Consider the following 272605-nt stretch of genomic DNA (forward strand, 5'->3'; position numbering starts at 1 on the left):
GTGTGTGGTCATTACTGAGGGTTAACACCTGTCCATGGCAACAAAGTGATATGGTTAAAGTTGATCTGATTACTATTTACTTAAACAGTACTTTAGCTCAGTGTTGTGTAATTAAACCAAGATTAAATTGTCATTTCACTCTTACATGTTTACTTTGATAACAAAGACAGCTCTATTCTTTACACATGTACAAAATGCACTGTGTACCTGCTGATGTTATGAGAAATGGTGTGGTCACTTAAGGGTTAAATTGGGTTAGGAACAGCTACATTTCATTCCAAAATAAGGGACCAGTCAGTGGCTTATTCAATAATCTGACTGATATTAAGTTTAAAGTATTAGCTCTGTCTAGCAAGACTGGAGAGAAAACTAACTGTGACCTTGTCAAAAGAAGAATCCCAGCTGAAGTGATTACAGAAGCAGCAAAAAACATACCAGGATGGTCAAATTGATGAATTGCATTGCTGCCAATGCCATCTCAGTTTGAGAAATCACTCACACCAAAAAAGAAACCAAGTTAAATTTCTGACCCTAGGAAATGTTCTGAAGATTTGTAACTCCCCCATCCTTTAAAAAAAAACTTCAGTAATGACTGAGCTATAGTTTCAATGTTATTTGAGTGTACCTACTTCTGAATCAACTGGGAGAAAAAAGAAATCTGCACTAAACATTCAGCAATTAGTTTCACAATATCGATTCTGACTTATTCAGGGTGTCACATCTACCACTCTACAAAACTTATGTCATTCCCAGAACATTTTGATTTGAATGTCCCTCTACAAGCTAGCAGATATGCCTATTGTGCAGACCAAGAGTTGGAAATATTAAATTAATAAATAAAATTTAAAATTCATTCACCTGTGCTCCTGACATGCAAACAACACAATTACAAGTTTTAAGACTTTTGGTACTGAATATATTATAATATATGCACAAATGCTCTTCCAAAGGAAACGGACATCAAATTCAGCCGAACTTTATTTTAATCATATAACAACTTGCATACACGCGCACACACACAAAACCTTAAGGGGAATAATACAACCTTGGTGAATAATAGTTATGTATCACTGTTACAATAATGACGGCAATTTAGAATGTTTGCTTAGTACCAACGTCTATGAGCTGCTAAATATTAAAAACTGACATTTTATCAACAAATTAAAACTGCATGCCATATGGACAGTTCCTATATATATTTGGAAACATGCTAGCCTTTATATAATACAATAGTAACTGAAAGCACATTTTGTTCATGTACTGTGCTGAAGATCCATAAACATACTTTTGAAAAGGAAGTGGGGTAGCACAAATTCTAGGGAAACATAGGACAAGGAAAGATTCTCTTAAACAGCAAAGTGATTTTGTAATACATTTTAAGACTAATGTCTAGACATTGAATAATACAATACACACATACACTAATCCCTGAAGATGGTATACAGCCTCCAATCATAAGGGGAACAACAGTTCTAACTTGTAAAACAGAAGTAGTAGTAAATACAGCCATGAAGAATTTAGGTGACTAAGGGTTCTCGTTGGAAGTGCTGCTGGAGGACTTCAGAGATTTGTTGCTCCTCTCCAATAGGGATTCAGGTTCATGATCTCGCTTCCGGGAACGTTCCTTTGAGTGTATGCTGAAACAAAAAATTACATAAATGCAACATTCCTGAATACCAGTGTCAACAAATTTGTGTTTTTTTCTTTTTTCCAGCAACAATTTCCAAACAATCACAGATCTATAGTTACTGGGAGTGAGTGAGTGAGAGAGAGAGAGAGAGAGAGAGAGAGAGAGAGAGAGAGAGAGAGAGAGAGAGAGCACACAGACACCAGCAGTTAAAGTGTTTTAAAGTCACCTATATAGAATGGACAACAAGCTTACAAACTAAATTCTAATCTTAGCTAGGTGTTGTGGATTTTCATCAATGAAGCCTACAGAAGTTAACGAAGGCTTGAAAGAAATTGGCATTTAGTAATAATTTGAGACTGAAAACATGAAAATCCTAATTCACTAATCCAAATTTGCTGAGAATCCTGATCACCAACGTTCAGGACAGACAGCAAAACTTAAACAAGGAACACAATCAATGGGAGAAGAGATACAAGAAAAAAGAAGTGACAAGGAGGTTCAAACAAACTTACTAGTTAGACACAATAAAGAAAGAACAAGAAAATAAACGTAAAAAATGCTAATTATAGTGGTATTGTGTCCCTATAGAACCAGTATTTCTTCACAAATGCTGCTTCTCAAATATGTACAAACAAGCCTGTTTCAGAGAATTTGTTTTACCAATATCACTTTCTTTATAGATTTGACGTAACTGTTCTCAGGTAATTTAATCCCACATCACCTGTAGAATTATCACATGAAACTTTCTTTACTACGCAGCTGGTTCAGCTCTACCAAGTTCTTGCTGCATCTTCCATGAAGTTCTAACCTTGACTGTAGTAATAACAATTAAAATTACCCATTACTCATAGATAAACAGACATGAAATGTTCGTCTTCTGCTTTCTTTGTTTCCATTGTTCTTACATTTAATAATGGTAAATCATCTGTGTGAATAAGGAAAGCAATGTTGTAATATAACTGGTACTACATCTCTGTGTGTCAACATGTGTTCAGTTGTGCCTAGCTATTAACACTGAAGTGTCCTGAGCCAAGACCTGTAAAGTAAACGAAAGCTTCGAAGACATAGTCGCCCTTGTATAATTCATATACCCCTAAAGCAGCTCTGCTTAAATACAAGACTGAAAGCACTGTAACCTAAATGAAAGAGGCTCCCTATTAGGAAGCTACTATAGGGTTTCATTTTGACACTTTCCACAAGATATCATGATAAAGCAAAGAGAGAAGAAACTGACTGTTCTTGACCAAGCATTTAAATATTTATTAATCCAAATAAAATATAAATCAAATTTTTCCTACAAAGCTAGGAGCCTATAGAGTGACAGAGGGTGAGGAAATGGGTGATGAAGGGGTGGTGGGGAGGAAATGGGTGATGAAGGGGTGGATTTTGCAAGCAGGCAAAAACAGCCAGAATATGTTGGCAATTACATTGCACTGAAGCCATAAATGATACTTCATACATGTGGAAATGGGTGATGAAGGGGTGGGGGGGGGGGGGGGGGGGGGGAGGAAATGGGTGATGAAGGGGGGGATTTTGCAAGCAGGCAAAAACAGCCAGAATTATGTTGGCAATTACATTGCACTGAAGCCATAAATGATACTTCATACATGTAACTAACTACATAAATGTTCAGGAGATACTATAGAGGGAAACAAACAAGAATAATGCAAGGGGGCAGCAGCCTTTTCAGTAGTTGCAGGGGCAACAGTCTGGATGATTGATTGATCTGGCCTTGCAACATTAACCAAAACGGCCTTGCTGTGCTGGTACTGCGAACGGCTGAAAACAAGGGGAAACTGCGGCCGTAATTTTTCCCGAGGGCATGCAGCTTTACTGTATGATTAAATGATGATGGCATCCTCTTGGGTAAAATATTACAGAGGTAAAATAGTCCCCATTGGGATCTCCGGGCGGGGACTACTCAGGACGACGTCGTTATCAGGAGATAGAAAACTGGCGTTCTACGGATCGGAGCGTGGAATGTCAGATCACTTAATCGGACAGGTAGGTTAGAAAATTTAAAAAGGGAAATGGATAGGTTAAAGTTAGATATAGTGGGAATTAGTGAAGTTTGGTGGCAGGAGGAACAAGACTTCTGGTCAGGTGACTACAGGGTTATAAACACAAAATCAAATAGGGGTAATGCAGGAGTAGGTTTAATAATGAATACAAAAATAGGAGTGTGGGTAAGTTACTACAAATAGCAAAGTGAACGCATTATTGTGGCCAAGATAGATACGAAGCCCACACCTACTACAGTAGTACAAGTTTATATGCCAACTAGCTCTGCAGATGACGAAGAAATTGAAGAAATGTACGATGAAATAAAAGAGATTATTCAGATAGTGAAGGGAGACGAAAATTTAATAGTAATGGGTGACTGGAATTCGAGTGTAGGAAAAGGGAGAGAAGGAAACATAGTAGGTGAATATGGATTGGGGCTAAGAAATGAAAGAGGAAGCCGCCTAGTAGAATTTTGCACAGAGCACAACTTAATCATAGCTAACACTTGGTTTAAGAATCATGAAAGAAGGTTGTATACGTGGAAGAACCCTGGAGATACTAAAAGGTATCAGATAGATTATATAATGGTAAGACAGAGATTTAGGAACCAGGCTTTAAGTTGTAAGACATTTCCAGGGGCAGATGTGGACTCTGACCACAATCTATTGGTTATGACCTGTAGATTAAAACTGAAGAAACTGCAAAAATGTGGGAAATTAAGGAGATGGGACCTGGATAAACTGAAAGAACCAGAGATTGTACAGAGTTTCAGGGGGAGCATAAGGGAACAATTGACAGGAATAGGGGAAAGAAATACAGTAGAAGAAGAATGGGTAGCTCTGAGGGATGTAGTAGTGAAGGCAGCAGAGGATAAAGTAGGTACAAAGACGAGGGCTGCTAGAAATCCTTGGGTAACAGAAGAAATATTGAATTTAATTGATGAAAGGAGAAAATATAAAAATGCAGTAAATGAAGCAGGCAAAAAGGAATACAAACGTCTCAAAAATGAGATCGACAGGAAGTGCAAAATGGCTAAACAGGGATGGCTAGAGGACAAATGTAAGGATGTAGAAGCTTATCTCACTAGGGGTAAGATAGATACTGCCTACAGGAAAATTAAAGAGACCTTTGGAGAGAAGAGAACCACGTGTATGAATATCAAGAGCTCAGATGGCAGCCCAGTTCTAAGCAAAGAAGGGAAGGCAGAAAGGTGGAAGGAGTATATAGAAGGTTTATACAAGGGCGATGTACTTGAGGACAATATTATGGAAATGGAAGAGGATATAGATGAAGACGAAATGGGAGATACGATACTGCGTGAAGAGTTTGACAGAGCACAGAAAGACCTGAGTCGAAACAAGGCCCCGGGAATAGACAACATTCCATTACAACTACTGAAGGCCTTGGGAGAGCCAGTCGTGACAAAACTCTACCATCTGGTGAGCAAGATGTATGAGACAGGCGAAATACCCTCAGACTTCAAGAAGAATATAATAATTCCAATCCCAAAGAAAGAAGGTGCTGACAGATATGAAAATTACCGAACTATCAGTTTAATAAGTCACAGCTGCAAAATACTAACGCGAATTCTTTACAGACGAATGGAAAAACTGGTTTATGCGGACCTCAGGGAGCATCAGTTTGGATTCCGTCGAAATGTTGGAACACGTATGGCAATATTGACCTTAGACTTACCTTAGAAGAAAGATTAAGAAAAGGCAAACCTACGTTTCTTGCATTTGTAGACTTAGAGAAAGCTTTTGACAATGTTGACTGGAATACTCTCTTTCAAATTCTAAAGGTGGCAGGGGTAAAATACAGGAGCGAAAGGCTATTTATAATTTGTACAGAAACCAGATGGCAGTCATAAGAGTCGAGGGGCATGAAAGGGAAGCAGTGGTTGGGAAAGGAGTGAGACAGGGTTGTAGCCTCTCCCCGATGTTATTCAATCTGTATATTGAGCAAGCAGTAAAGGAAACAAAAGAAAAATTTGGAGTAGGTATTAAAATTCATGGAGACTAAGTAAAAACTTTGAGGTTCGCCGATGACATTGTAATTCTGTCAGAGACGGCAAAGGACTTGGATGAGCAGTTGAACGGAATGGAAAGTGTCTTGAAAGGAGGATATAAGATGAACATTAACAAAAGCAAAACGAGGATAATGGAATGTAGTCAAATTAAATCGGGTGATGCTGAGGGAATTAGATTAGGAAATGAGACACTTAAAGTAGTAAAGGAGTTTTGCTATTTAGGAAGTAAAATAACTGATGATGGTCGAAGTAGAGAGGATATAAAATGTAGACTGGCAATGGCAAGGAAAGCCTTTCTGAAGAAGAGAAATTTGTTAACATCGAATATAGATTTATGTATCAGGAAGTCATTTCTGAAAGTATTTGTTTGGAGTGTAGCCATGTATGGAAGTGAAACATGGACGATAACTAGTTTGGACAAGAAGAGAATAGAAGCTTTCGAAATGTGGTGCTACAGAAGAATACTGAAGATAAGGTGGATAGATCACGTAACTAATGAGGAGGTATTGAATAGGATTGGGGAGAAGAGAAGTTTGTGGCACAACTTGACTAGAAGAAGGGATTGGTTGGTAGGACATGTTTTGAGGCATCAAGGGATCACAAATTTAGCATTGGAGGGCAGCGTGGAGGGTAAAAATCGTAGAGGGAGACCGAGAGATGAGTACACTAAGCAGATTCAGAAGGATGTAGGTTGCAGTAGGTACTGGGAGATGAAGCAGCTTGCACAGGATAGAGTAGCATGGAGAGCTGCATCAAACCAGTCTCAGGACTGAAGACAACAACAACAACAACAACAATGCAAAATACTTGACTTACAATTAATATATAGATACAAACATTGACCAAGAGAGCTATGTATAGCCAATAATCCTGCAACGACCATAGCTTCATAACTAGTATCACCTGTCACCAACAAAAGCAGTTTTAACCTGAACTACTCATCAGCTGCTACTATTAGCATTTCTAAGAAGAAAAATCCTCTCATCACACTCACACGGTAGTTACCCACTGCACCCAATAGTTTGTTACAGCATTAAAATGAATGGAAAACAAACAAGTTAGGCTTACAAAATAAAAGAAGAAAGTTGGCTGTAATTCTCTTTAGACATGGATGAAAGGAAGACATTACAAAACCCCATGTATCTACAATACATCTATGAACTTGCAAGTAGACAGAGAGATGAGAGCAACAGGAGAGTAGCTTAGGATCCCTGTTATTGGTAATCAGACCAGGCCCAATTTTTTGAATTTTGGTAATCAGACCAGGCCCAATTTTTTGAATTTTGAGTTTCCCGTTCACGAAGTTATTGTTAAAGTCCACAAAAAAAACCCGCCTTGGCTACTGTAACTTTTTCTCACTGGGTACCCCATGATTTTTAGCAACAAATTTACTATGTGTGGAAATGTGTGTGGGTCACTCCATTGACCTTTTACATTTGATGCATCATTCATTTTTTACCAACTTATCCTGGAGACTTTAGGACAAATTTACCAGTTGTTATTTTCCCCCCTCCTCAAACTGCACATTGTTCTTGTACTCCTTGGAAACAACGGACATATCTATGCAGTACAGTTTTAATGCTGTTCAAACATTTCTTAAATTATATTTCACAGTTGCCTACAGTCAGTATTCACCAAATGTGGCAGCCATTTTGCACAATTCCTTCTAATAGTTATATATTAACATAAAATGGTACAAATACATTTGAATTTAGCAGATCATTCCTTAAACTGTTAAAATGTCGGGTGTACTCGCCTTATAATGGGTCACAGACTAATGATTAATTGGTCTTGGTGGTAAAATATCTAAAATAGAAACTCAAGATAGCATTACTTCAAATGAATCACAGTGAAGTGCCCAACACCACTGCTTCATATACTCATATCCAAAAATATGTAAAGTGAAATTCCCGGATTTTTCCAGGATTTCTGGTTAAAAATACACTTCCTCCCAGATGAAAATACACTTTTTCCGTGTCGAGTAACAGTATACTTTTCCTCATAACTGTAAAATTTATCAATACTTTTAATCTTTGTGGTTTTGTACACTGGCGTAGAATTTCCTGAAACTCAGGGGAGAAAACACGTTTTGGAAAGATGTCTGACGTTAAGCAACATGTACACTGCATATTTTTGTATTACGAAAGTATGAATTCGAATGCCATCAACCACCACATGTTACTTTCCGAAGGATTGAAATTGAGACTGCGATGCGGTTTTGTAAGCCAGTTGTAGCTCGTGTCATGCGATCTCGTCAGCCAATGACAGCGGATATTCAGAGCAAAGGACACTTTATGTAGTCACCCAATAGCAACATCACAGTTAAGTAGCGTGAACACACAAATAGGAAAAGGTAATGGATTAAATTGGTACATGGAGTGTCGCTACAACAAAAGAAAAGCTTTTACGTACAGTATTGGTCTCCAAGATTAATAAGCTGCAAGAAGCTTTCACACATGTTTATCTTTTCTGTGCGTGTTACACTGTAAGACATATCACAAAAAATGTGCCAGTAAAAATTTTGACGACAACATAAATGTCTGGGCTCGACGACATATATGTCTGGGCTCGAAAATATTCTAAATGGTCGTCCTCAAGAATTTGATTTTTGAATGAGAGTCAAACGCTCTGTGGTTTAAGAAATTCATCAAAAATTTGCACACAGAGTTCATCTTATGTAAAAGGAAATTTAATTTACTTGAAAGGTACGCTTCTTAAACAACAATTCGGAATATTTTGCCGTGACCTGTTAGAAAGAGATTCGTTTCAGCAGCTGCGCCAGATGACAGGCATCGCCGCGCTTGAGCAACTACAATAACGCAGGAAGCCTGTACGTTCGCACGTGAAAAACATTGAAAGATCTTACGTTATGCCATAACAGAAACAAGACATCCGAGGATACACCAAGAGCATGGGAATTTTGTGAACAATACTAAAATGCATAATTCGGCTTAAAGTGCACATTCATATGCCCAGATTCAGATGTAAATTTTCTTGGAGTGCCAGTACCGTATTATCTCATGTTAGGTTCTTTATTATGACATACATGCTAGAAGATGAAAACGTGAACTTAAAATGTTGCTAGCAGTTGAAACTAGCCAATGGTGTGAAATTAAACACTTTGTTTCAAATAAATTGCCTGCCTCAGCAGAAAAGATTAATGAAAGTCAAATTTCTGTAACAAATCGACAAAAAGAACTTCATTGATCTGCAAGGTGATGAACGCTTCCCTGTCAGAAAGGTGGAAACAAAATAAAATCTGAAACTAAGAACATATTTTCGCCCTCTGTAATTATGTGAGTGTATTTTAGTTCACTTGATAGCTCCTGGCTATAGAAATCCGTTTTCTCTTCATTTGACGTGAGAGAAATACACGAAGACGAAACAGCAAAATCACTTAACGTAAACACAGGTCACATGGAGACTACCACCTCCCACTACAACTCAGACTGATCTGTGCATCAGGTCCGGATCTACAATATTTCTGAACCGGGGCAATATTAGATAGTGGTGCTCCCCCTCCCTCAAGTGTTTGAGGTAGGATGTCAAATATTTAAAAAATCGAATTTTCAAAAGTGTCTTCATTCTGTAGCGCACATCTTTCTGAAGAGTGATACATAAAAGATATATGTTGAAGGGAACTTAAGACATGTTATTTGGTCTCAAGTTTGCTGAAGTGCAGTGCCATGCCTCTTCACAAAGCATTCTTCCATTACACGTCTCTATTTTGCTCTGTGGAATTCAAACGTGTAATATTTTGTAATGGATGCCATCAAACTACATTCAGGCCAGTGGAAATTAAAATGTCCTGTGGTGCCTCTCCCGCTCCCAGTCGGCCGGTTTGGCGTCTTGACCCTCTTCAAAAAATCTCCAGAACAAGAACGCTTCAGAAAATTTGCAGTGTTTTGTGCCTATTAGCTAATAACTTGCTGTTTTGTGTGACAAAATTAAATATAGGATATATAAATTGAGTAAAGACATGAGACAAGCAGGACAGTACACATTTCTTCAATCCGTAAGTCCTAGCTTCTCTCTCTCTCTCTCTCTCTCTAATCTTGCCTCAGCTTTATATGGCGTACTTTCCTTTTTGGGAAAGAATCTATTACCCGATCAAAGTTCGTGAACATTATGCTACATGAAAAAACGAAATGTTGTTATCTAATACTAGAAAAGCTGTTGTTAATACAAATAGTACCAAGACTGGTCTGCTAGATGAAATGAAACAATGGTCATTTTTATAACACGACAGAATATAATTCACGAAATACCAATATCTAATGCCTATTAGGCCGACTACAAGCAAGAAGTTTTGTGTTAGGAAATAGTTTCACATTTCATTATACTCTCTAGCTTCTGAAGCATGAGATCGAAAAGTAGTAGTAAGAAATTTATATAAAAATTTAAATAATCGCATGCTTCCGTAATTTGTGAGAGTCCCTGTTTCTTCTCCCTTCTCGTTCTAACAAACAATCCTGTCATCACTAATTCTGTAACTATTCCTGCCAGTGTCAAAATTTATTCTCTGGTTAACTTCACTAATCCTGTCATAATCACTGGTTTTATTACCCTGCATTTATTACATGTTTGTACAACTCCCAGAACAGAACTTAGCGGCTGCTAGCCAGGGACTGTATATCTGGCCCTTAGTGGTGTAGCGATCAGGCCAAAAAGTTTGTCAAAATTTCATTTTCTTGGATACACGGAGAAGACAATACGTAATCTGTTAGTCGTTTATTTCCCCAATGGCAGCCTGACTCAATGGAATTCGCTAGTAATTATAACAACGCTCACGTTTGCAAACCCAGTCAACCACATACACAGTGATTGTCATTCATCCTTTCGGCTTTTTCGCTCAGCTTGTATAGACACATCCCTTTTGTCTGCAGCAAAGTTTATTTCTAGATGCGATGGGGATTCCCCTGACAAACGTCAAGTACACTATGCACACATTCAGAAATCAACTGACAATTCATTCGAAAATCAACTTAGAATTTGATCAAAAATGTTCAAAAACCAAGAGGGATGCATTCAAAATCATATGAGTAATCGACAGACCAATGTGCGCTGGTTCTGCTATGAGACTCTTGATGACCAATATGGGCAAAAATAATGTGGGAAAGATGAAATTGAACAATGTGAAATATCATCTGTTTCACACAATGTTATTCAAGTTTACTCTTCAACAAGTGAAGAGAAGCATACATCAATGGTAAAGACTGTCCTTGACACTCATCTTTTCAGACAAAATAAATAAAAATTAAATACGACGGAGGCTGACGTACTTTCCCAGGAATAAATGAAGCAAAGGAGTAAGTAATGAATTTTTAGTACTAAAGAATAACCAGCTACACATCTAAAATGGATAGGATAAGATAGCACAGGGATTGAAATAATTCTGGCATCTACGCATATCAAAGAACATTGGCAGCAGCATGGCAAAAACACAGAATAAAATCACATTAAACATTGATCAACTATATTTTACTACAGTCTACAACCTTGAAAAGCAGTTAGTGGAACCATTCGAAATATGATTCTGCAAAAAGATCTTGAGAAGTGAATCAACTGGGAAAGGGAGGGGAAGAGAATAAACAACAGAACATGTGAGCAAAGGCAACTACCCACCCAGAGCAGAGGAGGGTTTGGGACCATCGTTGAAAACAACCTATGCAAGGAATGACCAGTATGACAAAGACATAGTAATTTGTCAGGTATTCCTGTGTTGGCATTATTAACACCTTCTGAAACGGGAGAATCTGCAGTAAAACTGCCAGCAAAGAGGATGACGGCCAACAATATCTTGTTATGTTACAAAACTTGTTGCTTCCAAGGCTGGAAGAGGGCAGCTTCATTTTCAAAAATATGGAGCACCCCTTCAATGGAGTCAACATGTATGGGAATATCTGAATGAAACTAGACCGAGTCACTGGATTGGTCATCAAACAGCTGGCATGTTAACACTTCTCCACTGGCCTCCTCGAACACTACATTTGACATCCTGCAACTATTTCCTGCGGTGTTTCATTACACACAATGTTTACGCACCAAATGACCACAGAATCATGAGGAGTTTTGATACCCTATCTGTACTGCCATAACATCGCTGAATATGGATGTGCTTACCTGAGTGTGGGAGGCATTTGAGTACTGATGCAGTATTATTCGTGTTGCTGATGGAGGACATACTGAATATCTGTACTCTAAAACATGAGCTGTTCATAAATGTGTGTCTGAAATTTCACAATTGTTTGTCTTAAGATTCAATATAAATACGTATATTCTGTTTGAAACACCCTTCATTTCAAGACGCAGTAGTTCAGAATTTAAGAGTAACAATGCTTGCAACCTAAACACACACATTTCTCACAAACTAGTAAAATTTTTAAATTTATAAACTATTTCCACACTATTAATTTGTGTTCACAGGAAGTCTTGTTTATAGAAGTGGGACTTCTCATCAGATACTATATGATGTGCCATTGCAGTTTCACCAATTATAAAACTGCTCCAACCTAGCTAAAGCAATATTTGCAAGTACTTCCTTCTCCATATATTATTAGATTTAAGTATGGATGACAAATCTGTTTTCACATTTGAAACTACAACTAGAGTATGTTAAACTTTTTTTCGTCTTCAAAAGATGTGAAATCAGGTTTCAAACATACCACAGAGTGCTATTCTAATACAGAAATTCCAGCAATATTTTACACTTTTTTCCCAACTACGCTGCCAGCCAATATTACCACAGTGTTGAAATTAAAATCTTTCACTCTTTGAAGGTCAATTCACCTTTCAACTTTATCACGTCAATAAGAATTCATTACCATTAACCACACCCCATCACTGCTTCAGTGCATCGATGTGTCAACCCAAGTCAGATGCAAGGCATAAATATTTTGACACAGCTAACACTTGTGAGAGAGCTAAGAGAGAAACTGTAAGACAAGCACACACCAAACTGCCTTCATTGCCCTCTTAACATTAAATAAGATGCAACAGATAGGATGCAACAACACCTATCAGTGACCTGATGGAGCAGTTAGAACTACTGACAAGCAAATTAAGCAAATGTAGCACAGCCAGAGACAGTTGACCACTAGTAATAAACTGGACCAATTACGTTATTATAACTGGTGTGTCTCAGCAAAACCTTCTCTTAGTTCAGGATAAATAACATGACCAGCTGGCTTAGACAGTCGATCAGTAGGATTGATGGAAAAATTTAGAAGATTATGGTTAAGGTCTTAGGAGACCAAACTGCTGAGGTCATTGGTCCCTAAGCCTACACACTAGTTAATCTAACTTATGCTACACACACACACACACACACACACACACACACACACACACACACACGAGGACGCAAACCTCAGGCTTGGAGGGAGGGGGGGGGGGGGGGCCCACGGACCATGACAAGCACCTCAGACGGTGCGGCTAGGATTGATGGCAAACTTCTTGTCATTTGCACTCAATTCTCTGATTATTTTATTGTTAACATCTTGTTTAAGATTGTTCAAGTATTTTCACACTGTGACAGTCATACACTGTATGTCTTGTGTAATGATAGCAGTTCCACAACCACAATTAACCAACGCTGAAGTCCAGGAATGTATCTACCATTAATAGGTAGGCCATGGGTCCTCCCACCACAGTTTCAGTTCAGGCCTCAAGATGCTTTGATCCTTCAGCTTTGTACAGGACAGAGGGCATACCTAACCAGCAGGCCAGGATCAACAAACATCACATCAGACTTCATGGCATACAATAAATACCATGGTCCTCCTGAAGGGACAATTCGGGCAATGACCAGAGGGGGACCGAGCATTCTCAGGGTGACATGTGAATCAATTATACATGCACCTCAGTCACACCTTCTTTGATCTGCCCCATGGAAAGTGCCTTTGGACTGGCATGTGGACACCTGCCAGTCCGGGAGTCAGCTGTCTATGCTGGCTGACAGTGATCTCTAGCAAACACAGTCTACCACGGACGATAGCAGATTTTACTACAGCCTTCATAGCAACTGGGCGACTGAGGCTACAGCGATGAGGTGTATATTGAACAATAAAGTGAGTAGTAACTAATTTTCTTTTATTAGCATGAAACAACGTCTAACAGTTTGCCGGCAAATAAGCTGATAAAACAGTAACATTTCCAGCACAAAAATGGGTGACTCCTACACCATAAAGCTCACTGAAATCCCAAGGAATATGTAATTTCGTGTATATTGAAACACCATTTTGTACTGAGAGGTGTGAGAAAGCTCAAAAGAATGGTGACAGGTTTGCTCCTATATAACTGTACTGAGTTAACTGTCGAACGATAGTTCAGGTGCCAATCTCAATTACAATCAATGGTACTCTCAGCACCAGTAACACTCTGCATGGAAGATATGTTAAATGCATTTATCATAATGCCATCTGATCTATAGGTGACCATCTGGGCAAATATAAGAACTCACTACACTAACTAATACTTGCTACCCCCACCCCACTCCCTTGAAGTGAACAGTAAAAACTGATTGCATTATGTAATTCACAAGCGTCTACAGAAACTTTGATGACTTGGGGAACATACAGGTTTAGAGGGAACCAGAGAGCAGGTTTCCAAATTTCATCCAATTTTGTGGAGCTTGAGATGGTAACTGTGTGCCTGTGCCACTGGCAGTAACATTTCCAAAACACTCCCAACCTGGTCTCCCAGATAAGCTGTTTTATCCACTGTTAATTTTTTCTCAATGTGTTACCAATCTTTAATTGTGACATATTAGCTGTAACTTCCTTGTTGAACAAGAGAGATACATCAATTTTTTTCCTTAAATAACATTTTGCAGTGTGTGTGCGAGCGTGCACTTGCACAACAGCAACATGTGCCGACTGAAGAAATTTGCTTTTGGAAAGAAGTGGGCTTCTTCAGCAGGGGCAAAGGCAGGCAGGCAGACTTTTTAAGCTCACCAGACCAAATATTAACCACCTCCTCTGACTTTGAAGAGCACATTGTCACTTTGATGTGCTATGTATGGACTGTCACTGAATGCAGCTAACTAGCTTCCAAGTGATCAAAAATGGAACTGCTAGCACAGTCTGTTAGCTCATTACAGACTACTGCATATGGTGACACATACACTATCTCAATAGGCCCAACAATGAAGAAACAGCACAGTAGCTGAGTGGAAGATAGTAGTAGGGCCTGACTGCCACAATTTTTTCTCTTTTCAAATGATGCATGGTATCTACTGCACCAACAACTCAATGTGGCATTTAAGCCATGTGGTGAAGATGATAAGTTCACAGGTGATTCATGATGTTTCTCCTACCATCATTTGGGCTTTATACATTAAGGCTAATGCAAACATTAGGCAGGATGTGTATTTTAATATTCTCAGCAAGCAAGTATTTGCCTTTTCTTCTCCATTTAAATGATAAGTATGCTGTGGACAATCCCATCTTTCATGCTGACAACAGCTACATCTGCAAAACTGCATGCAGATTTCTTAATCAGACAAATATTTGCTTTCTCTATTGCCCTTCGACTGGTTGCTATTTCACCTTACCTTAATCTCACAGAGCATGTCTGTTACTATCTGAAACAGAAGTGAAATATAGGACTCAACATCCACGCATTTTGGTAGCTCTCCAGGACAATCATCGAAGTGAATTCAGTTACATGTTACACACATGCAGAAATTTGTGGACACTCCTCCTCACATAATTGAGGCCATTATCAAGACTAGAGGCGATGTTTACACGATTTTAGCATAGTCTCTCCTGGGAGTGACTAATTTGATATATATGTATTCTGTCAGTTCTGAAGGGTTTGTCCTAAACCATAGCAATGCCCTCTCTTGCTTATTTGTCAATACACTTCTCAGTGAAAATTATGGCAATATGTTAATCATTTATATGATACTCTTAAGTGATGTGTTTTACTACAGCCTTACTGGCTATCATGTAACAATGATATGCATTATAAAAAACAATCATGAGATGATATATCAGTATGATAGAAACAATCCTTTGTCAAACAGTAGAAAAATTTAGTCTAGCAGAGTCCATTAGCATACACTGCCAGACGACACTTTGTATATTACAGCAGCTAACCAAGGTGTCACTTACATAATAAACTTTTCGAAACTGATTATTCATTAACATACTGCAACATATCCAAATATATCACTGGGTATTGGTAACCTGTGGCATCTGAAATGTATCCTCACAAAAACGAAGTGCATGCATGAAAGATGACATAGTAAAAGCATGCATTTGTAGTCACATGAAAGACTGAGCAGTAACTGGATGAAGGTTACAAAATTTTCCCCCTTTTTCCTTGTTAAATATTTAAGTTTTATTTTGGGCTGCTCTTTCATTTATATGACACAGATATGTGCAAAATTTCTTTATCATGTTTTATTGCTTTACAGATTATGTGGGACACGGAGACACTGACAAAAAAGTTATAGATAACACTGTAATTTACACCACTTTACACACATGTTTGTTTCACTTTACAGAGACCTAGGATATTGAAGAACCAAAAAAGTGAAGAATGAGCTCTGGTCCTGTTCACAACATTGTTAAAAGCAGAATAAAGACGTGTGTGTGTGTGTGTGTGTGTGTGTGTGTGTGTGTGTGTGTGTGTGTGTGTGTGTGTATTATACGCTGCTCAATATTGGTGCAATTAATCTTATATGGTGTTCATTATTTAAATAGTTAGTGAACTATCATTAGGATTACAGGACTTCATACTAAAAGGCGAATCGCATTCAACCCAACTTCTGCTGGTGTATAAGCATACTATTTGTTCAGGCTGTAATTTTTAAGAAAAGACACACAAAACTGCAGTGGATTTAGTTTAAGATATACATTATTATTATTATTATTATTATTATTACACCACAAAGAGAGACAATTGGTTAATGACAAACATTAGTTCTCATGACACTCTTAGAAAAATTGACTCTCTCAAGAACAGGCCTTAGCAAGTGTTAAGTCATATGTAACATACTCAAGCTTAGCCTGAGCTACTTACATGGGCTTAATCAGGCGAATATTTATGTTTATCAATACTTTCTGTTGTACCTGAAAAGCGAAACATCAATAGAAATGTAAAGATAGAAATAAAATTTTGAATTACAAGGATAAATGAACAGATATTTAAATGAAAGTGAAAAAATTGGTTACTTTTCCAAAGAGCTGAAGTTATCCTAACTGTTTTGTTTCAGAGATCTTTTTGATCTTTTGCAATCTCTCTTTAATATAATTTATAACATCAAAAGCACCAATGCAGTGCCAGATGGAAAAAATCTACTAACCTCAAATAGAAATATCTCACTTCTTGACTTCCTCATTATATATATCCGCAATTATTGTACCCTTAACAGTATTATGGCAATGAGACATTTTATCAAGAGTACAATACTGGATAGAAGTGATTAATGTTTAACTCCTGAGACAATTTCTCTGCAACATATACCATGAGATGGGTTCTGCGGGACCCGTAGTTTAAAAATTTCATTTTATTTGCACCTTAAATCTCAGTTTAATGTCGGTTACATAATATTTATTTTACAATTATTCAAATATTGTTTAAATAATCCTCATTGATTTTGTTGCACTAAATGAAGTCTGCAGTATTTTTCATTTCATCTCACGGAATCAAATAATTCTGTGTGGTTTTTTTAAACAGTAATGAACTTATGAGAACTTGATTGCATAGGAATAATATTATGTATCTCTATAACAAGAGAATCATCAAATAAAACTAAATTCCAGGGTTTAAACTTCCACAGATGAACTGCTTTTGACAGGCACAAAAAGAAAGTCTGCAAAAATTTAAATTCAATGTTGGGATCTAAATATTTTTATCAGCACTTTGAACACATTTGATTTTAACCAACACTAAGTACTTTGTTACAGAAGCAGAAAGGTCCCCATCACAATTTTCCTGAAATTCTTTCTCTGACAGATCCTCTACTAACATAACTGGTCTCTGGCTACCGTAAAACAATCTTATTTTTTTAACTATATCACTACATCTTCCTCCATCCAAATAAAACAATTTCATCAAATTGAAGATTGTTAAAACTGGAGAGAGAGAGAGAGAGAGAGAGAGAGAGAGAGAGAGAGAGAGAGAGAGAGAGAGAGAGAGAGAGAGCAAAAATTGTCATGCAATCTGAGAGACAGTACCTTGTGAGTTGTGTTAACTATATGCAAAAAGTAAGTACATTTTTTACCTCGAAGAGACAAACAATGAAAATTAAAAACAAGCAAATAATGTGAATTTGTACAAAAGTTCTTTTCATTTTTTATTCCTGCAACAGAGTTTCGAGGGGAAATTAAGTCATCAATCTGTAGGCCAAAGCCTTGAACACAACAGAAAGAGAGAAGGGCAGGGAGGGGGTCACACATTACTTTGTAATCAATTGAGGTGGTATTGCTGCAGCTTTTAGGGTTTCCCATTGCTTACAAGATGTATTTATAAGGCAAGTGGTCAGTAACCATCAACTTGGCTGCAGAATTTTATTATAAAACGTATAAAGAAGCTGTATGAACTTCAATAACCGATACAATGTATATTTCTTCTGTATATTTCAGATGGTACTTCATGCAACTCTACAGGAAGGTGTCCTGTCACTTCTTACTTTCTAGCAGGAACAGACCAGCAATGAAGGATTCAACAGCTTATTACAACCAGTAGCACTGAATCTCTGCAATGAATTTTTTCAGGTCCTGGAATCTGCTGAATGTGCACCAGTAAGTTCCACCATCAGGTACAACAGATTTCTGTTAAGTCATAAGCCACAGAGCACACATGGTGTACCCTGAAGTATTTACAAAATATCTACTTATCCCATCAAATCTAACCATTATTATTGTAAAGCATAAATAATGTGAGCAATTTTAATTGACAGCCATCTTTTTCAATTTTACTGCAGGAGCAGTAAGGAAATATGATGGTAAATTGCTGATTATCTGAGGTTCGAGAACCTTCATACAGAACTGGACTCTAATGAATCCATTAGAATCTATCCAAAATTCAGCATGGGAAAGTAAAAACATTAATATTCTGAAAAATGTACTACGATCATTCCAGAACAGAAGGGATGTGGGAAACCCCTTTCTATGATCCCAGCTCATGTATGTCTTGTTTAAAAAGATGAGATGAGCCAAATGACGAGAGGCAATGAAAATCGAGCAATGAACTGATGCCTTTGAACCTACCACTTCTTGTCTTTAGTGTTTGTAAGAACACAAACTTTTAAATGGAAATAATAAAAATTTCTGTACAACAGTCCCTCTATATACTTTCCTATTCGAATCTCTTTTTGCTTCCACTTGGCCCAACTTACCATACAGCTGCCAGCGATACATTTATTGATATTCTACAGATAACCCTAAACTTTAATTAGCTCAAAAAACACGGTAATTAACTTTGATTGCAGGTATATGTCTGTAATCCTTGTACATTGAAGTCCCTGCACTCAGTCCCACAGACCATCACTACAGGGACCAAAAGAAAATGGCTTAGCTCACTGACAGTCTAGAAACACACTGTAATGCAAAAATGGGTAGGAACTAACATTCTGGGTATCAACAAACTGAAAGTACTAATAAAAACGATATGAACAGTAGGAAAACTAATTGCATGAATGTAATATCCGGGTTGTACTGGAGGATCAGACGAGTTATCACATATCCAAAACACATTCAATGTATGACATCAAGTGAATGTGTAGGTCAGGGAGAAACTGAACAACCAGAGTATATTAGTGTTGACTGTGTTTTGTGTTATTGTGGTAGGACACACTAGTGACATGAAAAGCCTCTAATGACGTGTGATCACTGAAGGATATGGATATGTCAAGTTCTTCTGTTTGCCACCATTATCAGTAGCACCTGAATAATTTAAAAGGGGCCTCATTGTACGTCTCAATCTGGCTGGCTCCTGGAATAGTGCAATATCCAGATTTGTGGTAAATTCAGATGTTTCCAACCCTGGGGACACCACGTCACTGAAGGCACATTCAGTACCAGGCAGGATTCTTCCTAAGCTTTTACAAAATCAATGGCTGTGCCAACAGCAGCAGCATTGCAACTGGTAGGGCCACATAAGCTGGATGAAATTGACAAAGCAAACAGGCAGCTTGTCCAACGTGGGGCTGGGAGGGCTCCAGAGGTGCAGTGAAGCCAGCTTCCCTACTACAGTACACCTGACAAATCCGGTCATTCAGGTTGGGAATTGGGTATGGGGCTGATAACACCATACCACAAAAGATTTCGATTGGGAAAACATCAGACACTGGATGGAAAATACTTATCACAACCCTGGCATAGAAAGCTGATAAAAGATTTGACAGTAACATCAAGGAATGTGAGGACAGTACTTCAGCAAGGAAAAATGAATGAAATAACCAACAAAATTTTAAAATTTCAATACGATAATGTAGGGCTGTAGCATGGAGAGCTACATCAAACCAGTCTCAGGACTGAAGACCGCAACAACAACAACAATGTTGTAGGGCTACAGGAAATGGTACAGAAATGAAGAGATTGACAACCCCCAAGTACTCACTAGTATATAGTGGGACAGTGGAAAGAAAGAGTTTTGAGCAAGCTTTAATATGATAAGGAAAGCTAAGCAAGCTCATTCAGATTTGAACCCATAAATGATATCTATAGTAAATGCACATGCACCAATGGACTAAAAGAACTGTTCTATGAAGACCTGAAAAGTATATTGCACCATACCAAAGTATGATGTGATATGAATAGTAAGAGAATAAACTAAGGAAGAATGCACATCAGAGACTGTCTGTAAAAGTCACTACACAAAGAAAAATAATGAGAATGGAGCTCTCTACTGTGCTAGTTCCCAGCAAGGAGTAATATGATACTTAGGAGCAGCTGTTTCCCCCATACTCCTAAGTCTGCAGTCAATGAAATAATCAGATTGGTCATATTTTGGTGATTATCCACAACTACACATCTTGTGAAATATTACTAAATGCCTTCTCTGAAAACTACCAATAACATATAGTTAGGAGTCCCACTAATGATGGAAATACGAGTGGCAACTATTTATTTACAGCTCGCACAAAATAGATACACATTTCAAAATTTTACTGACCTTCAAAGGAGTCACCAGCATTGTGTATAACCCATTACCAGCAATTAGGAAGTTATAGGATACTCTTGGCAGTTGTGTTGACAGTTTGAGCAGCGCGGTCTATTGCTTGACAAATTTGCAGCAGTTCTGAAGAGAATGCCGTGAAGTGTTTCCTTAAGTTTAGAAATCGAGTTGAACCTACGAGGGCTTAAGTCAGGGGAGTGCAGTAGGTGGCATTGCACTCAGCAGTCTCATCAGTCAAACAAATCAGTAACAGCTTGCACTGTATGTGCTTGAGCATTGTCCTGCAAAATTATGGTCAGGTCCTGCAGAAAGTGTCATCACCTCTGTCTCTATGCTGTTCATTTTTAGAACACAGCCTACGAGCAGCTTAGAGACAGCAGTGATGATACTTTCTGCAGGACCTGACCACCATTTTCTGGGACAATGCTGAAGCACGTACATTGCAAGTTGTTACTGATTTGTTTGACTGATGGGGCTGCTAAGTGCTATACCACCTACTGCACTTCCCTGACTCAAGCCCTCATATGTTAAACTTTATTTATAAACTGAAGGAAACACTTCACAGCATTTGCTTCAGAACTGCTACAAATTCGTTGGGCAACAGACCGCGCCCCACTCAAACTGTCGACACAACTGGCACTGCTAAGAATATCTTACACTTCCACATCACTGGCAACGGGTTATACACAATGCTGGTGACTACTTTGAAGGTCAGTAAAACTTTGGAACACACATCTATTTTGTACAAGCTGTAAATAAATAGTAGCCACTATTAAAGTTTGAACCCTAATATATTGGCAATAGACGGCCCTGAGCTCTCTCAGGATGTACACATCGAAATTGGTATCAGTGACCATAATGTGGTTGAGGCACAATGGTTACAGAAGAACAAATGACAACTAAATCAAGCAAGAATGCGTATATGTTCAATAAACTACATAAAAACATCATAAGTAGTGTCATATCTCAGTGAGGAACTCTGAACTTTCAGCACAGGGCAGGATTATGTACAGGAATTATGACTCAAGTTTAAAAGAATTGTTGACCATGCACTGGATAGCTACATACCCAGTAGAACAGTTCATATTGGGAGGGAACCTCCATGGTGTACAGACACTGTAGAGAAACTTTGGATGATTATGATGACGACAATGACGATTGGTTACTGGGACAGTCAACTGTGTGGTTATCAGCATCCGTCCAAAGGCCCAATCTTTACTCAGTCCAATCTCGCCACTTTCATGAATGATGATGAAATAGTGAGGATAATACAAATGTCCAGTCCCCGACCAGAGAAAATCTCGAACCCGGCTGGGTCAAACCTGGGACCCCATAATCCAAAGGTAGCAACGCTAGCCACTAGATCACGAGCTGCGGACACTTCGAAAGAAACAGATATTACTGTGTAATAGGTGTAGAACAAAGTCTAGGGCAAGTGAGAGAGATGCTGAATGAAACTCATGTGGCTGTCAAGACACCAATGGTTGAGGCCTTCAATGACTACAAGAAAGAGCAATCAGATCACAACTGTCTACAAGAAGGGTAGAAGAAGTGGTCCACAAAACTACCATCCAATATCTTTGACATCTATTTGTTGTAGAATCTTAGAACATATGCTGAGCTCAAACATAGTAAGGTATCTTTAAGATAATGACCACCTCAATGCCAACCAGCATGGATTCCGAAATCATCGACTTTATGAAAACCAACTCCTACTTTTCTCACATTGCGTGCTGGAAGTTTGGCTCAAGGCGGTCAGACTCAGTATTTCTTGATTTCCAAAAGGCATTTGACTCAGTACACACCTATGCTCATTTGTCGAAAGTTCAAGCATATGGGGTATAAATTGAAATTTGTGACTAGATTGAGAACTTTTTAGTAGGTAGGCTAGAGCAGGTTCTCTTTGATGAAGGGCCATCGCCAGATCTAGAAGTAACTTCGGGTGTGTCCCAGGGAAGTATGTTGGGATCCTTGCTGTTCATGTTGTATATCAATTACCCTGCAGACAATATTAACAGTAACCTCACACTTTTTGCAGATGATGCAGTTGTTGGCAACTAAGTACTGCCTGAAAGAAGCTTCATAAATTTAGTCAGGTGTCGATAAGATTTCCAAGTGGTCCAAAGATTGGAAACTTGCTTTAAATGCTCAGAAATTTAAAACTGTGCACTTTACAAAATGAGAAAAACATAGTATGCTATTACTGTAATATCAATGAGTCACTGCCAGAAGTGACCGACTCATACAAATACCAGGGTGTAACACTGTGGGGATGTGAAATGGAATGGGAAGAAACACTAATAAAAGGCAGCATGATTGGCCACAGGTTGGTATGATTCCTGGCAGTGTCACAGAGATACTAAAGGAACTGAAATGGAAGAGCAAGACAGACGTAAACTATCACCAGAAAGTCTTAATGTGAATGTAAGATTAGAATGATTACTGCCTGCACAGAGGCACTCAAGCCATCATTCTTCCTGCATTCCATATGTGTATGGAATGGGAAGAAACCCCAATAACTGGTACAATGGGAGATACTTTCTGCCATGCACTTCACAGTGGTTTGCAGAGTTATATGTATAAGTGGAGTTACTCTTCAGTCTTAGGCATACTGAGCTACAGAAAACCAAATTGTGATGAATCATTTTGTGGTAACATCAATCTTGAGAAACTATCAATAGTTAATAGGAAATATAGAAAAAAAGGGTTGAACCAGAATATAGGAAAAAATAAATAAATAAAAATACGAACTAAATGAAGTAGGGAACTGTGTACTGAAGAGAGACAGTAGGCGAAAGGAGGAACAGGATTGAAAGAGCCATTAAGGATTCTGCAGAAGAAACAACAGCCATGAGAAGCACAGGAGTTCAGGAATGCATGGCTGAAGATTGTAATTTAACAACAGAGGAAAAGGATAAGGATAAGGACAGAATGAGATTGTTATAAAGAGAAACCAGAAATAATGTGGAGATGACAAAAGTCATGGTATAGCAATATGCACATTTACAAATGGCTGTAGTATCATATACACGAGGTATAAAAGGACAGAGCATCAGTGAAGCTGTCATTTTTATTCAGGTGATTTATGTGAAAAGATTTCTGACATTATTACAGCCACACAATGGGAACTGATAGACTTCGAATGTGAAATGGTAGTTGGAGTTGAATGATAGGGCACTCCATTTCAGAAATCCTTACGAATTTCAATATTCCGAGATCCTAAGTGTCAAGAGTTTGTTGAGAAAACCAAACTTCAGGGATTACCTCTCACCAAAGACAATGCAATGGCAGGCAACCTTCATTTAATGACTGAACTGTGGCATTTGCGTAGAGTTGTCAATGCTAAGAGACAAGCAACACCGTGTAAAGTAACCATAGAAATCAGTGTCGAATAGACAATGGACGTATCCATTAGGACACTGCGGAGAAATTTGGCGTTAATGGAATATGGCAGCAGAGGATCCAAGCAAATGCCTTTTCTAAAAGCACAAAATCACCTGCATCGTCTCTCCTGGGCTCGTGACCATATTGGTTGGGCCCTGGACGACTGGAGAAATGTCGTCTGGTTAGATGAGACCCAGTTCCAGTTGCTAAGTGGTGTTGGTAGGGTATGAGTGTGGTGCGGCCCCACTTAGCCATGACCCCAGGTTGTCAACAAGGCACTGTACAAGCTGGTTTTGCTCCATATGTTCCCAAATGGTGTTGGCTGCATTTACATAGAACAGATTGGGTCCTCCGGCCCAAGTGAAATAATCACCAACTGGCAATGTTTAATGTTTGTGTTTGGCTACTTTGAGACCACCTGCAGCCTTTCATGCCTGACTGGTTTGAAGAACATTCTGCACAATTCAAGTGAATGATATGGACACCTCAGTTGCCCCACATGAATCCCATTGAACATTTATGGAACATAACGAGGTGGTCAGTTTGTGCACAAAATCTTGCACTGCAACACTTTCACAATTATAGATGGCTATTGAGGCAGTATAGCTCAATATTTCTGCCAGGGCCTTCTGATGACTTGTTGAGTTCATGCCCGGTCGAGTTGCTGTACTATGCCAGACGAAAGGTGGTCTGAGAATATTAACAGGTATCCCGTGACTTTAGACTACCCAAGGAAGGACCACTGTATACTGCACCAAGCACACTGCGACCTGTTCAGATCTGTGCCTGCAATTTGGGACAGCTAACAGACTCCCTGCAACCTGTGTCATCCTTTACCACTGAGACTAGCAGCACTTCATCCAACGCTGTTCTAATTTGTTGATCCTTTCCGAATAATAGGAATTGTCTACAAAACAGCTATTAACTGCTGCAATCACCTCCTCGTTTGAATAAAATCTTTGTCCCACCAGCCATTTCTTCAAATTAGGGAACAAATAGTAGTCCGAGGGAGCCAAGTCTGAAGAATACGGGGGATGTGAAACCAGTTGGAATCCTATTAATTTTGTGACCACACCTGCTGAGGTGCATCGTTGTGACGGAAAATGACTTTTTTTGTGGTCCAATTGCCGGTGTTTTTCTTGCAGCTCAGTTTTCAAACAGTCTAATAATGATTAATAATATGCACCTGTAATAGTTTTACCCTTTTCCAGATAGTTTATGAGGATTATCCCTTGCGAATACCAAAAAGACAGTCGCTATAACCTTTCCGGCCGAAGGAATGGTCTTCGCCTTTTTCTGTGCGGATTCTCCCATGGTAACCCACTGTTTAGATTGTTGTTTGGTCTCAGGAGTATAGTAATGCATCAAAGTTTCATCCACTGTGACAAAACGACACTAAGTACTGTGGATTCTTCCTGAACAGCTGCAAACCATACTTGCAACACTTCACATAATTTTGTTTTTGGTCAAGCTTGAGCAATCACAGAACCCATGTTGCACATAGCTTTCTCATATCCAAATGTTTACGCAAAATATTATTTACCCATTCATTCGAGATGCCCACAGCACTAGCAATCTCACGCACTTTAACTCTTCTGTCATCTATCACCATATCATGAATTTTATCAATGATTTCTGAAGTTTTAACCTCAACAGGGTGTCTAGAAAATTCAGCATCGCTTGTGCCCATACGACCACTCCGGAAATTTTGAAACCACTTATAAACTGTTCTTATCGAAGATGCAGTCACCATATTGTTTATCAAGTTTCTCTTTAGTTTCCTGAGGCGTTTTGCCTTTCATAAAGTAACGTTTAATCACCACATGAAATCCTTTTTTGTCCATTTTTTTGACAATCACTTGACTTCCTTGATTCACACAAATGCAAAACACAAAGAAATAGACCAATATGGCTGAAACTTGGCGTGCGTTCTTTCCAAAGATGCTACTAACTAAACATGACCTCGATACGCGCTGGCGGTGCCATCTCTCGGACTTTGCACCGACTTTTCAAACGCTCCTCGTATTTGGAATAGTGTCGTAACCAAGGACTGGGGGCTGCTAATGAATGGCATTTCATTATGTTTCATGTTTCACCCTTCTGCCCCACCCCCCAAGGACGATTGCTGCTGGTGGTGATGCCAACTTTAGGAGAGGTCCCATTCTTTCAACGTTCTGAAAAGGCACAGTGGTGCTGCCAAAGTTCTGGATACTCTAAGTATTAAAAAAGGCAGTGGTACAGTGTTTGCTAAGGGTTTGGAGAAAATGATTACAAAATCCTGCCAAATAGTTTCTTTTGCTGCTGACATGTCAGCAAGACAAACATTCACTCTTGAATTTATTGATTGCATATAAGTAGAAAATGTATGACCATGGAACATCCTGTTGACAGACGATACCTATTTCCGCTTCCAAGGACTGTCAACAGGCAGAATATAGTCAACAGAAAGCTTGCAAGCACATCAACTAATAGCACTTCAACGTGTACAGCTGACTGTGTGGGACAGGTTGTTGGCATTGTGTGTCCTGTTACCCGTACTGCCACTGATAAATGCTTTGAGAGTATTTTGCACACCACACCGTTCCAACCCTTTCACAGTATGAATGTGTGCGTAGCATCTTCCTCACATTGCACAGCCAGTGAAGTGACAGCTGCAGAGGTGTATCGGAAATGCTAGAATCTACAGTCATTTCCCTACAGCCTAGCAATCAAGATAACTATCTTAATTCATGTGACTTCTGGCTGTGGGGTTACTTGAAAAATGTGTTCAGTGCTCCAATTTCAAAAATCGTTTAACTGAAGACACACACTGCACAATGCATTCTAAATGTGACCCCCGAGAAACTCCTATCTCTTGTGGAACATGCTGTTTCTTGATTTCAACTTGTGGCTGGAAACAGTTGGCAGCATACTGAATGTCTTTCACCAGCCTCATGACAATTGGGAATTGGTGTAATTTTGCTTTTTATGCAGTTTTTGGTCTAAGGACAATTAAAAACTGATTTTTCCATCCAACTTGGTAGAGCTTGCCGTGGTAAATGGGCTCACCTAATAAACAGCATCACAACTGTTGACTGCCAAATTGAGCAGTCGTACACTGTGAACAGTACGGATGGCAAAACTGTGCAACTCAAACCATAGTCATCTTATTGTGATTCATCTGTTATTTGTAGCTGACCCCATTTACGTTAAGACACTTACAGTGATATCGCTTGCAAAATTTTTTGCTCCACAACAATAAATGTTTAAATGTTGTTTCAGTTTCTAAATCTGATCCAGTAATACATGTCTTGTAACCCTCATTCTACAATAACAAGTTGTTATGAAAGTGTGCTTCTAGATACTGGATTGGCTCACCTCCCAGATTAGTATCACATTTTTGTTGGCCACACTCTCTCTCTCTGTTGAATACTTTGTGCAACATGTTGACTCAGAAAACATTATGAGGTATTACATCTGATAACCTAACCCAAAAGTTCTTGACAGTTGTTGCCTCACAATATATAAACAAAACCAGCTTTAGTTCTATTAGTTAATGCCAATAGTTCCAAATCAATGAATGATACGAACACAGTATGTGAAGTCATCAAATTAATTACTGATTCTGTGATCATTATGTTGTACAGTTAACTATCATGTGTACTTGGTGAAGTTGTCACTTTTCAAAATGCATTAAGCCAATATGCAGACAATTTCCTGTTATTACTTGACTCACCATTAAATACTGCATTAGAAGTAAGTTCAAATGCATCTGCTGTTGTCCTAAAGAGTGGCTTTGAATTGAAATGTGATATGGATGTATACATATGTTGCAGTAACTAAATTAAAAAATGCCCAATGACAACTGCAATTACAAAGCCTGTCAATTACACGCTTCTTGAGCGCAGAGTATGGTCTCTGAAGCAACATTACTGATCCTTCCCCACGGAATGCTAATTTCTTGAATGTTTTCTGAAAGACCGCACTGCTTAAAAATTTTATTTTTGTTCCCATGAAGCCAAAACATGTTACTGATTGGCTATCTGCAATTTATGATCTCTGGTGGAATCAAGCATGCACACACTTTCACTTTAAGTAAGATATACAGAATGATTTTTCACAAAAATGGAAACAGACAAATAACAAATGCTTGCTTGTAACTTAAGCTCCACATGGCTCTCAAATAATTAAAAATGCACAGAAAGTTAATGGCATGTTACTTACATGTCTTATGTCAAATTTGTTACAAAGCAGCATGTAGCTCTTGAAGTTACATATGCTTTAACTATAAAGGCATTCCATTCCAAAAGGCAATATACTTCACAATAATGCTATTGTGAAAATATTTGGTTTTCATTCCCAAACAGTTAAAATTAAAGCATATTGCTCTGTTGGTTTTATTTCAGAGTATTATTCAATAACAGAAGCACCCCATAAAATAGCGTATCTTGGGAGCACCCTATGTGACAAATGGAGTAGGAATGGAAATGTGGAAAATCAGGTTTTTTTCCAAATTATAAGTACAAGACATTCATGAAATGCTTGCAAATTTTGTACAGGTAAATTCTATCTAAAAACAGTCTTAATAATTTAATTGGATAGACAAAAAATACACTCACCAACTGGCAGCAGAAAACACACATAAAAGACAGCTGTAACTGGCAAGCTGTCAGAGTCAGTGGCTCTTCCTTCAGGCAGAAGGGTTGAAGGGGAAGGAAGAGGGTTGAAGGAAAAGGACTGCAGAGGTCTAGGAAAAGGGGCAGGTCATCCAGAAACGCAGATCAGGGAGACTTACCGCATGAAATAATAAGGAAAAATTGATTGTTGGGGACTGAATCACACGAGATTTGAAAATTTGATGTTTGGTCTGTGGGGTGCTCAACTGTGCAGTCATCAGTGCCTGTACAATGTCCCAATTTTTACACATACATTACAGAGTAATCCAGCCAGTCACTAATGATGATAAACACCCAGTCACTGGGCAGAGAAAATCCCAAACTGGCCAGGAATCGAACCCAGGACCCCATCATCCAGAAGCAAGACCACGACCTGCAGACGAGCTTAAAAGTGGAAGACAGGGTATTATGCAGACAGATTACTGCTTGAACACCATGCATGAGTTAATAGCTAAGTGCATTGCATGTAACAGGTGGTGGTGGTGGTGGTGGTGGGGGGGGGGGGGGCTGAAAAATAGACAGGTAACACAATGAAAGATGTAGGAAACTAAAACAGAGTGAAGGAAACAGTGGTTACTGTGAAGAAATGCTGAGATGGAAAAAATTAACATAAATTAAGGCCAGGTGGGTGGCGAGAACCAATGACCTGTTGTGGTCTTAGTTCCCACCTGCAGAGTTCTGAGAAACTGCTGTCTGGGGGAAGAAGGCAGATGGCACAGGTGGTGAAACAGGCACTGTGGCCACGATTGTCATGTTGTAGAGCACGCTCTGCAGTAGGATATTGTGAGCTGCCACTATACAACCTCTGCCCATTCATCCCAATTGATAATTTGGTGGTAGTTGTGCCAATGTAGGCCAAACAGTGTTTATGTAACAGCTGGTATACAACATGTGTTGTTTCACAGGTGGCTATCCCTTTGATAGTATGGGTTTTCCAGTTTCAGGGCTGCTATACGTGGTGGTAGGAGGGTGCACAGGGCAGGCCTTGCAGAGGGGACAATCACAGGGGTAGGAGCCATATGGAAAGGAGATGGGTGCCAAAGGAGAATACAGTCTGACAAGAATATTGTCGATATTGGGAAAGTGGACAAAATTTCAGACAATAGAAATCATTACAGGGCATGATTTTAGGAAGATATGCCTCTTTGAAGTAGCTGATAAACACATTCCAGACCAGAATAAAACTGTCACCAGTGGCGTGCTCCAAAGTTGTTTTATGGAGGAATCAGCAGTACCAGGATTGGATGTGATGGCCTGGGAAATCTGCTTTTTAACTAGGCTCGTAGGGTAATTACATCCTGTGAAGGCTGAGGTGAGAATGGTGGTGTGATGCCATTAAGAATCTGCATCCAAACAAGTATCTTTAACTCAGATGCCAAGGCTGTATGTGAGGGAAAGTTTGATAGGGAAAGGATGGCAACTGTCAAGATGTAAGTACTGTATGTTGGTAGGTTTAATGTAGGCAGAAGTCAGGAAGAGATCTACATCAAGGAAAGTGGCGTGGGATTTGAAACAGGACCATGTGAAATTTAATTGGGAGAAGGTATTCAGGGATTCCAGGAATTTTAGCAGGTCAGCCTCACAATTCCACGTGATAAAAATGTCATCAATGTTTCTAAACCAAACTAAGGGCTGAAGACTTATGGATCTCAGGAAAGTGCCCTCCAAGCGAGACATCATAACATTTGCATAGGAAGGAGACATCCTGGTTCCCATGGCTGTACCCCTGATGTGTTTGTATGTCTGCCCCTCAAAGGTGAAGTAGTTGTTGATAAGAACAAAGTTGATTAAGTTAAGTAGGAAGGATTATTGTAGGTTTGGAATTGGGTGGAAGCTGACTGACGAAATGTTTGGCAACACACAGACCATGTACATGGGGGATGTTAGTATACAGGGAGGTGGCATCAATGGTGACCAGCAAGGTATGTGGTGGGAGTGGGACATTCAGATGATCCAGGAAATGGTATCCTTGACATAGGGGGGGAGTGTTCGTACTATGGGTTGCAAGTGTTTATCATCTAAAGATGATATATGTTCAGTGGGTGCATTGAAGCCAGCAACTATAAGACAGCCAGGATGATTGGGTTAGTTTAGCTAAAAAGCAGATTTTCTGGGCCATCACATCCAATCCTGGTACTGCTGACCTCTTAAACTGTGGAGCACACCACCTGTGGCTCCATATTATCCTGATCTGAAATGTGTTAAGCAGCTACACTAACAGAGCCATGACTTCCTAAAAATGATGCCCTGAAATGAGATCCATTCTGTCTGAAATTTGCCCACCACAACTAGAATTGTTTTCTGTTGCCCTCCCAATCTCCACATTATTCTTGTCAGACCCTTTGCTCCTTTGGCACCCATCTCCCTACTGTATGGCTCCTACCCCTGTGACCGTTCCCACTGCAGGACTTGCCTATGCGCCCTCCTACCACCACCTATAGCAGCCCTGTAACTGGAAAAACATGTACTATCAAAGGGATAGCCACCTGTGAAACAACACATGTTGTATACCAGCTGTTACGTAAACACTGTTTGGCCTACATTGGCACAACTACCACCAAATTATCAACTGGGATGAATGGGCAGAGGTTGTATAGTGGCAGCACACAATATCCTACTGCAGAGCGTGCTCTACAACATGACAATCATGGCCACAGTGCCTGTTTCGCCACCTGTGCCATCTGCCTTCTTCCCCCAGACAGTAGTTTCTCAGAACTCTGCAGGTGGGAACCAAGACCAGAACAGGTCCTGGGTTGTCACAATCCACCTGGTCTTCACTTACGTTATTTTTTCCATCTCAGCATTTCTTCACAGTAATCACTCTTTCCTTCCCTTCGTTTTAGTTTTCTTCATCTTTTATTGTCTTACTTGCTTATTTTTCACTGCCTTGCTCCCACCTCTGTTACATGCAATGCACTTAGCTATTTACTCATGCATGATGTTTAATCAGTATCTCTGTCATTCATATTTCCATGTCTTCCACCTTTAAGCTCTAAGGTTTTCAAACATTGTTTCGTGCACCCCCCAACAATCAGTCTCTCCTTTTTGTCCTGTATGGTAATTCTCCCCTGACCCACAGTTCTGGGTGACTTTCCGAAAATCTCCTGCTTTGCCTAGAGCTCTCCAGTCCTTTTCCTTCACCCCTCCTTCACCTTCAACCCTTCTGCCTGAACGAGCCAATGGCTCTGAAAGCTTGCCTATTAGAACTGTTATGTGCGAGTAATGCTGCCACTTGGTTAGTAATTTTTTGTCTAACTAATTACATTAGTTTGACAATAATTGATTGCTTTCAGTGTTATAAAAACTGTCTTTGTAGTAACTGGTCAACTACTTGTTTGTTTAAAAATCTTCAATAGCAAGGTCATTAGAAGTGGATCATCCAACCCTTAATCTTAGTGTTAACTATAGTCTTGTTAAGGTCCCGAGCCAGCAAGCACTTAGGAGTTAAACATGTCTTCTGGCCTTCAATTTGCGTCTAATGCACTATTTCATAACAAAAATAAATGGTAAAAACTAATAATTTATGAGACAGGTTAGCAGCCCAGTGCTTTCTTTCGTAAGGTGAAATGTTAAATACTATCAACAGACACACACAAAACTGAGGGAACACTATACTGGTTTTCGAAACTCTTTGTTCTTTTTCACAGAGAAATGAGTCCTCACAATGTGTGATACCCTTTCATTCTAGGGTTTGACTGACATGTATTTCCTTTATACCTTTCCCCACTCTGCCCCCCCCCCCTTTCCTATGCGAGGGAGGAACTAATAACTTCAAAAGGAATGAAATCATCATAGCCTTTACTTGTGTGTGTGTGTGTGTGTGTGTGTGTGTGTGTGTGTGTGTGTGTGTGTGTGTGTGAGAGAGAGAGAGAGAGAGAGAGAGAGAGAGAGCGCAATAATAAACTTCTTGTCTCCAGAAGGTATGTACTGGACAGCCATTCTGCCTCTCTCTGCTTAGAAATTTAGAATTATGTCAACTCAGTTGTTATGCAATTAGAAACGAATTATTTCTATTATTTACCATATTTACCCAATAAGACGAGGTTTTTTCCAGATTCATCAATCGAAAAATACGAGGTCATCTTATATTCACAGATTAAACTAATTTTTGCTGCTGACTTCAACATTTTTCCATTGTTTAACGGCTGATTATAGAGTCATTTTACATTTACACATTTACAACTTTGTTCAGTGAGGATTCGTACAAATTTATTTTTAAGGATTCCAAAGGTAGGACGGACTTATCACACAATAACTACATTCGAACAGGCTTTAGATTTCCTGATACGCCTTAGTGCTCGATGCAGGATGGATCTTGCTCGAACAATAGTTACATTTGATGCGCGGTGATGATTGCAAGGGATAGTGAAGAAACTATGAACTAGCCACCACAACAATCTAATGCTCTGCTTAAAAAACAAAGTTTTACGAAAAACCCAAAGAAATAGCATTGAAGTCCACGAACTTACAAACTTTTGTTGTATTTGAACAGTTCTGCAATACTAGTTCTTTTACTTCTACAGCTACTGTATACAGAAATTCATGTTACTTTTTACATGAGGGTAACATTCAAAGGCAAAAATCTTTCCCTCATAATATATTACTTGATTCTGAACCCAATTCAATATTTTATTTGGTTACGAGAAATTAATGATTAACAGCTTGTCAAATGAGAAATTTTATCACTGTTCATGTCTTACAACACCAGGGGAAAATGTTGCCACCTTTAGAACAAGAGGGTTACATTCAGATGAAATGAAGAAAATTAATCCAGAATTAAATGATTAACAAACAAAAGTCACATTAAACCGAAAGATTGTTACTGCAAGAATAAATTATGGTGTAAAACCAATTGTGGAGATAGTACAAACAAACGTCACTAGAACAGAATGAGCGAAAGTTCAAGTACTGGACTGAACCGTGACTGCAATTTTATTTACATAGAAGCTGCTGCTGTTATGTACGACCTGCACCCTAGCAGAAGTGATAACTACATCGTGTATGGGGAGGGAAGGTGTGGCGCAGGCAGCAAACTTCACCATGCTAGCAACCATGGACGTCTACATTGCATACTTGGATTTTTTTCATGATCATCTACCACGTTTAGAATCCATTTTTTTTACTCTGAACCAAACCAACTTTAGAATTGGACAAATAGTCAACAAAAGCACACATTTCTGCAGGTGATTGTAAAAGTCTAGATTGGAGCTAGTGGTGCACATAGTGTTTTGTGAAGCAATGCTGCCAACACTATCGTGAGGTATGTTTGGAGTGATGTGTCAGCTGCTACTTTTCTACAACTGACGAGAGAGTGGCGGGCAGATGAAATGTTTGGGAGCAAGACACGTTTTAACACTCTGAGAAGCAAAATCTGCTATTTATTCAGGGGGAAAAACCTGTGTTCTGAGGCCCCACATTAATTACAATTTCAGAAATCACAAAATATTTGTGACAAAGAAGATATAAGTGTCACAGCTGTCCTGTTAGGATTATGACAGTTTAAAATAGTGGTACCAAAGACAACAGGCTAACTAAACAAAAAAGGGGATGAAGATTAAAATTAATGTAAACAATTTCTTTCTGTTCATTTCTCCTTGTATTAGCAAAATAGAGACAATCAATGAACGGACAAGTTTAGAATATGTGTTACATGAACTTTTTAGGCAGATACGGTGCCTTATGCCAGTAACAGTCAGTGAAATTTTGTTTAGTCGGAATATGTTTGAACACATTTTTCCAAAGGAGCCTCCAGTCAGAGTTTCTTTATATTCGGATAAATACGGTCCTTCCTCTGAAATATGTCAGGGTGAAGACATTATCTTCTACAATAACAAGCTAAAATTTCAGTTTTTGCTTATACTGGCCAGATAATATGAAGTATAGCTTCTTTGCCCTCACATTTATCTTACATTTGCTCGCAAAGCAGGTTAATTTATTGTGTTAGGCTAGTAATTTTACAATCCTGCTGGAAGTCTAACCTTGACTTAAAATTACAGCCAATATTTCACTTCAAGAGAGTTTGTAAGAGAACAGTGTCAGTTCCACATCAAACATGCCTGTGTTAAACAAAAGGCTCCTTGAGAAATGTTTGTTTTAACATATTATGACTAATCAAAACTATAAAATTCTTTTTCGATGTTAAATATCTGGCCAAAATGTTAACATTATACAAGGCACATTCAGAAAGTAAGTGCAGCGACTAACAGACTGTTGTTTTTTGGGAGTTACAACACTGAGTGGTAGAGGGGTTCCCCTGATCAGAGTGAGCAGTACTGGGACATGGTAGTATGTAAACTGATGATGATGTGACCTGTTGTGTCAAAGATATTGGTAAGAAGTACCATCAAGCACAATTCATGTGTTGAGATCCACTTCCTACTCGTAGAAGGAATAACATCTACAAAACAGCGCGAGTTTTATGAACAGAATGAGTTTTTTAAGTGGTGCGAGGAAACTATTGATGAAGACTCCCTAAAGGCAATAGATGACATTTCTGTGATGTTTCCATAACTCTCCCGAACTCTTATACTAGGTGCAGCAGAATGTATTCCCTAGTTTCAAACAATCACTGAAGTGCTCACAGGTGCAGTAGTGAAGTAGGGATAGTGGTGTTAGGTGGGGGGAGACGTTGCCATTTTAGTAGTCACCATGCCATGGTCCGGAGAGCATGAAGTTTTGTGGCAGAAACATTTTTTAAAAACAATTATAGCATGGCAAAGATGCAGAGCACTTTTAGGGCAGTTTGGTTTGAATCTTTGTGACAGGGTCCCACATGCTAATACTGTTAGGAAATGAATTAATCATGTTAGGGTGAAAGGCTGTGCACTTCCTAGAAAACCCACTGGCTGACCAGAAAGTGTGAGGACACCTTAAAACATTGAGGCAGCGAGAGTGTCTACAGCACAGTCTCAATCGCACTCTGCGCAGAAACATGCTGCTGATCTTGAAATATCATCTGGAAAGGTAAGGTGAGAGTCGGTAAAGGGTTTGCACCCACTGAGAACGTGCAGGTAGTATGAAGTTAAGGCGCCGTAGCAAGTGGTGGAAGCGGACTCCTGGAGGTAACTGAAGAGAGAGAAGGGCCACACTGACGGTCAAAGAAATTACCAAAGAAGGGGTGGCCACGCATGGCAGACAAACGGCATGCGTACCAGCCGAGGAGGAAGTCAGGGCGTTAGGACAGTGGTAATTCAGCAGCTTCAGCATACAGACACTCAACCAGGCTGATGTAAAAGACACCCATGGCCAAACATATGCCACGATGGTGCATAGTGTTGAGAGAGTGTAAGGGAGATGAGCATGCAGAAGGATAAACAAAGCACCCATAGTCCAGTTTCGAACGGACATGGGGACAGTACAAACGGAGGAGGGTGCTTCGATTGGCACCCCAGGAAGTACCATTGAGGACACGTAGGACATTGAGGGACCACGTACAGCGGGCTGCCAGGTGAGACACATGGCAGAACCAAGAGAGCTTCCTATTTAATGAGCCCCAGGAATTTAGTAGTTTCAATTAATGGAAGGGCAAGAGGCCCAAGATGTAGAGATGGTGGGAGAAACCACATGCGCGGCCAGGAAGTCATACAGACGATTTGTCAGGGGAAAAATGAAAGCAGCTGTCAATGCTCCAGGACTAAAGACGATCAAGATAGCACTGAAGATGCCACTCAGTGAGACATGTCCATGGAGAGCTGAAATAGATGGCAAAATCGTCAACAGGAAGGGAGCCGGAGATGCCCAGTGGGAGACAGGACATGATAGGGTTAATGGTGACAGCAAAGAGGACAACACTCAGGATTGAACCCCGAGGCTTTTCTGAATAATAAACAGATTGACCGTGGCGAAGGACTGACTCTTCAGCACGTGTGTGGTGCAGTGGGAAGGGTTTCTTAATCAATAGCCTCATTACGTTTATGTTTGGTAGACGTTGAATGGGGAGATGATTAACTCATTACTCATCTCCCATGATTGCCAGCGTCTCCGATGGCGCGCTCCTTCCAACTGGGAGCTCCCTTCACAAAAGGCTACACCCACCTTGAGAAGGTTGCAACTCATGCTATCACCCCTCCCTGGGCCTATTCTGTACCAGGGGTTGTGTGTGAACCCTACCTGTCGACCCAGGGCTGGGAATTACGCTTTACCCAGTCACCTGTTACACGTCATATGCGTGGGCTAGCCTTCAGAAACACACAGAGAGGAAGAAAGAAGGAAGAGGATCCTCAAACACTGAAGTGGAGGAACGAGAGGAGAAGGGAAACAAAGAAAGGAAAACAAAGGTGGGGCTGTTTGTACATCAGAGACAGAATGCTCCTAGACATCCCCCCAAGGGAGGTGAAAAAGAATAGCTAGTAACAGACATGCAGCACAGAAGGGAAAAATGCTGCAAAGACTGGAAGACACATCAATGATCGGATGCACAGTTCATAATTTTGTGTGTGTGTGTGTGTGTGTGTGTGTGTGTGTGTGTGTGTGTGTGTGTGTGTGTGTTTTTGTGTTTGTGTTTGTTTTTTGGAAGGGGGGGGGGGGGGACACGGGCACGAGGGATATTTGAATATGAATCTTCCACCTTGCAGTCCAACACCGTGACCATATAACCATAACATGCCTAGCTATATCCATCAATATTTCATACCTTCATCTTCGACCATTCACCATTCCTCTTTGCTTCTATGTTCATAGTTCAGTACACCTTCTTCCTATTTTCATACTCATCTGTGTTGACAGCCTATCCACTGGGTCACTGTACCACTAAATCTGAGGGGAGTGCGATGGCAAGTTTCTGTTCTCAGAAACTTACTTTCACTGTGATGAGTCCAACACTGTAATTAGTTTCCACTTCAAGAATCTTAAGCAGAAAAACATTCATAGTTGAATTTTTCACATCACGTGAGCTAGTGTACATTTGTGAAGGAAGTAACTATTCATTACAAAACTGGCATCCCAATTTTACAGTGAAGTACTTTATTTTACATGAAACTAACTTACAAGGTAATTAGCACTGAAAGTTCCATACCACCATAATTCTGTATTGTCAATTTTGCTATTCGGATTGTTACATTATGAACTTGGACACTGGACTACTATTACTCTATTCTTCCTGGACCACGTCGCACACCCTTCACCAACTGAAGCACTACGATTCTGAATAATTTATCATTATGTAGAACAATTTACAATGTTGCACCTGTAATCTTGAGTACATTACTACCAGTGCAGACAAAGTGATTCTATAAGCTTAGCTAAATTACTGGATTACCACTTTTTCATAAACTAAAATTTTACGTAACCGTCTATTAAATGATTGAATAACATCTGAAATAAAAATTTCTTCATATGTCTGTTTTTAAACTGGCATGCATCACTCCAAGTCCTCCAGTATGTGCCCAGTCCTGGCCAACCCAAAAAGCATAGACCATATGTGCTTCCAATATTCTCTTTAGTTAAAATTCTGCTGTTCACAAGAATGTGTGTATCTGTATGAACACGCACGCAGAATCAATAGTAATATTGATTACTTCCATGTGATTTCTGTAACTCAAATTAATGAATATTTGACTGAAATGTGTCACAGTTTGTGGGAGGTTTGAGCTATCCTTGTCATGTGACAGATTTATTGTTGAGTGTTGTGACTTCAATTACTGAGTGAACCTACTGATTGAAAGAACTGAGATATTGTCGAGTTTGGGGTACTACCCAGAAGTTCCTTGAATTTACATGGAGCTGATGAAATCCAGCTTGTACAATTAAACGCTGCTAGGTGGTACCTCATAAATCCTTTGAGAGTTGCAGGCTTGTGTGACTGTGATAGATGTGTGTTTTGCGAAATTGCGATGATGTGTGCCTGGCAACAACATGCCTGCATAAACTTTTTTTTCCAGACTCTGAAAAACCACTACATTAACACAATATGTCTGGATAAGACGTCTTACCTCACAGTCAAACTTCTAACTTTGCAAGATGGCACACAATCGTTTGATGATGATTCCATTCAGGATACCCCTCAACTGGTATTACTACTGAAAATGTTGCTGGAAGATTGTGATCAGACCATCCAGGATATGAACAACGTTGTGGGGATGTCTTACAGGATGTGTCATAAGATAATGGCCAACAAAAGTGGCACATGGGCGACTGGTTCCTCCACCGTGACAATCTGAGATCACGCACTACGTTGATCACCCAAGAGTTTCTGGTGAAAACAAAATGATAGTTGTTCCTCAGCTGTGCTAGTCAACTAACCTGGCACCAAGTGACTTATTCCCTGAACAAAATAATTTTAAATAATTGAGGAGATTCACACAGAATTGCAAGTGATACTAAACAGGCCGTCCGTCATTCATGCCAAATTCTGAAAGAACAGTTTCCCAGCCACCTGATCTCCTTACAAGGGGATGTTACTTGGCTCCCATTGCTCCCTTTATTTAAGCCCGTCATTTTTTTCTTTGGGGATACGTCAAAGCAGCTGTTTACAAAGTTTGACCAAGGATCTTGGAAGCTCTTAAGAAGGCAATTACAGATGTCATCGCTGGAATAATGCAAGATATGCTGAGAAAAGTTTTTTAAAACTTTTTTGAACGACTCAATATGGGCATTGCTCACCGAGGTTGTCATCCGGATGATATAATTTTCAAAACCTGATGAGAATAAAATGGCACTGAATGTAGTTTTCAGAAATCTCTTTTTAATTACCTTTGTGTTTTTTTGTTTTACTTTTCACCCATCAAATTATGGAGTGCATTGTGCCCCACCTTGAAAAAGACAGAAACACAAAAACACTAGGATACCAGAAATTGTGCACTAAATGGGTTCCAAAATGGCTGACAGATCAGGACAAGAAAAAACTGGTGAATGGGTGCAGCAAGCTCTTGAGTCATTTGAATAGGAAGGTGAGGATTTTCTGAGCTGTACTGTGACTGGAGATGATGGTTCGTTTATTACACGGTACAAAAAGACTAGTCAGCACAATGGCATTGCACCAATTAAACATCTGCCAAAAATTAAACCACAATTTTGAGCAAAAAATCATGACTTTAGTGTTTTGGAACTGAAAAGGCTATTTTGGTCAAATTTCTGCCTCAGTGGGAGACCATCATCACACAATGATATTGCAAGACCCTAAAAAACTCAAAATGTCATTCAAAAAGGAAGAAGAGAATGCTGATGGGAGGAGTGTGCTTATTGTAATATAGTGCCACAGTCCTCAGACAGACTTAGCCATCATGGAGTTTTTGGACTCATTTGGTTGAGGTGTTTTGAAGTACCCCCGTATTACCATGACTTGGCACCTGCAGAATTTGGACAGTGGAAAATATGATACCCCTCAAGACATGTCAAAAGTTGAAATTACTCCATTGCATTGGCTATTATATACGAACTTCTGTTAACTAAATACTCCCCTCCCCTCAATTATTATCCTACATGGGTCAAGTTAGTTACATAATTTATATGTGGCATACACACAAATATTTCTAAATGTTGTCTAAGCTGAGTTTCACTTTCATTATTGAGAGTAATATTTTTAATGTCTTGATCCTTCTAATGTAGGGGGTTTGAGGAAGTGTTGGCAATCTAAAGATATGATTTATGGACTTAGTGACACCACACATTATGAACTTCGACATTCCAATTTTTCAATAACTTAGCTCAAATATTGTGAAATAATTAACTTGGGAAATTGTTAACAGTTGAGATCAGAAGTGGTTACCGTTTTGACTGCAGGTCTTGCCTCAGTGCTAATCCTAACATTTCCTGTTATACTTTTGTTGACCTAATTTTCGCATACTTTATTATTTGATTAAGGGGATACGGAATCTGATTTTGGGTTAAAAAATCAATTTTTGTTTTATTGACATTATATTCCGTCAAGTTTCCTCTTTACACTGACATATCATACATGCTCTACTACAGTAATAACTATTTTATTTTTATAGATTTGTGAGATCAAGTATTGCGCTTTAGTTATACACGTCTCTCATAGCTGACCATAAACATTTTGGCAGTGCATTATGTGACATGAATTCAAATATCCTGCTTTTCAGCAACTCTTTATACACTATTTGTCTGAAATTGTTTTCCTCTGGTTTCTTCAAGTTACTCTTTGACTTTGTGATGGGGTTGTTTGTAAATGGTGTGCTATATGAAAGAAATAGTTGTTATTTTGTATTAGTGCTTTATTTCAGTGAAAATGCCTAGAGCTAGACCAAAAAGTGTTTAAAAAGTGTGTGAACTGGCAAAAGAAAAGAAATGATTCATTAAAAAAGCAAAGCAGTTCTTCATTACTGTTGGAAAATGTGAGTCCAGTACTACTGATTTGACGAACGAGCTTACTCCAAACGAAAACAATGCTTCTCATAAAAAACTAAGAGATTTGGAAGAGAAATATAATTTACTTGATAAAGGAAAAGAAGTTTCTGAATTCATTGATATAATTATATTGTGTGAAGCTCTTGGAAACAGTGTGTGGTGCAAAAATTGTCAATAAAACGTTTCTCTGAAAGTAGAATCCCATGTTGGCCTGGCTGCACTTTATAGTGTAAATATTAAATTAGTTTATGGATTGTGCGCAATTGGTAAGAGCAAAGCAGCTGTTGATATACTATGTGGTGGTCTAAATCTTCCAAGTATACCTTCAAAGTTTGATGCTTACTATGTACTAGGGTCTGCAGTTGAAGATGCAGCACAGAAGCCAAAGCAGGTAGCTGTGGAAGAGGCAATGAAAAAATGATGGTTGTGACCTCACAGCAGCTTTTGATGGCACAAGGCAAAAAAAAAAGGGTCATACCTCCAACAATGGTGTTTTAACAGAAACTAGTGTTGACACTGGCAAGGTTATTGCTGTTGCAATAATGTCTAAATACTGTATATGCATAGACAGGGTGAAAAATGAACATGGTGATGACTGTGTTGCTAATTATTATGGTGGTAGTGGTGGCATGGAGGTTGCTGGGGTGAAAAAAATTTTTCATCACTCTTCAGAGTGGTATAATTTTCGCTATGTCAAGTATCTGGGAGATGGTGACTCTAAAGCATTCAAAGAAGTTTTGGAAAGCAAACCATATGGGGAACAGTGTAAATAAAAGCAAACTTTAATGTGTGTTTTTTTTTTTTTCTTTTCTTTTTTTTTTTTTTTTGGGGGGGGGGGGTGTTTAAGGGCACTCAACTACCCAGGTCATTAGCACCCAGTCACAATTGTAACACCAGAAAGTTCTTACAAAGATGCAGATAAAATAAGTGAAAGAGTTAGATGTCTTTGGACAAGCCAGTCAAAATAATAAAACGAAGAACACGAGCAGCTGCTTGAGTGTCATCCGCTACAGTATCCTGTAAAGTAGATGGCAGAGACAGGACAACACGAGATTGACTAAAACGGGGACACGACAATAAAATGTGGTGCACTGTCAATGCATGACCACAAGGGCACTGCGGGGCTGGGTCACTGGAGAGCAGGTAGCGGTGGCTAAACCGGCAATGCCCAATCCGCAACCTGGTCAGAAGGACCTCTTCTCACCAAGATGGTCGGGAGGAGGTTGTCCAAGCAGTTGGGAACAGTTTTACAGCCTGGAGCTTGTTTCCTGGAACTGATGACCAAGTATCCCACCACAATGACACAAGCCTCTTACAAACAACCCCACTAATGTCAGATGACGGGACACAATGGGAGGCTGGCCGAGGCAGGAGGACTGCAGCCTTGGCTGCAGCATCAGCAGCCTCATTCCCAGGCACTCCTACATGGCCGGGAACCCACAGAAAGCTGACAGGACAGCCATCATCAGCAAAAGAATGGAGGGACTGCTAGATCCATTGCACCAAGGGATGGACTGGATATGGAGCTCCAAGGCTCTGAAGAGCACTGAGTGAATCAGAGCAGCGTACATACGATGAATGGCGGTGGCGGCGGGCATACTGAACGGCCTGATGGAGAGCAAAAAGCTCGGCCGTAAAGCTGGAACACTGGTCGAGGAGCCGGTATTTAAAGGTGACGGCCCCGACGACAAAGGCACAGCCAACACCATCTTCAGTTTTGGAGCCATCAGTGTAAATAAAGGTGTGACTGGCAAGTCGCGCAGGAAGTTTGACAAACCGTGAGCAATACACTGCAGCCGGAGTACCCTCCTTCGGGAGCAAGCTGAGGTCGAGATGAATATGAACCGGAGCCTGGAGCCAAGGTGGTGTCGGGCTCTCACCCTCTCTGAAGGTGGTAGGGAGGGCAAAATCCAATTGTCGAAGCAGGCGACGAAAGCGGACTCCAGGGGGCAGCAGGGCAGACATGTATAACCCATACTGACGGTCGAGAGAATCGGCGAAGAAGGACTGATAAGAGGGGTGGTCGGGCATTGACAACAGCCGGCAGGCATACCGACAAAGCAGTACGCCGCACTGGTAAGTCAATGGTAATTCGGCAGCTTCAGCATAAAGACTCAACGGGACTAGTGTAGAATGCTCCGGTCGCAAGACGTAGCCCCCGATGGTGGATGGAGTCGAGACGGCGTAAGAGGGATGGCCGAGCAGATGAGGCTCCCATAATCCAGCTTTGATCGGACTATGGAGCGATACAAGCGAAGCAGGACACTGCGAACCGTTCCCCAAGATGGATCACTAAGAATTCTGAGGACATTAAGGGAGCGTGTACAACGGGCATCCAAATAAGAGACGTGTGGAGACCAACAAAGTTTCCTGTCCAGTGTGAGCCCTAGAAACTTAGTTGTTTCCACGAATGGGAGAACAACGGTACTGAGATGTAAGGATGGCGGAAGGAACACTTTATATCGCCAAAAGTTGATACAAACCGTCTTCTCTTCAGAGAACCGGAAGCCATTAGCCACACTCCATGAGTATAGGCTGTCAAGACAACGCTGAAGGCAGCGCTCCAGGAGGCATGTTCTCTGGGCACTGCAGTAGATCGCGAAGTCATCGACAAAAAGAGAGCCTGAGACAGTAGGTGGAATGCAATCCATAACTGGATTGATCGCTATAGCAAAAAAGGCTACGCTCAAGACGGAGCCCTGAGGCACTCCGTTCTCCTGGAGGAAGACGTCGAACAATACGGAACCCACACGTACCCTAAACTTTCGATCTGTTAAAAAGGAATCAATAAAAAGGGGCAGGCGACCGCGTAGACCCCACCTGTGCATGGTGCAGAGGATACCTCCTCTCCAACAAGTATCATAAGCCTGCTCCAAACTGAAGAACACGGCTACCGTTTGGCGCTTTTGCAAAAAGTTGGTCATGATGAATGTTGACAAGGTCACAAGGTGGTCAACAGCGGAGCGGCGGCAACGAAAGCCGTATTGAACTTTGGTAAGTAGCCGTCGAGATTCAAGAATCCAAACTAACCGAGTGTTAACCATGCGCTCCATCGCCTTACAGAGACAGCTTTTAAGAGAAATGGGGCGGTAACTAGAAGGAAGGTGTTTATCCTTCCCAGGTTTGGGTATAGGAACAACGACGGCGTTACGCCAACGCATGGGAACTTGACCTTTGGTCCAGACGCGATTGTAGGTACAAAGAAAGCTTTTGCCTGCCGGAGAAAGGTGCGTCATCATCTGAACGTAATGGCATCTGGCCCCCGAGCAGGGGACCGGGACAGCGCAAGTGCATGTTCGAGTTCCAGCATAGTAAAGGGGGCATTATAATTTTCCAGATTCAGCGAGTGGAAGGAAGGTCGCCGAGCCTCTTCTGCCTCTTTCCCGGGAAGGAAGGCAGGGTGGTAATGGGCGGAGCTTGAGACCTCCGCGAAAAAGCGGCCGAAGGCGTTTGAGACATCCACAGGATCAACAAGTACCTCCTTACCTGATGTCAGGCCAGGTACCGAGGAGCGGGCCTTAATGCCCGACAGCCGGCACAGGCCACCCCAGATGACAGAAGAGGGAGTAAAACTGTTAAAGGAGCTGGTGAAAGAGGCCCAACAAGCTTTTTTGCTGTCTTTGATGACTCTACGGCACTGCGCTCGGAGTCGTTTGTATCCGATACAATTCGCCAACGTAGGAGGGCGGCGAAAGGTGCGTAAAGCACGTCGTCGAGCACAGATAGCGTCTCTACAAGCCTCATTCCACCAGGGGACGGAAACGCGACGTGAAGAAGAGGTAGTACGAGGAATGGAACGTTCGGCAGCATTGATGATAACAGCCGTGAGGTATCTGACCTGACTGTCACAACTGAGAAAATCGTGGTCCAGAAAGGTCGCCAGGGAGGAGTAAAGTCCCCAGTTAGCTTTCGGTATGTTCCAGCCCAAAGGACGTGGGGATGGGGTGTGGTGCAGGAGACGAACGACACAGGGGAAATGGTCGCTCGAATAGGTGTAAGAAAGGACATACCACTTGAACCGACAAGCAAGAGTGGTAGAACTGATCGAGAGGTCCAAGTGGGAGTAGGTATGAGTAGAGTCCGAGAGGGAAGTCGGGGCGCCAGTATTGAGGCAGACAAGATTGAGATGGTTGAAGACATCTGCCAAGAGGGAGCCTATCTGACAGGATGCAGGAGAGCTCCAATGGGGATGATGGGCATTGAAGTTGCCAAACAATAAAAACGGCGGAGGAAGCTGAACAATCAGGTGCATCACGTCAGCCCGACTAACTGCGGATGACGATGGAGTGTAGACAGTACAAACAGAAAAAGTAAAGGCAGAAAGAGTAATACGGACAGCTATTGCTTGGAGTGGGGTGGTTAATGGGATGGGATGGTAATAGACATCGCCCCGAACGAGCAACATGACTCCACCAAGAGCCGGAATACCGTCCACAGGGGTGAGGTCAGACCGCACCGAGGTATAGTGGGTAAAAGCAATACGGTCAGTTGGGCGCAACTTGGTTTCCTGGAGACCAAGGACGAGCGGACAGTGCAGGCGGAGGAGCAGTTGTAATTCCTCCCGATTAGATCGAATACCTCTTATATTCCAATGTAACAAAGCCATCGCTAGTCAGAAAAAAAGGGGGAATGAAACGGGGAAGAGCTGGTCACCTCGATGGCCGCGGAGGGCCAGGTTTCGAGGGAACAACGCTACAACCGGCGGGAGGCGGATCCTGTTCCATCAATTCATCGCCAGCTGCGGCCGCATTCCTGGGTTGGGTAGGAGGGGCAGCATCATTCGCTGACGGCTGGCGTCCCGGTGAAACTGAGGACGGACGGCCGGGAGCAGCGACTCACGGATGGAGCTTCAGACGAAATGCGCTGGGGTGGAAAGGGGGATAAAGACTTCTTCTTGGAGGCCTTCTTGGAAGTCCGATGAGGCACGTGGATGGTGGGCTGGACCCGAAGAAGGTCCTCACGCGCGGCGTCCGTTTTGGAACGCCGGACCTCGGAAGCCGGGGTCCGGAACGTTTCTCTGATGGACGCCTGAGAAGAGGATCGCGGGGATAGGCGATTCTGTATCCCTGAAGTTGTTAAGATTGCTGTACCATTTATCTCAACTTTTGATGTAACACTTACCTGTAAATAAGGTATTCCTCAAGTGGATGCACAAAATGGTTTCATAAACATTTCCAGTTTGTGACATCACCGGATTATTAAACAAATTTATTGTTAAAACTTCTAGTCCATCCTGAGAAGCAGAATCTAACCTAGCAGTTAATATGATTGTGTAGTTTCCAAAATAATGATCCGTTCATACACCACTCTTTAAATAATCTCATGTCACCCAAAATCATCAGTCCCAGTCGAGCAAGTAAATGAGCAACATCTATGTTAAACCTGTTTCCTAAAGTAAGCATATAGGAATCTGCAAAAATCAGTACTGTCAGTGCCTAAGAACTTTTAAGTCACTTCTTTAATTAAAAGTTTGTGAATACTTTTCCGAATTATGTTGTGACCGGTAGGAGGGTGTCACACACTATTACTGTGATTTTTACGAATGATTGTTGCGCGTAGGACTGGACTATATGAAATACTGTTGCAAAACTTTCTTAGCTGGATTACTGAAAGTCACTATATTAACTGTGACATGTGCTCTAAATGTGAACTGTGTTCTGTGCCACAAAACATTGTTTTTGTGACTGCTTGGAGCTACTATTAATTCTTGGGCCATGTTTCTAAAAAAACTGCACTTCAAAAAGGTTACAATTTATCTGATGAATCCAACTACTGGACTCTTGATTGCAAAAGCTAAAATGGTGACTATCTTACGAAGTTAAGAAAGTTCATCACCATCCCAACAACAGAGCACTGATGATAATAAATGTGTAAAAAAGTGATGTAATTGTTGTGTGTGTATCATTAAGCAAATATCATCCAGTATCCATTTACTAAAGAGTTTCAGTTTAACTACTACAGACAGGTGTGGTACCAAAATTGCAACAAAAACTGTATTAGCCATCTCACATGTTGGAGTTGTCAGGCCCTTAATGAGACTTGTATTAAAAATTCACAGTGTGGTCAAGGTACGACCTGTATTTTGTATCTCACTGTGTGTTTCAATCAAAGCTTTAACTCTAAATTCAAACACTGTACTGTTTTGGAAACAAAATTTTTCACTTCTACCCAGAAACATGGCCTTTCTTAATATCTCTTCATTTATTTCTAAACACTGAAATCACTCTTCAAGCACATTATTGTGCCTTTTCATACACATTTTCCTACAGACAGATTTTTGCACTTCTCACAGGGGCATGTTTTTGTGCACATTCTAATCGGACTTTCTTTTGCTTTTTCACTTGCAAAATTCCACCGTTGCTGCTTCATTTGAATGGATTTCTTGCTGCTATCCCTCTGTTTCTTATTTGGGAGTTCATTTACTGGCTGAAGACAAAGACACTCTTCCTGTAACTTTTGGTTATTTGATTGTAGATAATCCACACATTTATTGCTGTCACATCTAGGATATTACAAGAGGCATGCACCGACCATCTCCTACAAACAACCTTTCCAGGTGAGGAATTGTTCCACTCTGGTACAGTCAGAAATTGACGTACACATTTATGGAAAGTACTAAGTGATTTATGAACTTGGGGGTAGTGAATGTAAGATCAGAAGTGGCATTGGAAAACATGAAATGGGGTCGCAGAGGCTATGACTTTTAACAAAATTTTAAGTAAAAAAAAAGTGTGCACAGGACGCATTTAGCATACTGAATGTGGAGGACAGAAACAAAATTGAACCACTAAATGGATCATGCCATAGTATGAGGATTTCAACCTATACAGAACTGGAAGGTTGGCACTATTTTGGACAGAGCGGCAGCCAATGAGCAACCAGCCAGATGGGGGTGGGAGAAAAGGGTTACAGAATGTAAACAACTCAACATACAGACGAGTGAGTTAAGAGAAGAAGCAGTAACAGATGACTCCTATCAGCAGCAACAGCAACTGACACTGGGACAATTTAAACATAAAGTTTTATTGTTACTGCTTGTGATTAACTGTTTGTTAAGGTGAGTAACAAGTAAGGAGGAAATTGTGTTTAATGTTGAGGAACAGGTAGTCAAAATCAAAAGTGAACCTTGCAACGACAGTATGTTTGAAGACGGATCTTTGTAGGAAGTCAAGGTATGTGGTATATATTCAGACAGTTGGCAGCACGACAAAATTTGCTGGCTGCTCACTTTCTCCTCCCATTTAAATTTAAGACCATGATATCAAACCCTGGGAATGTTATTGTGTCTACTGCAACACCACTGCTCCAAACTGTCTTAAGAAGAGAAATGTTCTCCTGCTTGCTTTTAACATGGCACATTCATGACTTAAGGGTTATTATTACTCAAATAGTGAGCTTCAGCAGCCTTTAGTTCACAGTGTGTATTACATATGCACCAAAAAAGAACTTTGTTTCAACAATACAATAGATTGTTTAAATCACCTCTACTGCAGAATGTGTTGCAAACCACAACAAAATGCAAAATCTCATCCCAAGGGGTTCGTGAACATCTTTGTTAAGGTGCACAATAAGCATCCCATCAACAGCACACAGTAGGGATTACAGATGCTGAGCAAAGGAACACTGCAGCTAGGAAAACCTAGTGGACCTATATTTACTGCCTTACTGAGTTCCAGTTAAGTGTTGAACCTCAAAACCAGCACACCCACATTTTGAGGCAGTATAGAATACACATCAAGCACACATACCATATTACAAAAAATTAGACACTAAGCAAAAACCCACCATAGCAGAAAAGCTATTATGTCTACTCGATCTGGAGATGATGAAACTGAAAAAAATGATGAGATAAAAGAAATTACTCAGATCATCAAGAGAGAAAAATTTGTGATGGGAGAATGGAATTCAAAAGCAGGAAAAGGAAAAGATGGAAATTTCTAGAACATGTACTGAGGGAAACAAATGAAAGAGAAAATATGCCCGATAGAATTTTGCACAAAGCACTATTGAATCAGTGCTGATACTACACTTAAGGACCATGAAAGACATATGTATACATGTAAGAGATTAAAAGTGAAGAAACTGCAGACATGTAGCAAATTGAGGAGTTGGGACATGAATAATAATTAACTGTGTAGATTTTAAAGGAGTAATATGCAATGACTGACTGAAAAGGGTAAAAGAAAACTACAGAAGGCAAGCTGATAACTGAGATGAAATACTGAAGGCAGCAAAGGATCAAATAATCAAAAGGAAGCCCAACGGAAGTTCTTTGACAACACCTGAGATAGTCATTACGAGGAAAGAGAAAATATAATGTAGCAAGTAATGGTTGTAGTAGGCATGTACAAGAAAATCTGGACAAAACGGAAGCACTTTTATGAGCACAAGAGCTTAGATGGAAAGCCAATACTAATTAAAAAAAAGAGAAAATAAAGGTTTTTGGCAATCCACTTAACGGATGCTAGTTCATAGTCCCTATCTCCACCCCCCCCCTTTCTTCAAATATTCTTGTTTATTTTTAATAACACTATTTACCACATGAATGGCAAAATATCGTTGCAGGTTTTCTCCTTACAAGAATGTTTTTAGGTGGCATTCCACCTTACACAACACAATCTTGTTTTTCCATTTTAAATTACTTAATCTACTCAATGCAGTCTAGGCACACTACATATGCACACATATTTAATGAACTCTTCATGTAGCTCTCCTTAACTAGTGACTGTACATTTGGGCAGTTGACTTCAGCCATGCCATCATTGTGTCTTCTTATAAACAAATCAACTTTTACAAAGACAAGAGCTTTATGTTAATGGGCCACTATACTTGGCATTTAGTCTTTGCACCAGAAATACTATGTTGCTGCAGTCTTAAGCCATCACACGTGGTTATTTGTGTTCCTCCGACTTCATTAGTTCGTGATTTAACATATGCATTAGCTTACATTATAATTTTCTATTGAACATTTGTTACTACTCTGTTTTGTTTCAAACGGTGTTGTAGCCAATAATATAATTTTATGGTATATTACACATTCTGGAGATGAAAATTTTAAAATTCTTGAACCTAGGTCAAAGGTTCCAATAAACCTTCACTTACAACTGGTTGGCTGATTTTCTTTTTCAACCCCTCCAAAAAAACTATCTTTCAGTTGCCAAACTTACAGTTTGGATTTCAAAGATAATATCATGAAAAAGAAAGAAGCACACTATCAGGTGGGGAAAAAACTACTGCAAGAGGGATTTGACAGAGCACTAAACAAACCAAGTGTAAACAAGCACCTGGAGTCAATTTTATTACCTCAGAATTATTGAGATCTTAGGGAAAACCACTGAAGACAAAACTATCCCATGTGATATGGAAGATATGACACAGCTGAAGCACCCTGTTGCTTCAAGAAGAATGTAACAACCCCAATCCCAAAGAAAAGTCACATGATTTCAGGTGCTAATATTACATAACTATCAGTTTAACAAGTCAGGTTACAAAATACCAGAACAAATTATTTACAGAAGGAGTCTGGTACACACTCATCATACGGATGGGCAGTTTGGGCCATACAACATTACAATGCAATAGATGAACTACAATTCGTATAAGTAGATGGGTTAAAAGCAAACCTACGCTCACGGTGTTAGATTTAGAGAAAGCTTTCAACAATATTAATTGAAATAATACATGCTTTAAAAATCATCATCAGTAGTAAAATACTTTAAGCAACACACACACACACACACACACACACACACACACACACACACACACACACAAAATGTTAGTTGTCAAGTATATTCTCTTACTATTATAGTTAAGCCACATTAAGAACAATGTTAACAGTCAAACAAATTAAAGGCAAAGCCAACCAGATCCACATTAAAAATTTTCTCAAGGGAAACCCTTACCGAGATGGAGATGGCAGCGCTGGATAGTTCCTGTGATTATTACTGTGATAGGGACGATTCTTGATGCGAGAACTACAAGTAATAAAACACGATAATCAAGCAACAAAACAAAATCGAACAAAAGTTTACATGCATAAAGAAAATAAATTAAACCACAACATGATTCTATCATACATTCTAAAGAAAATTTACAGAATGCAAGTGTAGTAGCCTTTCGTGATAGTGGACTACCAATCCAACTGCGATCTAAGTATCTAAATCACAATTCTTTACTGCTTGTAATTAAATACAAAAAAGCAAATGCTGACAAGGTTCTTACATGCAAATTCAACCTCTGGTGCTGCGTATTTTCAGTAACAAATGTTTGCAACAGATTCAGAATAGCTTAACTTTTAGTATACTTATTTTTCACACTTCACTTATGTAAATCCACGGTAAATCACTAAGGCTTTAATACAACAACATGTAACACAGAAAAACTATGCTTTGTTTAATTTGATATTTGGTGATATTTCATGCACTAACACTGCACTGAGAACTGTTTATGACAGATGGAGGCATGAGCCAAACACACTTTAAACACTTTAAAAATATAAGCCCAATATTACACACAGTCTTAAAATTCACTACACAAAATTTTACAACAGATCAAGCATGTAATATGGCGATTCCCTGTGAAGTGAATTGGAATGATGTATTCCTTCGAAGAACAAGTCTATATGCTTCTCATTTCTGCAGAATCCCAACGAAATTCAGTGAGAGCTAGCGACTCACATACGTTGTACATTTAAAAGTGCATATGATAAATGGAGAACAACTGGATCTTTAACACAACAGAAACATATCCAACAAAGTAAAGTTACTAAAAAGGAAAAGGAAACTGGTACTCTTGCCACTGTGGTCCGAGATCCTTGTGTTAGTTTGAGTCAAATCGCAAGGGAATCTGGCATGAGCCAGAGTAGTGTTGTTTGTGTTCCGCATCACCACTGCATCATCCTTACCATATCAGTCTCCCCCAAGAATTAAATGGTATGGATTGTATGCATTAAATTGAATTTGCCGATGGACTCAACTTCAGATTCAGAGGAATGACACATTTATTAATTTGATTTTATTTACTGTCAATCGATGTTCATGCCACCTATGTGACCTTCGTTGGCCTTCCAAGAAGTTATTGTTACACATCATTGGATTCGTCTCAGTAGTCGCTATCAGAGACTACCAAACTATAGTACCCCATTTAAAAATCAAAGTTGACCATCTCTCTGCAGCTGCCCACCTAGCAACAAAAACCATCATATTATGGCCTCTGCTGTCCCATGCAACTTTTGTCCCACAAACTTTTCAGCTCCTATCATCCTTTTGGAGTTATTTTTTGTGGCAATAGTGAGTCACCCTGTTTGTGAAATATATGCACAAATTTTGGCAAGAGGAGAGAAACAAGTGCAACGTAATAAACCAAAACATACAGAAAGGAAGAGGCTGTCACTTAAGTGGAAGTATCCATTGCCTCTAGTCAGCTATCTGTTCAACACAAATGTCCCTTGGAAAATCACACAGCCAATCTTCTGGGTTGTCAAGATCTCTATAAAGGGTGGAGAAAAATTGTGTCACAAAATTTTAACCCTGCATAGCTGATGCCAGTATGAACCAAAATTACTAGTGTCCTGTAAAGCTGGCAATGCACAATTTTTAAACTATGGAAACTGGCTGCCATGCGCTCAGATTGGTTGTGGGATTGCCCTCTTGTTGGATGCTCTGGACAACCCATGACCGTGAATGCTTTGCCTGCTGGAGATCGCGACGTATCAAGGCAGCCCGCACACACTGTGGTAGCGCGCCAGCTTTCCACTCTGGGGACCCTTAGGACGAATCCACCAGTATCCCGACACATCCACTGTAGTTTCATGATAAGATATACCAGGAACAAACCAGTCAACAGCTGTTAGTTCATGTACAGGAAGTCTTACAAATTGGTTGGCCCTGAAAAGGGCCTTTTTTTGTAGTTAGGACAGTGTTTACTTAAAGCACGAGCCCAAACTTGCGACCCTCTGATGTGATAAGCTTGGTAAAGTCGAATGGTGTTTTGCCGAACTCTTTCAAAGATTCCTGGCATTGCCCTGATATGATTGGTGGCATGTTGAATACAATCCATTAATTCCTCTTCATTTCTAGGTAGTTTGTGTCCAGGTGGGTGAACTATAACCTTGAAGAATACCCCTCACAGGAAAAGGTCCAATGGCTTCAGGCCTGGTGATCACGGGGGCCATGTCCTGCAAGAACAGGGCCATGTCCTGCAAGAACATCTTGCCATTTACCCAGCCATGCAGGCGCCCCATCATGCTGCAAACACATGCGTAGCCGTATGTCCAGGGAAACATCTTCCAGTAGGCCAAGTAGTGTTTCTTGCAAAAAGTGAAGGTAATTTGCCCCAGTAAGTCGAGGTGGTACACGGACTTTGCCTAATCAGATGGTCACCCACAATGCCTGCCCAAATGTTGAGCAAAAATAGTTCCTGGTGTCCATGGGTGCAAATAGTGTGAGGATTTCCCCTTGCCCAGTAATTAACGTTTCAAGTGTCATAAAGGCCATCCTGATGGAAGGTGAAATCGCTGATATAATACATAATGATGGGGAAGTTGGGATCTCGTGCAACACATCACAGATACCACTAACAAAACCCTACACTGTGCTCATAGTCCACTGTAGGATTTATGTCTTGGACAGGGTGGAAACTAAATGGATGCCCACCATCATCCTTCAAAACCTCTCACACTAACCGATGAGTGACCCGCATGTCGTGTCCAACACTTGAGTACTTGTCGTAGGTGCTTCCCCGAAGCGCACGAGAACAGTCTCTTCAAATGCAGCATCCTGTCATATTCCAGGTCTTTCGCCCATCACCATGATATCCCACTAACCAGCCTGTTTTGCCAAGTCGCCGGTGAATTGCTGTAAACGTTTTTGGGTGTGAATGGCGTCCTACTGTTTGTATCATTCCTCATACAATCGTCAAACTTCATGGGTATTATCATCAGCTAGTTCATAAACAAAAAGCATATCTTGTTCTCAAACAAATAATGTGCCACCAGCTTACTGTGTGCGTAGGTGCCTCAAAGCAAAGCTTACATGTAAATACCTCTGATGTGAGATGGAGAGAAACAGCAAGACCTACTTGACGTGTGTGTATCATCATGTGTGTGTATCGTGTTGGGGAAGTGACAGGGTGAGGGACATTTGAATCCGTGAATTGACAACCATAGCACAGTACATCAACTGATGAACGGCAACAGGGCAATCCCACGGTCAATCTGAACAATCCCACGGTCAATCTGAAAGTGTGGCGCTGAGTTTCTGTAGTTTAAAAATGATGCGTTGTCAACCTACAAAACGTCAGATTTTGGTTCCTACTGGCATCAGCTATCCAGGGTTAAAATTTCATGACAATTTTTCCTCCACCCTGTATAAGAGCACCTCCAAGAAGGGGAGGGGCAAATACAACTAGGGCCCTCTGAAGTGAAATGTTTGTGAAGCAGCTGAAGTCAGTCATATTATCAGTACACTGATAACTACTTCAAGATTACAGCCACTCCCTAGCACTATATGCCCTCACATCCCCAGACTGGGTTCCAAATTTCGCAGACAATGATTTCATGAAATGCTTCAGAAGATTGTTTCAAGACATGCTCAATTGTTTCTTTTTTCACCACCCTCTGGAGATCATCCACACATTATGGACAGGTAGATCATGTTTGTCAAAGGTTTGCCTCTCCTCATTCTTGAAACAGGTTAAGTCCCTCTCATCCTGGAGTCTGCTGAGTGATGGAGGTGCCTTTTGTGACATAACAAGTTGGAACTATTCCACTTGTCATGCCTTCCACCTCTGATAACCAGTATTTTTTCTTCCCAGTGATTATGCTAATTATCATTGTTTTGCAAGTATGACATGTACCAAAATATTTGAAAACTTTGATTGTGCTTTGCTTCCTCTAAACCTATTAGTCAAACAAAAGCAACTCCAGAGTGGAATATCAACAATACAAGGAAAGGGATAGGTACCTACTCACTGTAAAAATGCTGCTTCTGCCAATGCACTGACCTGTCTTTCCCCCTCCCTGCCCTCTTTTTCCACCCCCAGCCCCCCACCCCTTCTGAGATTTAGTGGTAAAATATTCTAGTGGCTCAATTGTCAAAAACTGAACACACATGAAGTGTGAAAACAGGAAGAGGTTTCCTGAACCGAGAAAAAATGAAGCAAAATAGAAACAGTGAATGGTCCAAGACTAAGTTGTGCAACACGAGTAACTTGCATAAACTATGATATCATGTTGTCACTGTGTTGGACTGCGAAGTGGGAGATTCATGTACAAACCTCCCTCATGTCCCACTTTTTTCCCCATAAAATCACAAACTTACTATCCAGACATTCATATACCTGCTCTCCCTCTGTAGTCTTGGCTACTGTCATACTTTACATTGGTTATAGAATGTGAGTCACAAGCTAAGACTATTACCATTGCAAGTCAATGTGATGCACAGAGAGAGTAGGCGAGACGTCACATGGACCTTTCTCACAGAACTGAAAAAAACAAACAAGTGTTGAAGTATACTACAACAAAGGAAATGAATTTTACATCTGGAGGTACCGTCCTTATACCTAGCTACTGCAGACAGACATTACACCATGATGCAAACAAGTCAATGACCAGGTGGACAATTCATAATTCTATGGGCGGAGGGGCATGAGGGAAATTTGAACACTGATCTCCCCCTTTGCAGCCAACACAGTGACTACATACCAATGATAACATGCCTAGTTATATCCATCAATGTTTCATACCTTCATCTTCGACCATTCACCATTCCTCTTTGCTTCTATGTTCATAGTTCAGTACACCTTCTTCCTATTTTCATACTCATCTGTGTTGACAGCCTATCCACTGGGTCACTGTACCACTAAATCTGAGGGGAGTGCGATGGCAAGTTTCTGTTCTCAGAAACTTACTTTCACTGTGATGAGTCCAACACTGTAATTAGTTTCCACTTCAAGAATCTTAAGCAGAAAAACATTCATAGTTGAATTTTTCACATCACGTGAGCTAGTGTACATTTGTGAAGGAAGTAACTATTCATTACAAAACTGGCATCCCAATTTTACAGTGAAGTACTTTATTTTACATGAAACTAACTTACAAGGTAATTAGCACTGAAAGTTCCATACCACCATAATTCTGTATTGTCAATTTTGCTATTCGGATTGTTACATTATGAACTTGGACACTGGACTACTATTACTCTATTCTTCCTGGACCACGTCGCACACCCTTCACCAACTGAAGCACTACGATTCTGAATAATTTATCATTATGTAGAACAATTTACAATGTTGCACCTGTAATCTTGAGTACATTACTACCAGTGCAGACAAAGTGATTCTATAAGCTTAGCTAAATTACTGGATTACCACTTTTTCATAAACTAAAATTTTACGTAACCGTCTATTAAATGATTGAATAACATCTGAAATAAAAATTTCTTCATATGTCTGTTTTTAAACTGGCATGCATCACTCCAAGTCCTCCAGTATGTGCCCAGTCCTGGCCAACCCAAAAAGCATAGACCATATGTGCTTCCAATATTCTCTTTAGTTAAAATTCTGCTGTTCACAAGAATGTGTGTATCTGTATGAACACGCACGCAGAATCAATAGTAATATTGATTACTTCCATGTGATTTCTGTAACTCAAATTAATGAATATTTGACTGAAATGTGTCACAGTTTGTGGGAGGTTTGAGCCATCATTGTCATGTGATGAATTATTTTTGAGTGTTGTGACTTTAAGTCCCGAGTGAATCAACTGAAATATTGACAAGTACGAGGTACTGCTCAAACGTTCCTGGAATATATATGGAGCTGACGAAATACAGCTTTTACTAGGGGAAGCTGCCAGGTGGCACCTAATACATGCTTTGAGAGTTACAGGCTCATTCGACTTTGAGCTAAATGATTTAATTTAGTTGTCACATGTACTTCCTCATTCTTACACGTTGCGGGTCTTGCGAAATTGAGATGATGGGTACCTAGGAACAACATGTTTGTGCAAACGTTAACACAATACGTTTGGAGAAGACACCTTATGTCACAGTCCAACTTTTAACTTGTTTTAAACAATTGCAAGATGGCACACAATCATTCCATGATGATTCCACTCAGAATGCCCATCAACTGTTATCACCGCTGAAAATGTTGCTGCTGTTTGGGCTATGTTGCTGGAAGATCGTAATCAGACCATCTCGGATATAAGCAATGTTGTGGGGCTGTCTTACGGACTGTATCAGAAGATTATGTCCATCAAAAGTAGTGCACAGGTGACTGGTTCCTCCGTCACGGCAATATGCTGCGATCACACACTGTATTTATCACCCGAGAGTTTCTGGCAAAAAGCAAAATGACAGCTGTTCCTCACCCGTGATAGTCAACCAACATGGCACTAAGTGAGTTCCTCCCCTGGACGAAACTCAAAAGTCCAAAGATTTTACACAATTGAGATTCAAATACAATATCAAATGGTACTAAACAGGCTCACAAAAAAATTAATTCGAAGGAACTTTAAGGTCATCATGAAAAGTCGCTGGGAGCTATGTGTACACACCCCCAAGTGGTCTACTTTGAAGGTTTTTGTGATAAATAAGGTAATATGGTATGCCAACTTATTTGTGTAAATATGGACTGTGTTTTGTGCCACACTTCATTACCTGGTTAGAACTATTTCCGATTATGGACAGTTCTTCATGAATGAATATTTTCTTAACTTTGTAATTCGTACGAGTACTTTTGCCACTGTACTTTTAGCAATCAGTAAGTGCACATGCTGCAAAATTGACTCTACAATTGCAATTTATGAGCACATTTGATAAACTGTACAGACATTAAAAATTAGTTCTGAAATAACACAATTTATCTATTATCAGAAAAATTTATTTGCTTATTTTACAAAGATTTAATCTTGGGTGAGAATCTCTAGAGATTCATCTTCTGAGAGGGAAGTTCGTATTACCCCAACAGAGAACTTATTTCTTCTTTGTGTGTTTTTTTAACCTACAGAAAAGAAAGAACATGTATGCTAAGTTTATGCATTAAGGGTACTCTCATTAAATTTTGTTTTTCAAAAAAATTACAGACTGTATTTCCATTACTGTTGTCAAAATTTACAAATCATAACCTTGCAGACGATACAAATGTTCAACACGTTAAATAAGAATAATTTGCTGAATGTTTGCAGCACATCTACTTCGGAAACGTACTGTTTGCTACTCACACTTTCCGATGGAAAATATCGACACACTTCAAATGCCACACAATTCAGCAACACTAACACTTATTTCTGTGGAGCAGTAAAACTTGTTTCATGTAATTTCATTCAGAATAACAATGGGTAATCATAGTTTTAATTATCACTTTTAAACAAAGTTATGTATTTAATTTTTTATTAAAAAAGTCTGTAGTGCATGCACATGATGAAATTGCGACACCTTTGTAGTATTGCATGCTGCTACAAGAGTAAACAAGAATGCTGCAGCCTGTTGATGAAATGGAGTATTGTGAGGTAATTCACTTCCAGCAGCAATGGAAATGTCACCAACCCAGGTGACCTTTTCAGCTGCGTGGATTGGCCTGACACAGTTTATACATTCCTGAAGAAGCGAAAAATGAATTTCAGCATGATCTTCACTTTATCAATGGGCTGCAACATTTTGTTTTGGAGATGGGCTGCACAATTTGTTTTGAATGCTCTTGTGGCATGCATTATGGAACTTTTTTTTTTTTTTTGGGTGGTACTTAAACCTTATGACATTTGTTGACTTTTCTGTTTTTGTGTCTTAGTATTGGTTAGGCAATTAATTAAAAAATGTATTGTTTCTTAACAATGGTAACAAAAATGCAAGCCAGAAGAGTGGAGATTTTCCGGAATGAGTAACACTACCAATTTCTACAAAACTCTTCTGTCTGCTACATAAGCCAGTTTACAATGTGTGGCTTACATTATATCTGGTACCACTTTCTCTTCCAACCCAGTTAGATCATTAATATAAATATTAAATTTTAACTATGCTATAACGCTTTCCAGGGTACACACTAAATTAGCTTTAGATCTGTCGATTTTGTTCCATGAAGACTGATGTTTTTAGTTCTATATGCAAGGAACTTCTGTATTTAATTAGAAAACTGGTCTGATATTCAGGAAGCTTGTATTTTGTTAACTAAATGACAATGCAGAACTGTATCAAATCATTTCTGGAAGTCTAGGTACACTGGGTCAACTTGCATTCCTCTGTACCACTCTGATGAACAGAACAAGCTAAATTTCACAAGATCTATGGGAAGTAAGAGATCCTTGTTCTCTAAAACCGTAAAGCTTGAGAACAGAACAAGTTCCATAATTATATGACAGAGATTGATATCTTTGGTTTAGGGCTAATAATGGTGTGTTCTGGGGTGTTCTAGCTAGCTGCTGTTTCCATTTTATGCACAATATTTCAACAATGGACTCTGTAGTCTCCTTCAGGTGCTGCAAGTTTTACTGTTATGTCTACTTGCTGTGCGACCTCCAACCAGATTTTGAAATCGCTGCTCTCACTCCGCTACTTGCACTTCACTTCAATGCTTTTTGTTTTTCAGAGTGTGTACTGAAATTATCTCAGCATTTCCCAGCTCCTGGTTGACGTAACAGCAGGTGAGATCTTAATAAATTGAGTTCTGGACTGCAAGCTTTGTTTTAAGAGAACCTGGATCCCATTTATTAGATTTTATCCACCTTTGTTTCGACAGACATTAATTGCACTGTCCCAAAAACTGTGTTTACACCACAATACTTGTCTCATTTTATTTCAAGTGCTCAGTGACAGATGGTTTGCTTGGTGGTTTTAGTTGGGGGTGTTGCTCATGTTCCATCTCTCCATGAGTGCTGTGATCGTCTGCCACCACTTAAGGCATGGCTCATCTGCATAGAATGTGGTACACACCCAGATTTCAGAGACCTAGATCTTCTAATATTACAAAGGAGACACTTACCTTAGATGAAGGGAGTAAAACACTGAGGATGATAGTTTTTGGGAGCTGAACTCCACTGTAAATAATGAGGTGAGACTGATAATTGTTCACAGTCTAGTTGGTGTACGAGCAGTGAGTAGAAGTAACTCAAAAATCAAAACTCACAGCACATGAAGATGACAGCTGTGTTGGTCATTAAAATAATGGGGATAAAATCTAAACAACAACTTGGTGGAACACCTGGAAGAATACCATTAACCAATTACACCATGAAAACCTGAAAGGTATAGGCCCGTAATTATGCATTCTTGAAAACTTGAGTGACCTGCGGAAAACTTGACTGACTGTAGTTTTTCCTCGGCAGCTATACTTTGTCATTTCAGTGACCTATGATAAATCACTGCTAGATGAGAGCAATTTCTTTTGCATAATCTCTCTATTAACTCACAGCCATCTCATCTGGTCCAATTGTTTTCCACTGTTTAGTAGTTTACTTGTTTTCCATCTCACAACCAATTATCTCAGTACTGCCATTTCAGCATTTGTGAGAAGACTGAAATGTAGAACCATGTTACAGTCTTCAGCAGAAAACAATTTAGGAAAACCAAATTATTTCGGCATTCTCTCCATCATACTCTGTTTTACTGCCACTATTGTCAATGACTGATTAGACTACTTTTATCTGTTTACTGACTTTACACAAAGACTAAAATTTGGAAGGATAGATAGTATGATATTTCACCAAAATTTTACTCTCAAATTCAGTGAAAGCTTCTCTATCTCACCCTTTTGGCTTCATTCAGTAGCTGAGATAAAGCTACTTACTAAAATGGTTATTTAACCACAGAATATCTTTTCCCAACCATCACAACCTTACTTAAGGACATACCTTTTTAAGGAGTACTGTAAAATATTTCTGAGTTTTACTCATTTGTGCTACAAATTATCATCCTCAGAACTCAATATTTGATGCTGACTACACACCCTGTATTCAGTCACTCTTGGGGCCAATCCAAATGAAGTGGTCCAATAAAAATTAAGTTAGTTACTTTACCATTTTTAAATATTTTCATGTTTTTATGTGATTACCCTATAATTGAGAAGTTCAAAACAGTTTTTTTAGAAAGTTTTCATTTCATTTCACTTTTACTAAATGGCAGCCATTTTCGTTTGTAGGCGCGCACTGTTTCAGTTTAGAGACGATAGATAGAAAAAAACTGGGTTAAGTTACAACATTGCATTTGACATGATTGTCTATTACACAAAATACCATAAATTCAAAAATAATCAGTCAAAATGACCTCCCAAGTTTGGTATCCAAATTTTCAAAAATCCACTTTTTAGGCCTAAAAACACCAAACAAGGAGTGATTTATAAGAGTATTTTTTCTTATAGTTAGATTTCATACACTACTAGCCTCATATACAGCAAGAACACTTACAAATGTTTTCTTGATTTTTTATGAATTTTTGAAATTTGAAAACTCATTTTTTGTGAAGTTTGGGGTTAGTTATCTCAGGTGGGACCGAATATAAATATACGATTTTTGCACAGTTTGTACACCTATATGACACCAAAAACTTCAACACACAAGTTTTTGAAAATGAGAAAAATTCACATTACTCTACAACTGATCTTATGGCTGTTGCCTATTTCAATGGTTTATTGTAATAAAATTTAATTGTAACATATTTAGTTAACACTATCACCCAATATTCATTTAGTTTATTTTTAATAATGCAATATTAAACAGGAGCCTTCACTTTTGCTCTATAGTAATAAAAATGCCCGTCTACAGTTAGGTTTATTGTCAATAAAGAAGTACATTATTGCTGGGTGTGGCATCATAGAAGTACATTGCTGGGGGTGGCATCGTTTTAGTCAGTCTGTTCTGAAACCTGTTAGAGTGGATGTACATACTTCACTGAGAGAGTAGAATGTGTTTTGTGCTTTGTTCTGTGTGTAATTTGTAATTAATTTTGAGAGATTAACTGGAATGCAATAACATGGATGAACAGTGCTCTGTTGGACAGATTGCACGTAAAGTGTGTCACAGAACAGTTTACAGTTCAGTTTCAAAAACTTGAAAATGTCAATGGCTTTGATGAAGTAAGAAACTTTCCTTATATTTCGAATATATTATTCTGTAACATCAGTGTGCAAGTATCATTAGAAGAAATATTACCACAAATTCCTTGGCATTGAAGAAAACTTACTTTGTTGCTATGTAACATCACAAACTAAAATGTATGAGGATCATTGTGTCAGCAAAATTACATCTCTGTCTTTAACGTTGAGTGGCATAGTGGCTTGTGTGTATGAGGGATAGTGGTTGAAAGAATAAGTTTGGAAAACAATGATGTCTTTGTGAATTTTTACCACCCTGCTAGCCCAAGAACGTCGTTCAAGACATCTACTAGTGACAGTTTGGATACTAATGAAAAAGGTTTTGAGGAAACTTTCAGTGCCTGAACTTACCACAGCAACTGGGAGGTCTTACTCTATATCACAGAAGCTGTCTGAAGAAATAAGTGTTCTTAACACTGAGCACTAGGTCTAGGAACAGTCGCATCTCTAAGGATGTTAATTGAAAATATTAATTTTAAGTATGTCAAAATCATATAAATGTTAATTTCAGTGCTGTTTCCACTTTTTGTATATAATTCAGTACCCTACTTCCAATAATAATTGATTATATCCTGCCAATATCACAGCCGTAAGATCAGTTTTGGAGTAATGTGAATTATTTCCTCATTTTTAAAAAGTCATATCTTTGTTCAGTCAGGCACCAGTGCTGAAATTTTTACAGTACGTTGCTATCATATAGGCGTACACAAACTGTGCAAAAATCATTCAGTGCTACCAGAGATAACTAACCTCAAACTTTACAAAAAAAATCAAATTTCAAAAACTCAAATTCTTGCTCTACATGAGGCTAATAGTGTATGATATCTAACTATAGTAAAAATAGACTCAAAGACTCGCCCCTTCTTGGATATTTTTGGGCCTAAAAACAGGATTTTTGAACTTAGGGTATTTTGTGTAATAGACAATGTTGTAGAGGACTTTTTCTAAAAATAATCATGTCAATTGCAATGTTGTAACTTAATCCAGTGCAGAGAGATTCAAATTTTTGCTTATGCCTCCAGACTGAAAAATCGTTGCGCGCCAACAAAAAAAAATGACCACCATCCAGTAAATGAGCAAAGATAAATTATTTTAAAAATCTTGTTTTGAACTTCTCAAATATAGGGCAATCACATATAAAAATTAAAATATTTGAAAATGGTTACTTGACCATCACTGGACCACTTCATATGGATTGACCCTCGTGCTAGTAAAAATTATTTTTCTACCTTCCGTAACATTCCTTATAATACCTACTCCCTGCTACAAGTTAACTTGTTTGAAAAGCTTATGTCAGTTGCAAGAAGGTTTAAGACATGGGTCTCATCCATCCGTTCTTTAACTATCTGCCCAAAATAATTCCACAACAAGGCATTCAGAATTATTTCACAAATCTCTTTACTGGCACCAGTTTTAATTGCACAAGTATCCCATTCTACAGCTGGCAAAAGTCTCTGCTATTACAATAGCATAAGGAAAATTCTGCATGATGTTCTTGGAAGCTATCTCATAAGCTTAGCAGGTGATGTGTCTACCAATGGTGTTGTGTCTGCAATTATATGAGGGAGCATCAAATACAACCACACAGCCCTTTCAGTAAACAAAAAACACTGAGAAACTACACTACAATACAACTGTTATGTCTACTGAAGACAAATACTCACACCCACTGTTGCAGATCATATCATATCCAACAAATACCACCCCACACAGGGTGATTAGAGGAATGCTAGTCAGTGGCTGTTTTAATGTGTTTACTGGTGTCAAGAGGAGCAGATGATGTGCATTATTTTTTTATGGGTGAGCTGAGAAAGGTATTGCCTGTCTGAAAAGATTTTAATAATGTTATCAGTATATTTGAACAAATTCCACTTTCCACTATAGATATTGTGTCAACATATGGCCCTTTCCGTCAGACCAGTTTGTGAAAATGTCAATCAATCAACCTGAATGAGACGAAGTTTTAGGTGTTGACTGGATAGAAAGGGTTCCTCCAGGTGGCCTATAAATAAGTTGGCATAGGATGGCACCAAGTGAGTACCGACGGCAGTATCGCAGATTTGTAGATTCAATCTTCGAAAGTGAAATAATTGTGGATCAGGATGTGGTTGGCTAGGAGAATTTACAAAAAGGTGATGGATGTGGTATGAGGACAATCTTGGGACAGATAGTTGTCCACAGCCACTAGGTTATGCACATGGGAAGATGTTAAGTGTACAAGGATGTAATGTCCACAGTGACCAACAAGGAGCCTGGTGGAAATGGGACAGGAACTGAAGAGGCAGTGAAGCATCACTAGGATTCCACGACTTCTATGGTGGTGCCTTTGTACGGGAAGGATGGGAAGGTCTGGATTCGTTTTCAGTTATGGATAGCTGCACGATTCACAGGAGTGGTGCTGGATCCACTGGGGGGGGGGGGGGGGGGATTTAGGGAAGTGAGGTAGGCCAGGTTACAAGTGTGAATTCCTGGAAGGTTATAGGGGGAAAGTGGGTAGGAGAAAGGGATGTTCACAGCTGGATGGTGGCTACAACTGTTATGAAGAAAGCTCTATGTCAGGGTGTATACGTAGACAAGGAAAAAAATTACCGGATTTCGCGGTTAAAAATACACTTTCTCCCGGGTGAAAACATTTTTTCCCTGTTAACTGACAGCATATTTTCTCTCGGAACTGTGTAAGTCCTCTGAATGATTATGGCATTATACACGGGAGTACAATTTCCGAGCGCTTTATAAAATCAAACACAGGAGAAAAAACATGTTTTGGAAAGATCTTTGATGTGCAGCAACACATACACTGCATATTTTCGTATTACGAAAGTATAAATTCGAATTCCAAACAACACCGCATGTTACTTTCCGAAGCATTGAAATTGAACGTTGCGATGAGCTTTTTTAAGTCAGTCATAGCTCATGTCACATGATCACACAGGCCAATGACAGCGGGTATTCAGAGCTTAGGACATGTGATGTAGTCAGCCAATAGCAACATCACTGTTAAGTAGCACCAATGCACAAACAGAAAAGTTAATGTTTTGAATTAATATACATAGTGTTGCTAAATGAATCACAAAGCTTTCGCATATAAGAATGGTCTGTAATATTGATACGCTGCAAGAGACGCTAAGCTTTCCCATACAATGTTGGTCTTTTATGCGCATTTACAACTTAAGATACATCACAAAACTGTGATCATAAATTTTTTAACTACAACTTAAATGTCTGATGATCTAGGCTCGAAATTCGTCATCAAAGAGTTGATTTTTAAATCAGAGTCAAACGCTTTGATTTAAGAAATTCAGAGTACATTATCGCTAATAGCTCCGTTGTAACTGTAAGAATGGTACTTTGATGGTAACGCTTTTCAAACCACCATTCGGAATATTTTCCCATGATCTGTTAGAAATAGGTTAGTTTCCGCAGTTGCCGGAAAGTGCCAAATGACAGGCGTCATCGCACTTGCGCAGCTACGATGTCGCAGGGAGCCCATATGTTTGTACGTGTAAAACATTAAAAGATTGTACATTATGTCATAGAAGAAACAAGACATCAGAGGATACTCCAAGAGCACCGGAATTTTGAGACCCATTCTAAAATGTGCACATTTGTATGTCCACATTCCCATTTAAGTAGGCCACGACCTGATATTAAGCTTTTCAATGTGGTTTTCAGAATGTAAATTTTCTTGGAGTATCAGTACTGTGCTATCTCGTTTGGTTCTTTATTGTGGCATAATGCCATACGTGCTAGAAGTTAAAAATGTGCACATGAAATGCAGCGAACAGTGTGTGGAATTAAAAAGAAAATTTCTTTAGCAGACGGACAAAAGTAACTTTATTGTTCTGCAAGGCAATTAATGTTTGACTGACAGAAAGGTGGAAACCAGAAATCTGTTTTGTTTTCATTTGATGTGAGAGCATCAAACTAAGATGAAACAGAAAAATCACTAAATGTAAACAAAGGTCACGTGGAGACTACCCACCACCGTAACTCAAGACTGCTCTGCGCATCAGCCCCGGATCTACGATATTTCCGAACCGATGCCACACCCCGCTACTCCCTCGAGCGTTTGAGATAGGACGTCAAAAATTTAAAAAACAATCAAACTTTCAAAAATATGTTCATTTTGTAGCGCACATCTTTCTGAAGAGCCTGACGCATAAAACATGTGTTCGAGGAAATTTAAGACATGTTATTTGGTCGTAAGTGTGCCAAAGTGCAGTACCTCGCCTCCTCGCACAGCATTCTTCTATCACACGTCTGTGTGCTTCGCTCTGTGGAATTTAAACGTGTATATTTTGTAATGGATGCCATCAAACCATATTCAGGACAGTGGAAATTAAAATGTCCTGTGGTGAAAAACTCTTCACAAAATTTGCACTCTTTATGCCCTATCCGCTAACAACTTGCTGCTTTGTGTGACAAAATTAAATATAGGATACATAAACCCAGTAAAGACACGAGACAAGCAAGACAATACACATTTCTTCAATCCTTAGCTCCTAGATTTTTTTTTCTCTAGTCTTGCTACAGCTTTACATGGCGTGCTTTCCTTTCGGCGAAAGAATGTATTACCTCATCAAAGTTCCTCAAATGTTTTGCTACATGAGAAGTCGAAATGTCTTTGTCTAATACCAAAAAAGCTGTTAATGCAAATAGGACCCAAGACTGGAGTGGTTTACCGATATGATCACGTCTATTTTGTTACTCGCTGCTAGATAAAAGAAAACAGGCCTTTCTAATACTGCAACAATTTTAATACACACGAAATAAACGAGACTTTTGGCGCAAACGGTCTTTTTTTGTAACGACCGAATATAATTCACGAAGTACCAATATCAAATGCCTATTAAGCCTACTGCAAGTAAAAATCCTTACGTTAGGAAATAGTTTCACACTTACTTCATACGCTCCAGCTTCTCAAGTATGAGATCGAAAAGAAGTAGTAGTAGTAGTAGTAGTAGTAGTAGTAGTAGTAGTAGTAGTAGTAGTAGTACGAAATTTTTATACAAACTTGGAATCGTCATATTGTTCCATAATTTGTGTGGGTCCCTGTTTCTTCACCTTCATCGTTCTAACAAACAGTCTTATTATCACTATTTCTGTAACTATTCCTGCAATGTCAAAGCTTATTCGCAGGTTAACTCCACTAACTCTGCCAGAATCCCGCGATTATTATCTATCAGACGTTGATACATGTTCGCACAACACATTTTCCGCCCTTCTTCCAGAATAAAATTTAAAGCGGCTGCTAGCCAGGGACTGTACAACTGGCCCTTACTAGTATAGCGATCTGGACAAAAATTTTCTGTCAAAATTTCATTTTCTTAGATACATTGAGAAGGTAATACGTAATCTTTAATACCTATTATTCGTTTACTTCCACTCCTGTAGTCTGAATCTATGGATTTAGTTAGTAATTATAACAACGCTCATTATTCGCAAACCCAATCGACCAGACAATCAGACAGCGATTGTCATTCATTTGTTCAGCCTTACTCCGCTCAGCTCAGCTCATATAGCCCCTTTTGTCTGTAGGAAAGTTTGTTTCTACATGTGACTAGGATTCCCCCGACAGAGACATCATGTACACTATGCACGCATTCAGAAATCAACTTACGATTCATTCAGAAATCAACTTACGATTCATTCAGAAATCAACTTACGATTCATTCAGAAATCAACTTACGATTCATTCAGAAATCAACTTACGATTCATTCAGAAATCAACTTACGATTCATTCAGAAATCAACTTACGATTCATTCAGAAATCAACTTACGATTCATTCAGAAATCAACTTACGATTCATTCAGAAATCAACTTACGATTCATTCAGAAATCAACTTACGATTCATTCAGAAATCAACTTACGATTCATTCAGAAATCAACTTACGATTCATTCAGAAATCAACTTACGATTCATTCAGAAATCAACTTACGATTCATTCAGAAATCAACTTACGATTCATTCAGAAATCAACTTACGATTCATTCAGAAATCAACTTACGATTCATTCAGAAATCAACTTACGATTCATTCAGAAATCAACTTAGAATGTGTTCAAAAATGTTCAAAACTGACAGGGATGTGGTCCAAAGTCATATGAATAATCGATAGGCCAACATGCGCTGGATGCTAGGCTCTTTGTGAAACTAGGTGCGGGCCGCGGTGGCCGTGCGGTTCTAGGCGCTTCAGTCCGGAACCACAAGACTGCTACGGTCGCAGGTTCGAATCCTGCCTGGGGCACGGATGTATGTGATGTCCTTAGGTTAGTTAGGTTTACATAGTTCTAAGTTCTAGGGGACTGACAACCTGAGGCTGCTGTGCAATCTGGCAGCTTGGGCACTTTAGTAAAATTTTTTCCGGTAGCATGTAGGTGCTTGCTGCAACTGCTTAAACAGCCAACAGCCACAATTCTGTAGCCAGAAGCGGGAGAAGGAGCTACTTAACTGCGCATGCGCATGATCCCACTCTTAACTGCTAAAACAAATCTAATGTAAACAAATGTGACATCACGTTCATCGGAAGCAATTTGTTGTTACGAAGCATAGTCTCCCTAAAGCCTTTGACACATTTTGCTATTGGCAGATGCTTGTATGAGCACTGTGTTTTGTTGCTGTATATGGCGCATTTCGTTTGCAATTTAAGTCTTATTTTCATTTTTCTCTCGTTCATGTTTTATTGTTGCGGTATTATCCTGAAATAGCGGTATACAGTAATATCCTTTGTTAGAGTATCGGTTCTTGGCAATCAAAATTACAAAAATTTAACTGAAAACAAAAACAATGAAAACTTACTTCCCAGAATTCTAAAAAATTCCCAGGTTTTTCCGATTTTCTCCAGGATGAAGAAATTCCTGTGTTTTTCCCAGATCTGCCAGGTCGTATACACCCTGTATGTGCAATTTGGGTTAGTAGTTACTGGGGGAGGCACAAATGTTTCCTGAGTAAAGGTCGTATGCAGTTTCTCTGTCTCAGAACATTAACAGATAAAGTGTACAAAGTAAATCCATACACTTAAGATCAACTTTAAAATAACAATCGCCAAGAAATTTCTGCCTCTGCAGAGTGCAATGAGCAGTTTCCTAAGCAGGTGTCAGAAATGCTTTACCAACAATTGGAGGCAGATCCAGCATCTCCTGGATTAACAAATGTAATTTGCTTTTGTTTGTAAGTGTTTATATTGTGCATGTTTGAAATGACTTATGGGACATAATGTGCTGTGTTTACTGCACATCTCTTAACTGTGAATACAGCAGCCAGCTGGCGTTAACAATTTATCACCCTGTAGAAACTGACTGACAGTACACGATGAAATATGTTCTTGAGAACAGATCACAACTAAAAAGGGACAAAGCAATGTGCGAAGGTACGTACGTAAGATGGAAAAATTACACAGGTTCAGACAAAGTCCTTCAGGGCTAACACAAAGTTGTTTTTCAATTTATTTTTGTGGTTAGACGGAAGGTTGCATATTGTTCACCAAAAAGAATCACTACAATGGTACAAAATCAGCGCAGGGGAGCTACTGGATGAAGGCTGTCTGTATAGTTGTGTGTGCGTCTGATGCTGAGAAATGTGAATAGTTTTAATGAGTGTTTCACTTCTTTGGGGGGGGGGGGGGGGGACCCAACAACTTAAGAGTTGACATTGGGGACTATGGCTGGTAAGCTACAGAATATTGTTTGACTGGTACCACCTCCTGCTAACTGACAACAGCAAGAATATAGTAATGGAGGAATTTCACAGAAAGTGGACGGATACCAGTACTTGTCCCTCTAGATTTCACTTCCACTGAATGTAAGTACAGTGATCTGTAGTGGCTTTAATCCCTACATATTTTCAAAAAGCGGTTTTAAATGATGACTATGGGGATATACTATAACCCCTTCCCTATTGCTCCCCTAGGGACTGTGAGACCAAGATTAGAGTAAGAGCAGCATGCACACAGACTTTTAAAGAATTGTTTTTCCTGCACTCAGAGAGAGAGAGAGAGAGAGAGAGAGAGAGAGAGAGAGAGAGAGAGAGAGCTAGCTAGCTTTTATGTCTTAACACAACAATATTATTTACAATAACCGAAACAATGAACAGGTTACTCTCTCAAGGCAAGATGACAAAACAACAAGTCAGCATTTAGTGCACTTCAACAGTAGTAAATAGTTTAATACTAACAGAAGTAAATCCAGTAAACACCATAACTTACCTGCTGCTAGGAAGAGCAAGCATATCACGGTGCCTTCTAGAGGGAAGATGGGCTGAGGGATAATTTATTGATCCCACTGTGTTGCGGGCTTTCTGTTCAAATTCTTTGTTAAACTCCTCTGCTTCATCTGAAACATTATATTAAATAAAATCAGTATAAAGATGGAAACTTTACCATAATTCCCTCACTGACTTCTAAAAATATATCTGCATCTATACTTTTAAGGAATACAAAGAATGATCCTCCTCACGCCACTCTGCCAGCTCTTTACTATCGCTATGGGACTGATACTTAAGGATACGGGATACTTGTAAATGGTGGAAAAAACAAAATTTTTTTTTTACTTTATTAAATTATATAGTCTTTCCTGATTACTTTGATATATACTTTATAGGGTTTCAAATGAAGAATGACCTATACTACATTTTAAAGTTACGGTCATATATGCCCCCACGCCCCCTTTATTTCTATTACAGAAACCAGTATTATTTTGAAAATACCTGAACTTTGTTTCCAGCAATTATATGTATAATACATTGTATGTGTTGGTGACAGTGCAGGTTTCTAGTGTCTGTAAATGCTTATCTATGCTAGTATTTACTTCTGATTTGCATGAACAAACATTCATGTGTTACTGAATGTATGTTGCCCAAGTGCGACATGAATTTGTGGAAGTACATATCCTTTAGTGTGCAATAAATACGAAATATCAAGAAATTCAATAAAAGGAAATTTCGTAATAACCAGTTCACAGACAAAGCAAGTCACACTGCTGAAAGTAATCTATGTATCTTCAGGGAAGAAACTCCCACATGGCACACCTCCTGGTGATTCAAATTTTTGTGTTAACAATGACATCATTTGTAGTGGATTTGTTGTTGTTGTTGTTGTTGTTGCTGATAATGATGATAATGTGGGCATCTTATCTTTGATAAAGGAAAGGGCAAAATGTAAACAATGTGATGGTGTAGGCTGTTGGAAATAACTGAACAACAAAGTAGCAGGAAGAGTTTAGCATCAAAATTAGTTGTTCTGTGCAGATCCTGCAAATAAATCTACCTTAAAAATTACTTCAAACATTGTGCATAATTCGTATGATGTAAATTTGAAGTTAGTGTACCCAATCCATGCAATAGGATAAGGAAAGGCTACTCAAATGTTTTGTGGTTTGATGAACATTATTCCTCCTCCTCCTCCCAGTAGGTTCAGCAAGTACATAAAACTACTTTTAGGTGCCTTGACAGTTGTGTCTAAAATATCTATGAAACATGCAATAGAAAAAACTACAACTATTCGTGGGACCAGGCACATTGCTGTTGCACTTGATGGGACATGGCAAAGTCAAAGACATCGTTCCTTGAATAGTGTTGTAAGTGCTACTTCTTGGGGGCGAATGGATAAGTAGTTGATGTTGAGTGCTTATGTAAGTACTGCCACACTTGCCATGACAACACCGAAGGACATATTGAACATTAGTGTTCTAAGAATTATGATTGGTACACTGGAAGTATGGAGTGTGATGGAGATCTACAAATATTTCAGAGGTTGGTGCCCATTTATGATGTTAGATATACGAAGTACCTAGGTGATGGGGACTCTAAATCGTTCAGTAAAATTAATGAGTTCAATGTTCGTGGTGATACCTTGGTAACAAAACTGGAGTGTTGTGGACATGTGCAAGAGGATGGGTGCTAGATTGAGGAAGCTACAAGGCGAAATGAAAGTTAATCTGATGGAAAATCTTTCTCTCGCTGAGGCGAATTGACAGAAACTGAAATAGACCTCCTTCAGAGTTATTATGGACTGGCCATTAGATGAACTGCACCTCTGAAAGATTACACAGCAAGGAGAAAACCTGTATGGGCCACCTACTTTTATAAGTAGTCTGCAGATGAGCACCCTATGCACGGACTGTGCCCTAAAGGAGCAGATTCTTAGTGTGGTTACCAAAAAGCAAAAGAAAGTGGTCAAATATACCATCATACGCATTTTCTTCCTGAGCCCGTTATGAATGAAATGAAATCAATTTTTGGAGACCTGAGTGACCCTGTTTTGCTTAGTAAATGTCTTCATGGGGGGCACTCAATACAAACGAAAGTTCCAACCATAGCATTTGGGAAGTATTACCCAAGAATGTTTTTGTAGGACTAAATACATTAAAAGTTGGTGTACTAGTCACCATTTTGCTCCTCCCCGATTAATATGTAATCTCTTCTGTATTTGTACTGCAGTTTCCCTGAATCCTGTCAATCAAGATTAGCATGACACTTGATTTACAAGAACGAAGCCTTTGATGTTCATCATACTTCATACATAAACACATTTTTATTCCCAAACAAATATGTACACATATCTTCTGTCAAGTCTTTGCAACAGGTCTAATACTCTAGCTGAATGTTTCACCAATTTTTACTGTATAGTATTTCCTCATAGGTACTTGCATTGTAGATTTATAATTTCCTGCAGTACATAAAATATTACTTGTGTGTGTAAATCATCATCCACAGTAATTGTGCTGTATCCTACCTGTGATATTGCCACCAATTAAAAAACTGGTCAGATATCCCATAGAAACATTTTCTTTAGAAGATTCAGTATGGGACCAAAACATAAGCTCTTTGAAAATCCAGAAACACCAATTAGCATTGTTTGCATTATTGATTGCACTGAGGATATTCTGGGTGAATAGCATAAGTTAAGTTCTGCAGGATTGTTGTTTCTGGAAACAGTAGTTTTCTGAGAAGAATGTTTTTCCCTCCATGTAGGTCACATAGGAACTCTTTAACACGTTCTTCAATTATGTTGACAGATAGATTTGAGTGATACAATATGGCAGTTCTGCAGGTAAGTTTTTTCCGTTTTTGCAGGTAGACGTGAAAGCTCTTTAATTATCACAATGAATATTGTTATAATTAAGGTACCAGTACTACATTACAATATAGAGTGGAGCTTATTCACTAGAATATACTGTACATAAGCTGACTAGGACTTCATTGCGCCCTACAGTTTTACCAAGTTTCAGACATTTACACTGCTTTTCATAGCACTATAGTGAGTTGAGATAAATATTTGGTATTGACTATTCATATGACCAGACATGGCCATGTTACAAGACATGGCCTAATAGCTACCTCTCACATTCTCTAAAAGCAAAAACAAAAATCCTAACAATATGCACATCACACCTGGATGTGCGAATTTACTTTTTCACTAACTACAGTATATGAGCTCTAAAAACTGTAAAGCACTCATTTTATTATACAGTTCACTGAATTGAAGTTACTAGTTATACTACACAATATAAATGTGGATTATTCTCACAATATTGTCAAACATTCATAATTTTGTTGTTGTTGTTGTTGTTAAGAGATACAGGGTATTACCGTTGCACTAGTGACAGAATAATTCATCAGTATTAACAGCAGGAAGTCTATGTTATCCAGCTGCAGTCACAAATCCTCATGGAATAGTTATAATATTAAGAAGGTTATCATAATGTTAGGATCAGTCAATGCCACATTCTCCATTTAAATTCCCAAGCAGACTGCAGTTAGGGTAATAGAAAACTACCACTAATCTCTCTATTAGAAACTTATTTCAAATTAGTTTCTTTTGTACTATTCAAGCTGCCCCGGATTCCTTCCATATGAGTAATTTTCCACACAGTCCACATCAATGCATCTGTTTCTGGCTGCACCTCTGATGATACCTGCAGTGCTGTTCCCTATTCTCTCATGTCTCACCAGTCACCGATGACCGTAGCAGTCTGGTCCCTTTAAACCCCACAAACCAACCAAACTATCACCAGTCACTTGATTGACAGCAACCACTAGGAGACTCAATTTCAGAGATAGGCAATATTTTGTTGTTTCAGCTACACTATTTTATTTACACCAATATCACTTCCATGACACTGAAATGACAATGCTATGGAGGAAGTTTAGAACACCTGCACCTTTTGGTAATGTTGGCTTCTTTTGTGCCACAATTCCGAGCAAGTCAGCTATTCTCAAATCTCTTCCAGATCCTAATCTCATGTTTTCGACCACAGAATAATACTGAATTTCCTTATTGTGAGAGATGGTGCCTTACTATGGGCAACAGAATGACACATAGCATTATTCATAACAATAATACCCTCGTAGGTATTGCAAAGTGGTTAGATGTGTGTCTTTTGAAAACTCTGACCCTGTTCATTTCTGATCATCATCATCATCATCATCATCATCATCCTCTTCTCTCTCTCTCTCTCTCTCTCTCTCTCTCTCTCTCTCTCTCTCTCTCTCTCTCTCTCTCTCTCTCTCTCTCTCTCTGAAAATATACATTAACAGGCAATGTACCCTGCTTGCAAAACAAAAATCCGAAAGACACTGCCACTGTTCCTAGTGCTTTCATCAGCCCAAGTTTCGTCTAGCCACATAATACTGCCTAATGTCACGTCCATGCTCTTGCATAGGAATCTGCAATGCCACACCACAACATCTGTCCTTGCCACTAGTGAAGTAAGAACATATGGACTATCAGGCCAATTGTGTCGTCGGAGTGAAGAGTACCTAGAAATAGAACAAAGCATGTCCTTCTCAATGGAGACAAGTCTTCCGAAGTAAGAGTGATTTCAGGTGTGCCGCAGGGGAGTGTCGTAGGACCGTTGCTATTCACAATATACATAAATGACCTGGTGGATGACATCGGAAGTTCACTGAGGCTTTTTGCTGATGATGCTGTGGTGTATCAAGAGGTTTTAACAATCGAAAATTGTACTGAAATGCAGGAGGATCTGCAACAAATTGCTACTTTGTGCAGGGAATGGCACGTAGACAAGTGTAATGTGTTGCGAATACATAGAAAGAAATATCCCTTATCATTTAGCCACAATATAGCAGGTCAGCAACTGAAAGCAGTTAATTCCGTAAGTTATTTGGGAGTACGCATTAGGAGTGATTTAAAATGGAATGATCATATAAAGTTGATCGTCGGTAAAGCAGATGCCAGACAGATTCATTGGAAGAATCCTAAGGAAATGCAACCCGAAAACAAAGGAAGTAGGTTACAGTACACTTGTTTGCCCACTGCTTTAATACTGCTCAGCAGTATCGGATCCGTACCAGATAGGGTTCATAGAAGACAGAGAAGATCCAACGGAGAGCAGCAGGCTTTGTTACAGGATCATTTAGTAATCGCAAAAGCATTACGGAGATGATAGATAAACTCCGGTGGAAGACTCTGCAGGAGAGACGCTCAGTAGCTCGGTACAATCTTTTGTTGAAGTTTCAAGAACATACCTTCACCGAAGAGTCAAGCAGTATATTACTCCCTCCTATGTATATCTCGTGAAAAGACCATGAGGATAAAATGAGAGATTAGAGCCCACACAGAGGCATACCGACAATCTTTCTTTCCATGAACAATGTGAGACTGGAATAGAAAGGAGAACCGATAGAGGTACTCAAAGTACCCTCCGAGGCACACAGTCGGGTGGCTTGTGGAGTATCGACGTAACTGTAGTAGCTGAATAACTGAAACCTGTCTTTAAGCACTGTACACAATGAAAATTTGTTGCCTAATTTTGAATTTACATTATCAATTTTGATAGTGTGAAACATTTTTGTATTTTGTCTCCCAGACTGCAGTAAGGACTATTATGATAACCATAACAACTGCAGTACAGGAATTTAATTATGACAACAATGCTTCAATGCCCTTTGGGAAGAAACATTTAGATACATTGTTTTGGCATTTTCAATTTTCTGTCTCAGCTACAATGATTTTTTCCTCACTGCATGAATAAAGTGATTCTAGTTCCTTTCTGAGAAATGACGACCTCCTCCTCCGCCTCAGCCATCTTGTTGAAATTTAAGACTTTCCTGCTTACTTTTCTAGGCCCTTGTAATTGCTACTGTACTGTGATCAGTACATCAACATTCTCAAAGAAATTGGCATATTTTCATCACTAAAAATGTTTAAAATCATCTGCGTTAAGTAATTATCAGAGAAAGCTTTAGGTCTTCTGCAGGAGGTTTTCACTTTATCATAACTCTCAAAGTCTGTCTTAATGAATTTTGGCGTGATTAACATCTCTTCCAATTATTACAGCAAGCCTTAAAAATACACACCGTAGGCAATGAGGTATCTTCTCGAGTCATCAGTTATTTCCGTAGTTGGGTTTGGAAGACAACTTCAGTATACAATATTAACATTCAACACACCTATTGCTGAAAGATGGGTTGTCCTAGTCTAAAGCCTGTGTGCACTCATTCCTCACAGATAATTAGTGAAGTAAAATCACTGCATGGGTGCATACACTATATATTTTGCACAACTGTTGTATTATGGGAAGGTGTTGCCTGAAATGGAGACCTTCCAGCTTTTGTGCAGAGGCTGGAAATTGAGATCTTTTCAACACAGCTGTATCTACCACTTTCGGGTGTGACTGATAAACATGTACACTTTGTTCTATAATAATGACAGGGCTGGACAAATGCATATAGCCTATGTGCAGACTTTTAGAATACTAAGAATTTTGATGGAATTATTTCCTATGCCCCGATGTGACAGCCCTGCAAAGCTTCTAATCAAAGGTAAGGCCAGAAAACAACATCCAGTCTTCAAAATTTGAAAACCAACCTTAATGTGAGTGTAGGATATTACAAGCTAACAGGTCAAAATGCCTTTTTTTTCTAAACTACACATATCATTTTTGTTCAGTTATTTGGAAGTACTCAAAAATTTGAATTTTGTGATAAATGTAAATATGAATGTGAATTCTGCCTCAAAATATAAAAATGCAAAATTACCTATTAAACGATATTCCATAGCAACCTGTACCCATATGAGATATTTTATTAGAGGTAGTTTATAGCCTTATTTTCTGCATATTAATATCGAAAATTTAACAAATAATTTGGTTACTGGTATTGGACGTCATCTGGCAAATCCCAATTTGATATGATAATGTTCTTAAGAATGTGTTTGCAAAATAAAATATGCACAAATGCAACAATGTATCAGTGCACTCAATGCTCTTCAGCCACGCAAAATGTGGGTGGTTAAATGTCTGAGATACATGCCATGTAATATTATGTAGTACTCCGTTGTTGGACCGTAGCAACTTGGAACAAAGAAAGAAGGGGGGGGGGGGGGGGGGGGTGCCGGCAGTGAGTAAGGCGAGACTTACCAGCAATCTATGAAAGTGCGCTTCAAAGCAGATTTTTTTCTGCAAATTTATGAAAAACCATTAAGAGCAACATACTTCTCGGCACTTTTTAACAGTGTTCCACACGGTGCTTCACTATGGAACAGGAAGCAGCCTCAGCCAATGTCATACTGCGTATTAACAGCATTACAGAGACTGTAATTTTTACTTCAAAAATTGTGTACAGTCATAGTTAAAGCGTGATCTAACACATAAGCAGGACCTACATTCAAGAGCATAACAGCACCAGTGCCATTGTGCTGCAACTTCTCGCGAATCATTGCATTTGCACTTGTTTACATCAGGTTTAGTCTTATGATGACTTTACAAACCTTTACAGCAATATGCCAGTTCACACTACTTTAGAAATACTAGAGATGAGCTTGGGGGCTAATAAGAAAGAAACAACTGCTGAACAGATTATAGAATTAATGCAGTTGTTAAATGGTAGTAAAATACATTATTTTGAGTTTAATGGAAAGCTTTATAAACTGTCAAATGGTCCTGCTACGCATAATCTATTATCAGACATTCTGGCCAATATTTTTATCATCAAATTAGAAGAATTTTTTTTTTAATGTCATGCATCCACAAAACTAGGCATTTAATTCCCCATTCGAGGTATGTTGATACTTTAATTGTATATAATGGATCAACTCTTTGGAATGTTGAATAGCCTTCATGAAAAATTTAAATGTACCTCCAAGTTGCAAAATGAATATTGCAAACCAAATTTATTAGTGTTCTAACTCGGGGTTACAGACAATAGGTTTCGATATTTTTTTACAAACCAACTAGTATTCATCCACTTATACCATCTGACTTGACAGGGAGACAGGGGAAATTAAAACTAACTTGCAATAATATAGTACCATCTACAGCGGAAAAATTTTAAAGAAGGAAACCAGAAATAAGCTACCACATTAGGTGACTGTAATGAAAGTGAAAGGCATATTTCAACTCTTTATAGAGTATCTCAAGCAGGACTAAACATTTTCTGTTAAATAAATACAGCTGCAAAGTTGCGTTCTCTACTGAAAGCAGCCTACGGAAAAAACTGAATCCGTAATATTAAAACAGTAGTTCAGGTATCTCAGGATTACATGCAGTGCATATCCAGCAATTTTTTTTGTTTCTGACACACTGGAAGGCTTTCTATGTTGGATAGAACGAACACCTGTTGGTAAAAAATGTATCACTGTCAATAGTTCTCCTTTCAAATAACATTCGTTAACATCAGATCACAATCCAGAAAGATTAGAAAAATGTGTATTCTGCATAATGAAAAGAGATGGTGAAGGTTTGATGTCACCATCCCATATGACAACCTGCAATCAAGAAATAGACTTTTTCCAACGGTTTCAAGCCAGTGCTCGCAACTGTGTAGGTCCTTCATCAACATCTCTTGCTCTTCAGTAGTGTTTTCTCCCTCATGTACATGTCTTAATACTTTACTTTAACTAGGTGGCACTGTTTCTTTGATACACAAGTTCATCCCACGAGGACAATTAGGTCCTGCAAAGAAATTTTATATGGTCATATTGTTTATTTTTTACTAGATAAACAGGCTACTCATCCCTTCATGTAAATTTTTTCCATTATTGTTTTTTTCCGTGAAAAACTGTGGGACAGTCCAATCTGAGAACATGTAGTACTTTTTACTCCTTTTAATTTTATCTGATTTCACTCCTTGCTTCTGTGTCACACTGTTTTGGGTATCACAATGGTATGACACTGCAGGAGAAGTTTTAAGTGACGTTATCAGCCCACAACATGCAAGTAAGTGCTGCAAAACAAGTTGCCACATGCTTAGTTTGACATTTGTCTGTTGAGTACCCATACCCGATTATCTTACACTTTTAATGAATTTTAATCCTATTGCTTGTATGAGATGCGAGTGCTTCTGCTCATGATGAATGTATCACATTTCATGTAAAGTAATGTAGGTAGGTAACAGCTTTTATTTTCCATTTAATGATTTCAATCACTTTTCACAATTAGGAGCACAAGATACCACTCCTTATTAAAAAAAAAATGTTTAAGTGACTACTTGTTGTTCTATAGAAAATAGTCTTAGCAATATTGAAACCTATGTCAAGAGTAAAAATCAGCAATTGCCTGCTTTTCACATTGGAAACTTACAGTTGCAGCTAACAGCGATATTCGAGACTGATTTGGCATGGTAAATTTAAGGGGTGGCCAGATGCCTTTCCTACCACCCTGTATCTCCACCCCCAATGAAACGTATGTACCCTAAATGTCAGGGTGTAGTTTTATTGATTTATTCATGTGAAACTGACAAAGTTTTCAAAATGTTTGTCAATCATGTAACAGAGACCTCTTCAATCTACCAGGAGAAATCAATCCACAGCCACCGCATGCCCCTGCCCTGGAAGCAGTGCTTTAACATTCTTTGCTGTCTTGGCTGGTCAAATTGGGAGCCTATTACTGTCTTGTTAATATGTTTATGACCTGAAAGGCATGAATGACTTTGTAACAAGTAGTTTGCATATGAACTTTCAGTAGAGGTGCTTGTTCAATTCTTTTTGCTGATATAAATGTTGAATTCCTCATCTCTACTTAGTCACTAGAGTAAATTATGTTGGAAACAGTGATTGTATCACAACCTGATATGCTTTATTTGCTTTAGCATTAGCTATTCATCACCTCGATTTCATACACTTTTTCTAGATTAATGCTTAGTACTCTTGACCAAATTCCACGTTTCTCAGAGAAGTGACATGTTTTTGTGTTCCAGGTACTTGAGCCACTTAGTCACACGTTGCCTGGTATTTGCAATTTAAGATGGTGCAGCCATACCATTGACATTTACACCTCATTGTGCACAGGAAATGGGAATACATTTCGGTATGTATAAAATAACCTTTAAGTATTCTGTAACACTAATGAATTGGAAACTAATATAGAAATGGATGTTTCTCCAGCACACTTTTTTGTCAATGGCATTTCCTCCACCCCATTGTGAGGTTTCAAAATATTGTTCTTGGCATACTGGACACCCTATCACATTTTGCTATTCATTATCATCATTTACCTACAAATAAATGTATTAGTAATTTTTTATATTTACTAGCAATCAGCTGAGATGTGGGAACAATGAAAAGTAATCAAATATAACATCTTCAAGAAATATAATTTAGATATTACTATATAATGCACCTTTTAATTATCCTACAACACATCCATTGACAATTCAGTGTTAGAGTGATAATCATAGAAATATTTAAATTTTAATCATCAACAACCACTCAACATTTCCACATTCACAAAAAAACATTTTGCGCTTTTTGCCATATGCAAGAGTGTAGAATGCAATTTTATTTTATAATTAAATTATCTTGAGTCAATTCTCTTGATACATTACAGACTCTTCATGTGCCGTTTAGTCCACACGGTACATACACCGAAGCGACAAGTCATGGGATTGCGACAAGCACATACACAGATAACAGTAGTATCGCGTACACAATCTATAAAAGCGGTAGTGCACTGGTGTGGCTGTCGTTTGTAAGCAGGTGATTCATGTGAAAAGGTTTCCAATGTGATTATGGTCATGCAACAGAAATAATAGTTGGAACTACAAGCATGGGACATTCCATTTCAGAAATAGTTAAAGAATTTAATATTACAAGATCTGCAATTTCATAAGAGAACAGAATACTAAATTTCAGGCATTAGCTCTAACCATTGACAATACAGTGGCCAATGACCTTCCCTTAACAACTGAGAGCAGCAGAGCCAATGTAGAATTGTCAGTGCTACCGAACAACACTGTGTGCAAGATCTGCAGAAAAAGTGTAGGAGATGCAACGAATGTATCCATTAGCTGGCAGATGACTCACACAACTGCCCTTGAACAGCACATCACCACCTGAAGCACCTCTCCTTGGCTTGTGACTGTATCAGTTGGACCCTAGACGAATGGAAATTTGCGGCCTGGTAAGAGCTGATGGAAGGGTCCATGTGTGGCACAGACCCCACAAAGCAGCAAAGACCCCCTGAAGCCACTGGGCAAGCTGGTGGGGGCACTTTAATGTTGTGGGGCATGAGTGCATGGAACGAACTGAGTCACTGACAGGACATTATTGTGTTTGGCTACTTTGAAACCATTTGCAACCATTCATAGACTTGCTCTTCCCAAGTAACTCTGGAATTCTAACCAGGTCACAACTGTTCACGATTGGTTGAAGACCATTCTGGACAATTTGAGCAAATGATCTAGCCACCAAATTGTTAAACAGGAATCCCATCAAACTCTTATGGGACAGAATCGAGAGGTCAGCTCATGCACAAAACCCTGCACCAGCAACTCTTTCACAGTTATGGACAACTACAAGCAGCATGGCTCAATATTTCTGCAGGGGCCTTCTAAGAACTGAGTCCATGTCATGTCAAGTTGCTGCACTATACTGAACAAAAGATGGTTTGACACAATATCAGGAGGTATCCCATGACTTGTCACCTCAGTGTAATGACACTCATGAACTCGCCAATATTCTAGTTTCCTCAAGTCCTTTCCTTTCTTACAATGAATCAAAAAACCTCCAGCTGAATAATTCATACATGAAAGGAGCTCAGTATTTTGTAGTACATACACATTTATCAACTAACCTTCATCAAGGTTAATGAAATCCTGCCTTTCCTCCTGCTCCCCAGAGTACAAATTCTGTTCACGTTCCAGATAGTGTGCACGTTCACCAATATGATGTCCAACAGCCATTTTCTTTGTTCCTGAACGAGAATCACAAACAGTCTTCTTCACTTCCTTGATGCCACCAGGTGCAGTGCGTGTTGACGATGATGCCTGGTATACCTGAACATATTTTGTAATAGGTGAAGTATTAGTTTAGACTTTTGGTGTATCCTAACAAATGCAAAAAAGTTAATTATAGCTAAATGACCTGGCTCTGCAGTAATCACCTGAACTTCCCTTCACAGTGTGTTGCTTCAGTGGTGACACTAGAGTAGGTGTTGATGGACAAAAGCATATAGGAAGTTTTACTATGGGATCGTTCACAAGGGAAATACCATGACGTAATGTGACACAAACGTCTAGAGGCTACCAACTGTGTTATGAAGATCTGAGATCATCACAGCATTTTAGATAAAATATTGGAAGACTTGACAATGTTTATCTCTTACCAGAGCGTGGCTCAGCAGAATTGTATATAGCATCAGATTCTTGTCCAGGCTGTTACGGTAGTATAGCTGACCACTTTCCTTGTTCTGAATGGGTCAAGTCATTCCAGCCTAGAAATTGTCTTCAGTATTAATATAAAGTAATATCTAGATGCAGAAACTTTCAGTAAGTAATACTGCAATCTTCTGAAAGTAAGCATCTGGTCACAACTATTTCCTATAACAACCAAACTTTTAACATATCAAACCATGTATATAGAAAGATTACTAATTGCCACAATGAAGTTGCTGTTGCCTATTGCCTATTGGTGGGCTCAATGTAATAAATGGAGATGCGACAGCCAAATCTGCTACTATCCATATTGAAGCAACAAGGGGTCTGAGAAAGATAGTCTGAATTTCATTACAGAAAAAACAAGTAACAGTCAAGTTGGTTAGTTGGATGATTAAAGGGACCAATGTACTTGGTTATCAGTCACTTTTTCCTTGAACAGGCCTATATGATTAGATTGGAGATAGCCTTGCCACGCAAAACACTGAGGAAGAAAGCGAGACAGAGGAAGAAGAAAAGGTACCCCACCTGTGGAGCAGCCCAAAGCCCCCCCCCCCCCCCCCCAAGAGCCGATTGCAATGAGGGGACATACATCTCCCAGCATCCAGTATTTACTGGGGGCACTCCACTCAGAAATAGTCTAGGAAATATTAGCAACATGAACAGTGTAGAAGTAGTACAGAGAGACAAAGTATGCAAAAGTCTAACAGACCACACAAGAGGGGGGACGAAGAGTACAAGAGCAGGTACTGTGAGGACTGGGTTGGACAACCAAGCCCACACAGTTGCAGCCCCCTCTGGGCAGAAGAGGTAACAGTGTTCAAACAACCCTTCAATGGGCTGATAAGGTTAAGTGGCTCTACCATGAAGCAATTGATAACAGATCCCTTCACGGGGAAAAAAAAAGTAAAACACCAGGGGTAGTGAGCCACTGAGATTAAAGAGTCCACTGCAGGGCAGCTAGGTTGGGACAGTTCAGCAAAACGTTAACCACAGTCAAATGGGAACCATAATGTCAGTGGGGTGGGTCATCATGAGGGAGGAGATGATTGTCAGCCAGCCAGGTACTAGCGATGCAGAGCTGGCAAAGGGTGGCAGAGTTTTGCAATAGTCCTGCATGGAGGACCTCCACAGATTCCTACTGTTTTTCCACCCCTACTTGGTAAAGTTAGAGTAATCCATTTCATATGCCAGATTCATAAAACTTCATGGTGTAATACTGATCAGGGGCCTGTTTCTAGTATACTGATCTGTAGAGTCTATTTACTGGTAGTCAGTTTGGCCAGGCTATTGGCGAGTTACTTTAAGAGGACCTTGTAAAAATTGTCCCAAGGGATTACTACTGGCAAGAAGTCAGAGGAAGGGGATTAATCTCCAGCTGGCATTGATTGATTATTTGAGAGGGTCTGTGGGACCAAATGGAGAGGTCATCAGTCCTGCGATTACAAAGTGAGTTACAGAAGAAAAAGGGTCTGCTGAAAGTGGACGGATTCTGTCAGGGGAATCATTAAACACACACAGTAAAGGCATAGAGGAAGAGATCAAATCTAAAAACTGCAAGAAAAAAAAAAAGAGGTGGTCATGGGGTTACAGACCAAGAAGACTGTAAAAGAACCCCAACTACAACCACTCTGTCCCTGCCCCAACACTAGAACCTTATACCTGGAAATAGAAACCACTTTCACTGAGGACCAGTTCAACCATCTATGGATTGCCTGATAATATTACATTTAAGGAATCAATACTATACTTAACACAAAGTTCCAAAAGAAGGGCACAGTCCAGTATGTGACATATTAACAGTGTTTCCGCAACCACATTGTGGGGGTGGGTTGTTATGTAGGAGGAAACAATGGGTGAGCTGGGTGTGACCAACATATGTTTATGTTGTTGTAGTTGTTTTCAGTCCTGAGACTGGTTTGATGCAGCTCTCCATGCTATTCTATCCTGTGCAAGCTTCTTCGTATCCCAGTACCTACTGCAACCAACATCCTTCTGAATCTGCTTACTGTAGTCATCTCTTTCTGTCCCTCTATGATTTTTACCCTCCAATGCTAAATTTGTGATCCCTTGATGCCTCAGAACATGTCCTACCAACCGATCCCTTCTTCTAGTCAAGTTGTGCCACAAACTTCTCCCCAATCCTATTCAATACCTCCTCATTAGTTACGTGATCTATCTACCTTATCTTCAGCATTCTTCTGTAGCACCACATTTCGAAAGCTTCTATTCTCTTCTTGTTCAAACTATTTATCTTCCATGATTCACTTCCATACATGGCTACACTCTCTCTAATTTTCCTGTAGGCAGTATCTGTCTTATCCCTAGTGAGATAAGCCTCCACATCCTTACATTTGTCCTCTAGCCATCCCTGCTTAGCCATTTTGCACTTCCTGTCAATCTCATTTTTGAGATGTTTGTATTCCTTTTTGCCTGCTTCATTTACTGCATTTTTATATTTTCTCCTTTCATCAATTAAATTCAATATTTCTTCTGTTACCCAAGGATTTCTAGCAGCCCTCGTCTCTTTACCCACTTTATCCTCTGCTGCCTTCACTACTTCATCCCTCAGAGCTACCCATTCTTCTTCTACTTTGTTTCTTTCCCCCATTCCTGTCAATTGTTCCCTTATGCTCACCTTGAAACTCTGTACAACCTCTTGTTCTTTCAGCTTATCCAGATACCATGTCCTTAAATTCCCACCTTCTTGTAGTTTCTTCAGTTTTAACCTACAGGTCATAACCAATAGATTGTGGTCAGAGTCCACATCTGCCCCTGGAAATGTCTTACAACTTAAAGCCTGGTTCCTAAATCTCTGTCTTACCATTATATAATCTATCTGATACCTTTTAGTATCTCCAGGGTTCTTCCACGTATACAACCTTCTTTCATGATTCTTAAACCAAGTGTTAGATATGATTAAGTTATGCTTTGTGCAAAATTCTACCAGGTGGCTTCCTCTTTCATTTCTTAGCCCCAATCCATAATCACCTACTACGTTTCCTTCTCTCCCTTTTCCTACTGACGAATTCCAGTCACCCATGACTATTAAATTTTCATCTCCCTTCACTACCTGAATAATTTCTTTTCTCTTATCATACATTTCTTCAATTTCTTCGTCATCTGCAGAGCTAGTTGGCATATAAACTTGTACTACTGTAGCAGGCATGGGTTTTGTGTCTCTCTTGGCCACAATAATGCATTCACTATGCTATTTGTAGTAACTTACCCACACTCCTATTTTTTTTATTCATTATTAAACCTACTCCTGCATTACCCCAATTTGATTTTGTATTTATAACACTGTATTCACCTGACCAAAAGTCTTGTTCCTCCTGCCACCGAACTTCACTAATTCCCACTATAACTTCAACCTATCCATTTCCGTTTTTAAATTTTCTAACCTACCTGCCCGAATAAGGGATCTGACATTCCACGCTCCTATCCATAGAACGCCAGTTTTCTTTCTCCTGATAACGACATCCTCCTGAGTAGTCCCCGCCCGGAGATCCGAATGGAGGACTATTTTACCTCCGGAATATTTTACCCAAGAGGACGCCATCTTCATTTAATCATACAGTAAAGCTGCATGTCCTCAGGAAAAATTATGGCTGTAGTTTCCCCTTGCCTTCAGCCGTTCGCAGTACCAGCATAGCAAGGCCGTTTTGGTTAATGTTACAAGGCCAGATCAGTTAATCATCCAGACTGTTGCCCCTGCAACTACTGAAAAGGCTGCTGCCCCTGTTCAGAAACCACATGTTTGTCTGGCCTCTCAACATATACCCCTCCGTTGTGGTTGCACCTACGGTACGGCCATCTGTATCGCTGAGGAACGTAAGCCTCCCCACCAATGGCAAGGTCCATGGTTCATGGGGGGAGGGGGGACGATGACCAACATATGAACGGCAAAAAACAGTTAACTACTCCTGAGAGGAGCAGTATGAAGAGTGTCAGACTGCAGTAGACTCCTTGATTGTGTAGAGTTTTACTATGATCAGTTGTGCTCCAGACGGGTTTCCAACTTTGGGCAGAGAGAGAGATTTGAGGTAGACCTGCATATTCGCAGCTGGAATCATGAAAGAAAATGGGATAAGTATCTGCTTTTCTAGCCAAACAGTCAGCCAGTTCATTCCCTGGGATGCCAACATGAGTTGGGACCCAGAGAAAGACAACTGAACAGACCACATGCACAAGGGCAGAGAGAATGTCATTGATAGCAGAGACTGAAGGGTGATGAGAGTAGCATCAGTCGATAGCCTGCAGGCTGCTCATGGAGTCTGAACAAATTAAAACACTGTGGAGAGAGGCCTGAGAAGCAAAAAAAAAAGGGGGGGACCTGTGAGTACTGGAAGCTTTGCTGTGAACACACAACATGATCCCGGCAATAAATTGTGTCTGAAGCCAGTAGAAAACGTGAAAGTACATCCCACCTTATCGACTGTCTTAGAACTATCAGTGTAAAAGATGGCGACACCCTGGAACTGAGCAAAGAATGGTACATACAAGACGCTGGTAAACCATTTGAGTGACAGAGACCTTAGGACCCTGGAACAGATCGGTCCTAATCTGTGATCTAGGCACCATACAGGGTGGTGGAGGAGGAGGAGGAGGAGGTTATTGGAGGGAAAACACAGGGTGCAGTCCAGTGAGGGGAGATTGAGATCCCGACAGAGGGATGTGAGACACATGCCAACTGACAATCCCACCCATGGGCGGGTGTTAGGAGGGAGACGTCCCTCATTGGCGAAGAGTACAAGGCACACAGGACAGTCAGTGAACAGGCAAATGATGATTGCGTAAGAAACAAGGAGTTGTCTCCATCGGATATGTAGTGGGGGAACCCCCACTTCCCTGAGGAGACTATCAACAGGACTAGTGCAGCAAAAGGCACCAATACCCAGATGAACCCCACAATGATTGACAGGGTCAAGGAGTTTTGAAGTGAAAGGAGCTGCTCAGCCATAAACCTGACTACCAATAATCTAGTCTGGACAAGACCATAGCATGGTAAACATGGAGTAGAGTGGAATGGTCTGCACCTCAAGATTGTGGGTCAGGAGGTGGAGAGCATTAAGATTCCACATACATGTTGACTTTAGGTGGCGAATGTGGGGCAGCCATGTCAGCTTGTTCAAAAAGAAGGCCCAAGAAATGGGACTGGGCTACATCAAGGAGCTGGTTGCTTAAATAAAGTTCTGGACCGGTGTACACTGAGTGTCGATGGCAAAAATGCATAACCTGTGTGTTGGAGGGAGGAAACTAAGACATAGGCAGTGGCCCACACAGAGGCCCTTCAGATGGTGCCTTGGAGCTGGCGCTCAGCAGACACTATTGAGTGGGAGCTGCACGAGATGCAAAAATCGTCAATGTACATTGATGGGGTAAACAGATGCCCAACAGAGGTCACAAGCCCATTCATGGCAATGAGGAAGAGTGTGACACTTAGCACAGAACCCTGTGCGATACCATGCTCCTGAATTTGAGGGACACTGAGTGAAGTGCCAACTCGAACCCTAAGTGCTGGTGAGATAACTCACAGATAAAAATCTGAAGAGGACCACAGAAGCCTCACTCATGGAAGGTAACTGAAATCTGATGGCACCAAGCCACGTCATACACCTTATATAGGTCAAAGACGACCGCAACAAGGTGCTGATGTGAATAAAAGCCTGTTGGATGACCGATTCTAATCCGAATAAGTGGTCAGTTGGAGATTGCTCTGCCCATAAGCCATAGTGAGAGGGACAAGTACCCAGCATAATTGACACTGACCATCCTTTTGGGCACTTTACAAAGTACCTTCATCAGGCTAGTTCAGTGGTAGCTATCTAGAGTCTAGTTTTTCCTGGGCTGGAGGACGGGGTAACTATACGTCTTGCCATTTTGACAGAAACGCATCTGGTTCTGGATGGAATCTGGGCCTGGGGCTGTGTCTTGGGAAGAGATAAGAGCCTGCACCAATTCCCATTCAGTGAAAGGTGCATTATAGGGCTCAATGTGATGTGGGATATGGGATATGGGATGAAATTGAGGGTGGGCTGTTCAACTCTGCAATTCTGCTGGAGAAAGGTAGTAGGGTAGGAAGGGGATGACTGACACCATCGTAAAGTGTGTTGCAAGGACCAATGGAACAGTGCACAGAGCTCCTTTGAAGTTTAGACCCTGGACAGTCAATTGTCTCTGGCGGCCAGCAAGCTACGGAGCTTGGACCAGACTTGTAATGAAGAGGCATATGTCCCCAGGGAGGGAACGTAGCGCTCCCAGCATTCCTTTTTACTCCACATAATAAGGTAATGAGCCTTAACACAGAGACATTTAAGAGCGATGAGGTTGGTCAGTGAAGGGCGTTGCTTAAATCTGACGCACCCGTCAATGATCCTGGACAGCGACGGATTTCTTTGGTCTACCACGGTACCGGTCGATGACGAGGGGGACCTGTGGATAGAGGGACAGCAGTACCAGCAGCATGAAGGATGATGGTAGAAATGCCTTGCATGACTTCATCAATGGAATTTGAGAGAGAGGTGTCCAAGTTCACAACAGAAGTGTATAAAGACCAACTGGCCCTGCGGGATGCCCAACGTGGGGGTCCATCTGTCTGGCGGCAGCAGAGGAAAGATAGAATCACCGGAAAGCGGTCACTGTCACAAATGTCATCATGGGATGACCAGTGTAGCGAAGCCTTGAGGGCAGGGGAGGAGACAGTGAGATCGATAGCAGAGAAAGTGCCATGAGCGGTACGGAAGTGGGCAGGGGAACATCTTTGAGGAGAGAAATCGAGGTCCATGATAAGTTGGTCAAGGATACCTCCTACCCATTGAAGTGACACTCCCCCACAATGGATAGTTGGGGAAGTCCCAAAGAAGGAGAAATGGGGCCAGGAGTTGTTGGATTAAGGTAAACAGAGCAATATAACCAAGTGGCCTACCTGGAGGAAGGTAGACATTCCAAATGGTGATTGCCAGAGTCACGTGTACTAACTACTATTACTTCCATATTGGTACGTAGGGGGATGCAGTCACTAATTACATCGGAGCGAACCAAAGTTCAGACCCAACCAGATATTACCCGGGGTTCAGCACAGTTTTGACAGAATGCCCGATAACCATGAAATGCTGGAGAGTAGTCATCATGGATGTGTGTTTCTTGAAGAAAAAGACAGAACGCAGAATAGGAGGAGACAAGATGTTGGATTTCCAGTAGGTGACCACAGTATCTGTTTCAATTCCACTGGATGATCATGTGGCAAGAGTCCAAGGTAGACATAAAGAAGCTGAGGAACAAGTAAGGTCATTTGGTCAATAGTCGTCACCGACAAGGATGGGTTGACATCCATAAATAAGGTATCTGACTCAGGTTGTAATGGGGTAGATGGCACCTCCGGGGGCACCTTGTCTTGGGATTTATGTTTCTCCTTCTCCTCCTCCTCCTCCTCCTCCTCCTCTGAGGTGGAGGGGGGCAAGGCACAGGGGGGAGTACAAGCTGCTGCAAATCAGGAACTGCAGGCAACCTGGGAGCACACAGATGGTGCACCTCATCGCTGAGTAGTCCCTGATGTGAGGTCATGGGAACTGCAGGGGAAAGGGAAGGGGAAGGGGAGAGAGGGACGGGGCTGGTGTAAAGCCGAGGGGGGGGAGGAGGAGGAGGGGGGGGAGGAGGAGGGGGGGAGGAGGAGGGGGGGAGGGGGGGGGGGAGAGGAGGAGGAGGAGGAAATTAAGTATAATAGGCAAACGTTGAAGATAGTGACACTGGATGGAGTGTGACATACTTTTGGCTAGCCTCAGCATAAGACAGGCAATTCAAGGACTTTCATTCTTGCATCTTCGTTTCTGGGCAATCCGGTGACTGAGGGGAGTGGTGGTCAGCACAAAACACACACACACACACACACACACACACACAGGTGGCGCAACACAGGGGCTTCCCTCATTGACTGGGTGGCAACAGTCATCACACAAAGGGTCTGCCGTACAGTGGGAAAACATATGCCAAAAAAGCAAGCACTGAAAGCACCACATAGGTGGAGGGATGTACTCTTTCACGTCACATCTGTAGCGCATAAGCTTTACCTTCTCTGGGTGGGTATCCCCCTCAAAAGCCAGAATGAAGGCGCCAGTATCAGTGCAGTGTTGTCTTCACGACCCTTCTGCACATATCTAACAAAATAAATGCAATGCTGCGCCAGATTAGCCTGGAGTTCATCAGTTTGCAGGGTGAGGTCCCTATGAAAAGTAATTCCCTGGATCACACTCAGAGATTGGTGTGGAGTGATAGACACCAGGAAGTTGCCAAGACAACCAGAGGCACGAAGAGCTGCAGATTGGGTGGCTGAAGCAGCTTTGATAAACAGGGAGCCCAACTGCATCTTACTAAGACTCCACTTCACCAAACTTGTCCTTAATATTTTTTATGAAAAACAATGGCTTTGTGGCAGTGAATGTTTCCCCATCCATTTGAGTACAGACAAAGTAACAGTGAAAAGATTTCAGCCCAAGACAGCGAGCCTGCCGTCCTCCCACAGTGTAGCCAGGGAAAGGAAGGTTGCCAGGTCATATGAAGCAGCATTCGGTCATCCTTCACCATTCTAAGCAACAGCCGTTTGATAAAGGCCAGATTTATGCATCTTGATATGCTTCATGTGCCAAGCATCCGCACTGATACCACCTACTCCGACCAGGGGCTCTTTCCCACAGGCGCCACCCAGCCACAGCAAGGGCTCCCTGGCACGGCAGTAGTTGCTGGGAGTTCCAATGCTCCATGAAGATAAACAACCACTCCTTGGCATCTATGGGGAGCAAACAACTCCAGTATCAGTAGGGTGATCCCTGTGTTGTCAGGGGTCTCAGTCATATGGGTACATAACAGCCCTACCACACAGACTGGCTACAAGTGCTGGTGACCTAGCAGAGTGGAAGGTGGCTACAGTGGGGATGGGAGAGGGAAAGGAAGAGGAGGGAGAAGAATACACACCGTAGATGCTAGGGAGGGATTTCTTACTCATATAGCTCACACTAAAGAGGAAATTTTGAAGTGGAGGTTAAACCTTAAGTGGGGACCTAAACACCAAAAAGGATGAAAAAACAGGCAAAAGGAACAAAACTGCAACCAATACAGGAAACCAGTTGGATAGCCAGGTCGACATAAATCAGAACTCAAACAGGTGAAGGAGGTGACAGCTGGGAAGGAGTGAGGATAGGGAGGGAGGGCAGGGTGAAGGAAAAAAAAAAAGCCTGGGAAAGAAGACTTGGCTGCAATAGCTTGGGGCACAGTCTGCTCCACGCATGAACTCACGAGAGTACCATGGGCCCCCTGGGGCCTCCAGCTGGGAGATGGGAACCATTGTCCCTGTTAGTCAGCAAGCAACCTATCCCAAAGTAGGTGTGGAGGAAGCAGTCAAAGCGGAAAACTCAACCCTTGGGGAGAGTGGGGGCAGGGATGGTTGTGCAGCCCTGAGGGCCCACTGCAGAAGGTGAAATTGGGCAAGAGCACAATTGCCAAAGGGGGCAACGTCGTCTTAGCTGTAGCACGTATGTTACAGTGTACACACTGGGTGCAACCTTTCGTACTACTTTTTGACCTCTTGATAAGTAAATTTGGCCATAGTCTTGTAATCTCACTCTTGCAAATGCTGAGCTTGGTGAGCAGAGAGAATGATGCTTTCCACAGCTGACACAGATAGAGTGAGGGGTAGAAGGAGTATTTGCATGCAACACTGATCCACAATATCTATATGTGGGGCTAGCACTGCAATGCAAAAACATGCGCAAATTTCAGGCACTTTGAGGGAGAGGGGGGGGGGCGCACACAGTTTCACATTGAATTAGTATACCATCACCTTAACCTTTTCAGGCAGTGAATCAACCTCAAACGCCAAGATGAAGACACTGGTATTGACTGTATTGTCTTCTGACCCATTATGTACATGACATTGCTCCAATTTGATGCACAGCTCATCAGATTGTAAGAGCAGATCTCTGTGGAAATGATGCCTTGAACCATATTAATACTTACACTTAGTGACTGTCACCAGTATGCCACCTGTCTTGTTACAAGCGAGTGGTGCCCGTGACTGGGCAGGGGGATGCCGTTTTGATAAAAAAAGGCCTCGCTCTTCATTATGGAGATGGCAGCTGCTTCCCCAAATTTAAAACAAAAGTTCTCCACAAAGAATAAGGGCTTTGTGGCCTAGAAGGAATTCCCATTACTCCATGTGCAAAGTAAGTACTGGGGTGGGGGAGTATTTTTTTGCTTTCCACTTGGCCCTACGTTCCTCAAACAGAGTAGCCAAGGAAGGGAACATTTTAGAGTCACATCTCTGCATTAGAAGACAACTGTCCTTTCATAGAGATTGCTGGGGCCATAGGGCTACCAGCAGCAGATAACTTCATCCCCTTCATTTGGAACTAATCTACCATGGTACAGCCCACTCCAAATTACGGCTCTCCTCATGGGTGCCACCCAGCCTCAGCAGACCAATAATCCACTGCTGAGAGTCCATGTGTCCAAGTCACAAAGAGCACATACTCCTTGACACACATGAGGAATTTTCAGCTAAAGCAATAACAGTTTTGGGTATATTACCTTATTAAAGTGGAGCGTGAAGAGATGAAGAGGCACATAAGTGGAGCATACACCATATTGGCCGACCTTCACCACACGATCTGCACTTCTAGAGGATTTTGAAAATTGGTGGCAGGTTGAACCCAACAATGGGGACAATGTTTTTATTTAATGAAATGATTTAGAGAATGCTGGAAGTGGAAACTCTAGTCCCAATCATAAACCAGGTCTAAGGAGGTTCTGCATCAAGAAAACCAACCAATGGAGAGGCAGTGGGGCCAAAGGTATACTGAAACTGCAAGCTTGCAAGACAGTAAAGAAGTAACGCTGCAAATTATGGGGTCCCGTGATAGCCAACACATACTCACAAAAGAATTTTTAGTCGCCTGGGTGATGGGGGAGGATGAAGGGGGGCTGGGGGAGGATGAAGGGGGGCGGGGGCAGGATGAAGGGGGGCGGGGGCAGGATGAAGGGGGGCGGGGGCAGGATGAAGGGGGGCGGGGGCAGGATGAAGGGGGGCGGGGGCAGGATGAAGGGGGGCGGGGGCAGGATGAGGGGGGCGGGGGGAGGATGAGGGGGGCGGGGGGAGGATGAAGGGGGCGGGGGGAGGATGAAGGGGGCGGGGGGAGGATGAAGGGGGCGGGGGGAGGATGAAGGGGGCGGGGGGAGGATGAAGGGGGCGGGGGGAGGATGAAGGGGGCGGGGGGAGGATGAAGGGGGCGGGGGGAGGATGAAGGGGGCGGGGGGAGGATGAAGGGGGCGGGGGGAGGATGAAGGGGGCGGGGGGAGGATGAAGGGGGCGGGGGGAGGATGAAGGGGGCGGGGGGAGGATGAAGGGGGCGGGGGGAGGATGAAGGGGGCGGGGGGAGGATGAAGGGGGCGGGGGGAGGATGAAGGGGGCGGGGGGAGGATGAAGGGGGCGGGGGGAGGATGAAGGGGGCGGGGGGAGGATGAAGGGGGCGGGGGGAGGATGAAGGGGGCGGGGGGAGGATGAAGGGGGCGGGGGGAGGATGAAGGGGGCGGGGGGAGGATGAAGGGGGCGGGGGGAGGATGAAGGGGGCGGGGGGAGGATGAAGGGGGCGGGGGGAGGATGAAGGGGGCGGGGGGAGGATGAAGGGGGCGGGGGGAGGATGAAGGGGGCGGGGGGAGGATGAAGGGGGCGGGGGGAGGATGAAGGGGGCGGGGGGAGGATGAAGGGGGCGGGGGGAGGATGAAGGGGGCGGGGGGAGGATGAAGGGGGCGGGGGGAGGATGAAGGGGGCGGGGGGAGGATGAAGGGGGCGGGGGGAGGATGAAGGGGGCGGGGGGAGGATGAAGGGGGCGGGGGGAGGATGAGGAGGCAGTCATATGAAACTATGAAGTACACGAAAGGGGAAAAAAAGAGCAAGATTTAATATCTGTAAATAAAGTACAGGAAAGGCAACTACTGACTTCCAGCTGACTGATGTGGGGCACACAGAAACACTCAACAGAACACAGTATTTGCAAAACACACACACACACACACACACACACACACACACACACACACACACCAAGACTGATAGGACAGTTATCAATTACTGGATACAAAGCAGGAGACGAAGGGAAGATAGAAATCAAGAGGATTGGAAAATGAGGGTGGAAGGAGAAGGCAGTGAATGAGTTGGACAGGGAAGGAATGGTGAGGACAAAAGAGAGACAAGGGACATGGTAAATGGAGACAGTGGGAAACAGGTTAGTAGAGTTTTAGGAAAGTATAATTGCTTGAGTGCAGGATATGCTGTAAAGAGAATTCCCACCTGTGTAGTTCAGAGAAACTAGTGCTGGAATGGCATATGCATAACGGCTGATGTGGTGACACAGCTGATGGAGTCATTTGTGCTGCAGTGACTATGTTCGGTCAAGTTGGATGGTCAAGTTTGGGATTTGCCACCGTTTGGCAGTGGCCTCTCAAGTGAGAGATGGATGTAGAAGCAATTGCCAGCCCTTTTTTTTGTGGGGAAGGGAGAGAAGAGATTCTGGTATTTACCGGAAACAAACTGAGGAAACCTTAATAACCAGACAGTTTTAAATCCTGGCCGTCCTGAACATTAATCCAGTTGCCATCTTGCTCCGTTATTTAAGTTGTGATTTTGACAAATCTGAGACTATAATAGGCTTTTTGGTGATCCAGGACATTCTAGTTTTCGCGGCTGCAGTGCTGATTTGTTCAGAATTTCAGCCTTGAACAATATCAAATAGATAAAATGAGGACCACCACCACTCATTCCCCACTTATATACATGATATAGTGACCCTACACACAAAACTGTTTACAATCAGTTGTTCATGTAGGCATCTGTGATGAGACACAAAATGAATGTCTCTTAACTGGAAGGACAAGCCTGAGCAATTGTGGTTGTCGGGGTTGGGGGAGGGGAGGGGGCAGCACAGATGGTACAATATCCCTTATTTCATGGTACTATAATAGTGAAGTTCTGCCATCCAAGCCCCATGTGGTTAAGGGAATATTTAACAAAGTAGTTCACATAAGTAATGGTTTTGTTGGCGACAGAGTAATATTTTTTTACTGGATTAGCAGAACAGGATACTGCATATAAAGATTCTGTTAAGGTTGTAAGCATATTTGGTGACACAAATGTAAAGTAGTAGGGGAGGGGCTGTGCAGTTATAATGACAAACACTGCTAGTGATTGTTACATTTGGAGACCGTATGGTGGCCATTCATTTTTGGGTCAACACTTAATCATGTCCAGGATAATCAGTCAAATCACCTGATTAAGGCCATGTAAATACTATGCCAAAGAATGGAGTGCCAACCTGATTGAATTGATAAAATTCTAAATTACCACACTACAAAAGCCTCAGAAATACAATTTTTTACTGCTGCTATATGATTTCCAAGACAAACACATTTCATCTGTTGCTTTAAAGAAAATTTGTCTAGACAAGTTTCTAAAATTTGTACCTCCAGATGTTGCAGAAATATAATGTAAATTTCCTGTACATTAGTGTGCCACATTCCTTAAATATAGTTCACTTATTTGTAAAATAAATTGAATTCCCATGTTGCAAGTCAAATATTACAATCAGCATAAGAACGAGTAGTTGTTATCAAGGCAGTAAATACCTGCGGCTTTCCATCTGGTCCACTGCTCATTGTCATGACTGTACTGCTGCTGAATGAATGACAGTTCGGATTGTTGGCCATGTGCTCCTATATAAAGAGAATTCATAATTTATTAAGCTGAAATCTCACATACAGAGGTGTGTGTGATTATAGATGCTAACATTACTCCAGCCTTGTCCATATCTAACTACTTTCACTTTTTTTAATGCACCAAATGTTAGTGAAAATTATGATAATATTAGTACACTTGAAGAAACAGGCGGAATATAATTCAAGTTGGCAATAAGAAAAATTATTTTCATAAGCTTATTACAGAAGAAGGGTAAATGTTTATTTTTAACAAAATGACCATTGTTAAAAGAAATTACAGACACCACAGTAATGTGACTCAACTTTAAATAGACTGTTCCCGGTAACCTGCCTTCTTAACATATTTAGTGATGCAGCACAATACAGATTTTGTAACAAATTATGGTCAAGATGGCCATTATTTGACCACTTATCAATTTTAAAACTGGTTAACAGATTTAGGTACACCACTACCAATGACACTATTTTATTATCTTGCTCACAAACTATTTTAATATTGCAACATGTTTCTAGGTATAACATCAGACAAAAAATGGGCTATTAAATACTTCATGCAAGGAAACAAATGAACTGATTAACACTTGTCTCTGTAATACTCATTTTTATAAACAGTATTGCAAAGAGAGTGATGGAAATGACAATCATGTAGTAACACAACCAACGTTTGTGTTATGTTCCCACTTTCCCAAAACTGAACTGCAGGTGCTGTGCAATGGCTATAAAAATGATACTGGTTACTTTCACACTAAAGACATCCACTCTACAATTTGGAATTGACCTTATATACTAAACAAAACATCAGCATTCACAGTGTCTGAAACCGATGCAAAGTCCATTTTAAGCCAAGTGCTGCACTAGGGTTGTCTTAAGTTTCCCAAAGTGAAATTCCCTAATTTTCAGACAAGTTTTGGCATTTTTTCCCTAGCAAATTTTGAGATTTCAAGGGTAAATAAAGATGTAATTGGACAAAAAAGATTGTAAGGACTTCTGTACTTCTAAACAAGTGAGTGAAAATCTGAAGTAGTAACATAACATCTTTTGTAATAACTGTTTTTAGATGGAGAGAGCAAGCCTGATGGTTGGGTGTTTCATTAAGACCAAAAATGTTATTTTATTTCAATAAAACTAAACATGTTTGGTGACAAAAATTTGCATTTCGTTGGAGTCGCTAGACTGATTTAAAATACTTTCACTGATTCCATAAATAACCTCAGAAAAAAGTAGGCCCCTTGAAAGATGACTGGGCACAATCGTGTAAACCAACAATATAGGTGACCGCCAATAAAATGTTGGTTGTTCTATGTTTGTTATTACCCATTGTGTACATCTATTATTTCACAGGTATTGCACATTTTCTTCTTTCAAGAAATACAAGAATACATAGCGTACGAACTGCCACCGAATGCCACAATTTTTTTTTTCTTCTTACAGTCTATACTTTCTGATATATAAACTACTCATGAAGTGCCAAAATGTACTAGAGTATATTAAATGTGTCTAAAATTCTGTACTGTACAATGTACTTGCAGTGAGACAGTCGCAATTCCTTACATTCATCACACCAAGTCCTGGTTCCATGGATAAACTATGTGAATATCCTTCGCATTATGTCAGATAAACAGACCTGGCCCGCAGGCCAGATCCAACAGGCAGGGCCTGCATATTAATGGGAAATGATGAGCTTCAGATAGGAAGGCCCAATCCATTAGAGACACCCCACAGAAATGGCCTACAGTTTTGGCCAATCTCTGAAGTTCATTCATGTGGCCAACTAGTCATGTGTCACAGACACTATGTTGCTGAAATGAAGCCTCAATGATCAATCCATGCAACAGATAACCTGCACCAATACTCTGAGAATCAATACTAATGAGGATAGATAGCAACTCATGGTAAATATGATCCCTGAGCCACAGACAGGCACATATAAAGAACAAACACACTCTCACAACTAAATTTTTGCCCATAGCCTTTGTCAGAAAACGAAAGTGCACGTGCACACACACAATCACTCAGACAACTCATGCACATGTGACCTCTGTTTCCGGCCATTGGGTCAACAGTCTGAGAATCAGATCCAAACAAACCACTCCTCACGCCTCCCTGCCTCTCATCGGCCGCTGTCAGGCTATTGACAAGAAGAGGTGGCAGCACTGATTGACAGCTGAAGGGAATGGTAGAAAGTGGAGAAGCAGTAAGAATGAGGGAGTAGGGAAGTGGCGCATGAACTCAGCTGCACCCAGTCAGTGATGATGCATGACATCAGTAAACATATCATTTCATCTACTGAGACAAGAGATTTTTTTCAGTTTTTTCACTGATATTTCCCAATTTCCTTAACACATTTGAGATTCCCAATTTCCAGAATTTGTGGCAACCTTGTACACATTCAGTCAAACTGTAGAGACTCAATGAGATGCATTCACATGCCACATTTTTATGTTCAACTTTTCAAACTTGACTGACACTGTCTACAGTGAAACGAAGCCACCAACACTAAGTTTCCCATTTTTGGGGGGAATCATACATTCTACTGACCACCATTTACAAATTGTAAACGTATTGTGAAACATTTTACAGTCTATCTCTTCAATGACAGCTGGCAAAAGGTCATATGTGCCCATGTCAGAACCTTCAAACACTAAGACAAAAAGGGGTTAAAAGCCACTACACATTAAGCCCAATAGATGGGAAAAAAGACAGCTAAAAACAAGGACTTCCACTCTGAGAAAGGTCTACAAAATACGCTGTAGTCACAACGGAGGTTCTGAACTAAAGATTAAGTGTTCTTTGCCATACAGTTACAATGAATGAAAAAAAAATTCAGTTGACAGGAGAACATCATCCCGTCTACAGGGCTGGAAGGAAGTACACCGCACATGCATGCTCAAAGGAGCTTATTGTCAGTCATTTCCGGTCATCCATCCTCCCACTGACGCATTACTCCTGAACTCAGAGGCAAGTGTGTGCAGGGGGATGGCACACTGAAACACTTGCAGACTGAGACATGCCTCCTTGGTTGCGAGATCTGCTCTTTCGTTCTCAGCAATGCCGACGTGCCCTGGAACCGAGCAGAAAGCCACCTCCTTCCCCAGTCATTTTAGTTGGAGGGATTGGACTATTTTACCAGAGGGATACAAACATTGCAATGAGTGAGTCAGAACAGACAAGAAATTTAGGATGGGAAGAACGTCTCATCTGCTCCAGTGAGCAGATCACAGAAAATTCTGCATAAAAGACAGTAAACGCTTGAGGCAGTCTGACCTTGAGGATACGATCCGGAAAAACAACAGAGCAACTAACAGAATCCCCGTTTCGACCCATCCATAATAACTGCTACATAGTTGTGGTGCTCAGATAAAATAGCAGAAAATGTTGAATTAAATACGATGGCAAGAGTGCAATCTTGCTTTTACAGCACCAAATTTAAAATCAATAAAATCAAATTTAAAATCCAGTAACCAGGGTGGCAGGCTTAAGACCATGGATTTGGGGCTGTATGGGCTCCACACCGGGGTACTCCAGCACACTTTGCACACAGATCCCAAGCGGCATTGTGGCTCGGGGATGGTGGGGAAAAAAAAGAAAAAAAGGACTGTCGAGAGGCGGATCAGCAAGAACATGTTCAGCAGGTGAGCTTGGAGCTGCAACGAACTTACAAGCGTGGTGCGCCAGCAAGAGCTGCCGCCAGATGGTAAATGGCGGTTCCCCCGCCTCAGCACAGTGACTGGATATAGGACTGGTCTGATAAGCACGCATGGCCAGTTGAATCCCCGTATGGTGGACAGCGTGAAGGATCTACGGATAAGAGGGCCTCACTAACCCATACACCATGCACCCATAGTCCAGCTGCGAACGCACAAAAGTGCAATAAAACTGGAGGAGACGCGCCCTGTCTGCTCATGACCTGTGGCTGAGGTACTTGAGGACTTGCAGTGCCTTCAGAGTTCTGGCTTTCAAGGTTTCGCAGGTGTGGCAACCATGACAATCTGGAGTCAAAAATGAGTCCCAGAAGCTGCACTGTATCTCTAAAATGTAGGATAGTGTCCCCCATATGCAAGGCAGGCAGAGAGAGAGAGAGAGAGAGAGAGAGAGAGAGAGAGAGAGAGAGAGAGAGAGAGAGAGTGTGTGTTTTTGCAGCCCACTCCTAACTGCCACATTGTAAGTTGCAACTGACGCCTCGCTGATGCAACACTGGGGGAGGAACAGAAAACAGCAAAGAGCAAAATCATCCACAAACAGGAGCACTGTACTGGACTACTTACCATAGATGTTATACTGTTTATGACTATGGCAAAGAGGGTAACACTTAAAACACTGCCCTTTGGGACATCGTTCCCCTGCTCAAATCAATCTGACAGTGTGTCACCAACTCAGGTCTGAAAAAAAAAAAAAAAAAAAAACGGGGAGGCAGGAAAGACTGAATGAAAATGGGGAGATGGCCACAGAAACCCCACTTGTGCAGTTGCACGAGTATATAGTTTCTCCAAGTAGTATTGTATGCCTTACTTATATTGAAGAAAGTGGCAATACAGAGATGCTTATGGAGCAAAGCCTGTTGAATAGCTGCCTCTAGGAGGGTCAGGTTGTCGACTGTGGACAGAAATTTTCATAATCCACACTGGGAGCGGCTAAGGATGTGCCTGGCCTCCAACAGCCAGACCAGGCGATGGTTAACTATCCAATCCAGGATCTTTGCTATACAGCTCATCGAAGCGATACTCCCATAACTACTTGGACACGTGTGGTACTTTCCTGGTTTAAGTAAAGTGATCAGAATTGCCTCCCTCCACGAGTTGGGAAAGTTGCCTATCTGCCACATTAGATTTAAACATTCAAGGAGGATTTTCTGGGACACCGCTGGAAAATGTCTAAGCATGGAGTACCAGATGTGGTCATTACTGGGTGCAGTGCCAGCAGTCTCAGCCAGTGCCGATTCGAGATCCCACATGGAGAAAGGATAGTTATAGGCCTCAGAACCATTGAACCTGAAGTCCAACTTTTCCCCCTCTCTAGAGTTGCACAGTAGCAATGAAACACAGGATCCTTGCTTGCATTGACAGTAGTTAGGACAAAATGCTCGGCCACACAGGGTGATTCCCAGAGCAGTTAAACACTGGAGGACAGCAGCAACTAACTCCCTCATGGGTAGCTTTACCACATTTCCCATAAGTGACTTCCCCTCTACAGCTGAGAGTACTGTGCACAAAGTGCTGGCATTTAAAACACAGCATTGGATTGAGGTAATAAGGCCGTACACTGAAACGTAGGAAACCCACCTTCAAATGCTCTGGTAGTTTGGTGCTGTTAAATTAATGATAAACAAATGACTTCAAGAGAGCACCATCAACCCATTTCTTAACGTGTTGCACGTCGACAATGCCTGCCTGGGACCATTCAACTTTCAGTTATTCTTGGGAAATGTCAATCAGATCCCTTCAAGTCACAACACCTTTGTTGTAAGTTCAAGGTGTTGTGCAATTCAGTTTCTAGCACGAACTCCCAAAGGCATTATGCTTTCTGAAGATTCTTGACTTGTTAGAAGCTAGATGTTGCAACCAACAGGGTCCAATTTCGCACGTGCTTAAAAGATTTTAAGGTGCCAGCCTTTCTGTATGTAAAATGGCAAAACTTTGTCAAAACTCCCCTCTTTTCTTTTAACAATAAGAAACATTCTGTGAAGCAGCATGCATTCTGTTACTACTGATTGTATCAGGATGACAGGCTACACGAGTCCTATTGTTGGACTGTGTTAGTACCTTCCAGCAGCCCACCCTTTCTGCTGAGAGGGGTAAAGAGAATTTCGGAGGGCCCATTTCGATACCACGAGCAGTTAGGGAAATAAAGGTCCACTCACAGAGCCCTGCGTGCCTGAGTAAGTCTAGTACAACTGAGGTGCGACAGGTTCCCAGAGGTTGCCCACTAAGCACTGTTCCACCACAACAGCCACACATCTCATCAGCACACAACACACCTTGAGATTGAGGTTTTTTTTATACAGGTTTATTCCATCCTCACAATCTGGGCTGTATGGTGGTCACTGAAGCATGCCCAGAGCTTACAGTTGCAGAGAATTGGTAGCACTTACCAGTCCCCCGCTAGGGAACCCCTGGGTCACCAAGCCCATACTCAGCAAACAAATGCTGACTCCCTGAGGGCTGGGGTCTCATGGTAGCCAACCAAATACCTCAGAGTTTGGTGCTTGCAAGCCTCAATGATATTGCATTTGTGATTCTGTTGCCATCAAGTTTTCACATTTCACACATATCAGAAATACAACTACTTCATTGAAGCAACAACAGGGTATATGATGATATTTTTGGTCTGACTGGTATGCCGTCTGAATATTGAGAAGAATAGTTAGTAAATATAGACCTACATTGATTCCCTGAGCATGTCTCATACCTATCACAAAGATGTCTCCATTGCTCCCATTTGAAGCAGATACCTATTACAGGTCTGCAGAAACATGCATACATTTAATGGTGTTAAATTAACAGTACTATCACATTCTACTTAACTAAAACAAATGTTATCAGACATACAATCTTCTCAAATGGGCCCCTTTCAGTGTTAACTATTCTACAAGTGTGGAAATGATGCAGTACTTTAGGTGTGTATCATCATGAGGAAGTGACATCAAACAAGGTGTGAAGTTCATCCTTAATGCAATGATGGGAGCTTTATTTGCCATAAACTAACACTGTCCTCAATCCAATGGTTGGTTTGAATGATATAGTGCTTTACTACATATAGTCATACAGGAGTTATACTCTAATTAAAATTACTTTGTGGCCATCAGATTGCAGTGACAGGATTTGGGAGGAGGGGGGTGTCAGTGTGTAGCCAGTTACACATCACATGATGCTGCACGTACCTCCAGAACAGGCAATACAGCAGCATGTAGCCCACAAGAAAGAACTATGATTAGGTGGTGGCTAACCCCTACCACCTGACTCGCTCAAATGTCAATTAGGAAACAATTTTAATGTTACTATACTATGTGCTTGCTTTCCTCCAACCTTTAAACTGACTGACTTATGTAAACTATAGTTTAATGTGCTCTTGCCCCATCAATTATGGAACCTGCAGTTTACAGTGGACTCAACAACACTGCAACTTGCCACTTTTAACATAAGTTATTGTCAGAGGTGAAACAAGCGATACTTTGCAGGAAAAGTTGGGTATGCGGTCACCTGAGTGTTTGCAAGATCTGAAGCAGCTTATCCGAAAGACTAATACTGTTTTTAATCTTGTTCGTTGGCCAATCAACCACTTAACTACGTAGTTTTCTTCTTCCATAATTTGAATTCCACAAATGAATTTCCAGCACCATATTTATTTCTTAGGTACGTCATTTAGCAATATGAAGTTTACCTGTTTACATACACTGACGCGTGTTGTGTTTATTTTACATTCCGTAAGGTATTATATTGGCAATATAATTTTGCTGTGACCTCACTCTTTATGTATACATAGAACAGTTTATGATGTACCAACATGACCATTTTGCTCTAACAGATTTCACAACAGCAATGAAAGTGCATTACTCAGCAAGGCGAAGTGGAAACTGACTCACCAGTGGCAGCACTGCCCTGTTCACACCCAAGAAATAGATATAGGGAAGTAGTAGTTGCATACATTCCAGTACTCTTACACATAGAGAACTGTCACACACCACAGATCTATCTATATTTACTTGCAATTTCAAAATTCAAATGTGATGTTCACTGTCATGTTTACATGCTAGGACAATATATTTTTGCTTGTCCAGTTTAATATTACTTGTCTAACAGAAACTGATTATGTAATCTGTTGTTCAGATTCAGTCAACTCTGATGGGAAATGAGTGCAATTTCTTTTTTTTTTTAACTTAAGAGAGAAGAGTTTTAAAAATCTTATCTATACAAGACTGTGTTGATACTCCCATTAGATCATGCATGTTACAGGAAAAAATTTAAAGTGATCACTGGTTGAACATTAGTGTAAGCAAATATTTTAGACACTTTCATTGGCAAGAAATATTTGTAACTGGTACAGAGACTGAATAATCGACAAAAAATAATTTCGCATGGTGCCCTAGAGCCTTAAAATGAATAATAATGTGCAGGCTGGCAGCATAATGTAAATCCTCAGGAGCTCAAGTTTTTGTTTCTAAATCTCTAAGTGATCTCTATCACTAAAAACAAAGATTCCAAGACTTACCAAGCGGGAAAGCGCCGGCAGACAGGCACATGAACAAAACACACAAACACACACACAGAATTCGAGCTTTCGCAACTGGCAGTTGCTTCGTCAGGAAGGAAGGAAGGAAGGAGAGGGAAAAATGAAAGGGTGTGGGTTTTAAGGGAGAGGGTAAGGAGTCATTCCAATCCCGGGAGCGGAAAGACTTCCCTTAGGGGAAAAAAAGGACAGGTGTACACTCGCACACACACACACACACATATCCATCCGCACATACACAGACACAAGCAGACATATTTAAAGGCCTTTAAATATGTCTGCTTGTGTCTGTGTATGTGCGGATGGATATGTGTGTGTGTGTGTGTGTGTGTGTGTGTGTGTGTGTGTGTGTGTGTGTGTGTGTGTGTGTGTGTGTGTGTGTGTGCGCGAGTGTACACCTGTCCTTTTTTTCCCCTAAGGGAAGTCTTTCCGCTCCCGGGATTGGAATGACTCCTTACCCTCTCCCTTAAAACCCACACCCTTTCATTTTTCCCTCTCCTTCCTTCCTTCCTGACGAAGCAACTGCCAGTTGCGAAAGCTCGAATTCTGTGTGTGTGTTTGTGTGTTTTGTTCATGTGCCTGTCTGCCGGCGCTTTCCCGCTTGATCTCTATCACTAGTTTTATTCAACTAAATTTATTCTATTTCTGAACCTTTGCTGCATCATTTTAATCATTGTTTAACTTTTCAAACTTTTGTCACTAGCAAATAATGATAGAGTGCATGTCAAAAAGAGAAATTTGGTATCATTTACAAATTAGCCTACTATGAAGGAGAATACAATTGTTGCCAATTATTTGTCTGGTCAATTCAGAAAATATTTTGTCAGGAGGATAAAATATGAGTATCCTTATATAAAGGAAACACATCATGAGCAGAACAAACTTTTTCCATCACTCTACACAAAATTACTTCATACAAATAATCAGCAGTTTAAAACATGAGCAGAAACCTCTTAGCTGCTGTTTTGTAGCAATCTGCTACAGAGTTTTTAACAGCCAATGGGTGCCTGCACCTAGTTGAAATTTCATCATTTGGAGATGGCAGTCACTTGCTTTACAGGTGGCTGTATGCACATGTGTGATACATTGCTGCCTGATAATCCATTTATCCATATTGTTAATGGAATTCTCGTTGCGAACATCTTGCTTCTCCTGTGGCATAGAAACTTCAATTCCACTCTGTTCGCCTTTGTACCCTCCCTCCTGTAATTTGCAAACCACACTCTAGCTCTAATTTAACTTTTAACATGTTTACTGCACATTCTGCAGCCTTTTCCACTATCACAATCAATCCCTTCTCCTCCTCTTTGTCAACAATGTTAACTGCAAGATGTCGCACCTGTCCACAAAGACATTTTCTGTGCTCAATTTTCATTAGTACTTTAGCCGCAGTGTGGTCCTTACGAAGTCATGGGACTAATTGAGTCCACATAACTGCAAGTTATCACTTCACCCTGATAAGTAGACCGCATTCATTAGACAAATATGTTGTTCACAAGCATGGAACTTCTGTCATACCATCATCAAACATCTGCAATAACACCTCAGCACATTAAGGAAGCTGCCTGAATGTAGTTTATCTGAGCCCAAAACAATTCATGCTATGTCTTTAGAATGTTTAAAAGATCAGAAGCCAACTGCCTTTTATTAAATGTAAGTAACATGGAAAAATGCTGGTCAAGCCCGTATGTAATTTCTTCCTTCCTTTGAGTAAATTAAATTTTCAAAACATTTTACAGGGTTAGTGACTAATGTACCTAGCCCCAGCCTCTGACCTAAAGTTTCAGGATTACCTACAAGAATAAGTTGGCCTTTACCTCATTCATCTCAACAATATGATTGTGTCACTTTTCAATATCTCATCATGAATCTTACTTCTTAGACACTGCTGCAAACACATCACAAGTTGGAAAGTAATTTCAGTTCTCGTGCTGACGATAGATGGGAAGAAAAAGTAACATACTGTACACAAATATGAAACTAGAGCCAGCACAAATCCTATGCAAAATATGAGCCGTTTCTATGGAAAATTTTTAGAGTGACCATGCTAAGAGATAGCAGTAGATCTACACCATAATTTGCCTGCACCTGCCACTGAGACAACTGCAGAAATCTGCGACTTGCAATTAAGGACTTATTAGCCGGTATACTTAATGTTTCCATGAACAGTTATGTAAGATATGGTGACTGATTAGGTTATGAGAAGTCTATGTGATAAGTGCTCATTTTTTGTGATGTCCGAAAAGTCTAAAAAGGATCGTCTTTCACATTTGTAATAGGAAATGCTTAAGAGGGTGTAAGTTTTTTTATCTCACTGTTCGATGTGCTGCAACATGAAATTCAAATGAAAATAGTTTCATTACTACTCATATAATCTTTATTTGATGTGTGCTAAATAGTACCAGCACATAAAAAAGGTTATCACAACATTACAGAGATGTTTGAAGATGTCTCTCGCTCTGTTTATATGGGGCTCCCAAAGTCATTTTGTAAATAGGTTTCCGAATAATGCTTCTGGTTGGTCGTATAAACACTCTAGTTTCAACCACTTCAGGTCTTACAAGTGAACACAATGGCGAAAAAATAGTTTCCAAAATTCACTGTCTTCTGGAAGTTATGCTGCTCGTGAACATGGTAACTGAATTATAATTAAGGTTACAGTGGCACAATTCTATTAACCTTGTGTGCACAGGACATTTCACAATTACTACAAAGGTGTAAATATTGCAGAAAGATATACGGAAAAGCAGCTTACAGCTGTAGCTCTAATCTAAAAAGTAGTTGTGCGTGTTCACATTTTCTTAGTAACCAAAGGAAACATGACAAATTTGATGTAAAAGTCTCTCTCTCTCTCTCTCTCTCTCTCTCTCTCTCTCTCTCTCTCTCTCTCTCTCTCTGTGTGTGTGTGTGTGTGTGTGTGTGTGTGTGTGTTGTGTGTGTGTGTGTGTGTGTGTGTGTGTGTGTGTGTGTGTGTGTGAGAGAGAGAGAGAGAGAGAGAGAGAGAGAGAGAGAGAGAGAGAGAGAGAGAGAATTCAACATAAGATCTCCAACACACTTACAAAATTCTGGAATATGCTGTTCATGTTTGGAAATCCAAATGGCATCAAATCTTGACACCCCCTGCTTGCAGGAGAGTTCTGAGAACGTGGGCCTTCTAGAGCTGGAAAACCCATACCTCCCAACATTCCGAATGGATTCGAGAACATTGAATTCATCATGTCATTCATCTGACGCATGGACCGCATGTGTGCTCTGAAACACAAGTAATTTCACAGTCAATCAAAAATAAAGCCTGTCTAGACTACTGTTGTCACAGGAGTATTTAAAAAGTCTACTTCACAAGAAACAAGCATACTCTATAAAAGTATCCATTGTCATGACATGCAATCTATGCCCTCAATGGGGTCATTCTGTTTAAAAATCAGGTGTTTTGATGGATCTTAGGGTGACAATTTCAGAATTTAGTGATATTTGGTAAATGGATTCTACCTACATGTCTTTGTAAAACTACTGAACAGCACTGTCCTAACTGACAATTTTTCATAAACTCAGGTCTGCAGACTCCCGGGTGTGTACCCAATCATTAGTCAGGCACCAATTTATCTATTTTCAGAACCTACTGCTCAGTAATGAGTTGACCTGCAGTGCACCTAGTACGCAGGCCACTAAGTTGCTATTATGTATATAAAAAGTAGGATACATCTCAATTTTTTATGAAAAATGGCGAGAAAACACTTTTCTATGCTGTACTTTAAATATGTGATTTTTTAAAAAAATCATAACATTGCACATGGAAACCGTGGAAAACTCATGTTCATGTTCACTGTAACTATTTAGTCACAATACGAAGTATAAATAACAATGAAAAGAATTTGGCGTTGCAATTTGTAGTTATTACCTTGTCTCAAACAACCCCATCGCAAAAAATGTCAGATTTGAAATTTATGAAAGTCCTTATTTAGACAGTTGATAATCAACATGATTTTTTCCTGAAATGTTTACCTATGTGGTAGCAATCTTAAGTGCAAAGAAGAATATATTAACTTGATTCATTAGCAAAGATTAAAATGAAAATGACACAAATGCTATCTATATTCAGCAGACAGGGAATTGGTAAATAAAAATCTTGTGTCCTCCTTGACAAATTGTTCCTAAAATATTTGTGGTTGACTGGTAGGTCAGAACTGCAATTATTGTTTCAATTTAAAGGATTAGAAGAGACAGCTTGGGTGTACAAATGAGGTGATATATCATTCTGTTACTGTAAATTAAAAAATACTTCAGTGAAACATAAAAGGTGCAAACAACAAGAGACATTAAAAATGTTAAATATATACCAACACATCCAAGCATAAAAATTCAACAAAAAAGTTGCATTAAAAATTCAAAAAGAAGGAAATTTTATTTTTTAAACTCTTCCACCTCCCATAAAACTTTATTTTTTTGCCTCTTGATGCAAAAAAGAGGCAAGTTCACTTAAAGGACAGAGATGATTTTATTCATGGCACTTGTTGTCAACTTTATGCACTTTGCGATGAAAGTAAATACTACTCTGACAATGCTCCACGAGCACAGAGCAAGTGAAAACTTTAACCTGTTCATTAAGAGTTGAATTCTATATTTCTGAGTAAGGAGCTCCGTTACATCAGAAAAACTGTTGCACTGTTCACATGGATACTCCACACAAACACAGGGCATTAATTTTCTTAGTTTCTTCACAGATCAAATCGTGTGAAAGTTTCTTAGAACACAGGTACAGTACAGTGAAGACAGTTCCAGAAACACAACAATCGCAAAATGCATTTACAGTCTCTGCTTATAACACCTTTGTAATGAAGGGACTTCCAACAGATGCAAATGGGAGCACTGTTGCTATGAAAGCTCATGAAGACACTTTGTGCTGTAAGTTGCACAGTATGTAGCTTTCAAATACAATGAAATGGCAGACAAGACATTTACAAGAATCACATGAATTTAAAGATGTTGAGATTAACTGCATACCTACTGCTGAATCACAATTCCTTTCTTGACTCAGTTGGAATTGTGCTGTTTGGGTTCCCTTCTCCAATGTTTTATGTAAGGTGGATGACCCATCATTATAAAGACACAGTGCATGGTTGTATAAGCTAGTCAATAAGCACCATGAAAAATATCTTCTACCACTTAAGTGAACTAGTTTTGTATATGCATCAAGATGTCAAAGAGAATGAAACAGTTATATGCAAAGTGGAAGTGTTTTAAAAATAAATTCTTTTTTGTATTTGGATTTTTTTATGGAACTGTTCTTTGCAGAATTTACATATATGTGTGTGTGTGTGTGTACCTGTCCTCCCCCCCCCCCCAAGGTAAGTCTTTCCGCTCCCGGGGAGTGGAATGACTCCTTACCTCCTCCCTTAAAACCCACATCCTTACGTCTTTCCCTCTCCTTCCCTTTTTTCCGATGAAGCAACCGTTGGTTACGAAAGCTTGAATTTTGTGTGTCTATTGACCTGCCAGCGCTTTTGTTTGGTAAGTCACATCATCTTATGTCTCATTACTGTTTGCACCTTTTCTTATGTTTCACTGAAGTATCATTTTAATTTACAGTGACAGAATAATAATATATCAACTCATTTGTGCATCTGAAAAGACAAACAGCAGTGAAATGCAACATTCCATTGTGGAAATGAATGGTAACCCTTTTAAGTTCTCACCTACTTACAGTTCTGATCTACTGGTCAACCACAATTATTTTATGAACACTGTTTCAAGGAATACGTAACACTTATTTACCAATGCCTTGCAGTGATGAATGGTGGAATGGCACATGTATGTAGCATTTTAATTGTATTTTTGTTTTTTGTTAATGAGTAAAGTTAGGATATTCTACTCTGCATGTAAGACTGCTACCACGTATGTAACTAACATTTCAGCAAAAAATCAAGTTGAGATTCAACAATCTATGTAACCCCCCCCCCCCCCCACTTTGAAATTCATCAAATTTGACTAATTACTCAGTGTGGTACTAAATTCTTTTCATTGTTATTTATACCTAATACTGGAAGTGAAGAGTTACAGAGCACGAGATGCGGCCTCTACTAATTTTAAAAGAAGTATCACAGCATGTAAAAAGTGTTTCAGCATTTTTCATTAAAAATCTGAATGATGTATCCTACTTTTTATACATTATATCAGCCTAATAGCCTACATACTAGGATTACTAATTATTGAGTAGTGGGACTCTGAAAATGGGAAAATTGGTGTATCAAATTACTGGGTACACAGCCTTAAGTTTTAAAACATGAACCTATCCAAAAGGGTTAGAGTTAGGATAATGTCATTTGGCAGTTTTACTATTAAGACACATAGTGCCAATGTACCAAATTCTGAAATGGTACTCTTTTCACCCCCCCCCCCCCCCCCCCCAAGAGATTACAAGGAATGACCCTACTACATGTTTATTATTTCTAAAAAAAAACTAGGAATAACAGAATAATATATAACAGTAAAGCGTTTTGATTTGAATTTGGTCAATTTATCAAAAGTTATTTTGAGATAATACTGCACAACTCTTCCTGTCAGCTGGGACATGACATTCATGACCAAACTGCAAAATTTAAATAATCTGCCATGGAATTACAGTATCATTTTGTGGAGCAAATGATCAAAGCTCCTTACATAACCAGTAACCAGAAGTTATGTTTATTTGAGACTGCCAATTTGATACTCACTGCAGAGATACATAGTCAAGTTAACAAAAAGATTTTCATTGTTTTATGAAATAATATCAAGTAAAGAGAAAAAAAGAAAAAAATAGATATCAATTGCTGATTGCATTTGAAATTTAAGTTTACAAGCAGGAATACATCATAAACCACTCAATTTAATGGCATTACATAATTTTAACTAGAATGGTTTGTAGATATTTCATTAAAAATAATTCCTTGTTTTACAAAAATTATATGCATGTGAAATCAAGTTACAGTTCCTACACACACACACACACACACACACACACACACACACACACACACACACAGATTTTTGAATACAAAAAATGTTGACATAAAAAGAAAAAAAATCTCAGGAAATCATAATTGTGAAACAAATACAATTACAGCACACCTAACAGGTATTTGCTAAACCTGCCCTAGAAAGTTCAGTGGTGTAAACAAATGCATGCACAACTGTATCTTAGACTGAGTACAGAAAATATCATAGAATATTAATACTCAGCTAAAGGGTTCACTAGGTGCCTGAAGCAGTTCACTTCATCAGTCTCAAGATCTAGGTGAAGCAAAATAAGCGAAAGCCAGCAGCAGAAATTACAAAAGTAAACTTGAATTCATCACCTGTTAAATACAGAAGAAATCTTTTCCTTTCAGCAAGAAGAAGTTGCAAGATGTTATGGAACTTTTACATAAGAATAATATGCATAAAACAGCAAAAAGTTAAAGTGATTTATTGTTACATTAATAATTTTTGTAAGTTATTTCTCACAATTTATTCAAAAAATCTAAGAATGTCATAAGTCTACACCAAAAGTCTATTTCAGTTCATAGATTTTCCAAATATTTATTTTGCTCTCCTGTAAAGTTACTTCTTGTGGCTAAGACTGATCATTCTGACCCTCTTCAACTGTCACTCATTGAAATGCATCCCTTATTCCAGAGTGCTTGTTATAGTAACTGCAGTTTTCACCAAACAGTGGATGGGGGAGAAGAAGGGAGAGGGAAGACAGAACAGAGGAAGTGGAGACTGCAGGGAAGAGGGTGTGGCACAAGTGAAGTTTGGCAGGTGGAAATGGATGTGAAGCAGGGGGTTAGTGGGAATTGAGGTCAACAAGAGTACAGATAGAAGGATGTGTTCAAGGCCAAGTACATAATTTAGAGAAGTTGGTGTTGGGGGGGGGGGGGGGGGAGATGATTATCCACAAGCTACGGTTGTGAAGCAGCCATTGAAATTGAATAATCTGTGTGCCCAAACATATTCCAATAGCAGGTCGGTAAATGATCTTTGGCACATTTTGACAGTAACCATTCAATTGTACAGACTGTACAGGTTGAACAGGTTTGAGATCAAGCCCGTAAATTCTGACAAGAAATTTCAGTAGAGCTTGTATATATGATATGATAAGTTTCACAGATGCTTCAGTTTTGACAGTATGACAGGATAAGGAGGGTGCTATACAACGAAGCCTCACAAATGAAACAGATTTAGTGCAGCTGCCACCTGCAACAAAAGAGGTGGAACAAAGATTTAGCGAACATGAATGTATATCGAGACAATGCATCAAAAGAATTACACGCAAGAAGTTTGAGCAGCTTCCAAACGTCGTATCGATGTCTGATGGAGGAAGGAACCAATTTCAGAAGTGTTCGTCACTTCATTTCCCTTTAGAATGGCGAAAAAGTCGAGACCCAGGTGAAGTTACAGTCCTACAATGCCACATGAGGACCCTGTTTGGGCACCAAGGAAGACTGATGTCTGGAGGACCCAGGATAACCAATCAGTCTGTTTCCACTGCGGACGACCAGGACATGTGGTGCCCTATTGTCAGGAAAGGCAGTGGAGATTTGATTAGGCCCATGGCAGAAAACAGCCAACCGATCTTAGCTGACGCCAACTCCAGGACGACGAAGATTACCAGGAAGATGTGGGTGCAGGACAAGGTAGATCACCATCGTCACAAACTAGCTACTGGAGAGGACGCTCTCAACACACCGATCAAAGTCTCCATCGCCGTTTAATAGCTCCAGCCGGTCACCTAGCCGCCGCAACATGGAAAACTAAAGGGTTAAACATTCCTTGGTGAGGCTACCCAAGAGAAAAATCCTCCGCTATCGATCACTACAAAAATGATAGGAAACTACGTCGATCTCCTCATGGATGGCTGACCAGCCCAAGCTCTTGTGGACTCTGGAACATCATATTCAGTCATTTCGGAGAAGTATCATCGCCAGTTGCTAAAAAACCGCATTCGTTGACAACAAAATATCTCTGCTGAAGGTGGCTAATGGGAAATACGTAAAACTTACAGGAAGATTTATCATTCGTGTGGGTGTAAGTGGCCATACAGGGCCCTTAGAAATCATCGTCTTAGAAGAGTGTAGTCATGACGTCATTCTCGCATGGGACTTTTTGAAAGCTTCTCAGGCAATTATAGATGGTGGTCGCTCTAAGATTATGCAAGATGAGATGACATACTGTGGACAGGAAGATGCACATCAGTGTGTGGAGATTGAGTGCTGGGTGAAGAGATCATTCCTGCAGTCAGCACTAGAAAGGTTAACTGTCATGTGTCATGACATGCATCAACCCATGAAACTTGTGGTGGAATGCAAGAGAAGCATATCACTGAAGAATAACGGTCATCCCAGCATCTGTCGCCTCGTTTAAGAACAGATTCTGTTAATTGTGGATAGTTAACTATAGCCGAGAACTGCAGATCCTTCAAAGATGCATGTGTGTAGCAAACGCTGAGCTGTTAATTGCCGAACAGCTGATTATCATAGAAACCTCCCATGCTGAGTCTGTGGGCAAAATTTGCACCACCACTGAGACAATATCTTCTAGCTCAACTATCACCAGATCTCACTAAGGAACAACAGAAGAAGCTACTTGCCACTCTTCGAGAGTTCTCTGAATGCTTCAATCCAAATGTGAAGAGCAATTTTCATTGAACCACCTTCACAATTTTCTATTTTTCCAATCTCGCATAGTGCATGGAAAGAACTAACACCTATATCTTTCCCTATGGGCTCTGATTTCCCTTATTTTATAGTAGTGATTGTTTCTCCCTATGTAGGTCGGTATGAACATTCTGGTAAGGATCCTACACTGCACAGCAGTATTCTAAAAGAAGATGTACAAGTGCAGTGTAGTCAATCTCCGTAGTAGATCTGTTAAATTTTCTAGTGTCCTGCCAATAAAATGCAACCTTTGGTTAGCCTTCCTCACAACATTTCCAAAGTGTTCCTTCCAGTTTAAGTTGTTCGTAATTGTAATACCTGCACTGGAGACCATCAACCAATAAGCCAGCAACAGAAAATAATTAAGAATGACATCATTCAGCCTTCATAGAGCCCATGGTCGTCATCAGTGGTTCTCGTCAGGAAGATGGATGGCAGTTGGCGCTTGTGTATTGATTACAGGAAGCTTAATAAGATAACTAAAGGGATGTTTACCCTCTTCCACGAATTAGCAATACACTAGATTGTCTGAAGGGGGCTAAGTTTTTCTCAACCATGGACATGTACTCTGGATACCAGCAAATGTAATTAGATGAGGCTGATTGTGAGGAAACTGCACTCATCACCTCTGAGGGCCTGTATGAGTTTTCTGCAATACTCCAGCAACTTTTGAACGCATGATGGATAATCTTATACGTCACCTGAAGTGGACGATTTGTCTTTGTTATTTAAATGACAGTGTTCTCAGAGACATCGATGAACATATAAAAAGACTGAGGACCGTTCTTAAGTGTCTTCAACAAAGCCGACAAACTTAATCCATGAAATTGTGTCTTTGGAACAAAAGAAATCAAAATACTTAGACACCTTGTGTCACACGAAGGTGTGCGGCCAGACCCAGGAAAGAAGAGAGTTATAACAGAATTTCCTATTCCTAAAAGTATTAGAGATGTGTGAAGCTTTGTCGGATCATGTTCTTATTAGTCGTTTTATCAAAGACTTTTGCATCAAAGCCAGGCCACTCCAATAGTTGTTAAAAGCTGATGCTAAATTCATCTGGGGTGGTGCTTAACGAGATTCTTTCTATGTGCTGCAAAAAGCTTTGACGACTGACCCTATACTTTGTCTGTATGATGAGAGAGCACCTACAGAACTACACACAGATGCCAGTGGGTATGGGATCAGTTCAGTTCTGGTGCCAAGAAAAGAGAAGGTTATTGACTTTGCTTCTAGGACACTTACAAAAGTCTAAAGAAACTACACAACAATAGAAAGAGAATGTCTTGCTGTGATCTTGGCCATGTGAAAATTTTGACAGTATCTCTATGGAAGGCCATTCACAGTTATTACAGACCATCATTCACTTTGTTGGTTGACAGGTCTTAAGGACCTAACAGGACGACTTGCCAGGTGGGCACTACGTCTTCAAGAGTATGACATTACCATAGTGTACAAAAGTGGAAGAAAACACCAAGATGCCAAATGTCTCAAGAAACCATGTGCAATTACCATCAAGACTGATGAAGATAGGACTGCCTCGCAGTACTCTAGGATCTCTCTGCTGAGCAGAAGAAGGTTGCCAAGATATCTCAAATTATACTTGCCTTATATTGTTCAGAGGATGTGAAAGTGTAATTTAAGGTAGTTAATGGATTACTTTGCTAGAAAAACTTTGATCTGTTTGCATAGCAGGGAGGTGCATGTTAAATTTTGTATGGAATTACTGTCTCAATAGCACACTCACTTAGATGTTCTCCAGAAATTTCATGACACACCTGAGGCCGGACATTTAGGACTTATCAAGACATATGATAGAATCCGCAAGAGATTTTTCTTGACAGGTTTATTTAGGAATGTCTGCCACTATGTGTTGCACTGTCAAGAGCGCCAGAGGAGAAAGGCAGTTCCTCAGAAACACCCTGGACAACTCATACCAATTCCACCAGCGAAAACACCTTCCCAGCATGTTGGGATTGACCTCCTCAGACGATTTCCAACGTCTGCTAGTGGCAATAGGTGGATTATTGTTTGCACCGATTATCTGACATGCTATGCCATTAAAAAGCCATGAAAGCAGCCGAAGCATTCAAGGTAGCCAAAATCATTGTGGAAGACATTTATTAAAACACGGTGCCCCAAGGTAGTTAATTACAGATTGAGGGAAAGTTTTTCAATCTAATCTTGTGAGAGATAAACCATCAGTGCAACATTACTTATCACATGACTGCCTACCATCCGCAAACTAACGGGCTTACTGAACGTCTTAATGAGACCTTGGCCGACAAGCTATCAATGTTCATCATTTGAGCAGAATAACTGGAATAAGGTGCTACCTTTCGTGACATTTGCCTACAACACTGCCAAACAAGACACCATAGCACTGGACACTATGTTTCCGTTACATCCTGATGACGCCGACGACAACTACATCGGCCAGGTGACAACCAGTATGCCACAGGCTCAAGAAAATCACCTAAGGTTTGACGTGAGCCACCGCCCTGTTGTCTAGCAGCCTGGTGACCTTATCTGGATCTTCACTCCTGTTCGGAAGGTTGGAGTCTCTAAGAAGGTCGTAAGATAGTTGTCCGATGTTACTTATGAAGTTAAAGATTTCAACCCTGACAAGACGACGAAAGATCAGAGATGTGGTGCACATCCTTCAAATGAAGTCCTATTAGGCTCCTGCAACCAAGGGTAAATTCGAAATACCAGCGACAGGCAACAAGAGGAAAGGTAACTAAGAACGTAGGGGCAAGGGTAGTTCTAAGATCACTGCCAGGGCGAACATAAGTCATCGGGAGTCGGAGTATGTGGGACCGATGACTCGTTCCCGGACTAGGAGGACGTAACACCGAGACGCTGTTCTCTTAAGGAGGGAGCAATGTCACATAAGAAGCCTAGTAGCTCCATGGCATAGTGGTTATGATACTAAGCTGTCGCATGGAGGATCGCGAGTCCAAAACTCACCTGGACTGCACAATTTTAATGTCAATATTTGGTTGGAGTACATTCTAGAAGTATCCCCAAATGTCAAGAATCATTGTACTGTAATGTTCTGAGCTTTATATATACTGTATGTGTTCTGGCTGGTGGCAGTTTGCTCCACACACTTGTATGGACAAGTGCTGAATAAACCTCTGAAGTGAAGTTAGTGTTCGTCATTAGTCATTCATGTAATTACACCTTCTTCTACACGACAATATTAATAAAACATTAAAAGTGTGATTTTTCATTTGACTAGTGCCTTAAAGTAAAGCTCACATTTTATTTAACTGCATCTTTTCTTTATTTCTGCATAGCAGGGAGGCGCATGTTAAATTTTGTATGGAATTACTGTCTCAATAGCACATGTTTACGATGAGCAACTTTTCAAAATGCATTATGCCCACTGGTGAGCAAAACTGAGTTTGTTATGATATTTTGATTTGCTAAGAAATGTTGGCTGCAATGAAGATTTGTCGACTGAAGTGAACCTAGTAATTGACCAAAAATGCCTATTGGTATCTGTTTTCAGTATTACAGCATTATTGTGTATTAACACGAAGGAATTTAATTACAGATGTCTGCTGCAAGCAAGCATTGATTTAAATCAATGGGAAAACTGAAAATATGTGCAGGACCGGGAATGAATCCCAGATTTCCTGCTTACTAGGCAAGATGCAATGTCCACTGCGTCATCCAGTCACTGATAATTGCAAAGCACGGACTACCCTAACGTGCCTTCCACCAGAACCAAATTCTAAGTTTATCCACTCACTACTAATGAAGTGCCCCTTGCCCATTATCTCTAGTACTCCCAGCATTTCCCTGACTGCCCTAAGAGTTCAAGCCTGGTGTGCATTTGTACCGAAGAGATCACTGGTCATCCTTACCTTGATTACGTAAGTGTTGTGTTTGTTCTTTCAGATATGTCCTAATGAACAAACACTACATGTATATCATTGTGTGAGTGTTTTCTTTCGTTCACTTAGAAATACAGAAGTCGGATGTAAAAAATTTGTTCCGTTAAGATGGAGAGTAGCCTAAATATTGTGTGGATGCATATTTTTCAATCACTTTTTGTCTTCTAGTTAAAAGAGAATGTCCGGGGCATGTGACTTCGCTAATTTCCTATTCAAAGACACTCCATTTACCTGCTGATCGACTAGAATACAAACTTCATAAAATTTCACAAACACTGAAACCAAACAGTTTATGCAGAAGTGAGTGAAACAAAAAGATTGGGGAAAAGATGAGAAAATATTTGCTCACTAGGAACCAATTAAAATTTTTAAGCCTGTAAAAGGATTCATTTGAAGAAATAGGTAGTATGTAAGAATATACCAGCAGCCATTGCTGTATTAGACTACCAGTTACTACATTCCAGTCATGTCATCTTCAGGCCCGTATCACACTAAGTAACTCATGAATGTATAAGACTAGGCACCAAAACTTTTTTCCACTTCTGCAACTATCTGAAATACATGAGCATGAGAACTCTATACATACATACACACACACACACACACACACACACACACACACACACACACACACACATATTAAGTTTTGACAGCTATGGATCTAGGTACAAGTATTGGTTGCCTTGTCTTACACATTCATAAGTAGTACTTATTGTCATTCAAGCGACAGCCCTGAAGATGACATGATTGGAACATAACAATATCAATATAACAGCTGCTGTCCCATTCTCCTGAACCCAGGGTAGCTGAAACAGTCATTGACATGAAACTCTGAACTCACCCCAACTAATTTTCTGATGAATCTTCAAAGTGCTTCTTGCCTTCAGGAAAAGAAGGCTACACCTTTAGCAGAATATCATCTCTGAACAAGATTAAACAAGAAAAGAACTACAATGTGGAAAACTACTAAGCTTCAGATGGGAATAAATAAATATTGAAGAGAGAATGAAGTAACAGTGTGTTTCACCTAGATTACAAGATCATGTAGCAAGCATATTGTTAAGATAGTGTTTGTAATTGTTTTGATGAGAAGTCAGCCCTCAAAAAAATATTGTTAACACTATCAACACTATCACCAGAAAAGTTTCTATTTGTGGTATTAAAGTGCTTTACTGAATATTAAAAACCAAATTTCCAAAAACTAACCTACATGCATTGTTTCTACAACAGCTTACATTGAAAGGCATTTTTCAACCCCACTTAGTCCATTACAAGAGGAGGAGGAGGATCTTAGTGTTTAACGTCCCGTCGACAATGAGGTCATCAGAGACGGAGCGCAGGCTCGGGTGAGGGAAGGATGGGGAAGGAAATCAGCCGTGCCCTTTCAAAGGAACCGAACCATCCCGGCATTTGCCTGAAGTGATTTAGGGAAATCACGGAAAACCTAAATCAGGATGGCCGGAGACGCATTACAAGAGTCTATACAATTTGATGGTAATACAAAAACATTTACCTTGCAGTACCTTCTCTCCATCTGCAAAATTCTCCTGCTATGCAATACCAAATTCCTGGAACCTATAACACACACAAACTCTTGCCCTGCAGAAACTAGAGCAACATGAACAATGCCACCTCAAAAAGCTCTCCATGCTGCTCACTTCCTACTCCTGCCTTTGAGTACCACTGTCCATCACATCTTCAACAGCCTCCAAACGTCCCTCACATCCTCTCATAGGTGACAAACCACGTCTCACAGATCTATGTTCACCCCACCCTCCAAAACTGCCTCTCAGCACCACAAGGAAACCAGAAGCTAAACAGACCCAAAACAATCATGAACCTTTCCTCTAGAAGCCATAGCCCCCCATAAATATCAGTCTTTTCCAAAAGCCTCACCTTTTGCCCCATTCCCAAATTCAGTCATGCTGGACTTGTTTAAGACCATATCCTCTCCCGGACCCTACAGTGGAAACACTTTACCACCAACCCTACTAGTCAGGCTCAACCGAAGACCAGAACTGAACCCTGCCTAACTCAGTTCACTCCTCCACCCAACCAGGATCGATCCCCACTGCCCCCAAACCACCCCCTGTTAACTTCCCAAAATTTCTTAACCTCAAACCTTGCCTCAACCATTCCCCAAATCCCTCAACATTCTAACTAACCTAACATTCATAGAAAAAACAACAGTCCAGCACCTAAAAGCTGATCCTGATTTATAATCCTACCTGCAGACAAAAGCTGCACAACTGTTTTTTTTAACTGTAAGTAATACATGGCAGAAGGATTCCACCAACTGTCAGGTACTTCCACTTACAAACCTTGCCTTGGTGACCCCATTCTAATAATCCAGCGGGATCTCCAGTCACTATTCAAATCCCTAGGCCAATTCCAGAACCTCTCTTGGAGTCCATCTCTCTACTCATCCCTACCCACACTCTTACCTTCTACATGCTTCCCAAGTCCATAAACCTAACCACCCAGCACACACCACTGTGGCCGGTTACTGTGCACCTAATGAGAGAATCTCTGCTTTTGTAAACCAACACCTTCAATCTATTATTCGGAACCTACCCTCCTATATAAAAGACACCATTTCCTCCATCAACTCTCTACAGTTCCTGTCCCTTTACCACATGGTGCCCTGCTCGTCACTATTGATGCCACTTCCCTGTAACCTAACAGCCCTAATGCCCATGGCCTTACCGTTATTGGACACTACCTTTCCCAACATCTGACAGATCCCAAACCAACAACTCCCTTCCTAGTTGCCATGAGAAACTATATCCTCACCCATAATTACTTCTCTTTTGAAGGCATTATCTACGAAGAAATGTATGGTAAACCTATGGGCACCCGCATTTCCTATGCCAACCTATTCATGGGCCATCTAGAGGAATACTTCCTTAAAACCTAGAATCCTAAACCCCTCAAATGTTTCACATTCATTGATGACATCTTTGCTATCTGGATCGAAGGTGAGGACAATGTATCCACATTCCTCCAGAACCTAAACAACTTCTCCCCCATTTGCTTCACCTGGTCCTACTTAACATGACAAGCCATCTTCCTAGATGTTGACAAGGTGGCTACATCAATACATCTGTCCACACCAAACCCACTAACCACCAGCAATACCTCCACTTCAACTGCTGCCACCTGTTCCATACCAAGAAGTTTCTTCCATAGAGCCTAGCCACCCATGGTCATCGCATCTGCAGTGACGAGAAGTCCCCCCTCTAAATATACCAAGGGGTCTCACTTAAGCCTTCACTGACCGTATTATCGTCCCAATCCCATTCAAAAACCAATCTCCTGTGCCTTATCTCTCCAGTCTCCAACTACCTCCCAAAGTCCAGTTGTCCAGCCACAAAAGAGCATTCCCCCCTGAACTCAGTACCACCCAGGACTGGACATTTTCTGCTAGGGTTTCAATTACCTCTCCTCGTGCTCTCAAATGAGAAATGTTCTGCCCACTATTCTTCCCACCCGTCCCACAGTGGTATTTGTCACCCACCAGACCTACACAATATACTGTTTCATCCTTACACAACCCCTGCTCCCAATCCCTTAGCTCATGGCTCATACCCCTGTAATAGACCTAGATGCAAAACCTGTCCCATACATCCTCTTCCTACCACCAGTCATGTGGACTACAAGCTAAGTTGCAACCACTGTGCCGCATTCTATGTAGGTATGACAAACAATAAGCTGTCTCCACATGAATGGCCACCGACAAACTGTGGCAAAGAAACAAGTGGACCATCCTGTTGCTGAACACACTGCTAAACATGATATCCTTCATTTCATTAACTGCTTCACAGCCTGTGCCAGTGGCTCCTTCCCACCACCAGCTTTTCTGAATTGTGCAGGTGGGAACTTTCCCTGCAATACATCCTACCAACCCGTAACACCTCCCCGCTGGCCTCAACCTTCATTAGTCACTGTCCTTACCCAGCCAGACCCTTCCCTGTTCCTCACCACCACCACCACCACCACCACCCCCTTTTATTTCTCTCCTTTTCCACTACTTTCCCTGTTCTCCTTCCCACCTCTCCCCTGCCTCTGCCTAACCTGCAGCACTGCACTGTACACCTCCCCCACACCATACTATCCTTCCCTCTCCTCACCCCAGCCACCTCTTTACCCCCACCCAGTCACCACTCCCATCATGCACTGGTGCTGCTGCTAGCAGTGTTGTTTCAATTGCCAAAGACTGCAGTCACGCTCGAGTGTGGTATTGTCCACAAAGTTCTTAATGGCCGAAAGCTTTAATTGTGAGAGTCTTTGTTGTGCCCATCTGTGACTCAGCAGGGTGAGTATCAACTTTTCTTCTCATAATATTGTTACATTCCATCCAGGATTTTCCACCGTTTGATTATCTTGTAATAAACTTTATCAACAGCCCTAGCTGAGTAATTAGCATAAAATTTGAAAAAATAATGAAACACTTTTTGCAATATAAGCTTTTTCTACACTATGTGGTCAAAAGTATCAGGACACCCCCAAACACACACATTTTTCATATTAAATGCATTGCACTGTCACCACCAAGTACTCCACATTAGCAACCTCAGTAGTCATTAGACACTGTGAGATCAGAATGGGGCACTCTACAGAACTCACAGACTTTGGTTGGTTGGTTTAAAAGATGGGGGAAGGAGCCCAACTACGAGGTCATTGCTTCCTTATCCTAATAAAGCAATGACACTAGTATGAGAATAAAACAGACAAGACATAACACAAAACGGAAAGAAAGGAAAAGCCACAAGAACGAAGGAAAGGCAATGAACACTAAAAGGAACAAACGAGGACAAGAACATAGAGACGCTAGAAACAGAAGAGTGTGAAGCAAGAAAGATTACAGTGGCTGGCCGAGCAACACATTTAAACTTCCACCTTAAAAGCACTAGCGTGGAGGACACATAGGGACAAAGAACATGCGCTAAAACCTACATAGAAGTATAAAACACACTCTTATGGATAAAAAGTAAAACTAAAACTGCTGCTGAGGCATCACACAACACTGAAGGCAGGGAGCTGGAAAAGTTAAAAGTTCGCCAAAGAGTGGCTATAAGTGGGCAGTCCAGCAAGAGGCTGACGACTGTCATTTGGGAGCCACAGCGACACAGAGGTGGGTCATCATGACAGAGTAGTTAACCATGCATTAGCCATGTATGGACAATGCGGAGCTGGCAGAGGACTATTGATTCCCTGTCAGATGACAGGGAAGACTTCCAACACAGCCGTCGTCGTCGTCTCCTTAATAACAGGCAGCTTATTGTGCATAGTGTTATGCCATTCCGTCTCCCAAAGCTTGAAAACCCTGAGGCGTAAGAATGCAGGTCAGCTTCGAATATGCCCATTCCAGAAGCGGTTCCCGCGTCACCTGTTTGGTCAGCCTGTTGGCAAGTTCGTTGCCTGGGATTCCGACATGTCCTGGGGTCCACACGAACACCAACGAACGATGGGACAGTTCCAGGGCACAGATAGACTCTTGGATTGACGCCACCAGAGGATGGAGAGGGTAGCACTGGTTGATAACTTGTAGACTGCTCAATGAGCAAGTACACAGGAGAAATGACACACCAGAGCATGAGCGGATGTGCTCAAGAGCACGAGATATTGCCGATAGCTTTACTGTGAAAACACTGCAACCATATGGCAAGGAGTGCTGTTCAATATGTCCTCCATGAACATACGCAAGATCTACGTGACCATCAGCCATCAGTGTAAACCATGTCAGAGCCATGGAAAAAGTCAAGAATTGAGAGGAAGTGACATGCAAAGGTCCAGACGAAGTTGCGGCTGCGGCATACACCATGGAGGTGTACATGAACTGATGGCAAGTAGAGGTGGTACAGGGAAGGACTCCAGTTCGGAGAGAAGGGACCACACACGAACCGCGATCGTTAGCCCCAACCTGGGCCACCGATGTGGGAGATGGATTGCCACGGGCGGGAAAAGGAAGCAGTAATTCGGATGCTCAGGACAACTATGAATGTGTGCTGTGTGACTGGCGAGCAGTTGTGCACGTCTGATCTGCAATGGAGGGACCCCAGCCTCCACCAATAAACTGGTCACTGGACTCGTCCTAAAAACTCCTGTCACTAGTCTAACTCCGCAGTGGTGCACAGGGTCAAGTAAATGCAACACTTTGGGCACTGCCCAACCATAAACCACACTACCATAGTCAATTTGAGATTAGACACGGACTGTGTAGAGCTGCAACAGCATAGAGCGATCTGCAACCCAATTGGAGGGTGTTGAGGTGCTCCCAGCACTTCTGATTAAGATGACAAAGAAGCATCAATCAAGTGTCGAAAACCAGTCCTAAGAATCAATATGTCTCCACTACAGTGAGTGGATCATCATGAAGGTAAAGTTCTGGGTCGGGATGAATGGTACGACACCAACAGAAGTGCGTGACACACGACTTTGCGGCTGAAAATGGAAACCGTGGGCTACAGTCCACGACTGCACCTTGTGGAAGTCTCCCTGTAGGTGGCACTCAGCAACACCAGTACTGGAGCAGCAGTACGAAATGCAGAAGTCATCTGCATACACAGAGGGCGAGACGGAGGGCCCGACAGTTGCTGCTAGACTGTTAATGGCCACTAAAAGTAGAGAGACTCAATACAGAGCCCTGCAGGACTCCATTCTCCTGGATATGGATGGAACTATGGGAGGCACCAACTTGGACATTGAGAAAACGGAGTGACAGGAAGTTTTGGATGAAAGTCATGAGAGACCCTACTCATACAATGTGGCAAGAATATAATGTCACCAGGTCGTGTCTTAAGCTTTACGTAAGTCATTAAAGACAGCAACCAGGTGTTGGCAACTGGAAAAGGCTGTTTGGATGGCAGACTCGAGGGACACAGGGTTATCAGTGGTAGAGCGACCCTGGCATTAAGCAGCCCTGACATGGAGCCAGTAGGCCACGTGACTCCAGGATCCAACCCAACTGCTGACACACCATATGTTCCAACAGCTTAGAAAGAACGTTTGTGAAGCTGATAGCTATCCACATCAAGTGGATTTTTTCCGGGTTTGAGCACTGGAATGGTGGTGCTCTCCCACCATTGTGATGGAAAGACATCACACCAGATCAGGTTAAAGATGAGGACGTGTCACTTATAAGTAACAGGGTGTATACGCGGACAAGGAAAAAATTCCCAAATTTTCCCCAGATTTCCTCGTTAAAAATACACTTTCTCCCAGATGAAAACATACTTTTTCCATGTTACTAAGTGAACAGTATATTTTCCCTCCCACTTATCAATCCTTCGAATGGTTATGTTTTTATACATAGGCATAGAATTGCCCAGCACTTTAGAAAACTAAACTCAGGGAAGAAAACTCCTTATGGAAAGATTTTTGATGTGCAGCAACATGTACCCTGCATATTTTCGTATTAGGGTAGTATAAATTCGAATTCTACGAAACACTGCATGTTAACTTTCTGTACCATTGTAACCAAGATAGTGATGTGCTTTTGTAAGCCAGTCATAGCTCATGTCACATGATCCCGCCAGCCAATGTCAGTGGATATTCAGACCACAGTACACCTGATTTAGTCAGCTAATAGCAACATCACTGTTCATTAGTGCGGATACACAAACAGGAAAAGTTAATGTTTAAAATTAATATACATAGTGTTGCTACAAGAAAAGCAAAGCTTTCACATATAATGTTGATATTTTGTGCGCGTGCTACACTAAGATATATTACACAAATGTGCCAGTAAAATTTTTAGCCAAGTCCAGTGACTTGTCCTCAAAGTTTTCCACAAATAAATTAGCTACCACACAGGAGAGAGCGCTTCCCGTAGCACTACATCAATATGCTCATAATAGTGACACGAATGTCACATCTTCTGGGCTCTAAATACTTCTAAATGGCTCGTCATCAAACACTTATTTAAGAAATTCATCGAACATTCTAACACATATTTCAACTTGCATAAAAGGCAATTTACTTTGAAACTAATGCTTTTCAAACAACCATTCGTAATATTTTTCCGTGACCTGTTGGAAATAGGTTCGTTTCAGTAAACGTCAGAGTGTGCCAGGTAATGGGCGCCACCATTCTTTGGCAGCTGCTAGGGCGCTGGAAGCCCATGTTCATGTAAAACATTAAAAGATCTTACATTATGTCATAAAAGAAAAATGACATCAGAGGATACGCCAAGGGCATCGGAATTTCGTGAACCATACTAAAATGTCACATTTAAAGTGCACACTTAAAGAGCTCATTCGTAAGTCCAAGTTCCCAATGAAGTAGGCCTCGAGCTGATATTAAGCTTTTTAGTGTGGGTTTCGGGACGTAAATTTTCTTGGAGTGCCAGTACTGTATTAACTCATTTTTAATTCTTTATTACGGCATAATGCCATATGTGCTAGAAGATGAAAACGTGCACTTGAAATTAGCCAATAGTGCAGAACTAAACACTGTTTCAAACATACTGGGTACCTCAGCATAAAAGATTAATAAAAAACCAAGCTTCTTTAGCAAACCGACAAAAATAGCTTCATTGTTCTACAAGGTGAAGGCGATTAATGCACGGCTGTCGGAAAAGTGGAAATGAAATAAAATCTTAAACTAACAACATACACTACCCTTCCGTAATTATATGAATGTATTTTAATTCACTTGATAGCTCCCGGCCACAGAAACCCATTTTGTTTTCATTTGCTGTGAGAGCAGTAAACAAAGAGGAAACAGGAAAATCACTACATGTAAACACGGGTCACATGGAGACTACACACTTCCCCACTACAATTCTGACTGTTTTGTGCATCAGCCTCTGATCTGCAATATTTCCCAACTGGGAAATACTAAGATACTGGCACCCCTGCCCCCACCCAGCCTCACTCCTTAGAGCGTTTGAGATAAGACATCAAAAATTGAAAAAATTGAATTTTTCTGATACATAAAACATATATGTTTGAGGAAATGTAAGACATGTTATTTGGCCTTAAATGTGACAGAGTGCAGTGCCACCCCTCTTCACATAGCATTCTTCTATCACACGTCACTGTATTTTGCTACGTGGAATTTAAATGTGTGTATTTTGTACTGGATGTCATCAAACTATATTCAGGACAGAGGAAATTAATATGTCCTGTAGTGCCTCTCCTGCTCCCACTTGCCCAGTTTGACATCCTGCCCCTCTAGAAAACAAAACTCGCAATTAATACTGGATGGAATTATTTGTAATCTGGAGAACAAGAACTCTTCAGAAAATTTGCACTCTTTATTGCCTTCAGCTAATAACTTTGTTTTGGGTGACAAAATTTAAATATAGGATACATAAAACCAGTAAAGACAAGAGACAAGCAATACAGTACACATTTCTTGAATCCTTAGCTCCTAGCATTGTTTTATCTCTAATGTTGCTACAACTTTACATGGGGTGCTTTCCTTTCTGTGACAGAATCTATTAGCTTATCAAAATTCGTCCAATGTTTAGCTACATGAAAAATCGAAATATCGCTGTTTAATACTGAGTAAGCTGTTAATATGAATAGTACCCAAGACTGGTGTGGTTTCTATTTTATCACTGTCTGCTAGCTAAAACAAAATAGGTCTTTCTAACACTGCAGAAACTGTAAAAAACACACACACACACACACACACAAAATAAATGAGACTGTTTTGGCACAAATGGTCATTTTTATAAAAAGACAATGTAATTCACGAAGACCAACATAAAATGCCTATTAGGCCTACTAAAAGCAAAAAGCTTTATGTTAGTAGTTTCACGTTTCATTCATACACTACAGTTTATAGAGCATGAGATTGAAAAGTAGTAGTATGAGATTTTTATATAAATTTGGAATCTACATATTCTTCCCTAATTTGTGTGATGTCCCTGTTTCTCTCCCTTCCTCATTCTAATGCACAATCTTGTCTTGACTAATTCTAGAACTATTTCTGCCTTTGTCAAAACTTATTCACCAGTCAATTTCACTAACCCTACCAGAATCACTGGTTTGGTTATCCAGTTCGGTGTTACGTTCATACAAACCATTTTCCGCACTACTTCCAGAATAAACCATTTTCCGCACTACTTCCAGAATAAACCATTTTCCGCACTACTTCCAGAATAAACCATTTTCCGCACTACTTCCAGAATAAACCATTTTCCGCACTACTTCCAGAATAGAACTTATGTGGCCACTAGATGGGGACTGTACAACTGGTCCTTACTAGTGTAGTGATCTGGCCAAAAATTTGACAAAATTTCATTTTCCTGGATACACCGAGAAGATAATACGTAATCTTTCTTATCTGTTATTCTGTTAATTGTTTATTTCTACTCTGCTAGACTGAATCTATGGATTTCCCTAGCAGGCCTAATTATAATAACGCTGATCATCCACAAACCCAAACAACATAATCAGACAGCAAATAGCGTTCACTTGTATAGCGCGGTCCCCTTTTGCCTGCAGGAAAGTTTATTTCGAGATGCAACGAGGATTCCCCTGACAGACATCATGTACACTAAGCACGCATTCAAAAGAAACTTTTTTTTATACCATGGGACCAAACTGCTGATGTCATCGGTCCCTAGGCTTACACACTACCTAATCTAACTAACTTAAGCTAAGGACTTAAGCTAAGGACAACACACACACTCATGCCCAAGGAAGGATTCAACCCTGAGATGGGGGTAGCCAAGCGAACCGTGACAAGTCAGCTACCCCATGCAGCTTATGATTCATTCCGAAATCAACTTACGGAGTGGATTCGAAAACCAACAGGAATATGCATAAAAATCGTATGAGCAATCAACAGACCAACATGTGCTGGATGCTAGGTGCTTTGTGAAACAAGGTTTTATCCTCCTCTTAATGAATTTGGTGCCCCCCCCCTCCAACCCTCATAGATCTGGGCCCACTGCACATGTGTGAATGTGGCAGCTTGGGTGCAGCAGTAAAAGTTTTCCCAGTTGCATCTTGCTGCAACTGCTTACACAGTCAACAGCCACATTTCTGTAGCCAGAAATGGGAGAAGGTACTACTCATTCGCCACTCAACTGTGCATGCACATGGGCCCGCTTGTAACTGCTAAAATGAATCTAATGTAAACAGTTGTCATGTCACACTCATTGAAGGCAATTTGTTGTTATGAAGCATTGCACAGTATTCCTAAGGCCTTTGACATATTTTGATGTTGGCAAATGCTTGTATGAGCACTGTGTTTTGTTGTTGTATATGGCAAATTTACTTTTCAATTTACGTTTCATTTTCGTTTTTTCTCATTCACATTTTATTGTTGCAGTAGTGGGATACAGTAATATCCTTTGTTAGAGTATCGATTCTTACCTGTCAAAATTACAAAAATTTAACTGAAAGCTAGAACAATGAACAATTCCCGGAACTCTAAAAAATTCTCAGTTTTCTCCCAGATGTCCTGGGTTGTATACACCACGAGTCAGATGATAGCTGTTTAATTATCTGGCTGTGGATCAGATCAGGCCCAGGAGCTGTGTCGGGGGCAATGTCCATGGACGTTGGCGTGGTCCCATTCTGTAAATGGAGAATTCTAGGGTTCATTGTGACGTTCAGTGAACGAGAGGGCTTTCCCTTCCATCCACTTGAGGGTGCAAAATGATGGGGGATAATTCTGACACAGAGGCTCAAGCATAGTGCTTAGCTAAGTGCTTGGCAATTGCATTTGCATTGATAGACGACACACCATTGATGTTAATGCCAATAACACCCGTCGGAGTGTGGTACCACAAACACGCTGATATTCGTCCAGACTTGGGAAGGTGACAGTGGTCAAGACGTACCTCTCCCAACACGCCTGTTTCCATCATTTTATCACGGAGTTGTTCAAAAACTATTAGGTGCTCTAGGGAAGGGCGCCACTTACGTCTCTGCAGAGCCCGCCGACACACTTTAATGGCCTCAGCAATTTCTGACAACCACCAGGGGCACCCCAAAAAAACAAGGGAACATGTTTTCCGCTGCAGAAACAATTATTCTAGTGACCTGCTCCACTACCACATCGATGGTACTATGTGTGGGAGATTCAATGGTGACAGCAAAGGTGAAAGTGTCCCAATCTGCCTTGCTTAAAGCCCACCTTGGTAGGCGTCCGGGACAATGGCGCTGGGGGAGTAACAGGAAGATGGGAAAGTGGTCACTACCACACAAGCCATCGTGGGCTCTCCAGTGGACAGATGGGATAAGTTCTGAGCTGCAGAGAAATACATAAATATCTGGGTTAAGTGCCATGAGCCACACTGAAATGTGTGGGGTATTTAAGAGGAAGAGGTCGAGTTGAGACAAGAAAGTTTCGACATCACTGCCTTGACCAGTAAGTGCAGTGCCACCTGATGAATTAAAATCTCCCGAAAGTAGGAAAGGTTTAGGGAGTTGATGAATCAGTCCAGCCAATGCATTCAGGGGTAATGCACTAGCTGGAGGAAGATATATGTTGTGTCATCCTCATCCTGACAGCCACAGCTTCAAGAGGGGTTTGAAGGGGCATGGGTTCACAGACTACTCAGTTCAGGACAGAGACAAACTCCACCTGACACTATAATAGTCACTATGGTTCTCTTAATATCCCCTATAGCCACAAAGGGCAGAGGTCTGCATTGCCGGGAACCAGGTTTTCTGGAGAACAATGCAGAAAGCGGGTGTAAAACTTAACAGCTGCCGTAGCTCTGCCAGGCGGTGGAGAAAAACGCAACAATTCCACTGGAGGATGATGATATGAAGCTGAGAAGGCATGACACATGCTAGAAGGCAGGTTACACTTCAGGGTCACCTGCTGCCACCACCTGAGTATTTGTATCCATTCCTATCGTAGACGAGACATCAGTGAGATCCATGTCTTCAGGGGACACTGAGGTCTCCACCTCATCTGCAGAATTGGTAGGGAGTGGTCATGTTGGGGCCACCAGAGGGTCCTTTTTCTTAACAGACTTCTTTGTTTCCTTACCCTCTCACTTCTCTTTAAGGGCTTGCTAGGATGATGTCTCGGAAGTAGCTTCAGGCACGGAGGAAGACCATGAAGATCTTCACCCAGTAGATTTCACCTCCTTTAGCCACTGGCAAGTGTCTGTTGTGTCATTAGTGGAGACCTTGGGAGAGGGGGTCCCAAGGGAACCCTTCCGCACATAAGGAGGCTGTTGCTTTTCTGGCTTGGGGGAGGGGGACCGATGTATTCTGCCATGGGGGGGGGGGGGGGTGAGCTTGCTCCCAAAGTAGGTACTTTGGGAGCAACGGAAGGAGATTTTTGCCGTACCACCAAGGGGGCAGGTGCATTCTGGAGGCCCCACTGTTCATGGCACAGAGTGTGGTATAACTGCTACTTGTGATGGCAATGGTAATGAAGCAACAACATATGTGAACGTCGTTTGAACGGGGTGTAATGTTTCAAATTTGCATTTAACCTCTTGGTAAGTCAACCAGTCCATGGGCTTTTATTCCATGATTTTCCACTCCTTCTGGAGTACTGTGCAATATGGCGAGCAGGGGGAGTGCTGCTCTCCGCAGTTGATGCAAGTGGGAGGAGGCACACAGAGAGGGTCTGGATGCTGTAGATGTTCGCAGTCTTGACATGTGGCATTAGAAGTGCAGCAGGAAGACGTGCCCAAATTTCCACTGCTTAAAGCACCATGTAGGGGAGAGAGATATGGTTTAACATCACAGCAGTAAACCACTACCTTGAATTTTTCAGGCAATGAATAACCCTCAAAGGCCAAGATGAAGGCACCGCTAGCAACCCTGTTGTCTGTCCCCCCTGTAAACACACTGGATGAAGTGAACACCCCACCATTCTAGATAGGCGCAGAGCTTGTCGTAAGACCGCAAGAGGAGGTCGCAATGGAAAATAATCCTCTGCACCATGTTGAGACTTTCATGGGGACTGACAGGAACTGGACTATCACCCAGCCAGTCACAAGCGAGTAACGCCCCGGACTGGGCTGAGGATGCTGTCTGAATAAAGACTGCATGGCTTCTCACCTTTGACAGCGCTGTCACTTCCCCAAACTTATCCTCAATATTCCAGAATGAGATTTTCACTCTGCAGCGGAGTGTGTGCTGATATTAAACTTCCTTGTGGATTAAAAACTGTGTGGCGGACCGAGACTAACTCGGGACCTTTGCCTTTAGCAGGCAAGTGCTCTGCCAACAGCGCTACCCAAGCAAGACTCGCACCCCGTCCTCACAGCTTCACTTCTGCCAGTACCTCGTCTTCTACCTTCCAAACTTTACACAAGCTCTCCTGCGAATCTTGTAGAACTAGCAATCCCCTTGCTTTCAGGAGTGCTAGAAATGACAACAGTGATGGTCAACAAAGTCATAAATAACAAACAATGAAATCAGTGACACAAAAAATTATTTGGAAAAATGGGGCATCAAGTGGAGCCAACGCCCAGTTTCAAAACTAAGATTCATGTTCTGACTGAGAACAACTTACTGAAGATTGGGAGTTACTCTCACCAACTTAATTCAGTATGTACATTTCCAATTACCTCTTCAGCACTACAGTTGATATGATGAACACACATGCATTAAAAACTGAACAAACAAGCAATTTCCTTCAGAGTACATCTGCAGAAATAAAACATTGTTTAACTTCACATAATAAAAGGAACTCTAAAATTGCCCACCATTTGAATGTATTAGGACACAGCAATGAAACTGCAATTATTCTTAAAATGATATGGCCAGGGAGATTCTTCCAACTGAGAATAAATTTGGATCTTGTTCACAACATGTTTGTTTTTTAAAGTTCAGCCCATGTATACAGCTGGGCATAACAGAAGTCTACAGTTACCTCTAACAGAAGAGTTAGCAACTGAGGAAATGACCCCATTTACAGGATATATATATATATATATATATATATATATATATATATATATATATATATATATATATATATATATATATATATATATATAAGCATGTGAAAGGTAAGATAACTCCAAGGGGGTATGAAAATGTACATGTTATACTGTAACCGTGGACAGGCTTATAGCTTTATTCATCAGGATGTGCCAACTGAGTTTTTGGAATCTTTGAACAAGGATCAACAGTAATTCTGTCAACCCAGAGAATAAAAAGAGAAATAGCGCATAACATTTTGACAACATCATACAAAATTTCAAAGCGCTGACACAAGAAAACATTTGCACTGCCCGAACTGTCAGAGTAGGCCTAAATTATCTTGCTAATTCTGCTCTAATGCCACACAAGGAGGCAACTGAAGAAATGTGCTTTTTCAGAAGAATTATGCAGCACAAATGTCATAACACTGATAAAATGGGTTGACAGCACAGTAGTTCTAGGTTCAAACTTTAATAGACAGATTGTAAAGTCACAGAATGAGAGGGAGTTGACCCCTCTAAACAACTGATGTCATATTACAGGATTTTTATGACATCAAAGAAACAGACATTTGGAGCTACTTTCCACGCTGTTGGATTTTGCTGTGGTATAGAGCTGGACAGAATACAAGACAAGTGCCAAACCAACTTAACAGTTTCTTTATGAAGCAGGCTAGTTTTCTGGTGTTAAGTGGGACGGATACCCTCCCAAAAAACAAGGCCAACCATTCGTTACACCTCCACACACTCGTGTTCAAAGGTGACGAGGAGAAAATAGACTACCTGAAGAGTTTCAGCAGAACACTTGCCACTTCATGAGAACTGTGCAGCACCTACTACTTGCAAATTCCCAGAATGCAATGTACATCTTGCTATCTCCAAGGAAAAGAATTATTTCCATTTGTTTCATTTAAATTAAAAGGGCACGGAACATAATTTCTTATAGACTATTTTGTTGACTAGGAAAATGATGAATTTTATTCTACTGTGTGGGTAAAAAGCACTCACATGTATGTACTAACTAATTTTTTCCCTCTGCAATGAGTTAAACGTCGACAGATCCACTGGACTTGCTATACTACCTTGAAAAAGAGTACATATAACTGTTTCATTTTTTAATTTTAAAAAAGTTAAAAATTACCTAAAAGAATCACAATGTAAAAAAAAATTTCTATCTCGACAAACAGTCAGGTGTGGAAGGGTTAATAAACACCACACACGAAACACAAACAAAACATACCAACAAACACATCGCAGTTACCGCCTGTATAACAAAGCCACAAATTCATTTACAAAATTAAAAATCGGCAGACGTTAAAAAATATATTGGTAACGTCACTTGTCAAGGAAGACTACTCCCTTCACACAAACTTCAATATGCACGAGGAGGAATGTCCACACAATTTTAAAAGCTTGTCATATTGCTGGCAAGCGTAGCTTTTATGGAAGAAACAATTAGGATCCAGGACATTACCTGCATTTAGAAAATGATTACGTGTTTCCGAGAGTCATAGAACGCCAGTAACAAAGTTACCGGTATATATATTTTGTAATTTCTTCCCCTACTATTCTCAACCAGTGAACCGTATTTTAACATTACCTGACAGTTCCTGCTCGGTTGGAAAATCTCTTTTTTCAAAAGTTTAAAGCTCAAATTCGAAATTACGCATTCTTTCTTCAGCATAAATGCTTCAGGCACTAAACGAAAACGGCAATTATTAAGTTATCGTATACTTTCGCTGAAATTTTTTTAAAACACAAACATGAATTTAATTTTAAATTAATAATCAAGCGAGGATTTGACTTCGAGCATAAATTCCACGCTTTTAGTGATCCGATGAAAGGTAAAATGGCGCAGTTTGAAAAACCATAACATACATACAATACGGCTCTAAACTTCTCTCTACGGTTTAGCGCTGCTTTTGAACTTAAAATTCGTACTTTACTTTGTGTGAAATAGCCATGGGCTCTCCAATCCACCAGAATACAAAACATATCGTTACTATACAATTAAAAATGTAAACATTTTCACACTTATTTCGTAAAACTACAGAACTATGCTTACCCAAAGAAAGGGTCCTCCTCAAAATCCCCCATCAGCGATCCAAAAAGCGACATCGCACCGAAATTTCACTTTATAAACTGACAAAAATTCACTTGGTTGAAGGAAAATTCTCTCGCCCACACAGACACACTAAGTCGTTCGTTGTTCGACTGATCGAAACTTCGTACTGACGATTTCTCTAGAATGCGTCAGAGCTTACTCGTGTCGAGATGTTCACTTTAGCGTCATAGATGCTTGATATGTCAAAGATAGTGTTGCAATATTTAGGCGATTTTTACCTAAAATAAAATCGAGGCAGTTTTATAAACAATTGTAGAGGTCATTAAAGCACTACGTAAACGTATTTCTTTTCATGATCAAACACAGATTGTTGTTAGCTGTTGTAGGTTACAAACAAACACGTCACCAATGTGTTCTGTAAATTGAAGGCAAATGCCGAGTGTCATGGAATAGCAGGAAACACTAAATACCTATTTCTGCTAAGCTTTATTTCGCTCTAAAATAGAGCTTCTGAGGTAGTGAGCAATTTATCATTTTATTGGCATACTGTCATGTATTGGTTTCCCGAAAGCGAATTCTAACCTTATCCAATGGTTATGTTGAGCGCGGATAGAGGCAGAATTCTGTAAAACCATTGTCGATATTATTAAATGAACGTAAGTTTGAATGGAAATTATTGGTGACGTAAAAGCAACACTTGAGGTTTTTGTACCCATTATTGTTAATCACTTATTTTACTTGTAGGTACATCATTTTTGAAGATATGGGGACAGAAGAAACCAACAATATTCGCCATCAAGAGGCAAACCACACAGTTACTGCCAAACCGAAGTTTATGAAACTGTCATCGTATGTTTTGGCACTAAGGCCTTGGTCCTTAAGCGGGTCTTTGATGCCTACCTTATTGGGATGTGCACTATCATACAAGTGTGGATACTTCAGTTGGGTTATATTATTACTGACGTTGTTTACAGTCGTGACAGTGCATGGTGCTGGGAATGTTGTGAACACGTACTTCGATTACGTGAAGGGTATAGATGGACGAAAGAGTGATGATCGTATCCTTGTAGACCATATTTTGTCTAAGGATGAAGTTGTTACACTTGGTGCAATGTTGTATGCAGCAGGCTGCCTTGGGTTTATTTGCTTGGCAGCAGTTTCACCGGCAAAAATGGAACACTTGGCTTTGGTGTATTTTGGCGGACTTTCTAGTTCATTTCTGTATACTGGTGGAATAGGATTGAAGTACATCGCATTAGGTGACGTTATAATACTCATTATATTTGGACCTATATCAGTGTTGTTTTCCTTCATGTCCCAGACAGGGCATGTCGACTGGGGAACGATTTATTATGCAATTCCATTAGCGTTAAACACAGAAGCTATCTTACACAGCAACAATACAAGAGATCTGGAAAGTGACAGCCGTGCTGGAATTGTAACACTTGCTATATTGATTGGACAAACAGCTTCACACATTTTGTATGCATTTCTCCTTTTTACCCCATATATTTTATTTGTGGCTCTAGGTCTTAGATACTCTATGTGGTTCCTGCTACCACTTACGACATTACCTGCAGCATTTCGCATAGAAAAACATTTTCGCTGCCTGGAGACTATTCAGACAGTACCTAGAAAAACTGCAAAATTAAATTTATATTTTGGTTTTTTGTATGTTCTTGCCTGCAGCCTAGTAGATGCAAATCATATGCCATTTCTACACTGATAATTTTCAGTGTAGTGCTACAACAATCACACTAAAGAGGTGTATTGGTTATGTACATTCTGGGTGCAATTATTGAATCTTTATCAGCACCTCAAAATTTTGTTTTATTTATGAAGTGATTAATTTGGTTACTAACTGATCAAATGATTTACTTATAATGAGAGATTTGGCTTAAAACATCTTAAATTACTTCGGGAAATATGTAACTGAAGTTACGTCAAAAATGAATGGAAAAGACAGTATAAGTAATATCTTGTAAACTTTATACATATTTCCTGCTATTCAGGCCTATGGCATTTTAGAACAGCATTAAATAGTTAGCTGTCAGTTACCTTTCTGGTTATTTTGGAAACATAATTTGTAAAATGTTACTTATTTGCTTTACTCAATTTTTTAACTGTCGCTGTAATGGTCTTCAGCATTACCAGTATTAGGTCACTGGCAGTGGTACAATTTTATCTAAAATGCTTGTCAAAATGGATGTTGAAGCAAGTATTGTTACTAAACAAAGAATATCCTTGCAGTAACAAGCCTGTAGAAATAAATGTGGAAGGTTTAATAGCACAAGCTACTGAATCACAAAATTTTATTGAAAGCCCTCTTCAAGTGCTTGAAGAGAAATTCATGTTATACGTGTAGGAAGCTGTGTTCTTTGGCTGATAAGATTTGTACTGAAGTGTTAGGCTATTTAAGTTGTGACAATAGTTGTGAAAGTGTGGTGTAAGTTAATGATATACTCAGAATGCAGAGTTAACTGAATGGATTCCAGAGGAAAACCATGAACACTGAGTCAGTAACGAAGAAATGTTAACTCTTCATATCTCTCTCTGTTGTGGTAGCTTGTCTATCTCATAGTTAATGACCATACCTACTTGCATTCGTGATGTGTTTGACAATAAGGACCAAGATAGGTGTAAGTGCGTTATGCAGGACTTGGTTTCAATACAGGATTACCTCATATGCCTAAATATCAATAATAAGAGCAGCTGCTTTGAGAGATGTTTCATTGTATGAATATGTGCTAATGTAATCATTGTTGTGACTGTATGTGGTAAGTTATCAAGACTAATATTTAAATATTTAGATGTTCTATTTTGAAACATTGTCAATATGTGTAGGTCATTGTTCATTTTTTATATTGTGGTTTGAGTACTTAAAAGAGGATTCAATGATTTTATGATCTGCAGCCATTTAACTACAAGCAGTATAAGCTAAAATAAATTCAATTTTTGTTGAAATAACGTAGCTGCAGTGTAGCAAATAATAGTCTATACCATGCTTAGCATTCTGTGAACATGTCTCTGTTTTGGCAGTAAATGAAGTGGCACTAAAATCTTCTTTCACAGATTTAGTTAGTACTGTACAGACTAAACAAGCAAGAAATGCTACACTTCAAAAGAATTTTAACATCACATATATCTGTTATTTTCAGTTTTTTGTTCTGATTTAGAGCCTATATTGTTTTTAATTGTTAATATTTCTTTGAATTTTTGTGCTGGGCTGTTCAAGCCAAAACAAAGACTCAGTGTGTTCACTCCTGTGTAGTTACAGCTTCATAGCTGAATGGTGCTTGAACTTATTTACTGTATCAACACAAATGTGTCTGTGAGCTTATTACCTGTCACTGTGTGTGTGTGTGTGTGTGTGTGTGTGTGTGTGTGTGTGTGTGTGAGAGAGAGAGAGAGAGAGAGAGAGTGGGGGGGGGGGGGGGGCTGGAGCATGCACAAAACCACACCAAATAGACATTTTGTTGTTTCTGTCCTTTTTTTTAATTTATTTACATAGTAAACTTTGCTATTCCACAGTAAGTCTTAAGCGACCCTCAGTAAATATAGAGGAATATTATATACTTAATTTGAAAATACAGTGGCACTATTATGTACCTAAATAAGAGTTTATGCAGAATCTTAAGTTTTAAACACAGTTATCTTTTTTTTTTTTTTTTTTTTCATTGGTATTAGGAAATATACATAATGATGGTGTTTGCTGATGATTCACCAACATATACCCATTCAATTGCTAATTTTGTGATATGCAAACAAGTTCAAACTAAAGCTTATGAAAGTCACAAAGGTCAACCCAAGAACAGGGAAGTGCTCTGTCACAAATAAAAACTAAGTAATGCTCTGTTTCTGCCCATTGCACTGTTCAGCTCATTTAAATTGTCTATCCTAATATCAGTGTTTCTCAAAGGTCTCTGCTGTAAGTTTGCCCTTCGTAGCAGTTTGTTACCCCTACACATTTATTCTTCATTTTTCTCTCAGCCGAACTCATCTCTGTTCAATGCCTTACGCCATTTACTTAATTATTACATTACAGCCTCACATATTCTATTTTCTCTTTTTGTTAATCTTTCTTATAAATGCCAATGAACTTATTAAAAAGTATTGTGGATACAATTCTCTTCCCCTTTTTTTATGTGTTCCCAGTTAAAATCAGTCCTTGTTCAACTGCATTCTCATGATTATTTACTACTTTGACTTTTCTGATATTCAAACATAACATTGTATTATGTTCCTTTATTGACTTTTAATGATTTGTGATTCAAGAGACCTATTCCATTGCCTCAGTTTCTGCCATTTAACATCCTGTTCTCCTGATCACCAAAGAAGAAAACATTAGTCCTAAACATTTGTGTCATATTTTTCATTTCACAATACCATGATTCTTAAGCCCGAGGAAAAAATTACAGCCATGTCTGTCCATTGTGTTGTTGATAATCTATCTTTCATTTAAAGTTTCATTTGGTTTAGACATACATGAACAGAGACTGCTGAACAGAGATTAGCCATATTTAATATTATGTTGTTTTGTTTGTCTGAGTTTGTGAAAATTTTGCAGCATTTACAGCTCATATAGTTTTTATGAATAAAAAGAAATATTACCAAATATCATGTCAAATGTGTTACTGTTTTATGGCATGAATGCTTCATATTACCTTGTTGAATTTTTCACTTGTGTTGGATTAAACAGAGGACATTAATAGGATTTAAAGATGTGTGAAATTTGTGCATGGTTGTTATGCTTTGAGCAGGTTGTATGATTATTAGACATAAGTGTTTGCAAGGTATTCATGATCTAATTAAAAGAAAATGTAAATAAATGAAGGAGAATATATTGTACATGTAATTTCATTTTTTGTATACAAGTGCCATTAATTTGAACCAATATGACAGTATTAAGAGTCTCGGAACTTCTCAACCTTAATGAATTCCACACATAAAATAGTGAAGTCCAAACTGTATGAAGGGGGGGGGGGGGGGGGGGGGAGAAGAAGAAAGAGAACAACAGTCTAATTTTATAGAATGTTCCTAAACTGCATTTAACATATGCGGATGTATGAAACAGTGATAAGTGATGCAAGTAGTATCACTGGAGAAAAATTTCACTAGAAGAAGGTACATTATATACTTTTTTTCATGCTTAGCACACAATTTTGCATCCATTTCTTTATCATCACAATTTTCTGTGAACTGTATTACTCAAAGACTGAACATGATCAATCTTCATGCAAACCTGCTTTCATTTAACTACATAATTTATACTTTCTGATTAAAGTGCAGGAAGTTGGAGGAGGTATGGTGATTGAGAGTGAGGTCCACTTTGTTAATTTTTGGCATGATCAATAATACTGAGTTTCATTTCCTGGTGGAACTGTAAATATTTGTATTTGCAAAGAGGTTACAGTAAATTTCATTTTGAATGATTGATGATCCGCATGGTGCATTTGGCTCTTTGAATTCCGTTTCTGACAGTATTATGAAAAATATAGATTCCTACTCACCAAATTGGATCTCACACACATGACCACTGTCTATGGCTACAGAGGACAGACAGCAAGCAACAGCACATGTTGGGAGAAGCAGTCTGGTTGTTTGGGATAAGGAGCAGGCTAGGGCAATGAGGGGCAGTTGTAACACAGTTAGGAGTGGGCAGACATTGAAGTGCTGCTTGTGAGAACATACAGAGATGAGGTGGGGGAAGATAGGGTAGCTAGGTACAGTCAGGAGGTTAGACGGATGTCGGTGTGAGGGGGAGTGGACAAGAAGAGAGGAAAGAGACCATGGGTGCATTGATGGAATGGAAGTCTGTGTAGTGCTGGGATGAGAACAGGCAAGAGGACAAGTAGACAAAGGAGAGTGGAGTAACGAAGTTTGTAATCAGGAGGGCTAGGGGATATTGCAGGCAGAGTTCCCACCTGCACAGTTCAGAAAAGCTGGTGTTAGGATGGATCCAGATAGCACAGGCTGTGAAGTAGTCATTGAAATGAAGAACATTGTGTTGGGCAGCATGCTCAACAACTGGGTGCTCCAGGTGTTTCTTGGCTGCAGTTTGATGGTGGCCATTCATGTGGACAGACGGCTTGTTAGTTGTCATTCCCATGTTGATTGCAACACAGTGGTTGCAGCTTAGCTTGTATATAACATGAGCGATTTCACAGGATCCCATCAAAATGGGATAGGTGATGCTTTTGACGGAACTGCAGTAGGTGCTGGTGGGATGATGTATGGGACAGGTCTTGCATCAAGGTATATGATAGGGCTCTGAGCCATGAGACAAGGGGTTAGGAGCAGAGGCTGAGTGGGGGTGGACGAGGATGATGTGTAGTTTCTGTGAGCGGTGGAATACCGCTGTGGGAGGGGTGAGAAGGATAGTGGGTAGAACATTCCTCATTTCATGGCACAACTAGAGCAACTGAATCACATTCTCCAGTAGGTTTTAGGCTACCTCGTGTTGTGCCCTGAAATGAGGAATGCCCTACCAACTATCCTTCCCACCCCTCCCACAGTGATATTCCACTGCCCACTGAACCTACACAAATCCTCGTCCATCCCTATTCAACGCCATGTCGCAACCTCTTGCCTCATGTACTGTAATAGACCTAGATCCAGGTCCTGCCCCATACATCTTTCCACTGCCACCTATTCCAGTAAGATAACAGGCAGCTCCTATCCCATCAAAGGCAGAGCTATTTGTGAGAGCAGCCGTGTAATGTACCTGTCTATCCGCATGAATGGCCAGTGAAAAACTGGCTAAGAAACAGTTGGACCAACCAATTGCTAAATAAGTTACCTGACACAACGTGCTTCACTTTAATGACTGCATCAGCAACCTATGCCATATGGATTCTTCCTACCAACACTAGCATCTTCTGAAATGTACAAATGGAAACTCTTCCTGTAATATACCCTATGTACCTGTAACTCTTCTGGTCTCAAACTTTGTTAGTCGCCATCCTGCACCCGTCTGTCCCCTTTCCTACTTCCAATCCAGCACTACACAACAGCCTTCTGTTCCACCAACACACCCACGGCCTCTTTACTTCCCCCCTCTTTTTTGGTGTGTGTGTGTGTGTGTGTGTGTGTGTATGTGTGTGTGTAGCAATTATTGTTTCCATTGTCATTATTCCATCCTAGAACTGGAATAATTTCCATTGTTTAGTTAATTCTGTTTTTGCTTTAAAATCTACTCATATGTGAAGAATATTTCTCCATCTTAAATTTGTTGGTAGCGTACTTTGGATTATACGCCATGGAATAATATCGTGCATGGCAGTTGATGACACATATCACAAGAGATCTGTTTTGTCACCTTGCTAAACATTCCTTTATCTGTAAGCGCCATTAAATAGTAATTGCTAGCAACAAATTTTTTAGAGTGAATGTATGCTTTCCCGGCGTATGCAGCTGGTGAAGAGTTCTCAGGCTTCCAGCCGGGTGGTGGTGTCTTCAAACTGCGATGTTTCGACGAGTGACATACTCATCATTTTCTGGCGAATTGTCAAGACTTTGCGGATGCCGGTCCCTTTATACCTGCAGCATGCCCACCAGCACCTGGCTGCAGGAGGCTGGATCCAGAGGAGCCGGTGGGCGGGGAGGAGGGGGAAGCAGGTGCGGCGTTCATGTCTGTCAGTGCGTTCCGGTCGCATCTCGCAAGACATGTCCAGAATGCTCTGACGGAGACACACACCAACCACGCCCACCGGTTCCTCTGGATCCAGCCTCCCGCGGCCAGGTGGTGGTGGGGACGCTGCAGGTATAAAGGGATCTGCCTCCGCAAAGTCTCAGCACTTCGCCAGAAGGTAATGATTATGTCACTCGTTGAAACATCACAGTTTAAAGACACCGCCATCCGGCTGGAAGCCCAAGAATTCTTCACCAAATTTCTTAGTATTTTCATGAGTAGAAACATTTGTACCATATCTAAGGAATATGCCTTCATATCTGGATACTGGTAATATCTGCATTACCATAATTGACACTAGGAAGTCAAAGAATGTACATTCAAGAATGGCAAGAATTCAGTTTTTGATCCCTGTAAAAGAAATTTACAAATATTAAATTTTGTTTTATTTGTTGATCTCATAAATATGAAAGACTGTTTATTTTTATTTGATTACTTACATATAAATAATTATTATTATTATTCAGCAGTGCTTACTTCTGCAATTATTGCAATCAGTTTTGTTTTATGGACAGGCCATTGCAGCATTTTCACATAAGTTACTAGTTGTGTTGTTTTTGCCAGTTTGGCACTTCTTTTCTTCATTAACCATTGAGTCTGGAGTTACTTTCACTCTTGCATGCTGTGCTTACTGGACAATCCTCCCTCACCTTCACCCCATAAAACTTATCAACTAGCTGCAGAATGAGTAACTTTTTCTTGTGTTGCATTGTTTCTAGGTGTATAGTAACCAAATTATTATAGAAAATATTCACTGGCCATATCTTACATTCAGCTTTTTGAAACATGTTTGTCATTTTCTTGGTCACTTAAACTCCTATTTGTGCTGTTACAAGAAAAGTGTTTTTGGAGTCTCTTTTGCATACTGTCGATTTGTTATGCAAAATGCATAGGATATTGCTTTTCTCTCCTTGATATACATTCAAGGTGGATTCCCAGTTGCTTACCAGTCACAAGATGATCATGGAGTATACTTTAGCACTGGGCTTTTTCACCTCATTACTGATGTCATGATAAACCATTGTTCCCACCAATGATATTTCTTCTCCAGTAGATTCTTAGGTAGATGGAAAGACATTAAGATCTTGTGTGTCATAAAATATCTTGCTTTTTTAAGATTGGTATCATGGAGTGTACGGCAACGTAATCCCCTAACAAATGGTTACCAATCTATGGATAAATATTTCTCCTCATGCTTCACATCATTTCCTGAGTCATCTAGAGACTAATTTCATTTATCCTCTCATCCAGCATATTCAGTAAATTTCCTGCAAATATTTAAATCAGTGAGTATTTTTGCCTTTCTAAAACCTGAAAATCTCGAAACTTCACCTGTCACCTTCTGTGTAATTTGTTACATGTTCTCGTAGTGTCAGTCTACAATGACATTATTTATTGATACCTGAATGTTTTTTGGTATAGTACTGAAATGATTCTCCTTTTTTTCATATGATGTTCATCAATTTAATTTTGAAAATCTGTTACGAGAATTACAATACATGAGTCAGAAAGAGAGTAGCCATAATTTTCAAAATGTTAATTTTGCCTTTTATGAAGATCACTCTCTGGAATAATTTATATTTGTCACATTTTTGGGATCCTACGCCCCAAAACCCCTATTTTACCTTTCTTCCACCTTCCTATTACATCCGGTGATAAACAGTAGTGTTTAAGTCTGGATACACAATTGCTTGTGTAGGCTCTTTTAATAAATAGTGAACCCCCCATGCATGTCTCTTCACCTTTTGCAATCATTCCTCTGGACCTCTTCACACGGGATTTCCCATAAATCCTTTTAAGCATCATGATCAAATGTGTGATGATACTCTGTTTCAGAATATGATAGCCAACTCGCTATCGGTAAGTAATTATTTTGAATTCATAATTTACATCATCCTTGTGTAACTTACTTTTATGGAAGACGCTGTCCACATATGAACTATTGTGTACAGGGCTGGTTTAAGGCCCAAGCACCTGCTTGTGGTGCCAACCTGAGAGGGGCACCAGAGGCCCAAGTGCAAAATTTATGTACAGGATGTATCATACTTACTAGTGAATACTAACATGAGTGAAATTACATTACAAGATAAACAAAAACGTTCCAGTAAACTTGCACCTGTAAATGAGATGTTTGCGAGATAGTTGCAAATATTTTGTTGTGAGCTGTCACAGATTTCAGTGTATATGCAAATTCTTTGTTTAACTCCCTATCTAATTGGGCTCAAATTTCCTTAACAAGAAATACAGTATTACTTCAGCATGTTGCATGTTACAAACTGTTGTACACTTGTACCTATTAAACGTGGTATTCCACGTGTTATTATCACATTTGGAGACATTACTGCACTTGTCTCTGCAGTGTGTTAAGAATTCTTGAAACACACTCAGATTGTCTTGTAAATATTGACAAAACTACACAATTCACTTTTGAGTTTACTATGGTCAGAAATATCCTAGGGTCTGAGATCAGGTGAATAGTTTATAACATTATAAACATCAGTTTCTTGTGGGAAAACATGTTACAGAGTTAGTTTGACAGTAAATATCCTTGTTGCTGTGATCTCTCATTGATCTTCCATCATATATTGTGTTTAAAATAATGCAGTAGGCTTTCCTGGTAGCTGTGTGGTTCAGAACTGTACAGTCATATGTATCGGCCCAGCTGTGCTATATCAGTACTTCATGCAGGGATTACAAGTAATGTTTAAGCAGGAAGTCTACGGGAAACTATTTTAACCCAGGATATGACAAGCAAAATTTATAAATGTAAACTGTTCTGAGAGATTATATCCATACAACACAAAAAATTTAAATACATTTGGAATTAAAGAAGATCAAAGTATAATGACAGAATTATCATCAAAGAACATTTTCTTGTCTGTATTCCAGTTAGAGACATGCTCAGTGAATGTCTAAACAATGGTCTTTTAAATGAGTCGATAAAACAGCAGATTTATTTGAAAAATGTGAGAGGTCAAGGATACGATTATGGTTTGAATATGAAAGGGAAAAAATAGAAGAGTTCAAAAAATAATTAAAGTCATTAACCCTCAATCTTTTTTTGTTCCATATGGACCTCACTGGTTAAACTTTGCCATGAACAGTGCACTGCTATTGTTTCCTACTCCTGTCAACTTTTTCATGTTTCTATATGCTTTTGCATGAAGATGAGGTATTTTAAAAAGCACATATCTAATCTGACTGCAAAACATGTCAGCTGTACTTATTGGGGATGTCTAATCGATGCCTTGAAGACTCTTAGTTACTACACTGAACAATTGTATGATGCTGCTTATGAAGCTAATAAGATTCTAAAGTATATGCTTTTAGAAGAGAAAGTGTCATTAGTATTCCAAGAAAGCTTCAAGAATTCAGGTTTTGTTGTTCACAGGACTAGTACAGTAGTATCCACCAGATCCACAAAGCTCTGTAATAGTGTTATAGCAGATGCAAAGGTGCTTTAGACCCTGGATAAGAAGACTTATGAATCTGTCCATGGTGAACTTTAACTGATATCAATATTAACAGACCATTAATATCACTACATTCAAGGTCAATGAACATAAATTGCATTACTTACTGCTGCTTCCAGTAGTGTGTGGTACCAAAAAACCACTGCAACCATAGAAATTGTTGATCTGTCACACGAAGCACAATATTTTTAGTAGAAGTAAACCAAGTTCAATATGTGCCTATCAAGTCTGACTCATTACCTTCACATTAATTCCATTGTGTTTAGTCTCGACTGTGACAATGCAGGAACACTCCTCCAGATACCGTGTGAATTGTTCTCGTCTGCACTGAATCTCTTCATGCAGGATCTCGGCGGTGAGTGAAATCATGAACAGATAGGATTTGATCTTATAACCATGTGAATAAATATTCCTTTTGTAATACTTTCAATGAACGGTTAAAATACACATTTTGGACAATGCTGGTAGGATGGATCCAAGTATACGGCCTTAGGCTGCTACCACTTCCCAAATCAAAATGCTGAAGAAACATGAATCAATAAATTCAAGAAAGAAACATTCCACATGGGAAAAATATATTAAAAACAAAGATTCCATGACTTACCAAACGGGAAAGCGCTGGTAGATAGACACAATAAAATTTTTTTTTCGCAACCAATGGTTGCTTCGTCAGGAAAGAGGGAAGGAGAGGGAAAGACGAAAAGATGTGGGTTTTTAGGGACAGGGTAAGGAGTCATTCTAATCCCGGGAGCGGAAATACTTACCTTAGGGGGAAAAAAGGATGGAAAGAAACTTCCACATGGGAAAAATATATTAAAAACAAAGATTCAAAGACTTACCAAGCGGGAAAGCACCGGCAGACAGGCACATGAACAAAACACACAAACACACACACAGAATTACTAGCTTTTGCAACCGATGGTTGCTTCTTCAGGAAGGAGAGGGAAAGACGAAAGGATGTGGGTTTTAAGGGAGAGGGTAAGGAGTCATTCCAATCCCGGGAGTGGAAAGACTTCCCTTAGGGGAAAAAAAGGACAGGTGTACACTCGCACACACACACACACACACACACACACACACACACACACACACACACACACACACACACACACACACACACACATATATCCATCCGCACATACACAGACACAAGCAGACATATTTAAAGGCCACGAAAAGAGAAAGTAAGACGATAGAGAAGATTTCGAAATGCAACAGAGACAATAACAAACGTAATTGTTGGGTTCAAATTAATGATGATGTAAATAAAATAGAAAGAAACTTCCACATGGGAAAAATATATTAAAAACAAAGATTTCAAGACTTACCAAGCGGGAAAGCGCCGGCAGACAGGCACATGAACAAAACACACAAACACACACACAGAATTACTAGCTTTCGCAACCGATGGTTGCTTCTTCAGGAAGGAGAGGGAAAGACGAAAGGATGTGGGTTTTAAGGGAGAGGGTAAGGAGTCATTCCAATCCCGGGAGCGGAAAGACTTCCCTTAGGGGAAAAAAAGGACAGGTGTACACTCGCACACACACACATATCCATCCGCACATACACAGACACAAGCAGACATATTTAAAGGCCACGAAAAGAGAAAGTAAGACGATAGAGAAGATTTCGAAATGCAACAGAGACAATAACAAACGTAATTGTTGGGTTCAAATTAATGATGATGTAAATAAAATAGAAAGAAACTTCCACATGGGAAAAATATATTAAAAACAAAGATTTCAAGACTTACCAAGCGGGAAAGCGCCGGCAGACAGGCACATGAACGAAACACACAAACACACACACAGAATTACTAGCTTTTGCAACCGATGGTTGCTTCTTCAGGAAGGAGAGGGAAAGACGAAAGGATGTGGGTTTTAAGGGAGAGGGTAAGGAGTCATTCCAATCCCGGGAGCGGAAAGACTTCCCTTAGGGGAAAAAAAGGACAGGTGTACACTCGCACACACACACACACACACATATCCATCCGCACATACACAGACACAAGCAGACATATTTAAAGGCCACGAAAAGAGAAAGTAAGACGATAGAGAAGATTTCGAAATGCAACAGAGACAATAACAAACGTAATTGTTGGGTTCAAATTAATGATGATGTAAATAAAATAGAAAGAAACTTCCACATGGGAAAAATATATTAAAAACAAAGATTTCAAGACTTACCAAGGGGGAAAGCGCCGGCAGACAGGCACATGAACAAAACACACAAACACACACACAGAATTACTAGCTTTCGCAACCGATGGTTGCTTCTTCAGGAAGGAGAGGGAAAGACGAAAGGATGTGGGTTTTAAGGGAGAGGGTAAGGAGTCATTCCAATCCCGGGAGCGGAAAGACTTCCCTTAGGGGAAAAAAAGGACAGGTGTACACTCGCACACACACACATATCCATCCGCACATACACAGACACAAGCAGACATATTTAAAGGCCATATAAGAAAACAAAGAAATAATATGATTCAATACAACTTATTGATGAAAGTGAAGTAAAATGCTTCTTTAAAGCAATTATATTTCTGTCTTATTGTCAGTACGGCTGTCTACTCTCTAAAAAATTGATTTGAGCTTATGGACAGCCATAGTAAGAGCTTCGGCTTTCTGTATGATATTCATGATCTGAAGATGTTTGATGTGATGTAGAACTAAGATGTAAGTTTGGCTCCTGAGGTTGTGTTATGTCATGGTGATAAAATATATCAGTGGGAAGGAATAAAACAATGAAGTTTTGATGTTGCTATCTATTCTTCCTGCTTGAAGTACTTCACTAAGTCCTTTATCTTATATTACAAACATTAATTTTATTGACATTTTTCTCAAAACTTTTGTAAGCTTATGGATCCTCTTGACATTACCTATATTTGTAGCCAGTGGTGAAAGGGAGCTTTCAAAACTCTAGTTGATGAAGATGTCTTCAGGTCACCACCTTTTTAAGAACCAGTGTTTTGACTGTGAACTTAAGCTATTGGAAGTATACTGTACAGTCAATAGATTCACATTCTATTTTATAAGACTTTATTAAGTGAAAGGCTAGAAAAAATTCAGTATAATGTTTTCATCCATATGAAAAATTATCAGAACATAATATTGAACAACTGTTGGAATTTCATGCGGCTTTATTAATAGAATATTTCTTTGTCATATGTCACATGACTTCGTGTTTTACTCTTCAGTAGCAAACACAAACATTTTGACTATGTTTATCAATCTTGATGGTAAATTTTATAAATTTTAACTACGTATAGGTAGTTTTTTTTCGCAAATGTGAGTCAGCTTACGCAGTTAAACAGTGTCTTATGTTTAGTGGACCAATATGAAAATTTATGGAATTTTCTTGTATTTCTGTTCCACTTTTTCTGATGGAAAGTGATGAGGTGACATCATTTGTCACTTGTGTAAAAAAAAATGTTCTCAAACCAGCTCTGACTGCTTATGTTGTTGGGATATAATCATTCATTTCTCACTTGCAGTGCTAGCTATGATTATAAAAAAATATTTTTCACAAGTTCAAGTGTCAAAGATTCTTAGAGTTTCGCAGGACTAATAAGGGAACTGCTCACAAGTGTATTTGTTTTCTTCTTCTTCTTCTTCTTCTTCTTTTCCTCATGTCTTTGCCCTACATCTGTACAGGGTTGACATTGCAGTGAGTGAATTTGGCGTAGTTAATTTAAGGGGTGGCCACATACCCTTGCACGTACTGAATGATCATAGGAATAATTTATTACATTTTTATTATTTACCCAAAATTTCGGCCGTTGACTTATTTCCAAAACTTTCAACTATTGAATGTGTGAACCCTAACAGACCTTGCTTTGTGTACTCAGTAAATGTTATTGCTGAACCAGCAATGACAGACAATGATTTTAATTTATTGGTCAACAAGGTAAGATAAATTGTTAAATATTTCACATCAAGTTTCATTCAGAGTGGTTCGTGAGACAAAACCAAACTGACATAGCCCTTAAGTTGATCTTAGATGTGAAGACTCATAATTATATTCATTACATTCTTCAGAGGTACATTGAACTGGCTCCTATTGTACACCAAATTTTAATGTTCAATGTAAAGGCACTCTCTTAGCTTTAGAAATGTGGAATACTGAACTGTTTAATTTTATCCATTATGGATGTGAGGTAACAGTTGTTATTGTTTCACAATAAGTGGAGCCTGAAACTGATAGCAGTTTGCAATTCCCCAATTTTAACATTAAAAGGCAGGGCAATTAGCACATGTTTACCGTTTACAGGAAACCAACAACAACCGATGCTATGATTCATACTGTCCTCGTGCTTGTAAAGAAGCTGCCTTCTGTAATTAGGTTAAAGGGCAGTCAACATGGCAATGAACAGGAAGGATAGAGATAGAACTAAACACTGTTCTGAAGATAATGTTTGACGATGGTTACTATGTAGGTATCGCTAATAAATTGCTGTGCAGAGGTTATGAGAACAAAAAGAATAAACCTAACAAAGAAAAAAAAGAAAAGGGTTACTGTGCTGTATTATGGTATACTATTGCAAAAGATCGTGAACAATTTAAACTACATTGTGTTAATATAGCATTCTAGACAAAAATTCTATTGAGGCGTAATCTGAAAAACAATGCCTGTAAAAAGATAAATAAGTTCAAAATATCAGGAGTTTACAAAATTCAATGCGAATCCTGTGATGCAAAGTTTATTGAACAGACATGAAGAACATTTTCAGTCAGATACAAGGTCTGGAAAGGTGTATTTAGACTGGGTAATTATGGCAAATCAGCTGTAGCAATTCATGTATACAAAACAGGCCATCCCTTTAAGGGAATAGGAAGAGGCTTGGAAATCTTGCATATAGAAAAGAAAGGGAGGAAATTCTACTTATTTATTGATGCCTTTCTAGTATTATTTTAAGGCAGATCTGGACAAAATTGAGACAATATTGCTTCTACTGCTAGCACCAGCTGCAGCAGATGATATATGACTTTTGGAGTCATCATAGACAGTAGCATACAGCAAACAAAAGAGGAAAGATTGAGCAGTTCCCTCTTTCAACCCTGTTCTGCTTGATCAAAGAGATGAAATGAGCATTTGTTTTGCAACATCTGTGTCATCACTGTGGGTTCTAGTTCTTTACATCAAGGGCAAGACATGAAAGTTTCATTTCACCATTGTATGAGCTAGCCAATAAGCACCTCACAATTCAGGGGACATGAGTGCTCTCAGAGTGTTTATTTTCAAAGGCAATCAACACATTGTAAAATTCAGGTGTGTCCTATATGGAAGAAGAAAGGAAAGTGTAAATATGATTTAATGTATGTAATATTGCATACTATTCAACTGTTTTACTGATAATTTGTTCTGTAATTTCCTATTTCAGGTTCCAAATTTTTTATAACTGCAGTCTGTAATGAAAATAAATACATTGCCAGATTTAATGCTTTAAAACTTGTGAAAAACAACTAGATATCTGTCTTATAGATAGATTTTAGAACAGGTAGAGAGAGATTGGAGCTTGTAGAGTATCTACTGTAATTTTTTTTTTTATCAAAGGTATTTATTGATACTTCAGTGTTAATACTTTTCTTTGATACATTTATGACAGTGATACTTCTTAAAAAAAACTAATCAGTAGTAAATTATCAATAGTTTTCCTTCAATGCTGTGGTCCTAGCCATGCATCAGCTGTTAGGTTTTCTCAGACATATTGGGGCCATGTCTGGGCAATAATGTCTTTCACTGATATAGTATCACACCCACTGAAATTAAAAGAGCAGTCCAAAATTATCAGCTTCTAAAAGTATGGACTGTTTCTGTCTTCCAAAAAAAGAGCACAATTAATTTGATCTGTAAACCATTAGCTTTCATATATAACAAATGTTTATATTCTAGAGTGTTTGCCCAACTGCCTCAAAATTTCCAGTTATTCCAGCGTTTAAAATGGAAGATAAACATCTACTTCAAAGCTATCACCCGATCTCAATTGTACCAACATTTTCTAAGGTGTTTGAGTCACTTACACTGATCATCCAGAACATTATGATCACTCACCTACTGTCTATATAAAGCCGTACAGGAGATCGCAGTGTCACTTGGTGAGGACTGCGACACACACACACACACACACACACACACACACACAGACAGACAGACAGAGTGCCTGCAGTATCAGTGAGCACGCTGTTCACGTGTAGAATGCAGAAGGCGTGCAATCTATCTGATTTTGACTAAGGACAGGTTGTGATGGTCCGGAGGCTTGGCATGAACATTTCAGAAAGTGCACAATTTGTCAGGTGTTCTAGGAGTGCTGTGGTCAGTCTCTTCAACATGTGGCAAAACCAAGTTTACATTATGTCCAGATGTCATAGGCTAGGTTGCCCACCCCTCATTACAGATATTGGGCATCATAGGGTGGGCAGACTGCTGAAATGGGACAGGTGGCGAACTGTGGTGGAACTAACATCAGACTTTAGTGTTGGGCTGAGCACAAGTGTGTCTTAACACACAATGTACCAAACACTCCTAATGAAGGACCTCCACAGCGACGACCCATGCATGTGTCAATCTTAACACAATAATATTGGCAACTACAACTGAAATGGGCAAGTGACCACCAGCACTGGACATTTGTGCAGTGGCAGTGTGTTGAATGGTCTGATGAATCCTGATGCCTTCTTCATCATGCTGATGGGAGGAGGTGAATCCATCGTTTCCCAGGGGATCAGCTCCTTGACACCTGTACTGCGGGAAGGAGACAATCTGGTGGCTGCTCCATTTAGCTGCATACACACTGAGCTAGAAACATGTTTTTGAAACATGTTTCCAGCTACTTGATGCGGACACAGTTTGGAAATATGTTTCAAAACTTGTTTAGAAACATCTACCACTTGTCAGTACAGATGAAAAGAAACAATGTTTCAGGCCAGCTACTTCGTGTCACCACTGCTTGGTGCTAGTGTACATTTATATGTCTCATTGTGTCGTCTGTTGTATCGAGTTATTACGTTTTTTATTTTCCCTTGCTGTATTAAGTTTTTTTTTTTTTTTTAAGAAAAAGAAAAAAAGAAAGGGGGAGGGGGCAAGTGGAGAAGGCAGCAGTCAGTCAAGTTGTTATCACTGTACCAGCTTGAGGGTTACTTGTAAAATACATGAAACAAGCAGTCCAAGTATATCAATAACGCACAAAATGCTCTGCAGAGAACTGCTGCTGAATTTGGTAGTAAATTGATGAAGACTCTGTAGAAAAGAAAATAAGATCATTTCTCGTAGCCTGCTTCTAAATACAAAATAAATACTCAAGGTGCTGGAATGAATCTCCTGTTGACAAAAAAAGACTAACAGCACATCTGGTTGTAGAGCTCTCTTCCATATTCAGTTTCCATACATAGCAAGTTTTTCCCCAACAGTTATCCTATAATATGTTTTCCCTCCATTGATGATGAGTGTATGCAAACCAGCAAATTGATTTCATAAAACTACTAATCTGATGTTACTAACCATTACCAACTACTATACAAACACGCCTGCATCAAAATAATATCATAGTTTTAAAAGCAATTGCAAAATTCTTTGATAAACACAATCTTCTGTAAAACTCTGGAACACTTAGATGTGGCTGGATGGCTTTCAAGCCACAAGTCATGATAAATAAAGAAAGAAAAGGTGATGACAGTGCCTTTCATTTTGTTTGCATGAACTATCAGGATTAACAATGCAACAGCACATTTACAGTTTCCTCATCTAGACATGATTTGGCAGACAATACAAAAACAATACAAGAAGTAGCATTGCAGACGATAGAATACACTGAGAAATGTTTGCAGCCAGCGTGGACAGAAACAGATGCAAAACACTGTAGGAAACAATGGTTCCAATTGAAATATGTGTCCAGTGTGTGGATGCAGCTTTATGCTCTGGGGAACATTCACGTGGGCATCCATGTGTCCCATGGAGCTCATGCAAGGCACCATAATGACCAAGGAGTATTATACACTGGTTGCAGACAATGTACACCCCTTCATGATAACCATGTTTTCCGACATCAGTGGCATTTTTCGGCAAGATAATGTGCTATGTCAAAAGCCAGAATTGTGATGGAGTGGCTCAAGGAACACAGTAGTGAGTTCCAATTCATGTGTTAGCCCTCCAGCTCGTCAGACCTGAATCTGATCAAACACATCTGGTGTGTGACTGAATGTGACATCAAAGCTCATAAAACCTCTCCAAAATTTACAAGAGTTAGGTGACCTGTGTGTGCATATGTGGTGCAAAGTTCCTCCAGTGACCTATCAAGTCCTCATTGGTACTGTGGAATGACGCGTTGCTGCTGTTATCCATGCCAAAGGTAGATATACCGGCTATCAGGTAGGTGGTCATAATGTTCTGGCTGATAAGCGTATGTGGCTATTTTGAGACACACAACCATCTGAGTTGCAGTTAGTTTGGATTTTGACAGGGAGCAGACACCAGTTGACCATTTTAGAAATTAATGACCAGACATTAACGACCTTCGGAAGCCAGAATATGTCATCATGTGTCTCATGCTATTCTAACAAAGCATTTTACTGCATTTGATTTGAGATCCGGATAGCAAAACTAGAATTTTACTGTGTCTGTATTCCAGAATTAACAGTAATGCAGAGTGGGGCAAATAAAAGTAGCCTGGACAAGTGGATGTCATTTGTGGGAGCATTAATGGAGGAGGAAAAGACCTACAGTTACTTCCAACATGATGGAGCAAACTGCCCATATAGCCGGCCTAACCTTGGAGCACATTTACACAATCTTCACACCTGACAGAGTTGTTAGAGAGGTCAGTGTGGCAGCAGCCGTACTTGACCACCCAGGTCGCCTGATCTGTGAATGTGTGATTACTTTGTGTGGGGAGCCCTCAAATATAAGGTGTAATACAACAACCCTCTTAGTCTTCAAGAACTGCAGCAGAAAATTATGGATTAGACTGGAGCAATTCCAGCAGTCCAACTTCAATCTGACTTCAGCAACTTGCTGACAAGGGCCCAGAGATGAATAGTTGTCACTTTTAGCATCTGCTATTGTCAGGTTAGTGCTGTATTTCCCTTCCTCTCCTGTGTTCCTTTGTACTGTAGACTTTGTTGTCTGGGCCACTTTTATTTGCTGCACCCTGTATACTCGTATATTTACAATAATAGACAGTTTGTCATAACTAAAACTTTGCTGTAGCAGTAATTAGTACTGGTGTTCCACAGGGCTCTGTTCTTGGTCCATTCTCCTTCATCATCAGTATCCTTGAACTGCCTCATTACATAAATCGTACTGTTGTATGCTGTGATGATGACACAAGTCAAGTCTCCTTTCCTCACCTCGCATCAGAACATCTCAGCTTTGGATAATAGTACACAGGAATCATTCAAATTAACCCTTCATGGTTCTCATCGAATAAATTTCTCTGTAATACTGAGGAAACACAGCAGTTTCTTTTAGGGTCGCCCAGAGCCATAGAAAACAAATCTGTAAAACTTTTATGAATGCCTGATTATGATACACCAAGGTACAGGCTGGTAACTCACACAAAATTAATACTTTAAAAATCTCCAATAAACTATCACAAAGTGCTTGGGCCATGCCATTAAAAATTCTTGATGAAAGACTGTACAATTGGTTACGGGTAATTCGTTTTACTGTAAGAAAGCGATTGAGGTTTTCAGATCTCGTACAGTGCAGACCCCAGCAATCAGTCTCTCCTCCTCATTCCATTCGGTAAGTCTCCCCTGATATGAGGTTCTGGGCAACTTTTCCGAAATCTCCCCATTTTTTGAAGCTCACCAGTCCTTTTCCTTCACCCCTGTTTCTTCCCCTTCAACCATTCTGTCAGAAAAAAAGAGCCACTGGCTCCAAAAGGTTGAAAATTTAAATACCTTTATATATGTGTTCTCCTGCTGCCACTAGGTGACCAGATTTTTTTATTTACACACTGTCTATTACAATAATGTGAGCAGCTGTCAGATGCCTGAATAACCACCTTTTGCTGTGTGAACTACTGAAAGACCTGCAGAAAGTGTGTAAATGAACAATGAGGTTCTTCAAGGTACCAACAGAGATGTGGACCCTTGCTGACTACAGTGCTGTAGCCAACTGTGCTAGATTTCTCAGTTGAGGATCTGTGACATGAACAACCTGAACAAGCTGGTTCCACATATTCTCAATTGGGTTTAAATCTGGGGAGTTTAGTTCCCAGTGGAGTTCGGCAAACTCATTCTGGTGCTCTTCGAAGTGATCTGCGTGACTTTGCAATGTCCTGCTGGTAGATACCAATTTACTGAGTAAAAATAACTTTATGTTGGGGTGGACATGTCACCAAAAATGGATGCATGCTTATGTTGGTCCATTGTGCCTTTGGGAATGATTAGATCACCCAGGCAATGCCCTCCAACCTGGACTCGGCCAACAATTGTTGCAGCATGTCTGCTTTCAGATACTGCATGGTGTACATGCTAATGACCATCTGTCCAATGGAGCATAAAATGTTACTCATCTGAAAATGCTACATGTTGCCACTCAGTGGACGTCCAGTTGTGGTATTGGCATGCAAATTCCAGCCTTTGTCGCCGATGAACAGCATTCAAAATGGACGCGTGAACCAGGCACGTGCTACAGAGGCCAATAAGTAGCAATATTCGCTGAACGGTCATTGAAGAGACACTGTTTGTAGCCCCTTGCTTCGTCTGGATGTTCAGCTGCTCAACAATTGCTTATCTGTTCACCTGTACACACCTTTGCACCCATCGTTCACCCTGTTATCCATGGCCTGTGGTGCACCACAGTTGCCTTGGTGCTGTGTTTGGATAGTGCCATTTTTCCATCCATGATATACTTTAACGATGGTGGCACGCAAACAGTTTATAGATGTAGCTGTTTCAGAAATGCTTCTGCCCTTGGTGCGAAAGACAGTAGTCATGCCCTTTTGGATGTCAGATAAATCGCTCTGTTTCCGTATTACGGCAATGACTGCACTGTTTTCTACATTCCCTCGATTCACATAACAGCATCTATTGCTAGTGCTGCCACATACCTTTGTCAGTGATTATTGCACATTGACATCAAACATAGGTGGTGGTCGCATTAATGTGACTGGACCGCATATATTAACTCTCTCTATTCACTGTATAGAGTGTTACAACTTTTTATTATGACATGTACCACAGACAAGGCCTATTCAATATTGTATGGTCAATGGCCAATAAATATTCTTGATCATGTACTTTTAATGAGTTGAAAACTGTTTTCTTTCTGACAACACAACCAATGGTTAGTACCATAGGTGTTCCCATGACAAGATATGATATTCTTCCTAAGTGATAGCTCTTATTAACTGAAGTCAGCAACGGCCAGAAACTGTAGTGTGACATTGCCATTACAAGGTACCGTATTGATAAAATGAGGCTTATTTGATTAAACCATCTTATTTGAAACTCAGAAAATCTGGTAGAGCCTTGCTGGTTCCATTTAATGATATCATTTTAGTGGGAACAGCAACCACAAGTCTATGGCCCAATCTATTGCAACAAATGCAGAGATTACCATATTTCTAAAGAAATGCATAAAATACACTAGGCACTTAGAAATGCAGAATAAGAAGAACTTTGGGTAGGGGGTGGGGGGTGGGGGGGAATTAGAGGTGGTACAAAGTCAAGCTAGTTGTGCCTCAGAACATAATGCAGAAAGCAAAGTGCTGGTTTAATAGCACTGCATCCTGATAACTGTGAACAGTCAGATGCTGTTTGTTGGCCTAAAAATGGGGTACAACCAGCTGAAAGTGTGCAGTTGCTTCCAGTAACAAAGATTTGGCACATCATATTATTTTGCAAACATGAAGTTTCTTGTGAAAACTTTGGTTCAAATCACACCAATACAATCTATGGAATCCATCCCAGTAAACTTAAATAAACTGCACAAGTAACCACAAAATATCTATCTGAAACTGCCCAGTGCATGGTGTGGAGAAGACAAAATTAGAATGAAAGACGCCAAAGGAAATTTCATTCTCAGGGATAAAAATGCTTTAAGGCATTGCAACTTACAATTTTCATTGCTTCAATCAATAGAGCATAATTTTCATTGCTTCAATCAATAGATCACACAAACAACAAGCTTGTACATCTTATGCTTTGGCACTGGTGCCACAAGATTTTGTGGATGTGAGCAGTGATGAGCTATGATAAATGAAAGTACATTATAAAGTAAAACACAAACATAAATGACACCAGGTGTTATCATAACATTTAGGATACCTATCTCAAACAGGGAAAATTTAAAGGACTGTTTGTTATCTCACTGTTTCCCTAGGCCATTTTATTTTCCAATTAATCAAAGTATGGCATACAATTTAGTACAAAACAGGTTTGTTGTGACAGCAATTTAAATAGCAAATTTTTGGAACCGTATTTATTTTTTGACCCTTCAAACTGTCACCATTATCAGAGTACTGTAGAGACGAGTATCATCAGGATTATAAAATGGTTTTAATATTTTCTAGTTTCTAAAATAGATACTTAACTTTATGGGATAAATGAAAAAGAACATTTCATATCATTAAGTCAGAGTAACTAAAAGATTTACCAAAATGTAAACTATTATCATGCAATACACTAATGACTTCTAGATAATAAAGTATTGTTCGTGAAGATTGCTATACGATGGACAACAAATTTTAGTTAAATGAACCCATTGTCACACATTAGATATCTGCTTATATATACATACTCCACATGCCACCACATGGTGCATGGTAGAGGGTCATTTTCTTTCCTGGCCCACTTGCAAATAGAGTGAGCGAAAAATGACTGTATATGTGCCTCCATAGGGGCCCTAATTTTTATCTTGTCTTTGTGGATGGTACACAAAATTATGTTGCCAGCTGTAGAGTTGTTCTGCAGTCAGCTTCAAATGTCAGTTCTCTAAATTCTGTCAACAGTGTTTTTCACAAAAAAAAAAAAAAAACGCCTTCCTTCCAGGGATTCCCATTTGAGTTCACAAAGCATCTCTGTAACATGTGCATGTTGATTGATCCTATCAGTAACAAATCTGGCAGCATGTCTCTGAATTGCTTCAGTGTTTTCCTTTAATCTGATCCGGTGAGATTTCAAACAATTGAGCAGTACTCAAGAATGAATCTTAATACTGACGAGCTACACTTCCTAAAATTGTCCCAATAAACCGAAGTCAAACAATTGCATTTCCTACTACCATCCTTACATGCTTGTTCCATTTCATATCACTATACAACATTATTCCTGGATATTTAATTGATGTGACTGTGTTAAGCAACACATAATGCTGTATTCAAATATTAAGGGATTGTTTTTCCTATGCACCTGAATTAATTTAAATTTTTCTGCATTCAGAGCAAGCTGCCATTCATCATACCAAATAGAAATTTTGTGTAAGTCATCTTGTATCCTCTTACTGTCCTCAAAGATATCATCTTCCTGACACCACAGAATCATCAGCAAACAGTCACAGATAGCTGCTCACCCTATCATCAGATCTTTTGTGTAATGGAGAAAAGGGACAGTTGTATTATAATGGAAAATGTTATTGTGCATATAAATAGTATGTTGTTGAAATGTGACAAGCTTATTTATTAAAATGTATAGTTGCAATGATAAATACACAATGAAATTATTGTCCTAGAGTTAAGAAGATAAAACAAATCATTTATGTAAGGTCAGAGCTAATCCTTAACTTAATATATAGCTATTCTTGAAAAAGGTAACAAAACAAACACAAGAAAGAAGGAAACCAGTAGGCTGAAGAAGGCTCAGCTTTTGTTCCTGGCCGGCCGGAGTGGCCGTGCGGCTCTAGGCGCTACAGTCTGGAGCCGAGCGACTGCTACAGTCGCATGTTTGAAACCTGCCTCGGGCATGGATGTGTGTGATGTCCTTAGGTTAGTTAGGTTTAATTAGTTCTAAGTTCTAGGCGACTGATGACGTCAGAAGTTAAGTTGCATAGTGCTCAGAGCCATTTGAACCATTTTGCTCTTGTCACTTCTGTTTGCAGAACACCTTTCCTACAGGAGAAAATATGATGTAGGCAGACCTGGCAGACAGTGTTGAAATAGATAATGGGTGGCTGTGTTGCATTCCCCTTTCAGAACAACTTTCATGTGAAAAACTTTATCAAAGGCAGAGCAGGGCAGAAGTAGCCAGACAGCAGTGACAATGAACATTAATTTTTTGTGTGCATCACAAAACTTTAGATTTTGTGCTAACATCTGCACAATATACTGGAAGTAGATGTTCATTAATACTTCAGTATTAAAAAGTCATCTCTGGTAAATATTAGCTGTGGTTTCAAGAATTACCAGGATTCATAGAAGTTTGCACAACTTTGCTTTCAGTATGTGCAGCTTTGGTGAGGCCATTGTCGTATTGTTTTAACCAGTGATGTGAAGAAATTTACAGAAGCATCTTTTGGCACCACATCAACAACTTCACAGCAGTTAACAAAGTGAACTACGAACTATTTTTGTCACTAATATAATTCAGAGCCAGACATAATTCAACTCATTCTCTGATCAAGTGTGTTTTGGTCTGTATATTGTCATTTATAACTACAGAGTAAGGCTGTTTGATTTCAGTATTCATTTAATTTTTCTTAAATATGTAATATTATGCAAGTTTACTGGGTCACTTTATATCACTTGAGTAAAATTCATTTGCATAAAGACATTTTCTTAAAGTTTCAAGAGTATATTTTCTTTATTAAAATGACAAGAATTAACTTTAAATGAATTGTGAAAAGTCTTAAAGTACTGAAAGGAAGTTAATAAATATCTTCTCAGTTTCATTCATGTTCTTGAAAGCAAGTTTTAACTTCATTAAAAATTATCTTGAGTACCAGTAACTGTTCCACACTGATTAAGCAGATTTAACTTACAAAATCCATTCCAGCAATATGTGGTGACCATAAACATTAAATAGAAGCATTATATAACAGGAGGAATTTCTCAAGGTGAGTACAGTCACAGTTCCTAGTCAAGTGGTGGGTGCATTTACTACATTTAGTGGAACACTGAAACCAAGGTGAGCAATCAAATGCATCATATACTGTGTTGCTAAATATTGTGACTCAGTGGTTGTCTACTAATTTCCTCAGAAATAGTTTGAAAGACAAATAAAATTTCAGTTAGCTAAACACATTGTCAAGATTAATTAGAGTGCATTGTAGTTAAGTACAGTGTTCAAAGTGGAAATATCGTTGTCATTTGGGTTGGTGATTACAGTTTTACATGCAACATCTGACAGACAAAGACACAGCAAAGACGCACTGCTTTGCAGATGTAAACTGGCTCTCAGAATAACTAATGTAAGGAAAGCACTGTATCTGAGCATTGGAAAAAGGGGTTTAGAATCACATTCCCCTGGGGCACTCTTGACAACACCCTTGTCTCTGATGAATACTTACTGTCTCGGACAACGTACTGGGTTCTATTACTGAAGAAGGCTTTGAGCTATTCAAATATCTGTGAACCTAACCTGTATGTTTAGACCTTTATTAACAGTCTGCAGTTGGAGTTTTCAGAAATCTAGGGATATTGAGCTGCCTTTTGCCCTTCATCAATGGTTCCCTCGATATGGTGAGAAAAGGGCAAGCTGAGTTTTGTATGAGCGGTGCCTTCTAAATACATGACAATTTGTGGACAAAACCTTCCCCCCCCCCCAGGAAAAAATTTATTATCTTCAAACTCAGAATATGGAGAATTCTACAGCAGACTAATGTTGGAGATATTGACCTGTAATTTTGTGGGTCCGTTCTTTCACTCTCCTTATATATTCGTGTCACCTGCACACTTTTTCAGTCATTTGGAACTTTTTGCTGGTTGAGAGATTCATGATAAGTGACCAATGCCATAGAATCCTCTGTTTAAAACAGGATTCAGCTTCCATTTGGACCTGGTGGCTTATTTGTTTTCAACTCTTTCAGTTGATTTTATTAGTATATCTTCTATACATGAGTCTGTGCAGGGGTCAAATGGTAGTCTGTTCATATGATCCTTCTACATGAATGACTTCTTAATTGTGGAATTTAAAACTTCACCTTTCTCTTGCTATCTGGTACTGTCACACTAGACTGGTCAATGAGTGACTGGATAGAAGCTCATGACCCACTTAGTGTTTTTTTTACATATGAGCACCATTTTCTTGGGTTCTCAGTGAGATGGTTAACTAAGGTATGATGGTAGAAGTTATATTTTTCACACATTATCTTTTTACAGACAAAATAATCTCTACTAATTTTTGCCTATTCAAACAATCGAAACTCCAGGTAGGAATATCAACAATGTAGGAAAAGACAGATTGCTGCTTACCGTATAGAAGACATGTCAAGTTGCAGACAGGCACAATTATAAGACACTGACACTCATATATAGCTTGACAACTCCAGCATCAGTTTGTGTGTGTGTGTGGGGGGGTGGGGGGGATCTTACTGGTTAGGGGGATCTTACTGATGAAGGCTGTTGCAGAAAGCTATATGTGAGTGTCTTTTAATTGTGCCTGACTGCAACTTGACATGTCTTCTTTATGGTAAGTAGCACTCTGTCCTTCCCTACATTGTTAATTTTAGCCTACTGTCATTTGCACTTTCTTTTTTGAGCCAAGATTGTGACATTCACTATTTGCTTGGGGTTTTCCGAATTTTATTATTAAACTGCAGTCAGTCTTTTCCATCCTCAATCCATTTACTTGGCACATATTTCTCTGGAGCATGATCTACAATCAGTTTAAACTTTGCCCATAATTCCTATACATTCATCATGTTAGAACTAAATGATGATCATTCTTTGTCTAAGTAGGATGCTAACAACTGCTTATTTGCTCTTTCTAGCAAAAATACTCTGCTAGCCTTCTTGATGGATTTATTAACTTTAGTAACTACCTTTGCTATGATGATATCATGATCACTAATACATGTCTCTTTACTGACACTGTTGATAAGGTAGACCTGTTTGTAGATACCAGGTCAAAAATATTTCCATTGTGTGTTGGCTGATGAACTAGCTGCTCAAGATATCTTTTGGGAAACTTGTTCAAAACTACTTCTCAAGATTGTCTGTTCATACCAAATGTATGTTTCACTCTATATTTGGAAGGTTAAAGTCGCCTCCAAATAATATTGCATGATCCAACTATTTATGCACTGCTGAATGTAAACTTTCTTTGAATGATTCTAAAACTACCTTGGGAGCATCAGGTGGCTGGTAAAATCATCTGATAATTAACATAAGTTCACCCAAACCTGTAACTTGCTTTCAGATAACGTAACAGTTAGATTGAATTTCGACCCTGACAGACATAACCGCGTAGACACCCTCCTCTATGACATCTAATCTGTTTTTTTTATATATTTTTCATGCCTTGCTAAATAATTCAGAGCTTTCTGCTTTGAGTTTCATTCAGCTCTTATTTCCGGAAATAATTTGCATGAAATTTTCCTGGAGGGCAATAACTTCAGGAACTTTGTTTTGAATACTTTGACAGTTTTCTGTTAAAATTTTGACAGGTGAAGTCTCTTTGCTTTGGATGCAAACTGATTTTGACCTCAGCCTATCAAATGGTGAGCATTCATCAGAGGGTCTCAAACTATCACCTAGCCTAAGATCCCCACATGCACTCCACAAATACTCAAGTAACTGCTTCCTGTGTGTAGTGCAACACTGACTCTACCAAGGGAAACCCTACAACTCTCCAGCCCATAACACAGGTCTGTAGCCAAGATCATCACACAATCAACAATGAATGTTCTTGAGACACTCCACTTGGCTGCAAATCAGCTGAGCCCTATGAACTCTGTTGCTGCACATTGTGAGCTCTGCTTGCAACCTGTGAGTGAGGCCAACAATCTTTCCCCACTTTCGCTAGGCATCCACATGAACTGAAGATGCCCTCAGATGCAGGCAATGAATGTCACTGTTGCCAATGTGAGCTACAACTTCTAGACTACTGTACCCTGGCACCCTCAAACGCCACTGGTAGGGACCTCCACGTCTTGGATGAGGTCCCACAGCAGGCATACTGAAAGCACACTGGACTTTTTTCCAACCCTGAATGCTTTTTCCCTAAGGAGATCCACAATGCACCTTACATAGGAGCTTGCAATACCTAGCAAATCCTGGTCTGCATGTGCCTGCTCGGACCCTGCTGAAGGGATGACCATCTGTCCACTCACAGGGTGAGACATCCAGGGCGAGGTCATCAGTCCCCTAGAACTTAGAACTACTTAAAGCTAACTAACCTAAGGACAGCACACACAGCCATGCCCGAGGCAGGATTCGAACCTGCGGCCGTTGCGGTCGCGCGGTACACAGAATGTAGTGCCTAGAACCGCTCGGCCACCCTGGCCGGCAATGTAGCCTCCCCTGTACCCTCATGTTAAAGTTTGTCATTCTGGGAGGGTCCATATCGCCCAAGCATATATGTGGTCTCCACTTATCTGTATTTTCCATTTCCATTGTCTCTTCTCTCCTTGCTCCCACTTCATCCATTTCTCTTTTTCTTTTACTGCTAGTCTCTCACAGACTATTAATATCTCCTCTCTCTTTGGCTCCCACCGCTGTTGTCTTCATCCATTTCTCTTTCTCTGCAACTTTCTCCCTCCCACCATCACTGTCTTCTCTCTCTTTCTTTCCTACTGGCACTGCAGCCTCCCTCTTCCAACCATCTCTGTCTCCCTGCTACTCTCTTTCAGTACAAAAAAGCACAAATATGTTCACATGCCAAAATTTCTGGTGAGGACTGAGACAGCTCGTTCCTCACTTTTCTCTCAGAGTCTTTTAAAGAGAAACACATTCACCTTTTTGTGCTCTGATAGGAGCATTTTTCTGCTCATTTCCTTTTTCTCCATGCTACAAGAGGTTGTCCTGCTCATAGAAAGTGAATTCTATTGGTCAGTCAAGTTTTGAAAGTTTATTTATGTACTTGGACACATTTATGACTTTGAAACATATGAACAATAAATTATTATGCATAACATTAGGGTAACATAAGTCACTTGCTTTACATTTTTTTCTGGAGGCTTTGCTCATCAATTGCAATTCACCAGAAATGCCTGGCTTTTGATTTGTATCTTAAAATAGTAAAAATATTATTAAAAACAAAGATTCCAAGACTTACCAAGCGGGAAAGTGCCGGCAGACAGGCACAATGAACATAACACACAAACACACACACAGAATTACTAGCTTTCGCAACCGATGGTTGCTTCTTCAGGAAGGAGAGGGAAAGACGAAAGGATGTGGGTTTTAAGGGAGAGGGTAAGGAGTCATTCCAATCCCGGGAGCAGAAAGACTTCCCTTAGGGGGGGGGGGGGAAGTGGGGGCAGGTGTACACTCACACACACACACACACACACACATATATCCGTCCGCACATACACAGACACAAGCAGACATATTTCAAATATGTCTGCTTGTGTCTGTGTGTGTGTGTGTGTGTGTGTGTGTGTGTGTGTGTCTGTGTGTGTGTGTGTGTGTGTGTAGGGAAGTCTTTCCGCTCCCGGGATTGGAATGACTCCTTACCCTCTCCCTTAAAACCCACATCCTTTCGTCTTTCCCTCTCCTTCCTGAAGAAGCAACCATCGGTTGCGAAAGCCAGTAATTCTGTGTGTGTGTTTGTGTGTTTTGTTCATTGTGCCTGTCTGCCGGCTCTTTCCCGCTTGGTAAGTCTTGAAATCTTTGTTTTTAATATATTTTTCCCATGTGGAAGTTTCTTTCTATTTTATTTACATCATCATTAAAAATATTATTAGAAATATTTTACTGAATTTGCAGTCTTTTCATTACATGTAAGTTTTTGCAGTCAATTATAAATTCTTGTCAGGCATGTTGAAGACCCATTTTAGCACAATTTTTGTCACTACAGCATTTACGAAGTGCCCATTATCCAAGACATTGAGTCAGAGTTTTATTGGTGAAATAATGCTGTCTAAATACATAGTTCGGTGACCTCAGAACCCTTACAATGACCCTAGAAACTTGCCATGAGTTCACTACGTCAGTTACAGTTATTCCTCAGACCAGATATTATGTGCGTATTTTATGTGCATAAGTACAGTAATTTTGAACCTAGGGATCTCAGTAATGAATAATGATATTTAAAAAAATATTTCAGGTTTCCCTGGGAACATCATCTTTAGAAAGTGTGGTAGAAAGTTTGATGATTCACCATGAATAGAAATTATAGAAGTGGCCATCCCCACAATTGGTATTTTTTTGTACCCAAACGCTATTCTTTTTCGGAAACAGGAAAATGGAATTTCTAGATGAATGTCTAAAGAATGTGCAGATAAAATTTGAGCCATTTGCTGCTGTTAGTTATTTAGATAAAAAAGGGCTAAAAATCAGTTTTTGGTATTTTGTGCATAAGTACTGTAAATTTGAATCTCTGAATCTGGGTAATTGATAATGATATCAAAAATGTTTTGAAGTTCCCTGAGAATATCATCTTTAGAACATACGGTAAAAATCTCGCCATTCTGCAAGGAATAGAAATTACAGAAATGGCCATCCCCTCAACTGGTACATTTTGTTTGGGGTTTTCTCAGTAACTGCCCATGGACAAATGGTGCTTTTATAAGCTGCCTAAAGTCAGCCATAGACCACACCTGATGTAAAAGAACCAACCGATTTGCCCAATTTTCCAGGACTAGAGGAAGTGTGTATAAATTCTGATCATATACTGTAAGATAGCTATGGTATGCTCATTCTGCTGATAGGTACACAAATGATCACTAGGCCAAGGGCTATCCATAACACTTGACTTCTTATCTAAGTGCTCAATAGAACCTAAAATATGACTCCCCTCCCCCCGAAAAATCACATTTTTGCACATGGCTTTTTGTAACTTATCGGGACCATGCACTGCCATGCACAAACCAATTTACTTTTAATAACTGACATATATGTAACTTTGAGGTGCTGTGAGGTCCTTCTGTGGTACTGAGGTATATGCAATGAGAGTAATGTTCTTGCTAGATACAAATAGTTTTCAATGCTGATACAATCATTTAAGTCACTGCCAGTAGTAATGCCTAGTAGCGCCATGCTGCATCTACATTTACATCTTCATCTACATACATTCATACATACTCTGCAGGCCACCACTGTGAGGTGAGTAGGGGCAAATTTTCATGGCAGAGTCATTGGAAGATCCATGTGGTCAGATGTTGGCACTAGCAAGGGCCACTTGTTGACAAATGAGAAACTATGGCAGGATAAGTATAATCACAGGAACTAATTTGGTTTTGGTGCTGTCAGTGGAGATCTATGCGCTATGAGTGGTATAATGAGCACAACCAAACATTTGAGTAACAATGCCAGATTTGCAAGTGTAAGGCTCATAATAGACACGAGAGAAAACTTTGTCTTTTGTGTGGAACTTCATTGCAAAGTTATCATCAGAAACAGATTGACAAGGATGAAAGAGATGCAGCAGAGTGTGGTGGCAACAGCCATGTAAAAGTTTTGTTGGTGAAGATCATGAGCAGGCATAGTGTGATAGGTGCTCAGAAACAACAACAAAGTATTTTCCTTTGTGTGCAAAGCATGAAGTTTGGACACCTGAGTCTTGAAAGTGTGAGCAAACTGTTCAGCTTTATTTTTTGACTGAGGAGAGAACAGTGCTATTCAGATATGTTGAATTCTATTTTGTTGGCAAAATTGTTCAAATTTTGCCCAAGAAAATTGCAGAGCATAGTCTGAAACAATTGTCTGTGGCAAAGGACAGAAGTAAGTGCACTCATTGTGCCAGTATTCAAATGCATTGGAATGATAAAACTGCATATGCTGTATACATCGACAATAATCAGCCATCATGTGTTCCAGAAAGGACCAGCAAAATTATTATGATTACATTGCCAAGGACCATCTCATCGAGGCCAACTGAAAAATTCTTGGCATGCTGCTGACTGGTTATCTGTGCATGTATGGTAACAGATGGCTGTATCTTCTATCTACTTATTACGCCAAAGCCATGTACAATGATGCTTTATTTCAATGCTTCCCCTATGTCCTCAATGTAGTAGTCTCAAGCGTTGCAAACATGAGAATCAGGACTCATGTTTGTTCATTAGGTGAAAGTAAGAAAATTACACCATTCTGAATAGGAAGGGCTATTGGGTTGTGTGTGGTATTTACAAACCACTGCATCTGATACTGATTTTAAATTATGAGTCCAACTCATCCGAATGTAGTACTTGAACAGTCTTAGTGGTTGATAGCGTTCAGTAACCTGTGTGATCTGCTGAGAATAAATGGGAAAATCATGCAGTGCTTGTAAATCAGAGTGATCAATTTGTAGACAAGAAACTTCGGATGCATTGAAATCTGGATTATTCCCCATAGGTAAGTGACACAAAGCGACTGTGTTAGCATGTTGTGCTGTAAGGTGATAAAGATTTTCATATTGGTAATTGGAAAGAATTATTGACAAACACTGCAGCTTGGCTACTGGATGATCAGATATGATATGCCCCAGATATTCGATTTCAGTATTGAAAAATGAATATTTCTGTAAATTACACTTGAGTTCTGCCTCAGTTAGAACTTGGAAAAGAGACTCCAAATTTTTGAGATGTTGTTCAAGCGTTTGTCTGGTATAGCGTCCCCAGTGCTTTATTACGAAAAGACTTAAAAAACAGTATTTATAAAGATGAGACATTCAAAAATTAAATAATATATTTTTATCATGTAGCTGTAAAATAATAATTTCTCTATGTAAGTTTTGATTGCAAAGAAATAATTTATGACAAAATGATCTAAAGAGGTGATAAGATATGCTCTTTTGTCAATTTTTTTAGTTGTCTTCACTTCTTCTCTTGTCTTAATTGTGTATAGATGGACATCTTGCGAGTGCTGGCAAATGTAAGCATATTCGTATGAGTTCTGCAAATTATTTATTCATTTAATCTTATTGTGCACTTTTAATTTGTAAGAGGTGACCCCCATTTCATGTCCGCCTTCCTTGTAATAACCTGCATTCAAGTAATTTACAGCTCAACAATCGCAGCGGCCGATGCAGCCAATGACACCATTACGTGGCGATATTAACTTATGAAAAATTAGCGGAAGCAAAATACTCGCCCGCTATTAACATAATATTAATATTTCTCGACAGCCGCACAAAGTTGCAGAAATAGGTAGCTTTAAGATTCTTATTTTCAGTACCATAGCCGACAGCCAGAACCAGGACTCCGACTACATGGCAATGGTTAACGGAGGTAAGAGAAAAAGTGCTCTCGCGCGTGTGTGGGCCGCAATTGTAATTAATAACTAAAAATCTTTTGCTTTAAAGTGAGCTGACTAGTCGAGGAAATTAATATGAAAAGTTTATTACATTGTTTAGCTAATATACTCATGTTTTAAGATTCAGCAAGTCTATCATTCATTAATGTAACAAATAATTTGAGATTAATATTGTTAAAAAGGAGAACTTCAGGGAAGCATTTAATCGTAAATCAAAATTAAATGAAATATCATTTTTATTAAGGCCCACCACGTAAGTCAGCAACAATCAAAAAATAATAATAACAATAATAATATATTAAATTACGATGGCTGATGGACGCGAGACTGGATACAATGATGTCATTTACATAATTTGAACTGGAAAAAACTGTTGATGGCACTTGTTCAAGACAGTGCTGAATAACACATGAGCAGAGGTGCTTCCGAAGGGAATGTTGTGTACAACTTGATACACAACAGTAAGGAGAGGTGGGCTACTAAGCAGTGTGACAGCTGTCATCTTAGAAAAGCTAGACAAGATTAGAAATGATTAGTGAACAATTAACACAGCAAACTTGTATTTCTCCAAATATATGTAAAGATTCATTAAAAATTGTGGAACAAGAACTATAATCCAACTATTGATGTCACAAGGATGAAGCTCAAATGAAGGTGCCATAGCATAGTGGCTTGAAGTGCAAGAAACCTGAGTAGTTGCTGCTGGCAGTCCTATATTGTAGCGGCAAAGGGCACTCGTAGTGCAGAGCTGCAGGAGGTGTGGCTCAGCATGTGTTCTGCATTGGGTGTACCAGGTCCTGCACAACCACTATCATTGTTGAATGGAAACGTCTAACTCCATTGCCAACTATGATATGTTGGTGGAGTGGTATGGATGCATGATACCACAAGGAAGGCACTGATATTGATAGTAGCTGATGTGTGTGTTAACCAACATAATTTTTTCCCCATCCTGCAGCAGTTGAAGATAAGCATTTAAGCATTGGCTAAATGAATTTTTGATAAGAATTGTACACCTGGAAAGCGATCCAGAAGTTTGCCACTACATGGAAGTGGGCAGTAATCAAACACTGTTTGAATATTAAATGTAACTTTAAAGTCAGCACAAAGTCTGATCCTCCAATTCATTTTTCTTGTGATGACAAGGGGAAGTGTTTATTGACTTGCAGAAGTGGGTTTCAAAACTCTGATTTTCTCTAATCTGTTGAGTTCAGAAGCAGCTCACTGCAAATGGTGTAGGTTTCTTGACAAGCATGCCAAAATTGAGGTTGTACACAGTCATCGAGCATGATGTGCATGTGAAAATTCTTTGCATGTCCCACTGTGTCACCATATTTTTCACATATCTGATGAACGCTGGGATGAGAAAGTTGGATATTAATATGATTTACATTATCCTAAATACCTAAACCAAATAAATCAATGGTGTACATGCCAAAAATATTGGGACTAGGATATGGCTGGTCTACTGATAATGGTACTGATGCAGTCACATTTCTATATTTTGCATTCAAAGTGCACATTCCAAGAACAGAGATAATTTTGCCATTGTAGGCCATGAGGTGCAGGTGTGATTTTTGTAGTTTAGGATGTCCCAATTCCTCATAACTACTTTCATTAATCAGTGTGAGTGAATCACCAGTATCTAACAGAAATGGTAAAGATTGACAGCAAATCTGCAGACAGAAGAATAGTTTATGGTTTGTCTTCTGAGTGTAACTATCTGTTCTGACCTGCAGAAGATGTCTTTATCCTAATTGTGATCCATAAAACCTCTTTGCTGTCATCACATTCCTGTATGGCTTGCTAAGAGTAGTGGGTACAGATTCAGGATGAGAGATCATAGTTACTTCCAGTTTCTGAAGTTGAAATTAATGTGGAATGGAATTTACTTTCCATTTCTTTTGCATGCACATTTGCTGTGCATATCCTGATTTATGACAGTGGCGGCATTTCAAGTGGTGGAGCATCAGTTTTTGCAGTCATGTAGTATGTAAAATTTCACACAAGACTTTGGAACATTTGAACTAGCTGAGGAAGCAGCTGAGCATCTTGCATTGTGTTTATGATGTTGCCTATGGCAGCAATTGTTGCATGCCATGCAAAACCGGGACCACTGCAATCTATCTGCAGTCAGTGTTGCAACAGCAGACGCATAAAAGTAAAATTCAATGAAATCTTGAACTTCTTGAGCTTTGACTACTTTTTAACAAGTCACTGAGACCAGAGTTTCAGTGGTTTAGAATCTGGCCAGTACTATGTTATGAGTGAGAACCTGAATAATGATCATCACAAAGCATTTTGTCTTGGAGTGAAAATCCACAAAAGCAGTTAAATTTAGCCATGCCATGAGTTCAGTGATACATTCCTTGCAAGACTGGTAATTATGATGATGCATATGAAAAAAATTGAAATGTGAAGCAGCTGCATGACTCTGAGCTTCAAAGAAGCCATCCGGTTTCTGAACAGTGTCTTCACAGGGTAGGGTTTGGAGCCCTAACAGAGGTAATGATTTCCTACACAATCTGAAAGTAAACATTCTTACCCATAAAAAAATCTTTGTAATTCATCTGATATGTTGTATGCTGTGATATGCTGCAGGCAGTACTCTGTCTGTTCTTCTTGTTTTGCATTAAAAGAGCAGAAGGGAGAAGGCGGCACCTGGCTAGTGGCATTCTGTGCTTCAGTTGTTTTTGTTTGTTGGGTTTCTTATGTGTTCAACAGTCAGCCACTAGCATTGAGTGGGGAGATAATGTATTGTCACTGAATCTCAGTTAAGTCCAGTGACTGATTTCTCTCCAGAAGTTACCATTGCATACACAGATTAAATGTATATATTCCACACAAAAATTATGAAAAGTTATATGAATTGACAACAACTGCCACACTTAAGCACCAGGTTCATTGCCAGTGCATGTCTGATGTATTGGTAGGTAAGGTGGCCTATAAAAATTATCAGACAACTAAAAAAAAGATAAGAACATCGTTGATAAGTTTTTTCACACTATGTACACTTAATAATAAGGTCCTTCTGTGGTGCTGAGTTATATGCAATGAGAGTAATGTTCCTGACAGAAACAAATAATCTTGAATGGTGATATAATCATATAAATTCCTGATAGTAATGATACTTAATAGTGTCATGCTACATTGTTGTAATTTTCCTCACTGATGGAGTTGCCAACTTTTTTTTTACTGGAAAATAGGGGACTGAGAAGGAAGCCTGCAAAACAAGTATTCCAAGTAGGAATTTTTTTTCAAAGAACAGTAGGAATTCATTCATAACATTCATGCATGTTTTATTTTACAATATTGCTTGTGTTTACTAACAGTCTTTGCTTCTTTTTGCAAAGATTCATTTGATTTTACATATGTAAAAAACAGCTAAAATTAAAATTCACTGCTACTTGCATTTCTGCTTTTATAAGCTCAGGGGTACATTTGTTGTGCAATTCGCTCTATTTATGGCTCACTAGGGAAAAGATACAGAATACAAGCCACCTTCTGTTTGCATTACTTTTCAAGCACAACCCTTGATTCAAAATATCGTCTGCATTACAATGTTCATCCCATAAACAATCTTCAGCTACATCATTTAAGCGTAATGAGTCAATTACTTCTTGAAAATGCTTAAATTTTAGCTTGAACCATACAAAAAGAGGCATCCAAGGTAGGACTGCCATTGGCAAATCATCTTCAAATCTGAAATTCTGTACTAAACATGTTTTCGATTAGACTTAAAAGTCCATATGATTATCTTCAAGGTATTTTCTGAAACAGTTAACTTATTAAAACTTTATTTGCGCCAGTACCAACATATTTCATCCTTTGCTCAGTTTTATTTATCAGAGTCTTGACTGCATTAAGAGTTTCCATTTATATTAACATTAGAGCATTCTAAATAGTTAGCACATTCCAAAACAACTGCACCAATATGGGAAAAATGATGAATAAATGTCTGAGTTTAATTGTCTTTCAGTGTCATCAGAATCATTTAAAAATAACTTCAGAGCTTTGGGCAACCATCACTACTTCTCATGTGACTTTTAATGGGTTCCCAATCTGTAATGATTCTGACAACTGCTCGTGTTAAAGGAAGCCATCTAGTTGATAAATGTAGGAGAAGTTCATGTCATTCTACATCTAAAAATTCAAAAAAAGAAGTTTAAAACTTCCCATTGTTTTGCAGAACTGGATAAGTGACCATACAGCTTCAGGAATGGTTTACATGGTCACCACAAGGGGTAGAGATAGTAAGGAAAACCAGGGCATGTCAGGCAAAATAAGTTGTTTGAACGATCATTGCAAAAGTTAGAAAAAATATGGGACATGGGATATGACCAAAAAATTAACCAAAATACGAAATTTCTTGGGAAATAAGGAGTAATTGGCCACCCTACTCACTGAAGTCATCTGTGCCAAAGTTGATATGTGCCTGTAGGTTAATTGATTATGGGCCGAGGCTCAGTGCAGCTTCTTAAAAAGATGCACTGGTCAATCAGAGTCATGGGCAGTGAGGTCTTTAGAATTAATTCCGTGTCCTCTGAGGTGTGTATATATGGTCTGTCCCCCCTCCCCCCCTCCTTCCCCCCCCCCTCCCACCCCACCCAGCCATTGGCAACAGCACTGGCATATAGGTGGGAAATTTAAATGTGCCATTTACTGCACAGCTTTCAGTGGTAGACTGCAAGTGCTTAATGAAGGTGTCATTGATGCCACTCTTATTACTGCCTAGACTAAGGGAAAAGGCTCTCCATTTTGAGAAATGTGAAAAGTGATTTCTGAAGGTTTAGTTAAGCTGTTTATTCTCTCATTTCAATAATATTTTATGTTTGTATAAATAACTGCACTCTCTGTCTGGGAGATCAGTTCTGTTCTTTCTGCTCTTAATAAATATGCTTTCAGCTCCAAATGTTGTACTTTACTGATGACTATGCCTTTGTATTTGGACTTGATTGTGGTTTCAATCCAACATTGTTTGGGGGAGACGCTGGTGCATCACTGTGGCTCCAATTAGGTAAAATGTAAAAGGTATCGCCTGTATGGACTCAAACCACAATACAAACAATACAGTGTTGCCATGGTCTGTATATTGAGGAGATTGATGAATTCCAAGCAAGCAGCTGCACATCAGGCTTCCATCAGTGTTCTCCAGAGATGGTGGCTAAGATTCAGTGAAGTGGCTGAAAGGATTTGACTGAGTTGCTGAATACAACAGGTGGGGTGATTTATTTGGAAAATTTGTACTTCTACTTGGATGGCACTGCTCAGCAGTAGTTCAAGAACAATGAAGAGAATCTCAACCAGCTGGGACTAATTCCAAGACATACTGAATACAATGTCTGGCAACAATCAGCAGCAAGTCCATTTATTGGAAGAACAATCAAACGAAATGATACAATGTCATGGGGACATGACACAGTCATATGTACAGAATGTATTGGCCCTGTGCCACATACTGAATCCTAGCATGACAAAAGCTGACAAAATTTCACAGTTGATGAAAGAAATTACAGAAGACATGTAACAAGCTCTTAAGCTCTTCAGATAAAGCAAGCCATAACACCAGCAGAATTCATCTTGAAGAAATCCATCAGAAAAAGAGTTGGACAAAAAATGTATGATGGACTGCTGAATGTGGTCCCTAAGGCAGTTGTGGAAAACTACTGTGAGCTTGACTCTGTTATATTTCAGTAGTAAGAGAAGAGATACAGCAGTGTATGGCGGCCAGAAATGTTTGACTGAGTGCACAAGAGATAGCAGCCTCGAATGTTGACCCAGTATGTCAGGAGGTAATAGAGAACTTCGAGGAAGAGACATAGCAGTCTTTAGCACCAATTTCTACAACTAGTATTGCCCGGAAAGTGAAAGGAAGTTTAGTATCATTGACAAAGAATCAATACAAACAACCTTCAGAGTGTTCTTGGTCCTCTCCAGTGGTCCTTGTGAAGAAAAAGAACAGCACCGAGCATTTCTGCAGTGACAAGTGATGGCTGAACAAAACCACAGTGAAAGCGGTTGATCCATTGCCATTAATTGACGACACACTGGACTGATTGAAAGCAGCAAAATATTTGTCTACTAGGGACAGGCAGGCAGGCTGTTGCCACTGACAAAGCTGATCTGGAAAAGACTGCCTTCATAACTCCTGACAGACTCTGAGTTCAAAGTTATCCCCTTTGGACTATGTAATGCTCCAGGCAGCTTTGAACATATAATGGACAACTTGCTTCAACACTTTAAACGGATGACATCTTCTTGCTATCTGGAGGACATTGTCATTTTATCAAGGACATTTGAAGAACATCTAGGCTGACTTACAACTATGTCTCTGCCTGAATCCCAGAAAGTGCCTCTTTGTTATTCAAAAAATAAAAATCTTGGGGCACCCAGTGAATGGTGATGGAGTTTGTCGCAGTCCAGAGAAAATAAGAGCAGTCACAGATTTCCCAACTCTTCAGCACACTAAAGATATGAAAAATTTTCTTGGAATTTGCTCATACTATCAGTGATTCATAAAGGACTTCCAAATCAAGGACCATCCCTTGGAGTGACTAGTGCAAGGAGTCACCAAATTTTCTGGAACATGGTGCAAGAAAAGTCTTTCCTTGTCCTTGAGGAGGTACTAATGTCTTCTCCAGTTCTATCATTGTATGATGAGAACACTGAGAAAGAACTTCACACTGGTAATAGCTGTTTTAGGATAGGATCAGTTCTAGTACAGTAGAGGTGTTGAAAAGATGATAGGTGATTGCTTATGCTATTTGAGTACTCTCCTTGCCTGAGAACTACTACTCTAAACCTTAAAAGAGTGCTTTGCAGATTTTGGACCCTCAGTAAGTTCTGGCCATATTTATTTGGCAAACCAATCAGCATTATGACGAATCACCATTCTCTATGCTGGCTGACTGGCCTAAAAGATCTGCCAGGTTGACTGATGAGATTGACCCTGAGGCTTGAGGAGTCTGGTGTCACAATGGTGTACAAAATCAGATGCAGACACAAGGATGCTGACTGTCTTTGGCAGAACACAACAGTATGGGCGAGATGCCAGTCAAGATTGCATTAAATGCTATTGTGACATTGTTGCCAAATTGAGGAAAGAGCCAGCATTGCTGAAAACCATAGAAGCCTCAAAGAATGAGGAACTGACCAAAGGAGGATTCCAGTTAATAATTGAAACATTGTATAAGAGGGACATTGATCCACTGGTGCAGAAATGGTTGCCTGTCGTCCCAGAAATGGTTGCCTGTCGTCCCAGCCAATGATGCCAAAGTATTTTCAAGACGCTCCAACACCTTTTTCACCTGGAATTTGTGGACACTCTAGACCAATTCAGATGTAGATATCAGTGCGAAGGCCTCTACCCATGTGTGCGATCCACTGTAAGGAATCCCAATGACAAAAACATTTGCCACAATGACATATGGGGCATCTGTAACTGATCCATCTACAGCAGCGCCATTCCATCAAATTGGAATTGACCTCTGAGGTGCTTACCAACATCAACAAATGGGAATCAGTGGACTGCAATGAAAGCCTTACCCTCTATGCTGTCACAGAAACTGTGATGATTACCAGTGCTCAGGAAACTGCGAAGTTTCTTTTAGAAAACATCATATTGAAGCTTGGAGAACCCGTTGTGATGATCTGTGGTCATGGAAAATTTTTCCAGTCAAGATTAGTAACAGAGATAATTTCATGTTTCAGCATCAACCGCAGGATGACAACTGCCTACCATCCACAGGAAAATGGCCCCACTGAATGCCTTAATAAGAATTGCTCTCGATGCATGTTGATGTCATTCAGAGTGATTGGGATACAATATGGCCCATTGTGACATATGTATGCAACATAGTGAGGCAAGGCACTACAGGCTTCACATTGTTCTTCCTACTCCAGGGTTGTGAGGCTGAAAAGACAGTGGATGCACTGTTTCCATTTCATCTGGATGATACTCAGGATGACTACAAGGTAGCTGCCTCACATATGGGCACTGGATACCTAGGAAAAATACCAAAATTACTAAATTGATACTTTGAGCCATATTGTGTCCTTTATCTTTTGTTAGGCATCACATATGAACTCAAGAATTATGACTCATCAAAAAGATAATAGCACTGAAGTATCAACTATGTACACACTTTCAAGCCCTAATGTAGTCCAAAGACACAGATCAGTGATTGGAGGTTCAAGGAAATTGAAGATCCACTTAAAGATCATGGAGCTTTGATGGGTGGTGCTATCTTCAATTCTGATCATAATGAAGAGGATGTAACAACACGACCAGAATGCAAGGCTACACCAGTGACACAATACAGGCTGACAAGATCTTAATCCAGGATACTGCAGCTGGCACCAATGAGCATTCTGAAATGGTGGATCACTCTTTCTTCAAGAGAGGGTGCATTGCTGTGAGCTCTGGTGCAATTGGTGTAGTGTAATGGTTAACGTTGCTTGCTGGTGTGCTGTGGATTGCCAATTCAAACTCAGTCACCAGCAGTTATTAGTTGTATATTGTTTATAATTTCTACAAGATTCTGGAAATATTTTACATTTGTAGTGTCTTTATGTCTAGAATATTCAATGGTTGTATAAATACTATCTTTCTGGAATATTTTATATTTGCATAAATTACTCCACTCTCCATCCAGTTCAGTTCTGTACAGGCAATATGTTGGTGTTCTTAATAAGTGTGCTGTCAATGCTAAGTGTTGTATCTCATTGATTACTCAACTTTTAAATTTTGACTTAATTATGGTTTCAATGTGACACTATCATGGGCAAAGCCCTTATGAAGATTATTTTTTGTTGCCTTAATGTGACTTACTGATGGTATTTACCTACACCTGCACCTACATAAATGCTCTTCAAGCCACAAAGGGAACCTTGTATGACTACTAGTCATTTCCTTTCCTGTTCCACTCACAGATAGAGCAAGGGAAAAATGACTGTCTTCACACCCCAGCATGAGCCCTTTTTTTCTTATTTTCATGGTCCTTACAAAAAATTGTACATTGGCAACATTATGATCATTTTACAGTCATCCACAAACAGCAGTTCTCTAAATTTTCTCAGTAGTGTTTCATGAAAAGAACTTAGTCTTCCCTTCATGCATTCCCTTTTGAGTTCATTAAGCATCTCCATAATACTCATGTGGTGATCAAACCTATCTGTAACAATTTTAACCTCTGAATTGCTTTGACAACTTCCTTTAATCTGAATTTTTTTGTGGGAATCCCAAATACTCAAACAGTACTCAACAGTGGATCCCAATAATGTTCTATATGCAGTTTTCTTTATCAATGAGACACACTTCACCAGAATTATCCCAATAAACCAAAGTCGACCATTTGCTTCCCTATGACCATTATTACTAGCTTGTTCCATCTCATATTGCTTTGCAACATGATTTCTATGTATTTTATCAATGTGATTATGTCAAGTAGCACACCTCTAATACTGTATTTGAACGTTACAGGATTGTTTTTCCTTCTCACGTGCATTAAATTTCATTTTTCTACATTTAGAGAAAGCTGCTGTTCATCACACCTAACAGATATTTTGTCTGAGTAATCCTGCATCATCCTACAGTCACACAATGATTACACCTTCCTGTACATTATAGCATCATCAGCAAACAGACACAGATTGCTGCTCACCCTGTTTACCGGAACAATCCAGGATGGTGTACTTATCTTTGGGCCACTCATGTATCTGGGGACCTCTTCTAAAGCTCAGACTGTTGTTAAGTAGGGATGCGGTATATAGTTTGTGCCCTTTATCCACAGTGTACAATATATCATGTGAGAAAAGGACAAGCTGAGTTTTTTTATGAGTATTGGTTTCTAAATCCTTGCTGATCTATGGACAAGAAGCTTTTCTGCCCCCAGGAAATTTATTATATTTGAACCTACAATATGCTATAGATATCTGCTGCAAAAGAATGTTAAGGATTTTAGTCTATAATTTGAATGGTCTGTTCTGTTACAATTCTTATGTACAGGAGTCATCTGCTTCTTTTTCCAGGTGGTTTTAACTTTGCAATGGATGAGAGATTATTACAAGAAATGCAAGATCAGTAAGGAGCCATTTCTTATGAGTACTCTCTACAAAACTGATTTGGGATTAAAATGTAACCAGTTTTCATGGCTAAATTTCAGTTACTTAACTTGCTGATGATTGACAATTTGACCAAGGTGTGAACGCATGTTTGTTGCAGTTCCTCCTCCTAAAATAACATTTGGGTCCAGTTTTATGTATGTAAAGCAATTTATATCAAGTTAATCAAAAAGGCAACCAAAATGGACAAAATAATTTGAAATGCAGTGTGTTTATTGCAGCACAACACAGATAACACTGACATCGATTTACTGCCCAAATTCTAACATGAAAAAAGTGACACTGAAATTGTGCCAAGACTGAAGCAATAGAGCCACCATTATTGGTGGTTGTAAGAGGTTCTAACAGTTACAAAATTACATTATGCACTGTATAAATTGAAGTTAACTGAATTTACGATTAATATTTTGATTCTTGCACAAAACTATTTACGGAATTTGGCTTTACAATTCATTACAGTGTTTCTGAAACAGAATGTTGAAATATTGCTGTTTCCACTTTAAAGTTAAATGGAATATAAATCAATAACATTGTCTTAATTATTTCTGTTAATGACTTTATGAATGCAGTGTGAATTTTTTTTGTATTATAAATCCCATGTCTTTACAGTTGGCTGTGTCAGAATTACTGTCACTTTTCTATGTACAAACTCCACAAATGAACATTGGCTGTTTAGATTATTTTTGACATATTTTTGGTCTGTAGTGCAATACCTGTATAAATTAATTAGAATTTATCTTAACTGATCACAATTAATCTTGTGTCAACTTATTCTCATCACTACAGTAATCCAACAATGTTATAACCTAAGATTTTGCACGTATGTAACTTTGCATAAACATTGCAGTCTTCAATATGTTTGGAATTGTAGTTTTCATTAAATGTTGTCTTATTCTGTTACACTCAGGATTCCAAACAGACATGGTGACCTATTTGTTTTCAACTCTTTCAGTTGTTTCAAATGCCAAGGATGTCTATGTCGATGCCCTCCATATGGGAGTCTGTGTGATGGTCAAATGATGGTACTTCTGTATGATCCACTTGCGTTAATGATTTTTTTTTTCAACATGAAATTTAAAACTGCAGTTTTTCTTTTGCTCTATTGCCTCACTGGATTGACTGACAAGTGGTACATTTGAAGCCTTCGACCCAGTCAGTGATTTTAGGTAGAACCAGAATTTTCTTGGGTTTCGGCAAGATCTTTTACTGTGGTATGATGCTGGAAATTGTTGTGTGCTTTGTGCATCAGTAATTTTATAGGTGCATGAATTGATACTGATTTTTAGCTATTGTCATTTGCACATTCTGTTTTGACGTGAGGGTAAAACAGTCTCTACTACCTTGACATTTTACAAATTTTGTTATTAACCTATTACTCTACTTACTTGTCACTTACCCTTCTTGAGTTTGATTTACAATTAATTTGATCTTTGCCCATGATTCTTCTACGTCCATCATACTAGAACCAAAGGATGTCCATCATTTGTCTAAGTGGGATGCTAACAATTGCTTATCTGCTCTTTCTAGCAAAAATACTCCCTAAGCCTTCTTGATTGATTTATTAACTTTAGTAATGATCATTGCTAAGGTGACATCATGGTCACTACTCCCTGGCTCCATACTGACACTGCCAATAAGGTGAATCCTGTTTGCAGGTAAAACATCAAAAATATTTGCATGGTGTGTGGGCTGTCAAACTAGCTGCTCAATGTGGTTTTCAGAAAATTTGTTCAAAACTACTTCATAAGACTGTCTGTCCATAGCACCTGCAATCAATCTATAGACATCCCAGTCTACAGTAGGTTAAACCCACCTCGAACTAATATTCCATGTTCAGGTTACTTCTGTAGTGCTAAGCACAGACTTTCTTTGAAAGATTCAACAACTGTTACAGTGGATTATGGTGGCTTATAAAAACATCCAATGATTAACTTGAGTTCATCTAGCCTGATTCCTCACATTCAGATAACTTTGCAATCAGGCTCAGTTTCAATCTCTAAATCAACAATATTTTTGTCAACTGCAATGAACACTCACTACTATGGCATTTCATCTGTCTTTTTGGTTCATATTCTATGCCTCATTAAATATTTATGATGTTTCTATTTTGAGTTTAATCCATCCCTTGGTTCAGAGTATAATTTGAGTGTGTCAGCTTTCTCTGAAGGCTGTAAATTCAGGAACTTCATTATGAATACTTTGATTATTTACTGTTAAAATTTTGATGTTGGAAGTGTCTTTACTTTGAATGCACTCTAATTTCACTCTCTGCACGTTGAATTGCAAGCATTCATCATCAGACCTCGAACTATCAGGTGACCTAAAAAGAACCATATGCACTCTTAAAGCATTCTATTACTGAAGTAGCTGATTTCTCCTGACCTATCATGGGGAGCCCTTCAATTCTCGATCCTGTAATACAGGTTTGGAAATCTGTACCCAGGTCTGTTCAGAGTAATGATGGAGGCTTTAGTTGAGACCTACCACTTGTCTCCAAACTAATGGACCCCGATGAGTTCAGGGTGTGATAGTGCAAAGCTCTGCTTGCACCCCGCAAATGGCCCATCAGTCTTCGCCACTTCCACCAGCTGCACATATGCACTGAGTATGGCCGAAGAACCTAAGCAGCAGACAATAGCTGTACAAAGGTTGCTTAAAAATTGTAGTCCTGTGTTGTTAGATATCAGGAAAAAGGTAATACATTCAGACAGCTTTGAGACATTACTCAGTTTACTAACACACCAATCATGTTGATGAGGAACTGTATGCTGGCAGCTCATCTCTCAGATTAAAACTGTGTGCTGAACCATTATTCAGACCTGAAACTTTGCCTTTCTTCCATGAGTGCTAGTCCTGTAAGATTTGCAGGATTACTTCCATGAAGTTTGAAAAGTAGGACAGAGGTATTGGCAAAAGTGAAAGATGGAGGATGAGTGGTGAGTCATAGTTAGTTAGTTTTAGTTAGTTAGTTAGGTACTAATGTGTTCCATGGATCATTTTGGATGTTGGATCATAATGTTGTTGAATGAGTCATTATACATTCATGTTGCAAATTGATTTGTACATACGATTAGCTGGATGTTTAAATAATCACTTTCTGAATGTAGCAGCAAAAATAGGGTTAAAGAGTTCAGTTGAAGAAGCAAAAAAATATGTTAAAAACGTCATTCCCCAGGACTTTAGACCTTTAGAAATAGCACCAACATCCCCTACTCAAATTAAGGGAATTGTAAATATGCTGAAAAACAAGAGCTAATGTGGTGTTGATGGAGTCTCTAACAGAATTTTGAAGTGTTGTTCTAATTTAATAAGTGGAGTCCTTAGTAATATATGTAATGCTTCGCTGGCACAGGGAATTTTTCCAGTCAGACTGAAATATGCAATTGTCAAACCTCTTCATAAGAAAGGGGACAAGAGTGACTATATACCAATCACATTGCTGACTTCATTTTCTAAAATATTCAAAAAAGTTATGTCCTCAACAGTAGTCTGACATTTAATTGAAAATAATTTACTCAGAATGTCACAGTTCGGATTCCGGAATGGATACTCGACTGAGAAAGCTGTCCACACATTTACCCATCAAATAGTACAAGTCCAAAATAACAAATGATCGCCAGTTGGCATTTTTTGGTCTGCTTGTGTCTGTATATGTATGGATGGATATGTGTGTGTGTGTGTGTGTGTGTGTGTGTGTGCGCGAGTATATAATTATCCTTTTTTCCCCCTAAGGTAATTCTTTCCGCTCCCGGGATTGGAATGGCTCCTTACCCTCTCCCTTAAAACCCACATCCTTTCATCCTTCCTTCTCCTTCCCTCTTTCCTGACGAAGCAACCGCCGGTTGCGAAAGCTCGTAATTTTGTGTGTTATTTTATTGTGTCTGCCTACCGGCGCTTCCCTGCTTGGTAAGTCTTGGAATCTTTGTTTTTATAGACACACACAAAGATGATGTGACTTACCAAACAAAAGCGCTGGCAGGTCGATAGACACACAAACAAACATACACACAAAATTCTAGCTTCTGCAACCAACGGTTGCTTCTTCAGGAAAGAGGGAAGGAAAGGGAAAGACAAAAACATGTGGGTTTTAAGGGAGAGTGTAAGGAGTCATTCCAATCCCGGGAGCGGAAAGACTTACCTTAGGGGGAAAAAGGACAGGTGTACACTCGCACACACACACATATCGATCCTCACATACACAGACACAAGCAGACATTTGTAAAGGCAAAGAGTTCAGGCAGAGATGTCTGTCGAGGCGGAAGTAGAGCAGCAAAGAATTTGTTGAAAGACAGGTCAGGTATGAATGGCGACAACTTGAAATTAGTGGAGGTTGAGGCCTGGCGGATATCAAGAAGAGAGGATATAGTGAAGGGCAAGTTTCCATCTCCGGAGTTCTGACAGGTTGGTGTTAGTGGGAAGTATCCAGATAGCTCGGACGGTGTAACACTGTGCCAAGATGTGCTGACCGTGCACCAAGGCATGTTTAGCCACAGGGTGATCCTCATTACCAACAAACACTGTCTGCCTGTGTCCATTCATGTGAATGGAGAGTTTGTTGCTGGTCATTCCCACATAGAAAGCTTCACATTGTGGGCAGGTCAGTTGGTAAATCACGTGGGTGCTTTCACACGTGGCTCTGCCTTTGATCGTGTACACCTACCGGGTTACGGGACTGGAGTAGGTGGTGGTGGGAGAGTGCATGGGACAGGTTTTACACCGGGGTTGGTTACGAGGGTAGGAGCCAGAGGGTAGGGAAGGTGGTTTGGGGATTTCATAGGGATGAACTAAGAGGTTACAAAGGTTAGGTGGACAGCGGAAAGACACTCTTGGTGGAGTGGGGAGGATTTCATGAAGGATGGATCTCATTTCAAGGCAGGATTCGAGGAAGTCGTATCCCTGCTGGAGAGCCACATTCAAAGTCTGATCCAGTCTCAGAAAGTATCCTGCCACTTTTGTGGTTCTTCTGTGGGAGGTTCTGGGTTTGAGGGGATGAGAAAGTGGCTCTGGTTATTTGCTTCTGTACCAGGTTGGGAGGGTAGTTGCGGGATGCGAAAGCTGTTTTCAAGGATTCCGGACTAGAGCAGATTCGTTTGCCACGAAGACGTAGGCTATAGGGAAGGGACCATTTGATGTGGAATGGGTGGCAGCTGTCATAATGGAGGTACTGTTGCTTATTCGTGGGTTTGATGTGGACGGACGTGTGAAGCTGGCCATTGAACAGATGGAGGTCAACGTCAAGGAAAGTGGCATGGGTTTTGCAGTAGGACCAGGTGAATGTGATGGAACCAAAGGAGTTGAGGTTGGAGAGGAAATTCTGGAGTTGTTCTTCACTGTGAGTCCAGATCATGAAGCTGTCATCAATAAATCTGTACCAAACTTTGGGTTGGCAAGCCTGGGTAACCAAGAAGGCTTCCTCTAAGCGACCCATGAATAGGTTGGCATACGAGGGGGCCATACTGGTACCCATGGCTGTTCCCTTTAATTGTTGGTATGTCTGGCCTTCAAAAGTGAAGAAGTTGTGGGTCAGGATGAAGCCGGCTAAGGTAATGAGGAAAGAGGTTTTAGGTAAGGTGACAGGTGATTGGCGTGAAAGGAAGTGTTCCATCGCAGTGAGGCCCTGGACGTGCGGAATATTTGTGTATAAGGAAGTGGCATCAATGGTAACAAGGATGATTTCTGGGGGTAACAGATTGAGTAAGGATTCCAGGCGTTCGAGAAGTGGTTGGTGTCCTTGATGAAGGATGGGAGACTGCATGTAATGGGTTGAAGGTGTTGATCTACGTAGGCAGAGATACGTTCTGTGGGGGCTTGGTAACCAGCTACAATGGGGTGGCCGGGATGATTGGGTTTGTGAATTTTAGGAAGAAGGTAGGGGTACGGGGTGTCGGTGGGGTCAGGAGGTTGATGGAGTCAGGTGAAAGGTTTTGTAGGGTGTCTAAGGTTCTGAGGATTCCTTGAAGCTCCGCCTGGACATCAGGAATGGGATTACCTTGGCAAACTTTGTATGTGGTGTTGTCTGAAAGCTGACGCAGTCCCTTAGCCACATACTCCCGACGATCAAGTACCACGGTCGTGGAACCCTTGTCCGCCGGAAGAATGACAATTGATCGGTCAGCCTTCAGATCACGGATAGCTTGGGTTTCAGCAGTGGTGATATTGGGAGTAGGATTAAGGTTTTTAAGAAGGATTGAGAGGCAAGGCTGGAAGTCAGAAATCCCTGGAAGGTTGGGAGAGGGTGATTTTGAGGAAGAGGAGGTGGGTCTCGCTGTGACGGAGGATGGAACTGTTCCGGACGGGTTCAGTTTGGATAGTGTCTTGGTGAGTTACTACAAACTGCGATCTTCCTGACAGGAAATCACGAATCGAGTCGCACAACTGAGACAATACCCCATAGGCCTGCAGCTAGATTAGAAGTCACTTGTAAGGAGTGGTGTCAAAAGCTTTCAGGAAATCTAGAAATACGAAACCAACTTGAGATCCCCTGTCGATAGCGGCCATTACTTCGTACGAATAAAGAGCTAGCTGCGTTGCACAAGAGCGATGTTTTCTGAAGCCATGTTGATTATGTATCAATAGATCATTCCCTTCGAGGTGATTCATAATGTTTGAATACAGTACATGATCAAAAACCCTACTGCAAACCGATGTCAATGATATAGGTCTGTAGTTTGATGGATTACTCCCACTACCCTTCTTAAACATTGGTGCGACCTGCACAATTTGCCAATCTGTAGGTACAGATATATCAGTGAGCGAGCGGTTGTATATGATTGCTAAGTAGGAAGCTATTGTATCAGCATAATCTGAAAGGAACCTAATCGGTATACAATCTGGACCTGAAGACTTGCCGGCATCAAGCGATTTGAGTTGCTTCACAACCCCTAAGGTATCTACTACTAAGAAACGCATGCTAGCAGCTGTTCGTGTTTCAAATTCTGGAATATTCCATTCGTCTTCCCTATTGAAGAAATTTTAGAAAACTGCATTCAATAACTCCTCTTTAGCAGCACAGTCGTTGGTAATAATACCATCGACACTGCGTGATGAAGGTATTGACTGCGTCTTGCCGCTTGTGTACTTTACATACAACCAGAATTTCTTCAGATTTTCTATCGAATTTTGAGACAATGTTTCGTTGTCGAACCTATTAAATGCATCCATGCCAAATTCCGTGCCAGATTTCGAGCATCTGTAAATTTTAGCCAATCTTCGGGATTTCGCGTTCTTCTGAACTTCGCATGCTTTTTCCATTGCCTCTGCAACAGCGTTCGGACCTGTTTTGGGTACCATGGGGGATCAATTCCATCTCTTACCAATTTATGAGGTATGTATCTCTCAATTGCTGTTGCTACTATATCTCTGAATTTGAGCCACATCTCGTGTACATTTGCATAGTCAGGTCGGAAGGAATGGAAATTGTCTCTTAGGAAGGCTTCTAGTGACACTATATCCTCTTTTTTAAATAAAATTATTTTGCGTTTGTTTCTGATGGATTTGGAAGAAACGGTATTGAGCCTAGCTACAATGACCTTGTGATCACTATTCCCTGTATCAGTCATGATGCTCTCTATTATCTCTGGATCGTGTATGGCTAAGAGGTCAAGTGTGTTTTCGCAACCATTTACAATTCGCATGGGTTTGTGGACTAACTGCTCGAAATAATTTTCAGAGAAAGCATTTAGGACAATCTTGGAAGATGTTTTGTGCCTACCACTGGTTCTGAACAAGTATTTTTGCCAACATATCGAGGGAAGGTTGAAGTCCCCACCAACCATAACCATATGAGTGGGGTATTTATTTGTTACGAGACTCAAATTTTCTCTGAACTCTTCAGCAACTATATCGTCGGAGTCTGGCGGTCAGTAGAAGGAGCCAATTATTAACTTAGTTTGGCTGTTAATTATAACCTCCACCCATACCAATTCTCACAGAGTAAATACTTTGACTTCACTACAAGATAAACCACTACTGACAGACACAAACACTCCACTACCAATTATGCCTAATCTATCTTTCCTGAACACTGTCTGAGACTTCATAAAAATTTCTGCATAACTTATATCAGGCTTTAGCCAGCTTTCTGTACCTCTAACGATTTCAGCTTCTGTGCTTTCTATTAGCGCTTGAAGCTCAGCGACGTTCCCAGCACAACTACAAATTTTACAACTACAATTCCGACTGTTCTTTAATCCAAGCACGTCCTGTATTTGCCATGCACCCTTTGAGATTGCAGCCCACCCCGTACTTTCCCGAGGCCTTATAACCTAAAAAACCACCCAGTCCATGCCACACAGCCTCTGCTACCCGTGTAGCCACCAGCTGAGTGCAGCTCATTTATGGGACATATTCAGATTTCTATGGGCAGAGCAGCTAAACCTGTGGCTAGAAAAATGTCATTTTGTGTTACACGAAGTTCACTATTTAGCCACATTATTGGCCAGGACAGAGTGTAAACTGTCCTCTAGCTTATGCAAGCAGTATAAGAATTTCTTATCTCTGAGGTGGTAAAGGAACTGCTTTCCTTTTAAGGTTTGACCCATTTTTATCAAAAGGTGGCCTAGTTTTGTGGAAAAAGGTGTGAAATTCCACTGAACATTGGAACATGGAGAATCTTCAGACAATTAGAGGACTTATTGACCACTGGTCTTGTTCTTGCTTTCCCAGACTATCATAAACAATTTATATTATCATCTGATACTAGTAACCATGCCTTGTGCTCCATGGTGAGTCAGTAGCTGGAGCGGAGTACCTGATACTTTATGCGTACAGGCAGCTATGCAAGGCATATAAGAAGTATTCCACTATGGAGAAAAGAAATGCTGAATCTGACTTAAGGAATAATTCACTTTCATTGGTACTTGTATGGAAGATATTTATAGTTAATAATGGACCACACTGCCTTAAAATGACTTATGGGCTTAAAGAATCCAACCAGCCACCTGATTCGATAGGCACTGCAGTTGAAAGACTACAATTTTGAAGTAATCCATAATTGTGACAGAATCATGGTAATCAAATTGTGTAAGTTGAAAAGTGCATGCAAATGGAATATGTTGTCATTTCTGCAGAGGAGTGATGGGCTATTTGCGTGCTGGCCCTCTCTGTCAGCAATTCATAACACAAACACAGTCCTGTGCTGATGACAGAATACTGTTTAACCAGACACAGTGGAACTGATGTGTAATCATACTGGAAAGTTTATGTGGTGAAGCACTGAGGCAGGTCCACTATTCTTTGTTTTCAGGACATGGAAGATGTGCCACATAAAATTATTGGTGGCCGACATGAAAGCTGTAGATCAAGTAATACATGAAGAATTCTGGGCTCTGTATACAAAGGGTGGAGTTTAGCCAACAGTGGTCACCATTCCAGTGATTACTGAAGGCCAGTCAACTGCTTCAAATGATTGGTATGGATATTTTGGGCCCTTCATGCAAAAATCCATATGTTCTAACCATCATTGATTGCATCTCATGGTACACGTCAATGATTTTCAGACAAAACCAGCCTAGAGAGACACTGACCCAGGCAATGATTAACTGCTAGATCTTGAAATTTTGGGTGCTGTAAATCCTACTAATCCATAAGGGGACTAATTTTATTTTTGGACTGATAAAACAGGTGTGCCAGGTCCAGCAAATTCAGAAACTATGCATATGTGCACTGCATCCACAAGTTAACTGAGGAACAGAGCAAATTCACAAGATCATAAGTAAAATATTGAGTTACTAAGGAAATAGTCACCACAAGAAGGGGAACACTTTGCTGCCATATGTAACAGCAGTATACAACTCAAAGGCGCATGACAGTACAGAACTTTTGCCCTATGAAGTTGTCTATGGGTAGAAAATGCCTTCCCCACTCAAGTTATTTAAACCACACCTTGGTTTTGCAAACTGGTTAAGAGATGTATGGTATCAAATGGAGAAGATAAATATCAAAGCCCTACAGTGGCAATAAAGCACACAAAGGGAATTAGCAAACTGCCAAAAATTACAAGAGATAATCGGTGAAACTAACAAACCCTTACACTTCCGAGGATAAAAGAAAGAAATTCAGGACATTGTAATGAGGCCCCTATGAGGTGTTAGGGATGACTTCCCTAGTCAGTGTGAAGTTACAGATCTCGATGCACACTACTGTGGTGCACATGAAGTCAGTTCATCTGTTCTAAAGCACCTCAGAATCTCTGTTACAGTTGCTGTCAGATTCCTTGAAAGGGAGGAGGGAAATGATCAAAGGTGAAGGCAAGGCCCAACAAAATGAGTAAATTTTCCCTGTGGTTACCTATCTGTGTGCCACAAAGTCACACATAGCCTGTAATACTATCATAACTGCAAATTTGCTCTTCCCCTTGGGGGTGATCCAGGTACAACACAGAGCCAACTACTTTCAAGGGATTGGCCCACACAGGCTTATTGTGTGGTGGAACCAGTGATCAACATTTCTACATGTCATGATCACAATCATCTAAGTGACACGTATCACCAAAAAATACAGGGTAATGATCAACAGGACCTATTGTGAAATATCTGGTCCCTCATTTTGGTTACCTGAAACTTGACTGGAGCCATAATCCTGAACACCAGCTAGTGACTGCTTGACCTACCTTATCTTTAGTTCAAGAATCCTGTCCACTGAAAATCAAACATACCTGAACACCACTTTGGACTAAACACTACTCACTTCCCTGGACCAAATGATAACAAATGTATTGCAACTGAACAGTTATTAGGACATATGAGACACTATCACTGAGACTATCAGCACTGGCTCCTTACAGTAGGAACTTCAATTTTAGCCACTTTCTTAGTCTTGACCATTATAGGCTATTACAAGCATAGAGTCATCCAAATCCTGTTCTCAGTATCCTATTACCTACAGCTCTGTTGCATGGAGAATTGGCATCAAAACTAGTAAAAAGGAAAAAAATTAAAGAAGTCTCTGTAATTACTTAATAGTGTGACCCTAACTAATGCACCAATACTCACAATCAAAGGAGATTTGTCTGCCTGTACAGACTGTATGTGAAGTTTTGCTAATTGTAAATAGAGAGCTAAATACTAAGTAAAGAGTGAAAGTATGTCCGATATGAACTGTATATAATATAAACAGTCATCATCCAGACAATTGCAGGCTCAACAGCAGACTGAAAATTTGGTGCTAAATTTTTTAAAGGGAGAGAAATGGAACATTGCTGGTCAGCAAAAAGCACTACTGCTGTCATCATAGTGACTGCAGCAAGCAGCTGTCATGCCATTTTGATATCATGGCCTCCCTCAGCACTTTGCTCCAACCATCAGGTTGACAACAAGTAGTATTACCAAAATGAAGGATGCACCTGCAGCATTATGACAGAGAGACTACATTATGCCTTGGGCCCTGCATGTCAACATAGTGGGCCCTGCATGTCAACACAGTGGGCGCTGGGGCATGTAGGTATAGCCCGTCAGCCCATGAAGAGCACTGATTCAGCAATGGATGTGGAGTGGGCTAGAGCCATGTGGCCTGCAATGGCATTGCCATTCTACTGACATCCACTGGTGGAGTCACCAGTGTCCATCACATTACAAGATTGCCCATTGTGCAGTCCAGCATCAGCATTGATGAAACAAAGGGTTGAAGTACAGCGCTTTTAGCACACAACCCTCTTAATATCTGCTGTGACCAGGTGCTATCAGTGAGGTGCTGGGGTTGGCTCCCTGGATTCCACTGCATCTGCCACCATCCACCACCAGTCAAGGCTACTGGCACAGCCTGCTTGTGGTTTAGCGATGATGGTCCGCATCACCAATGACTGATGTAGCTGTGGCTGCCTGCCAGGTATGCTTATGTTAAAAGGTTGCTCCACTCTCAATTGAACTTAACTGTGATGGTCACAGGTAAAGTTATGAGTACACATTGCCATCAAGGATGTGGGTTCAATGCCTACTCCCCACTACTGGATGTTGGTGTTGAATCTCCATTGTATGCTGTGCTAGAGAAATAAATCAACTAGTTCAAATCTGAGTGTTTATGTATTTGCTCACACTTCCCACTGTTGAACCCACATGGCCCAGGTAAGGGGGTCTGATTGGCTGCCCTCACAAATCAGCTCTCTATCTCTGCATCCTCCAAGGAGATCAACATTACCAAACACTGCCAAAACTGTTATAAACAATTACTTCTGTGATTATCAGTAGATTCACTTTTTTCAGCCAGTACTATGCAGACAATATAAAATATCTAATAATTGATAGTAAGAGAGATAGCCCAAACAACCAACAGAACAAAGTAAATCTTTGCATCTACTCAATCTATCTCTATAAAACAATCCTGAATGAAAACATTCACACAGCAAAAACCTTCAAAAATTACCTCAGGAACTGATAGTATTCCAGACTTCATCAGAAAGAATGTATTATAAACACTGCAACACCCATTGCAGGTATGATCAACTCACCCTTCTCGACAGGATCCTTTCCTGATTGTCTAAAACCTGCCAAAATAACCCCTGTTCATAAAAAAGATGGAAAAGAAAATTTGAAAAACTATACACTAGTATCATGATTCTCAGTTTTTGCCAGACTCAATGAAAGGATCATGTGTAACAGATTAATGAAATTCCTGGACAAGAACAAAATCCTCACTGATGCTGAGCATGGTTTCCAGAAAAATAAATCCATGGCAGTGGTATCTATAATTTCTTACAAAATGCTATAGAAGCACTGGACAAACACAAAATGCTGCTGATATTTCTTAGAGCTAAGCATAGCTTTTAACATCTTGGACCACAGAATCCTATTGGGACAGCTCCAAAAGTACAGCATTGAGGCACTACAATAAAATGGTTCTCATCAGACTTAAAAAATTGGAAACAGAAAGTAGTAATAATATACAAACTAAATGATAACACTAGAACATATTTTCGGTTGCAGGAATAATAAAAAATGGAGTCCCTCAAGGATCCATTCCTGTACTCATTATTTTTCTTATGTATATAAATGGATCATTGAATCACAAATAAATACCTTGTGGTTCTTGAAATTTTCCCTCCACAAAGAGTATTCCATGAAGTTTTGGGATTGCCGCCACATGGTGATGACTTCTTGTCATGAAATTTCAGTTCACAAACATTCACCCAGCTTCAGGTAAGTGTTTTTCACTGGTGATTGTAAGTTCACATTTCTAACATTATACCAAAATTGGCACAGAGATACTTTGAAAAGGTATCTGCTATATGAGTGACCTCTGTTAAATTTTGTGCCCTCTTTGAATATTGCTCCATCTCTGGCATGCAGCTGCACGTGTAATGTTGATACTACTTGCACACTGCCAGAATACGGGCTCATGGAGTAAAATTCAAATGTCAAGTTAATAAAATTAAATGTCTCTAACCATGTCATTAGTCATAAAATGTTTTCTTTCCAAAGAAATTAAAGAAATCACTGAATCCCATGCCTTATCCAGCTGAAAGCTGCCATCACAATTAATAAGATCTTCTGCCAAACTATTTCCACAAATTCCTTAATAACTGTATCCCAGAAGGATCTTACAGAGGCCAAGATTTCTGTGGTGAAATAATCCATGGACTGTCCTGTGTAGATACAATGCTTGGTAAGGCTGACATACTGGGCTGCGAAAGGCAATAGTAGTAAGTATTGGGTTGGTGCATTAGTTCGTAGTGTTACTCAATGGATTCACAAAACAGAGATTTCAGTCATCAATAATGTATTCTCCTTCACTATTTATATCACTCTGCCAGTGCTGGGGTAACTTTTCAGTTCAATGAGTACAGAAATCATCTAGTTTTGAGATGAAGAATTTGTCAAGCCATGTTCAGAGCAGATTTTCATCTGGAAAGGAAGTTGTTTCAGTGTTACTTGATAGAGAGCAGAGAAAGTGAAAGTCTGAGGGTGCAAGATAAGGTGGAGAAGGTGGGTGTGGAATAACTTCCCAACTCAACTCCTGTATAGTGTTTTTGGCAATCTAGGAGAACATGGGCAGGCATTATTGTGGTGTAGCATCACTTCACACAGTCTTCCTGATCATTATTCTTGGATTTCATGTGCAGGACATCTCAGTTGTTGATAATAAATGTCAGCAGTGGTGGTTATACCTTGGGGAAATGTTTCATAGTACACCACACTGTTGCTGTTCTACTACATGCATAACATTATCTTTTATGGATATGCACAGGTCCTTTTACTGGGAGTTGCTGCTTTGCTTCCTTCATGTTAGCATAAAGACACTCTCCTCACCAATAATGATACAAGAATAATAATGTTCAGCATTGTTCACAAACCAATTGGTGATGAGCAAGCAGAGATACTCATAAAGCCACCCAGTGATTTGTGTGGTTTTGGCTTAGAACATGCGGTACCCAATATTTTGAACCTTCCCCATTGCATGCAGTTGTTTCACAATGGAGGAATAATCACAGTTCATCACTTTTGCCAGTTATTGAGTACATTGATGTGGATCATTGTGGAGTAATGCATTTTAACAATCTTTATCAAACCATGAAGTTCTTTGTGAATGTGGAAAGTCCTAACCTCAAAATGATCCTCCTTGAAATGAGAAAACCAGTTTTTTGTCATGCTATGCCTAGTGGCTTCATTCCCAGACTAGAGCCAAATGCTTCTGTCTACCTCTGCTGTTATGACTCCTCTATTGTCCTCAAACAGAAGAATATGTCATAAATGTTCTAATTTCTCCAGTTGGCCCTCAATTTTCTAGCATCCACAACTGCACCCACTATCTCCAAAAGACAAAGCAATATGTCAACTCAAATAGCACCAGTGAACTACAAATAAAGAATGAAAATCAATAAATAAACCCATAGCAACTGCAATACCAACATTCTAAACTAAAACACTATGAACTTATTCATCAACCTAATAGAATAATATCATAGATGATAGTTACACCTGCTTAAAGGAAGTTCCCTCTAACTAAGGGCTCACCCTCAGAGGACATCATGTTTCCAAGCAGTGAAGGAATTAGCATATTTCATCAAAATATAAGAGGTATTAGAGATAAAGTTAGTGAAATGCTTATAGATGTTGATTCTAAAATTATTGGTATATCGAAGCACTATTAACTAATTTGACAATTCAGAGGCTTCCTTAACCAGGATACAGATCAGCTAGCAGTTTTTCAAGGTGTTCCTTGCTTGGTGGGGGAGAGGCTATGTACGTAAAAAACAATATTCCATTTGAGTCCATAGATGTATCACGGCACTGGACTGAACAGATATTTGAATGTTGTACAGTGGCAGTTGAATTTAGTGAAACTAAATTTATAATTATTGTTGTTTATAGATCCCCTAACTCTGACTTCAGAGCATTTCTACTCAAGCTAGAGAGGGTTCTTGATTCACTTTATATGAAGTACCAGAAACTATTTATATTTAGTGACTTCAATATAAATTTTGTATATGATGGTGCAAGAAAAAGGATGTTGGTAGATCTCCTAAATTCATATGACCTGATGCAGACTGTGTTTCTTCAAACTAGGGTGCAGGGGAACAGTAGCACAGCCATTACTAGATGGGCATTCTGTTAGTAAAAGGGTGAAAGCCTTTCAGACTATGATACACAAAATTTAACACTAAAAGGTTTTTGTACTCAAACAAATGGCACATATAATTACAAACTATGTAGGAAAGTTAATCCAGCAGCAACAGAGACTTTTTTAAACCCTGTAATGGAACAAGAGTAGCAGGATGTTTTTAGTGCAGATAAAATAGATGACAAATATAATGCTTTCTTAACACATTTCTCATGCTCTTTGAGAGTTGCTTTGCATTAGAACGTTCTGAACAGGGTACTAGCAGTAAAAGGCAGCCTAGGTGGCTGACTGGTCAGATAAGGATATCAGCTAGAGCAAAGTGGGAATTATATCAAAATGTTAGAAGTACTCACAATCAACCTACAGTAGCCCACTACAAGATGTACTGTAAGGTGTTTAAAATATTATTAGGAAGGCAAAGAGTATGTGGTATGCAAATAGAAAAGCTAATTCACAGGATAAAATTAAAACCATATGGTCAGTTGTGAAGGAAGTGTCTGGTCAGCAGCACAATGTCGATGATATAAAGTCAATTCATAGTAAAAATATTTCTGCTACTGATAAATCAGACATATGAACAGTACTTAACAATCATTTTGTGAGTATTGCTGGTGAATTTAAATAAAAATTTAGTATCTACAGGGAGTTATAAAACTCTCTTGGAAAATGCCTTTCAAAGACAGATGTCGAAATATTCATCTGTGACACTGACAATGAAGAGATTGAGTCAATAATGAAACCACTGAAGACTAAGGACTCTCATGGATATGATGGAGTACCTAGCAGAATATTAAAGTACTGTGCTGCACATGTTAATCTTGTACTAAGCCATATTTGTAATTTTTCCTTTAGGAACAGTCAGTTTCCTGAATGATTAAAGTATGCAGTAGTAAAGCCATTTTATAAAAAAAGCAGGAAAGAGATAATGTAGAGAGTTTAGACCTATTTCTATTTGTGTTTGCTAAAGTTACTGAAAAGACTTTGTATGCAAGGATGATTGATCATTTTATATCAGATAAATTGGTACAAATGTACAGTTTGGCTTTAGAAGTCATTTAACAGCTGAAAATGCTATATTCTGTTTTCTTTGTGAGGTACTGAATAGGTTAAACAAAAGGTTTCAAACCATAGGCATGTTTTTTGATTTAACTAAGGTGTTTGATTGTGTTGATCACACAATATTGCTCCAGAAGTTGGACCATTACATAAAATGGGGAATAGTTCACAATTGGTACACCTCTTATTTTAACAACAGACAGAAAAAGGTTATTATTCAGTGTTGAGAAGGGCTGTAACGTGGGGTCTGAGTGGGGTACAGTTAAGTGGGAGGTGCCACTCCTGTGCTGCACATGTTAGCCTTGTACTAAGCCATATTTGCAATTTTTCCTTTAGGAACAGTCAGTTTCCTGAACGATTAAAGTATGCAGTAGTAAAGCCATTTTATAAAAATGGGGAAAGGGATAATGTAGACAGTTTAGACCCATTTCTATGCTATTTGTGTTTGCTAAAGTTACTGAAAAGACTTTGTATGCAAGGATGAGTGATCATTTTATATCAGATAAATTGGTACAAATGTACAGTTTGGCTTTAGAAGTCATTTAACAGCTGAAAATGCTATATTCTGTTTTCTCTGTGAGGTACTGAATAGGTTAAACAAAAGGTTTCAAACCATAGGCATGTTTTTTGATTTAACTAAGGTGTTTGATTGTGTTGATCACAAAATATTGCTCCAGAAGTTGGACCATTACATAAAATGGGGAATAGTTCACAATTGGTACACCTCTTATTTTAACAACAGAGAGAAAAAGGTTATTATTCAGTGTTGAGAAGGGCTGTAATGTGGGGTCTGAGTGGGGTACAGTTAAGTGGGAGGTGCCACTCCTGTGCTGCACATGTTAGCCTTGTACTAAGCCATATTTGTAATTTTTCCTTTAGGAACAGTCAGTTTCCTGAACGATTAAAGTATGCAGTAATAAAGCCATTTTATAAAAAGGGGGAAAGGGATAATGTAGACAGTTTAGACCTATTTCTATTTGTGTTTGCTAAAGTTACTGAAAAGACTTTGTATGCAAGGATGATTGATCATTTTATATCAGATAATTTGGTACAAATGTACAGTTTGGCTTTAGAAGTCATTTAACAGCTGAAAATGCTATATTCTGTTTTCTCTGTGAGGTACTGAATAGGTTAAACATAAGGTTTCAAACCATAGGCATGTTTTTTGATTTAACTGAGGTGTTTGATTGTGTTGATCACAAAATATTGCTCCAGAAGTTGGACCATTACATAAAATGGGGAATAGTTCACAATTGGTACACCTGCCATGGAAAACACACATTCAGGATCTTGTTTGAAGACTTACTGCTGCCATTTTCGCTATTCGAACGGTATCTGAAGTGAGTGATTGTTCGACATGAAAATTAGTCTACTCTGCTTATTTTCATTTGCTTACGTTGTATGGTATTATATTTTGGGGTACCTCTTCCCATTCTAAAAGGATATTTTTGGCTCAGAAATGGGCAGTTAGGGCAATAAATGGTGTAAGTTCACGAACCTATTGTCGACCCTTGTTCACGATTCTGGGTATTTTGACATTGGCCTCTCATTATATATATATATATTCCTTACTGTAATTTCTTGTTAACAATATTAGCTTATTCCCAAGAATAAGCAGCTTTCATTCAGTTAATACTCAGCAGAAATCAAGCCTGCGTTTGGATCACACTTCCTTAACTCTTGTGCAGAAAGGTTTGCAGTATACTGCTGCATCCATTTTCAATAAGCTACCACTAGAATTGAAAAATCTTAGCAGTAATCAAATCAAAACTGAAGAGTTTTCTCATGGGTCACTTCTTCTATTCTGTTGAGCAGTCCCTTGAAAAATTAAGCTGATTTTTGTTGTACTGTTGATTGAGTTTACTTAAACTCATGGCTTGACTTTTTTTATGTTCATAGACATTTTATTTTTATCTGTTATTTACGTTCATAAACATTTTATTTTTATGTGTTATTACTTCTATGTTGTAATTTCATGTTGTGACATGTTCCATGACCTTGGTACTATTAACAATTCATTGAAACTGTATAGTCATGATACTTATATTTTTACTAATTGTGGATGTTATTAACGAAGGGTGGAAGTGTGATCTATCCATTGCACAATTTGTAGTGACATCTTGAATTAATCAGGATGAGAGCATGCATCCTGTTTCTGAGAACTTCAGCTGATTATTTGCTTGTAAGTTGGCACTGTGCTGACAACATGCTTTTTTAAGGGGCAGAATGGGCAACTGTCTTGCATGATACTTTTGGGTGTCATTGAATATAACATGCATTTCACTTCTTTGCGTGAGCACAGTCTAACCACCAACCAATACATGAGGCAAGTTTTAAATTCCAATGTTCTGCTACTCCCTCAGGCAACTACACATCCCACATTTCAGCAGGACAGTGCTCACTCAATGTGGCACAAAATCCCCAAGTCTCCATCAAAGAATGATGGGTACCTTTTCTGTCCCAGCCTAAAAATTTGCCTGCCACATCTACCATTGGAGATATCTGGAATGTGATTTTTTGGTAACTTGTCCAGAATGATTCATATGCTTACAGTTGGTAGACGTATAGACAAACCACATGAAGGGAGATTCCTGAGGAACACATTCAGACTCTCTTGGTTCTTCCATTTAAAGATCCTCATTGCAGTCTAGTGATGTTCATAACACACTTAAATCTGAATGATCATGCACATTGTGTGTTCCTAATATGTGTGTGTTTACATTTACCAATACCTAATCTGTGTTGTAAAGTTAATTTCAGTCATGCGCATTGATCTTGCATAGCATAAGTAAACAATCATTCTGGTTATTTTTACATCTGTGGGAAAGAACATATATTACACTTGTAGCCTACTCAGTGTGTAAATCTTGAGGCCTCATTCAACATGTTGAAGAGGGTATTCTGGTAGCCAATGAAAAAATAGACTGCAAGCAATAGCACATTGTGATGCATGTTGGAGCAAAAGATGCCTCTCATCTGTGATTCAAGATCATACTTGGATCATTCCAAAAACTGGCAGGGATGGCAGAGAAGTTTAGTTTTGCTCATGGAGTTTCAACAAAGCATACAGTTTGCAGCATTATCCTTAGAGCTGATAGTGGACCCCTGATTCTAAGTTGAGTGGAAAAAGTGAACCAGAGACATTGAAAGTACTGAGACAAGCTAGGCTGCAACATTCTGGACTTGTGCCTTACAGTGGAGAACTGTTAGGTCTCCCTAAATTGGTCAGGTGTGTTCTACATACCAGATGCTGCAACTCAGTCAGCTATGATCATATGTGCAGTGCATACACAGATTTATTAGATAAGGTGATTCTCCATCCAATACAGATAACAGTAGCTGGAGTGGACCTTGAAGTATGTGTATAAGATCCAAAGAAATGCTCTCTACAGGCAAGACTATTAAATTCCTTATGATATTACTGCTGGGACATTCACTATGAAGTACCAAAGTTTGATGCACAAATAAAAAGCATTGAAGCTCACATAATATTAGGTACACCGATATGAACATGGGTATGAAACACAATGGAATGGAATGACACTTCCTGGCAGATTAAAACTGTATGCCGGACCGAGACTCGAACTTGGGACCTTTGCCTTTCACGGGCAAGTGCTCTACCAACTGAGCTACCCAAGCACGACTCACACCCCATCCTCACAACTTTACTTCTGCCAGTATCTCGTCTTCTACCTTCCAAACTTTACAGAAGTTCTGCTGCGAACCTTGCAGAACTAGCACTTTCGAAAGAAAGGATATTGCGGAGACAAGGCTTAGTCACAGCCTGGGGGATGTTTCCAGAATGAGATTTTCACTCTGCAGCTGAGTGTGCGCTGATATGAAACTTCCTGGCAGATTAAAACTGTATGCTAGACCGAGACTTGAACTCGGGACCTTTGCCTTTTGCAGGCAAGTGCTCTTCTGAATGAGGATTGGCACTTGGATGTTTAGCATACTGTTGTAGTACTGAATGAATCTTTCACTTTGGAGCAGAGCAATCACTGGTTGGAAATGCGCTCAGAAATTAAAATTTTGTGGAACTGGAAAGATACCTCTGTGTCCTGGCTAAGCCATTTCTCAGGGATATCTTTTCTTACAGGAGTGTTAGTTCCTCAAGCTATGCTGGAAATTTTCTGTAAAGGTACTCACCGATCTGAAGCTCAGAGCTGTGTCTGTATAATTTACCCCAAAAGAGTGAAAATAAATTTACAGACTTTGGGTCCAGGTCCAGCATGCTGTTACGTTAGTTTGAACAAATAACAGATAATTGGTGAAATCCAGCTTAAATGTAATAGGCAGAGATGTAATACCTAAAGTAAAATATGAAAATTTATTATGAACGATGGCCAGAATCTGTATTTCCTGCTTCTCGTGGGTGTCACCTTATCACTTAGGCTCTCTGGGCTGACTCAAACTTGCATATGCCACACACGTCTCTATTTCTTCTCACGGATTGTTAATTCATTTACACAGACTTACACATCTCATAATTCCCATGTGGTTTTCAGAATACTGCACTCGACAAGAGGGAAATCCGGTTTTGAGTCCTAGCTCAGAACAAATTTTCAAATGCTGCTTTAGGTAGTACATATATGCCCATTACAGTTCCTATTACAGTCAAGTTCAATTTAAGGAAAAATTTCAATATTTGAAACAGCAGATTGTCATTTTATATATATATATATATATATATATATATATATATATATATATATATATATATATACTCCTGGAAATGGGAAAAAGAACACATTGACACCGGTGTGTCAGACCCACCATACTTGCTCCGGACACTGCGAGAGGGCTGTACAAGCAATGATCACACGCACGGCACAGCGGACACTCCAGGAACCGCGGTGTTGGCCGTCGAATGGCGCTAGCTGCGCAGCATTTGTGCACCGCCGCCGTCAGTGTCAGCCAGTTTGCCGTGGCATACGGAGCTCCATCGCAGTCTTTAATACTGGTAGCATGCCGCGACAGTGTGGACATGAACCGTATGTGCAGTTGACGGACTTTGAGCGAGGGCATATAGTGGGCATGCAGGAGGCTGGGTGGACGTACTGTCGAATTGCTCAACACGTGGGGCGTGAGGTCTCCACAGTACATCGATGTTGTCGCCAGTGGTCGGCGGAAGGTGCACATGCTCGTCACCTGGGACCGGACCGGAGCGACGCACAGATGCACGCCAAGACCGTAGGATTCTACGCAGTGCCGTAGGGGACCGCACCGCCACTTCCCAGCAAATTAGGGACTCTGTTGCTCCTGGGGTTTCGGCGAGGACCATTCGCAACCGTCTCCATGAAGCTGGGCTACGGTCCCGCACACCGTTAGGCTGTCTTCCGCTCACGCCCCAACATCGTGCAGCCCGCCTCCAGTGGTGTCGCGATAGGCGTGAATGGAGGGACGAATGGAGACATGTCGTCTTCACGATGAGAGTCGCTTCTGCCTTGGTGCCAATGATGGTCGTATGCGTGTTTGGCTCCGTGCAGGTGAGCGCCACAATTAGGACTGCATACGACCGAGGCACACAAGGCCAACACCCGGCATCATGGTGTGGGGAGCGATCTCCTACACTGGCCGTACACCTCTGGTGATCGTCGAGGGGACACTGAATAGTGCATGGTACATCCAAACCGTCATCGAACCCATCGTTCTACCATTCCTAGACTGGCAAGGGAATTTGCTGTTCCAACAGGACAATGCACGTTCGCATGTATCCCGTGCCACCCAACGTGCTCTAGAAGGTGTAAGTTAACTACCCTGGCCAGCAAGATCTCCGGATCTGTCCCCCATTGAGCATGTTTGGGACTGGATGAAGCATCGTCTCACGCGGTCTGCACATCCAGCACATCCAGCACGAACGCCTGTGCAACTGAGGTGCCAGGTAGAAATGGCATGGCAAGCCGTTCCACAGGACTACATCCAGCATCTCTACGATCGTCTCCATGGGAGAATAGCAGCCTGCATTGCTGCGAAATGTGGATATACACTGTACTAGTGCCGACATTGTGCATGCTCTGTTGCCTGTGTCTATGTGCCTGTGGTTCTGTCAGTGTGATCATGTGATGTATCTGACCCCAGGAATGTGTCAATGAATTCTCGGTGTTCTTATTTCAATTTCCAGGAGTGTATATATATATATATATATATATATATATATATATATATATATATATATATATATATATATATATATATATATATATATATATATATATAAAATTTGTGTTTGTGTTACCCCTGGTGAAGAGTGGCAAAATTTTTTTGGTTTACTGGTGGTTCATAATGACGTGTTATATATCTTTTTATTTGATAGATTCTCAACGGGCGTGGCCGATGGCTGCCATTTGGAGCACCAAGCTGAGAGGGAAGCTATGTATACAGTGCATATGACAGTTATTAATGATAACTAACGTGGGTGGAACTGCTCATGGGAAAAAGAAAAGAGGACGTGGAGAGCGCCGTGTGATAAATTGATTGTGTTCAAAAATGCTCTTCAACCAGCTGTGCCAGTGGGAAAATGATAGCAAACATATGACACTATCAGCGGCAATTTTAATACAGCTTTTGATCTTTGACAATCAAAACAAAGAAAAAGTCTGCTTATGCAGTTTGCTCTGCTTAGATGGTGAATGGGTATAATTGAGGCAAAAGAAAGTCAAACTGATATGTGGACTTTGAAGTAGATATATTATATATATGAAAATGAGACAGACGGAAAATAAATAAGTATATTGTTAATTATTTCAAAAGTAATCGCCATTCCTTTCCATACAGTTATCCCAGTGTGAGACAAAACGGTCAGTGCCTTCATGGAAAGATGTTTGCGGTTGCCTATGAAACATGGTTGTTCGCAGGCATCCATCTCTTCGTCCAATGCGAATTGACAGCAGTGTATGACTTTCTTCAAGGCTCCAAAAATATGGAAATCGCTTGGGGAGAGATTGGGACTGTATGGAGTATGTGTGATGACTTTCTGCCTAAACAGCTCCAGTGTAGTTGAAACAATAGCCACAACAGCTCCGAGAAACTCATGATCATCTTGTTCTTTGACTGCAATTGCCAGTTGATCATTGGCGTTCTGGAACATGGCACCACTATTGAAGCACAGCAGGAAATGCACAACTTTTAAAAGTTGAGATGCGCCATCAATTCCGAACACGTAGGAATGTTGACAGATGGGAGCATTCCGTTGCAGGATAAAGCCTGCCTAAATGTTTCCAAGGTTGTTTCGACTACACTGCAGATGTTCCCCTGTGAAGAACTCACACATTCTCCATACAGTCCCAATGTCTCCCCATTCAATGACCTCAATGTCGAAAACACTTTAATTTTTTCTTCTCCTCCATTTTTAGTGCTAAGAACGATAAAATGTTATTGTTGTTGAGGGGAAAGTAGCTGGATTGAATCATTTAACGTTCGCTATGACAGACAGCCACTTGAGTAGGCATCATTTGTGTAACATACCGATTTGTGAAGTCCGAGACTTGATCCTCCAAAATCGGACAGAGTTGCTTGTTGTCCATTCTGCGTTCATCTACCAACCTTGTTGTCAACCAGAAGGCCCAGAGTTTCACCCACACAAAGTGGAATCTTCTACCACACAAATTTCTATGGAATCTGTTGATACCATATCCTTGGCATTTGTGTCTGCGTACGTGAAATGGAATACTTTAGTATTTAAGCTGAATAGAAAACTTCTGTAAACTACCAAAAAATATCAAAAACTGTGGTAACACATACATGTGACCTCAACTTCTCACATATTTTTTCCTCAGGCATATTATACAACTTTCTCAGTTTTTTCGATAGTAGTGTAACATGTAGGAGTCAGTCTGCCTGTATCATGATCTTGTATAAGGTGAATGAAAACAATAATACTGTTATGGTAATACTCATACGGAAAGTTAAAGGAGATGTCAACAGTGTTACTGTATATGCTCTAACAATAAGTATGAGGGGTTTCCAATAAGTAAAGCAACACATTTTATTCTAAAAACAGGTTGGTTTTATTCAGGATTCCCATACACCTTTTTTCCCCACTCCTTAGGTTACAAAACTCTATTTTTCCACATAACCTCAATTCAATACAATAGCCTAACTTGACCATACTGGGTGGGCCTGTATGCCTTCATGATACCACTGTATTGATTGTTGTCGGAGTCCCCTTCTTGCTGCATCAGTAACCTCTCCATCAGCCATGTACTGATTCCCACATAAAACATGATTCATTGGGACAAACGGATAGAGGTCAGAATGCATGAGATTGGGCTGTAGAGTGGATGAGGAAGAACAGTCCAATGAAGTTTTGTGAGTTGCTCTTGGGTGGACAGACTTTTGTGAGGTCTAGCATTGTCATGGAGAAGGAGCAGTTGGCTTGCATTTTTGTGGCAATGAAGTCGCTGAAGTTGTTTCTTCATTTTCCTTAGGGCAGCACTTTACACTTCCAAGACGATTGTAGCAGCATGAGGGTGGACAGGATATAGAATAACCCTTTCAGAGGCGGCTTTGACCTTTTTCTTCGAAGGAGAAGTGATGTAGTGCGGAAATGTTCAACGATGTCCCACAACAAATTCTACATTTTTTCAACTGAAATTGGCAGAGAAAAAAATGTATTGCATTACTTGTTGAGCGCCTCTCATAATATGAATCCAAAAATAACTTTAACCAACGAAACTGAAGAAAATTTAATAATTCTAGTAACTGTGTCCTCGGAGTCTTTCGCGATGGCATACACGAATAAAAAGTTCTCGGTTTTCAAGCTGCGACAATTCGAATAAAATCCTCGAGCTTTCAATGACCATCTTCGCCATCGTCGTCAGGAGTGCACTGACTGCCGGTGCTGCCACGGTTTCTCGCTTATATAGGCATGATGACATCGTAGGAGTACACTGAGTGCCGAGGCTGCTACGGTTTCTCGCTTATATAGGCATGATGACATCGTAGGAGTACACTGAGTGCCGGGGCTGCTACGGTTTTTCGCTTATATAGGCATGATGACATCATCAGCTGCCAATCAGATAGACTCAATGTGGCGCGCGCGCGTAACTCGACCCGGGCAGCTAGCGGAGCTATCGCCCATGGCAGCATTTGTGACGTCAGGTGGCGCCAGGGGCAGGCGCCACGTTTGCAACTGCCGCTCCCGCGTCGCACATCTGTCTTTGCTTTCTTTCGATGTCCAACGCCCGTCCCCATGCCCTGCTAAGTGTGTACCCCTGGTCTCTGTTGAAATTGTTGTTGTTTAAACAAATCTCGGCCGCTTCCTTTATAACAGAGTCCCAATATGTAGAGCCAACACTTTTGTATTTTCGAACTGTATTTTATGTCCGTTTTCTAGGCAATGATCCGCCTTGGCCGACTAATATAAAGTAAATATTGTGCTGTTTGTTTGGTATTTGTATTATTATTACTATATGTAAGTTAACACTGTAACTTTTCCTGTAAAGAGTACCGAAGTTGTTGCAATAACAAAATTAAGAATTTTGGTCATAGTTACAGGTGTACTACGTGAGGACAATTTGAGTTACACCAATTTTCGTAATTTCCACACCATCTCAATTTTGAACATGATGTTTTGGTTTAAAGCAGTTGCCACCAAGTTGGACAGAAAATACGAAAAGTTTCTTTACGTAAACATTTCAAAAGTAACTGCACTGCCCGGTGTGACTTTTCTCGTTTATTTTGAACTCTCGAGTTTAAAACATCATATTACACTAATCGTCGTCTTCTGACATGTAAAAGATTCAAGGCTGTCACTTCTGTATGAATAGTTCGTAAACATTTATTTTAGTAAGGTTGAACTAATGCACAAGCAAAGATCAAACTAACTTTATGGATAGAAAGACGTTGGTTTAATTTCCCCTCTCCCAAGAAAAGAAAAAAGAAAGGGAGCAGGTGACGATTTATGTGATCCAACAACGACATTATTTACTTTATACCTATGAAAGAAGTAAATTAATAACACTTACCGTCAGTATTACAAGAACAGTTAACGAACTGTTTGCGACATCTATAGAAGGCTTCCCGCTGCAATACGCTCTGCACATACGTTAGTTATTACTGCCATAATGACAAAGAAGATATCCTAGACTTATTTATTTTGTACTGAAGAGCATCGACACTACGCAGCGAACCTGTGCAATGTGCTGAAAACCACGGACATTACATAAAAAGTACACAGTAATTCAAAGAAGTTCTTCAATGAAAGCCACTTCCTTGAGATAGTGATTTACACCACATCTAACGGTTCTCAATTGATTCTTGTATAATGTTTATTATCATTGTAAAAGTTGTATCAATGCCGTTTATTGACCAAAGCAAAACACACAGATAAGTGCTACATTATGGTCCCTTTTCATCTTTAATAATTTATATGCTACACTTCTGCACCGAACTACTCATAGTACAGGTCTCCAATGTTCACTACAATGGTTCTCAATTTCCGTTGCAACTTTATTTTTTTTTCGCTATAAGTTTCGCTGGACATTTCTCCACCGCCATGCCACGCTGTCTGAGCGCGAGGAAGGGGGAGAGGGGGAAACTGCGAATGCTCCAAATTTAAATGGCAGTGCAGTAGCACTGAGTTCTGCTTGGTTTTATATTTGACATTTCTCAAAAATGTAGGTCACAAAAAAACAAATTTTCACTTTTGTTTAATCATTTTTGGTGCACTGAAGACATAATATAATTTTTATCTGGCACAGACAGTCGGCATACCAACAGACACAGAGACTTTCACAAATTTTCGCACTTAAGTTGCCACGTAACCGTGACTTATTTGGTTTCATAATCTGAAATAGTATTTAACACGAATATGTCGATCGAAATATTGTAGCACTTTTGTAACCTCATTATGGAGACACTGAAACTCTACCTGAGGAGAGCAATGTAGACGTCCAGGAGAGTTTTAACGTACAAGGATTTGTCATTAAAGAGGAAATTACCTCGCACGTCAATCTGTTACATCTGCACATGCACAGGGGCACTTTCGACTGAAACGGCAAAGCGGCCTCTAAAACAGATGTAAGATTGACAGTGCTTTGAATGCTACATTGAATTCTTTACACTCGCATTTTCTTGAACCACGGTGAGCTTAAAAATTGGACTGTGTTTTTCAAAATGTGTCCCTTCCACAATGTTTAGTCAAGTCCACTTAAAATGTGAGGCCGGCAATCTATTGCCGATGTCCTAATTTTCGTTCTTGCACTCCATTTTCCTTCATAAATTCGATAATAGGAAGTTTAAAATCGAAAAATTATTCCATGCTTGCCCTTTGACTTAATCAACATATTTTGCAGTCTTCATTCTATTCAATTGAAAACAGTTGCAAATGACAGTGGGATAATGCGTGCAACATCAGGAATTTTACTATTCATACAGCCAATATCATTACATGCTTCATGCCTGAAAATTTAGCAGAAAGTGCTTCTTCATATGTTGGACAATGAATCCCATCAGTCGATCCCTGTAATTCTTTGTTCTCCCGTTGTCAACTTTCTCCATGGTATTGTAGTATTGTTACCAACCAAATTTGGAGTACCCGACACTTACGAGTGCGTAATATATATTGAGAACTATTATTCCTCTCTTCTGTCATTCCCATTCATTTTTAAAACCTTGTGAAGACAGATGGCTAGACTGCCTTTTTTTGTGCGAACATCCACTGAACCTGTGAATGTCCTGCACACAACGAACATGTAGCGAAGGGTAAACAGCGCTGACACCACGGTTCTGCCGAGCTGAAGAGAGCTGTGCCGATCGAAAAAGACATATCGCAGTACTAAATGAAACGCCGCGCTGTATTTCCAGGAAGGAACAAGCAAAGACGTTATAGGATACCGTGGCTGATGCGCAGTCAGCAGTTTCCGCCCAAACAACTGGGCGAGTTCATTCGTTCACTCAGAAGGTGAGGCCGCCGATTATTTGTCACCTTTCGGCCGGTCAGTGATGACAGAATCGACGTGCACGCCCTGCAATCTTTCTCAAACGATTTTACAGAAAATATTCGGCAAAAAAATCGTTTTTGCTTTACTTGTAGTGTTATATGTCAGGTTTATTATGATGTGCCCATCATTTAGTTAAGGTCATAAGTACTGTGATATTTCCACGGAAGTAAGACACTGCGCGAAATTCGAAAATGTTTACAATGAAAACTGTGGGTTGCTATGATTTTGCATCTGGTGAATAGTACATAATGTGTTGCTGCTTATGAAATTTAGCTCGCCTATCGAATTTTTCTTTAGATTTGGTTGGAAGTCTCTATCTGTCACCAATCTCGAGAGAAAGTTAATCTGACGTAGTGAACTCATTTGTGATTAGATTAGATTAGATTAGATTAATACTTGTTCCATAGATCATGAATACGACACTTCGTAATGATGTGGAACGTGTCAGGTTAATAAAAGATGTCTGTACAAGAAATTACATTACACAAAATATTGCATGACACTAATGATTAAGTTTTTTTTTTACTTAGTTTATATCTAAAAATTCAGCCAATGAGTAGAAGGAGTTGTCATCTAGAAAGTCTTTTAATTTATTTTTAAATGTTAGTTGGCTATCTGTCAGGCTTTTGATGCTGTTTGGTAGGTGCCCAAAGACTTTTGTGGCAGCATAATTTACCCCTTTCTGTGCCAAAGTCAGATTTAACCCTGCATAGTGAAGATCATCCTTTCTCCTGGTGTTATAGGTATGCACACTGCTATTACTTTTGAATTGGGTTGGATTATTATCAACAAATTTCATAAGGGAATATATATACTGTGAGGTTACTGTGAGGATCCCTAGATCCTTAAATAGATGTCTGCAGGATGACCGTGGGTGGGCTCCAGCAATTATTCTGATTACACGTTTTTGTGCAATGAATACTTTTCTACTCAACGATGAATTACCCCAGAATATGATGCCATACGAAAGCAGTGAATGAAAGTAGGCATAGTAAGCTAATTTACTGAGATTCTTATCACCAAAATTTGCAATAACCCTAATAGCATACGTAGCTGAACTCAGACGTTTCAGCAGACCATCAATGTGTTGCTTCCAGTTTAACCTCTCATCAATGGACACACCTAAAAATTTTGAAAAGCGCCAGCGATAGAGCCAGAATGAAATATCCATAACATTCCTAATATTTCATAAACGGTTTGAGATATAAAAATGAGATTTTGGGAAATGATAGGAGAGTATTTTGCTATATGGTTATTATGTAAAACTTCATTATCTACCATGTTATGCCACTAACTACAGACTTCTCCGATGAAAGAATGTAATTTTTAAGGGCCATCAATAGCTGATGAAATGAGAAACATGGGCTTGGGAATGACATAAGTGAAACCATTACATAGTTTTTTTTCGTACTGTGGGTGTGTTTTTTCATAAGGTGATGACATTACGTGTCCTCAGTTCCTTACTTAATGAACTTAATAAATCACTGTTTCAGAATTCTTTCGCAACTGCGTCTGCACAACATGTTAGTGAGCTGAGACTGTGTAAACTCTGCTGAGTTTTGACAAAAGAAGCAAATTTTAACATTGAAACAAGAGAAATGTGTAGGTTTTACTCAAAATTCCCCACTTGTGACTCTTCACTGAAAGTTAAAAATGGTTAACAAACCAGGCGAAAATGAAATGCTGCATTCTCAGTGGAGATCATTTCATATACTAACCATAGGAGAGGTGATAGATCTTTTTGACTTATTTTGACTGGTCACTATGCAAGTGTGGGCGTGGAGGAGACCCATTTAATATTTACAAAAATGTGAGTGTAAGCTTCAGTTTAGAATGACACTTCCGCTCCAGCACTCGACATTTCCCCTACTGAGCGACCCCTCCTCTTCCCCACCACCACTGCATCCAGCAGCTACATACTATACCAGCAGAAGACTTGTCCCACCCATGTCCTGCACACCGCTCCTGCATGAAGTTTGGTATGACATGGCCAGCCCTGCCTTATAGGATCACATTGTTGTATGTATGCCTGTCTGACTGTTAAAAGCTCTTTTTCACAGGAATGCGTAAATGTATGAAGTTGAAATTTATGTCACATACTGAGGTCTATGGACCTTTGGCAGAGTAACACATTGAAGCTTCTAAGTCAATGCAATCAAAAGACGCTGCCAATTATGTCAAATATTTCGATACTAATCTCAATCAACAAAACCTACAGGGTACTTCCTGTTAGCCTGGCGCTATGAAATTTGGCAGAACGTAAAGACGTAAAGTTTCAGAGTAAAAAAAAAAAAAAAAAAGAATTGTCATATGTTATTAAACTGTCGATCAATCCATCTGTTATGGCTCCTTTTTCTCAGGAACGGGTAGATGTATCATGTTGAAATTTGAATAAAATACTAAGATCTATGGTCCCTTGGCGATATAATAGATGTTAGCTTCTAAGTCAATGCAGTCAAAAGATGTGGCCATTTATGTCACTTACTTTGATACTCGAAAACTCACTCATCAAAACTTACAGGTACTCCCTGTTGACCCAGAATCATGAAGGTTTCACAGTACAAGTCAAGGAAAAAATAATAAAATTGTTAATTTGTAATTATGTAACCTGAAAAAGTATTTGTTTAGTCGTTTATTATCTGATGACGAACTTGAAATTATAACAATCAGTAGTTCTGCATGTGGCCCATCTGGGTCGCAATGGTAAAAGCCAAACATCAAGCAAGGGCTGACTTTATTGATCATCTGACGCGTTTCGGAATGTATCTGTCGTCAGACATCCGGGTGTGACTACTGCACGTAGATCTGGTGTTTCCAGTTGTATGTGAAATGCCACATCTACATACGATAGTCGCTGCTGGATATTTGATGATGGAGAAAATCCAAAATGCATCATATAAGCAACAAAGTCACTTCCTTCCTGATCTTGACTTTTGCCATTGCGACCCAGTCAGCCTGAATGGAGAACGACTAATTACGGTTATAACGGTCGCTTTCCGCCTGCATGACTTTATGTCGCATTTATATTATTGACAATAAAACATTCTCGTAAATCATGGAATCCCTGTGTGTATCAGTCTCGATAACAGGCAAAAATGTCGAGACTGTCGATTCCAGGAATGGACGAACTGTCTTTATACGTAATTAAGTTTGTACAGAACCCTCAGAGCGCGAGCCCTCTCCATATCAGGCTAATTTTTAGTTCATGGAAAGCACATTTTTATCTCATATTTTGTGAATAAAATTCCATAGACTGTTTGATTTTCATTTTTTGGGACTTTAATTAAAAAAACAAAAATACAACAATGAGCCAAGTTTTATTCATCGAATATATTTATCTGTACGTCCTGTGACCATAATACTTCAGTACAGCATTTTATCTTCTGTTCCTGACACGAACAGTGATGTGCTCAGAAGACCAGGTCAGATGTCAGTGTAACTTTGTACATGAACACACCATTGGCGAGCGTAAAATGATTAGTTGCAATTCTCTGTGATGGCCACAAAGCGCAATAGTGTTGTTTGTGTTGACTGATGTCGCCATGGCTGGTAGTGTTTATAAGGGGCGTGAACAGAGTCAGATGTTGAGTGATCATGGTGTGAAAAAGGAGGTACCGGATACTCGTGCCAGACAGAGTTATCAACTCCTGAGTCTGAAATGTGGCTCATTGTGAGTCTTCATTTGGCCAGCCGTTCGATTAGTACTGTATATGGATTTTTGGGGAGTTTGGATGTGACAGTGATTCATCGTTGAAATTCGTGGAAATGTAAGGGCGGACGTCCTCATTGTCAAGATTACAGTCGACCATGTCTGACCATCAGTACGGATGTGCACCGTATTATCCACCGAGCACACCGTGATGTCTTTACATCTGCACCGGCCATCCGAGAACAAGTAATGTACTTCCAGAAACATTCAGTATCATCCCAAAGCAATGGTAAGAGTCATGACGCCAGTTTGTAACATTTGCATAGGTACAATTAGTCCTTGCATTAAACAGCTAGGTTACAAAATTAATACCAAATTTATGAAGCGTACCATGGCGTTTATATATCTTCAGGCAGCCTAACGAAACGAGGCAGTATGTAATGGAAGGAACTCATAATATCACTTATTGGGAAGATGAACGCAAGAGTTAAATTTTCTGTGAGAATTCAGGGAAAGTACACTGAATCTATTAAAAAAGACAGATACAAGACACAGGTGCCACGAATTCTAAAATACTGTTTGTATTACTAAGTGACCTGACGAAAGTCATCGAAGTAACTCAGAGATACAATGGTAAATCACGAGAGATCGCTAAATTTTCAATACATTATTGAAAAAATAGCGATCTGAGTAAATAATTTGAAATAATAATAATTCCTTATCACAAATTTTTATTAAAAATTAAAAATCACATGATAGTGATAACCGGTTTCTAACATATCTACACTACTGGCCATTAAAATTGCTACACTACGAAGATAACGTGCTACAGGCGCGAAATTTAACCGACGGGAAGAAGATGCTGTGATATGCAAATGATTAGCTTTTCAGAGCATTCACACAAGGTTGGCGCAGGTGGCAACATCTACAAGGTGCTGACATGAGGACAGTTTCCAACCGATTTCTCATACACAAACAGCAGTTGACCGGCGTTGCCTGGTGAAACGTTGTTGTGATGCCTCGTGTAAGGAGGAGAAATGTGTACCATCAATTTCCGACTTTGATGAAGGTCGGATGGTAAACTATCGCAATTGCGGTTTATCGTATCACGACATTGCTGCTCGCGTTGGTCGAGATCCAATGACTGTTGGCAGAATATGGATTCGGTGGGTTCAGGAGGGTAATACGGAACGCCGTGGTGGATCCCAACGGCCTTGTATCACTATCGAGATGACAGGCATCTTATCCGCATGGCTGTAGTGGATCGTGCAGCCACGTCTCGATCCTTGAGTCAACAGATGGGGACATTTGCAAGACAACAACCATCTGCACGAACAGTTCGACGATGTTTGCAGCAGTATGGACTATCAGCTTGGAGACCATGGCTGCGGCTACCCTTGATGCTGCATCACAGACAGGAGTGCCTGCGATGATGTACTCAACGACGAACCTGGGTGCACGAATGGCAAAACGTCATTTTTTCGGATGAATCCAGGTTCTGTTTATAGCATCGTGATGGTGGCATCCGTGTTTGGCGACATCGCGGTGAACGCATATTGGAAGCGTGTATTCGTCATCGCCATGCTAGCGTATCATCTGGCATGATGATATGGGGTGCCATTGGTTACACGTGTCGGTCACCTCTTGTTCACATTGACGGCACTTTGAACAGTGGACGTTACATTTCAGATGTGTTACTACCCGTGGCTCTACCCTTCATTCAATCGCTGCGAAACCCTACATTTCAGCAGGATAATGCACGACCGCATGTTGCAGGTCCTGTACGGGCCTTTCTGGATACAGAAAATGTTCGACTGCTGCCCTGGCCAGCACATTCTCCTGATCTCTCACCAATTGAAAACGTCTGGTCAATGGTGGCCGAGCGACTGCCTCGTCACAATACGCCAGTCTCTACTTTTGATGAACTGTGGTATCGTGTTGAAGCTGCATGGGCAGCTGTACCTGTACACGCCATCCAAGCTCTGTTTGACTCAATGCCCAGGCGTATCAAGGCCGTTCTTACGGCCAGAGGTGGTTGTTCTAGGTACTGATTTCTCAGGATCTATGCACCCAAATTGCGTGAAAATGTAATCACATGTCAGTTCTAGTAATATTTGTGCAATGAATACCCGTTGATCATCTGCATTTCTTCTTGGTGTAGCAATTTTAATGGCCAGTAGTGTAGATCATAATAGAAGTGGGGTAATAGGTCCTGACCCCAGTTACTCTACCCCGAGATGACATCATGGGTATTCCCAACTGGCACATGGGTCCCTAGTCCGTCCCCCTCCCCTCCCATCCCGCACCTGCCCTATTGACGAGAATTTCCAATTTTGGTGGCAATTCTGAATTTTCGGCGTAAAATTGAAATTTCGCAGTAAAATCGAATTGTCGCAGTAAAATACAACTGTAAGTTGGAAGGACATAATATTAATCGAAATTGTTGATAGAGATTGTTTACAAAACGAAAGCAGTTGATGGAAATTCTTTATAAGACGGGAATAGGTTGTAGACATCGAAACAATTTAGAGGACGTGAAATCGGGGAATTATGTACTGTTGAGGACATAATTTGCACTTTTTAGGACAGGGATACTCTTGTTTAACTTCCAATCGCATCGTATACTGCAGTTGCACTGCCGTTAAGATACTCCATGGCACATCGCCGGATGCTACACATTGCACTCGTAACTGCGTAAATAACATGCAGCGCGGCGTGCTGTGCAGTCGTGGCTGTCCGGTAAGGGTTGCTACTCAAGTGGTGTCTGGCTGCTTGAGCGACTACGTACACCACAGCACATGCGTCACTTGGCATGGTATCTGGCGACCAGCAGCGGAACCATGGGACCAGCCCCAGACTGGGCCATACACGCCTTGGGAGACCTTGAGGGATCAGAACTCCCTCCCACCTCCTGCTTCCGCTCAGCGCCGTTTACCTTGCACAGGACAGTAGCTGCCCTTCCTCCTGCAACTACTCACACCCAAACCTCCAGAAGTCAGACTCTCAGATCGGTACCAAATGTTGTGTGGCTAAAGAGTATTAACCTAAACACCAATTTAGTTAGTGCTGCGTGCTGTCATCCAGGAGAACATGTGTAAATGACAATTAAAAGTAGCACCAGAACTATGGAGTATAGCAAAAACGTATCTGTCAGCCAATAGCATGGAGGTCCGTGGTAGGTGAGTTGGTAGAATGTCAGACTGTTGTATGTAACGGTTCCTAGCTCGAAACCTATTGACTGTGGATTTTTTAAAAACAGTTTAGGCATGAAATTGTTATATGGGAGAACATTTTTCTGAGATATAAAAGGAGGGTTCAGAGTTTGTAGTACTGTTCTTTTGGAAATCTGCTTTCGCTTCATTAGCTGAAAGTAGGGAACCTATAGAGTACATTTATATACATAGGTGTGATGTTGTCTATAGAAATGTACGTTATAGGTTAGCTACTTTCAACTAATAAACCGAAAGCAGATTGCCAAACGAATAGTGCTACAAACTCCGAAACGACTTTTTATATGTCAGAATAATGTTCTCCCACATAACAATTTCGCACGAAAACTGCTAAAAAAAATATTCGCGATCTGTGGGTTTCAGTGTCGAGACCTTTGGTATGTCGACCTGACGCTCTATCTACACACCTACGAATGATCTTCATATCTGCAGCTCACAGGTATGCTTTTCCTGTACTCGGTAGTGCTGGTATTACTTTTAATTACCGTTTAGACATTTTGTGCTTGTGACAGCACGCACCACGAACTAAAACGTTGTTTTGGTTGATACTCCATCGACACACAACTTTTGGTACCGATCCGAGTGTCTGAGATCTGGAGGTTTAGGTTTCAGCACTGCCTGGGTCGCAGATGTCCCACTGCCGGCCAACGGTCAAAGGGAATCCACATCCACATCTACATGATTACTCTGCAATTCACAATTAAGTGCTTGGCAGAGGGATCATCGAACCACAATCATACTATATCTCTACCATTCCACTCCCGAACAGAGCGCGGGAAAAATGAACACCTAAACCTTTCTGTTAGAGCTCTGATTTCTCTTACTTTATTTTTATGATCATTCCTACCTATGTAGGTTGGGCTCAACAAAATATTTTCGCATTAGGAAGAGAAAGTTGGTGACTGAAATTTCATAAATAGATCTCGCCGCGACGAAAAACGTCTTTGCTTTAATGATTTCTATCCCAACTCGCGTATCATATCTGCCACACTCTCTCCCCTATTATGTGATAATACAAAACGAGCTGCCCTTTTTTGCACCCTTTCGATCGCCTTCGTCAATCTCACCTGGTAAGGAAGGATCCCACACCGCGCAGCAATATTCTAACAGAGGACGAATGAGTGTAGTGTAAGCTGTCTCTTTAGTGGACTTGCTGCATCTTCAAAGTGTCCTGCCAATGAAACGCAACCTTTGGCTCGCCTTCCCCACAATACTATCTGTGTGGTCTTTCCAACTGAAGTTGTTCGTAATTTTAATACCCAGGTACTTAGTTGAATTGATAGCCTTCAGAATTGTTCTATTTACCGAGAAATCTAATTCCAAAGGATTTCTTTTGGAACTCATGTGGATCACCCCACACTTTTCGTTACTTAGCGTCAACTGCCACCTGCCACACCATACAGCAATCTTTTCTAAATCGCTTTGCAACTGGTACTGGTCTTCGGATGACCTTACTAGACGGTAAATTACAGCATCATCTGCGAACAACCTAAGAGAATTCCTCAGATTGTCATCCAGGTCATTTATATAGATCAGGAACAGCAGAGGTCCCAGGACGCTCCCCTGGGGAACACCTGATAACACTTCAGTTTTACTCGATGATTTGCCGTCTATTACTACGAACTGCGACCTTCCTGACGGGAAATCACGAATCCAGTCGCACAACTGAGACGATACCCCAAGGCCCGCAGCTTGATTAGAAGTCGCTTGTGAGGAACGCTGTCAAAAGCTTTCCGGAAATCTAGAAATATGGAATCAACTTGAGATCCCCTGTCGATAGCGGCCATTACTTCGTGCGAATAAAGAGCTAGCTGCGTTGCACTGAACGATGTTTTCTGAAACCATGCTGATTACGTATCAATAGATCGTTCCCTTCGAGGTAATTCATAATGTTTGAATACAGTATATGCTCCAAAACCCTACTGCAAACCGACCTCAATGATATAGGTCTGTAGTTCGATGGATTACTCCTACACCCTTCTTAAACATTGGTGTGACCTGCGCAATTTTCCAATCTGTACGTACAGATCTATCGGTGAGCAAGCGGTTGTATATGATTGCTAAGTAGGGAGCTATTGTATCAGCGTTATCTGAAAGGAACCCAATCGGTATACAATCTGGACCTGAAGACTTGCCCGTATCAAGCGATTTGAGTTGCTTCGCGACCCCTAAGGTATCTACTTCTAAGAAACTCATGCTAGCAGCTGTTCGTGTTTCAAATTCTGGAATATTCCATTCTTCTTCCCTGGTGAAGGAATTTCGGAAAACTGCGTTCAATAACTCCGCTTTAGCTTCACAGTCGTCGGTGACAGTACCATCGGCACTGCGCAGAGAAGGTATTGACTGCGTCTTGCCGCTTGTGTACTTTACATACGACCAAAATTTCTTCAGATTTTCTACCAAATTTCGAGACAGTGTTTCGTTGTGGAACCTATTAAAGGCATCTCGCATTGAATTCCGTGCCAGATTTCGCGCATCTGTAAATTTTAGCCAATCTTCGGGATTTCGCGTTCTTCTGAACTTCGCATGCTTTTTCCGTTGCCTGTGCAACAGCGTTCGGACCTGTTTTGTGTACCATGGGGGAGCAGTTCCATCTATTACCAATTTATGGGGTATGAATATCTCAATTGCTGTTGCTACTATATCTTTGATTTTGAGCCACATCTCGTCTGCATTTGCATAGTCAGGTCGGAAGGAATGGAGATTGTCTCTTAGGAAGGCTTTTAGTGACACTTTATCCGCTTTTTTTAAATAAAATTATTTTGCGTTTATTTCTGATGGGTTTGGAAGAAACGGTATTGGCCCTAGCTACAACGACCTTGTGATCACTGATCCCTGTATCAGTCATGATGCTCTCTATTAGCTCTGGATTATTTGTGGCTAAGAGGTCAAATGTGTTTTCGCAACCATTTATAATTCGCTTGGGTTCGTGGACTAACTGCTCGAAATAATTTTCGGAGAAAGCATTTAGGACAATTTTGGAAGATGTTTTCTGCCTACCACCGGTTTTGAATAAGTATTTTTGCCAACATATCGAGTGGAGGTTGAAGTCCCCACCAACTATAACTGTATGAGTGGGGTATTTATATGTTATGAGACTCAAATTTTCTCTGAACTGTTCAGAAACTATATTATCAGAGTCTGAGTGTCGGCAGAAGGAGCCAATTATTAACTTAGTTTGGCTGTTAAGTATAACCTCCACTCATACCAATTCTCACGGAGTATCTACCTCGACTTCACTACAAGATAAACCACTACTGACAGACACAAACACTCCACCACCAATTCTGCCTAATCTATCTTTCCTGAACGCCGTCTGAGACTTCGTAAAAATTTCTGCAGAACTTATTTCAGGCTTTAGCCAGCTTTCTGCTTTCTCTACCTCTAACGATTTCAGCTTCTGTGATTTCTATTAGCGCTTGAAGCTCAGGAACTTTACCAGCACAACTACAACAATTTACAACTACAATTCCGACTGTTCCTTGATCCTAGCACATCCTGTATTTACCATGCACCCTTTGAGATTGCAGCCCACCCCGTACTTTCCTGAGGCCTTCTAACCTAAAAAACCGCCCAGTCCATGCCACACAGCCCCCGCTACCCGTGTAGCCGCCAGCTGAGTGTAGTGAACTCCTGACCTATTCAGCGGAACCCGAAACCCTACCACCCTATGGCGCATGTCAAGGAATCTGCAGCCAACACGGTCGCAAAACCGTCTGAGCCTCTGATTCAGATCCTCCACCCAGCTCTGCACCAAAGGTCCGCAGTCGGTTCCGTCAACGGTGCTGCAGATGGTGAGCTCTGCCTTCATCTCGTAAGCAAGACCGGCAGCCTTCGCCAAATCAGATAGCCGCTGGAATCCACAGAGAATTCCCTCAGATTCAAAGCGACACACGTCATTAGTGCCGACATGTGCCACCACCTGCAGCTGGCTGCACCCTGTGCTCTTCATGGCATCCAGAAGGACCCTTCCCACATCAGGAATGACTCCACCCGGAATTCACATGGAGTTCACAATGGATTTCTTCCCCTCCTTAGCCGCCATATCCCTAAGGGGCCTCATTAAGCGCCTGACAGTGGAGAGCTCCCAACTACCAATAAGCCCACCCTCTGTGATTGCCCGGACCTTGAAGGCTGAGAATCATCCTCTGAAACAGGGCAGGCAGCTGCATCTGGCTCAGCCAGAGACAGTACTTGAAACCTGTTTGTCATCTGCACTGGGGAGGCTTTCTGATCAGCCTCCGGGAACGTCTTTCACTGCGTGCCATGCCTTGGAACGACCTCCCAATCAACCACAGGCGAGGGCTCAGCCCCACTGCGGGCAGCAACTGGGGCAAACACATCGGCAGACCGATCTGGGTACAGACGGGACGAGGTTAACATCCCCGTGTTACCAAAGTCTGGCTCCCCACAGTGGTGCCCATTGGCAACAGCCTCAAGCTGTGCGACCGAAGTCAGCGCCGCCTGCAACTGTGAGCGAAGGGATGCCAACTCAGCCCTCATCCGAACACAGCAGTCACAGTCCCTGTCCATTCTAATCGAAGTTGAACAACAGTTACTGAAACACGAGTCCGTGATTAGATAACGCAAGGGAAACACGCAAAGATTGTATGAACTAACCTGTACAAATGCCTAACGACTCCGCTACAGTCTGCCTGAATTTACGATTACAGTAACTAAAACTCGAAATTACACCTCCTATACGAAACTCACACGCAATTTAAGTAAGAATCTACGAAGTAAACACAGAAAAGAAGCTATGTACGCATCTTTCTGCGTTGCCGATGTGCACCAACTGGGAGCTCAGGCCACACTGGTCTCTGAGAGCCTACTAGACAGACGAGTGCCTCTGACGTACCGAAACAAAACAAATACCTAACGACTGCGCTACAACCTTCCTGAATTTACGATTACAGTAACTAAAACTCGAAATTACACCTCCTATACGAAACTCACATGCAATGTAAGTAAGAATCTACGAAGTAAACACAGAAAAGAAGCTATATACGTACCTTTCTGCGCTGTCCATGTGACCAACTGGGAGCTCAGGCCACACTCTACAATTGTGATGTGAGCCACCGATCCTGAGGCATGTGGCCATGGGTGCCAGCCGTTCCCTCCAGAACGAACAATAGATTTTTTTGCGAAGGCTAGGGTCTTCCTCCCACAGCTCTTCCCTGGTGAACATTATTTCGAGGGATGCAGCTGATGCCGCAAGTGCCAAGCTATCTGTTTTTCCCAGAATGAACAAAGGGTGTTTTTCTGAACTCCAAGATTGACTTCAAATTAATTAATTGATAAATTAATTATATCCAGATGACATCATGGGTTTTCCCCAGCCATCATGTAGGTTCCCACATATTCCCCTCAAAATGGTTCAAATGGCTCTGAGCACTATGAGACTTAACATCTGTGGTCATCAGTCCCCTAGAACTTAGAACTTAAACCTAACTAACCTAAGGACATCACACACATCCATGCCCGAGGCAGTATTCAAACCTGCGACGGTAGTCGTCACGCGGTTCCAGACTGAAGTGCCTAGAACCGCACGGCCACACCGGCCAGCTCTATTACCCTCCCACCCTCCTCCGCCAACTGCTCTATTGGCGGTAATTTCGTAGTATTTTGCTGGGAATTTTTGCTGTAAAATATAACAGGGGATGCGTCCTGTTTTCCAGTTACGTTTCAGTCACCTGCCAGCACACGAACGATGTTTTCGAAAGTTACCTTTATCTGTTAGTCCCAGTATTTTTTTGAGAGATGGCTGTCTCCTCACAGCAGCATTCTGTTTCTCAGCCACCGGCAGCAAGCCTGCTCCAACTCGCTTCAACAAAAAGAAGGCACATTCTAACCTCTTGGTATGGAATTCTGAGTTCACATTGGTCCTCTGCAAAATAGAGGGTGGAGACTTAAGATATATAAAGCCCAACACCTCTCCCCCTCCCCCCACACACACATACACACCATCATCGGTCTTTGATAGTGACAGCTGTGTTTGTCGCAAATGAAATGGTCAGCCAGTAGCAGTGCCAGTGGCAGTGGTGTTGGGAAACGGCCCAACTTGGAGTAATTGCCATGTGAGTATTTATAAAAACGTTAGCTTCAAATTGCTACAGTTATAAAACCACAGGAAAAGATTCAAATTTATCAAGATTGTGATACACTTTCGTAACGAGTGGTTATAAAATTTCTCTTTCTTGCTGTTGCTGCATTCATTTCCGACATGCTGGTCGACTTTGAAGGTCAGCTGGAAGCTGAGCAGCAGCCATGTAAGTATATATTTGAAAATTCTGTGTGTAATGGTTTACATGTTCATTAAACATCTCTTAAGTTATTCAAATCGTAACAAGTGCTGGTAAAAGTTTCCTGTTGTTAGCATTAGAGTGACAGCTGGATGCTGAAAGTCGACAGCAGCAGTAAACCGAAGAGGTTATTCTACCTTCATGTAGGTACATCTCCAAGTTCTGTGTGTGTGTGTGTGTGTGTGTGTGTGTGTATTTACATGTTCAGAAAACAGCTTTTGATGTATCCAAATTGTAACAAGTGTTTATAAAATTTTTGATCTCATTGTTGCAGCATTACAGCGGTAGCTGACCTCAGTTGAGCAGCTGCTGGAGACCGAAAGCTAGAAGCAGCAAGAATGCAAGTACATTTCTAATTTATTGCTGTCAACTTTTTTTCATCATATACCGTTGTTGGAGACATATATTCTTCATTGTTGTAGATGTTGCTGTCGAACAAGGGGAGGAGAATCTAGCAGGGGTAAGCGTCAAGGATGATGACCAGGAGTCATCAGTCATCACTTCCATCTGGTATGAACCTTTTTTTTTCGTAGTTATGTGTAGTCAATATCTTGTTGTAGGCAAATTCAGCACTCCTTTTTTTTGCTGTTGTTTGTTATAATCTGTTATACCAGAGCCAAGGTAGCCCCTGAGGGTCGGCAACCCATATAACACCGCAGTGGATGAGGTTGTCAATGCCCAAGGCGAACCCAAAAGCACGGTGGTAAACACCAGCTATTTACATACAAGATAATGGAAACAGACATTCCGAGTACTACTTCCTGCAGGGGGAGCTCGAGCCACGGCCTGCTGGAAGTATCACTACGTCAAAACCTGACTGGCTGGAGACAGATATTTAGGGGCTAGTACCAGGCCTGAAGTTCAGTTCACAGCGGACGCTGACCTTGTGTACTGCGACTGTCGAAGATCACATCTTCGTCTCGGAATTGGACTGTTACTAGTGTGTGAGTTTGAACTTATATCAATACAAGTTTTATTGAGAAAATTTGCGAATAGTCAGTCACAACACAAGTGGCGACGAGTTGGTGCTTGTGTGTGTCTTTCTCATGGCGGAAGTTGTCCTTCAGCTGCTGGTCCAAAGTGTTCATGACTTACTACAAGGTTTTCAACAGTTTTGCAAGAAGTCTCAGAATACAGAGGAACATTTATTTGCGAAATTCTTGCAAAACCGCCCGGTTCCGCCGCCCCCGCCGTTCCACACTTTCAACAAGGGTGCTAAAGACTGGGAAACATACGAGAAGCGGCTCCATCAGAATTTCCAAATCAATCAGGTTTTCCAGGAGGCTACTCGTCGTTCCTACTTTTTGTCCTGGAACCAGTCCAAAGCGTATGTTCTCTTGAGAAAACTCCAATCTCGACCTCCGGATTCTTTGTCTTTCTCCCAGATTTGTGAGGTCCTAGCAGCTTACTACCAGCGACAGTTCCATGTATTGCCTGCCTGTGTCGAATTTTACCAGTGTCGCAAGAAGGCTGGCCAATCCTATTTCCAGTGGGCAGCGGACCTCCAACGTCTCAGCCAGACTTGTCACTTCAACACACGAGGCTCCAAAGACTCCTACGTGTACGATATCGTCCGGGACCACCTCTTCCAGGTTGCCCTGATGCAGCTTTCCGGCGCAGCACGCTCAGACTCGACGATACTACTCTGCACCAGATCACTGATCCAGCATTCAAGTACGAAGTCTCTACAGCAGCCGACAAGCATTTGGAATCCTGGGCAGAATTGGCGGCCCTCCACGACCACGACGCCTCGGAGCATGTTGCATCACTGGCGGAGGTCGAAGACGTTGCCTCCATCCATTCCGATGACTGGTGTAGCCCATCCTGTTAAGCACAGCGTCGACAGGGCAGCTGCCCTGTCCAGGAATTTGTGCTCTCGGACAGCTCCACGGATCTGGCACAGATCGTCAGTGCACAGAGACCCCACACCAGCGCCACCAGCCCCTCTGGCTGCTGTCCTGCCCGGGATGCTTTAAGAAAGCTGCACGGGAAGACTACCCTGACAGGTGGGCGTATTGTGCACTGTGTATCCATAACGGACATATCAGATCGGTCTGCCGATCTCAACAGCTCCCTCCTCATATGGCTAATGACCATCAAGGGCCTATACCCATGGATGTCAGCCAGGTGCAGTCTTTGGGATCTTCCAAGCTAATGATCGACGTTCAGGTCAATGGTCAGCTGCTGCAGATGCAGGTTGGAGCAGCAGTCTCACTGATCAACTATTCCTCTTATGCGAAGATTGGAGCGACCCCCCTGATGCCCACACCTCGGCACCTCCTTACTTACAGTAATCAAGCGATTGCCCTCGTGGGACAGTTCACAGCTTCCATCATGTATAAATTGGTTTGCTGGGAAGTTAACTTCCTTGTGGTCAACAATGCGGCCATGACGGCCTCTTTGGGTTGGATGCCTTCAGGGCCTTTGGCTTCGCCATCGACGAAAAAGTTCATCTGGTGTCTTCCCAGGTTCGGTTCCTGGCAGTCGATACCTTGTTCATGGAATTCCAGGACCTCTTCTCGCTGCGCATCGGCTGTACTCACGATTTTCATGCGTCGCTCCTGCTGAAACTGTCTCTCCACCCGTAGTACTTCTGGGCCTGGCAGGTTCCCCATGTCCTCCAGCAGCCTCTTCAACAAAAAATGGATAGTCTCACCATGGAGGGAGTCGTCACTCCGGTCCATTACAGTTCGTGGGCTACACCCTTGGTCGCGCTCAAGAGACCAGATGGGTGTCTTCGAGTTTGTGGCGACTTCAAGACTACGCTTAACCCTCAGCTATAGGTTGAAGGCTATCCCCTCCTGCGTCCTGAGGACCTGTTTTCCAAGCTCGCACAGAGACTTTTCGAAGATCGATCTTACCTAGACCTACCTCCAAATACCTTTAGATGAGCCTTCTACTCACTTGGCCGTCGTCAACACCCCATTTGGGATGTTCGAGTTGAACCGCCTCATGTATGGCATCGCTAGTGCACTGTCCATCTTCCAGTGTTACTTGGAATAGCTCTTGTGGGTCGTGACGGATTGTATAAACTACCTCGATGACATTGTCGTCACTGGCCGTACTGTGGATGAACATCTCAGTCATCTGCAACAATTGTTCCTTTGTCTGTGGACTTCGGGCCTAAAATGCAACCTTGGTAAATGCTCCTCTTTTCAACCTGCTATCTCCTACCTGGGGCACATCATTTCCCGCGGTGGCATATCCGCCTACCTCCTCCCACATTGCCGCTATAATGGCCCTTCCTAGTCCGCGCGATGTCCACCAATTACGGTCTTTCCTGGGTAAAATTGCTTACTATCGAAAGTTCATTCCCTCCGCCGCCACATTGCGGCGCCCCTTCATCACCTATGCCGAAAGAATGTGCCTTTTCATTGGTCCCCGGCTTGTGAATCGACTTTCCAAAACTTAAAGCGGAGGTTGCACTCTGCGGAGTGTCTCACGCTGTATAACCCCTCTCTTCCTCTTGTCCAGGCTATAGTTGTGGGAGACATATGGTCTTCATTGGTGTAGATGTTGCTGTCGAACAAGTGAGGAGAATCTAGCAGAGGTAAACGTCGAGGATGATGACCAGGAGTCATCACTTCCATCTGGTATGAGCCTTTTCTTTCGTAGTTATGTATAGTCAATATCTTGTTGTGGGCAAAATCAACACCTCTTTTTCCTTTGCTGTTGTTTCTTATAATCTGTTATACCGGAGCCAAGGTAGCCCCTGAGGACCAGCAACCCATATAACACCACAGAGGACGAGGCTGTCTATGCCCAAGGTGTACCCAAAAGCACCATGGTAAACACTGGCTGTTTACATACAAGATATCGAAACAGACCATCAGAGCACTATTTCCTGCAGGGGGAGCACGATCCACGGCCTGCAGGAAGTATCACTGCGCCAAAACCTGATTGGCTGGAGACAGATATTTAGGGGCTAGAACCAGACCCAAAGTTTAGTTCATGCCTGATGCCGACCTCATGTACTGCGACCGTTGAAGATTACGTCTTCGTCTCGGAATTGGGCTGTTACTAGTGTGAGTGTGTTACCACGAACCTTTGCGGAAAATTGGAAGTGAACTTTTGTTTGCCTCAATTAGGAGACTTTTTTCGTTATTGTTACCTTTCGTTTGTATGTTCAGTCATCAACCTTGTGAACTTACATCAATAAATACTTTGTTATGAAAAATTACGAACTGTCAGTCACAATATAGTCAATACCTTCTTGTAGATAACTTCTGTTGGAAGGATCAATGGCTCCACCATACTTCTGGTGGGGGTGAAATACCGGAGTGGGTTCAGGAGATTAATTACTATTACTTGTAAAATCAAGAACTGTGGATGTGTGTAAAATAATCTAACAGTAACAAGAAATGTGAAAATAAACGCAGTATTACTTCGTGTATAGTAATAAAAAAAATGAGATTTGTGAATATAAAGCAGTATGACTGTTTATGTCTGGACAAAATATTGTTATTCTTTACCATAAGTCTTTGTTGCTATTTCACAAAGTCCTATCTTCAGAAATGTATATAAAGGCTGTGCAAGATGCACAAACTAATACTTTGAAGCATGAGGGAAGTGGCATTTCAGATTGAGGAAAATAAAATGCATGTAATGATTGCATGTGATTTCACCTGCCGTGCTGCATGTATAGGTTTTTGAGAACAGGCGGCTAGTGATCGTGTGGGCTTCCAAAGACAATAGCAAACATATCTGAAATTATATCACTTACGCTTGAACAAAGCCACGGACATAGGATCTGGGCAAAGTTACATATTATCTAAGTGGCAGCTAGGCGGAAAGAAAGGAAAACACGGAATGTGAGATAAAAAGATCATTTATTTTAATTAATCCAATTTATAAGTAATTTTACATTTTCATAAGCAGACACAACATTATTTTCACACATCTGCTTCTCGAGCTGATGGATAGCAGGGCACCTGTAGAGTTTCAGGTCTTTACCAGATTCGTCGCATCTGTGTGATCTTCGTCTCGCCTTTGACATAGATGATAGTAACAGGATAATCGAATATTCGAAGCGAAGTCATCAAGTCTTTATAAGCAATAACAAGATCGTCCCAGTGGCGTCCATGGAAGAAACATGTTAAACACTTTGCACTTCTCCGTGTTTTAACACATTACACTTCCTTGAAAAGCCTCTGTGATGCAATGCTTGCTGAGAATGTCTCTGTTTTACCAGTATCTTCTGTGTATGCTATGAATGCAACATCCTTTAATATGAGTTGTCTGCACTCATCACAGAAACCTTAAATGTCAGCATCGATGTTCACACTCCAAGTTGCCATAGCGAAATGCTCTGAGTACGACACAGCACTTGATCATTTACACAGCACGCTGCACAACACCAATAAGTGGGCAACAGTTAATCACACAGTCATGTAGAAGTAGAGCATACACTGCAGTGTGTTCTGGGAAATTTGAAGAGTATTCAAATTCGATTTTCACAACTATTTGTCCCGATTTAATTATCTCGATCTGTTTAGAACAGTCTATTACGATGTTTGGTGCCAGCTCCTTGAATTTCCATGGACTGAGTAGGCGTCCTTCCTCTTCAACACTTTCACAGTAAAAAGCAAGGAACCTTGCATACATGTGAGAAGCTAAACTGTATACCTTCTCGTCCCACTGTAGCAGTAAACTGTCATACAGATTGAATTCTGAATCCAAGTAGGCTCTGTCATTAGTTAAATTAGTTATCAAATGATTTGCTAAATTCCCCCTTCTATTGGTCTGAAGTGCAAGTATGATGAATGTCAGTGTCTCCATTTAATAGCCCATGTTTTTCTTCTCGTTGTCAGTAGCACTGGATACTCAAAAACCTCCCAGGAGCGGAAAGTAAATAGCAGATATGTTCCGGCATTCAGAACTTTTAAAAGCTTCAAACGCTCCTCGTCTGCCATATGATGTGTGAGATTTTCCATACAATTTTATGTGTGATGATATGATTCTGCCCTTGAGCTACCTGAATACACGAGTTGCTATCCATTGCACTCCGTACCAGAATAAGTTCCCGTTTAGCATTCATAATAATTTGCTGCATGTCTTCAAAGTACCCAATAAACATTATAAACATTTTAGAGGTATGCATGAAGTAAACTGGGGTACTCTTCTGCTGCTCCACCCACAGGCTGGTCTATGGACCATTCTAAATTTTCTAAACCTTCCATATACGAGGGTGATGCTGTCCCCACATTACGTGTTCGATCAATCTCTACCCCATTAAGTTCATATCGTTTTTCCTGGAGCAGAAATGCCAAAGCATTACATGTCAGATTTGATCCCATTGTATGACTACCATCCTATTTCTTAAATGATCCATCCAAATATATGAAACACTTACATGGAAGTGTTGTTGCATCTTGTTGCTGAATGATAATACTAATTTCATCATTATTGTTAAATGTCGTTTAAGTATAAGGTTAATGCAAGAAATATTTCTGGTGTATGATTCCCTCATTACATTCCACTGGTTGAGATACATTGAGCGACGGCGTCATTGCAAGGTTTCAAGCCTACTAATTTAAGAAACTCGTTGTTTGCACATGTTATCACCTTGCGGTTCTGTTGACAAGTGCTGTTTTGTGCACTATCTGCACTGGTTTTGTACCTTACGCCCATCCTGTCTTAGATGTAGTCATAAAATGATTTGCTCAGGGCGAAAGTCAACAAGTTGGATATTCTGGACCACGATGCAAAGCTCCAGGTAGTCCAATATCTGAACTGCCACTGGAAAGTATATAGCGTTAGTAAGAGTCTCAGCAATCTTATACCCTGTTCTAACTGATGGGAAGAGTCCTTAAGCTGAATGAATCAATCTATCATTGAGATATGACTTCGTTGCAATGTTACAATCAACATGGATTGTACTGATAGGGAGAATATCCACTGTCTGACCAGATCTGTAAAATTTACTGTGATCCATCTTCAAAACCAGTCCCTTTGTGAAACCTTGTAGTGGACCTACTGAACCCATCTCCTTAAAATCAATCGATGTATTCACAGTCCTTCTTTCAGATTTAAGCGTATTGATGTATGCACAGAGCTCAATCTCTTTTCCAGACTGTTTTAAAACTTCGTTTAAATCGTCAGCATCATATGCATTAGGTTCAATTTCCACAATTTCGTTTTATCATTAATTTCCAGATGGATTTTATTGTTAGCCTCTGTGACATTTGAGATGGTGTAGTATGTTTCTGGGAGAAAACCCACGATGCCATCTGTGCTGAGGGTAATTAATTGATCAGTTAATTAATTTGATATGAATTTGATATGAAAATTGGAGCCAGAGCCCCATTACCGCACTACTGATCACCAGACCGTGTCTCATTAGGTGGGGAGCAGAGATGACGAACGGACCACAGACAAGTATCGGAAGACACCTCCAGCAAGTGCTCTGCTCGTCGTCTCTGCTCACCACCTGAGACTCGGTCTGATGACGATATAGATATGACAGAAACCGTTTATCATTAACACATGGTTTTTAATTTGTAATTAAAAATGAGCGATCGAGACTGATTACTACACTCCTGGAAAGGGAAACTTTATTGACACATTCCTGGGGTCAGATACATCACATGATCACACTGACAGAACCACAGGCACGTAGACACAGGCAACAGAGCATGCACAATGTCGGCACTAGTACAGTGTATATCCACCTTTCGCAGCAATGCAGGCTGCTATTCTCCCATGGAGACGATCGTAGAGATGCTGGATGTAGTCCTGTGTGACGGCTTGCCATGCCATTTCCACCTGGCGCCTCAGTTGGACCAGCGTTCGTGCTGGACGTGCAGACCGCGTGAGACGACGCTTCATCCAGTCCCAAACATGCTAAATGGGGGACAGATCCGGAGATCTTGCTGGCCAGGGTAGTTGACTTACACCTTCTAGAGCACGTTGGGTGGCACAGGAACATGCGGACATGCATTGTCCTGTTGGAACAGCAAGTTCCCTTGCCGGTCTAGGAATGGTAGTACGATGGGTTCGATGACGGTTTGGATGTACCGTGCACTATTCAGTGTTCCCTCGACGATCACCAGAGGTGTACGGCCAGTGTAGGAGATCGCTCCCCACACCATGATGCCGGGTGTTGGCCCTGTGTGCCTCGGTCGTATGCAGTCCTGATTGTGGCGCTCACCTGCACGGCGCCAAACACGCATACGACCATAATTGGCGCCAAGGCAGAAGCGACTCTCATCGCTGAAGACGACACGTCTCCATTCGTCCCTCCATTCACGCCTGTCACGACACCACTGGAGGCGGGCTGCACGATGTTGGGGCGTGAGCGGAAGACGGCCTAACGGTGTGCGGGACCGTAGCCCAGCTTCATGCAGACGGTTGCGAACGGTCCTCGCCGATACCCCAGGAACAACAGTGTCCCTAATTTGCTGAGAAGTGGCGGTGTGGTCCCCTACGGCACTGCGTAGGATCCTACGGTCTTGGCGTGCATCCGTGCGTCGCTGCGGTCCGGTCCCAGGTCGACGGGCACGTGCACCTTCCGGCGATCACTGGCGACAACATCGATGTACTGTGGAGACCTCACGCCCCACGTGTTGAGCAATTCGACGGTACGTCCACCCGGCCTCCCGCATGCCCACTATACGCCCTCGCTCAAAGTCCGTGAACTGCACATACGGTTCACGTCCACGCTGTCGCGGCATGCTACCAGTGTTAAAGACTGCGATGGAGCTCCGTATGCCACGGCAAACTGGCTGACACTGACGGCGGCGGTGCACAAATGCTGCGCAGCCAGCGCCATTCGACGGCCAACACCGCGGTTCCTGGTGTGTCCGCTGTGCCGTGCGTGTGATCATTGCTTGTACAGCCCTCTCGCAGTGTCCGGAGCAAGTATGGTGGGTTGACACACCGGTGTCAATGTGTTCTTTTTTCCATTTCCAGGAGTGTATTTCAAATCATAATAGATCAGTATGAGATTTACGAAAATATCACAGAAAAGCTTATGGAGCTTATATGGGAATTTGTTAGAAAACAGCATTAATCACGTGAAACTGTTCTTACTAAATTAGGCATATTTGAAACAGACTGTCCTAAAATTCTACAGGGTTATTCATAGCTATCCCGGGGGTTTCAGAAGACTACTGCGCGAAAGCTATTATGCTTATGTCAGTAGATAGAGCATTTAAATACGAGTCAATTGTGACGATTCATCTACAATTTTGTACCAAATATCAGGTGTAAGCTCCAACAAACAGAACTATCTATGGATGGTGTAACATGTTCCGTACGAGTGCTTGTTTATACACCAAGAAAACAGGTGGTCGGGGGCTTCAGCAGAGAAGGTGGACTGTGTACTGGAATCATTCGTCAGGAGCCCGAGCAAATCATCTGCAGTTGTGAACAGAGAACTGTAGACAGCGCAGTCAGCTGTGGCGCATTCGACCCAAATGTCTGTGTGGCAATGGCTGCACTTGTTACGGGCACTGATTACACGAGGCAGTGAGCTTCGTTCTGATTTTTTTTAATGACGTGAATGTCTGCTGGGAGAAGATAGTTTTTCACAGAAAATGGTTTTCAGTGACGAGACGACATTGCACTTATCTGGAAAGCTTAATTGTCATAACTTGCGTGTTTGGGGCATATAAAATCCACACGAGATTGTGTTACACATTCGCGATTCACCTAATAACGTCTTTTGTACCATGGCCTCTTCAAAAGCTTCATGGCCATAAACTATAACTGGTTTCGTGTGTCCGAAAATTCTGCAGCAATGGCTTAGACATAAGCCATTGCTTATGCAGCAAGATGATGCTCCACTATACTTTCTTCCAGACGTTCGTGATTTACTCAGTGCCGAAGTGCTTCCGGTTTGCACTGGACAGGCTTCTCGTCTTGACTCTTCTATTCTTCTGTGGCCCCAACGGTCACCTGACTTAACGCCTATGAGTTAAAACTTGAAGAGATGCTCTGTCCACTGATGTGTGTCAGTTTGCTGCAAATCTATTATTTTCACCCAATCGTCTTCCGAAACCCTGGAGGTAAATAACACTGTACTATACACCCGCCATAAAGCACATAGCTTTTAGAATAGTGGTCGTCAAACTGCGGATTGCGGTTCGCGTGCGGCCCGAATCAAGTATTCGTCTGGCCTGCAGTTGTCAGTCGTATTTTTTTAATAATTTGCATGTCGCAACAGCACAATCCAAAAACGTCCACCCATGTTACCAGCTCCTTAAGGGTGTGTTTTTCTTCTTCAATAAATAATAAATATACTCATAGAGACAGTAATACGAAGGTAATCCCAAAAGTAAGGTCTTCTATTTTTTGATAAAAAATGTGTGTGAAATCGTATGGGACTTAGCTGCTAAGGTCATCAGTTCCTAAGCTTACACACTACTTAACCTAAACTGTCCTAAGAACAAACATGCACACCCATGCCCGAGGGAAGACTCGAACCTTTGCTGGGACCATTTCTTTTTATATAAGTACATAGACCTGTTTATTTCTACAATGGTTTTCATCAGTTTACAGCTTGAACGTTTAGCTATTTTTCGACATAATCACCGTTTCTGTCGATTCATTTTTGTAGACGCTGTGGCAGTTTTTGTATGCCCATGTCATACCAACTCGCCGCCATGCTGTTCAGAAAGTTATGAACCTCTTCCTTCACCTCAACGTCGGAGCTGAATCGCTTTCCTGTCAAATGTTCCTTTAACCTACAGAACAGAGCACCAAGTAAGGACTATAGTGAGTGTGGATGATTGTGTTCCACTGGAACTGTTGCAGGAGAGCAACGGTTTGCCGAGCAATGTGTGGGCGAGCGTTGTCATGGAGAATGTGTACGCCCTTGCTCAACATTCCTCTTCTCCGGTTCTGAATTGCCCGTTTGAGTTTTTTCAGAGTATCACAGTACCTGTCAGCGTTAATTGTGCTCCCAGTGGGCATAAAGACGACCAACAGTACCCCTTTCCGATCCCAAAAAACGGTTGTCATGTCTTTACCGACAGACTGCGAACTCTCTACACCACTTACGAACATTTTTGACATCCATGCACGACTCACCATACACTTCCGTCAATTGGCGATGGATTTTAATCGGCGCAGTGCCCTTTGCGTTCAAAAACCGAATAACTGCGCGCAGTTCGCACTTGGCGTTATCATCCAACGAGAGCTCCATTCTCAACGGCTGCCAAACCAAGACTGAGCGCCTCAGCGCGGCGTGCGCATGTTTACACAAGCGCATAAAGCACTCTTCCTAACAGTGTGACCAACTGCCACACAAGCAGAGTTCTGTACTTATAAAAAAATAGGACACCTTACTTTTGGGATTACTAGATGTGCTTCATTTTGATTGACGTTGGTTTATTCGGACGTGAGTTAAGTAAAGTTTGCCGTTTACCTCAGGAGCAGAGTGATATGCAGTGCCATACTGCGTGGTTAATTTTTTGAGAGGGGGAATATTGTATTGTTTATCTTTCAATGCTGACAACTCGCACCGATTAGCTGCTACAGCTTAAATGTCAGACGGAAGTAACATGGACTCATGAATGCGTTTTATAGAGACGCTCATTTTCAGATGTGGTACATCAGTACATATTTGTAGCAAGTAATATGAAATCAAATTGAGGTTGTTGTATAACAATGCAATGAGTAGAAGAAAAAGGTCATTCAAAATATTTAGTAAACATTTGTGATCATGTCTCGTGTTGCAATTACAATTATTAATTAATACAACATACTAATTTATGTAGGTCACTAATTAACATTAAGCTCGGTAGGGGAAGGTGTGGTAATGTTGGTGGGAGAAATGGTCACCACATATGTTTTTGCCTCGAACAGCGCTAATGCAGACCGAGAAGTGATCAGACTAGTTCTAATGTGCATCACTATTTTTGACATTAAGACCGACAGAGGAAGCTTCTTCCGTTAGTTTTTAAACCTCGTCGTGTTATAAGTCTAACGTTTGTATCTGCGTATCTGTCTGTGGCGTCGTAGCTCCCAAAGGAAAAGTCCGATTTTAATGCAGTGTTTGGCAGCTAATCGGAGCGGTTCTTAGCTACGTTCTATGAAAGCCTGTTTAGCCGTTTAAACTTCTTCAGCTAAATTAAGTAAAAATGTTTTCCACCGGCGCGCTCTCTTGATATACGCTACATAATACATAAGAGCTATACCGAGTTGCGTAGTATCAGATTGTAGAGCTGAAGAAGATCTAAATCAAAGTCCGCAAGAATATATTTTTATATTATACGATTGACCAACATTGATGAATTTTGTCTTTTGAAGTCGCTAGTTTCAGCACCTACAAAGCAGAGAAAGAGTGACTGTGACGTGACAATAAAAGAGAACCATATGCTCACACACACTTCTGTGTAGTTCATTTTGAAGCCTACAATTCAGTACTAAATCAAATGATTTTGCCCTAATAGTTTAGGCAGCTTATTGCAAGAGAGCGCAATGGCAACCCTTTTTCTTCCGTCTATATTTTTCATTTATCGCCCCTGCTTATTTCTTACGATACCTAAGTTTGTTAACTATATGCCATAAAAAGTAGTAAATGTATATATGTGTGAATTAAAAAGAAAAATATAAATTGCGTACATGACAACGGTAAAAGAAGATAACGCGTTTAATGCATTTTAATCATTCCAAGGTATTGTAAACGTAAAAATATTTTTAAATAATGAATGCAGTTTGACATGGATGGTGTAGTACGTTACAGCGTACAACAAAAACAAAACATTGATAAAATACGATGGTAGTGTTTAACGCATTTTATTACTAGTACCAGCTTCAAGTGAGAACTGCAAAGTATTCTAAATGTAAAAATATTTTGGAATAATAAAGTTTGACACTTCGAAAAAAATTGAAATAATAAAGTACTGCTTCTCAGTCTTTGAAATTCTGCTAAAACCGATCTGTCATGAGGATTATCAAACAGTTTTCTTTGACTGATTTCACAAATCCTGCAGGCAACATCCTGCAATCAAAACGCGACTTAAGCCCGCGTAAGCTTGGTCTTTTGCAAAGTACTTTTCCCTAAATAAATGACACCCTTTTCTACAGTGGTGCCTTGCAATTTATGGACAGTAACAGCTCAACTTCAAATTATAGGAAACATTATTCTTTCAATGTTGTCACACCCTCTAAAACGATGAAATGTCAGACTTTGCGTCTGTATTGCAATCCACCCATTTTCGACTTGTCGCGTCCCAAACGTTTCCCATAGTTGTTCGATACTTTACTGAAACCAACGGAATTCAACAGAAGCAGTGGAAGTTTGAGTCGCTGAATATCGAAACACTGGAGACGATTGCAAAGTTTTATCTAGACACTGCAAGACACCTGTAAATTCTATTAGATAAATTAATCGCTTTTTGTGGAGACAGTTCCAGTACCAAGTTCGGAGGGCTCCATAGACGCGCCAGCGGTGTGCGTTTCACCAAAGTAAAGAAGAACTGGGAAAAAATGTAGAAGGAATTGGGTGCCCTGGCCATATTCTCCACAATACTATATCAAGCGCCTCTAGAGTCCTAACTGTGGACAGTGAAATAATAGTCATGAAAATATTTAATTATTTTTCAATATCCACGGCGAGGAGAGAGAAGCTGAAAGAGTTATGCGTATACGTTGATGTCAATCATCAGATTATTCTATCTCACTCAAAAACACGACTGCTGTCGTTACTGCTCGAAGTTGCGAGGATTCTTAAGCTTTGAATTCCATTAAAACAATTTTTTGGCGACGAAGACAGGCCACCTAAAATAATATCATATATTTTCAGAAGTCTGATCAGTGAAATTCATTACAGTCAAACTTGGCTCTGTTTGAATAAATTATAAAAACCATTGAGAAGAATAAGGTCACGATAATTGAAATAAGAAATATATTAAACGACACTCAAAGGAGTCTGAATGGAAGGAAGACAGCCAGTTTTATTGGCATGCAAACTAAGATGAATTAGAACAAATTAAGGAATGAGAAACCTAATCAAGAAATAATTAACGTGATTTCGAAATTTGAGGAACAGACAATGGCTTTCTATACAGTAGCATTTGATTACTTAGAGAAATGGGCTGTTTCTTTTAATATATATCAAGTATTTGATTAGATGACACTATCTGAAACCCCCGATTGGGTGACGCCTGAAAATATTATTACATAACTAACTAAAAACGACGTGAAAATTCATCATCGTTATCATCATTTTCCTTTCAAGGATCAGGCTGTTGCCTGTTCCTAACTCACAAACAAAATCGTTCCCATCTTTTTCTAGGTCTTCCAGTATATCTTTTTCCATTCGGCTTGTAGTTCAGGATCTTCTGAGAAATTCTTTGAGCCAGCATTCTAATGAGGTGTTATCTCCAATCTTTCCTATATTTTTGAATTTTTTCATTCATGCCGAAAACATTTAATTCTGTTCTTATATCTACGTTTCGAAAGATATATCTTCTTGTGCAGCCCTTCGTATTTCTTACATATCTTATCTCTGTTGTTTGAATTTTTTTTTTTTTTTTTTTTTTTTTTTTTTTTTTTTTTTTTTTGCAGTAACCCAGCTTTCGCTTCCTTAGGACAACACAGGAACCGCCATTACTTTATAGAATTCTTTTTGTACTTTATGGTTCAACGTTTTGCTAATGGTACAACAGATTGCTTGGAATTTATGTACTTTATTTTCAATATCAGTGTCAAAATCAAAACTTGTAGCACAGCCTAAATAAGAGATTTGGGACACTTGTTCTCAAACTGAATTATCCTCTAAAAATGAATTATGCAAAGCAATTTTTGATCTGACTGGATTTTTCCTCGGAATGCAATTAGTTTTTGCTTTGTTGTACTTCTTGCAAATTTAGTTCAGCTGGTATACTGATCTTTAGAGGTCATCTTCATTCTTTTGAATAATAACGATCTCACTGGCAAACAAAAGTACATTCAGGTATTCCTTATTCGTTATCTTAACTCCTTTGTTTACTTTCCATTTCCATTTTCGAAGAACAAATTCAATGTAAATATTAGAAAGGGGAGGTGATAGTCTTTTGTCTAACGCCTTGCCTAATAATTATTTCTTCCAATCGATTCCTGTCTGCGTTTATTACAACGCTTGTAGTTTTGCAAAGACTTTTCCTTGCCTCTATTAGGCGATAGGGATATCCACATTCAAACATAATCTTCCACAGACTATCACGGCTCACACGGTCAAAAACCTTCTCTAGGTCGACAAAGGCCACATGTATTTCTGTATTAAATTCTCTGTGTTTTTCTATTATTCTAATTACAGGCACATTGTCTCTGCATGAAACACCTAACATAAATTCATTTTGTTCTTCAGAAATAATACTTCTATGATATTCTTTTTGCGGTTATTAATTATCTTTGAGTATAGTTTGTAACCAGTGTTTAGAAGACTGATGTCAAAGTAGTTTTTACAGTTATTACGTTTCCATTTTTTTAAAAGAGAGATTACTTCTACTTTACACCAAGGGTCTGGGATCTTACAGTTCGACCAACATTCATTTATTAATCGTAGATGTCTTTTATCTAAAGGTACCCCTCCAAATTTAATTAGCTCTGCATTTATTCCATCTGTTCCAGTAGCTTTTCTGTTCTTCATGGCTTTCGAAGCCTCTTGTAGTTCGTCCATAGTAATTGGATCTACGATTTCAGTGTACATACTTTCTCCAGTGTCATCTTTGGCCTTCTGTGCACACCACAAGTCTACACAATGATTTATTCATTAGTCATTGGATAGAGTGTTCAGTGAGGATATTCAATGAGGCAGTGTCTTTTTCCTCATTGTTGAGGGCTTTCATGACCTTGTATGCACATTGCTTTCGACCGTGTACGTCGTGGTCTAAGACGCTTGTGAATGAGTCCCACGACACTTGCTGCGCTTTGTGCACTGTTTGTTTTGCAGCATTCCTTTTTATTTTTTATATTTTACAGCTTTTTGATTGTTTTTTCCTGTAGAAACTTCAAATAACCTTTTTTTCTTTAATGTCTTCTTTCATTTCCGTTTTCCAAATTCAAAGTCGTTTTTTCCCATCTGTTTTCTTCATTTTACAAAGTTCTTCTGAGGCCGCTTTAGTGATGCAGGCTTTGATATTATTCCGTTCTTTAGTGTTGTCTTTATTGACTGGTAGTGAAGCAGTGTTTTCTCGGATTCTCTACTGATAAAGTTTCTTAATACTATATTCCGACAGGAGATGACGTGGGTTCTTTTGGAGTTTCTTTGCCTTCTTCCATTTTTATGATAATCTTATCTTACTGCCTAAAAGGAAATGGTCGCTACCTATGTCGCTTCCTCTATAAACACGAACATCTTGCATAAGATTCTTCATTTTATCATTGATTAGTATCTAACCAATCACAAACCTCAATCCTTGTGCAGTCCATGTGAACTAGCGAATATCTTTCTTTCTGTAAAATGTGTTAGTAATTTTAAAATTGTCAAAGGAGGCAAACTGGCGTAGTTTATGTCCATTATTATTAAGGGTCTTTTCTCCAAATAGTCCTACTATTACTGGTACACGTATATTTCCAACTCTTGCATTAAAATCATCAGCTATGATAACATGGTCTCTCTTACTGATTTTGTTCATTTCTTTCTGAGGATCACAGTAAAAAGTTTCAGTATCATCATTCCTTCCCTCCTCAGGGCTGTAGAAACCCATAACTGTTAGATGAGCTCTTGAAATTTGAAACCTGAGCGTCATTATTCTTTCGCTTGTGAAGCTATATTTATAAATCTTTCCTCTCTATTTATCATTGACTAAAATTGCTACTCCACAACTAACTCGTTTTCTTTGTGGGACGCGACTGTAAGTCATCCAGTATTCTGTTAAATCTTTGGCTCCTTTTAGTTTTTTCTTAGTTTCTGTTATCATAGAAATGTTTAGTTTCCTCTCTTTGAGTACTTGATCTAACTCGCTTTCTTTGTTGGTGGTTTCTCCAACCGTCCACATTGCCAAAGACACGTAATCCGTAATTCCAAATCGTTTGTACTTTAAGATTTTCCGGTTATCATCAGTCGATCCAGTCCTGTACCCGAGGCTGTTTGTGAATGTGACAGTAATTTTCCAATAAATATCACAACAGCTCAGTAATATTCAAATCCAGCTATTCTGGAGGCCGATGAAGGAACGACGCTTTGTTCTTAATGAAAAATATTTCCACACTTTCCTTCCTTGTGTTAGGTGATAATACCATTTTGAAAGAAGCAGACAACGGCTTGGAGAATTGTCCGCGACACTGAATGTGCATCATCACGGGAACTCTCCCACAGACCCTTTACATTAGCACTCCTTTCTGTTTGACCGTTGAACTCATGAAAAACACGCGTGACCGCTAAAACCATAACAGATCTTGCACAGTGCTTGACAACCGGAAGAAGACAATGTGTATTGCATACTCACATGATTTACTCCATGCATAAAAACAGCCAGCGACAGATACAGCAGAAAACAGACCTCGTCTGACGGTGTAACATGTTTCCATTACGTGTCGACCACGTGTTGAGCTGTTTGAAACATTTGCACCACATTTTTGTATTCGTCTGGTCTACAAGAGGTCTGGCAGTCGCGGCTCCCAGATAAATGTTTTCTTTACGCAGCTTTTGTCAGACTGTTTCAGTTGACGCTCTTTTCTGCATAATTATTTTAAGCTCAGCGGTCACTTGTTGGCGTTGGTCTTCGTGGTCAGAAGCAACAGCCTTCTTCAGTACTACTATGTTTAATACACGTAGTTTTCTTTAATGAGATATGTGTTCTGTCATGTCTGTAGCCTAATCAAGGGAGCTGCTTTATCGTATTCTTCAGTATTTCTTAACAGGAAAGGAAAATAATATATACCACTTATAGGATGTTTTAGAACTTCAAGACAAGTTTGAGGACGGATACGCCGTAATGGAGAATTTGTTTTTACTTTTTGTATAAGGGACATATTTTTTTACCTGTCATGATGAGCTATGCACATGAGACGTCCGTAGGTTTCAGTGACTGTATAACTGTTCACCAATTACATTTCATCAAAGACGGCTTCTTCTACTTTTCCTTGTGCTTTTGTCCTGCATCGGCGGAGGGTCGGCAAGGTTATTTATTGATTTGGCATGGTTAATTTTTTAAGGGGTGCTCGGATGCCGTTCCTGTCGCCACCCTGTTACCCCCTGGAACGGAATATGGTCTGCGTGTAGTGTCATTCATGTGAAAATGAGCGAATCTTTTGTCTAAATGTTTGCGAGTTGTGTAACTGGCGCGGGGCTTGGGTACAAGCCCGGTATCCACCTAGTGCGATGTGGGAAACTGTTTAAAAACAACATCCAGACAGGCATACCAACCCTTGTCATTAATCTGTCGAGCGAATTCGATCGGAGGCCAGCGCACTTCTACGGCCCGAAAGCGGTTATGCAACACTCACGGCTATCCGGGCGGATACATTACGTTATAGAAATATGGAAGTTGCTCAGACTGTCTACACTGAATCTATTACGTGCTCGATATCTTCACATGAATGACTGTTGATGTCTCTCAAGCATGGGAGTATTCCATTTCAGGTATTGAAGCATGAAGCGCAACATAGGCCTCATCTCGGAGTAACATTAATACAGATGGCGGTAGTATCGCGTACACAATGTAAGGCAGCGCCAGATTTTGGTGAAGAAATATCTTCAGAAATTTCATAGGTGAGAACTTGAGTGTCTCCAGAGCCTACACCTGAGTGTGGTAAAACAAATTTCATGTAGGAGTGAACATGATTCCCAAGGATAGCTGCATACTTGTGTTGATCCATAGTGGCTTCCTGAACGACGAAATCATACAGGGAATGCTATGAAAACATTCCCCAGGCTATTATGATCCCTTTTGGTTGCAGGGTGTTTGCATTGAGACGTTTTACGCCATACACGCCAACGGCCATTTGTCCTATGGAGCATAAAACGTGATTCATCCGAAAAAGCCACCTGTCTCCCCTCAGTGGATGTCCAGTTAGGGCAGTACTGGACAAATACCAGTCTTCGTCGCTTGATGAACAGCAGTCAGTATGGGACTATGAACCCATCACCTGCTGCACAGTTCCAAATGTAGCAACGCTCGCTGAATGGTCGTTGAGGAGAGCTGGTAGCCCCTTGGTTCATCTGGATGCTCCAGTTGCATGTCTATTCGCCCATACACACGTCTGCAGCCATTGTTCAACCCTGTCATCTATAGTCCGTGGTGCACCACAGTTGCTTCGGCGCCAGTTTTGGATTTGGATAGCGCCATTTTGTTGTGAGCGGGATGCTTTAACCAAGGCGGCAAGCGAACAGTTTACTAACTTAGCCATTATGGAAATTGTTTCCAACCTTCTCCCGAAAGCTAATGCTCACACCCTTTTGGACGCAAGATAAATCGCTCCGTTTCCATATCATGATAACTACTGCTCTATTTTCCTCCCCCACAGCGGAATATATTGGGGCATCTAGGATTGACCAGCCTGAAAACAGAAGTTCAAGCCATGCGGATACGCCTTCAATAATAAAAATTGACATAAAAACAAAAGATTTTTGGTTGTCTTGTTTTTTCATGCTTTTAAATGATTTAAAAATACATTGGCTGGATGATAATAATTTTTTCTCTTTTTTAATATTTTTCATTTTTATTTTTTATTTTTATTTTTTTTACTCCCATTCGCTCACACATTCACACGATATATACATTGTACGCACTCATACATATTACAGTTAACACATTCTCACACTCATTCATTCACCTTTTTTTTCTATTTTCCTCAACTCTCGACACACTTTATATACCCTGCATTGCTAGTGCTGCTGCCTGCTGTCAGTGAGTGGTTACTGCACGTTGACATCGAACATAGGCGGTGGGTACACTAATGTGGTTGGACAATGTATAAGTATTTGATACGCCACAGATTTATGCGAGGGTTGTTTTTTAAGTAAGGGCCGCTTTTATTTTTTAAAAAAGATACAAATACTTTTGTAAAAAAACTTTTATTTTCTGATTCTAGACACTTTTACCTATTTTTCTACATGGTTGCCTTGTTTATTTAAGCACTTGTCATACCGTACAACTAAGCTTTTAATTCCCTCTTCAAAGAATTCGGCCGCCTGCTCCTACAGCCAAGAGTTCACGGCTCCTTTCACTTCATCGTCGCCATTGAAGCACTGCACGCCGAGATGGTGTTTCAGGTACCAGAAAAGGTGAAAATCGCTAGGAGCTGTATGGTGCATGGTCCAAAACTTCCCAGCCAAAAGAATCAATCAAATCCCGAGTCTTTTGAGAGGTGTGAGTCCTAGCATTATCGTGTAGGAGCAAAACTCCTTTTGTCAGCATGCCGCGCCTTTTGTTTTGAATTGCTCTGCGGAGCTTCTTTAGAATTGCACAGTAGGCATCTGAGTTGATTGTCGTTCTTCGTGGCAAAAAATCCACTAGCAAAACACCGTGCCGGTCCCAGAACACAGTTGCCATAGTCTTGCGCTTTGACAGCTTCTGTTTGGCTTTGACCTTGATGGGTGAGGTTGTGTGTCGCCATTCCATCGATTGTCGCTTGCTTTCGGGAGTGATATGCGATACCCATGTTTCATCTCCAGTGACAATTTGACTCAACATGTCATCCCCTTCTTCCTCGTAACGAATCAAAAAGTCCAATGAAGTGGCAAATCTCTTCCCTTTGTGGTCCTCTGTGAGGAGTCTGGGTACCCACCGAGAACACAGTTTCTTAAAGTCAAGGTTTTCAGACACAATTTTGTACAAAACCGATCTTGAAACTTGTGGAAATTCCAAAGAAAGAGTGGAAATTGTGAATCTTCTGTCCTCGCAAATCTTTGTTTCGACTGCAGCCACTAAATCATCAGTGATCACATAGGGCCGGCCTGAGCGTTCTTCGTCATGGACGTTTTGACGGCCATTTTTAAACTTCTCTTACCTGACGATGAATTTTTTGCAGCTGATAGGCTTCTCGCGGTCAAAAAAACGTATCACTGACCGTATCTCACACGCGGCTGGCGATTCAATAATCGTAAACATTATAAAGTAGCACAGCGATGCATACACGTCAGTTACAGAGCTGCAACTTGCATCAGTGTGGTGAACGGGAAGGATGCCGACAAGTGGCGCGGTGGCTTGTTGCGGCGTCCGCCCGAACTACGGGACTATACGCGCGAACGGCCCTTACTTGAAAAACAACCCTCGTATTTGTGTTTTTTGCAGGTAACTTTCTGTTAAACTATTAGTTTCGAGATTATTCTACTCGCTAGTGTTGTTGTTGTTGTGATCTCTGGACCGAGAAGTGGTTTGCTGCAGTTCTCCAGTCTACTCTGTCCTGTGCAAGATTTTTAATTTCTGAATAACTACAGCAACTTACAGCCTTCTGAAGCTGCTTACTGTATTCATCTCTTGCTCTTCCTATACTATCCACCCCCCCCCCCATACACACACACTTCCCTCCAGTACTAAACTAATTACACTTCGTTGTCTGGAATGTGCCCTTTCAACCTATCCCTTCTTCTAGTCAGTTCGTGCCACACATTAACTGTCTCCCAAATTCTGTTCAGTGCCTGCTTCTTAGTTACACAATCTACCCATCTAATCTTCAGTACCCTTCTTTAGGATTCTACTCTGTTTATTGTCCATGTTTCACCTCCATAAATTTCTACGGCCAAGACAAATACTTCCAGAAGGAAATTCTTGACGCTCAAATCTATACCCGATGTTAACAAATTTTTCTTCTTCAGAAACGCTTTTCTTGGCATTGCCAGTCTACATTTTATATCCTCTGTATTTCGATCACCATCAGTTATTTTGCTTCCCAAATAAGAAACTTAATTTACTACTTTAAGTGTCTCATTTCCTGATCTAACTCCCTCAGTATCAACTGATTTAATTCGGCCACAATCCGTTATTATCGGTTTGCTGTTGTTGATGTTCATATTATATCCTCCTTTCAACACACTGTCCATTCCGTTCAACTGCTTTTCCAAGTTCTTTTCTGTCTCTGACAGAATTACAATGTCATCGGCAAACCTGAAAGTTTTTATTTCTTCTCCCTGGAACGTAATTCCTACTCCAAATACTTCTTTTGTTTCCTTTACTGCTTGCACAGTGTACAAATTGAACAACATTGACGATGGGCTACAACCCTTTCTCACTGCTTTCTCAATGTCTACTTCCACCTCATACCCCTCGACTCTTATAACCTTAAATGACAGTTTGGTAATTTTCATACTTGTCATCAACTGCTGTCTACGCAATTGGAATTATTATATTCTTCCTGAAGTTTGAGGGTATTTCTCCTGTTTCGTACGTCCTACATACCGGAGGACAGAGTTTTGTCATTGGCTCCCCCAAGGCTATCATTACTTCTGACTGAATGTCGTCTACTTCAGACGCCTTGTTTCGAGTTACGTCTTTTAGTGCTCTGTCAAATATTTCTCGCAGTATCATAAAACACCTCATCTTCATGTACATCCCCCTCCATTTTTGTAATATTGCCTTCATCTCCCTTGTATACATCATCTAAATACTCCTTCCATCTTTCAGCTTTTCCTTCTTCACTTAGGACTGGTTTTCCATCTGAGCACTTGCTATTGATTCAGTTGATTCTCTTTTCTCCAAAGCGTCCTTAATTTTCCTGTAGACAATTTCTATATTTTCCCTAGTGAAATATGCTTTTACATCGCTACATGTGTCCTCCAGTCATTCTTGCTTAACCATTCTGCACTTACTGTCAATCTCAATTTTTAGACGTTCGTATGCCTTTTCAGTTGCTTCATTTGCTGCACTTTTCATATTTTCTCCTCTCGTCAATTAAATTCAATTTCTTCTGTATTATTCAAGGATTTCTAGTAGTCATTTTCTTTTTATCTACTTGATCCTCTGCTGCCTTCACTATTTCATATCAAATCAACCCATTCGTCTTCTATTGTATTCCTTTCCTCTGATTTAGTCAGTCGTTGCCTAATGCTCCCTCTGATTCTTTCAAATGATTCAGGTCCCATGTCCCTAATTTCCTACCTTTTTGCAGGTTCTTCAGTTTTGCTCTACAGTTCACAACCAGTAAATTGTGGTCAGAGCCCACATCTACCCCTGGAAATGTCTTACAGCTTAAAAATCTCGCTCCTAAATGTCTGTCTTACCATTATATTGTGAAACCTCCTGGTGTCTCCAGGTCTCTTCCACGTGTAAAAAATTGTTTCACAATTCTTAATCCAAACTTTAACGGTAATTAAATTATGCTTTGTGTAAAATTCTATCAAGCGGCTTTCTCTTTCACTCCTTTTGCCAAGTCCATAGTCACCTGCAATTTTTCCTTCTCTTCTTTTTTCTGTAGTAGAATTCGAGCTCCTCTTTAGAATTAAATTGTCGTCTCTCTTAATTATCTGAATAAGTTCTTTTATCTCATCATACATGTTTTCAATGTCTCCATCATCTACGGTGCTAGTTGGCATATAAACTTGTACTACTCTGTTAGGTATGTATGTCGTGTATAATTTTGCTACAATAATGCATTCACTATTCCTGTTTTCTTATTCATTATTAAACCTACTTAAGCATTACCCTTGTTTCATTTTGTATTTATAACCCTGTAGTGACTTAACGAGAAGTCCTGTTTCTCCTGCCACCGAACTTCACTAATTCCAACTATATCTAACTTCAACATATCGATTTCTTTTTTTAAATTTTCTGACCTACTTGCCTTATTAACGGATCTAACACTCCACGCCAGTTTTGTTTCTCCTGATGACTATATGGTCCTGATAAGTCCCTGCCCAGTGATACGAATGGAGGACTGTTTTACCTTCGGAACATTTTGCTCAAGAGCACATCATCATCACTTAACGTTACAGCAGAACTGCATGCCTTCGGCAAAAATTACGGCTGTAGTTTCCCCTTGCTTTCAGCTGTTGGCCGTACCAGCACGACAAGGCCATTTTAGTTGCCTTTACAAGGCCTGACATATCAGTCATCCAGACTGTTGCCTCTGCAACTACCGAAAAGGCTACTACCCGTCTTCAGAAACACAAGCTTGTCTGGACTCTCCACAGATACCCCTACATCGCTGGGGCACACAAGCCATCCCACCAAAGGCAGCATCCACGTCTTACTGATTACTGTTTTAATATTTGTTAGGAATAGGATACGAATTTTTGCAGGTTTTGAAAAGTTTACTTTGGTGTAATGCATATTTTGAACATCCTAATATGGCGTGGTTAAGATCTCCACCCTCTCTTGGGCGATGACTCTGTATGGTGAGTCTATCACTCCGATCCTATAGAGGTATGCGAAACGGTTACGCGAAAACCTTAAATTCAATTTTTCAGTGGAAGTATAATATTTGGATTACTGTTGCGACGGCATATGAAGTGACTGCAGCGGCCTTCAGTTAGCGCAAATATCTACAAGGCGATTCGACAGTGGGCCAGCAGGTTCGACATGTGCCGCTGTGACGGGAGGAATTCTACAACTAAATGTATGTCTATACTCTGGAAACTACTGTGAAGTGCATATCAGAGAATTTTTCCATTCCTATTCGCATGTGGATCGTGGGAAGAATGCCTCTGTGAGATCTGTAAATAGCCTAATCTTGCCTTCGTGATACGCATGGGAGCAATGCGATTACTAGATTACTTACTTAATGTTGATTCTTGAAAATAGTATTTCGTGGGATAAGTGGCATCCATCTTCAACTGTCTGCCACTTCTTGCTTTTTCAGCATCTTCTAGACGCTTCCTTTTCTGTCCTAAAACGTTTGAACCAGTCGTAGACATTTTTTCTGCCTGAGCGACGAAGCTAAAGATGTGGACCGATGAAACTTTTGAAACGCGACCTGATAACCTCTCTGTGCTGTGTGGTTGGCTGACATTCTGGGACTACTTCTTCGAATGGGTGTAGTTTCAGGTTGCATGTTAAGAGAAAAACAGATATTGAAAATCAGTAACAATGTTACACACATAATGGATCGGTGCCACATCGAACTGTTGCGTCTCTCCCACAAAAAAAGCCGAAAATGGGAGTAGCAGCACAATGTCTGTTAACATGAACTGAGCTTGGTATTTTAATAAAGTATTCAAACATAATTTGAAAGAAAGTTACCTCAGTATGTTTGCAATTATTCAAAGCTACTGACAACGATGCTTACATGGGAAAATCAGGATGATAAAAGACAAAAGCGAACAGCAAGGCATCTCCTAGCTGCCCTCGAAGAAAAAACTGAAGGCTTCACCCTCGCTTATTCGTACAGACAGTATAAGTATTGCCATATGGACTATCTGGTCCTTAAACGATATACCAATTATATGTTCCTTTACACACGCATGCACAAAATGCTATACATAAAAAATTATAATTTATAGAAACGAGGCTCCTTTGACTGTTTTCGAAACAGTTCATCGCTTTATTGTGAGTACTGATTCCACTCATAGAAGTGATAGATTCCCTACACATCTAGAAAAGAAAAATTAATATACACGTTTGTGCATGTTCGACGAAAACAGTCCCCTGATTGAATGATACATTAGTTGTCAAGTTCTTGGAAAAGGCTCGTCTAAAGGTACGCATCAGCATGACACGTGAGCAACACTATTGTTCTGAGGGTGAGAGTAGAGTTCACACTCTTGATTTGTGTACGTGACACAATGCAGGTTCCGAGTCCAGCGGGGCTGAGACGTCAGACGCAAACCGCATGACATCAAGCGGACAGCGATAGGCCATCGGGGACGGTTTCATTCCGTACACCCCAAGGCCTACCAGGTGTACCGGTTATGAAATGAGCGTTAAGATACAAATGTGTCGATAGGGAACATTTGTTGTGAACGAGCCTTAATTTTTTGTTTGTTTGGTTGATATGACATCTGTCAAAGATATTTAGTATAAATCAACTCATGGAACAAACAACATCATATGTTTTCATTGTGTTAACAATGTGTAATTTTGTACCAGAAAGTGATGATTTGCGGAAAGCATTAAGTTTTTGTTTTCATTTGAAAAAGTGCTGCAGAGTCGCATGGAATGCTTGTCGAGGCGTATGGTGATCATGCTCTATCAGAAGCAATATGCAAATGGTGGTTTCAACGGTTCATAAATAATGATTTTGATGTATGAAACGAAGAACGTGGAAGACCACCAAAAAAGTTCGAAGACGCCTAATTGCAAGCAATTTTGGATGAAGATGATACTTTGAGTCAGAAGCAAATGGCAGCAATGCTAAATATTGCACAACAAACAATTTCTGACCGTTTGAAAGCTATGGGAAAGATCCAAAAGTGTGGAAAATGGGTGCCACATGCATTGAATGAAAGACAGATGGAAAACCGAAAAACCATTTGTCAAATTTTGCTTTAGAGACATGAAAGAAAATCAATTTTGCATCGAATTGTTACTGGCGATGAAAAATGGATTTATTTTAAGAATCCTAAACGGGAAAAATCATGGGTTAATCCGGCACAACCATTAACATCGACTGCAAAACCAGATCGATTCGGCAAGAAGACGATGCTCTGTGTTTGGTGGGATCAGAAAGGTGTGGTGTGCCATGAGCTTCTAAAACCCGGTGAACTGTGAATACTAATCGCTACAGATAACAAATGATCAATTGGAACTATGCATTGATGGAAAAAGACCAGAATGGGCCAGAAGACATGGCAAATTATTTTTTTACACGACAATGCACCTGCACACAAAGCAAAACTGGTTCAGAATACAATCAAAACACTTGGCTGGGAGCTGTTACCCCACCCGCCATTTTCACCGGACTTGGCCCCTTCCGAGTACGATTTGTTTTCATCAATGGGACATACATTGGCTGAGGAACATTTCGATTGCTACGAAGAAGTCGAAAATTGGGTGTCTCATTGGTTAGCTTCAAAAGACGAACATTTCTATTGGTGTGGTGTCCACAAATTGCCAGAAAGGTGGTCAAAATGTATAGACAGCAACAGTTAGTACTTTGAATAAAATGTTTTTACTTTTCAATTCAAAATTAGTGTTTCATTTTCACAAAAAAAACGCTCATTTCATACCGGTACACCTGGTAGAAACACAGTTTACCCAATGTCTGCTCGGATACGTGTAGTAATGCCAAATCTCCTCGATTCAGGAAAATGTTTTTCATGCTATCAGTCGTTTGAAAAAGATCCAGTACTACTGTGCACGCAGGGTTATAATACCGAGGTAAGTACATACACAGTAAATAAAGTTTGTGTTTCTTTCGTGCCGATAATGACACGAATTTAGATTGTTCATGCTATGTACAACAGAAATTACTCATTTTCATTTGATCTTAATTAATTGGAGAAACTTGGAAATTCCCAGTGCATAGGTATATTTTTTAATTCAGATGAATCTGTTAGTCTTTTTATCGCGATAGTGCGCTGCTTATCCAGAAAAGTCAAAAGTTGATAAATTCACATGAGTATTATGGTATCCATGGTTTGCTCACTTATACTTATTTTAGCGTGTACATTAAAACGTTCAATAATGTGCTTCCCACAACCGTCCGGGGACAATCACATTTTACTGTAGGCACACCTGCGACGTACCTGTAGTTTAGTCATGACACTTGGACGCGGCACATGGTGTTATGTGATGTGAAGTTTTCTCAGCGAAGTTTGTTCTTGGAGATGCGTTTTGAGCTCCTGTGCAGCGGAATCCATTGATTACCCTTGGGTAGCACACAGTCTTGGAGAAAGCAGTTCCAGTTTTTCGACAAGGCAAGTACACACCTTCGCATCCAGCAGAAATGCTGCTTATTTGTCCTAATGTTCTTTTAGCAACCCGCCAGGTATCGGGATTACGCACTGTACTCCAATTCTACCCCAACACACGATTGGTCACTGTTTTATCACTTACACAACACTAGTTTGGGTTCACTATGGTAGAAGCTTAAATACCTTCATACGATATTTCGTATTTACTTTGGGCTTTTTTATTTACAGATTCTCTGTGCAAGTCATTTCATCTATTAATTTTTTAACCAGTGGCATATTTTTATTAATTTTGCTTAGCTTGTTATTAGCCTTTAAATTGTGCTTTAGAAGCTGTGTGTAGCATTCACATATTATGAAGTTAATATTACACTTATTTATATGCACATTAAGTTAGATCAGAGAAAAGTCACTACACCACGTCACTAAGAAAAGTACGTGAGATAAAAATAGCGTAGTATCTTGAAATAAAATGATTCCAATACAAAACAGACATACACTCACCCGAAAAGAGCAGAGGTTAAAAACCAGTTGTTATATGTTTTGCGTCAGCAGTACACTACCATATATGTTGCTGAGTAGTAATTTACGAGTATGTGCGCGCATTACTAACGTTTGCTTTGTGAACTACATTACATATTTGCATATGACGGTGTTGTACACAGATGGTATATAGCACACAATGCAGCATACCTGTATAAATATGTTCATTTATTGACAGGATATTATCTGGCATTTTGCTACTCACTCAGTTATATTTGTTTATGACCGTCTTTTACGCTCTTCACAATGTCTGAAATGCACCTCTGCACTCCGATAAAATTACCTTATATCTGTACAGTTGAAAGCATTTATTATCATAATAAACATAGAAAAACCAAAGATAGAAGTGAGTCAGTGCTACAGCAAATACTCGTCACATTAATAAGTGTGTACATATGCAAATGAATAAATAAAATTGCAGCAAGTGTAGATCCCGTACCACTGATACATATATGTGTTCCAAAAATAATGATCATTCCAAAACGAAATCACAGAACGTGATGTTTCATGCGTTTTAATTCATTCAGGGATCAGTATGACGAATATTCTCGCAGCTGGTATTTACCTTTCATGATGCTGATTTACTCGTTTTCTGTACGTTAAAACTTCTTCAGATAATTGGTGGGTAAAAACCTTTAATCTTATTGGTCCTGGGATTTGTGAGTAAATAACAACCTGGGTGTGGAATGAATGTGATGACGTATTACTATGGTAAAAGTAACGCCCTCCTGCTGTTTCTTCGTTTGAGCTGTGAAGATTCGCGATGAGTCCTGGGTAAAACATAATTTCCTTTTGCGAGGTTTTGAGATTCTTGCGTGCTGCAATTTTCTAAGGTGTGCTTGACGAAAGAGTGCAATTAACACGGAGCTTACCTTTTCATCGAAGGATTCTGTTTGTCTTGAAAGTATCTATTCACTCATTATCTTCTTTGACACTGAATGTCTGCAGGAGTATATTGCGTATCACAAATAGGAATATGGTTCATTACCAGCTCAAACAAATCAAGACACAGCATTCAGGATGTGTGTTGATTGTGTGCTTATGAGAGTCTGAACCTGTTTAATTCGACGCCCACTCGTTCACACGGATTGGCTTTCTGCTGAAAGCGTGATTTTAAAATTATTTGTTTGCTATTATCTTGAAAATTCTCTCTCCATTTGTTGCCTGTGAAGTAAGAAGCAATGTCTGTTAGCAATGTCCTGCTGTAGGAATGTGATTATTTGAATTTTTTGTAATCACTGTAGCCATAACGGACTTAGCAGCACATAATTTTACCAACATGGAAAAAATTCAGTATAAGAAATAACATATTTGGTAGCTCCACAGGCAGCCGGTTATGGACCAACAAAATCAACAGCAGCGATTTCAAGAGGTTTGCTAGACAAAGCAGAGTGCGCTTCAGTCTCACTAGTTTTGTTGATGGGTTTTGCTTTCTGACGGATGACACATGCGCCTGGTAATCGATGTCCTTTTAGTCACATATTGGGAAAATAGCAAAACAGGTTAAGCTTTCTTAAACACTTTGTAGTTCCGTAGTGGCCTCAGGCATGATGTGTATACCACGTGAGCTTATCTACTACGCTTTCAGACGCTACCCGTACACTCAAAGCGTTTGTGTTGGAGTGCCTTCTATAGAATGGTACATTATGGTGCAGGGTGTAATATTGTTCCAAACTGCTTGCATTATGCTGTTTCAGCTGTGTTCTCATATTGTGCCATTCTGGTTCTGGTCCTCATAGTTCATTCATGTCCCTGCACATAACAGCATATACTGGTGGTAATGTTTGTCATGTATGAGTGAAATGTGATAAGTTTGATTGTTGTTCTAATGTTTCTGCATTTTCGTTTAGACCTTGTGGCAGTCTAGACAATGCATCAGGCTACAACGTTTATTTTCCTGTTATGTGATTTATTTCAAATGAATGTTCCTGTGAGAACAACGCCCATCATGCCAGGGAACAACGCCCATCATGCGAGGCACTGGTGTAATAATCTGCACAACATCAAAAAGCTCAACGCTTGATGATTAGAACAGACATGCAAGTTTCTACATTAATGTGGTAACTGAATATTTTGTTTTGAATGTCGATACGATTGCTAATGTTTATAATTCTGTCACTGAATAAGAACACTTGTATTCAGTGAGAGTTCTACGTGCAAAGGTAATAATTTTTATTTCGAATTTACCTTTTTCTTGATCAATTTGAAACAGACATGAGAAAAAACCGATGTATGAAGCACCTGTAAGTGACAAAACAATATTTCTCATATTAAGATGAGATAAGATATCTGAATTAACTAATGCTTCTTTGATTGTGCTAAAATCTTTTGTGCGTTTCTGTGCACACAGCCATAAAGCATTCTTCTTAAGTAAACCTAGTTATGCTGCGCTATTTAGTAATTTCTCTGGAAGAAACCGCCGAAAGAAAGAGCAGAGACCGAAAAACGCTATTAACTGCTTCTTGGTGCACTGATATGGGAAATTCTTGATTGTACTAAATTTACCAGGATCTGGTGGTATTCCTTGTGAAGATATTACATATGTCCGGAAAATACGTGTAAAAGTTGAATAATGTCTTTATATTACAAGTTGCAGTCACCGCCAGGTGGGACTACTGCTGTAATCAATCCCATCAACGCTCAGTTCGAGTCAGAGCACTCTGCGTGAAGGTGGGAGTGTGTGGCAGCTTGTTGACAGTTACCCTTTTTCACCTGCCGTCGGCATAGAGCTCTCTCTGATAGAGCGTGTCAACATCAAGATTCTTGCAAAGCTAGGCAAGAATGGCCGTGAGATTTTTGAGTGTTTGAAACAGGTTTGCGGACACAATCCTCTGAAGGAACCAACCGTGAACAAGTGGTTAAAAAGGGTTCCGGGATGGCCGAGAAGAAGTGAACGATGACCCTGGCCCAGGACGCCCGTCGACATCGAGTTCCGATGCAAATGTTGAACGAATTCGGACTTGTGTTCTTAAAGACCGTAGATTGACAGTCAGAATGATTGCTGACGAGCTGTCAATCCCCAAAACAATCGTTCACGAAATCCTGACACAAAAACTTGAAATGAAGAAATTGTGTGCGAAAATCGTATCGAAGCTCTTGACGCCAGAACAGAAAGGAAAGAGGATTGAGTGCTGTGAGGATTGGTGGGAAGCAGAGGAACGAGGGGACTTTCTCAACCGAGTCATCACTGGAGACGAGTCCTGGTTTTACGAATTCGATGTGGAGTTCAAATCTCAAAGCAAGGAATGGAAACTAGCAGGAGAACCGAGAACAAAACAGTCGCGAAAATCAAGGTCCAATGTGAAGGCAATGTTGATTGTTTTCTTTGATTCTAGGGGTATTGTTCACAAGGAATTAGTCCCTCCCGGCCAGAGAGTGAAGGGAAATTTTTACGTTGAAGTTCTGACACGTCTGAGAGCTCGTGTGGCCCGAGTTCGACCGGAGCTGGCAAAAGGGGGCAGGTGGATCCTTCATCACGACAATGCGCCCGCTCACACGTCGCTCGTTGTGCGCGAGTTTTTGGCCCGAAGCTCAATCACCGTGACAGACCACCCGCATTATTCACTCGATTTAGCCCCGTGTGACTTCTTCATGTTCCCGAAATGCAAAATGGTGCTTCGGGAACATCATCACAACTGAAGACTTTCAGCAATGTTATCAACAGTAGAAACGGCGTTGGCAGAAGTGTAACGAGTCTCAGGGCGAGTACTTTGAAGGAGATCATATTGTAATACCTGAATAATTGTAAAATTAAGTTATTATTCAACTTTTATACGTATTTTCCGGACAAACCTCGTAGGCTAAAAATTTGATTCGTCTCTTCCTGAATTAGATCGTTGTAAATTTGCTGTGACTTGTGCTCGTGAAAACTTCTCTACTTTTCTTTCTAAAATGTGTAGATGTTCTACCCAAGTGTTTGTTGCTGTCAGAATATCATGAACATACAATGTTACACTTTCTGGAGCTTCTCGACCTAGTACTGTGTCGAAAGCAGTGATGAACTGCGCAGAAATGACTTTACGTCCAAAACATAGGACACAAAACTGATAACTCCTGTCGCCAGTTATAAAGTTTCGAAAGTCTAACGTTAGTTTTTAAATAAATACTTGTATGGCACTTGACACCATGAAATTTTTGTAATTCCACGTCGAAGTTTTCTGATCTTGTGCGTACAGGAACAATTATTTTATTTGTGGCTTGTGCACCTAACATGAGACTAATACTTCCACTAGGTTGGGTTACCGATAGTCTCTCACTGCTGCTCGCTTTTGCCAGTGGATCGTGTATGAGTTGTGGCAAACTACATCATGGAGGCGGGCTTCCACAGCACCTGTTTTTTTTTGTAAATACTGTAAATAAATAGTGTAGAAACATATCATGTAACTTTCCTTATTCTTGCTTTGTAGTTGCTGTAGATTCAATCACCTACGAGTTTCTTTGAGTCTGATATCTCATCTTTTGTTGCAGTACGGCTAACGTTACGGATCTCGTCATTGCCTAAGAATTGTGTACTATAGTAGCTCTGACAGTGTCTGCCATGATTTAACTTTTTTGTGTCCGTAATTAGTTCAATATTTTCGCCATTGTGCGTCAGAAAATCCACGCCTATCAAGCAGTTAGTAACTAAATGGTCAGTTACTAGGGACGGGCATTCATTACTCTGTTTCCCAGCTTAATTGTCACAAAAACCTGCATTATAGCCCCAAGTAACTTAACGTCAACTGCGCTCAAAATTTGGCATTTCTGGACAGGAAAGTATGGAATCGGGCCTAATTCCCTCGTCCTCTTATACAAATCGTATGCCATAGTACATATTGTCGTTCCCACAGCTACAGCACCTGTGGCTGATACACTACCCACGATAGCTCGGGTTGTGGCCTCTATCACTTCATTCTGTGGGCCACAACATATCGTATTTTCTTTGGTTAACTCATCATGAAGATCTATGTTTTGTTGTACCTCAATAAGAACACAGGATCTGTCTGCTTACTACATTCCTGGAAATGGAAAAAAGAGCACATTGATACCGGTGTGTCAGACCCACCATACTTGCTCCGGACACTGCGAGAGGGCTGTACAAGCAATGATCACACGCACGGCACAGCGGACACACCAGGAACCGCGGTGTTGGCCGTCGAATGGCGCTAGCTGCGCAGCATTTGTGCACCGCCGCCGTCAGTGTCAGCCAGTTTGCCGTGGCATACGGAGCTCCATCGCAGTCTTTAACACTGGTAGCATGCAGCGACAGCGTGGACGTGAACCGTATGTGCAGTTGACGGACTTTGAGCGAGGGCGTATAGTGGGCATGCGGGAGGCCGGGTGGACGTACCGCCGAATTGCTCAACACGTGGGGCGTGAGGTCTCCACAGTACATCGATGTTGTCACCAGTGGTCGGCGGAAGGTGCACGTGCCCGTCGACCTGGGACCGGACCGGAGCGACGCACGGATGCACGCCAAGACCGTAGGATCCTACGCAGTGCCGTAGGGGACCGCACCGCCACTTCCCAGCAATTTAGGGACACTGTTGCTCCTGGGGTATCGGCGAGGACCATTCGCAACCGTCTCCATGAAGCTGGGCTACGGTCCCGCACACCGTTAGGCCGTCTTCCACTCACGCCCCAACGTCGTGCAGCCCGCCTCCAGTGGTGTCGCGACAGGCGTGAATGGAGGGACGAATGGAGACGTGTCGTCTTCAGCGATGAGAGTCGCTTCTGCCTTGGTGCCAATGATGGTCGTATGCGTGTTTGGCGCCGTGCAGGTGAGCGCCACAATCAGGACTGCATACGACCGAGGCATACAGGGCCAACACCTGGCATCATGGTGTGGGGAGCGATCTCCTACACTGGCCGTACACCTCTGGTGATCGTCGAGGGGACACTGAATAGTGCACGGTACATCCAAACCGTCATCGAACCCATCGTTCTACCATTCCTAGACCGGCAAGGGAACTTGCTGTTCCAACAGGACAATGCACGTTCGCATGTATCCCGTGCCACCCAACGTGCTCTAGAAGGTGTAAGTCAACTACCCTGGCCAGCAAGATCTCCGGATCTGTCCCCCATTGAGGATGTTTGGGACTGAATGAAGCGTCGTCTCACGCGGTCTGCACGTCCAGCACGAACGCTGGTCCAACTGAGGCGCCAGGTGGAAATGTCATGGCAAGCCGTTCCCCAGGACTACATCCAGCATCTCTACGATCGTCTCCATGGGAGAATAGCAGCCTGCATTGCTGCGAAAGGTGGATATACACTGTACTAGTGCCGACATTGTGCATGCTCTGTTGCCTGTGTCTATGTGCCTGTGGTTCTGTCAGTGTGATCATGTGATGTATCTGACCCCAGGAATGTGTCAATAAAGTTTCCCCTTCCTGGGACAATGAATTCACGGTGTTCTTATTTCAATTTCCAGGAGTGTATTTTGTTTATTCTGATTCTGTTATTCACTTGTGACAGGTTGTTGTCTCCTTTGTGATCCCTGGTCATCATCTGAAGGTAAGATGAGACTGAATGCAGTCTGACGGCCCGTCGTTTGACTTTTGACGTTCATGTGCTATCTGTTACATTCACATACGGATGCTGCGTCCTCCAGTCATCTTGGACCATACGACTTTTATTTTGCGAACTGTTCTCGTTGTTACTATTATTAAAATAGGCAGACGGGTTCCCAGAGGAATTATTATTGTTGTTTGATGGATACCACTGCCACTGCCCGTTTCCGTAATTATTGTAATTGTTGTCATTAAAGCGGTTACCGTAGTTACAGTTTCCATAACCATTCCAGTTGTTTTGTATGTTATAATTAAAATCGTATCCTGGTTGGAAATTGTTTTCTTTTTTACTTTTCTTATTAGGCGAATTTGGTCCGCAGTTCTGAGGAGCCGGATTCGAATTTGGTGGCTGATTAGCCGGTCTACGTAGTTAGCAAAGCTTTCGCGGTGTGAATTAGGTTGGCTGTACCGTCGCGACTGCGTCACATGGGCTGACTGAATATTATTATTTCACCAGCTGAGTTACGTCCAGTGAGATGGATGCAGACTTAAAGTACTCTATACTGTCTCTGGAACTTGTTCAAGTTTTTCAGGTATCTCAAATGATAATTTTGCTTTTAGAATCTTCGGCACATCACGTTTGGAGACTGAATCGTCACAGTAGTGAGCCATATGTAGACACTTTCCCAAATAGCGCCTTAATTTACCTTGATGTGAATTAAAGAATTCTGGATCAAAAATCAGTTTTCTCAATCTTTCCTGAACATAGACTGACCAAAATTCGTTCAGAAAAGCGCTTTCAAACTGTTCTTAGTTGACACAGCTGTATGCAGTTTAGGAGACCCATAAGGTGACCTCACCCTGTATGTATCCCACCATATAACTAATCTTTTCTTCATCAGTCCAAATCCTAGGAGCGGCCGTTTTGAATGATTTAAGAAAAACGACAAGGCGGACAGCCTGTTTCTCTGGAAAGAATACCTAAAATTGAGAATATTTATTATACTCTCTTCTAGTAGTGCAGCTGACAGGTACTTCCCCCAGATTCGACAATAAGTCATTAGTGGGGAACTGAGCGCCATACACATTTTCCTTATGAAAGCTTCGTGCAGTTTGCACGTGACTTTCATGTGTGGGTGTAACAGTGGCGTGGAATGTGTTACACTTTTCTGTAGCATTTTAGTTTCTTTTGCAAATTAGACAACTGTGAACATATATTTTATGCCATGTTGACAGATCTTTGTCAACAGTTTGTTTAAGTTGTTCATAAGTCTGTTCAGGTTCTGAAACATCATTGCTTGCAAAGTATTCATTCCCCGACCGTAGCACGCCTCGCGCTAACCCTTCACTAATATACACTCCTGGAAATTGAAATAAGAACACCGTGAATTCATTGTCCCAGGAAGGGGAAACTTTATTGACACATTCCTTGGGTCAGATACATCACATGATCACACTGACAGAACCACAGGCACATAGACATAGGCAACAGAACATGCACAATGTCGCCACTAGTACAGTGTATATCCACCTTTCGCAATAATGCAGGCTGCTATTCTCCCATGGAGACGATCGTAGAGATGCTGGATGTAGTCCTGTGGAACGGCTTGCCATGCCATTTCCACCTGGCGCCTCAGTTGGACCAGCGTTCGTGCTGGACGTGCAGACCGCGTGAGACGACGCTTCATCCAGTCCCAAACATGCTCAATGGGGGACAGATCCGGAGATCTTGCTGGCCAGGGTAGTTGACTTACACCTTCTAGAGCACGTTGGGTGGCACGGGATACATGCGGACGTGCATTGTCCTGTTGGAACAGCAAGTTCCCTTGCCGGTCTAGGAATGGTAGAACGATGGGTTCGATGACGGTTTGGATGTACCGTGCTCTATACAGTGTCCCCTCGACGATCACCAGAGGTGTACGGCCAGTGTAGGAGATCGCTCCCCACACCATGATGCCGGGTGTTGGCCTTGTGTGCCTCGGTCGTATGCAGTCCTGATTGTGGCGCTCACCTGCACGGCGCCAAACACGCATACGACCATTATTGGCACCAAGACAGAAGCGACTTTCATCACTGAAGACGACACGTCTCCATTCGTCCCTCCATTCACACCTGTCGCGACACCACTGGAGGCGGGCTGCACGATGTTGGGGCGTGAGCGGAAGACGGCCTAACGGTGTGCGGGACCGTAGCCCAGCTTCATGGAGACGGTTGCGAATGGTCCTCGCCGATACCCCATTAACAACAGTGTCCCTGGGAAGTGGCGGTGCGGTCCCCTACGGCACTGCGTAGGATCCTATGGTCTTGGCGTGCATCCGTGCGTCGCTGCGGTCCGGTCCCAGGTCGACGGGCACGTGCACCTTCCGGCGATCACTGGCGACAACATCGATGTACTGTGGAGACCTCACGCCCCACGTGTTGAGCAATTCGACGGTACGTCCACCCGGCCTCCCGCATGCCCACTATACGCCCTCGCTCAAAGTCCGTCAACTGCACATACGGTTCACGTCCACGCTGTCGCGGCATGCTACCAGTGTTAAAGACTGCGATGGAGCTCCGTATGCCACGGCAAACTGGCTGACACTGACGGCGGCGGTGCACAAATGCTGCGCAGCTAGCGCCATTCGACGGCCAACACCGCGGTTCCTGGTGTGTCCGCTGTGCCGTGCGTGTGTGTACAGCGTTGCGGAGCGTTGGTATTTTCACCAGTGAGCTTATTTACATTAGAAGACAAAGTTTGACAAACAGTAGATAACTTTGATACATTGTTAGCTAGCGTTTCTTGTGGCTTAAAATTTTTATTCTCTTGGACTATTCCCAAAACATCTAGGGAAACGTTACAAGACTGTGACTGCAAATTAGATACAGTCAATAAAAGCTCTGAAATGTGTTGTGATATTTTTCATTGCTTCATGGAACTCTAAAGTCGTGATATCAATGTAGCAATTACAATTTGAAAAGCGGTTATTTCATTGGTAGTACTCAGACTGGTCTCAAAGTGTTTTTTACAATACATAGCATTGAATGATTATGGAAAATATTAACCCCGCTGCTAAATAATCACAATACAGATTACATTTATTTCAATAGTGAAGCGCGCCATTATGCGCAACGATGTTACAAGATCGTCCACCTTCGAGGAACTAAACTGTGTATGTTACGTTTTCTCCTGCTAATTGTATTTTACTGTATGAAAGTATGTGACTAACAAAGACAGAAAACTAATGTACTGCTGATATATTCAAAAGAAGCATAAGATCGCAGTCTAGGACTCACTAATTCTAGCAGTAAAGCACAATAATGAATTCTCTCGTACCTTAAATATTTTCGTTCTGCTTCGGCTGGTTGTGTTTTGGTTGATAGATTTCTTTCTATATTTTATTTCGTTACAATTCTTTCCTCTCAGTTTCAGTTTCCATTTACTTCGAATGCCCTTGCAATAATGCTATGACGATCACTCGATCTTGAAAAAAAAAAAAGACAAAACAATTCTAACCATCAAAACATCTACATCAACATGTCTACATCTAGACATGGATACACTGCAAATCACATTTAAGTGTCTGGCAGAGGATTCATCGAACCACCTTCACAATTCTCTATTGTTCCAATCTCGTATAGCGCGCGGAAAGAATGAACACCTGTATCTTTCCGTACGAGCTCTGATTTCCCTTATTTTATTGCGGTGATTGTTCCCCCCTATGCAGAATGGTGTAAACCAAATGTTTTCACATTCGGAGGAGAAAGTTGGTGATTGGAATTTCGTGAGAAGATTCTGTCCCAAGGAAAAACGCCTTTCTTTTAATGATGTCCAGCCCAAATCCTGTGACACTCACTCCCATATTTCGCGATAATGCAAAACGTGCTGCCTTTCTTTGAACTTTTTCGATGTACTCCGTCAGTTCTATCTGGTAAGGATCTTACACCGCGCAGCAGTATCCTAAAGGAGGACAGACAAGCGTAGAGTAGGCAGGCTCCTTAGTAGGTCTGTTACATTTTCTAAGTGGCCTGCCAATAAAACGCAGTCTTTGGTTGGCCTTCCCCACAACATTTTCTATGCTTTCCTTCCAGTTTAAGTTGTTCGTTATTGTGATACCTAGGTATTTAGGCGAATTTACGGCTTTTAGATTAGACTGATTTATCGTGTAACCGAAGTTTAACGAGTTCCTCTTAGCACTCATGTAGATGACCTCACACTTTTCGTTATTTAGGGTAAACTGCCACTTTTCACTCCATTCAGATATCTTTCCTAAATCGTTTTGCAGTTTGTTTTGGTCATCCGATGACTTTATTAGTCGATAAACGACAGCGTCATCTGCAAACAACAGAAGACGGCTGCTCAGATTGTCTCCCAAATCTTTTATATAGATAAGGAAGAGCAAAGGGCCTATAACACTACCTTGGGGAACGCCTGAAATCAATTCTGTGTTACTCGATGACTTTCCGTCAGTTACTACGAACTGTGACCTCTCTGACAGGAAATCACAAATCCAGTCACATAACTGAGACGATATTCCATAAGCACGCAATTTCACTACGAGCCGCTGAGTGGTACAGTGTCAAAAGGCTTCCGGAAATCCAGAAATACGGAAGCGATCTGAAATCCCTTGTCAATAGCACTCAACACTTCATGTGAATAAAGAGATAGCTCTGTTTCACAGGAACGATGTTTTTTAAACCCATATTGACTGTGTGTCAATAGACCGTTTTCTTCGAGGTAATTCATAATGTTCGAACACAATATATGTTCTAAAATCCTGCTGCATATCGACGTTAACGATATGGGACTGTAATTTAGTGGATTATTCCTACTACCTTCTTGAATATTGGTGTGACCTGTGCAACTTTCCAGTCTTTGGGTACGGATCTTTCGCTGAGCGAACGGTTGTATATGATTGTTAAGTATGGAGCTAATGCATCAGCATACTCCGAAAGGAACCTAATTGGTATACAGTCTGGTCCAGAAGACTTGCTTTTATTAAGTGATTTAAGTTGCTTCCTACTCCGAGGTTATTTACTTGTACGTTACTCATGTTGGCAGCTGTTCTTGATTCGAATTCTGGGATATTTACTTCGTCTTCTTTTGTGAAGGCATTTGGGAAGGCTGTGTTTAGTAACTCTGCTTTGGCAGCACTGTCTTTGATAGTATCTCCATTGCTATCGTGCAGAGAAGGCACTGATTGTTTGTTGCCGCTAACATACTTCACATACGACCAGAATCTCTTTGGATTTTCTGCCAGGTTTCGAGACAAAGCGTCGTTGTGGAAACTGTTATAGGCATCTCGCATTGAAGTCCGCGCTAAATTTTTAGCTTCTGTAAAAGATCGCCAATCTTGGGGATTTTGCGTCTGTTTAAATTTGGCATGTTTGTTTCGGTGTTTCTGCAACAGTGTTCTAACCCGTTTTGTGTACCAAGGAGGATCAGCTCCGTCGTTTGTTAATTTATTTGGTATAAATATCTCAATTGCTGCCGATACTATTTCTTTAAATTTAAGCTACATTTGGTCTACACTTATATTATTAATTTGGAATGAGTGAAGATTACAATTACATTTTATACAAAAGACATTATTTAACAATCGTACGGGTGCGGTCGCTAGTGTGAGTTGGCTTCTGCTTCCCCTCAGTAGTAGAATACCGAATCAGTGAAAGAATGTATGTTGTAATTGTTAGAGATTGTGTTGAGAATAGCGCAAATATGGACCGATGAAATTTTTGAAAGTGCAAATTGCGTATGACGATTTGATAGCCGCTCTATGCTACGTGATTAGTCACAATTCTCAGACTTCTTCTTCGAATGACTGCAGATTTAGGTTGTACGACAAGAGAAAAAAATATATTCAAAATAACTAACAATGGCATGCTAATGGTCGGTCGCTGTCATGTCGAAGTGCTGCGTCTCTGCCACAAAAAAGACTGAAAATGTAACTAGCGGCACAATGATTGTTACTGGACTGGTATTGTAATAAAAGATTCAAACACAGGTTGAACGAAATTTATGTCTATACGCTAGAAATTATTCAGAGCTATAGACAAAGATGCTTGCATGACTAGATCAGGGTGGTAACAGACAAAAGCGAGCAGCTAGGCATCTCCTAGGCTTGTATTCCTTGCACTTGGCGCATCATGACGTGCTTTTTAGAAATCTGTTGCAAACCGTAATGTTTATGTATCGCCCGAGACCACGATGGCACGAGTATTCATACTACTTCGACCGAACGACGCATGTTCTTTGTTGATCACACATAACTTCTTCATCTAGTTCAACCAATCTCTTTGAATGTAAATATGACTAACGTCAAATTAACGACTTTCATGAACAGGATGCTTATCTTTTGATATTTAACATTGTCGCCTAGTTCAGAGGTCCTGTGTTCGGTTCGGTTTCTAGGTTGACTTCCTTATTGGTTCAAATAAGTAAAACAAATAACGTGTTTCACATAATTTATGTTCTTCTTTGTTACTTAAAAAAACTCCTCCATTTTAATTGCTAGAAGTTTAACATAAGTACCACCTAAGTACTGTTCACAGAGACAAACTCACATCTACTAGAGTAAGACGTCGTACACATATTGTTTCAATATTCATCTGTCTACTTCCGCTGAGAAGGATTCTTTTAAAGTTGTGGCTTGTGATATCACAATTCGATCTTCTATAGGACTGTACATCATAATGACGACACAATTCCTTGGTCAATTACCGAGCGAGGTGGCATAGTGGTTAGCACACTGCACTTCAAAGCCGGCCTGTGTGGCCGTGCGGTTCTAGGCGCTTCACTTTCGAACCGCGTGTCCGCTACGGTCGCAGGTTCGAATCCTGCCTCGGGCGTGGATGTGTGTGATGTCCTTAGGTTAGTTAGGTTTAAGTAGTTCTAAGTTCTAGGGGACTGATGACCACAGCTGTTAAGTCCCATAGTGCTCAGAGGCATTTGAACCATTTTTTGCACTTCAAATCCACTTTCACCTGTCAAATTTAGGTTTTACGTGCTTTCCCTAAATAACTCAAGGAAATACCATGGTGGTTCCTTTGAAAAAGGACAGCTTATTTCATTCCTCATCCTTGAAAAAATTTGGGGTATGCTCCGTTAATGGCCAATTTTACATAAAAATTATTATTATTTTCTTAATCTTCGAAATTACCAACTAGCGTCGTGTAAGAATTTCAGTTCCACTTATTTATTTGTTGATCCCTGATTTCTAATACTCCATCTTACCCACATGTTGTCTTTCCCTTTCTCGACTTCGTATTGTTCCTGGTTTCTTATTCCCCTGTCTTGAAAGCTCTCTCAATTTCGTATTTTATTGTTAAAACTATTTCTTTCTGTTATTTCCGATTCTCTGGATTTACTTTCTAATTCTTCTCTTATTTCGGTAATCCAAGCTGCTGTTCACTTATTTTTCCAGGAATATAGTCATATTCATTTCATTAGTCTGTTTTCAGACTTTCGGCAAAAGTGCCCTGAGAAGGTTAACTTTAGATTTACCTTTACGTTTTTTTATATATATTTTACTTCCCATCTTCCACCATCTGTAGTTTGTATTGCAGCTATCTTTCAAGTATCTCTATTTTGTCCAGGTTGCAGTTCATTAGTAGGCATTCACAAACATATAAACATTCTTTTATCGTACCTTGTAATATCAAGTGGAAAATTTTGCGAAAGGTCCTCGCCGATACCCCAGGAGCAACAGTGTCCCTAATTTGCTGGGAAGTGGCGGTGCGGTCCCCTACGGCACTGCGTAGGATCCTACGGTCTTGGCGTGCATCCGTGCGTCGCTGTGGTCCGGTCCCAGGTCGACGGGCACGTGCACCTTCCGCCGACCACTGGCGACAACATCGATGTACTGTGGAGACCTCACGCCCCACGTGTTGAGCAATTCGGCGGTACGTCCACCCGGCCTCCCGCATGCCCACTATACGCCCTCGCTCAAAGTCCGTGAACTGCACATACGGTTCACGTCCACGCTGTCGCGGCATGCTACCAGTGTTAAAGACTGCGATGGAGCTCCGTATGCCACGGCAAACTGGCTGACACTGACGGCGGCGGTGCACAAATGCTGCGCAGCTAGCGCCATTCGACGGAAAACACCGCGGTTCCTGGTGTGTCCGCTGTGCCGTGCGTGTGATCATTGCTTGTACAGCCCTCTCGCAGTGTCCGGAGCAAGTATGGTGGGTCTGACACACCGGTGTCAATGTGTTCTTTTTTCCATTTCCAGGAGTGTATAATGATTTGCAATTTCTAAATTTATTCGTGTTCATTATTTATTAAGTGGACCTAGTGTATCTTGATTAACTTCAGTGGTGAAAAACATTTTTCGTCCTGGAGGACAGCCTGAATTCAGAAGATACTTGGGTGTAAACATATATAATAATAATTTCAATTATAGATTGAGGAGAGCTATTACTGTGTATTGTCGCTAGAGAGCTATCTTTGCATTTAATATGTTGTAGGATTTTAAGCGCTGCTGTTAAAAGAGTAACTCATATTACTTATGGCATTAGGAAAGAGGAACTATTACTGTGATTATTTACTCATAAAGTAACTGAATGTAAAAATAATGTAACCAATGAATGACGTAAAATCAAGTTAGTACTTTGGCCGAATTTTGAGCTGCAGTTGAAGTTGAGTAGATTAATTAGGTTAGATGCCTTCTTTCATTCAGAGTTCGTATGCTGTAGAAGATTTTATTGTCTTAGTGAGTCTTGAGTTATTAGCAAGTTGTGCTGAGCCTTGGTGTAAGTACTGATGGTAAAGACTGGAATAAGTAACAAGATGCTCTGAACACGAGAACTAAGTGTGTATAAGATCAGGGAAGGGTGTGTCTAAAAAGTGTCTAAAAAGTCAGCTTCGAGAAGCAGAGGTGTAATTTACTCATTAACATTTGAAGGATAGATGATCGTGTAACATTAGCACATTAATTTTATTTAATCGTACTTATAGGTTTCCAGCTCCAAATGTTTTATGGTGGAGATCCGATATAAATCAAGTCGATTTGAATTCACATATTGCCAGTATGAACATACAGTCATTAACTGAGTGAGTCATTTACTGCTGAACTAACGGTGGAGGCTCGTCTAAAAGAGTATTACAAGAGTAAACAGAAAGCAAATTCATAAAAAGTATATTAAAATAAAGAGAAGTAGTACTCACTCAGTGGCGTAAGATTGAGTCCATACGTCGTTGTTTTCTGCTGCAGAATTTATCTAGAACCTTAGAGTAGAAACCCTTAGCATTGGGTACCATTATCTTCTCAGTTCTTCTGCCTCATCGCACCCTCAGAATTGATGATGTTAAAAAAACATTCATCAGCTTCGAACGCATAAAATGGTTCTCTATTGAAGAAAACCGGTTTCGACAGACTTTGCTGTCATCTTCATACTATAAAAATCTTTTTGTTGTGAAACGTGTTCATTTTATGTTGAACTTCACGCCAAGTTTTCATATGTTTAAAAGACAGCACATTATAAAAGCTGTATGAAACTAAATATTTAAAAATATAGAGCACCTTATGCAGATTGCCATATACACGTAGGTTGGGACTTAAATAGTGGCAACACTGCTGTGGAGACACTATGCAATGAAATCCACTATTGTCACTGATAGCACACGTTGTTGACATACCTACCTTAGCACTGGGCAAGTGGACTCACCTGTCACATGTCACCAGCATGCGCACAATCGAAGGTTCAAAATGGTTCAAATGGCTCTGAGCACTATAGGACTTAACTGCTGAGGTCATCAGTCTCCTAGAACGTAGAACTACTTAAACCTAACTAACCTAAGGACATCACACACATCCATGCCCGAGGCAGGATTCGAACCTGCGACCGTAGCGGTCGCGCGGTTCCAGACTGTAGCACCACCCCGGCCGGCACAATCGAAAGAAACACAGTCACTCGTGAGCGAGTGGTCTGACGTAACTATGTTTTCGAAACAGGAACAACGGAGTTGGATCAAGATAGAATGGACCAGAGGACGTACATCACAACAGTGTTTTCAAGGTCTTCAAGAGACGTGCGGGAAATCGGCATTGCCTTACAAAAAAGTGGCACTTTGGGTAAAAGCCTTCAACGAAGGTCGGCAAACTGAGGCAGACTTGCATCGCGCAGGTCGTCCTAGCGTCTCTGAAGAAGAAGTGCACGCTGTTGCCGCGTTAGTGGACAGTGATCGACGCCATACGATTCGTGAGCTCGCCCACGAAACCGGATTAGCGCATACGACTGTGCTTCGCATCATGAAGGAATGCCTGGGCGTGGGAAAAACTGCATCACGATGGGTTCCGCATGACTTGACGGAAATGCATAATTGGATGCGTTACGACGCTGCTCAGACGCGCTTGGAGCACTATGAGGGCGAAGGAGAGGCCTTCTTACGCCGTATCGAAACACTGGATGAGATATGGGTCACATCTTACGAGCCAAACTTGAAACGTCAATCCAACGAATGGCGTCATTATGGGTCGCCGTGAAAGTCGAAAGTGCGTCAGAGCCCCAGTGTGGGGAAAGTTATGGTGATTTTCATGTACGACTGTGATGGTGTTATCCTAACGCATTACGTTCCTCCACGGCAGACCGTCAATGCACAGTAATTACTGTTCGTTTTTGGAGCATTACCTGCGACCAGCTTTGCGAAAGAAGCGGTGAGACTTCTTGGGCAACCCATTCATCATTTTGCACAATGCGGGCGCGTACAGCGCCAGGCTGTGGCTGCTCTGTTCGGTCGACGGGACTAGGAAGTACTGTACCATCCACCATACTCCCCGGACTTAAGTCCTTGTGACTTTGATTTGATTCCGAAGATGAAGGAACCATTTCGTGGCATTCGCTTCAGAACTGTTGCAGAGATTCGACAGGCAGTAGACCGCTCCACTCGCACCATCAACAGGACAAGCTCTGCTAACGGTATACTACGCCTTCCAAATTGCTGGCAACGGGTTCTACACAACGCTGGTGACTACTTTGAAGGACAGAAACAGGTGCAAACATGTAACTTTTGTATGGGTTGTGAATAAATAGTTGCCACATCACAAAAACACAGCATACGGTAGCACATCTCAAAATAATAAGTAAAATAAGTAAAGCAAAGAGTTTGCAGTAAGAGAGATGTATTTCATTGTATCGGAGATGAACAACTCCTCATATCTCTTAAAAATGGTTCAAATGGCTCTGAGCAGTATGGGACTTAACTTCTAAGGTCATCAGTCCCCTAGAACTAGAAATACTTAAACCTAACTAACCTAACGACATCACACACATCCATGCCCGATGTAGGATTCGAACCTACGACCGTAGTGGTCGCACGGTTCCAGACTGTAGCGCCTAGAACTGCACGGCCACAGCGGTCGGCTCATATCTCTTAATGTATGCAATTTAGAGCCCATATTTGCTAGACTACCTCCTGCAAAAACATGAAAAGCAAACAGCTTTCAGTAGAAGAGTTGTATTTAGTAGTATCGCAGTGCTCATATAACTTGCCTATGGGCGCCTGGAAAAATGCTAACAATTTTCATAACATTTACACAGCCATTGTCAAAAAACGAGAACTGTTAGCAAAATGAAGACTGTAGAACAGCAGCGTTTCTTGCTGAACATTTTGATATATTATTAATCGCATTAGATTTCATATTGCTTTGAATACATTTATTTTTGTGAAGATCAGTAAATTACCTTTTTTTTATTTCTGGTCTTTAATTGGAATCTGTGCACAGACTAATTATCTTACTCAAATGCTTGAAACTTTATGTACACATTAACAACTTGTCTATCGAAAACGGAAAGTACATCATGTCATTTCAGTCACAAGCTTTTATTCTGGAAGTATCTATATCTGATAATCAAAATTAAAGCTACTTTTTTTTACAATCGACTAGTATGTATTTTTCTTCCTGTTGATAATACAGTAATGGTGGTGGTGGTGGTTAGTGTTTAACGTCCCGTCGACAACGAGGTCATTAGCGACGGAGGGCAAGCTCGGTTTAGGGAAGGATTGGGAAGGAAATCGGCAGTGCCCTTTCAAGGGAACCATCCCGGTATTTGCCTGAAACGATTTAAGGAAATCACGAAAAAACTAAATCAGGATGGCTGGAGACGGGATTGAACCGTCGTCCTCCCGAATGCGAATCCAGTGTGCTATCCACTGCGCCACCTCGCTCGGTAATACAGTAATGTCTGTAGTCTGCGTTCGTGCTAATAACATCCTGAAACATCTCAAAAGATGTCATAACTCAAGCTCAAATAGATGACATCTAACTTGTGGAACCTGCAAAAACATGGGTATGGCCGCACACTTCAGGATCGTCAAGTTGATTTATAAACATCTTTCCAATGTCCAATTTAATTATTTTAACTGTCAATTTGTTCAAAACACCTTAAACTTTGATTTAAGATGAAAAAAACTGATTTTTTTAAGGGGATTCACAAGCAAATAACATTAAGGTAAGCGCTTTAGAGCCCATGTTTATTCGACACTATTTCTTGTTTTAGTGTAAAGAATCTATCCCTAAATTTATCATTGATTTTTTGAGAGACCCTGTATAGGCAAAGTAAAAGCTGCAGCTGATCCACTTGTCCGAGGCAAAGAACTGACACACCGACAACTGAACCGCAGACAAAACAGACGCGTTAATTACTTCATGAGGATAAAAGATTGTAGCCACAAGAAATTCTATGTAAAGCATTTTACTTACAATTCGTCAAGAAAGCCATCATGCGTATCAGATTAGCATCTGCTGGACATGATGACATCATAGTCCAAATGATGAACCTTATTATTAATCAACTACTACCCACTGTAATACGTATCTTCAACCACACCTGGACAACAACTGTATTGTATGAAGCCTAGAATCAGGGGCCAGTTAAACCATTAACTAAAAAGGACTTTGCCATAGTTCCCTCTAATTAGCGACCTATTTGCATTCTTCATGCACTGTCCAAGGCCTTAGAATATATGGTCCACGATTAGCTAACAAACTATCTAAACACAAACAACCTACTAGCCTAATACCAATCAGGTTTCTGTAAACAATGCAGCAAACCTTGTGCCTTAATAAAGGTAACAGTTGACCTGAAGCTTGTCATGGATGCATAAGAGACGACTGTCGTGTGTTTCTTAGTCTTCAGCAAAGCCTTTGACCAGTCGACTTCGACATTCCACTTGACTAACTTAGTAGCCTAAATTTTTCGACGGTGATTTCGCTCATACCTGACGTCTCACTAGCAGTGCGTCGTGTCTAGCACCATAAAGTCCCAACGGAGGTAGGAAGTATGAGGCGCCACCAGGATTGGTATTAAGTCCTATACTTCTTTCACTGTACGCCAATGATGTCTCATCAGTTTTCTCCTACTACAAATACCATGTGTGGGCTGATGACCTCCAATTGTGTATACAAGTGTAAAACCAATAAACCCGAAGATAGGTATCGAGAATCTCAATACCGACATATTTGCATCAAAATGGGCACCGGATATAGGGCTTAAGCCCAGCCCAACCAAAACCCAAGACGTACTGGTTGGCCAGTCTTTGCCCAAATTATCGGGAATCTGTACCATCTTTAACCCTAAGTGGGACAAATACCAACTTCTCTCCTTCAGCAAAGAGTCTAGGAGGAGTAATAGCTGAAAATCTGAACTGAACTAAGCACGTAACTGCAATGTACAAGAACGTATCGGCATCTCTCCATGTCTACAAAAAAGTAAAATGCTCTTCCCTCTTGACCTGAAAAAGAAACTTTTACAAATACTTATACTTACAATTATTGACTACCGATGTTATCCTGCAAGGCCTTTCTCATCAAAGCTCACGGCGTCTGGAACTTGTTGTGAATGCCTGTGTTCTTATATCTGTGATGTTCGACTCTTTGATCGTATTTCACCATCATATACAGTTATTCTAGTTTCGTGCACACAAGTGCAGAGATTTCCATACTCCCAACCTTCTCTACTGTCTTATCAACGTACAGTGTCCCCTATATCTCTCCTCAGACTAACGCTCTTGTCTGAACAACATGACAGAAACATCCGTTGCTACCAGAGCAAAATCTTTTCTTTCCCACTCCATCGTTCAGCCACTTTCGCGAAGACCTTCTGAGTAGCAGAAAACCGACTCTGAAATAATCTCTCGGATTAGATAAGAAAACCGAAGAACATCTGAAGTTTCAGAACCCATTTACGATATATCTACTAAAGCAACAAGAATGATTACCATTGTCCCTGTACACACTCATTACCCTTGGACATTCTTCTTTCCAACCAGATCTTCCTCATTTCCCAGTATTCTTAGCTGGTGTGGTCTTCTTAAATTTCCTTTCCCCAGAAGTCCTTTTAACAGAAAATATCTATTTTGTTCATCATTGTTGTTATTATAGTCATTATTATTATTATTATTATTGAAAGGTCTCTGTTGGATTCCTTTCATGTTCATTTCTTAAATCTGTTGCCATTTTCGGCATAAATTCCTCTTCTAAATTTACTGTGGTGTTTCTGACTATGTGGGAGGAGACTGAGCAGTGAAACGTGTTAATTTTGCACATAAACAAGAACGATCTGTCACACTACTACACTTGAAAACACAGTTTATATGTAATTCATGTCACACAGTCTCATACGGAACCTACATCCTCTTTCTTTTATATACAGTATATGATAAGATACTGTCATCCCCCTTCCCTTCTGTGTGAAGGAATGAATGAGCAAATGTATTTCTAGTTGCATGCTTGATGGTAGCAGACAAGCCTGCCTGATAGAGAACAGTAGGACCAACGTCGGATCAGGTAGCTACGCTTTATAGAAGCAAAGAGGTTTTTATTCTTAGTATGGTCCTGTCCGTCCCTTGTCATGTTGGTATACGGAGCTGCCTCTCTGGTCACTTCCGTTTGTATTTGTGAAGCACTCTCGGTAGGAGCCCCGCGGGTCAGTCTGTCCGTGGCGAGCGTCTGAAGTGGTAAGATCTCCGCCTAAGCGTGTGTCTGCTAAGTCCGTAGGATAATGGATTTCTTAAGATCAGCCTAACTTAAAATTTAATGATCTTTATTTCAGGTTTAGCCCTAAAATATCTAATGTTATCTTAAATTGCAACGCTGTGTAATTCGAGTGTGAAGTTCAGAATATATTCCGGTAGTTGCTTTGTCACTACTTTGTGAGTAAAGTGGAACCACGTGTTGATCAGTAGTTCTAACTAAGATCATCAATCTTAAATGCGAATGTGCGTGAGATTATAACGTCTCGTCTTGACAATATTTTTCAATATTTTCTTTATGCTCAACCCACGTGGGGTGTACTTTGTGAGACCAGTACCACGTGCTTATACAGTTGTTTGACCCATCAGGTTAATAGTAAGACGACAGTAACCAGTTCGAGGTTTTTCTTTTGTAAATTGCTTTTCGATCTAATTTATTTTAATTATCAATATTATTGTGGAGTTACACTCTTTGTGTAAACCAAGTTGACCACGTGAAGCATGCGGTGTAATCATCAAAGTAGCTCACAGCTATTCTTTTCGCGAAGATTTCACAGAGAGTTGGTATGAATTTAGTATACCAGTGTGTGGTAATTACATGACGGACAGGATTGCGCTACGAACGTAACTTCTTTGGGTGAAAATTGAATCGGTTGGTTGTGGTTAAATTCCTCATGCATATATTTCAACGTTCTTCGTGTGTTATTTTATGAATGCAGTGTTGGATGCAGTCTCCCAATCTTGGCTCCATATTTGATGTGTTCCGTAAGATTACACACTCACATTTTCACAATCCTAAATAAGGCACCAGCTTAGTTATGACTGAAGTTTAATATGCTGAAATTTCAGTGATCAATGTTAAAATAAATTTCCAAATATAAACGGATTTATTTCTTTTTATTTAAATTCTCTTTATATATATATATATATATATATATATATATATGTATATATATATATATATATATCACCGGTTTTCGTATTATAATTAATGTTAGTCTGGTTGGGAATTTGGTAAGCTAGACTGGATACCTGGTGAAACAGTTGCGCAGTAATGCAGGGTTAATTTCCTCAGATAGCTCACAGCTTTTAAACCGCTTTTATTGTCTATCAGCACCGCCTTCATAACAAATTATGCAACAACGTTACATTATTATTATTGATATTATCACTATTAGTGGCAACAGTAGTAGTATAAGTACTGCCTCAATTAAATATATTTGTCCATAGTATGATTTACTCACATTGTCACTAAAGACAAATCATTTTAACAGTATTTGACATACCAAAATTCTGCTAAAGAACTATATGACATAGTAGAACTGTCATTTGTAGCACTATGAAGGTAATAAATACACG

At 40.5% G+C, this 272605-nt stretch overlaps 2 protein-coding genes across 4 annotated transcripts; one reads left to right on the plus strand and one right to left on the minus strand.

The window, feature by feature from the left end:
- Nucleotides 1–960: 960 nt before the first annotated feature.
- LOC126325417 (myeloid leukemia factor) lies at nucleotides 961–136959 on the minus strand. 3 transcript variants are annotated; one of them, XM_049995174.1, is made up of 8 exons: nucleotides 135311–135525; nucleotides 107872–108064; nucleotides 96500–96586; nucleotides 82249–82450; nucleotides 70425–70551; nucleotides 51040–51111; nucleotides 16692–16741; nucleotides 1547–1637 (listed from the first exon to the last, which is right to left on the minus strand). In XM_049995174.1, the coding sequence occupies exons 1-7, from the start codon at nucleotides 135361–135363 to the stop codon at nucleotides 16723–16725; spliced, it is 753 nt and encodes a 250-aa protein (XP_049851131.1). In that variant the 5' UTR covers nucleotides 135364–135525; the 3' UTR covers nucleotides 1547–1637; nucleotides 16692–16722. The 3 variants fall into 3 exon arrangements, with proteins under 3 accessions (XP_049851129.1, XP_049851130.1, XP_049851131.1); XM_049995172.1 differs by lacking the exon at nucleotides 16692–16741 and having other exon boundaries at nucleotides 961–1637; nucleotides 135311–136959; XM_049995173.1 differs by lacking the exons at nucleotides 16692–16741; nucleotides 51040–51111 and having other exon boundaries at nucleotides 961–1637.
- Nucleotides 136074–140158, plus strand: LOC126325401 (ubiA prenyltransferase domain-containing protein 1 homolog). Its single transcript, XM_049995171.1, has one exon. It carries the CDS (start codon nucleotides 136074–136076, stop codon nucleotides 137034–137036), a length of 963 nt encoding a protein of 320 aa, XP_049851128.1. The 3' UTR covers nucleotides 137037–140158.
- The last annotated feature ends 132447 nt before the right edge of the window (nucleotides 140159–272605 follow it).

The sequence above is a fragment of the Schistocerca gregaria genome, chromosome 2, assembly GCF_023897955.1.
Source record: "Schistocerca gregaria isolate iqSchGreg1 chromosome 2, iqSchGreg1.2, whole genome shotgun sequence".
Taxonomy (NCBI): Eukaryota; Metazoa; Arthropoda; class Insecta; order Orthoptera; family Acrididae; genus Schistocerca; species Schistocerca gregaria.

What these genes read in the sequence shown, in the direction of transcription:
- LOC126325401 (XM_049995171.1), top strand. Translation starts at nt 136,074, where the DNA reads ATGGGGACAGAAGAAACCAACAATATTCGCCATCAAGAGGCAAACCAC.
- LOC126325417 (XM_049995172.1), bottom strand. Translation starts at nt 135,363, where the DNA reads ATGTCGCTTTTTGGATCGCTGATGGGGGATTTTGAGGAGGACCCTTTC. An exon ending in ACAGCATATTCCAGAATTTT is followed by an intron (nt 96,587 to 107,871) that starts GTAAGTGTGTTG and finishes CTCTTTATATAG; the next exon opens with GAGCACATGGCCAACAATCC. An exon ending in GACCAGATGGAAAGCCGCAG is followed by an intron (nt 82,451 to 96,499) that starts GTATTTACTGCC and finishes AAATATGTTCAG; the next exon opens with GTATACCAGGCATCATCGTC.